Consider the following 280,032-nt stretch of genomic DNA (forward strand, 5'->3'; position numbering starts at 1 on the left):
TTTCTAGTTGAAAATAACTCACAATAATAAGTTCACAAAATTTGTATCATAATTGAAATATCAAATGATATGACATTATTTTATAGGATCATGTAATAATTAATTATTAAGTCTAATTAAATTTCATCCAAATGATCAATTTTATATCGATGCCTTAACTTTGCAAGTGTATCACATAATCCTATAATGTTATATTAAATGATAATAATATGCCTTAGTTTGAACTAGTTACCCCATAGAGATACGTTAACTTCAAAAAATTTAACTTATTGTATCAATAGCATGACAAGTGTAAAATCTTATACAATTAATATGATTTACTATAAATTTATAATTTATGTGTTTTGATTGGATGAAAATGACTCCTAATAAAGCATTACTTGCAAATTATAATATTTCATTAATTCCAAACTACACTACTAAATTCTCACAAATGCAACCATGCGAGTTTACAATAATTTTAGAATCAAACTGTATATAACTAACTTTACGCTCGTCTTTTATTATCACTAAAAAGTTAACAAACCATGCAAGTTTACACTTATTTTTCATTTTCTTCTCTTAAATACTCGAAAAAAATCATGACTGAACGATAGTGATTAACATCACAAAATAATTTACTCTACGAACCTTAATATATATACAACACATATTTTGTGACAAGAAATCTATACTATTTTTTTCCGACCCCAAATAATAGGGAACCTTTGAACTTGAATATAAAACCTTTTGTTTTCACTATGGAATAGTGTCTGCACTATGTCTGTTCGTTCAATGGGTAAATTTCCCTCTATGCGTGGTACAAAGATATGTTATATTATGCATACATATCAATGTCATCATCGCGATATATATATATATTAAAAAAGGGTTCTCTTAGATTGCATCTAATATATAATTTACAATAAAAAATTTATTTACTGACTATTCTATTATTTATTTTACACTAAAAAATATAATTATAAATTACAATAAATATCTTACATTCGCAGACTTGAAAGGTTAATGTTATTTACTTATTAGTCAGCAAAAGTACAAGTGGGCATCAGCCAGGCCACAAGCATCGAAGCATGTGATGGAGATGGACAGGGCATTATGGTAAATGAAAAAGAATCCGAGAGAGATTCGCGACGGATAAAGTAGTCACTCCACTGTTAAAGCCTTAAAACAAGACAAAAGTAATTGACGTTATAAAACAACCATTTTTCTAAAAATTCATACAACAGAACAAAACATAACTACAACATTATAACATAACTGCCCGAGCTAGAGAGAGAGAGAGAGATTTAACTCTTAACTGATCATAAGCACATGCATTCTCCTCGCTCGGAGTGCTCTCTCTGCACAAATATTATTGCTTGTCGCACAAGCCAATTAGCTCTGCTCAGCTCTCTCTCAGAGTGAGAGTCCCAACAAATTAACCCAGCCGTTTGCCTTCTTTCTCTCTCCCATAATGGTTCTTCTCCTCCAAAACCCTAACAATGTTGAACCGGATGTCACTGAAACGCCCCGTCTCAGTGAAGACTTGGATTCTACGTGCTCCACGCCTTACGTTAGCGCGCCTTCCAGTCCCGGCCGTGGGCCCCCCGCTGCCGGTGGTTACTTTTTCAGTGCGCCAGCGAGCCCCATGCATTATGTCTTATCTTCGTCCGCCACGTGTCATCCATCAGAGTCTTCGTTCTTATCGACTCAATCTGACTTCGAGTTTGAGTTCTCGTCTCGTCTCTCGAGTAATGGTTCGGTAGCCGTTGGATCAATGAGCTCGGCTGATGAGTTGTTCTTGAACGGGCAGATTAGGCCTATGAAGCTTTCCTCCCACTTGCAAAGGCCTCAGGTTTTGGCTCCTCTTATAGATCTGGACGGTGAAGAAGACGACGTCGCTGAGAAAGAAGACGGCGAAGAAACGGTTAAACGAGGAAGAGATCTGAGGCTACGGAGTAGATCTCTTCACAGGAAAGCCAGATCTCTGTCTCCGTTAAGAAACGGCGAGTTTGAGTGGCACGTAGAGGATATCAACACCGGGTCCGGGAGTGAGGTTAGTGAAAGTATTCTAGACTTGAAACATTACGTGGAGAGTAAAGAGGGCGGAACTGTTTCAAGCGAGAGTGAAACGACGCCGTCTTGTTCTGCTTCTTCTTCGAGGTCCTCATCTTCTGGAAGGAACTCGAAGAAGTGGATATTTTTAAAAGACCTTTTGTACAGAAGCAAAAGCGAAGGGAGAGGAAATGGGAAGGAAAAGTTTTGGTCTTCGATCTCTTTCTCTCCTTCAAAAGAAAAGGAAAAGAAGCCCGCCGCGTCGCCCCCTTTGACTTTCTCTAAAGAAGGCAACGAAACGCAGGAGAAGCCAAAGCAGAAGCAGAAGCGAAACGAGCAAGCGTCGGTGAAAAAGACGGTTAAAGGAAAACCGGCTAACGGCATATCGAAACGGAGAGTCCCACCGTCCGCTCACGAGTTGCATTACACGGCGAACAGAGCCCAAGCAGAGGAGATGAAGAAGAGGACTTATTTGCCGTATAGGCAGGGGCTGTTTGGTTGCTTAGGCTTCAGTTCTAAAGGATACGGTGCGCTTAATGGACTCGCCAAGACTTTTAATCCGCTATCTTCTAGGTAGCCTATCGCCTGTTGCCAGGAGCTGAAGCCTATCGCTGATTAGCCGTGAAGGATTGACGTACGGCGTATTATCGTTATTTTTTTTTTCTTGTACAGAATTAGCCTTTTGGAGTGATGATTAATTACATATATTTATGAGATAATTCCGTGCTGTATCTCTGTTGTATTAACTATTAACCTAATTATAATTAATGTGGCTCAATGGTTTTGCACGGTAGATTGTAAGTAGTGACTCTGTGTTTGAATTTTTGCTTCTTCAGCCGATGATTTTCAAGAGCTCGATGCATAGGCTATTTGATAAACATCGGGCATAGAAATTAGATAATTCCTATATACTGCGTATGATATTTTCGGGGACTCGCTTTGTTAATTACTGCTATTAAATTGCCAGTTAATTCATCCATGCTTTGTGTTTGTACAGATATCGTTAACTCGCTTAATATAACACTGCGAATTGCGAATCAGCGTCAGCTCCTTTGCCTATGAGTTCCATCATTTTTTCTTTTTCTTTTTTTAAATCTGGTGACCACTGCCCAGTATATGTTATTTAACTCATGATACTTGAAAAGTGAATATGATATGACGATCTCAGTGACAATCGTTTTATGGCTGCCGAGCAATGATTTGTTCCCACTGTTACCCCTGGCATTAGTTTTGGATAATTCGGAGCGCTGTTTGTATGATTACTGCAACATAGTAGTTGCGTCTCTGGGGGTTTTAGATTTTTTCATGGATCATGACCAACAGTCATGCGTGAGAATATACAATCATTGGCGGCCTTTCAAATTAGTCGCTCCCACTGGTCTTGTTAGCTGGAAGGTTGGTTTAATGAAGAGATGTGAATGCAAATTATGATCCAAATAGTTTTCGTTTATGGGATTACTGGAATCTCTCCGGAAGAGTACAAGTACAACAACTGTTTGTTGCCTGATATTAGCTGACCCACATATGGCATGGATAGGGTGTGTTGCGTTGTTGTTAGGTCACCTGTACGAGAGCCCGAGTGTTACCCACATCCGAGTTTTGATGATATTGGTGTGGGACTGTGAAGTGTGAACCTGATTAGACCCACCACATGGGCGACCTGTGTCCTGTTAGGTATAGATCTGACCCACCCACGAAAGCCTTCGTATGTGACCTTTTCGGGCATGAGTAGATGCATTTTATTTAGTATTAGGATTGGCGTCTGTAATTTAACATTTTAAAATTTTTAATAAATATTAGTTTAAAAAATTATAATTTAAACGTTATATTTATGACACATTATTAGTTTTTATTTTATAATTTGTAATTTTTTTTATAGCACTTTAATATTAAATCGGGTCTTATAGTCATAAACAAAAAACAATAGTTAATTAATTTCTACGACTTTTTAGAGAAAAAAAAAATGATTTCTGATGGTTGTAGTTAAGGAGACCCAAGGGCTAAGAATTTAAGCATGTAAATTGTAATTGGTTTTGTTAAACTGTCATGACAGTATGACACTGCTCCCTGGCTGGCTCATATTATGAGACTTGAAAGATCATCGAAGGGCATGTTTGGTTGACATGAGAAGGGTGGGAAAAGAAAAGAAATTTAAATTCCTTTCCTGAGAAACATAAATATATTTCATATCACACGAACACCATACAAGAGAAGGAAGATGTGTTTGTGGGCTGTTCCACAGTACGAGAGAAAGGAGGTTAGAGAGGAGATTTTAAAAGTGAAGAATTAACTTTTTGGTCATAGAATTTGGATTACATATCTAAGAGTAAATAATTTAAATTCCTCTTCTATTTAAAACCATAAATAACTCAAATTTCTCTTTTATCGAAAACTAAAACTTTCAAAATTACCCATTCGAACTTTTATTAACTTATTTAATGTTATCAAATAATTATTGTTTATAATTTTATTTTATTAATTTAATATTATAGATAATTACTTTTATATTAATTAAAGTAAGGTAATGATTTAAACAACTTAATAAAATAATTTTATAAATTTAATTAATTTGGAAAAATGAAAATAAATTTATTAGTTATTCAAAACATCACCGCCACTGCTGCCGTCACCCACAGGTGAAATATCACTGTTAGTGCCATTGGAACTCGCTGACCAACGAACAACTTCATTGGAGCATCATTGATATCAACAAATGGATGTGTTTCATTCAAATTAGGTAAACAATGTTTGAAAAACTTAACTTCCAGAATCTAAAAAGTATCAACTTTTTTGGCCAAATAAATTAATCCATTGTAGAGATAGTAAATTTCTAATCATTTTCATGTCGTTCACAAGTATAAGATAGTGCGGCAGCACCCCACTAGGGAACTTAGGCAGTTTCCTAGAACCCTACTATATATGAAGATCCCAAATTTTTCTCGAACATTATAGTTATTAAATTATTCATTTATATTAATTATTGTTATTATTCTATAATCTATAATAATTTTTACTCAAATAAATTATCAAATTCCTACCAAATCTCTATTTAATGTATTTCATTTAAAACTCTATAAAAGTCACACATTTGTTAACTTGTTATCCATATCAACTATTTCCATTGATCATTTATGTTTAAAAATTCAATCCATTAAAGTTAAAGTTTCAAATATTGAGGTTTTTTCTTCCTATTCTTTTTTTAATTAGTTGTGTTATTCAATTGTTGTTGTTTTTTTTTTAAAATATTATAGTTGTTTTCTTTTAATTATCTAGCATAACTGTTTGCTTGTTTGCTCTTCTTTCACCAAAAAAGAAAAAATGTCTAATAGAAAATGTGCATCAGGATACAAAAAACTTGGAAAAAAAAGAGAAGAATAAAAAAGTTAGTTTGATCTAAAAAAGGAGCTCTTGATAAGTTTGTCAAAAGTAGTAAAAATGATGTGAATTAGAGTGAAAAATTAGTAACTGACGAAATTTTTCAAAATTAAAATTGATAAAAACTTATTTAAGATCAACTAAGTCAAAAGAAAAGTTAAATGATTTAGCTATATTGAGAAAAATATATTAGCAAAATTAGAATATAAAAATTTGATCAATAATTTTGCACCTAAGAAAGTTAGAAAATTTGATTTTAAATAAATAATTTTTTTTAATAAAACTAATAGATATATTTAACCTTAAATTTTTTAAAAGACCTAATTAAAACAATTCGCTTAAGGCCTCAAAATTAGTTGAGCCGCCCCTATGCGGTAGTTAACGACATCATAATATAAGTATATTATTTCAAATGATTTTTTATTAATTATTTACTTAATATATAAAATATATTTATTGTTTATTTTTTGAATTATATTTATTAAATATTGCAAAATCTAGGATCCGCCTATGTTACCACTGTGGTAAGGTACCACACTTTTTGTCTCCATCCTAAACTGCCGTTGGATGTAAACTGAATGAATCTAACGGTCGAAAAAGAAAAATGGGTAAAGGCCTATTGCCGGTTGTTGAAAGATAATTTAATAATTAAACAAAGGAAAAAAAATGTTAAATAAGCGTCCACTAGAGGCCTTCATCAAAAGATTTTTCACACCCCAGGAAGGAATTAAGATCATCAAAATCGTTCCCTCCCCCATAAAATCCGATAATTGAATTCTTTTTCACCCCCAGAAATGACGATAAATTTCCCCTAGAAATTGCTATTGTGAAGTTTAAAGTTTTGGTATCTCCCGATAAAGGCAGAAACGATGCAAGTAAAATTCACGGCGGATACATGACAACGGGAACCAACTGGAAAAGATATTGGATGGTTGTGGAAGTTTAGCAATTAGACACATCAATTTGCCTTAGAACAGAGTCAATTTCTCACGTGCACTTGATCTATTGTTGTGCCGCTGGAACGGAGGCAGCAGGTAATTAAAAAGAAAAAAAAATGTTTATTTTTGTTTGCAACAATATGGCAATGGTAATTTGCTTAAGAGTGTCGGTCATGTTTATTTGTTAGAATAAGTGAAGGCGAGACTAGTAACAAGTACTGCTTGTTTAATTTGATTGCAATAAGCACTACGTTGAAGGAGCGAGCGAGAGGGAAATAATTCCTTGGAGAAGATTTTGTAGAATGATTGGGCTATTATCTTGCAATCAACTGTGAAGGTACATATTTCTTTCTTTTTGTAATGGTTAAATGTAACCATATCAGTGATTCAATTAACCTTGCTTGGTTATTATTTTTATTTTGTTTTGTTTTTTGTGTTATCTGCTGGTGGCCAATTATGTATGGATGACATTGGGGTTATGAATTGTTAATTTAGTTTTGTGAATGGGCTGCACGTAGGTGAGGAAAAAAATGAGTTGCTTGGCTATAAAAGCAAGCATGTTCATGCGCTTTGGGAATGTACCCCCTTGAAATGCTTTGTATACTTGGTAAAATAGGCTATATATATGTTGCATAAAATGAATAAATTTTCATGTTGACCATGTTCTTTATGGGCCATGAGTTGATGTTCATGATTGTTTTATATTGTAGGACTGCTCAGTGGGGTTCTATTAAGAGAAGGTCAGGCTCTACCAGGTAGTCACCTTATGGCTCAATATTTTTTTCATAATGTTCCCATCATATGAGTCTGTTTGGACAAGTTCTTCCTGTTCAACATGTAGTGTCTTCGAAGTCTATCTTACTGTTTGTGTGTGAGGTGTTGCCCTCTCCATTAGTAGCAAGGAGCCAAGGATAGGGTTGTTTGCAGGTGTTCTTAAATTAAGCATGCATTTGGAACATGTAAAAAAGAGTGCCTTTCTCATGGCATGCAGAGGAAAACACCCATGAGAAGAATTTAGCAGTAAACATATTATAAAGGACATCTGATTTTGTTCTTGGATGATGATATTGTTCTCAGCTGTTTTTATGATTATATTCATAATAGTCTTAATTCATTTACAGTATCCCATTTTGTCTTTAAAATGCTTAGAAAGTTTTATCTTTTGAAGCCTTAATTGCTTCCTGATTTGATGTGTATACATACTCCTGGAATTAACGAACATTCAGGGCTAGGATCCTTGACAATCTCAGGAGCACAACATATGGATTTAGTCCATTTGGAAGATACTGTAACCGGGTCATGCGTGTCTGGACAATGTGTTGAAAACTTGCACAATAAAATGGAGATTGAGGTGATCACTGATATGAAAAGTTTAATTTTCATCGAGTTACTTGTTTAATTTCTTTAACTTTTATATTAATTTTTAGTTACGTTTTAATTGCACCAACTTCCAATGAATTTAAGGAACAAATTTTGTAGGAGTCGATGCTACGGCAGAAGCATTGTGAACCAATTAACAATTTGCCAGCCATTACTATTTGTGACCGAAAGTGCTGTTCTTTTGTCAATCGAGAGTTGTCATTTATTAAAATATGTCCTGAAAGAGGACGTTATCGGGTTGGACCATTTCTTATGCCTAGGCCTTTTGGTATTGAAGAGGAAAGTTTGATTAACTTCTGCATGGATGATGATCTAAAAAAAGGGTAAGATTAATTTGATATTGTTAAAGTAATACAGTTATGTGCATTAATTAATATGAACAATAATTTCGAGATTGAAATACATACAATTCTTACTTGTTGATCGATTCTGTGGATGTATTGAAAGAAACTTCATAAATGATGGTATTTCTGTGGCAGGGAGATGCTTTTCCAAACTAACTTCTATGGGATTACTAGGAATGATATCATGTCGTTGTCTCCCAGAAGTATAATCAATATGAAGGTACAATCATCCAACTACTATTAAAACTTGTATGTCCGGCAATATTATTAACATCCTCCATTACCTTTTTAAACGACAATGTTATTAACATCCTCCTATTATTCTTGAATCTGGCTTAATACAATTTTGTTTTAATTCTCTTCTACCGTGTAATATGGTGGAAATCTTCTTCGAAGTAAGATTGTTGCATTCTTCTTGAATTTGCTTACTTGATGAATTTCATAGAGTTTTTATATTAGCTGTTGTTTAAAAAAATCTTGTATGGTTTGCTGCTGTGTCTTGCTTGATTCGATTTTATATGAACTCATCTCCCACATTCTGAGCACTGCCAGATTGTTTTCCGAAGGTTATGCAGCATTTGCAAATCAAGTTTATTACAATTGCTTCTTATAGATAAAATGTAAAAATTACAAGTGGTACTAAGACTAATTTATATCCCTAGCCCACTAGAAAGAAGGCTCTTATGTTCCTAAATTATATGTTCTCCTATTATACATTACAAGCCAGGATAAAGCAATGATACAAGATAATCAGGCACGATGCAACCGAAAATTTCAGTTTTAAATTTATTCTTGTTAGTTTACATTGAAATAGAATTAGAATCAGAATCTGCAGTGTCAAATGGGGAGCTTGAATCAAGTTTTGCTTGATCAAGGGAGAAATCCAAGTTTAAAATTGGAGAATTGGCAGCTGAATCGGTGGTTGATTGTAGCTCAGGGATATCGGATTATGATTGCTACAGAATATGAACCTGTCCAAAGTTCATCTGGTTCTGTGAAATGTAATAAAAGTTTGATTCAACTGCAGCAGGAGCTATAAACGATAAGGAGAAACCAAAGTTCATCTATGTAAGCAGCTTAAGAAGATGGAGGTCAGTCCACTCAGCAAGTGCTTCTGTGAATTATGTGGGAAGGTACTGCATTCCCCTCTTTCATACTCTTTATCTTTTTTCATTTCTTTTTATGCTCATGGTTCAATGACTGTTCGCTTTTGCTTGTGGATGTATTAAATGTTTACATATTTCTTGCTCTTGGTAGTATGCTGTGAAGAAGAAGGTTGTGGGAATCTTGCAAAGACTTTGGCAAGGTGAAAGCTGGAGGTGCTTACACTTTGAAGTAAGATTCTCATTGTCTGTCTTATTTACTTTTGAGTATTCAATTTAAATGATTCTAAATTCTGTCCTATATTCCTTTCCAGTATTACTAGAGCTGTGACCGTGAGAAGTACCATTTGGACGCTGAGGGAGCAGACTGAGTTAATTTTGTTGCCAATCTATCTTTTTTTCTTTTCATTTATTTGTGATAGGAGTAATTCCTGGGGCAGGATTGTCTAAATGGATTTCGATGCTTGGATATTTGGTTTGGAAAGTTTTGAATTTGAATCTCTTTATTAAACAGATTTTGATGGACTTTTAGTTTTGTGGTGTTAACTGCAGGGTCTGTTGCTTCAAAATTTTGGTGTTAAACATCATGGCTATAATTATTTAAATGGGCCACAATGAAAATTGATTTCCACTATTGGTAATCATTCATGAGAAACTAGCTCCAATTGAAATTAAAGTTTTGTTCTCGTATTTTAGAGGAATGAAATCAATTCCTTCAAAGGCATAGGTTGATTATCCTTTTGGATTAAATCCATCAACTCCCCAAGATACAGGCCGGCATTGATCATATTTCGTTGTGAAAACCAATGAGTTCACATACAACAAAGGCTGAGCCGAAAGTCTTTTACCAGCGCTCCAACTCTTGCGTTACATCTAACTTTACAAAATTCTTAAGAAGATGGAAAAGGCAAATATTATTTAAACACAAGCTATTGCCGTCGCCTCTGTTCTCTCCCTCTATTTTGCCAATAACCCCCATTTTTTAATGTGTACATTCCAAGCCCTTGTCTTATACCCTCATGCCAGGCTCCTTCATTCCGATGCCCATTGGCAAAATGATAGACATCAAATCCATGCTTTTTTTCCGCAAATATTCTCCACCATATGTTTCCCCATTTCTAAGTAAGAAAACTGGATGTCAATTGTTGTGCAAATTTTAATGTACTCGCAAGCGCACGAATCTATTGTAGTATAGATCAATGGTGACGAGTGTCGATCCCACGAGGAGGTGGATTTTAATTATATGTAGAATTAATTTTGTAAATGGGTGGTTGGAATTGTGGTGGAAGTGATTTAAATTATCCTAAAATTGGAATTGAAATGGCGATAATAAATTCTAAAATTGGACTTGCAATGGCGAGAATAAATTAAAGATAATTCTATTGAAATGACGTACTTGGGTATTCGGATCCGCATCAACATGCATCATGGGCTAAATAATCCATATTAATGCCAATTAAATCATGAGGGGGGAATCCACACCTCATGAACCACGCTCTAATCAATATGGTGTTAAGGGCTTATCGTGCCAAATAATAATAACCTTGTACTAGAAGGCCGGTGAAACCAAGGCGGTACTAGACAAGATTAGTATTATTTGTCGACGAGAAGTCAAAACATCTACAAAAACTAGAGGGAAAGAGAAAATAAATTTACCAAATTAAGCCCATGACACATGTTGAAACTTCACCTTCAACCCAAGCTTGAAAGAAAATTAGCCACTCATAATTGAACTAGGGGCAAAATAGGAATTTATTAAAATACGAAGAAAATACAAGATGGAGAAGGAATTACATAAAATGGATCCCAAAAATGGATTCAGATATATCAAATTAGGGGGGAGAGACCCCCTTTTTATAGATACATGGAGTAAATCATGGCCATCGGATTAAAAACAGTTTGGACGCTCAGGATTGCGCTACGTCATCAGTCAACAGTCCACGGTTTGACCACGCGGATGAACAGTAACACGGTTTGACCCGGATGAACTGTAACGCGGTTTGACCCGGATGAACAGTAACGCGGTTTGACCCGGATGAACAGTAACGCGGTTTGGTTGAAAATAATCCTGTGTGATGCATGCACCGTACGCGAGATTTTTCGTCCACTGATATACTGCCACGTCACCATCAACAGTACATAAGAATTTTAGTCCAACAGGATCGTGACACCTCATCAGTCAACGCCACATCATCGGTCAATGCCACGTCATCATCCGTTTATGTGAACAGTGTCGTGAACAGTAACGTATACAGTACCGTACACGTGAATAGTACCGTACATGTGAATAGTGTCATTTTTCCTTTTATGCTCCTCCTAAGGTTTTTGATCGTCATGAGTTCAAAAGTGATGTCCGTTTTGCCGTCTGATTTCTCCTTTATTGTGAAATGACTATAATGCCCCTAAAATAGATAAAATACTTAATTAAAATAAAACACATGTAATTAAATCACAAAAAGGTTAAATACATAAAAGTAAGGGTTGTTAGTAAGACTTGAAATGTAAAATGACGGTTTTCTCCTTTATATATATGCATTTTCTAACACTCAACATCAATATGAGAAGGAAAAGATTTATAGGCTTATGCATTAAAAAAATACCAGAACAAACAATTGCTACAATCTACCATTAAACTTACTATCTAATGAAATTAAGCAAGGTATCTAGACCAACAAAATGAACACAAATTATCCTAATGAATGACATCTTCAAGATCACTATAACCTTTATCCACTGATTAATAAAATTACAATCAAACCTAAGCTCACTTGCATTATCATCCAACAGTTGTCAGCGAATCCACTAAAGGGTAACAGTTTAGTACTAATGTAAGAACACTAATTTGAAACAAGTGAAATACAATCACATGATCAATATCTCTAGTAAACTCCTGGTGATGAAATAAAAAATGATACAAGGAATAGATTTCATAAATCAAAACTACACGGCTCACGCTATGATCCTTGTTGACCATATTCTAACAGATAAGTGCCTCATCTTTCCCCATTAATGCAAGTACCATTTCATTAATTCAATTTAGTGCTATCAACAATGCCCTCAAAACTGAAGTAAAAACTAAAAAATAACAATGGAAACCAATGCACAAACAAAGGTCACCAGTCCTTAACTCTAACAACAAATAGCACAATCCAGTAACAAACACTTAATAAAAATTAACACGAGACACCCCAATTAATTAATAAAATTAAGTCCACAGGGGAAGAAAAATTACCTAAAATGGTAATGGCCAATGCCATGCTTGAACCCCACTTAAATTTGCCAACATAATCGACTTCCATCCTCACAAGTATGAACTCCACATCCATGACTCTGCCCATTAGACCACTCATCTGCATAAACATCTACGGTATAAAACCTATAAACCCCAAATCCATGCCTAAGGCCTTGCCTACATTGGCCCCTATATCGGCTCCCTTTGTCCTAAGTCTCGACTCCATATCCATCATATTTGCCATCAACCCTAGTCACCTTCATATCTACCAATAATACACACCACTCCCATAACAATTCCCTTTGTTATAATCACCCTCATAAACGTCGCCATTGCTGTAAACTTGCACCCTCATAAACGTCGCCATTCCCTTTGTTATACTCACCATCATAAACGTTGCCATTGCTGTAAGCTTGCACCCAGCAACCCGAATTTCCCATCTTTTCTAGCTTGGGCCTTGACCCAATTGACCAAAACACAGGCAGAGGCGACATCGAGATTTTGGAAGAATTAGTGAGTTTAATTGAGAAAGAACAGGCGAAGAACAAAGGAATCGAAGGCAAACGAGGAAGAGCGAGATTGAGAGAGAACAATAAAGCCACAGAGAAGGCAAAAGCCACTGATAAGAAATCGAGAAAAACGAATGACTTAAATGAGGAACGAGAAAATAAAAGAAGGGCAACGATAACACCATAATCAATCACAAATGAACTCCCAAACGATGGAGGTATTTGCAGCGGCAAATTTGGCGGCAATCAAAACGGAAAACAGAGATTGCATCTGCAGATTCGGCGGATTGAATTAAGGGTTTAAGTGATTCAATCAGAACGAAAACTGCTATATTAATACGTAACCGGCTGCAACGGTTGTAAGTAGCTGTATCAATTATCTAATAATTAATTTTATTCGTTAGATTGAGCAAGTAAGCATCCAACGACTTTGGAGAATAAGGACAAAAAGTGTGGTACCTTACCACAGTGGTAACATAGGCGGACCCCAAAATCTAACACTAAAGAATAAAATTGTTTAAATAAGAAACAAAGAAATTTTTTTTGGGGTATAATTGTTTGAATAAAAAGAATTTCTTTCCACTCGCCTTATCTATTTCTCTCAATTCTTGATACTTTCTTGTCATCTCGTTCTCTCACCTTTCTATTTCTTCAAATCAAACCCAGCCTCGAGCAATCTTTGATGGACTCCTTTAGTGGCCCCACGTTATGTTGAGAAATACTGACCTCTTATTCTTTTCCAGCTGAGATTGAGATTGGAGAAGGGGAAAGAGAAGGTCCCCAGCCAGCATTAATCAATTATGAATCAATATTCTGCATCGTTTTGCGCCCAAAAAGCCAACACTGAGCGCTGATTCTGACGGCGAGAATTGCTCTCCCTCTCTCGTTACTTTTCTGCCTCGTTAGCTGTCTATTTAATTTCAATTCATTGCAGTGGTTCTTGTAATACAAAAAAAGTAGGGGTTAGAAGGGTGGTTAGTTTATTCTAACTTTAATTTTGACATAAATATTAAAATTTTACTATTTAATATTAATTTATTTAAAATTAATTTATTTAAATTTTCAAATTAAAATAACCCTATGGGTAAGAAATTCCAAAATTGTATGGCAAAATAAAACATTAAACGTTTACGTTATTTATCCTTATTATTATTATCATTTTATTCTGAAAGTGAAAAGTGAAAACCCAACGGAATTTGGCATACACACTCCATTATTGGATGGATCCAATGCCATTTTCGTTTTGGAATGCAGTTTAAGATAGCTATTTTCCTTCCTCATGCGATGACTTTTCGATTTCATTCATTAGTAGTCATTACGCTTCTAACTCTCTCTCCACTCATCCAGCGGCATTCCAACTTTAAACTTCTTGTTTTCATTTAGAAAACGTTACCGATCAAATCAGATGACATCCACAAAATCACAGTGCTGTTCATTCATGAATGAGTTAATATGTTAACATGACTTGTTATGCTATTCATTTTGCTGTATAGAGATTGTTAAGTAAATAAAAGCAAGAACAGCGAGCTTTTGTTTTTTTATGGATAACCCATTGATATGATGAGGAGCTTTTAGTTTCCGATAAATTATAATTTTTTTCAGTAATATATCCCTATGTATATTGTTATAAAGATATTATTGTAAAAAAAAAAGAATAAAAATATAATATATTTAATTACAAGAGTATTTTGAAATATTTTTTTAAAATAAAAAACTAAAAAAAATACTTAAATCAAAATATAAAAATTAAATGAATATTTACTCAATATAATTGTTTTTTTTTTTGGAAATGTTGCATCATGTATAATGCGCAGAAAACGGAGACCTAAAAAATAGTAAATGTTGATGTTGAAATCTGCTCGCCCTTGGACCGACCAGATTCTTTCACCAACGTTTATGTTATCGACTGTTTGCTCGAACCACTAAGGCTGGAATCACCCTCTTTTCTCTCACTAGACCTGCGTTCACAAAAATGGGTCAGAGACGCCGATGGTTTTGCCGGCGTAAACCCTCCGATGCCTAAGTTAGCACAAGGTGTTTACAGAAAAACAATGTAATTTGGATTCAAGAAGTTTGTTAGAAATTTGTAAGGAAATGGCCTGGTTGCAATTTGGCAACGTTTTCCCTCTCTCAGTTTTTTTTCTCCCCTTTTCTTCGTCGACTTTCTCTTCTTTTATAGCCGCTATCCCACATTTCCGTTTACCCCTCACCCCTCCTTTTTCGGGTAGTGGCAGCCCCTCATGGGGCTCTGACTGTTACATTGTGGCAAACGTGGGATCTCGCGTGTCCTTCAACGGTTCTGGGAAAAGCACAACTGCCGCGATTCTGTGAGATTATGTTCCCGCTTTTCTGGGGAATGTATATCGGTTCGATATGAACATCTGGTCGGTATATGCTCCCGTGCTCTGCTCGTACCCCACGGCTGAGGTGATCTATGCCAGGCTGGAGATAGTAGCATGGTCGACCTGGTGCTTTTATTTACTTAACAGTAAATATCAAGAACATGTCAATTGTGAACATAATTTAATTGAGTAAAACTGAAGGGTTTCGTCGACATCAAAGAAGACATTGCGAGTTTCCGAGTTTTGTGTATATATGTACACATGTATTTGTATATATTTAAATAATACTGGAGTACTATTCCTGGCATCTTTTGAGATGGCCATGTGTCCTCTCGTGCGTTCTTTTCTTGCTCATCCATATAATAAATATTAGTAAAATAATTAAATAATAATAATAATAAATACTTCCAAATATAGTTGTCATCTAACTTGAAATAGGTCAAATCTTAAGAGACAAAATAAAATTATTTTTATTAATCCTATAAAATTATTAGTTAGTTAGGGTTTGTGACATTTTAATATTTTTTAAGTCCACATCAGTCAAATAAATATTTTCATATATTTAAAGAATAAATTAAAATATGTGAATCTAATCTTATAAGAGATAGGATGAAATTTATTCTATTTAAAAAAAATTACTTTTCCTCCGTTTTCTAAAATTTAAAATTTTAAAAATATTTACTAAATATTAAAATTAAAACTTAACTTTTGAAAATTACTTTTAAGGCTATCAAAAGGCAATTCCAAACAGATCATAAATTTGTAACCGAAACGACGCCGGTCTTTCAAACCGTCTGACGCTGCGTCGTTTAATTCCAATTGAAATACCAAAATATCATAAGGTGTCCAAATGTCAATACCTGGAGTGAGTTCACAGACCTCTCCCACGCGCACGCTTCCTCGAGCCCAGGCGGATGGATTTCTTCACTCCACTCTCCTTTTTTTCTCGTGTCCTGGGTAACAAAAGTGAACACAACACAACTATTTGGCATAAATCTGTAATCAAAATTTTAACTTTTCCTTAATTTTATTGTTTTATTCGATTCAATACAAAATTAAACGGGATCGAAGTAATTGAAAAATGGGCACGGAATCAAACTCCATATCATCGACTGTATCAGTGTCAACACCAACAACATCTCCGAGTGCCAAACGCAGTAGAGATCCAGAAGACGAGGTTTATGTCGACAATCTTCACTCTCACAAGCGTTACCTCAGCGAGGTGCGATCCTGTTTCTCAATTTTCAATTTACCCCTTTTTTTTTCTTGGCTCAGTTTTATGGGATTTTTGTTATTTTGTTGTTAATGTTACTTATTTTATCAGAGTTTGTCTAGATAGTCTTTTTTTTTTTTTTAAAGTTTTATGAAGATTTGTATGCGGTCTATCTCACAGATGATCAAGAAAATTTAATGTTGTGCAGATAATGGCGTCCAGCTTAAATGGATTAACTGTTGGAGACCCTCTCCCGGAGAATCTTATGGAATCTCCTGCGAGGTTTTTTAGCTGTTTTTGCTCAATAATTATTATTCTTTCATTCGTAGAAAAGCGATTTCAATTTAGTTTAAGTTTAAATAAAACTATGGATTTTGTGCCGTTAAATTGTCTTTATCTTCTCAAGAGAAAGGAAAATGTTGCAAATATTGGTTTGATTGTGTTAGGCTGTTGTCACCAAAGATATGTTTTTTTTATAAGAAACACAATCAATTCAAGTGTTGAGAAATGTTATTCAGCCAAGGATAAAATAAGTTGAGGCTATCTGAAAGCATAGTTTTTTGTCTCATCATGTGGTAAGGACACACAACAGCATTTGCAAGAATGGAATCATCACACAGACTCTTTCAGTCTTAGTTCCGTGAAGGACATGGACTTACATTTATTTCTTCTGATATTTCTTCATTCTGGAGTTTCTGCTAGCAAGACACATGGGTTCTTCAAGTTGATGTCTAGTGTGAGGTGATAATACTTTATATTTTACTGCTGAGCTGTATGTGGCCTCCAGGCTCATTCTTCCTGATCCTTAGGCGCTAAATAAAACTTGTTAGCAGTCTAACCAAGGAGGTAGAAATTTGGAAAGAGATGAAGTGGCAGGGGTAGATTTAGTTTTGGTTCTGACACGTAGAGGGGCTAACAATTCAGGTATTAGCTTTAGTTTCAGTCTGTGTATTGTATGACTTTCTCATTGTTGGTGGTTTAGAAGCTAATTTGAAGCTCGAATTGAATAAAAATTTCAAGCTTGAGCACAATTGAACTTATTTAGACTTGACCTTGATTGGTTCAATATCCTTAATGGAGTCACTGTGAGATTTTTTATAAAGAACACACACAGAAACTCTCAGTAGCTATAATGATGCTGATACTGTGTTCTTCATTGTTGTCTCTATTTTCTAAAAAGAGCACTTCTTTGTGTCTACCCAATCGTATATTATAACCACGGCTACAAACCTAAGGCTGAAGGAATGCTTTTATTACATTTTAATTCCTTTTTAGCATAGAAGGAATTTTCATGACACTCATTTCCTTTGTAACTTATGAATATGCATGTCCAGGGATGAAATGTCCATGCAATATTCACCAATGTCAGAAGACTCAGATGACTCGCGATTTGGCGAGCCTCCTGGAAACAGTTGCTCATCCCAATCTGACAGCCTACCAACTAGTCCAGTTTCTCCACATAGGTATCAAAGACCACTCAGTGGGTTCTCTTCTGCTCCTTCCACAAGTTCATATCCCTCACATGGATGCTCTGTCAGCAGTGTTACCTCTTCACAGCCTCGTCAACGAGGTTCAGACTCCGAGGGTCGGTTCCCATCATCACCTAGTGATATTTGCCATTCCGGTGATTTGAGGAGGGCTGCTCTCTTAAGATCTGTGCAGATGAGAGCACAACCTCCTAGCCTGTCATCATTTGAACTGTCTTTTGGTTCAGCACAAGAACCTGTATCTAATATAGAAGTTGAAGAGCGGACATGCTCATATATGAAGTCTTTATCAGATGAACGGGAGTACCAGATTGAGGAATGTTCTTCTTTGCGCATGTCAGAGCCTGGATATAGTGAAGACAAGTCATGCAGGGTGTTGAGTATGAAAAGAGATGAATCTCAGGATTAGATGTCCACGTCTCATCATTGCATACAATATGTGGAAGGACTTGCTGAAACTCCAATGGGGAAAGAGTTTTCTGTATCAGACTATCTTGAGCTACTAGTCTGACCAATTGACAGGATTGCAACTTCGTAATGGACTCTGTTTAATATTTCGCTAATGATTCTTTTCAAGTATTTGGCTTTGATGCTTCACAGTTTTGCAGCATTTGTCAAGCAAATAACTAGAAAAAATCATGGTGATTAATTCAGTCATTACAAAATAAGATTGAATGGAAATAACATTATGATCTGCTGGTGCTGGTGGCCATTTTCGGAGGGGAAATGCTACTTTGACATCAAAAAGTATGCAGATAAACTCCACAAAGGCAGTGCGGCGGATGGTGACGACCAATCGCCCTCCGAAGCCCCAAGTCAATTGTAAAATTTTTGCCATTAGCTGTCTTGTCATTTTTTGGACCGGGATATTAAGTCCACTAACCATTTTGAGATATTTAAAAATTACCCCTGCACGAAGAGGAAAATAGATAGCCACGTGTGGAATTTAGAAAGAGGCTTCTTAAACTCAAATTCTCCGAGTTTCCTCCGGTAATAATGAACCAGTTTGCTAGTTCTTGTTAGTCCTGCGACCGAAATTCTCGATCATATTTATAATTGGGTAAAATTAATGAACATCTCCCCAATAAAGTTATGGATAAAGTTAATATATCCTTCAAATACTAATGAGAGTAAAGATGGCCAATGGGCCGGGCGGCACGTGGCACGGCACGGGCACGGCACATGTCCGTACGGCACGGCACGAGCACATTTCGGTGAGGCACGAGGCACGGCACGGCACGCACGTGGGCCGTGCCGGGCTTAGAATTTTAGGCACGCGGGCCTTAAAGCACGGCACGATAAGAGATGGGCCAAAGCACGGCACGCGAAAAAGCACGTAATAAGCACGGTTCATTAGTGGGCTAGCACGCAGCCCGTGAGCCATTAATACCACGTGGGCCCAAATATATCTAAGTAAATTTTTTTAACAAAAAGTAAATATAAAATGTTATGAAATTAAAGTACAATATCTTGAAATTAAATGTTTTAATATATTTTTTAGCATAGACTTTTAAAAATTAATTTAAATCATTAAATCTTAGTTTAAATAAATATTCTAATCTTTTATGTTTATAATTTATTAAATGAATAAGTAAATATCATGATTTTAATAAATAAAATTATAAATATCATAATTTTATTTATGATATTTATTAAATGAATAATGTTATTTAATTTTATTTATGATATTTATTTAATTATTTATTTACGTTTATAATTTATTCAATGAATAAGTACATAACTAAATATCATGATTTTAATAAATAAGATTATAAATATCATAAATTTATATATTATAAATAAAAAATAATTTTTTTTACAAAATTAATAATAAAATATTTTTCATATTAATATTAAATCATAACTTAATTAATATTTAATAGAGATATGTTTCATTTGTGAATGAAATATTTTTCATTTTATACACAAGAAAAATATTAATTGCTCTCTTAATAAAAATTAATATGATTATGATTTTGAATATTATTATTATTATTATTATGTTGGTGGGCTTAAAAAAACACGTCAGGCACGTAGACTTGAATAAAGCACGTTAGGCACGTGGGCTTTTTTAAGCACGTAAAAAAAAAAAATTAGTGGGCTTTTTTTGGGCACGGCCCACGGCACGGCACGAGAGGGCTCATGCCGTGGGCCGTGCCGGGCTCAACTGAAAAAAATGTGGGCACGACACGGCACGACCCACCAAATTGGTGGGCCGTGCCGTGCCGGCCCACGAGCCCTTGTGGGCCGACAATTGGTGGGCCGTGCCGGCACGGCCCATTGGCCATAGTTAAATGAGAGTAAGTATATCGAAACTGTCATAATAAAATTAATATAAGTTAATCCCAGTAAGTTTTTAAGTGCCTCTAAATATGAGTCACTTCTAATTATAGTTTTTTTTCCATGTTCCTAAATGAAACAAAATAAGTAACTCGGCGGCGACATTAACGTTTAGAAACCAGAAAGCATCCCAAAATTGTAACTGTGAACGAACGTTTTATCTAAATCATTACACTACCTAATTGTACTTCTCTTAACACAAGTTTCATCATATGTGGTCATTTATGTCTGAGACCTCAAGATCTTTCCCCGTTAAAAGAAGCTCTGCTCAAATAAATTCACAGCAACATCAGATGGCTGTGGTCCATCAATCTCCATAAAGTCGACTTATAGGTAACCCCAGCCCAATTTGAGATGAATAAAAAAACATAATCCCACATATTAAGTGAATGTGGATAAAATATTTTTCTTGAGGACGAATTCGTCCGCTTTTGCCGCGCTGATTGACTGCACAAAAAATCCAACAAAAAGAAAATCTCAATATTTTGAAGGAGTCATTTGAGAAGAAAAGCCACTAAAAGAATACAATTCCAATGTTAGTAACTTATGATATTTCTTACCTAAATGTAGCTATTAAGCGACAAACATCAAAAGAGTGATGAAACTAAACAAACTTACTGTTCTATGTATTTAAGAAAATAAAATTAATCCTGTTTAATTACTGCCTGATAATACTATAACTTTAAACCTTTCTATCACATTTAATGAAATATTATCTGTACAGACAGTGTAACAAAAGAAACAGAGCAAGATGGTATGTATTGTAAACCACGTTATCAACATTCCTTAATAATTGCTCAACTGGTAAAACAATTGATAATCCTCACCTTGTCAAGCATACGCTGGAGGCGATCAATTTCCTTCTTCGCATAATCACTCCCTTTGTCCATATAGTTCTTTGCAACTTTCAAGTAAATCTTCCCATGCCTAGAAATTTGATATGACGAGCATTATAAATCAACATCTAACAGAAACTTCATAGATGAGAGTTTGGGCTAAAGTAATGATTTTCCTAAATGTAAGCATAACATTGTGTTTTGTGATGCACATAAACTCTCCGATAGCTATAGGAGTACCTGGCAGTGGAACCCTCAAGCACCTCAACTCCCCGTTCAATCTTTGAGAAGACTGCCTTCTTCTCATCACCGCTAGCAGCAACAAATTCCTTCACCAAGGCATCTAAGCTCGCAACTATACCCGCCTGTCAAAACAATATTAAAATCAATAATCAATATGCAAGCAAACAGTACTAAAATCAATGCACCAGATAATGGCACTAATTCTGTAGCACTACACTTCCAAGCAGTATCCCAAGAGATTTCCTAGAAAGCGCGCTGTCATTCATGCATTAGATGGTAAATATTTGTAACTTGTGAAATTATTTACTTAATTATTCCAGATCCACCAGATGAATGTCTCATCACTTGGGACATTACTTGGGAGGTGGAACATTACTCTCAAAATCATTATTCAAGCAAATGTGCTAATAGAAAGGCAATGATGGTCACTACAAACATGAATTACTAACCGTTGAAGTAAGTTGTCCTTTTCCATCACGACTGGTGCCACATTTTTCATTGATGAAAGAAACAAAGTCTTCCAAATCTCTGCCACCCCCATATTCCTCACCATCTTTGTTGCCTTTTGGAAAGAACTTCAATGTAGGAAATCCACTAACTCCATACCTGGACATACAGCAGTGGCATTCATTCTTACAAGGCTGTAACATTGAAAATGCATCATTCACAGATAACCAAGCATATTTGTTGAAGTTTCACTTACTTCTCAGCCAGATCCTTGTATTTGTCAGCATCCAAATTAGCAACAACTACATCATCTTCCAATGTAAATGCGGCTGCCACCTTTTCATATGTCTGGAGCAACAAATTGGGAGTCAACACAGATGCTCATTGGCACAAAAGTGACAGCAAACACCAATTTACAAAGAAAAGTTACTCTTACTTACAGGCGCAAGGTTTTTGCAATGGCCACACCTGATAGAAGCACAATCCAGAAACCAATTAACAAATAACATGATCACATCAAAAAGAAAAGATCACACTAATAAAAACAGAAATTTGACAAAAGGAAGATGCATACTCACCATGGTGCATAAAATTCAACCAAAACATCTTTGCTTTTGTCCAAAACTATCTCATCAAAATTATCAGCTGTTAGTACCACCACATTGGATGGGACTGCAGCTATCTTCACATTGGTTCCTGTAGATCATTGATTTGATTAGGAACAGAAACCAAACCGCACATGCTGCCACAAAAAGCTCTATACCACATAGAGAGGATGCATTACACAAATTAAAAGCATATATATGTTCTAGCATCATCCCCCCCTCAAGAAAATGCTCTTTCTACAGAATTTAACATTAACAAGATATAGCTTTCTTTGCCAAGTAAATTTGCAATATTACCTCCTTCATTATTCACATACTCAGCAAGGGCTTCAGCAGATCGTGGCCCTTCATACCTATAAAAGATTAAATTTTATTGTACTCAGCAAATATAGATAGACACAGAGCTAGAAAGAAACAAAATTTGAGGTGAACCCTACACAAATAAGCTCACTTTTTGGGTTCCAAAGAACCTTTAGGAAACCATTGAATTGTTGGGTATCCTTGAACACCATATTTGCTGCATAAGCTCTTATGCTCGTCACAGTCCACCTACACAATATTAGCAAAAATATGAGAAGAATGAATAATATGACCTTTGATAAATGACGTTATCAAAAGTTGCAACAAGAAGTGAAATTAAAAGCATCAGGTAAAACTGAGTCTCAAGAAACAGCAAGAAACTAGTCATAATAGAAAGTGCCCCATGTTCAACAAAAACATTCAATTGTTTATATTGATAGGAGCACGCAATTGTAAAGGGCTAACCTTTCCAATCAAGACAGACTTTGCTTTCTTAAAGCTTGCACCAAGTTTCTCATACTCTGGAGCAAGCTTTTTACAGTGGCCACACCTGTCACATTTAACACAAAACGCATTCAGGAACATTGTTTCAGGTTACACATCTGACATTCATAATTCAGAGACCAGCAACTAAAAAACAAAAACATCTTGAAAACTTCTATAGCCTTTTATGAGTATAGAATGTTTGCCTGAACCGTTAAGGACTCCTAAGTACTTTTAGCAAGTTTTTAACAAACTCTATCCTGCTACTTTGCGGCTTGAGGCGGCAAGAGTTTCAAAGAGTGGTGAAATGTCGTACGAGAAAAATATCATCTTTGATACCGATAAAGTATGAAGAATAAACTTTCAAATCACTCCTCTTGCCAAAAGCTGTGGAGAGAAATAAAGCTAACAATTGATTTCATCTTTCTTCTAATTTTCCAAATACAACCTTCAAAGCAAACTTCTAATATAACAACACCACAGCTTCCCTTAATATTCAACAAGATCAGTGATCCGACTGTCTCCCAGCTTCAATTGACAAAAGCTATCCTCAAAGAATCATTTTATTTGATCCTTGCCATCTAATATGCAATCATATACGCTCAACATTATTAACATAAATCCATTTCACACACAGATCTATATAACATAACAAACAATCGCGATCAGCGGATAAATTATTAAATTACAACTAAAAATAAGACATAGAAACGAAAGAGAGACTGAAGTGTAAACAACGTTACCAAGGAGCGTAAAACTCAACAAGAGCTCCCCTGTCCTGACCAACCTCCTTCTCGAAGTTGTCTTCTGTTAGCACAACGACATCGTCCGCTAGAGCTGATACGAAGAACAAGGTTAAAGTGCCTAGAGCTAGCCAGATCTGATACCTCTCCATTTCTCTCTTTCTTATTTTTTTTTTTTCCCCCTGTGCAGGTATTTTGGTTTTTACTCCGCTCATCGATATGATCTCGATCTTCATTATTATATATAGAGTCCGTGTTTGGTTGGGTCAGTGGACTTCTGGTTGTAAATGAGAAAAGGCTAAAGGGTGGAAAGCCTCGTGCCGTTAATATGGGCTTTACCCTCATTTTGCTGATGTGGCATTCCATGATTAGTTACTGAGACGTGGATGAGTAACAGAACCTTTTCTATTCACCGATTGACGTTGCGTGCTCCTATTTGGGACCGAGGTCCAGCGTGTGGCGTTGCGTCATTGGTCTCATGACGTGTCGAGTGGTGAGAGGCAGACGGGGGTGCTGCGCTACAATCTCAGCACGCTGGGCCCCAGCCGACAATCAGATCAGCCTATATCCCTTTTTTTTTTTCATATTTTCTAATTACACCCCGAAGCTAATCCATCAACACTTCCAAGTGACACCTTATACTCGACGGCACCAGGCCACAACACTCCCCAATGATAACTGTGCGCGCAAGGAGTTTCAGGCTTTCAGCTTTGCTGTTTGTGCAGTAGTTTGCGTAAAGCGAAAGCTTGATCTCAAGTGTGTTTAGGTAACGGGTAGAAGTTGTTGAATTGTAAGATGCTTCAATCTACACTAATCAAACTCAAAGTTGAAATTATGATTTTCCCACATTATGCAGTACAGGATCTACGCACAAAATTGAAAGAACAAAATAGGCATGATCATACTAAAGCTCCCTGGTTTATTGAACTCCCTTACCATTTGCCAAGCTCACTTCTACTAGAGATCGAGTCATTAATTGAATTAATGAAGTTTCAATAATCCCAATCAATAATAATAGCAAACTCGAACATGTATTTAAATATTTAGCCATTCCATCAAAATTAAAACCATTGGCTATGCTTGTCATGCAAGATTAGATTGAATTGGAATCGATTCGATTGAAATAGGATGGATTGTATAATATTTGGTACAGTATCTAATTGGAATATGTTAAATTATATTTGAACGAAATTAATAGCATTTAAGTTAACATTTAAATATAAATTTCAACTATTCATGAATATTTAACAACAAAATTAATTTAAAAGATGATAAATAAAAATTAAATATATAGAAAATTATTTATTAGGTAGTCATAATTATAATAAAAAAATAAATTAAATTAGATTAAATTAAATTAAATATAATTTGAATATATATATATTAATTCTCATGATTAATTTTTAGTATAATGGTGGTTAAATTAAATACTACATTAGATATACAAGTACTAATTAGTTAAATGGACAATTGTTTTCAAAATTAATCCTAACTAAACTCATGTATAAATTGGGATGTTAATCTCATAATTCTAAGATTAAATTCAAACTTAGTCATGTTTGGGATTGAGGTACTATAACTTTTAAGTTATAGATGCTGTGGAAAAAAATGTAATTATGAAACAAAAGTTAATAGTATGCAGTAAATACAATTTTTAAACAGTAATTTTTACAAAATTATTAAAGATATAATAAATTTTTTATCATACAAGTGAAAAATCATATCAACATAGTTTTCAAGTTACGACAATTAGTGTTTACAAAAACTTTTAGCGCTGAAAACTACTGCCACCCAACCTCGATCCCAAACAATGTCTTAATCTCTTAATCTAATCTAAGGTGAGTCTTGTTAAACATAATATAAATAATTAATTATATAATTAACCTAATTCTACTCTTAATCCTAACACCTAAATATAGCCTTTGTGGATTCCACGTTTCCGAATAAGTAATTTTACTGGATGGTCATGGTCCCGTACCTTTTATATCATTGTTATTATTAATAAGTTTATTTGATAAGAGTATCTTTGCGAGTACTCGTGAATAAATGTTGATCAAAGACTTTAATAAACAAAATGTTGGGTCCACATCACAAGGCCCAAAGCCCAAAAGTTAATTCATGGATGTAACTGTTGCTTTTTTTTTTTTTTTTTTTTGGGGGAGAAACTGTTGCGAAGATGTTGGTTTTGGATGAAATCGACCACAAATTTTAAAATTGAAAAAAAAAAAAGAGGAAAAACTAATAAGTATTAAATCAAAAACAATAACGATATGATAAATAAGTATTTAAGGTACAAAGTTTATATCTCAACGAATATAATAAATAATATGATTATATTTTATAGGATCATATGATTATTAATTATTAAGTCTCATCACTTTTTTACTCAAATGGTGAGTTTGTATTAGTGTCATATTATTTGTGAAACAAAATTTATATCTCAACTTTATAAATGTGTCATTACAAAAAAAAAAAAGTAATGACAAATTATATGAACAATACATGATTTTTCGAGAAAATTCAAATAAATTGAGATTAGTGGAAAGTTTCTATTATTTACAAAAAAAGAAAAAGAAAAAATGAAATGCCTTTCTTCCATATAGCTTAGACCAAAGAGGATGATAATAAGTTCATTACGTACATTTACATCTTATAAATAGGGCCTGTTACCCATGGTTTCGGTGCCCATTTTTTATCTTTTTCAAATCCACCGTTTGATTTAATCCATGAGTAGTCCAATTAAAAGTCCCTATTATTTATGCAAAATCAGTAAATCAAAAGTTTTAAAATTTGGATATATAAGTCCATAATATTTTAAAAAACTGCACAATGGCCACCACCAACTTTTTTTTTATAAATTTGGTAGTGAAATGGAATTTTTTTCTATTCTAGCAAATTATGCATTGATTTTCTACATATATTGCATTAACGAAGATGACTTATATTGTCCAAATTAACAATTCCACAATGCCAAAGTATTGTGTTCATGCCGGTGTCTGGAAAAAGGCACTTGTGTGAAACAGGTTGTGGCTTCTAAAAGCATCACTGCAATTGAAAATTTGTAAATGTAGGACTAATGTGTTAAAATTATAAAATCTCCTCTCTTTTTTAATAACAAATAACAGGACTCCAGTATTCTATTCTGACCCAGAAAAATACAAAAAAGGCACGTGGCAACATAGTTTTGCCCTTCATAAATAATCCACAGAAATGGGAAAACTATCGAGATCTTCATGACAAGTACGAAAGAAAATTAATGATGCAGAATATCATGGGAGTATGAGATGATTTATTATCGTAACCAACACACATGTAATTGGATTAAGTTGCAAACCGAATAACTTTATTAATCATCGGATTTTGCTTGTCTGGACCGTGCGAATTATCGAGTTAAGGAATGAAGAAGATATTAAAGCCTCTGAATTATCGTCTAGCTATAACTTTCTTCCCACAGTTTTGGATTTTTATCAATTAGTTTTTACAATTTTCTTAATATCCTTATTACTTCTTCGACATTAAAATTTTGATCAAAAGAAATATTGTTGTTTTGTGACTGGAATGGGTTTCTTTTGTAAAAATTTTGACAATGAGAGGTAATAATAAGTGGTCAAATTTAAAATTTAAGGTGAAAACGTCAACAAAAATGAACTCCCAAACTGTATATCATTGTCTAAAAATAAGATGCTAAATTTTGACAAATGAAAATATCATGGGAAGAACAAAAAAAGTAATTAATTACACCACTGAATTCTATAAATTGACATTCTTCTTCATTTCAAGGAAATGATAAAGAGAGTAAGAGACATACAGAATAGCCAGAAAGAATGATAGAATTAGATAATCTTCAATTCCTCCTCTTTTATCAGAACTATTCATCATTGTTATATCTCAGGAAACAGATGATGTTTGAATTCTAAAGCACCCGAGAGTAAGAGACAAATATGTTTTAAGGGAACTGTAGTATCACACATGTCTCAGTTTATGTTTTATTTTATGTTATTACTTCATTGCAATAATTGTTATATAAGCTATAATGTTTGTTATTTTGTAAACTCCTAATTTGTTATTTGTAATTTTAGAACTTATTCCTATATTGTGTATTATGTGTATTTTCCCTACAGCATGTTGATTATTAAAAGCTTCTTACCAGAAATATGGCCTATTAGCTTAGTAAAATACTAGAAACTGCACAAATTATATATCGTTAGAGTGTGACTAAAATTATATTATATATAACTTACATTCAACTCAAAATTTATATCTAATTAAATAACACTTGGTTTATTGGGTACATCTCTTGAGTTAAGCTACATATAGTGTAACTTAGCCACACCCATATATCACTTCGAATTGTTTTAGAAAGCCAAAATAACCAAAAGTCCCATACACTGCATCCTAAACTAATTAATCAAGGATTTGATGATTATAATTTTCTTTTCGTACAATTTCAAGGGGATAGTTTTAATACAACAAACTGTTTCAAGACTTGGAATCTTTGGTATAGTCTTGAACTATTACTCTTGATCCACTCATTATTTATGTGTAAGTATATTATGGTTGAAGCATGTACAAGACAAACAGTGAATGGAAAGGAGCAGGGCACCGGAAGCATCCAAGAATTTTCATTGAAGGGCACTTTTAATTTAAAGAATCGTAACTAGTTAGCAAGTGCCTGGTGGCAGCCACAGACATTAATTTTTCACCTCTACTGTGTCATGTGTCCAAACGAAATACAAAATGGAAATAACAAGTGTTGCGCAACATCATCTGATCAAGAGAGAAGCCAAGCAACCATGTCATTTGGCATATCATAGTCTAAAACTTCTCCAATTTCGTGACTTTTTCTTTCAGCCATATTGTCGGTTTCCCACGGCCGAGAAAATATATTATTCTCTTCATCACATTGCCGATCGTGCCCTTGAACAACACTCTCCCAATCCCAGTCAAAATTATTATCATCAAAAAATGAAGTTACGGAAGAGCAGGCAACACTTTCTTCAGTTGCACCCAAATTAGCACTCTCTAATTCCTCACTCTTTGCCATATTGTTCGCAACAATCCGGGTTCCAATTTCTGTTTCCTCCCTAATAATATTCTTGGCACAATTCTCTGTCTCCTCCAGTAAAGTCCAAACCTCAGTTAGATCCGTAAGGTTATTGAAACACAACGTTTCAGCATCAATGTCTTCATCAAACGGTGCTAAAACTTCAGTCTCTTTTTGCTCTTCCTCGCCCCTGGGACACAAGCACAATATTGATATATTCATTGTTGTTTCCTCCGTACCAGAGCAAACAACGAAGCTTTCTCTTTTCTCGCTCGAAACCAGACCAGTCTCTTGACAGGGATTAGATGCAATTGGGTCCATTAATATTTCCTCATCTTCTGCATAGGGATCCAAATCCACGCAGCCTTCAATAACAGTTCTGGGCAAAGCCTCTTTCTCTTGCGCTGGCGTGGCTGGCAATGGTGTGGCGGCTTCCTCAATAGAAACATTTTCCTCAGGTCTATGACTAGGAGTGGAGACATTAGCATCATTGTCAATAGAAATATTTACTTGGGGCCTCCGTGTGGAGACATAACCAACGTCTGTTGAAGCATATGCTTCAGGTCTCTGAGCGGATACATTACCAATATCATCTGTAGAAGTAGAACCATTAACTTGGGGCCTCTGTGTGGGGACATTACTTGTAACATCGTCTTTATTAATTATGTAGCTTTTGTTTTTCTTCGTAGCACATCTACTTGTTTTGCCGGCCTTCCTCTTGTCGATTGCGGCACTAGCGCTGGCCACGTCCACCATCTTTGGCAACGATAGGGTTTCACCACCAACTGGACCCTGGAACGTGTGAATTTTTTTGCTCAAATGTGTGTTCCAGTAGTTCTTTAACTCGTTATCTGTTCTACCCGGTAAATGGCTTGCTATCACCGACCACCTGAAATAGAATATGGCTTGCATTAAAATTACTTTTCCAAGTCTACTGTAAGTTTTATATTTGCACATTTTTCGCATGTCTATAATGGTTCAATAAGACTAGCAAAAATACCGACCTATTTCCCAAAGAGGCATGCAGCTTAATAATGGTCTCTTCCTCTTCAGTAGTAATGTTCCCTCTCCTCAAATCAGTTCTCAAGTAGTTTACCCACCTCAATCTGCAGCTCTTTCCACACCTCAGCAACCCTTTGAACCCACCAAAAACGTACGAGCAATAACGTCATATACCCACATGCGAGCTCGCAAATAGAAATGATGAAGGAAACGACATTGCTTACCTGCTTTCTTCGGCAGGGACCTCCACGACTCTATTCCGTTAGCTTGAATATACTTGGTCAATATTTCATCCTCTTTGGCTGTCCATTTCCCCTTCTTAAGTCCTACTTTCTCGCAACACGGAGTTCTTCCCATTGATTTCTCTAAGTTCAAGTACGAAAATGTGAACTAAAAGCTGGAGAAATAGCAAAATGTTTGCCAGTGGACGTGAGAGGAAATGGTGAGTGAACCAATCATGTATTGTTTTTGGTATTTAAATTTTGAAGTGAAGCATGGAAAGGTCAAAATAAGCGTAATTTATATACAATTTTCCCATGTTGCTAACTGTTGAGTGATAATCCATAAAACGTCATTTGTCCTTTCCTGTGGGTGTAAGTTTTGTCAAAATAAAGCACCCAAAAATTTCTTATCCGCAATTATTGACTCAACAACCTCGAATCCTCACTCATGCGGAATAAAAACAATAGCAAAGTTTAGGCCTTAAAGGAAAGCTATTTTCGTGGGTCCTTTTATGTTACGTCAGACAGTTGTTCCATAAATGATAATCATGAAACAGGACAAAGAGGCCCTTTTCCTACCGTAGTTGAATACTATTACAGAACAAAGACGTCCTTTTCCTACCGTAGCTGAGTTCTTGAGTATATGATAACTTTGACTGTATAGCCAAAATAAATTGACTATCATTATTCTCCCCGATATTTTTTAAAAGCCATTCGTCCACCCCGTGACCATTAGATTTTTCATTAACCATTGATAGCTTCAACAATCTTACTAAACAATTATGCACTTTGATTAACTTAAATATCTATCAGCATAACTTGAATTTTTATATTTTATAATTTTCTTTTGTATCTCTTTCTCTCTCATTTTCCCTCATTTTTCTTCATTTTCTCATTCATCAACCACCCATTACAACAATAGCTGAATTTGTGCTTTTTGTCTCCTTTCTTTCTTTTTTAGAGTAATTAAAAATATTAAAAATAAATAATTTTGCTTTGATTTTCTATTAGAGAAGTACATGTAACTACTAAATAATTACGATAATTACTCTATACCAGGTAATTTTTCAAATTATATCATCTAACCACTTTTTACAATGGTAAAATGATATTTTTACATAGATTCCTTAACAAATCCTGACGAAGGTAACAGAAAAATAACTCAATACTATAATTTGAAAGATTAAGCAGTATAGATGAATTATCAATATTCATTAGTGGTTACATTAAAATTCCGCTAAAATATTGATGGTATAGCAATTCCCCCCACCCCACAAAGAGAGAGGTTGACGTTTTTTATCATTAGTTGTCAGCGATTTTACGCTTCACTTTTCACCTTCTTCTTTTAAATCTTTTAATATATAATTTTAATCATTCATGAAAACATATTTAAACACCTATGACTAAAACTTAATGGAGAAAGAGCAATATATTATGGTGCCCAACATTCCACCCTTTTTTTTATTGCGTATGTAATATGACTTCAATTTTGTTTTGATAAAGTATTCTACGTTGTCGTGCACTAAAAACTAAATTAGTAAATTCTTATTTAATTCCTATAGTACGGACAAAATGTCTAATTATTCATTGTATTTTAAAAAATCATTCAAAATATGCTACCGCTACTTTCATTTTTAAAAGCTAAAGTTTGAACAATAATGTTGAGTACTGAGCTCACGAGAGTTGAATGAATGTGCGATTAAGTTTATAATAATAATGGTGTACTTAAAAAGGTTGAGATGTAAATTCCTTATCACATATAATGTAATATTCTTGTAAATAAGAAAGTTTAAATACTATTTGCAATCGGTTGGTTGGTGCCATGCATTATGCGTGGTGTATATTTCCCTCTCAGGTTTTGCTGCTTTTGAAGGTTCAGTGTAATCAAAATGTCAAACGCAGTTCTCACTACTGTATGAGCTGTGACTAATAAAAATTAATTTTGGAAGTAATTTGTCATTCAAGCTATAAGAATTAGTCAGTACCAATTTGGTTTATTTTTAATAAAATTAGTATATATCATTAATAACCCACACTTAAATCCTATCTAGAAAAAAAATGAAAAAAAATTAATATGAACAAATGGCTTAGTTGGTCATTAGTGGATATCTGTCATTTTTCTTTGATGATAAATTACGAATGTTTAGTATGTTTCTTTCACTCATCTCTTTTTTATCTTCTTTACTGGTTTGTGTGTGCAAATGATACTCTATTTTAACCCATTTTATACAGGTGAAAGGAGATAGAATCAGAGCATATTAATTTCTGCCTACACTTACAAATCTGGACAAATGTCAATGCACACCCATGAGTTTCGACAAATTATCAAATCACACCCATCTATTAAATTTTACTATTATTGTTCAAAGAAAAGAACATAATGATCTGTTTTAATATTAAATTCAATCAAACTGAAAAATAAAAGGGGACAAATTTTCATCCACACTCATGAGTTTCAATAAAGGCAATCCCTAACATACATGTAATGTATGTTACTCCACTCACATGAACAGTGAGTGGATCCCACACAACTCACTGTTTATGTGAGTGGTTGTAACATACATTAAATGTATGTTAGAGGGATCCATCAATAAAATATCAATGCATGCCTACACGTTTCAACATGTAATCAAATCACATCTATATTCTATTCAAATTATATTCCAATAGTGGTCAAATTTGATGAATGGGTGTGATTTGATGACACGTCGAAACGTATGGGTATGCATTGACATTTATCAAAACTTATGGACATAAGTGGAAATTATCACGCATACGGCATATCAATTACAGAAGAAAAATAGGAAGAAAGAGAAATAATAATTAATAATACCCATTAACTTATTATTTTGTACTGATAATAAATCAATATTTATTCTCAGCCATCAATCTTATGGGCATGCATTGACATTTATCAAAACTTATAGGCATAGGTGGAAATTATCACGCATACAGCATATCAATTACAAAAGAAAAATAAGAAGAAAGAGAAATAATAATTAATAATACCCATTAACTTATTATTTTGTACTGATAATAAATCAATATTTATTCTCAGCCATCAATCTTGTTATAATTTTCTTTAGAAAAAAATATTGTTGTTATTAAAAATGTAAAATATTTTTTGTATATTCTTGCAAAGGCCTTATTAGAATTCACCCATATTCGCCTAATGAGACTTAAACTTAAAACCTTTATAAGAAGAGTATTACTATTTTGTTAACATATAACAACAAAATATTCAATAATGACATTACTAGTTTTAGATTAATTTAGACATTTCTTATATTTTTCTTTATTAACAACCTCATATATATTTAATTCTTTATTAACATAAATAAGAAATTACATTTTAATGCCTCAAATAATAGTTCTATTATAGAGCACAGTCTTGTAAGAAAAATTATCTAAGCGATACAAACATTGGACATGTTAAATTTCATAGTACTCTCTTGTGAATTAACTATCTTAAAATCACCAATTTACTCTTAAAATCTTCAAGCTACTCTTATTTTTGCTCAAAAAATAAGAAAAAAAACATACATACATACATACATACATACATACATACATACATACATACATACATACATGTGTGTGTGTGTGTGTGTTTGAGGTTTTTAAACAAAAAGGGGCGATTTAAAAATATTAATTCATAAAAGGATAATCCAAAATTGATCTCATTAAATAATTTTTAGTTGCACGTATGAGAATGCCACATTAGAACCTTTTTTTTTTTTTCGAGTTTCAAAAAGTTAGAATCAGATCTAAGTCAACATCACTTTCAAGAAAGACAAGCAAAACTTAAGACATATTTTACAAAATAGTTAATTATTAAATAAAAGGTCCTATATGTATGAATGTGTGTGTGTGTGTGTAATGTAATAAATTTATTAAAATATTAATAGCGCATCCACTCTAAGTTGAGATTAGTAAAAATTATTATTTGATCAGTGTTATCATTTTGTTGAGATTTTATCATATTAAACTTATATATTTATGATATACAATTTTTATTCAAATGATGTGTCAACAATTACAACTTTACAAATATTTTTAATCATTAATTTGATAATATTTCACCAAAGACAAATGATGACATGTCATATAACATATCAATTAGGATACCAACTACATTTGTATATCATCATTTGAATATAAATAAAAGAAAAAAATATTATTCATCAATTTTTAAATAGAATACTAATAGGTGGTATTATCATAAAATTATTACAAGTAGTAATATTTGAGCCTCTCAATTTATCCCAATAGTCCTCACTTTTCAATTTACCTCATCCATTCTTAAAAATAACCTTATGAAAAAATTAAAAATAATTATGTCCTTTAATTTTTTTCCGTCCCAGTTACACTCTCTCTTTAGGAACCGCACTACACCCTTCTCATCATTAGCAAATCAATCTATCATATTGAATAACTTGTTTTTTTTTTTTTTAAATTTTTTTCTTTGCAAAACATAATGAACAAATGGTTCAATGAATGAAAATAATAGCAAATCCCTAAATTGAATATCCTCCAACTATGATGATTTGAAATCTCCTTGCTTTCCTGATCATCCTTGGAGGGAGTTCCCCCTCATTAATTTTTTTGTCGCAATGCTTTAAAAAATATTAGGTCATTGGTAATAGCTTTCTTTTCTGCAATAATCCCTTGGTAGTAATGGAAATGAAAAATTAGTTAATTTATTAATTTTAATTGTAAAAATTCTGTATTGATTTTAATATTAAGGTGACATTACTCAATGAAAAGTTTTTTATTTCATTACCGAGTGAGAGTCTAGACATTTGCTACTTTGATTTTAATTTTTCTTTACTTTTTTTTTTATCTTTAATAAAGTAATTTTATAAATAAATGAGATTAATTAAAAAGTGAGGGCTGATGAGACTATTAGAGGGGTTAAAACATCACTAATCTGAATACAACCGGCGACTTGAAGAAATCCAAACTGCCAAGTCAAAGCCCATCCAAAAACATCGGGCTGGCTGTGCTTTTTTCGTTTATGCTTAACAACACTCAAAGTACTGACAGTGTAAAACCTGACAACACCGTCTCCTAATATTTACAATGCGCGCGCAAGCGAAAGCTTGAGGTCACGTGTTTAGGTCAAATTGGTCAACCGTGTAATGTGCTTAAGAATTAAGGTCGGAATTGGTATGACTTAGTAGTTAGTAGGGGTGTTTAAGGGTTTACATCCATTATATTTTGTTAAATTCCAGCCCAATCCATCAATATTAGAATTTATATTTTGGATTTAATCTCCATCCAATCACTTATTGAAATTCAATATAATCTAAATTAATAAAAAAATTAAATCCAATCTAATCTGACCTAATCAATCTGATTAAAATAAAGATTTAGAAATAAAAATCTAATCAATTGCTTTTCTAAGATCTAAAAACTAGCTATCATCATCACCATCAACTCTCTTAAAATTTCATGATTCATGTGTTTTATTATCACATCGTTAAAAAAAATAATTGAAAATAAATATTGACTATGACTTATAGTTTGTACTTTGTATTATTATTGCATATTTATAGTTACACAAAATTAAGTTTTTTAGGATTTTTTTAAAGTAAAACTTAAAAGTGACATGTAGCTTTCTTTAAAAGGTAAATAAAAAATTAATTGGTTTGATTTGTTTATATTGAATTTCAATCATAAATCCATAAACCAATTCAATAAGCATGGATGGGCATGGGTTGGGTTACATAGGGTTTGTGATAATTTAATTCGACCCACTATATAAATGAGTTTAAATAAAAATTAATACAACCCAACTAAATAAATATGTTCAATGTAATCTAATCCTTAAATCATTAGGTTGGTTTAGGTTAAAAGTCAAATCAAAATAAAAATTTAAATAAAGGAGAAGATATGAAACTTAAAAAGAAACTTATAAAAAATCAAATATAAATGTTATACCATGAAATTTCATTCATTGCCCAAGAGTCAATAACGAAAACTAAAAAACCAACTATTTTAAAATTAAGAAAATTTCAACAACGAGCTTTTAAACAAGTATATTCTGTGAAAATAAATAAATCAATTCAATATTACAAATTAGCATACAGTAGAAAGGAACTAAGTATGCATAAATGAAGAAATACCTTACTTTGACTAAGAATTAAGACTTGAGAGAGTGATTTCAACTTTGGAATTAGAGTTTAGAACAATAGATGCAAGAATGAAATAGTCTTTTTTATAAAAGAATAAAAAGAGATTAAAAATTAGGTTAGTCGTTTAAGTGTTTAGGGTTTTGCCATTGAAGATTAACATATTATTATTATTATTATATTTTATATTGGTTGGATTAGATTAAACGGATTCATCATAATTAATTAAATCCAACTTAAATATTAATTGGGTTTAGAAAAATTGACCCATTTACCTCACAATAACCCACTCACCTTATCAAAATTGGATTGGGTTGGATCTAATCTATTGGGTTGGATTAGGTTTTCCCCTCCCCATCAATAACATTAGATTATCCATTTTGCAATCTAATCTAATCAAATCAAAATGTCAATTCAAAAAAATTGGTTTAATTTGGATTTAGATTGGATGTTGAACACCTTTGACCTAATAGTCAAAGGGTTTATTTAATCCAAAAAGTTTATTTTACAATTTTTGATATTGTTTCGTTGTATTCTGAGTAGAACTTTTGAGAATTAAATATGTTATTTTACCTAAATTAGTAAAATCTTAAATTTTAGACTTATGAAAGTATATGTTGAAAAGTTATTTTTTAAATATTAAATTATCTAAAATATCTTTCATTTATTTTTACAATCTTATTTAATTCCTTTAATAACATCATTTAAAAAAATTTGCTTATTAAATTAATTTTATAATTATTTATAAAAACTCTCATTGACACTAAATAACTAATTTTTTTTAATAAAAGTTGTTCTAAAAAAATTTACTTTAATAATTTTTTATTTTTAGTTTTGTTATACATAGGATTTTGCCCAACTCAATTATTTGATAAATTTTACTGCTTATTAAAATATTTTTACTGCTTATTAAATTATTTTTTATTGTAAAAACAAACAATATACTACTTATATTCAGATATTTAAAAAAGAAAAATAAACATGTCATTCAGATTTTCGTATTCAGACTTTAAAAAAATTTAGATCCATTTAGATTTCAGACAAAAAAACAAACGTTACCTAACTCTCATAAAGCTTTTATAGAGGCTCAAACATTTACTCTCATAAATGTAAGTGCAAGTCTCTTCCACTAGATTAAAGGCTAATTGGTTTAATAAATTCTATTTAAAAAAATTATACCAGGCAAATTCTAGAATGGTTCTGGAGGCAAAACTCGACTATTAATTGAATCATTAAACACGGAGCATCCACATCAGGCTAGTTGCATGTGTGTTAAATTTTTGTCTGTGTAAGTTGCAATGAAACGTAACTCTGATATCTTTTAGAATTTACATACATACACGTGTGTGTGTGTGTGTGTGTGTGTAATTTACAATATTTTTTAATATCAAATGAAGAAAAAATATTGACAATTAATCAATTAAATTATTTTCTAGAATAAGCATGGAGCCACCACAAGCACTTATATAAATTTATTTAATTAGATATCACTGGTTGGAGAAAAAATATATATCAAATAATATCAAAAATTTTGTGGCTGTATCAATATTTGAAAAAAAAAAATCTGTCTAATGATTTTATTGAGTAAATGAATTTAGTTAGTGCTTTGATGGGTTCAAATTGTCTTGACCATTACTTTATTAGTTATCATTTAAATTAAATTAGTCCCATATAAGTATACATACATATTGATTTTTAAATATTATTTAATAAAATTTTTAAATTTTATCAAAACATAACACAAGATTATATACAATAAAGATCTTTCTAAGTTATATTAGATGTAAGTATACGAGTAAGTAAAATTTATTCATTGATTCACTTGACCTCATTTAACTTTTTTCTAATAATTTTCATACTAAAAAGACCGATAGTAAGTTTCAATAATTGTACTTTAAGAAAATTCGATACCATAATTCAGAAAACATGCGTAAAATGATTTGTCGGCAAATGGGAACTGATTCATTCGGGAACCATATATGTCGTTCGGGGGACAGGAAAATCTCCGTAATTTATTAACGAATGCTTGATTGACAGCCAACAATCAATTAAACCCCATGGTCTTTAAGTAGACCTTCAGTTTCAGAGTAGAGTGGTAGCTCCAGGCAATCGATTAAAGCTATCAGCCCTACTACTTCGTCAATACACCGCAGCCACCGAGGGGTTGCTCTATGGCAATTGCCAATTGTCCTTACTCTTAGGCGGACGAAGCGTTTCCGGTTCAAACTTTAAAACACACCTGCTAATCTGAGTTATTATTTAGTAAGTGATTTTTTCTTTCAATAAAATAAGAAATAAATTAAAAGATAAAAAAGATATATAATTTAATATAATATATTTTAATTTGTAGTATATTAAAATTTATATTTTTTTTGTTTTTTAATTCTTATTTTAATTAAATAAGAGATTTTTTATTAAAAATTTACTCTATTAATTTTATTTTAATTTTAAAGATATTACGCTTTCCCGAATTTTTAACTTATTATCTTTTTTATTATATCTATAAAATGCAGTAATTTTTTTTTTTAAAAAAAAGGTAAAACCATATGGACCACCACCATTGTATTCGTAATTGAGTACCCAGGCCTAGCATGCAGACAACCAAAAAAAAAAAGAAACGAGGGTCGGGGTCCTATTTATTAATTATTTGAAGCTTTCCCTCCGGACCCTACGTTGGAACTTTTTTTTTTTTTACATGAGACTATTGTTCAGATTACAACTCATATTATATAAAAATATAACTGATATTTATAAATTAAATTATTACTGGGACCAACTTACATCAATGCTAATGAAGCTCTGTCCAAATTTTAATCCTCACAAATATTCGAGGGATGTTCACTCCTCACTCATGGATAAGGAAGAGAACTGTCTTCACTTAATTTTTAATTAAAAAAATAAAATATCCCTACAATATTTTTGTGGGGGTTCGAACTGCTGCCCTCCAAGTTGGAGGGCAGTAGCCCTGACCAGTCGGCCGAATGGCTCCCTACGTTGAAAATTGGAATCTAAATTTGAAGCTTCCCACCTGACCATACATTGGAATCTAACCAAACATCTGCGTAAATACTGAAAAGTGCCCCAACTATATGGAAATTTATGACTCATAAAAAAATAAAAAATATATATATATATATATGTGTGTGTATATATATATTGAAATTTATATTTAATAGTTACATTCAGTGGGGGGTCGTTTTAAAAAGTCAAGATAAAATTTTCTCAAAAAAGAAAAATGAAAAAAAAAAGAAAGTCAAGATAATTCTAAACTAATTACTGATATGATTAACATTTTTTCCCTTCTTTTTCGGAGAATGGTGGAGATGGCGCGGTTATATACTATTAGACACATCAAACTTTTCATTTCTCTAGAAAAGTTCATTGAAGAGAAATCGTCATTAATCCTTATATGGCGATATGACATGATTCTGTCAGCGACAATAATTGTACATCATTGACAAAAGTGGGGAATCAGTGCCCTACGTAAATATAGAAAAATTACTCGCGAAACCGTTAAATTCATTTAAACTTACTTGCAAAACTTTATCTTTGCGGGTAATTTTGTGGGTGACAGACAAGTTTTACATTTTAAATTTAAATCTATTACAGGTTGTGAATGGGTTTAGTATTAAAAAAAAATCTGCCAGATTATGTTTTGAATTTTAATCACAAAAATTACATTGAAAAAATGAATCATAAATATATCTAAGCTAAAGTTATTACTAGTGACCTAGTATTTTTAGTTTCTAAATCTAACCTAACTCACTGCTGCAGCCACATGCCCTCCTCTTTCCACACACACACACAGAGATAAGTGTAATAAGCTTTTAATAAGTAGAAATTTTATAATTTTTAAATTTAATATAATTAATATTTTATTTTAATTTGATTAATTGTTTGTTTTGTTTTAATGATTTGAACATAATGATTGCTTGTTAAAGTTGGGTTTTTATTCGTTTAATTAATAACTAACGGGAGTTGTCCAAAATTTACTAGTTAACATTATTGACAATACTTGTACATTGATCAAAAGATGGAGTAAGACATTGATCTCAGCGATGATGATTTGCTCACAATAAAAATATTTTGTGTTAAATTGATATATTTAGTATATTTGTCTTAATGTTGAAATTTTAATTTCTCATTTATATTGATAAAATGTAGAATCAAGTATTTTGTACGGGCTTTTAAGTTAATGTTATAAATTTATAATTTGAATTATATAATTTAAATTTTAATGTATTATGTATTTTATTAACATTTGTGAGGTTAAATGTAATAAACTAAAAAATATTTGCTGTGAATTTGATAATTCTCGAAATCCACATTGGATTGTGAACAAATTTAATAATTGGCAAATGCTAAGTTACAATAATTGTAACATACATTCCTCATGTGATCCACACAAATTGTGGGTCTAATAATTTAATCTTTTTGTGAGTATAAGTTTAGTAATGTCAAACCCACAATGAATACTATGCATTGCGTTCCTTGCCACGGGGTGGGAGTTGATCACAATATATTAATTCTTTTGTTCGCAAATAAAATATGTATTCTTTTTTTCTAATTAAACATAGCCAATTTATGCACAAAAATAATATTGACCCACATTGCACAAAAATGAAAGAAAATGGACAACCGTCTAATAGCTCATTAATTTGTTTTGTAGAATCACGCGGTCAAACTTTCTTCCTGGAGAATTGGGCAACTAATTGAATTGTTGGAATCCAACATTAATTATTTATGCTTTTGTTAAATTAAAAACTTTTTATAAGAATTTAGTACTAAGTTGAGTTTTTACTGAATAATAAATTAATAGTTAGTAGACATGATAAATAAATAAAATAATTAAAATAATTTTAACCATTAATCTAAACACTTTTGTCAAAATTATAGCCTCTAAGAATTAATTAAATGCGAATCTTTTTCCCTTCAGAGTTCAAATACAAGTTAGAGAGATAGTTTCACCAGCACAGGTGGCTGCATCCGATCCAAGTACAATATTGATCTTTTGAAATAGAGCTGGCAAAACGGGTCATCGGATCGTGTTCGTGTCGTGTCAAATTTAAATTGACCCAAACCCGACCCATTTAATAATCGTGTCAAAATATTGAGACCCAAATCCGACACGAAAAAATAATCGGGTTACCTAATAACTCATTTAATATCTATATATTGAACAAAAGTTACATCAAATATTTACACACTGTCATACATACGCTATGTACATACATACATACATACATAATTTATCAATATTATAAAATATACATATCTACCAATATATTACTCATTTACACTATTGAGGTTTTAATTATATATATATAATATTTTATATCAATATTATAAAATATAGATGTCTATCAATTTTTACACATTTACACTATTGAAGATCTAAATGTATTTAAAATTTTATAAATAAAACACTGTGTTTATATTCACCCTTTTAAAGAATAAAAAAAAGAAAATCATTACTAATATATGAGTTTTAATGATAAGAATATGTAAATTATTTTAAAATAGAAAATATAATCGAGTCATTGATCGGGCAAATGGGTCAAGAATTTTAACCCAAACCCGACACAAAAAAAAATTATGTTGACCCTGACCCGACCCATTTAATAATCATGTTAAATTTAACGACCCATACCCATTTATTTATGTCGTGTTCGTGTCGGATAATCGGATCGTGTCAAATTTTACCAGCTCTATTTTGAAAGACCAATGATCCGGACCCGCGAGTGGGCATGCACGTTAGGGTTCGGGACAAGGACTTGCCGAACGTATGCTTGTACACGTTTCTCAACTACACTTTTACTTTCCCTCGTGACGATTGTATCGAGTTCGAGGCCAGTTAAGATATTTTTATTGACTTTACAGTGCCGTCCAACTGGAAAGCATAAAATGTCGTCATCAGCAAGGCACGTAACGTTACATATAAAAGGAACACGTTTTTACATTTAACTAATTAGCCCTCGTCACTTGGCTTTAGCTATTTTAAGATGTTAGGCTCCACCACGTACCCAAACCAGTGCATGTGTTTTGATCACGAGTGTGCAACGTTACATGCCAATGCCTAACGCGAAGCAGTCCACCGACTGAGGAGCGGCTGAAAATAACGAGACTATAATGTTGAACACACGTGATCGTATAAATTAAGCGCAATCATATGATGGCATTTTGTCTTCTTGCTACATTTCTGAGACAGCGTCATCATGCCAAGCCGATACCAAGCAAATAGAGAGGATGGCATGACCCATCTGGCGACCATCTTATGCTCGGATTCCCATTAAGAGAAGAACATGGGAACATTATTAATTTGTCCTCTCACTGTTGTGTTGCAGTGATCCATCGTTAGAGTCTTAGAGATGGTCCCGCTACTTGTTTACCTACAACCGTACATACCCAATAATTCAGGAAAAGGCGGAAAGAGCGCACATGCCTACTTGCAAAGAGCAATTAAAGAACTCTGAGGCATCGTCGGAACGTGGGTCACTTTGTTCATTATTGCTGTGCCCACTATAGGTGAAATGACTGCAATTCTATGCATGGTAGGTAGTATGCTGATATGTCCTTTACATACGCGCCCATCTCTTCGAGTGTGCAATTAATCGGCCAATGTCTTCGCTAGGATATTATTATTGACTCGTTGACTGGTAGCTAGCTACTGGCTCGACAGTAGTGGAAATTTGGATATTATTATTGACTCATTGACTGGTCGCTAGCCAGCTAAGCTAGGCAGTTGTGGAAATTTGGATAATTATCAAACACCTCTCCTGGCGTTTGGTTTTCTCTCAGTTTGATAGATTGTAATCGCATATTCTCAAACATCTCCCCTAACGTTAATAGACTGTTTATTTGACCGTTTGTTACATGATAAAATAATCAAAATGAAAATACCCCTAATTAAAAAATAATTTGCATACTGAAAAGAAAGTAAACTGACTACACATTTCAAACTATCCTCACCGTGTAATTCTATCTTTAATTTAACCACAACTTACATCACAACACATTAATGCCAATCATCATATCAAAACAATTTTTGTATCCTAAATCAATCTACTCTTTCAAGTGGTCAAATATTGTTGAACACAACCAGCTACAATAGTCGTAAAGAAAATGAAAGAAATGGCTATAAAGTCTAACAGAGTCTCACATAAATCACTCAACAGTAATTACCGACAATAATAGAATTAACATTAGGTTGGACTAAGACCAAATTGGTCCACAACACACTACAAGTCGCTAGAGTTTATTTGCACTTGTTTAGCAAAGAAGAAACAAGAAGTTTCAAAACACATAATATACATATAATATTATTTCCGTCTAATACACATTAGTAAGCCTCGTATTGAACTATATTACATATAAAAGAAATACGCCAAACTTCAGGGGAGGTCTCTGATAATTACCTGTGGAAATTTCACTTGCCTTGAAATTTAGTCTTGTAACTCACAAGGGGAGGAGAATGATCTGTTCTCTTTTATAGATTTTGATTTTATCATTAATTTTTTTTAATTTCATTACTCATCATTCTCGGAATTATTTAAAAAAAAATTTGACCCCAACCACAAAATAACACATTTTTTCTAATTAAAACGCAAATAAGTATTAACCAAAAAAAATCAAACTCCTTATAAAGAGACTCCAGTTGTGTAAGAAGTTTAGTTACAAAAGGGATATTTTAATTCAAGAATTTAATTTAAAAATCCAAACATGAAAACTTTGAACATTTATTTAGTTCAATTGAAGGATTGAGATAATTAAAAATGTTGTATTAAAACTTTATTTAAAATAAGACTTGAAAATAAAAAGGTGGATGATATATTAAAACTGTGGTAGTGCTTGTTTTTTCATCTAAAATTTAAATGAGTTTGAATGTTACTAAAGTCTGAAAGAGTCTAAATGAATATATCATAATAATATGTTTGTTTTTTTTTTATTTTTTGACGTCTGAGGGTAAGTAATAAGTTATTTATTTCTATAAGCTCAAAACATTTTAAATTTAATATTTTTACACTTCCGACCTTGAAAACTGTTATCTAATAATAAAAGTATTTGTTTAATTCAAATTGAATGTATGTTGAGTATTTAATACCAAACAAAATTTGAGATTAAGGAAAATACTAATATGACATCTAATAGTTAGGTAGGAAATAAGTACATTTAATGAGGGTATTTGCGTGAAAAAAAATTAAATTTTCATTCAAACATTTTATCATTTAAATAAAAGTCAAGAAATTTTACTTTTTTCATTCAAATAAAATGTCTTACGGTCATTCTTCAGACAAAAAGCAAACAAGCCAAAACATTAAAACATCTTAAATTAAGCCAAACTAAGACTTAAAACATAAAAATAAACAACCCTTGCTAAAAATGGAGAGTGACTCTTGGTATACTCCCTTTTTCAAAGAGATTACACCAGCAAAAATTCTGCAAAATCTATCTTTACATTTTGGTTTATCAAGAGTCTCTTGAAAAATAATTTCTGCAAGTGTCTGCTCCTAGTTTAGCAAGTTTTGTCTTATAAAATAGGGAAAATGACACCTACACACTAAAGATTTAAGAAAATAGTCATGCAGAACCAAATTTTCAATAAGGAAAACTAATCCACTTTTGACTATATACCATTTGTATATAGTAACTAAAAAATCAACTTTAAAATTTTTCAATAAATACAAATATAATTCAAATAGTTTAGTTTTTCTAATGGACTAATAATATTGGATTTTTTATTATTTAAAATAAATTTTAAAATGTAAATTATTACATTTATTTTAATAACATATTTACATTTATGATAAAAAATTTCAGTAAATATTTTGGTTAAATAGATTTTAAAATTAATAGAATATATCTCATGTATTAATAATATTAAAATTATTTTATATAATATTGAAAATGATTTAAATTCTTTATATATTTATTTTAATACTATGATTCTATTTATTATAAAATTTAGTTTAATATAATACAAGATTGTAAAATATTACAAAAATATTTTTAAATATTGAAATTGTTTTAAAACGTATATATTGTTAAATTTATTTTAATATTATATTTTTATTTATTTAAAAAAATTAGAGTCTGCATAACTATATCTTTAAATTTTGGAGTGTAATTCTTTTTGCTTAAAATATTTTAGAGGGTTGAATGTATTATTTATTCTATTTCATATTTCATGGTGACTAGAAACCCCCCAGCAAATTCTACATTGTACCTTGTTGAAAGTTTAGTTGTCTGGCAACAATTTGTGTAGTGCAACCTTGCCTTTCTTAAAAATGCTAATGCATGCTGCCGTTTCTTGTACTTGGGCAAACTTAAAACTAATTTATTCTTAAACCATTCCTTTATATAATGCCCGGCGTCCCCCCCCCCCCCCCCCCCCCCCCCCCCCCCCCTCCCTCCCCCGGGGGGTGTTTGGTTTAAAGAAATAAAAGGAAAGGAGGAGATGGGAAATAAATAAGGGGAGAAAAAATAAATTTTCATGTCAAACGAAACAATAAAATTGAGATTGATACTTTTTTTCTCTCATTTTTCTTCTCCCTCCTTTATATTACTTTTCCCTTCTTTCATTTCTTCCAAACAAACATGGGTTTAATGTGTCATTAACTTATTAGTAATTACTCCACTAAATTTTAATTATTTCCTTAATTAACGACAAAGATTTAGATCCTCTCTTGATCTGATCACCGTCTGAGTTTTTGAAGATCCATTGACATATGATATTATTAAAATCAATGGTCAGGATTTCTTTGTAATTAATTTTTTTCACAACTTCTTAAGTGACGTGCTTTAATTCCTTAAAAATCTCTATTATGACTGATTTTTTCCACTACACTTTTCAATTTCCACTGCACTCTTCTTCTCCTAAATAATTAGCTATTGTAGTACGAAAATTTTGAGAAAACCAATTTACCAGATTGAATGTGATCCAATTTACAAATTGTTGTTCTTTGTATTTTTGTGCTTTTGCCTTTTTGATCAAGAGCTTTATGTTAGTGTACAAGTGTTTCTCTTGTTTAATGTTTTACTGATCAATGCTTAGATTTGTTTATGCTAATAACACAATATGAATAAGAGAATACTGTAAGTTTGGAGAAATGAGCAACAGAATGAAAGCTATTTGCATATGGTATAATTTTTGTTTTTAAAAAAGTGAAAGCTGTTCACACTTGATAATGAAGAACCTCAACTATAATACGCAACAAGTAATCTATGCCCTATGTAAGTTCTTCTACATAAGGCGAGTATATAGCAAACTCAAAATTTCTTCTCCACCGTAACATGAAGCTTTAATATTATCAAATTGTCTTAGATTCAATTTCTCTGCGTTTGAGAGCGTATAATATTCGGGCAGCATTCTTTTACATCTCATTTTCGCCATGTTGCAAAAGAACATAAAAGATTAAATAAGTGAAATATTGTTAATAAAAGGTGTACTTTCAACAGGTTTAGCATAAAACAGATAATACTACATTTTGTCGATCGGGTGGTGGGCATCAAAAAATTGTAAACTTATTTAAGAAGAAAATTGGACTGTCCCACTTTTTGTTTACCATCTATAGCAACATCATCTGGACAAATCTATCCATCATCATCATCATCATCATCATCATCATCATCATCATCATAGTAATGATAATAATAAAAATAAAATACATCAAAAAAAAAAAACAACAACATTACAACAAATAACGATAGTTTTTTTATACGAAATTATTCAAACTTTCGGCACAAGCATGTTAATTAATAATCTCATCAATAAAGAGATTGATGCTGAATCAATACTACCCGAGGATTATTACATCTAGTTAAGGGGACTTCAGCTTCTTACCTTGATAATGTTTACCGATTTTAATGTTTCCATTTTTGAAGATTTAGATTTCTTTTTTGAATTTGACAAAGATTTAATTTTGAGAGAGAGAGAGAGAGAGACGGTTTCATCGGGCTTTGGAAATTGAGGGATGAAACACATGTTTTGGGAGTAGTTAAATAAAAAATTAATTAGAATGAAATTCTGACCATTGATTTTAATAATGCCATATGCCAACGCCCAACGGATCTTCAAAAGCTTAGATAGTGATCATATTAGGAAGAGTGATCATATTAGGAAAGGATCTGAACCCGAAGACGAGAGCTGTTCTCCCTCAAATTTCAAGGTAGTTGTCATATAATTTTTATATTCATGTTATGATAATATCTGACCGCTTTGATGTAGATTTAAAAAGAATTGAACATGACCAACCAACTGGGCCTTAGCCCAGTGGTTAGGACCCCGCATTTACAACTGTGAGCGCAGCAGTTTGAGCCCCGTGATGCATTTAGGAGTTTATTTTCTTCTTTAATCATTAAGTGAAGGTAATCTTTTCCCTTTCAAAATGTGAGTGGAGTACCTTTCGAAATGTGAGTAAAGTAAACACCCCTCGAATATTAGAGAGAGTGAGTGAAATAGACACCCCTCGAATATTAGAGAGGGTAAAATCTGGACAGTATTATATAATAATTAATGTAAATTAAGCCCAGTAATTATTTGATTGTAAATATCAATTGTAAATCTCATATAATATGAGTTGTAATAATTAATGTAAATTAAGCCCACTAATCTGAACATTAGTCTCATGTAATTCAAAAAAAAAAAAGAAGAATTGAACATGACCAAATGCAACCAGGAGTTTTCACAACCAACTTTCATGGACAGAACAAAAGTTGGACACATCGTACAAAAGCCTGAACAGAGCCTTTCAATTATTGCCTCCACTAATCAAACTAGTTTAAACAAAGGGGAATCCTAGCTAGAAACCACGCACATGTTAATTTTCACAGTCTACCGTCTAATGTGATCATCGCACTTTTCAAAATACAAAATGACAAATAACAGGGGAGGTGAAAATAACATCAAGAGAGAAGCCAAGCGACCATGGCGTTTTGCTTCTCACAGTCCGTCTCATCTTCACCTTCGTGACTCTTGGGTTCATCCTTATCACCGCTTTCCCAAAGCCAAGATAAAACGTTCTCATTTTCATCACGTTGCGGATCATAATCTTGAATTACATTCTCCCAATCCCAATCGAAGTTACTGTCGTCAAAAAAAGAATTAACAGAAGAGCAGGAACGCAAGCTAACACTGTCTCCGTTAGCACTCACCAGTTCCTCACTCGTAGGCACATTGTTCCCAATTTGTCTTCCCTCAAAAGTATTCGTGACCCGAGTATCTTTCTCCTCCATTAAAGTCCAAACCTCATTGGGATCCAGAAGATCATTAAAACACAACTTCGCATCGTCAATGCCTTCGAATGGTTCTAGAATTTCAGTCTCTTTCTCCTCACCAGTGCGGCACAACATAGATTTATTATTGATTCTTGTTTCCTCACCAGAACAAAGCACCGATTTTTCCCTCACTTCACTCGAATCCAGCCCATTGTCTTCTTGACGACAAGGACTTCGTACAATTTTGTCCGTTGTCTCCTTGTCTTCAGCAAACGAATCCAAATCCATGCAACCAACTAAGGCAGTGCTGGGTAAAGTCTCTTTCTCTAGTGTGGGTGTGGCTGGCAATGGTATGTCTTCTTCAATAGAAGCAACAATTTCTTCGGTTCCGATATTAATATTACCATCTTTGGCAACAATTTCTTCGGTTCCGATATTAATATTACCATCTTTCTTACTGTGGCTTTTGTTTTTCATAATTGCCGATCCAATTTTTTTGCCAGCTTTCCTATCCGATGCAACGCCTGTGCCGGCGGCGGCCACGTCCACCTTCACTGGTAGTGTTTTTTCACTAGATGGCCTCCAGAAGGTGTGAATTTTTCTGCTCAAATGCGAGTTCCAGTAGTTCTTTATCTCGTTATCTGTTCTACCTGGCATATTGCTTGCAATTAAAGACCACCTGCAGCACGTAACGATGGTCAGCGTTAAAGTTGATTTTCTTAGTGTAAATTAATAGCCATCAACTTTTATCATGTAATGTTTATTTGATTTGTTATAATCTTTGAAAACATCCTTAGTTAAACTACAAGGTTACTCCTGTCCCACGGAAAGTATCCATTCAACTAGTTTTGAAACCAGATAATTAAAGATATTTACATCCAGATAAAATAATGTAAAAATAAATGATTGGATAATAAGGCCGAATAGCGAAAAATTAATGTACTTTAAAATGACAACAAGTTACACGTAACGATAAAAGAAACAGTTACGTCAAAGATAACTCCCAATAAATATCATTGAGTGATGCCTGAAAAGTAATAAGAAACTGACGTAATTTGAAAAAGGAGGGATGGTATTGCCAGTGATCTTAATTTAAGGCAGGAAAAAGAAAACTCACAGGCTGAAAAAGAAAATTTCTGTCCAGAAAGTAGAAAATTTTAAAGTATTTTGGCGCATGACACATCACCGTTTTAATTTGTAAGAGCAGAGAGAGAGAGAGAGAGAAAATTCAACGATGCATTTCTTGGCTTCACATTCCAGCTTCCAAGGAGCCCCAGTCCCAATACAGACAAGTGCTTCTCGATATCACATTTTTCACATGCATGTTATGTTTCAGTAAGAGCAGCTAAGACACAGACACACTAACCTGTTACCCAAAGATGCATGCAACTTAATGATGATCTCTTCCTCTTCAGCAGTAATGTTACCTCTCTTCAAGTCAGCTCTCAAGTAATTGATCCACCGCAATCTGCAACTCTTCCCACACCTCAGCAACCCTTTGAACCACAAAAAAAAGAAGAAAGAAAAGATCAAGGTTTCATGAAACGGAAACCATCTATGTATATCTACGCAAGTGAGCTTGCTAGAAAATGGTAATGGAAACGACATTACTAACCAGCATTCTTGGGCAGTGACCTCCATGACCCTTCTCCGTTAGCTTGAATATACTTGGTCAATATGTCATCCTCTTCAGCCGTCCATCTCCCCTTCTTTAGACCCACTTTCTCGCAACACGGAGCTCTCCCCATTCCTCTTAAGTACGCATCCACGCTCTCAAACAGAACGAAATGTAATCGTATATATTTAGTTATATTAATAAAGCCCCCGTACAAGTGTTTGCAAGTGGATGGAAAAGGGATGGTGAGTGAACAGAGCTTGTATTTTGCTTGGCTCTTGGAGTGGACTGTGAGCCTGTGAAAGTTAAAAAATAGATGTAATTTATATACAAGAGACACCATCACGTTGGGCATTGATGGGGATGTATGTGTGGTGTGAGATTGTGCCACGTGCGCCATCAGGAGAGGACCACGGTCGTGGCATCTACACCGTCTGGTGCCTCTGCTGGGAATTCAACGTCCCACGTTGATGCCTCTTCCACCAAAACAGGCATTTGTCCTCCCTCCTCTTGCGTCTTTGTTAAACTTAAATGCGCCAAAAAAATTCTCTCTTTAATTTGCTTAATTGTCCAATCTTCCTCTGCTCATTGTGACCTTGTCTGTTCATAAGGAGGAAAAAAAAATTAATAATGATAATTTTCATCCGAATAATAATATTAGCTGCAGGCAGATATTCAAAAAGGATAATTGTTGAAACCTCCCCTGAGGTTTCATATATTTGCAGATAGACCGCTAAGATGCTTATATTAGTGAACTTAACCCTCCCGTTATATAATTTTTTGGTTGACCGTTTGTTAACTGACCGTTTGTTAACTGACGCAAAGTAATTGTTTTGCCCCTGGAGCAAGATGAAGACCTGACAACCCTGCAAACGTTGCAGCTTTTATAACTACAATAATTACTGTTTTACCCTTGACGTTACCCATGATGAGTATGCGTATTTACAATAGCAAATAATTTGACAATTTTACCCTCACAAACAGAGGAAGATTACAAATCCACCCAAATGACGAAATCTGCATAACAAAGCTATCAAAAGTTATACGATCGCGATTCATCTATCAATACAAATGTGCAAAATTAGGGGTCCTTTAATCCTCTACTCATACACACAGACAGTTCTAATTAATGACCATTAACCTTGTATCCTCTAGCATGTAACATCTATATTTACTAGTGTATTCTCCTCAGTCAACCTTCCATAAGCAGAATATTTAACATCATTCTCAGATGTTTTCATTGATATTGTCAAGCATCAGCAGCCTCTTCTCAGCAGGTGCTGCCATTGCACTGGCCATTGCTTTGGTATGCTTACCTTCGTAATCATTTGGAGCAGGCTTGATAGCTGCAATGCAGCTCAACTGATGCTTGAAAAGATTTTCAAGTTTGGAATTTTGCAGCAGCCTTGATTTAGGTCTTGATAACCACACCACAGATAACCTTGAAAACCATATCTAAAATAAGAAAACAATACAAGAAATGTCAAGATTACGTCATCTATGAGCTAGGCACTCCTCCATGTACCAAAAGGGGAATAACATTCCAAAAAGAGGATAATATAAATTGAGGAAAGAGGTATCCAAACCTAATAAAAGGCAATAGGAATAGACCAACAAAGTGTTGGCTCCACTGGCAATGGAGTCCCCTTAAGTGGCTTGACTGAGTTTGCTCCCCAGTTCGAGTCGCAGGGAAGTCGCATTTGTTGGGAGAACTTGTGCCTCCCGGTTCGAGCGGGGACTTCTAGTCTGGGTTGTGGTACGGGCTTAAAGGTGCCTCCCACAGTTGGGGCCCTTCCCAGGATACCTCATGGATAAGATCAAAAAAAATAATAATAATAATAGGAATAGAGATTTTATTTTTGAATTAGCCATTTAGATCCCCTAGTCAATTGCTAGTCTCTAAAACTCATCATAAGTTATGAAGAAATCAGAGTCCAGAGACATTTCAACAACATTTTTATTATGTTGTTTAAAGATGAATTAAATCGATTATGCTTAAGGCAACCAAAGCTATTCCCCACATTTTTTTAACTTGCATACACCTTGAAATGAATGTTAAAATATCAAAATATGATATAGTTTGTGAACATGAAAATCTATCAGCATATCAACAATTTTCCTTTTTTTTCACTCTTTACAATATTTTGATAGAATATTTATATAAAAATTTAATTAGTTTCTAGGATAAGTACCCCCATAGACCCGAAAATTGCTACTAAAAACTTATCCAAAAAATTCAGCAAATTAAACATATTTTGGGCCAAAATTTCCCTAACTTATCAACTACACCCTATTTTATTTAACCAAACTTATATAAAACTAAAACCAAATCAGAGCTGTTAAGAATAGAATCAAGTTAGTTAATGAGAATGCTAACATGGCAGCTGAGTCAGCTAAAGGTTGTTATAGAAGTTGTTAGTAGTAATCTGTGCGTGTGTGCAATGTGTGTAGAATCTTCTATGCACATATAAAAAGGCTTGTAACCTCCAGATTCATTATGATCAATAATAATAGAATTTTCAGTATACAGAAGTTTTCTTTCTTTCTATTTTCTCAGTAACCAAACAACATCACAGTTTCATATAAAACTTAATATGGTATCAGAGCCAATCTAATTCAATCTCTAATGGCTTTTGTCAACTCGAATACAAATGGTTCTTCTTCCATCTCGTCATTCACTTTCACAACACTAATTAAACTAGATCGTTCCAATTACATGATCTGAAAATCTCAGATCCTATCTTCAGTTCGAGCAAATAATATAGAAGAATTTCTTGATGTCTCCAAGATCTGTCCTAGCCAATCTCTTGATGATGAACCTAGAAGCTCCAGTGCAGATTTGCATGAGAATCCAGCCTACGTCACTTGGAAGAAACAAGATCAGATGCTCCTCAACTGGCTTCTTTCCTCAATCAGCATTGAAGTTCTCAACTTAGTGGTAACATCTAAAACCTCTTTTGAACTTTGGACTAATTTAGAATAGCAATTCGGATCTGAAACTGCTGCTAAAAAGGTTCACTTGAAAATGCTGTTGAATAATCTCAATAAAGCTTCCCTGACTATGACTGAATACTTTAGTAAGTTGAGATCTATTACTGATGAGTTAGCAATTGCTGGTAGTCCAGTTAGTAATCTAGACTTTATTACTCATCTGATTTCTGGTCTAGGACAACCGTATTATCCTTTTGTGGTTTATATTGAAGCCAATGTACTTAAGATGAGTATCAATGGAGCATACTCTATGCTTCTGACTCATGAAGCTCGATTGGAAAGTGCTAACTCTAATGCCAGTAAAAAAGCTAAAATGAACTATGCTGCTAATTTGGTTCAAACTGGAAATAATCCAAAGAAAAACAATTATAATGCTGGCTGGAATAATAATAATAATCAAGGCAACTACACTGGAAACTTTGGAAACAGAACTGAAGGTGGAAATTATGGTAGAGGAAATCCTGGAGCAAGGAGATGAGGTAATACATGATATGGTACTGGAAGAGGACAATGGCATGGAAATCAGGGAGGTAATCAAGGCAGATGTGGTTTTTCTGGATTCAATGAAAATGGATTTACTGCTAGTTTCAATAATTCTGGAAGAGGAAGTGGCAGAGGTATCATATGTCAGATCTGTTTCAAGCCAAATCACTCAGCTGCTGAGTGCAGAAATATGTTCAACCAAAACTTTGTACCAAATCCTCCAGTTCAGAGTTCCTTTCTAAATCAAAATCAAGGACCAAGAGCTGCATACATGGTGACATCAGAAGGAGTTGCTGATCAAGGGTGGTACTTAGACAGTGGAGCAACACATCACCTCACAAATGCTGTGCAAAATCTGACTGTTGGTAAGTCTTACTCTGGGTCTGAGATGCTGCTAGTTGGTAATGGTAAAGGCCTTTCTATTACTCATATTGGTTACACTTATTTTTACACTTCCCTTGGAACCTTACTACATCTTATTGACATGCTATGTGTTCCCCATATAACAAAGAATCTTATCAGTGTGTCTAAACTCCTTGCTAATAAGAATGTGATTATAGAATTCACCTATGAATTTTGTTTTGTAAAGGACAAGGTGAAGGGGACGTTACTAGCACAGGGAATTACTGAAGGGGGTCTCTACAAACTACTATCTCAAGATGATTTGTTCTCCAATTCTGAAGTACAAGTTTTAAAGCCAAATTTTATACTGTCAGTTGTTTCAAATAAAATTGTAAACTCTTGTCCAGAGTCTATTAAGTCAGTGTCTGTGAATTCAGTGTCTTTCAATAATTCTCCTGCAAGTTTCAATACTTCTAGTTGTATCTCAATGCAGCTATTACATAATAGACTTGGTCATCCCAATAAACATGCTATGCAAATCATTTTAAAAACTCAACCTTCACACATTGTCAATCATTCTCTTAGCTTTTGTGATGCCTGTCAATATGGCAAACTACATCAATTTCACTTCCCTGTCACTGACATAAAAACCAGAGCACCACTTGAGTTAATACACACTGATCTCTGGGGACCAGCATCAATGCCATCCAAAGATGGATACAAATATTACATATCCTTTATAGATGATTTCACTAGATACAGTTGGATATTTCCTCTTACTTTAAAATCAGAAGTATTAGACACATTCAAACAGTATAAACTATTTGTTGAAAAACAATTTTCCAGGTCTATCAAAACCATACAATCAAACATGGGGGGTGAATTTAGAGACTTTGGTTCATTTCTTCAGCAACAAGGGATACATATTAAGTTTAGTTGTCCCCATACACACTATCAAAATGGAGTTGTGGAGAGGAAACACCGACATATTGTTGAAACTGGCCTTACCCTTCTTGCTCAAGCAAAACTTCCACTTGTTTTTTGGTGGGAAGCCTTTCACACAGCAACCTATCTGATAAATAGGATTCCTACACCAGTTTTAAACAATAAATCACCATATCAGAAGCTACACAATCGTTTGCCTGATTATCAATTCCTTAAAGTATTTGGTTGCTCATGCTTTTCATTGTTGAGACCTTATAATCAACACAAATTAGACTTCCATACACAAAAAATGTGTTTTTATTGGCTACAGTCCTGTGCATAAAGGTTATAAGTGTCTAGACAAATCAGGCAGAATTTACATTGCCAGACATGTTGTGTTCAGTGAGTTTGAATTTTCATATCCAGAGTTGTTTTCTGCTTCCCGCAACTCTTTCTCTATTCCAACAAAATGTGTCACTCCAGCAAATCAATCTTTCACTCATTTTTCTCTGTCAAATCCTCATCTCGATGATAGTAATGTAGTAGCACCACCTATGGCAACTTCAGGATTGAGAAGTGGAACTTAACTTCCTGCTGCTACCCCTGAGCCAAGTTCACCTTTAAGCCAATCACCAGCATCAACAAATATCCCATCTATCTCTTCCGGGCATTCCATTTCTATACATCCCATGGTGACTAGAGCAAAATCTGGAATATTCAAACCTAAAACCTATCTAGCACCAACTCAGGACATAGAACCAACAAGTGTCAAGACAACATTGTCTAGTCAGAAATGGTATATGGCTATGAAAGAAGAGGTGGATGCTTTACATAGAAATCAGACATGGACTTTGGTTCCTTCTGATTCAGCTAACAAGATTGTAGGTAACAAATGGATTTTCAGAGTCAAATACAATCCAGATGGCAGCATTTCTAAGTACAAAGCACGCTTGGTAGCTAAAGGTTTTCACCAAACACATGGAGTAGATTTCTTTGAAACCTTTAGCCCTGTTGTAAAGCCTTGTACAGTCAGAATTATTCTCAGCTTAGCAGTTATGCAGCACTAGACCATTAGGCAACTGGATATTAATAATGCCTTCTTAAATGGAGTACTTACTGAAGATGTATATATGCATCAACCAGAGGGTTTCATTGATTCCAGATTTCCTTCTCATATATGCAAGTTGAACAATGCATTATATGGCCTCAAACAAGCTCCAAGGGCCTGGTATGATCAGCTAAAAGGTTCACTGGTGCAATGGGGCTTTCAAACTTCTAAGTCTGACACTTCTCTCTTCATTAAACATACTGGGGCTGATATTTTGGTTTTTCTGATCTATGTGGATGACATACTCATCACTGGATCAAATCCAAAGCTTGTTGAAGAGGTAATTAGTAAGGTTGGCTCAACTTATGCTCTAAAAGATTTGGGGGAGTTTAACTATTTTCTTGGCATAGAAGTAACTCCTAGTCTGGATGGATTACATCTCTCTCAGACTAAATATATCGGTGATATTCTTCAGAAGGCACACATGTTAGACAGCAAAGGCTACAACACACCCATGAGCACAACTGAAAAATTAAAGAAAGAAAATGGTGCCTTATTTGAGAACCCTTCTCTCTACAGAAGTATCATTGGATCTCTTCAGTATGTGACTTTAACAAGACCTGACATTGCCTTCTCAGTCAACAAGCTGAGTCAATTCCTTGCTGCCCCTACTGTCCTTCATTGGCAAGCTTGTAAGAGGGTTCTGCGATATCTACAGGGTACATCAAATTATGGACTTCAATTTCTTAACTCAGGTTCTCTCAGTCTAAATGCTTACTCAGATGTTGACTGGGGATCAAATCCTGATGATAGAAAATCCATTGGAGGTTATTGTGTATTTCTTGGCAATAATCTAGTCTCATGGTCCTCAAAGAAGTAGGCTATTGTCTCTAGATCAACAGCAGAGTCTGAGTACAGAACACTTGCACTTGCTGCCTCTGAGATGCTCTGGGTCACTTATCTTCTAAAAGAACTGAAGCTTTCTTTGCTCAAGCTTCCTGTCTTATATTGTGATAATAAGAGTGCTGAAGCATTGGCTAGTAATCCAAAGTACCATTCACGCACCAAACACATAGAACTTGATCTGCATTTTGTTAGAGATCACATAGCTAAGCATGAATTTTCTATTGATCATGTTCCCAGCTTTGATCAATTAGCAGACATTCTTACTAAGCCCTTAGCCTATGATCAGTTTGCTTATTTGAGAAACAAGCTTAATGTTTCTCCGAAACCTTAGGCTTAAGGGGGGATGTTAAGAATAGAATCAAGTTAGTTAATGAGAATGCTGACATGGCAGCTGAGTCAGCTAAAGGTTGTTATAGAAGTTGTTAGTAGTAATCTGTGCGTGTGTGCAATGTGTGTAGAATCTTTTATGCACATATAAAAAAGCTTGTAACCTCCAGATTCATTATAATCAATAATAATAGAATTTTCAGTATACAGAAGTTTTCTTTCTTTCTATTTTCTCAGTAACCAAAGAACATCACAGTTTCATATAAAACTTAATAAGAGCCAAGACAAAACAACCAAGACCAAGTGTTTCAACTAACATGATACTTCTACATAGTGACATTCCAATTTGTCTAATATATTGTAGGACCTAACTAATTAAAGGCTGTTGTATGCCGAGCAGATAAGGCATCAATTTCAGCAGCTCATTACACACTATTTTATCACATGCCAAACCTCAGCAACAGAGCATGCATCACCGGCATTATTTGAATGTTTTGTTTAGAATGGGACTCCTCGTCCTTGTTTTCGTGGATTTGCAGTACCACAAATCCTTGTACATATCTCATATAGTTCTTCATACAATCATTTGTTTCTTAGCAAAAAGTCCTTATCAAATCAAGTATGCATTCTGTAAATACTTCAGTAAAACAAGCTTCAAAAATCATCTATTCATTCATTGCATGCTTCAGTAAACCAGCTTAAAAAATTCATATATTCAGTCATTGTATGTTTCAGTAACTGATTCAAGCTTCAATTTTTCATGAGAAATCCAATAAATCTTTCAAAATTCATTTATTCATTCTGACCGAGCTTCACAAAGTGCTTCAAAATTTCATTTTTTATTTTTTATTTTTTTGTGTCCATAATGAGCATCACCGGCCATAAATCAAATAAAAACTCATCCGATCATCCCAACATGATCTGCCGTACTATGCATTTATCCAAAGCCAAAAGCTTCAATATCAACAACAGCTTCATTAATTCAATTTTTCACAAATTTTAATTGATTTTAGGCTTCACAGCTTCATGCACCCAAACAAATAACCATGAATGAACAAAAATCAACAAAATCACCCTACATTTTCAAGTCGCAGGAGTATCAACACACTCTAAGTGAAGGATATAAACTTGAGTTATGTTACAAATTGACCTCGTATTGGCTTCAACAAAACGATTCGGGTCTCCAGGTGGTCGATGGAACCCGGATCAATACATGGTACAACTATTGTGTTTCTTCTTCACTTCCAAAAGAGAAATGCTTCATGATTTGCTGATATTAAAGTTTTTTTTTTCAACCAAGCTTCATGACATGAAAGATTTGCTGATATTAAACGATTCGGGTCTCCAGGTGGTCGATGGAACCCGGATCAATACATGGTACAACTATTGTTTTTCTTCTTCACTTCCGAAAGAGAAATGCTTCATGATTTGCTGATATTAAAGTTTTTTTTTTTCAATCAAGCTTCATGACATGAAAGATTAAAGGGGTGTAGCACTAGAGCGAGAGATGCCGGCTGGGAAGAAAGAGAGAAATTTACACAAATTTACACGTTTTACAATTTACTTCTGACATGGTTACATTACTTGAGTTGACAAGCTTGTCTTTTGAGATTACGAATTTACCCTCAACTGACAAACAGAAGCTTAACGCTTATGCAACGGCCGGGGGAGTTCACTGATATAACTATAACTACACAAGCATCTTGTCCATCTATCTGCAAATATTTCAAACCTCAGGGGAGGTTTCAAAAATATGAAAAAGTCAGGTGCGTCCTTTCTATGCATGATTAACGTGCCGAGGTACTATTCAAAAAAAAAAAAAAACGTGCCGAGGTAGGGAACGGAAACACACATATTTTATTGGGGCACTTGTTACCTTACACGCGAGGTAATAAACATAATTGTCCCACACTTGTTTGAAAAAAAATTAATGATTGTAAAAAATATAAAATAATAAAATATTGTTATTTTTACAGTTGTTAAATTTTTATCAAACGGTAATAGAACAATTATATATCTTACATAATTATACAAGACTTTTATTATAATGCAATATCTAATTTAATTTTATTAGTGATACTCTTATCACTCTTTTGAAGCACATCTTTCAAAACAAAATTATTGTAGCATCAATTTCTTGTACTTCTTCCATTTATTTTTCATTTTTTCCGCTTAAAATTTAAATTTCTTGCAAGAATAATAACACAATGTTACACTCCCCAACTTAAATGTTGAAATGAAATAAAAAAAATTTACTGAGTTATGATATTATCATTCAATAAATTAGTGTTGCATCCTAGCTATATATAAAAATTAATATTGAGATAAAACTTAAAAAGTATAGTATTATGAATAGCGTATTTTAAACTTATAATTCAAAGTCTAAAATATTCATAGAAGGGAAAAAAAAAAAAAAGTAGCGGAAAGAGAGCAGTTCTAACTTCAATTTTTATATGTTGACAAATTATTCAGCGTTCTTATGGCACACAAAAAATGACAATGAATTTTCCAAGATATTCAATGTTTTACATTTCTGTTTATTTTTGTACCCTGGTTGGCCTTTTCCTCAACTTTCCTTATAATGACATAATCAGAGTTTACAAGCAAACGTCTGGATCTGAGAACGTAACCCCTTGCTGCTGGGTTGGCTAAATAGCCAATTAGCCATTTGTAATTCGTGCCCGATTAATCAATTGATATATTTTTGTTTTAAACAATTAAAAAATGTCATATTATTTCGTGAAATTAAACTCTTAAATATTTTTTTTCCCATAACATTGAATATGAAAAGTATAAGTCACAAGTTGGTTCGATCTATTGGATAAGATGTTAATGAAAATATTGTAAAAGTCGAATGATTTATTTAATGGAGTTTTAATTGTGATTGTAATCCGAAAATATGATTGTTCATGATAAATAAAAATTAATTAGCAGAAGAACTTTGAAGAGAAAATTAAATCTGGAGACAAAAGTTAGATGTACAGTTGGGAATTTATTGATTCAAGAACCAATTCTAGAGTCGGCGATGAGGATGCAGACTGCTATTATGGTGAAACGGTTGGAGGTAACTGCGACATATTTATTAACAAAGAACCCAAGCATGAATAATCATCAGCATACTATATTTAACATAAATTTTAAAGGATTAATCTCATACCATTTAATATTGGATGAGTAGTAATCATTAGATGTTCTTTTTACTTTCAATATCTCCCACAAATTGTATGAAATCAATTATTCAAAATTTATGTTAAAATTTTAAATTAAAATAAGTCCTCCTTACATTAAAATCTCTAAATAATACTGATGGGAATAACAAAAAAAAAAAAATTAGCAAGGTTATTAATTTATTAATAAATGAATAATTTATTGATTTGTTGGTAAATAAATATTTATTAATTTAAGAAGAGTTTTATATTTTAGTTACTTGTGACATCTTATGTGCACTATTCCTTTTACCAAGATTCATGCATGATTTCACAAGTTATCATGTATATAATAATAATATTAATAAGGGATAATATCATTTTACCATAAAAAATTTGCGACGTTATCAATTTACTAACCTTTCGTTAAAAACGTTAAAAATTTGATAATATTTTGCTGATGTCATAAGGGCATCAAAGATAATTCTTGTTAAAGCTAAAACATTGCGTTGCAAATGTAAAATAAACAATGAAACAAAGTTAAAAAATTTCAAGGGAAATAATTAAAGAACTAGGAAATTAATAACCCTAAAATCAGCCCCCCTCTCTCATTAATTGTTTTCCTTAATTAAATTGTTATTATTTTTAGTTGTGATTAATACTTGAATTTCATAAATTATAATATTATTTTTGAAGCAGAATTTTTTAATTAATTGTTTTCTTTGTCATTTGTTGTAATTATGCATATTGTTCATTATTTGTTATTAATTACAATTTTTACTTGTTTTCTAAATCTTATTTTTGTTCATTATTTCTTTCTTTTCAAATGGTAAAATTATCTTTTATTTTCCTGGGGTAAAATCGACTTTTAACTCATTTCCAGTTAAATATTAATATTTTTTTAACGAAAATGTAATAAATTAATAACGGCGAAAATATTTGGCGGTAAAATGTAATTTTCAGCACACCATGATAGTGACATGATATGTCAAAATAACTGTAGCAGGAAAACAAAAATATCCCCAATAATAATAATCATCATAAATGTTCTAAACATGTATAGTGAACTGCAAAAATTAATGTAAGTACATTTTAGATATACTTAAACTTGTTCTTAAAAATACATGCAATGTAACTTTATAACTACATCGGTCATTGGTTCAAATCATTTTAGAAAAGAATAGAATTGAGAATATTGAAGTTGCCGAGGAAAAAAATTTTAATATTACGAATCTTATATGTTACTTATTATTAGTATTTTTTTGTGTTTGACTAATTATCAATTTATATTTTCATTAGGCCCTAAATGATTAAAAAAATGCTATTTTATACATCTAACAAAATCATTAATTTAATACACTGGCCTAAGTGGAGATCAAAAGATTTTTTTATTTAATTAAGGTTATCAATTTATTAAATATTCATCGATCAAGCTTTTACTATATAGCTAAAACAGATACACTTATATAGTAAAGCCCTAAGGCGTACCGAGAACAGGACTCATAAATTAATGCCAACTGGTGGTGGCGAAACATTACTCCCATATTTAGGAAGATATCAAGTCCTACCCATAAATCACAAGTATGGAAGGGAAAATAAATTATAATAACGTAGGAGGACTAGGCAATACCCTCAATAGTTATTGGGCCATTAGTTGCCGCCATGGCAGAGACTTGGTGACAAATTAGATATACTTTAAACACTCATTGAATTATGATCATATTCTTAAATAATAAATATTATACGAGCAGAAAATGTAACTAAAATAATTAAAGAATTCTAAATCACTCTGTACTTCATTCCCTTTCGACATGAACAAGACAATTCAAAGACATACTTCTAAGCTTTCTTAATTTCTTGATTATCATGGTTTTAAGAACTTGTTTACCAACCAATCTTTCGATGAGAGCTGTATTTTGATGTAATCCTTGTAAAACACAGAGACTTGTCACAATAGGGCTTATATAAACTTCGGACTCTTCTAAGAATCTAAATTGATTCCTCTAATAAATGTAACAAATATTTATCGACTGTGTCAAAAGGAGTAATAACATGTCAGTAACTCTTTAATTAATTACTTGAGTTGGTAAAGTCAGTGACATAATGCTTCCTTCCATTTGGAGTCAAAATAATGTTCAGGCACATACTAACTTCATTTTTAAAGTTGGGGGTTCGATTATGTAAGAGAGTATTTCACATTATTTATAATGACTCTAACCATGACTTTGAGCAATAAATTTTCTTAGAATTGCTGTTTAGTGATTAAGAAGGTGTCTTGTTCCCCTTCGAAATCTTAGAATTATAATAAAACTTTGTAAGCATAAATAATATTTATTGATTATTTTAACCTTAATAACGCATGAAATTAACTCACTCGGCGTCAGTACTCTTGATGTAGAGAGTGCGTGTAGCTAGAAGTGGTGGAATGTCGAGCCGGTTAATTGCTCAATCAACATCACCGGCTAGTTGAAAGAAATTTTAATGCATTAGCCTAGTAAATATTTTTGGACATATAAATTAAGATCATCATTCTCTCATGATTTGATCTTTTATTGAGTAAAAATGGTGATTAGTAATTAATAAATAAAAAAATTAAATTCTACTCATATATTATCATTAAAAAACACGTGATCTTTAAAAGCTCACGAGAGGTTATTCTAGAAAAGATCATAATCATATCAATTAAGACATAAATTTAATTATGAATATGAATTGAAAGCCTAACCTACGAGGTATATTAGTCAATTATAATGATAGTCGGTTATTAAGAGTTTTTTATTTTTGGCTTTTTTTAGGGATTCGAAGAAAATCTAACCTTTGGAAGAAAATTGTATAATGCCGTAATTAAAATTACAACATCAATGCTATAATAAACTTAAATTTTATAAATTATATGCAAGACTAATAAATAGAAAGTAAAACAAGTAAATTAATATAAAATTATAATTATTAAAACAATTAACATGGTTTCTCTAGAATTTTAGTGAAAAATAGTTTATTTATTTACCTTAATTAAATAAAATCACTCATCAATTGAAAAAAATAATTATACTGAAAATAAGTAGATAAATTTTATGGAATTAGTTTAACCATAAATTCTAGATTCATTATAGGATATTTATAAACTTTTTTTTTCTACACTGGTATTTGTTTACTACATTAGTTAATTAAGTGAAATTATTTATCTTGAAGTGGATCAAGCCAAAGCAAAATAAAAATATATTCTTTTATTTCTAGACATATGAATGATTTATCAATCAAATTAGATATAATTTTGAATTTTATGCGTACTTCGTGTAGCTTTAAACTATGTTTCTTACTTATACTTAAAGACCATTTGCGGTTGTTGTTAAGGAAGTGCAGAAAAATATAAAATCACCTCATCCTATAATAGCTTTGAAAAACATTCAAAAGAATTGTTTTTTAAAATTCAATATGAAGAATAAGTTTTATCCTTAATAAAATATCATATGTTTTACATAAACTCAAAATTATCATTATTCAATTTAAATACAAAATCAATAAATATATAAGGCAATCAATATTACAATGAGCTTTTATTTTATAATTGTAATTTTTTTTTAATAACTTTAATATTAATTTACTTATTTTACATACTATTCATAAATTTTAGGTGTAATGTACAAAATTTATGTTTTATTTTACACTTAATATTAATAAATAAAATTTATGTTACATTTGTAAGTTTTTATTTTGTTTACTAATAAGTCAGTTTGTGTATTTTGTAGTAAAAAATAATTATTGACTAGCTTTTGTGTTTGTTAGTGCTTTATTTATTTTAATTGGTTTAACATGTATCATTGGGAATAAACCATATTATTTTAATCTATCAGGGGTCACCGAGGGTGTCACCAGTGTAGATCCTACAATGTTTATGTTAGAGATCAAGAGTGGGATGATAACAAATAAATAATAAAAGAGAGTAAGAGAAAGGCTTAGAGGATAATGTACTCCTCATTTAATGTACCTATTTTTCCATATTTATAATATATGTACTTTTGAGTGGTCACTTCTTTATATAAGATAAATAATCAGAAGTATAATTAAATTAGGAATATAACATGATTTGACTTTGACAAAAATTAGAACTTGTATTATTTTATTCTATTTAGATTAGAACATATTATTACATTTGGGTCCTCAGACTCGAGGACCCATTCGTTTAGATTACTAGGTTGAGTTCGGTAAAAATATGGGTATAACATTATTCTATCAATGTTCAATATAATTTTACTTTTGCCACTTTGGGGTAATTAGTGGATAGCAAAAACTATTGTGTGTAAGGAGAGTTCATTAGCATGAGTTTGAGTTTTTATAAAACGTCTGTTTTATCTATCTATCTATTTGTTTATCTGTCTATATATATATATATATATATAAGATAAATATTCCATTTATTAAATGCACGTTTTCGAGTTATATATGCTTAGGAAACTCAAGATTAATTGTGTGTTTATTTCATGGAATGGGGAATGAGAATGAAGGAATGTGAATGAAACTCATGTTTACTTGACAAAATGTAATTTGGGAACGAGAATAAAATATGTGGGTCCCACATAATTTGGTAATAAGGAACGGGAATCCCATTTCCATTGGGGGGTTGGGAATGAGAATTAAATATATGTTTACTTTTGTATCCCTCTACCTTTTTCATATTTTCCAAATTACCCTCATTCAAATCACAATTAATTTTATTATTTTAAATGTCATTAATAATAATAATAATTATTATTATTAAATTTGATTAACTTTATTATTTTAGTTATTATTAATTATTATTAGTATTATTTTTATTAATATTATCATTATTAACAATAAAAATAATGATAAAAACAATAATTAATAATAATAATAATAATAATAAATGTTAATAATGATAATATCAATAAAAATAATAATAACAATAATTAATAGTAACTAAAATAATAAAGTTAATCAAATTTAATAATAATAAATAATGTTAATAATGATAATATTAATAAAAATAATAATAACTAAAATAATAAAGTTAATCAAATTTAATAATAATAATAATAATAACAACAACAACAACAACAATAATGATAATATTGTTAATAATGATAAATTAATTATTTTTATTAATTATTAATACTATGGGTATTTTGTTAAATTGATTTTCATTCTCATTCACATTCCTCATTCCCATTTATTTTTGCCAAGTAAATATTGAAATCTCATTCTCATTTCAGCCCATTCACATACCTAACTCATTTTCATTCCACCTCATTTTCATTCTCATGAAGTAAATACACCATACATGTATGAATTTAGACTTTAGATAGATCGTCATCCTCCCATGAGCATTTACTATATAGTAAATTATGATATAATTATTATTTTTTAATGAAAATACAATTATCATCATCATCATCATCATTATTATTATTTTTTAATTTTTATAGATAGATGATCGTGAAGTAAAACAACGACATTGACTGAGCTCAGTTGAAAGTTCAGCAACGCGGGAAAAGAGGCACCCAACTTTCGGCCCAAGATATTTTAGAGAAATAAGAACGAGCCTTGGGCCTGCTAGTGAAAACGACAACAAAATTGTCGTACGGGTCAAAAGCACCGTGACCGTCAACAGTTTTTTTCAGCTCCCAACCAAAAATCACAATTCAAAGCAAACACAAGCGAGATTCCACGTGGCCGATGTTGATTGGTAAGAACAACAAGGAGGCGAAGCCGATTGGCCAGCATGTACAAGGAACACGTAAAATCTACTCGCTAGTCAAGTCGTCGTTCCCTAGCCTCCAGTTTCGTGCTCAACTCCTCGCCCAGTTCCTGGGACTTTTAACCGGCAACACCATCACCTGACCTCACTGATAATTTCCAAAGGAGAGAGAGAGAGAGAGAGAGACGACTTGCAGCAACGACTTCTGAATTGACAGATAAAAATTAAAAAGAAAAAAATTATTGTAATCTCAGAATTTTGCTAAGATCTGAAAATTAAACCCTAGATTCTAAGTTTCGGAGAGGCATTAAACTCTCTCCTCTTGTTGATCTATTAATGGCGCATCGGCGAGCAAGGCTGTTGTTCCTATTGTGCGCACTTTGTTACGCCCTCAACGTCATTGCGGGGTATCATTTATACGTAATTTTGTACATTTATGTTTGTTATTTTGAGAAAAATGACGTCGTTTTGTAGGCGCGATTATTTACCTTTTATATGTTGAAACGATGATGCAGGAAGAGCTACTATGAAGTATTGCAAGTGCCGAGGGGAGCATCGGACGAGCAGATCAAAAGAGCGTATAGAAAGCTGGCATTGAAGTATCATCCTGATAAAAACCAGGGGAATGAAGAAGCTAATAAGCGATTTGCTGAGATTAACAATGGTAACATATAAATTTAAATAATTATTATTACGTGATTTATGTTTATATTTGATCGGAATTAAAATTGGTGTTAATTTGATTGGATGAATTGAATGATAGCGTATGAGGTGTTATCGGATAGCGAAACGAGGAATATATATGATACATATGGAGAAGAGGGACTGAAACAGCATGCTGCTGGTGGAGGCAGAGGTGGAGGGATGGGAGTTAACATTCAAGACATTTTCAGCTCGTATGTCATTTTTTTTCCCCTTCCATTCATAGAATTTCTTGATTTGATTTCTGTCATGATGTTTTTTGCTAATGAAATTGGATGTGAATAATTGATGCTCTGATTGGAATATCAGGAGTTTTAATAAAGTGTGAAGGAATTTCTATTTGCTTTCAGTCTATTGAGAATGTATATTATGAGATTGTAATGAGTTTGATGCATTTATTCACTCTGTCAATACCTTTGAGTTTAGGCTGCAGTTTAATCTCCGAGATTGCATTAACTGAGAAATTATACATGTGCCTTATGAAATATTTTCCCTGCATGACTCTGGTTGAAACAGGGTGTGGATATGTATATAGCACTATGTCCAAATCAACTGTTATCTTAAGCTATTATCTGTTCCAGCTTTTGGGTCTGTTATTTTGACTAAATATGACTCACTATTTTACAAGCCAATGCTACAAAACCATCAAATTCAGTTTTTATCTAATTGGCGCTAGATAAGTATGCTGTGCACCATTGTACACTATCTATACCTCTAGTAACTACTTTGTACATATAGGAGTTGCCCATTAGCGTTTAGCATTGTGGATTAATTGGTATGAAGAATTCTGACCATTGATTTTGTTCTGTCTTTTTCTTGAAAATAAAATGGTCATCTTAAAGTGGCAGTAACATTATTCATATATATGTTGCAAAATATTGAATCAACAATCTGCCATTGCTGACAAGATGTTGGTTTTTGACAGTTTCTTTGGTGGAGGTCCAATGGAAGAGGATGAGAAAATTGTGAAGGGTGATGATGTTATTGTTGAACTGGATGCAACATTGGAAGATTTATACATGGGAGGTTCCCTAAAGGTAAGGTTCTTGTATTTGCATTGAAATTGTTAGCTTGTGACCAAAATCATCATAATCTTTTTATACAAAATGAATGTCTGTACTGCATAAGGACACCTTTGAAGGCCTTTTCATATGATATATCTTAAAATATAGTGTTTGTTGTGGCTTAGATTACAGAATTTCCTATGACTACTTAGGGTCAAGATTGAATAGTTATTGGAAGATATTTGTTCCGCAGAGCTCAAAGAGAGATAAATTATGTTGTTCATTTATTTATCTTATGAAGCAGAGATTCTGGAAAATTAACTGTTAATTAGCTACAGAAATCATCTTTCTTTTGGGATTCGGCAGGTATGGAGAGAGAAAAATGTTATAAAGCCAGCCCCAGGCAAAAGGCGCTGTAACTGCAGAAATGAGGTATATCACAAACAAATTGGTCCTGGCATGTTCCAACAGATGACTGAGCAGGTATATGTTATAAAGTTTGAAATTTCCTCTTCAACTATATATATATATATATATATATATTTTTTTTTTCATTCTGATGGTTTCACTGGCCGTTGGATTGATCTACCAGCGCCCTGGACTGTGAATTCTGATGTTCTCTTTCAGCTTTACAACATTCTTCATTTCTTTTTCTTTCAGGTCTGCGATCAATGCCAAAATGTTAAATATGAGAGAGAGGGATATTTTGTAACAGTTGATATTGAAAAAGGGATGCAAGATGGACAAGTAAGTTTCATAAAATTCAAATGTGATTGGCAAATTAATTCTTGATGGAAGCTTATACTTTGGGGGATATTCAATTTGTTTATCCCCTTTTCTTTTTCATTTTGTCTACCCTTTTAATTCCATAGATCAGCTGCTACGAGTATTAGCTTTATGATCTTTAATCCATTCATTTTTTTTGTGAATTTATTGCTCCTCTTACACTATCAGAACCATATGTCCCGTGTTGGACCCTCATGTTGTCACTCCCAATTGAAAAGACCATTATCACCTTCCAAACAGGAAAAGCCAAAAGAATTTGCCGTCCAGTTAACTTGCATACAACAAGTGTTTGAGTTAGATTTTTTTTTTCTCGTCTGTTTTATCTTCGATTAGAACTTCTTCTATTTTCCTGTCATCTCTAGTTGGAAGCTACAGTGTTTCCTCATGTTTCTTGCATTTGTTTTGTTTCCACAGTACTGGATTTTCACAATCTAGGCTTGGTTTTTCTATGGAATTTCTACTGTTTTCTCTTTTACTCTCTTTATTTTTATAGATTAGTCTTTTTAATGGCATATAAGTTTCTCAGGAGGTGGTTTTCTATGAAGATGGTGAGCCCAAAATTGATGGAGAACCTGGAGATTTGAAGGTTAGTTTTGGACTCTTGTATGTTATATGTTTTGTCATATTTCATCTGTAGCAGATAATAACTACCTCATTATTTGCAGTTCCGTATTCGCACAGCACCCCATGATCGCTTCAGAAGGGAAGGAAATAACTTGCACACAACTGTCACTGTCACGCTGGTAAAGCTCAGTTGTGGCCTGTGGGATATTAGTTATTTGTTATTTTATTTATATATCAGTGTGTGATTTATTCTTGCTGGAGCTTTTCCTGAATGGTTTCCTCCATTAGGTTCAAGCTCTTGTTGGTTTTGAGAAGACCATTGAGCACCTTGACGAACATTTAGTTGACATCAGCACAAAGGTAAGCATGAACATGTGCTTTGGAACTTCATTTGCCATGACTAAGAAAAGAATTGAAGTGCTTAAATTTAGTTAGTGACGTGCTTCTACTCCTTGCTCAGGGAATCACTAAGCCCAAGGAAGTGAGGAAGTTCGGAGGGGAAGGAATGCCATTGCATTTTAGCAACAAGAAAGGAGACCTCTATATCACATTTGAGGTACTATTCCCAACAACTCTAACAGAGGATCAGAAGACAAGGATCAAGGAAGTTCTTGGCTAGGATATATTAAGTAAATGTTTTTATTTGGGTTCTTAGGCGTTCCCACTGTAACATGATGAGGTCACATTGCAAATTTAGGAACTATTTGGGGTCTCTTGATTAACAAGTAGTGCAAAGTCTAAAGATGCCTTTACTGCAATACTGTCAATTGTTTTGCATTCAGTAGGGCCTGGTGGCATTTTTTTTCCCCTTTTTGCCAAAATGAGTTCTATAATATCTCATATTTTTTGTATCTTACTTTAGTTTTGCACTAGAGTTCTGAGTTCTATAATAGCTCATATTTCTCTTTGTATCGTACTCTTATTTTTGCACTAGAGTTTTGACAGCCACGGCCTTAATGTTGACGATCATTCTGTTGGCCAGAAGATATCTTTCCCATTGATTTCTGCATGTTATTTCATTGAACGGGGTGTTTGGTGTTGTAACATCATATACCACTGCATTGCCATACTCCTTATCGTCATATTAAGCGCTCAACAAAGACAAAGCACGTCTTTGTGCATGCCTCTAAGAATGACTAGAGAAACCCTATGCACCCAATACTCTTTGCAGCACGACAGCGGCACTGCTTTAAAGTATTTGTTAGATCTCATCATACCACGTGAGCATCAAATCTACAACTAGTGCATGTACAAACTTTTTAAGAGTTCAACTTCACCGTTAAAAACTTATCCTCCTGAAGGTTGCACCACTAATGCTAGCTTAAAAACATTTGTTTTCAGAAGTTAGATCCTGGTAATCACTCCACTGATGCCAGCTTCTCTTCATCTACCTCAAAAGCTTTTCTTGCCTGCTTCAGCTCCTCTTGCATGGACAACAATTCTGTACAGCGGTTAAGTTTTGGCAGGTCCTGCAGGTTTAACGTGTAAAAATAAATCAAAGCAAGTAGAAATAATGCATATATGCTACATATTCACCAAGAAGAAGAAGAAGAAGAAGAATTAAAATGACAAGCTATTATTGCACGCATGTCCCTTCCTGCATCAAACATAACCTAGTAAACAACTCGAGACAATCTCTTACAGATGACGCTTAATCATTAAGCCACAGAACTTCTCTTGAGGTTATAAGACTGACAAAAGTGGTATTAATAGTTGCATAAGCCAACTTGATTCAAGGTTATTTATGTATTGAATAAATGTATTGTGTTAAAGACAAGCAGAACATGAAAAGGAATTCCACATAAAGAGAAAGACCATCACATAAACAAGCAAGTGAACTGAATAAAGCCTCCAACGAAAGGTACCTTTCGAATTAAATAAAGAAAATCTTCAACGGATAGCTTTCCTCCCTTTGAACCAATATCTTGCGCTTTGTGTGCCTGCAGAAAAGTGTGTATATATTGACATCATATCTACCATAATCTTACACAAAGAAATAAACCAATACAACAAGTGCTTACCAAATCTGTGACATACTCCACAACTATGTCCTCCACAAGGGCCACGGTTTCTGGAAGTGGCTGATAATGCCACCCAAGAAATTCATAAATACAATCTCAAATGGTAAATAATTTTCAAAAACATAATCATAAAGTTCCACCACAACCATGGATAAACTTAAAAAATGAAACTTCTTCTGTTAGTGCAACAAGGAAGTACTATATAGTGAAAAGAGAGTAAAGACCTGCACTAAAGACATTCTAAAGGCAATGCTATAATCTCTCCATCAACTCATTTAGAAGTGCTCTGAATTTTAGAAGAAATGTACCCAGTCTGCTAAAGAAGTGCATATGCATGCATGCAGCAGTTTGAACAGTGGAGAACATATACCCAATTGGCTCAAAAGAAGGAAAAACGTCTTGCTACAGGCCTCATCGAAGAGGTAAGTAAACGTCACAACCGTCCTCACATTCTTATGTTTCCAAATGTATAAACCTAAATCTATACAATTGACTCTGAAATATCTCAAATCATACCATACATAATACTTCTTCCGAATTCAAGCCAACTTCAATTAAATGGAGAAAGAGTATGCATATACCAAAAGAATCTCGGAAAAGATTCAGAATAAATTATGAATAAAAGAATACAGATCTCGAAGAGTTAATGACTGTAATAAAATCATCAACTACCAAAGAAACAAAACAAGTTATCACATTGGAAAGCTTATGCATAAAACAACCAAATCGTCATAGTAAAATACTTTCAATCCATGCAAACCAATATGCCATTGACAGAACAAGAAAAAATTGGCAAATGGGCTCTGTTACTTACATTAGGATCATCGCCAAAACCATACATCATGTGCTGAACTGCAGGACGAAAAAAAAGCATGATAAAAAATAAGTAAGACCATATGAAGTTATTAATATTATTATAAATAAAAGAAAAAGAAAACCAAAACAAGGAAGCAATTACTGACGATCTTTTTGAAAGACTCCTCGCTTGCGCTTAAATGAAGTTGTTTCATAGGGCTGCGAGGATCCTGCTTTTGATTTTGAGGATTGTCCCGTAGAAGGGTTGCTCATCTTATATGCACTAACTTTCTTCCTTTAAAACCTATCCGAAAATCAACCTCGATTCAGCAATCAAATTCAAATAGAATATAACTAACTACACAGACACCTAAAAAAAATGCTACGGAAAACTTAAAACCCTAACTGTCATCTGGAACATTGAATTTTGATGGCAGAGAATAAGCATAACATGGAAATTAAAAAGAAGAAAAATCTAACTTTTTCTCCTAACTCTATCGCGCCCCCATTACAAAACGATTCCTAGTACAAACTAATCAATCTCTTCTCTTTTATTTTTCCTATCGATAAAAGCTTCTAAGATTAACAGAAATGACGTGAAGGAGTGAGACCGGTACACCCAGGCGCCTTTGTGTGAGAATAATTGAAAGCAGAGCTGCAGATCCAGAGATAGCACGCAGCGTTTTGTCTGGATATCTCGGGCAATCTTTGAACGCACCGGATAAGAATTCTGAGCTAAGTTTTTAGTGACTATTTGATACGGCTTATTTAAGATCAATAAGGATTTATTTAATCGTATAAGTATTTTTTAAAAATTTTTATAGTGTTTGGTTATTTTTTTAATGTCTGTTTGGTATGACTTATTTAAGAGCCATAAGTGCTTATTTAATCGTATAAGTACTTTTTAAAAATTTTTATGGTGTTTGATTATTTTTTTAGTAGAGTTTTTTTTAACTTAAATAAGTTAATTTATCTCTACTAGTAAAAGCCCAAAATTTGAACTTTTGGGAGTAGAGGTTAGAGAGCTTTTTTAAAAATATATAATATAAAAAATATCACATAGTTTAATGGTTCAAAAATATTTTTTTTTATTGACAACCAAATGCCCAATAACTTTTTGTCCAAAAACTCTATTGGTATAAACTCTACTGCTATAAGCTCTACTTTTATAAGCTCTATTTAATAAACTATACCAAACGGAGCCTTAGTAGAATTTTTTTAGCTTAAATAAGCTAATTTACCTCTACTAGCAAAAGCCCAAAATTTGAGCTTTTGGGAGTAGAGGTTATAAAGTTTTTCTAAAAATATATAATATAAAAAATATCACACAGTTTAATGGTTCAAAAGTGCATTTTTTATTGACAACCAAACACCCAATGACTTTTTGTCCAAAAGTTCTATTGGTATAAGTTCTACTGTTATAAATTCTACTGTTATAAGCTCTATTTAATAAGGTGTACAAAACGGAGCCTTAGTGAGTAATGAATCAATAATTAGAATTATTTTAAATTTTTACTTTTTATCTATTTAGCATGTTACGGGCCTGTAATATTATAAATAAATATTTTCTAGTTTACCTTATTAACTCTTTTTAATTATAATGTACAGTTAATAGGGCGACTCACTCACTCGCTCTTTATAAATTTGACAAGTGTTTATTTTTACTTTTTATTGGAAGCCACCCATAACAATTTCATCTCATTGTTTCCGTAACTCAATGAATACTTTTCCACCCACTATTTTAAATATATTTACACTTATTTGCCATTCACTTTTTTGTTCAAATACTAAATTGCCCTTATCTTTTTGTAAAGCTTCTTCAACACACTACCTTTTCACCTGCTCCTTAGTTCTCACTTTTAACAGCACCATACGAATGAAGAGCACTGGTGTGTGAAAGTTTTAAAATCAAAATATAGTCTCAGCTGCCACAAACGAGTTGTTTAGTGAAATTGATTCTGGTGAATTCCCGGTAAATTTACTTAATTTTTCTTTTTATAAAACAACATTTTATACTATCACCTAAATTACATTAGATTTTTTATTATTTATTTAAAATTAAAAATACTATCATTTTTTCTATATATATTAGCTGTCATGATGATTTGTTATTGTTAATGCATAATAATAGAAGAAAATTTGTGTATTTATTTTCTTTTTATATTACGAAAATTATTAAGTTAATTGGTATTTATTTATTAAAGAACTAATTATTTATAATTGTGTTTGAATAATCAGTAAGTTTATATGAAAATCAATGCTTGCATGTATAATGCAAATTATTTATACACTATTGTTGTTTGCATTTTTCTTTTTGTATCTTTAGGTAGTCATGAATTTACAGATTGATTTAAATACAAATTTGGATGAGTGCGGCAATGTGATTGATGGAAATGTGGTGAATGAAAACACGATGGATGATAAAGATGGCAAGAATTTAGAGCCTTATACTGGGTTGGAGTTTGATACACAAGATGATGCATATTCTTTCTATCTAAGGTATGCTAAGTGTACGGGGTTTGGTATCTCAAAGAAATCCAGCCGTCGATCAAAGTTATCGGGAGAATTTATTGATGCAAAGTTTGCATGTACAAGGTATGGAATAAAACGGGAATCTACTGCTATCAATCAACGACCATGTTTGAAAGTAGACTGCTAAGCTTTGTTGCATGTCAAAAGAAACTCTTGTGGCAAGTGGTATGTTCAAAATTTCATAAAAGAGCATAACCATGAACTTTATCCTAGTCATGCACATTATTTTCCATGCCATAGAAGTATTGCATTTTCCAATACACATAGCATTAATATGTTGCGTGCAGTTGGTGTTGGTACAAATAAGATTTTTGCTGCAATGGCCAGAAAAAATGGTGGATATGAAAATATTGGGTACACAGAGAAAAATATTAGAAACCATTTGGATAAAGAACGTCGACTAGCATTAGAATTAGGTGATGCTAGAGCAATGCTTAACCACTTTACGCAAATGCAGGAAGAGAATCCTAATTTCTTTTATGCAGTGGACTTAGATGAAGAACAGAGGTTAAAAAATATTTTTTGGGTGGATGCAACTAGCAGAGAGGATTATAAGATTTTTGGAGATGTTGTTTCCTTTGATACTACATACATTACAAACAAATATAAAATGTCGTTTGCTCCTTTTATTGGTGTAAATAATCATTTTCAGTCTATATTACTTGGATGTGCATTGCTTGCGGATGAGACTACGTCGACATTTGTTTGGTTAATGCAAACATGGCTGAGGGCTATGGGTGGAAAGCATCCAATTGCTATATTAACTGATCAACACAAAGCTATGAAAGCAGCCATTTCTATTGTCTTTCCAAATTCACGACACCGGTTTTGTATGTGGCACATATTAAGGAAGATTCCTGAAAAACTTAGCTATGTGATAAAAAAAAGATGAATCTTTTATGAGGATATTCAATGACTGTGTTTACAACTCATGGTTGGAGGAGGACTTTGAGAAAAAATGGTGGAATATGATTGGAGAGTTTGAGCTTGAAGGAAATGAGTGGCTAGGATCATTATATGAAGATCGCAAGTTTTGGGTGCCTACTTACATGAGGGATACATTCTTTGCTGGATTATCTACAACTCAACGGTCCGAAAGCATCAACTCTTTTTTTGACAAATATGTTAGCAAGAAGACATCATTGAAAGAATTTGTTGAACAATATAAAGTGGCTTTACAAGATAGACAAGAAAATGAAGCTTATGCATTTTTTATTGACAACCAAACACCCAATGACTTTTTGTCCAAAAGTTCTATTGGTATAAGTTCTACTGCTATAAATTCTACTGTTATAAGCTCTATTTAATAAGGTGTACCAAACGGAGCCTTAGTGAGTAATGAATCAATAATTAGAATTATTTTAAATTTTTACTTTTTATCTATTTAGCATGTTACGGGCTTGTAATATTATAAATAAATATTTTCTAGTTTACCTTATTAACTCTTTTTAATTATAATGTACAGTTAATAGGTTTCATAATTTATTATATTATTAAATTATATTGTCTAATAATTTTTTTTATATTATAATAAATTTAGAATCCTGAAAATCAATATTTCTATATGAAATTAAGATTATATTATTTATAAGAACTTTTAGTGGGATTATATTATTTATAAGAGTTTTCAAGGGTTAATACAAAAAAAAAAAAATTGTTTTGTTTTTTACCGGCATCCTCACTTTAATTCAAGAATATTATATATTTTTAACTTCAATTGAAGCCGTGTCAATTTCAGAAATGAAAAGAGACACTGACGGGACAGACGAGTTATTATTTTTTAAATTATTAAAAAAAATCATATTAAACCAAAATAACCTGAAAAAAAAAAGACCAAAAATTTAACACCAAGTCGGCATACAAGCCAGCCCTCAAAATAAAACTGGGCCAGTCCAACAAAGCGCACCGCCGACTATCAATAATTGCCGAGTCCTTTCGGTCCCATTCAACCTCCACCAACTTTCGATGCTCTAAATGCAGTTTTGATGAGTGATTTCAGGAGTACAAGCTTTCCTCTAAATTCTCACCTGAGGCTAACGAAAAAAGACTTTCATGGGTTCTTTCTCTGTTTCACAAGTTAACCTTAACCATTCGCCTAAGGGCTAGTGCAAATTACTTACTTCTAACCAGTGCAAATAACTAACATCCAACCACCCTATATTATTATAGGGATATTAATGCCTTCTATTTTGTCAATACTCAACTGCAAGAATTTAAGTCCTGAACCAAACCCATAAATCAGTCATTCAATATATAACCCAATTAATTATCAACTTCGAGGAAAGCAAAATAAACTCTTTAAAAAATTGTCTAAAATAGAAAGATTGTTCTAACACACGCATGCACGCACACACATATACGTAAATGTATATTTGAAACTCTTGGAATTAAAGTTATGATTCTATGATCATCTCAATTTTTATCAGTTTTTCAAAGTTTTTGTTTATTTTAATATTTATCAATTATTTATTATTATATATAAGATTAAATACTCATGAGTACTACAATTCAATCAATCCTTGACGGATAAAATGAACCTTGTACACAAATTAAGCATTCAAATGAGGAACTATATGTTCATTAAGTTATAATAATAATAAACAAAGAAATACTGATTTTAGGAGAGAATTCTATTTTAATATAATTTATTAATAGGACATGATAGTTTAATATAATCAATCTATACAAAAAAGCTGTCGGCTACGATAGTTAATTCTCGCCCCAAACCCCCCCCCCCCCGGGGGGTTATATAACGGGCTGCATTATTAGTTTTAGTTTTAGGGATTTATTATTTTTCGGAATTTCGATTGAAAAAAAAAACAAAAACAAAAGGGTCCCAAGGGAAAAAAAATTGCCTACCCGTAGAAAAAGAATAGAAAAGACAGGTGTCGACAGGAAGCAGCGTGTAAAGCCCGAAGTCTGGAAAGTGAGGAAAGACACTCATCCACCGCAAGACTGAACAGCAAAAGCGTAAAGAGAGATATACGGACACGTCATTTGGGTACGTCTTAGTTCATCCGTATCTCCTGACGTGGCAGTCTATCCCAAAAACCTCCGATGCTGATTAGTCTTTGGTTTGTGGGTCCCATGTTCACACGGCGCTTTCTTAGAAACTCAAAGCCACTGGCTTCCGCGTTCCCTGTGCGGCACAACCTGACACTGATACAGGGTATCAGCACCCAAGTGCGGCACGGAAAACGGAAATTCTTGAACACTTAACGACGTCGTTTTGCCTCGAGCATTTTGAATTAAACATTAAAAAAAAAAAGTTTTAAAATAATGATATTATTAAATTAGCAGGACATGATTCTAGGGGAAAAAATATCGTTGCGAAAGTTTGGTGACCTGTTTCTCTTTGGTTACAAACGCATGCCAAACCTTTCGTGCTGCTCTTTAAATGCTTTGGGCTTTCCTTTTCTTTTATTTTCAGAAGCTCTCTTTGTCCATAAAGAATTGAATTGAATTGAATTGAATTGAAGAAGCAAGCCAGCGGAAAGCAAGACGATATAAAAAGAAAGAAGAAAACGAACAAAGTTGAAAGATTGTATGTGCACCTTGCACGTTAACGCCTTACGTCTCGGAGTCACCCGTTAGCATTCTCTGATCCCTCCAAAAATAGAATTTTTTTATAAGCAAAGACGAGAAAAGATATAGAAACAGCGCATTTTTTAAGAGACTCAATGGATACTCTGTGTTTGAAAAGCGGGATTCATGGAATAACTTCGCCGATCTCGGTGGGCGGGCCACTCGAGGTGCGTTCAAACTCAGCGCAACAACAGGTGACCGCGGCGGTGGGTAAGTCGGCGGGAGTTGCCCCTCCTCAAAAAAGGGCGTCGTCCGGGTTCTTTTCTTTTAGGTACCCTTTGAAGTCTTTGTGGCCGGGGGGTGGAAGTTGGGGTAGTAAAAGGTACAAGGGGATTGCACTTGAAGACGCCGTTTTGGCGGAGAGCGGAGAGAAGGGCGTTGTGGCTGGGGATGCGGATGCGAATGCGAATGCGCGTGGAGATAATGGAACGTCGTCGTCGTCGCATACGGATGGGCAAAAAGGGAATTGGGTGTTGAAGATTTTGCATGTGACGTCTTTGTGGAAAGACAGAGAGGAGATGGAACAAGAACAAGGTCAAGGATTAGAGAAGCAAATGGACGCTGCCGTCAATGGTCAACCGAATGACAATCGCGAAGATGTAGATGAAGATGAAGAGGAGTGTGAAGCTTGTAAAATTAACGATGATGACGAAATAGAATTTGACGGAGATTCGTTTTCGCGGTTGCTGAGGAAGGTGTCTCTGGCCGAAGCAAAGCTTTATGCTCAAATGTCGTATTTGGGGACCTTGGCTTATTGCATTCCAAAAATTAAGGTATGAACAACATCGCAATTCTTATGCTTTTCGGTTTCATATACCTGCTGAATCTTCAGAATTTCAAAATTTGTATATTTAAATTGAATGGTGGGGATTTTGACGCCCAAGATCTATTGGAGATATCCTTTTCATGTACATTGTGGGGTTTAAAGACTCGCTGATGATCAGGTTCCAAGGATATGTAGTATGAACACATCTAGGTTTTATATTTGATCACATCTAGATTTTAAGGAACGGTTTCTAATTTGGTAGACATCTTTATTGTCTGATATTATATGTGAATGGTTTTTGATTTATATGTGTTCATAGAGACTCTGGTTTGATGTTTCATCTGGTCATTGTTTGCGGTTGTTTCACTTGAAGGAATGATCCTTTTTTTATCTGCATATATAAATTGCATCATACAATCATTATTGTCAATTTCTTTGTAAATTCACCTCTATTTTGATTTTTTTTGCTAAGTTTAGCCAGGAAATCTCCTGAAATATCGTGGTCTGCATTTCATCACTTCATCAATAGAGAAGAAAGAATTGGCATTGAAAGCTGAAAAAGATCAGATGTCATCTGAAAAGCCAGAAGCTGATAGGAAAATTGAGGATGAGGCAGAAGGCAAGGAACAGAAAAACAATGGTTATCGGATAAGTGCATCTTCTGCTTATCACATAGCTGCCTCGGCTGCTTCTTATCTACATTACCATACGAGGAGCATACTTCCATTCAGCAAAACTGAGAGAGGAAAAGATTCACCTGAAATGGATAATGGAAGTGATGACAATACTAGTATCATGGACTCAGATGTAGCCTCTTTCATGGCAACCACTGATTCAGTGACAGCTGTTGTTGCTGCCAAGGAGGAAGTGAAGCAGGCTGTTGCGGATGATCTCAAATCAACACGTTTATCACCCTGTGAATGGTTCATTTGTGATGATGATCAGAGTGCTACGAGGTTCTTTGTGATTCAGGTAAGGAAAATGTGTTAATTCCATAACTGAATCTATTAACAAATGACTTTCTGCACATATTTTAACTGGGCAGTAGCTTCTGTATTCAAGTTGAATGCATGACTTGCCAGAAAATTAGATTGTGAAATAACTGGTTTTGGGACTAGGATGTAATATTTTTAAAGACTGTTGGACATGGCCAGTTTTTCTGTTGTCTTCTAACCAATGATATAACACCCTCATTACTTTTGTCATTTGGTGGCTTATTGCAGGGGTCTGAATCATTGGCATCCTGGCAAGCAAATTTACTTTTTGAGCCTGTTCAGTTCGAGGTAATCCATTGTTTAGTGTATTTTGCAAACATAAATCAGTCTATCCATTTTTAATTGTTGAATTGATTTCGAAACCTAAGTAGCTACAATGCTCAAGGGAATTGTGCCATGTGTTTACTTTCTGATTACGTTGTTTTCATAATGATGACAAATGCCCAAAGCCTATCTTTAACATACAATCAGAGGAACAAGCACGTAGATGTGTATTTTTTCCATAAATGATCTCAGTATACCTTCTCTGCTTCAGGGACTGGAAGTGGTTGTGCACAGAGGTATTTATGAGGCAGCAAAAGGGATATATGAGCAGATGTTGCCTGAAGTCCATGCCCACCTAAAAGCTTGTGGTAAACATGCAACGTTCCGCTTCACTGGACATTCATTAGGTGGAAGCTTGTCGGTTCTCATAAATCTGATGTTACTCATACGGGGTGAAGTGCCAGCTTCTTCTTTACTTCCGGTCATAACATTTGGTGCACCATCCATCATGTGTGGAGGTGATCATCTTCTTCGCAAGCTTGGGTTGCCACGGAGTCATGTACAGTCTATAACACTGCATAGAGATATTGTTCCTCGAGCCTTCTCTTGTAATTATCCTAATCATGTTGCAGAACTGCTGAAGGCTGTTAATAGGAACTTCCGTAATCATCCTTGTCTAAATAACCAGGTATAGTATCTAGACTTAAGAAGTATAAATTTTATTAAACATTGAAGTTTCCGTTGATTTCAACTGATTGCATCCTTGCTTTTTACTACAGAAACTGCTGTATGCTCCAATGGGAGAGCTTCTAATTCTACAGCCGGATGAAAAGTTCTCACCTCACCATCCCCTCCTTCCTTCTGGCAGCGGTTTGTATTTTTTGAACTGCTCATTTTTGGAAATGGGTGATGAGGCTGAGAAGCAGCTGCGTGCTGCTCAGATGGTATTCTTAAACTCACCACACCCGCTTGAGATCCTAAGTGACCGCTCTGCGTATGGTTCTGAAGGAACCATTCAAAGAGATCACGACATGAATTCTTATTTAAGATCTGTGCAGAGTGTGATTCGCCTAGAGCTAAATCGCATGAGGAAAGCCAAGAGAGACCATCGTAGGAAATTCTGGTGGCCCCTTGTGTTGCCACATGGCACTGACGCTGGTGGTATCATTGTGGGGAGGCCAGTGGCATCATTCAACTTGGGCATGGGCCAAGACCAGTTCAACTTCTCTGGCATTGTACATGCAGGAAGAGAGAACTTGAAACGATTTGGCAGGCTTGTTGCATCACAGCACATGCATTTGCTAGTGGTTCTCATGTTCCCTGCACGTTTGTTACTTCTAGGGGCATACAGCGTGATCAATTTCCGCTGACTTGGCTAATAATGGGTTGGAGTTGGGACATTGTGTCCTCTAGGGTAGAATTTTGAACTGTGGCTGGCACATGGCTGGCATGAGGGTGGGGTTCGTTAGATGATGATTCTTTATTCATTATGTATGGAAATCAAAAAGCAATTATGCCCGGTTGTTTTTCTCATTTCTTGATGGGAAATATTAAAACAATTTGTAGAGAAAAAAAAAAAAAATGATGATTATCATTGAATACAGAATGAATCACAGTTTAGATCATGGCCATGTCTTGATTTGTCTCAACTCGGTGTTTAGAGGCGGAAAGTAATTTGAATTGTTCCAGCTATATTGATGTTCACCATTTGGTTCGGGAAAATGACGTAGTTGTTTCTTAGCAAGTTGAAAGCATTTGAAGCATCAATGTGTTTAACGGGCGGACGGCAAAGACCTTGCGTAGGTACTGCAAACACCAAAAAGCTAATATCTCAATCCGCCACGTCAATAATTGGAGTCATTAAGAACACATTGATTTCTTATTTATCATGTGGAATAAATCAACTTCCCGAACACATTGATTTCTTATTATTTTGTTCGGAGCGTTAGGGAGACCAAATTTAAGTTACAGGGAATCCCAACTCAGTTTGGTTTGATAAGCCCACACCAAAAAATTAGAGCACGTTGGTGATCCATGTTGAACCGGGACCACTCGAAAATCGGTACAGACAACGAAGACATGAGGATTTTCGGGTTGCATGAAAAGGCTCGTTGGAGACAAAATAGTTGTCCTCCTCCTCCTCCTCCTCCAGTCTAAATTGACCGTGCTCTTTATTATTATCCGTCCAACAAAGCAAGAGTCACCACCACCCTCTTCTTCTTCTTCTTACGCTTCAAAGTCGGCGGAGTTTTTATTTGTCCAGATTTGGCTTGAATCAACATCAAGACGATGGTGGGAAGGGAAACTCAGAAAATTTATAAAGTTAAGATAGATTGGACCATCTTGATTTTTGCATTTGCCAAATGAGTGAAGCCGTTACCAACCCCTCCATTTTTCTTTTAAAGCCGATTTCTTTCATATTTACCATTTTACCCTTCAATTAGACTACATAAAAAAGATGAATTCGGTTCATATTAACCCCACCCATTACTTTTAAGTTATTTATGCAAAATTCAGACTAATTTTCAATCAGTGACGAAAATTTTGTGTGGGCTACAAAATCGCTATTTGGTTTCGGAAATGGAAATGCTGGATGTTTGGTTCATTTTTCTGATTTATTTTACCATCGCTATCTCAGAATCAACAACATACAATTATTACCCCCAAGAATTTCACTTGCAAAATTTGAGAATTTAGTTTAAAAAAAAAAGGGTAAGGCATTAGGAATTAAACAAACAATAAAATCTATACTAAAATTCCATACCAAAACAAAATAATGATAGGATTTAGAGTAAGGTTTAAATATCACCACACAAATGTGGGGAAAATAAAATGAAAATGTCAAGCAAATGGTTAACTTTTAACATAATGATGGGTTTAACGTCAAATATTTGAGAAGATCGCCAGCAATTAAAGTGTACGATTTCGTTTTTTTTTTTTTAAAGTACGATTTCTAAGGAAGTGGACAATAAGGTTGGGTTATTCTAAATATCAAAGTGGGTACAATTAAAAGGGGATTTATGAAATGATCAGCGGGTGGCTAAGGGCATCTCTAATGTACTATTAAATCTAACACCAAATCACACTTTACATGATTTTTGGTGTAAAAGGCTTCTCCAATATAACACTAAAATGGTGTAATTAATAGTATTGCACCAAATATGGTGCAACACTATTCATTACACCATATTTGGTGCTACAAAAAAAAAGTCTCAAATATCCTTATTACTTTATCTTATTTATATAAATGTCTTATTTTATATAATATTTTAAGTTATTATTTTTTAAATTTTTTTAATTTTTGAATATTATACTAATATTTTAAATAAAAAAATTAAACACAAAAATTAACAATAAAAATATTCACTAGAGTATTATTGTTGTTGTATTGTATTTTTCTATATTATTGTTGTTATTTATTGTTATTGTATTTTTCTATATTAATGTAATGTTTAATTTTCATAATGTACTAATTTAGTTCATTAAATGAAAATTTAATAATTTTCTATATTTTTTTTGTTAATCGATATAAAATTACTTATTACTTAATTATTTATATTAATAATAATATTTATTGTGTTAATTGAATTAATTTTTGAGAATTAAAGGAATAAAAAGAAGAATATTCTTTTTGGTGTAAATAGATTAGAGATAAAATAATAATTTAGTGTGAAAAAAATATATTTTTAGTGTTGCTGTTACACCAAAATGGTGTTATGCATCATCGGAGATGGCCTATAATGGCACCGCTCTTGCCAAATTTATAGTTGTGACCTTTGCACTTGGATCCTGCTTTAATTAAGTAATGGGCCGCTAGTGTGGTTGACACTTCAAAGAGGTAGAATCGGGAGTCCAGGGCCTACCACATGACTAGCTCGGTGAACGAAATAATATATAGAATTAATGGGAAATAAATACCAATACCACCCGTTTGTGACTTGCCTGTGTTGTATTATCATTTGTTTTATGGACTTGCTCACAAGTTTTTTTTTTCTTCTCTTTTTTATTGTGACTTGTGAGGACTTTACATACACACAATCTGACTAGTCTAAACAGTGTTCAGAAATTTGCATCCACCATAGACGAGATCTCAGTCCAACACTGGAGATGTAACAACTACCAATGTTAGGTAAGATCAGCCGATCAGGAGAGATATACATATCTGTATCCATAAATATGGGAAGCGGTGATTTCATATTGAGCCCTTTGAGACTTGAAACGCAGTACCCAGCGATTCCCCACCACTGGGCCACCCTTGGATTGTAATATTTTGCTTCTTTTCTTCTGGCCATCCCTGTCCCCATCGATTTTGCGTATGATCAATCATTGGGCATTCTGATCAAAAATTAAAAAAAAAAAATTATTGGACATTTGGGTTATGTTTGGCATGCTGGATTGAATTAAACTGGATTATATTATATGCTGTATTATGTTTAGTACAATATCGGATTGGACAATGTTAAATCATATTTAAATACAAAAAAATATTTATGAATATTTAAGAGTAATAATTAAAATTAATTTAAAAGTAATTAACAAGAGCATTAAATATGTAGTAAATTAGTTATTGGGTAGTCATAATTATAATAAACAAATATAAATTAATAAAACTATTTAATTAATTTTTATTAGATATTTTAGATATATTTTATTTTATCAAAAAGTTAGCAAATAATGTATATACAAAATCAATTATTTACTTGTATTATTAATTTTCATGATTATTTTTAATATTACATTGGTGATTATTAAATTTAATACAATCAATTATTATAACGAATTATTAAATAGTGAATTTTATTGGAGTAAGAGTACCAATTTAATTAGACTATAAAAACAAAATAAAAAATAAATTCAAGTAAATCATGAATAAAATAATTAATTAAATAAATAAATTTTAGGTTTAATTAATTAAATTTTAGGTTACAAGTAAAAAATATTGTTATTTATGAAAGAAATATGAATAAATTTTTTTCTCTTATCCTAATCCAATCCAAGCAAATAGCCAAACATGGAATAAAATATTTAATTATAAAGTTAATCCAATCCCATGCTTAATCCTAACTCCCGAACATGGCCTTGGACCTCTAAACGTAAAGGCCCATTCTCACGCGAGCAAGGGGAGTCCATTTTCAAACGATCTCGCTGACAAACCCTTGGCCGCCGGAATTAGGTAGCTAAGATTTTGACTAATTTTCATAATATATATTTTTTAATTCTATCCAAGGTCATATTTAGCCGTTCGAAATTATCAAATTAATCAACTTTTAGTCTGTAGATTTTGGGACTATCACTCCCTATTTAATTCTCATATCTTATTTTACGCTAAATTTAATATCAATAATTTATTTTTAACTTAGTATTCAATTTAAGATTAAATATTAGAACTTTAATTCAATAATTTATACAAACTATTAAATAATAATGAAAATAAAAAATATTAAATTGTTCATTTATAATAATATTGTATATAATTTATTACATTCAACCATTAGTAGTATAATTTAAAATTAATTAAACTATTCAAATAATTATTTCTCTTCATTAAATTAAAGTTAACATAATCCTATCCAATATTACACCAAACAAGAACCAGTACTATATATAATCCAATCTAATCTTATCCTAAAAAGTAAATCCAATTCAATATTGCATGCCAAATGTATGATCTCAAGACTGCGATATAGAAGGATCACGAACTATTGAATATCTCACACTAAGGCTTTAATAATAATCGATGGATTTTTTTTTGGATTATAACTGCTGACCGTGGAGAATCAATGCGGAAATTGTATGCCCAAGCAGCCTTAAAATCTTCCAGAATTGAACACATTCATTACTGATGAAAGAGTTTTCAATTGAGCAGAAATACTTGCAACAGGTTATCCCATAAGGTTGTGTTTCTTGGTTTACAATCACTTAATTTCTACTTCGTTCTTCAACCGTTTTGGAAGGTGGGCCCAAATTCTAAATACAGAGATCAAATAAACAGCATTACGGAAATTGGCTAGACCTACCAGCACTTCACACAACTCATCAGACCAACTTCTAGGGCTAGTGATCATCAAAATTGTTTGAAGTCTGCAGTGCAGGATGAATAGATGAAAGCTGAAGGCAGCTAAACTGAAAACTAAAATTGACGCTGGGATCGGCTTTGATTTGAATTATTTTGGATATGCTAGTAGTTGAAATTCAAATTCCAAATAAATCTAGGACTTGTGAAAAAGAAGAGTAGAGTAATAGATAACCCGCAGTTGAAAGTACGAAGATGAATGTGGTGTCAATTAAATCAATCTGAAAGAAAGAATTAAAACATATAGGACAATGTCAAAGACATGGATTCCCTATTAGGAAACATAACATGAAGAACTATAAGTTAGAATGCAAGTAGGCAAACATGCAATCACGGAGCACCAACAGTTGGCATTGTGAACTTAGAGCATTAAAAAGGGCTACGTTTCTCTACATCTATCCAGCAGATCGCTGATTATGGGATTCCAACAAACTAACATCACTCTTACCCTATTACCATTTCACAGGACATCCCCGAATGCATTCAGCGGATATGCATGTACATAAGACATCAAACCACCGGACATCTAGTGGTCATTTGATTATTTTGGGCAGCGAATGAAATTTACATTAGCAAACCAAGCCTAACATTGGGTTTGAACAGGGAAGATTCTTCCATTGTTCAAAGTACATAATGCTAAAGAACAGGTGTTTGAATGCCATTCTAGGATATGTGATACTTATTTGTTAAGCACCCAACACGACAAAAATAATTAGTAGTTTGAAATGCTGTACAGAACTCGATATCAATAGGAAACAAACTTTGAACCACATCACAGTCTAAAGAGTGAGAGCTAAATCATGTGATCCTCTCAAACTTTATTTCATTCAATTAAAGAGAGTAAATTCCATATAATGACATATAGTGAATTATACATAAGATATAGTGAATTATACATAAGTTGCACATTCCCCAATACAGTGTACAAAGTCAATGCATCATGTATGATTAAGTGAACCAGCGTCCCAAATATCCAAATGAAGGGATATGGAGATGAAATTCTGATAAAGTTAAAGATTGATCTTACCAGCCAAATACCAAGAGTGCATGGCAAGGCTGCCAAATGACATGATATTAGCAAGGGATGATAATCCATGAATCATTCCAAACTTCTTATTCATCGCTGCAAGCTTTGGGTTAGACTTTGCAACTTCCCTGTTCTTTGTCCACCCAACTTCATCTCCAATGTTCTCTTCTCTCTCCACTTTGTGCCTTTGCTTCATCATCTGAACCACAGAAAAGCAACAAAAATCACAGACTGAGCAAAACAAATCTGTCAACAATACATAGATCTTCAACCGCTCTCCGTATATAAAGAATGAACACAGCATCAATTTTCCTCGAAAGCCAAACAAGGACATCCCATAAAACTACATGAAAGAACCAAACCCCACAACTTCAGTTGAACCCAAAACTGCTAACTAAGTGAATGCTACACTATGCAGAACCAACAGCTGAATGAAAAAGCAAAAGCTAGAAAAGTGAAAAAATTTAAACAGCCAAATAATGAATGCTAAAAGAAGTTTGGGAGGAGGGATAAGTAAAGAGCATAAAATAAAACTCTAAAATGCAGATTATGCGGATGTCTAGGAATTTAATAAGAATCACAAGATACTTAACCTCAATGGTCATGGGTGTGAAGACAAACAAATTGGTGAGATTGAAAGCAAAAGCAGAGAGTAGGAAGCCGAGCTGGTACTTTTCAGCAGTGGATGATGACTTCCACGGATGCAGATATGCAAATGATGCAACAGCTATTGAACAGCACACTCCTACTAGCGAAAAATATGCTGGAAACATCTTGCTTTGTAGATTACCAAACTGATGCCTTGGTAGGTTCCTAATTGCAGTAAACGGAGAAAAGATTGATCAAATTTTACATGTTTCTTCATCATCATTTCCGCCCAAAACACATAACAAATTCTATTTTATTTTTTTTAATTATCTCGCTAATTGATATTGCAAAAAAGATAACAGTTAACAGTAACAGTTAATTTCTACAATGGCAATCATTTTTTGCACAAAAAAGGGACTGACTTGAACATGATGATGCCGCCGATGAAGGTGACCCAAAGAGCTGCGCCCCAAGCAGTGGAGAAGCAGAGGAGATGAGCCAGCTTCAGGAAGGGCGATAGCTTGGATGAATTAAGGCCGTCCGATTTTGATCCAAATGTCTCAGGTGAGAATATCACTCCGATGGCTAAGAAAGCCACGGCTGCCAGGAATCTTGTTAGCCAAGCCATTTCTCTCTTACTCTGACCTCACGCCCTCAGATTAACAGTGGTTGAAGCTTGACACTTGACGAAGAAACCGGTAGGTTCTCTTTATCTATTTATTTATCACCGCACGCACAAGTCACCGCCTGCTTCTATTGAAGTGATCTACAGCAATGTTGGTTATTTGCTCTGGGGAAAATATCCACCGTCCACTTATTTTTTACATCTTTTTTTAAAAATACATAATTCCTTTATTTTTTAGCTAGAATCCACCTAAAGTTATATTTTTTTTTACTTTTCCACTTCCGTTTGGAATCCGTTAAGAAAACTAACGGAAACTTAATAAAATGACCATTTTACCCCCAAAATGAAAATTACAATTTTACCTTAAAAAATACCAAAAATAATAAGATTTAATGATGAATATCATTATTGGTACTTTAATGAAGTACAAAAAAATCTTAACTACTAGAGATTATAACTCAATTAATAATAAAACTCTACTTATTTTAAATTCAATTGATGATTTGTGAGATTGGACTATTTTTAATATTACTGTTATAATTTAGCATTCTAATTACAGATATATTTATAAAAAAACATGCATTTGATGGTTATGGAATTTATTTATTTATTGACCGATGGGGAAAATAATTAGATTTAATCTAATTATTTTTTATAATTTTTAAGGTGAAATTGTAATTTTCGTTTTGGGGGTAAAATGGTCATTTTTTAAAGTTTCCGTTAGTTTTCTTAACGGATTCCAAACGGAAGTGGAAAAGTGAAAAAAAATGTAACTTTGGATGGATTCCAGCCAAAAAATAAAGGAATTGTGTATTTTTGAAAAAAGTGTAAAAAATAAGTGGACGGTGGATATTTTCCCTTTGCTTTATCGTCGGATTATTTTGACTTATGTTCAAGTTACCGAAAATGCCATCAGTACTTTAGGGGATTTACGATCGACTTGTGCGTGATTCATACAAAATTACAAATTCAACCTGCCACGTCAGTCAGGTCGTCTCTTCACCTGTCCTACTGGGCGTTCGCTTGTTTTGCATCGTTTTCCTACCGTAGCCAGCACTCGCTGTGAACGTGTAGGGTGAGTTTGGTATCAAGTTCAAAATGGCGTTTTGGTAAACAATAATTGAAAATGGAGAATCATGTTTTTAACTTTTTAGAATGAAAATGTGTTTGGTATACTTTTATACCAGACCCTTTTATAAAATATATCAATTTCTTAAAAGTTAATTTTGATGTTTGAAAATCACTTTAAAAAATTATTTTTCACAAAATCACTCAATTTTATAGCAGATTTTGAGAAGTACGAGAGGAATAATTTTTCAAAATCAAATTCGTATTTGATATAATTTTATATATATCCTCACATATATAATAAAATTCTAAAATTATTTTTATTTAATTTAGAAATAAAATATTAAATTTAAAAATGTTATTATTAATACAAATTATATTGAGATAAAAATAAAAAATATTTTTTAATTTCAATTTTAATAAAAAAATCCTTAAAAAATTATAGAAGTTTAAAGTTATGAAAATAAAAACTATATAATAAGAAGAAAATAATTTAAGATTTGAATATGTGTATGTATTTTATAAATAAAAAAGTTTAAAAATATATATTTTTTAAGATAAAAATTTTGTGGAAAGATAGTTAAATTTTAAGATAAAATTTTATAAAAAGATAGTTAATTTTAATATATCTGTTTGTATGTTATAAATTAAACTGAAGGTATTTGGAGGATAAAATTCAAATGGAGTGTTATGAGAATTTTAGAGGGGTGTTGAAAGCTCAACTCATGTTATATATTGTACATCATCATAAACATGGGCCATTACAGAAGAAGGTTATGACGTTGGCCCGGATAAGTAAAGCTTTGTACAGAACACACGTATGTCGCTGAGTATCGAACATGTGAACCAAGAAGCGTGTCAAGATCCATCGCAGTAAACGCGACGCCACGTGGAGCCACCGAGTTCGAGAACAAATTTCCATTCCCGCCAGTGGCCAGTGCCCCCAAAATTAAATTAAATCCATGTACAAAACAATTCCCCACTCTCTCTCTCTCTCTCTTAAATCACTATTTCACTCTTCCGCGACAAGTTTTATGCATAACACGGAAACGCACGCTCACACTCACTCCTATAACCTCTCTTTCATAATTCATTCACTCAAGATTTCATCAACGCACTTTCAATATTCTCGGTTTCTGAAAATTCTCAGCTTTATTTCTCTTCATTTGCCTTAATTCTATAATAAATTCGGAGGTTTATTTTTAAATAATGGAAATCGATTGTCAATCCAAACCATTTATCGGCGTCCGTTTCGTTCTCTTCGGCTTCGACCCCATCAACGAACGGCAGGTTTTCGTCTTTTCATTTTTCTATTGAGTTGTAAAAGAAATAAATTAACATGGTGCCGTTGTCAATTGATTTCTTTCGGCTTGTGATTTATGTAATTTTAGGTTCGATCCAAGCTTATTGATGGCGGCGGAGTTGATGTTGGCCTGTACACCCAAAGTTGTACTCATGTCATTGTCGATAAGATTGTTTTCGTATGTCTTGTAACTTATTTCAAATAATTACCGACTGTTTTATTTATTTTTTTCGTTTTTCCCGAGCGTGTTTTATGATCAATTTTATTGGTTTTTTTTTTCCTGCTTTCCTATCATTGGTTATTTCAAATGGTTTTGTCATTTATTGTCAAAATTGAGTCGGCCTCTGGTTTGACCATGCTAAATAGGATGATTCAGTGTGTGTTGCCGCTCGAACTGATGGCAAGACCCTTGTCACATCATTGTGGGTTGATCATAGTCTCGATATTGGAATGCCTGTTGATGCAGCTTCAGTAAGTTTCGCTTTTCTTTTTCCTTAATTCTTTTTTTACTTTTTAAGGAACAATGAACGTTTCCATGCTGATAAATAACTAATTAAGTAGGTTTTGACAGTTTCCATTATCAGTCAATCTCAACGTTGAAAATTGAATTAATCAAATCTACTTATTGTATGTTTCTCATACCATATTATTAACCGTTTCTTTTTTGCAGATTATGTACAGACCTCTTAAAGATTTGAATGGAATCCATGGTGCCAACAGTCTAGTTATGTGTTTGACTGGATACCAGCGACAAGACCGAGAGGACATTATGGTATGTGATTCCATTCCTATGTTTCATGTATGACTCTTCACTGGATTAAGGTTGTTATTTGTCTGATGCGAGCATAGTTGTTTTTATGGTTGCACCGGTCATTCACAGACTCTGGTTCGCTTGATGGGCTCACAATTTTCTAAACCGTTGGTGGCAAACAAAGTTACCCATCTCATTTGCTACAAATTTGAGGGTATGTTTTTTAAAATTTACATCATCAAGGAGAATTGACAGAACTATTGGACGTGTATTTGTATACATCTGTAATATTAATTAGTTAGATGAAGACTTCTGTAGTTTATCATCTTTCCATGTCAACTGAACAGATAATTTGAAACACATTGTAAATTTTCAAAGTCCAAATGGTCCAATAAATGGATTTTGAAACACTTGCTAAGTCAGTGTAGAATTCAAATCCTGGTTTCTTGTGTTAGTTGAAGTATCTACCAAATGTGTTATATTGTTGATTCATTTGTGTAAGTTGAACAGATTTGAATCACAATAAACTACAGCATCTACTGGTATCCTGAGTTTCTATGAAGTCTAATTGGGTGTTCTTCCCTCTATTACTTGTGAACTTCAATTTCATGGTGCAGACTATGTTCTTCATCTTGTAGTTGAAGAGTTGTTCTGATTATCTCCTACATTGATTATCTACAGAATAAGTTACTTACAGAATACAATCTTTTTCTCAGAAACTTCATATCAATGTGGTTGATGATTTAGTGAAATATCGTCAATTCATGTTTATGCCCTTTTTTCTGAAAGGATGTATTTGTTATATTGATATTTTAACTGAAGTTTTAATCATACAGGGGAGAAGTATGAGCTTGCCAAGAAAATTAAGTCAATAAAGCTTGTTAATCATCGTTGGTTGGAAGACTGGTAATGCTTTGGATTTTAGTTATTTATGCGTATGCCGATAAAAGATCATGTAGTTTCAGAACACTATCTACCAAGAGGAAATATATATTTTTCCTCAGCAAAGATTGGCACTGTCATTTTTCTATGACTATATATATATTTTTCCCTATTGTTTAATGTGCATACTCTTTATCCGCAGTTTAAGGGTTTGGGAGCTTCTTCCAGAGGTTAATTATGACAAGAGGTATCACAGCAGATCTATACTTTTGCTCCTCTTTTTTATGTATGTACATGCCAGGACATGTGTGGGATGTAAAAAATTGTCTTCTTGGCAACTGAATCATCTCACATCTTGCCTTATTGGACTACATCGTATAGTGATTTGCTTGATGCAGTCATTTCAATTTCTTAATTGACTTACAATGCTATATCTTAAGGTTCTTTCCCCCCCCCCCCCCCCCCCCCCCCCCCCCCCCCTTCCCTGGATTTTTTAACTTGTGGCTTTGTTTTGTTGAATGCTTTTTATTGTGAATTTTAAGTAAATCCCTCCCCAGTTACTGAATTTTTTTTTTTTTTGGGTCTCAACAGTGGTTATGAGTTGGAGACAATGGAAGCTGAAGCTAAGGATTCTGAAGAGGAGATTGAAGTTGCTAGTCTGAAGCAATTTGGGGGCAGAGATGTGAATAAGAGTCCTCATAATTTAAATGTTGGCATTATTAATGCCCATGAATCACCCAAGTCGACATTGGAAGGGCAGGGACTACTGGTAGGTTCAACCATTCCTGAAGCTTCTTCAGGCATTGACAATGCTACGGACATGTTATCAACTCCAAGCAGAGTGAGTAGATCTCATCAAATCTCAGGCTTTGATAATGTTAATATTACTGAGGTGAATGGTTGTCATTACACTGGTGCTTCTAGGGACAATAGTCATGAGAAAACTCCAAATTCTGCTAAAGTGAAAAGTGACTTAGTACCTACTTCAAAAAATGCTGAAATTTCCTATCATTCTGGATCAAAATTTTGTTCTCTGAATTACTCTAGGAAAACCCCTAGGAAGTCAATACTCACAATGTCCTCAGGGAAGGTAGACAATGATGTTCTCAACATTATTTCCTCCAAAGTGGAAAATGCAGAGACCAGAACTGTTACAGCTTGTGGTGAAATTCCTAAGAGAGGAGGAGAACTGTGTCATGAAGAAGAGTCAATTGTGTTACCTCAAAAGAGAATGAGTAATAGTACTGGTGCCGGTTCTAAATCACAAAAGATGAGTCATAATGCAGCAGAATGCAACCCAAGGAGTCCGATTAATTATAAAACTCCGGTATCAGAGACAAAATCATCAGCTTGCCATTCATTTGAGACAGGTAACCATTTATCCCCTGGCAGTAACGGCCATTATACTATTGAAACTGCTACTCCTAGTACTGCACCCAACAAGAAACCACTGACACCTGATCTGCCTTCATTAAAAACTGTGACCTCAGAAGCCTTGCACAGTGAGGGCGCTGATAGAAATGCCCTTGAAACATGCAGGGGATCAAAAGAGTCCACTGTTGCAAGCAAGACTGATAATGAAGATTTTGGTATGGGATCTGTACATTTGGATGGTGAAGCAGAGGATGCACAGAATCTGCATCAGGACCTTGAGGGGTCATCTGCCAAAAACAGATTTTTGGCTATGGACAAATCACCTAGACCTGTAAATATAGTCTCTCCTCAAGTGGGAAAGGACAAATTGATTGCAAAGCCTATTAGGAAGAAGATGGTTGCCAAAAAGGCTTTCGGTTCTGGACACACAACCAATCGAAAGGGTTCTATTTACTCTAACAAAATTTCCTCCCTAAGCAGTCCTGCTGTTTGCTTGAGTAGGGAGGTAGAGAGAGCCAACCAGAAGAAATTCTCTAGTACGAGTGAGCTTGAGACAGACCCTCCAAATTTAAGTGATGAAGCGACAAAAGAGATGGAGACAACACTCGTTGCAAAATGTGGAGATAATTCTGGTGATGGGATCAAGACCATGGATGATGAAACTGAAGCTCCTGATGAAAAGTATGAAATTGAGTTTGAGAAGATGCTAAACAATGAGAAGTCCGAAGGGGTTCAATCCATACATAAAGAAGATACAATGATGAAAAGAGTACCTGGAGTTGGCCATGAAGCACATGATTCTATGGTTTATGGACGTGATGGAATAACTGGCAAGGAAGTAATGAATGCTGAAGTTGGAATGACTGTTTCAGGCAAGAGATTTGACTTGGATGAATCAACCTCCAAAATGGATGGTATGAAAAGTAAAAGAAAGATAAGGCCTTCAGATAAGGCCAATGGAAATGTTTCTGCTGACAAGGAGACAGTAGAATCCTGGGATGATGAAGCTGAAGCTGCTGATGAGAAAGTTGGAAATGTGTTTGAGGAGGCACTGAATGATGAGAAGCCTGAGGGGGTTGAACTCATACATAAAGAAGATGCAGAGTTGAAAAGGATACCTGGAGCCGGTCATGAAGCGCATGATTCCGTAGTTTGCAGACATGATGAAATTACTGGAAAGGAAGGGATAAATGCTCAGGTAAGGACGACTCTTTCTGGTGAGATGTTTGACTTGGATGAATCAAATTCCAAGAGGGATGGTACGAAATGCAAAATAAATAGAGCAAAGAAAAGGCCTTCGGGTAAGGCCAGTTTAAAGACCCTTTCTGCTGACAAAGGGACAGTAGAATCCAAGAAAGATGTAGTTGGGGAAGAAAATTTAAATGGAGAGAAAAATGAGGAATGCAGAGAAAAAGAGAAAAATGTGCTGCTTCCAAGAAGCAAAACCCGGGTCATCACTGCATCTGCAAGTAAGGTGGGGAGCTCTGATGAAGTGGAGAAGGAAAACAGGCCGGTTGCTGATGAAGGCCAAACTTCAAGTCCAGGTGTTGGAAAATCAATTCTTAAATCTATGAAAGTATCAATGAAGAATAAAATTGGTGGAAATGTTAATTCCAATTCAATACCATTGGACAAGTCTCTGAACAAATTGGACAAGTCTCTGAACAAACTGAAAGATGAACCTATATGGTTTATATTAAGTGGACATAGACTACAGAGAAAGGAATTTCAGGTGGTTATAAGGCGTTTGAAAGGAAGACTATGTAGAGATTCTCATCAGTGGTCATACCAGGCAACACACTTTATTGCCCCAGAAATTCGCAGAACAGAGAAGTTCTTTGCTGCTGCGGCATCTGGAAGGTGAAGTTCCTCTTGGCATAACTTTCATCAGCTTTAACCAATTCTTGGTTCTCGAAGTTGGTTTAAGTTTCATTCTCCACTGGCTCTACACATTATTTAACAACTTCCATGGTCTACTATTTGAACCATGGAAGCATTTTTGTCATAGAAATGAAATATTAGCTCCTTGAGGCTCTTGCTGATGGCTATTACAATTCTGTCTTGAATGCAGGTGGATTCTCAAGACTGATTATTTAAGTGCTTGTAGCCAGGCAGGAAAATTCTTGCCGGAGGAACCTTACGAATGGCACAAAAATGGCCTCAGTGAAGATGGTGCAATTAATTTAGAGGCTCCAAGGAAATGGCGGCTCTTAAGGGAGAGAACAGGTCATGGTGCCTTTCATGGAATGCGCATTATTGTTTATGGAGATTGCATTGCGCCACCTCTGGTATGTCTGTTTGGTAACATAAACCCTATTATATATTCTAAGTTTCTAATTATGAAATCATTTTTCGATAAACCATTTAATAACAGATGGTATAGTTGGCTTTCATTCTGGTAGTTTGTACTATTTAGATTCTACTGTTCTGATACCTGTTCTGCATCTTTTGTTCATCCAGGATACACTGAAGCGCGTGGTGAAGGCTGGAGATGGGAACATATTAGCTACTTCCCCACCTTACACTCGCTTTCTAAATTCTGGAGTTGACTTTGCTGTTGTTAGTCCTGGTATGCCTCGTGTTGATTTGTGGGTCCAAGAGTTCTTAAAACATGAGATACCTTGTGTTGTAGCTGATTACTTGGTGGAGTTTGTTTGCAAACCTGGTTATTCCCTTGAGAGACATGTGCAATATAACACTCATGCTTGGGCAGAGAAGTCATTATCCAATCTGCTTAGCAAGGCAGAAGAAATAGTTATGGACTTGACTCCTCCCAATGATTATGATACTGATAAGATAACTTGCCAAGCGTGTGGGTGCAGTGACAGGGGTGAAGTTATGCTGATCTGTGGAGACGAAGGTGGTTCTGTTGGTTGTGGGGTTGGAATGCATATTGATTGTTGTGATCCTCCTCTTGAAAGTGTTCCGGAGGAAGACTGGTTCTGTCCAACGTGCACCAGAAGCAGGATTAATCCATCTAAAAGGACCTCTTCATGAAAGCACAAGTGATCTGAACTTGCTTAGGCCTTAGCTTCTTTACAAATTTCGATCTTGTACATTGCAGTCACGGCCAAACATGTAATCAGTATTAGTCTTAAGCTGAAATATGATGTTTTTGTAGAATGGCCTCGAATGGGTATGGTATTATTATTCAATTCTGAGCAATTTAGAACGTGTTGGCTGCCAAGTTTGGATGTATTTAAAGTGTGTTGGAAATTTGTTCTGATTAGAAAGCAATTACGACTACATCTTATTGCCATTTGGTTTAGAAGAATGGAACAATAAGCTCAGTTGACTCTCTTTCTAAGTTCAATTTATTTTGGTATGATGTTATAGTGGTTTGCTCTTTATATTTGATCAAGACTTGATTGTATGTTTGCATAACACCAAATGTTACAAAGAAACAATTTTTTTCTGTTATTGCTAGACTCGAGTGCAAGTCTCTTTGCCCATGGTACTCCTCCTGTGGTAATTTTTTTGGGAAAAAATAGTATTGATAATGCATCCCAGGGCCCAGTCCACAGAACTTGTAAACACACTATGGGCTTGGGCAGCACAGAATGGCAAATTATTAGGCATGGGAGCCCGGAGATAGTTTTTTTTTGTTGGGGGGGGGGGGGGGGGGGGGACAAGAATAATGCTTCACCGTTGCTTCTTAAATCTTAATGATAGCAGAGGAAATTAAATTTAAATTCACTAAACTGAGTTGCGAGTGAGAGAGAGAGATGGAATATTCAAGATGTTACTCATTTGTTATTTAGTATACAAAAATCAAATAACGTGTTATTATTGTTGTGCATGATGCGGGCCAATAACATTTTCTTCTTTTAACCCGACCCAACAAATGAATTGAGATTTGACCAATTGGAAGTCTATCCTGTTGAATTTCCTACGGGGAGAATCTGGGGACGAGTTGAGTTGGCGTTACCCGTACCATAAAGGCACAAAGGGGATGATTCAAATTTTGGTTAGAATTGATAAATTGTCAAACGTAGGGTCAGCTCTTGATAAAATGCCAATTAAGTCAACAAGAATTGGATCTCACCCACTGGAAAAACAAAAACAAATTGTTTGGTCCTTGCCCTTTTTTATCTTTAGGGATAACTCGAAGAAAGAATAAAACCAACAGTTGATGTGAAAAGGGCTTTTGTCAGATTCTTTGAACCACCATCATCATGACACCCAGTTTTGACAATAAGCTAATTTCATTCAGCGTACATAAACCTTTCATATTAAGACCCATTATAAAGCTCCAATGAATAAACAGAACTATTGGCCACATGATTCCATCACATGCAGCCACTGACATCATCATATCTGGCCACGACTTCTCCTCTTTCCAATGTTCCCAACATTCAAACATCACGTGTTCCTTTCTCGCCCATATCTTTATTTTTCTCAAATTTAATCCCACTTTCACCCCCATTCCCGCATTGCCCTTTTGGTCCCAATCTTCCATGACAAGATTCAGGGTACTTGTGTCATTTCCGACCGAAGATTAAAATTTTGTGAAGCGTTTTAAGTCTTGCAACTTGCATATAATTAATAAGAGTATAAAAAATGTGTTTATTGAAGCTCACAATCTCTCTGACTATGTTTTCTTAAAAAAATTAAAATAATAATAATAATAATTAAAAAGAAAAATAAATAATTGGCTCCCTCGTGAGAATTCGTGTAAATCCCCTTTTCTTTCGCCAGAAGTTAATAAAATATGCACATATATTATTAAAAAAAAATTAAATCATTTTCACGTCAGAGGGGCAATGAGCTGTTGAGAATTACAAAGAGCTCTCATTTACGCTTGGGGAATTTTTATTGTTTAAATAAAGAAAAGAGAGATCAAGATGTGCAAATGCAACTCTCACAGTTCTAGTTTTCAGCTAAGCCATTCGTTTTTTTTTATAAAAAAAATATTGTAATAATGAGTTGGTGGTTCATGTATGCTCACGCGGGGCTAATTAAATCACAGATCCGGCTACTGCTATGTCGTTTTAATATTGTAATACAAATATATAGTTCAAAATTTCAACGGTAATCTTATATATATTCCATGAAACAAATAATAATAACTCTGATGAAATTTGACAATGAGACAAGCTTAGTGGAAGCTAGCATGGAAATGGGTTGTCATTTATGAAACAAGCATGTTGGATTTTCATTTTAAGCATCCTCTCCAAAGGGAACCCAAAAAAATATATACATATATATATATATATATATTCTAGATTAAAGAATTAATTCAGTCTTAATTTATTGCCCACCCTATACCATAAAGATCGATTTTAACTTATAATAATGATGTTAAAGTTTTAGTATATTCTTGAAGCTAAAGAATGGAGGGAAAGAAAAAACTGGAAAAGAAAACTGAGTAGCGTACAAGGGCAATGTCAATTTGTAAGCATTAAAAGGCTCAAATTTCTTGCAAGGAAAGAAAAAGGGTTTTGTTGGGTTGGTTAGGAACCCTTTACAAAAAGCACACAAAATGATTTTAGTTTATTGAATCAAGAATTTTGAACCCACGTCAATCTAAAATATATTTCAGATGCAAATTGGTGGTATCATGGAGATATTATGATTATACAAAAATTTAAAAGCAGGGGATTGCTTCATTGGAGAATAATGTAAGAAAATCTTCACATGACAGTTGTGTGGGCTACGTACTAATGGTCTCAAATAGTCCGCTGTAACAATTAGTTGAACACTGGAATGATCGTTAGAAAAACTTAAAATAAAATCTCAAGCTGTACAGACAAAGCTATAAATATTTTCATTAAAAACATTAAATTTCCAAGCTACGCATACTGTTTTGGGGTAGTGATAGCTACCAAAATCAAGTTTTGCCGCAACCCTGTCACCATTTCAAGCAATGAGCTTAAGCAAAGTAACAAGAATGAATGGTTTCAATAACAAAAGATACTGGCTCCACCTTTTCGATTTTCACGGGCGCAAAAGACTCGAGGCTTTTTTGGCTCGCATGGCGATAGAAGCTATTAGTCCGATAAATTAAATAACCTTTTTCCCATCCAACAACCATTCATTAAAGATCATTATTATAACTCAACAGTACACACACTTTGCTCCTGTTAACGCAACAGCATTTATTCACAGAGAGTGGATTGCGTTGCAAGAGAAAGATTACCCTTCGGAGGGGAAAAAAAAAAAAAAAAAAAGGAACAGTGCTTAATGCCTCAGCATAAAAAAGCAATAATGACGACGGCAGGCAAAACTGTTGATTGATTTGACATAACCTTTCCAAATTGTTCCAACTTTTCTTGTATTGAGTGTTTAATTAGACCATTTGTTTCGTCGATTGCGCCAAAAAAAGAAAAGGACCATTTGTTTTGTTGCATTAGGCGGACCTGAAACAGGACTTCGTACCTCTCTGGTGGGCAGTGGGGGTGACTTGGACAATGGCTTTTTACAGTTTTAACCCAGTAGGATTCGGCCACGTCCATAAGAGCAACATTCACTCAAAGCCACAACACGGAGAGAGGGCTCACTGGTCCGGCATCAGGGCTCAGCCTGAGTGGAGGTGCTCACTGCTCATAAACCAATCACAGTACTCTTGAGTTTGGATCAAGGAAAGGATCAAGTGGAAGTAGCAAATAAATGAAATCTAGTGGAATGTCAGAAGTGTCAGTCATTGGATAGAACTACCCCAGTGAAAACATTAAATGCAACAGATGAGACATCAGAGAGAATCCAAAGCCAGCTTCTCTGCATCTGCGCAGCAATTAAGTAATAAGCAGATCTAAAACCAGCCAACTATTAATATCAGCTGGAAAACGACATTTAATGAAAACGACGCCAGCTTTGCGCTCTAAAATGCTAAAAACAAAAGAACGAATTGGAAAGTAGAAAATTCGATACGGAAAATTCTATACATGTAGATAATGAAGAAACAAAATTTCCCGGCAATCTTTTACGTTTATCCTTTTGTACAAACAGAGAAAATGAACAAGAGATTCTAATGCCGGTAAACATCTCGAGAACTTTCACTCCGAATTTTCCCAGCAAAAATTTCAGCAGCTCAATGCTTCATACTTCACCGTTAGTGGACGATTAAACCCAGCTTGTGATAGCAAATTCCCAACAGCAGCAATGTCTCTGCAAAAAATACCCTGATAAACATTTGCATTTGAAGAAGATGGCCCCTTGTTAAGATCATTTGAATTAATAATTTTAGCACCAGTAGTTTCCAACGATGAGGCTGCGGCAGTAGTTTCCAACTTCACCTCCTGTTCCAACAATGAATTCTGTGCTTGTTGCTGCACTTGAGTGGCTGCTTGCAAAGCAGTAACAGCAGTAGCCGTCTTTCTCCTCTTCTCAGCTGCTTCCTCATCCATAATATTACTCATGACGCTTGAATAACCCCTCTGCAACAATCTATACAACAACAAAGCAGACATTTTAGCTCTGTCTCTAACCGAATCAAGATCACGTTCATCGGCGAACTCACACCGTTCGGTAAAACTAATAGCTTTATCCGGCTTGTGTCTTAAAGACAACAACAAGTGTGCCCTCTCCAATTCAGATCGCGAACACCCGCGTCTCAATCCAATCAAAGCATAATAATCAACATTTCCAGTCTCCCCAGAAGCAACCCTCTGCTTCAATTCTTGAATCTTCGTCGTTAACGCACACAATTTCCCCGGTATCTCTCTATATCTTACGTTGTGTCTCTTCCAAGCAGGTCCTGGTAACTTTCTATCACGCAAGATTGCGTTGTACAGAAGTTTCAAGTGTTCCAAGTCATGTAAACAATCCGGTAAGCAACGGATTGTTTCAAGAAGCAAGGCCCTTGTGTCAAGCGCTTGGATGCAACTGGGTTCAAGGGCCAACGTCTTGTTACAATCAGCGATCGATTCTGCTATCCTTCCCGAGGATCTGTAAGCAAAAGCTCTATGCATGTAACATTCAGCCAAGAACCCTTGTGGGGCTCCTCGGCGACCGTCGACGATTTTAGAGAAGTGACGGATGGCCTCTGAGTAGAGACCGGCGTCCAGTGCGGCGATGGCTGCGGTGCGACGTCGTAGGAGGAGCTTAATGTGGGAAAGCAACTGTGACACGCTCTCTGACTCTGTCATTGTGCGCGGCGGAGTGGCGGGTGGCGTCTGGTGGTTGTTTGATACTGGGAACTTGGAAAAGGGAAAGCTGTCGTCAGATAACGATATGCTCTCGCGCCGGAATGCGGCGGTGGCCAGGCGTTTTCCAGTCTGGAGAAGAACCATAGCGTCCTCCATTAAGCCTAGGTGGCAACATGCTTGGCCTAGAACCAAGTACCTACAATACAATTGTCGTGAACTGAGTTAGTCGAACGAGTTTCGTTTTGTTTGATTTAACTGCCTAACTCAGAATTAAAACTGGAATTACCAAACGGCCTATAAGTCTTACATATTATTATTATTATTATTTTAATCAAGGCTTATCGCACTTTAAATAAAATTATCATATATATGACGTAATATAATAAATATATTCTGTTTGATAAAAATTTAATAAAATCTGAAGTTCTGATATTATTATTATTATTATTATATTATTCATGATAAACTTGTTGAACCTAAATCGGTTGTCAAATCACATCACTTTGTATTGAAAATACACCACCACCATATTGTTTAAGAATATGCATTTGGTGATCTGAGTTTAGGGTCAAAAGTTGAAATCCATATCTAAACAAAATAAATGGCGTCATTATAATTTGAACCTCGGAGAAAACATTAGCAGGGATTAAGAAATTAAGAACCCAATTAAAAAGAAAAAAGGGAAACACTTAAGAAATAATTTTTATTTTGGAAAATAAAATTACCTCCATTGTCCTTCTTTCTCGCAATTTCTACAGAGTCCGGCCATCACTTTCTTCTTCAAGTCCGAGACCGAGAAACACTTGAAAGATGGATCGCGACCCAGTGAGTCATCAGACGAGTCGCCACCAGAGTGCAAAAGTTTGACTCGCTCTCTCGAGAGTTGTTGAGAGGAGCTATCAGAGGAAACCGAACCGGAGTCGTCGTTAGCCATTTTAAGGCTGGGAATATAATCTTGAAGCATATCAGCAACGTCTTTGAATCGTCTTAGATACAGCAGAGATCTCGCTTTGAGCTCAAGAGCGAGTTCGAGGCGAGGCGAGAGCGCGAGAGCAGCGTCGAGAAGACTGAGAGCCGAAGCGATCTCGCTGTGCTCTTGAGTCGCAATGAGAGTCCTTGCATCTCTAATATATTTATCTACAATCTGTATCGATCAATACAACAAGAGCGCATGAATTTTCATTTTATTTTTAGTTTTAAAAAAAATCAAAAAAATAAAATGCTAGGCCAAAATGCGGTACCTTTCTGTTGCTGAGCCACCAGTGTTTCTTCTCAGTGCAAGTTAATGCAGGAGAAGTAGCCATGTTTGTTTGTGTTGTTGAAACTCTCCCAACTCTTTTTCTCTCTTAAAGCATATATATATATATGTACATACATACATACATACATATATTTATATATATATATATTTTTCTGATTTACAATAATAAAAGAGAGGAGAAATATACAAGCAGGACAGGAGAGAAGGAAAATGTAAGCAGAGTGGGGAGAGAGAGGCAGGGTTGAATGATTTAAAATCTGTTTAGATTTGAAGAGTAAATAAGGGGAAGGTTGTGGAGAAAACAAAGCCCTAAAAATAAAGAAAGAAAATGTAAAAAAAAAAAAAAAAAAAATTTGTGCCAGCTTTGACCTCAGACAAAGTTTTGATCATTCAACTTCATAGCTGGCGCTGGCACCTCACCATTTTTTATTCTCTCTCTCTCTCTCTCTCTCTCTCTCTGCGCTATGTGGCCTATAAGGCTACATGGCTACCTATGTGCTCGAATTTATTTTTTTTCTTTTTTGCATATAGAAAAGGTAAAAATTTTAATATAAATGAGGTATAATTTTGTTAACCGGATGTAGCCGGTGATTACATGATTGTGACCGGAGGGAGACGGTGACTCATCACGGGTCCTCGGGTTCAACTACCGGAGAAAAGATAAGACGCCAGCAAATTGCCCCCAAAAGTAAGTAAAGATGGTGAAGAAAACCATCCAGTTATTTACTTACATTTTATCAATTTGCCCCTCCTTCTCTTTAAAAAAAAAAAAAAATTGTTAATGACATTTAAGCTTGTAACGGATCAAACAAGTAAAGTTTGTGCTCCTCCCAAACACGCCCTAAACAGACTGCCATACTTCATTCATTAATTTATAATACTTACCACATTTAGTTGTTCTGAATGTGGTCCTCCAATTGTAAATTGTGATAATAAGTAGAGAATTGGTTAAAAATTTTAATCTCAAATTGGAAGGGTAATGTTGTAATTCGGAAGATTGATGAAGCTTACATTTATTTATTATTTTTTGGGGGGGGAAGAAAGTGGCTCGTCTCTCGTAAGGCACAAGAATCATGGCGCTTTCCCTTTTTTGGGGGTGGGTTTTTGCTTTGCTTTGTATTTTACCCACATTGATTAATGAATGCACATGAGTATGGATAGATAGCCAGATGGGTCTATCTTAAAGGCTCTCCCCTAACTGCCTTTCCTTTGCCCCCACCCCAGCTGCTAAGCCCCACCACCCCTAGCACAACACCACACAGGCAACTCCCGTGTCCACGTCAGCAACGTTTCCATTTGTCATCTTCGGGCTTTGTGTCCCGCGTTACTGGGACGGCTTTCGTGTCCAGATCAGCTGCCATGGCTTCGGGACGATGCCTTTGTTTTGGAACCCAAATATTATTTATTTATTGTATGTGTTTTTGGTCGTGTGCTAACCAATATAACCCAATGATCAAACGAAATTTAGTTCATAGAAGTAGAACCCAATGAGAAGTCAAGGGAGCCTTACGCTAAATAAATAATTATTTGCAATTAGCTCAAGATAATTGACGTGCCTTTTTTAATAGAAATAATTAAGCGTACTTAACTTACCAACATTCTGTTTCCTTGTACAATTATTTGGATTCCTTTTAACCAATTGTTTGAATAGCGATGAATCAATTAGTTGTTCATTTCTTACCAACAAGCGCTTCTTACTAAAATCTATAATCATCTCCATCTATGTACTTCTTTGAAAGAAAAAAAAAATTAGATAAATGAATAAATAAATATGGGAGTAAACTCAAATTCTTCAAACAATGTCTAATTTTCGGGGGAAAAAAAAAAAAAAGTAGTGGAAGGGAAGAAGAAGAAAAAGGTTCATTTCCATAATTAATAGGAAGTAGGACCAGAGAATGCATTATTGTGCCATACGTATGGATTCAATATGATGAGCAATTTGACTGTATTTATCCTAAAATATCCTGACAACAGGATTATTTTGAAGCTCTCACCAAGTCACGTCATCAAACAACGTCGTTTTCATCGCTCGGGTTATGGCCTGAAAGAAGCCGAAACAGCCAATCCGAGTTGAGTTAACCCAGCTCCGAATTTTGAGTTAACTCACAGTCCAAGAATTAAAAATTTATAATAGAACTCTGATAAGTGATGAATGATAGAGCCACCAAAAAAAAATTGAACTTGTGCTACAGTCGCTCGCTCCAATAGGCTCGGGACCATTGGACCCAGAGACAATACAATGGCTGGTTTATTTCATAAACATAGATGCAACTCATGTCCGGCTAATGTTGTGGAAATTTGATTTATATGGTCCCATTTGTTGTTGGAATTCATCAATTGATAAAGCTATACATCGCCAATTGCTGTAGAATGGGCTACATCCTCTTACTTGTGTTATCTTGATTGAATCTTGTACTGGCATGCCCTTTATCAGCCATGGTCCATTTCTACTGTGTCACAAAATTTTATTCACTTTTTTTTTTTTTTTGGGGGGGACAAAAATTGATAGAAGGGGGGCGAAGGAGGATGAAGAGAGTAAATTCATATGCATTGTAGGGTTAGGTGTCTGGCGAAGTAGTCTTTTTTTTTTTTTTTTTTTTGGCATTGCATGGGCCAAGAATTAATTGATAGAAGAAATTGTTGTCCTGTAAGTAATTCTTGAATTAATTGAATTGTGAAGGACATAAACGTGGAAAGCAATAAGAGAGCAACATGTCACGTTTAATGGAAGCCACATGCTATGTCTCATCTTCCTTACTAAATGGAAATGAAATTGACACCCAAAATGAAACTTGGCTGCATCAGTCTTCTTCATCAAATTACATCTCCGTTTTAGCCCCTTTTTTGATACAGATAAAAATTGGAATGTGTTTTGCGAAGTTGACTTTGAGGGTTGGCAAACTCACCTATCAAGTGGCCTCTATTAGTTGAGTCTAATTACTTGTAAATGAAAATCAGAGTAGTGGCTTAGCATTGGTATAATGAAAATTTAACTAATAATTATTAATCACAACATTATATTTTGCTCAACAAAATGTGATAAGTATGGAATCTAAATTCAATAAATGAGTAAATTAAATATTGCTTTTATTAGGGCAGATTTTTCAATTATGTTTGCTAGACTTTCACGATACCTTTATACTAATGTGCATATAATGCTACATCACATTAATTAAAATAAAAATATAAATTGGAGCTGTCTTTCTTTACATTCTCTTGGATTTACATACAGGTAGCTAGCCTCCTGCCTCCTCTTGTTGTCATTCCTTATAATTGATAATTATTTACCGGCGAAAAAGGCAGATGGCACATTGATGCAACATTCCCAACAGCTAACAACTATTTTATATTTCAAAATAAATTATTCAAGTCTTCATAGTTTTTGGTTAGTTGACTTTCAAATAAAGTGAACAAAGGCTAACTTGGTGCTCACCCACTTCGTCATATGAGGCTTAGGTTTAAAGATTGCTGGATTTTTACTAAACAAGATTGAAGGGCGCAAAAAAGAGAATTTTAATTTATTCCTTCCCTTTATTCAAAGTAGTTTTAATTTCGGCATTAATATATGTGTTGCACAAGAAAAGAGTTAAACATGTTAAGTTTCATGCGTGCTAATTGATTTGTTGTGTAATACAGGAAGCTTATTCTCAAAATGAAAAATAAGTTTTGGGTTTATTTGGTAATCTCTATTAAGACTAGTATGATAATTAAACCCCAAAAAAAGAAAAGAAAAAATTGGACGATGGAATGGTTTATTTGGTAATCTACGAATTCTTTGTGTTAGTTATGGAACCAAGCAACTGATTAATCATTGTTCTTAGTCGGGACCATGATTTATCAAGCTGTTTGTCAATAACTTGCATGTAATTCATAATCATACCTACCGTAAATAGGGGGTTTGATCAAGTAATAGCAACCATTGTTAAGAGAATAGCATAAGATACCCATCAGATTGACAGGGTGTCTAACGCTTACAAAAAAATCAAGATCCTTATTTAAAGAGGGAATCAACATCATGGGATCTCTTTAGAGCCAATCTTAGTAACGTATAGATTAATAACAATAATAATAATAATATTAGTGATTTGTAAAATTTTGTTAATGGGGAAACTCTCCCATTCTCTAGACATGCTTGCGTCAGAGGTGGCGAATGTGACGCGATCTCCTAAAGATTCTCATATGCAAAACAAATTAGATAAGGTTCTGTAATTGCGTATTCTATATAATTAATTGCACAATTATAAAACCACTCTTTTTGGCGGCAGAAGTATAACAATGGCTTATTGTTAATTTATTCGATACATTTCATTTCATCCAATGAGACTTTCACCGCATAAGCTCTTTGGTCTCTTCTTTCTAATTTCTATCGTAAAAGGTATTGATGGACAGCTGCAAAACCCTGAGGCACGCACGTGTCAGCGGATGAAATTTCACGTGGGGTTGTAAGCCATGTGCAAAGTGCAAGGACGTGCAAGCTTTACAATATCAAAAGTGATAGCTTATGTGTGTTATAAGCTTATTAAGATGGCCAAGAGGGCCGGGCAAATTGGGGTGGTCAGGCTACGTTTTTGCTTAAAAGCCGTTAATAATGTGCCCAATATATGCTACATTAGAGAAATTAAGATTAATTTTTTGCTCTTAGAATTTGGACCTTCTAAATCATTTGGATGATTTTGCGCCACTGACCATTTTGCAAGTTGGATAAATGGCATCTCAGATAAGAAACTGGTTCAAGCAAGAACTGATCCAAAGAGAAGATAAAAAGGGTGCGGCACGCCAATTATTGGAACCACATGCGGAAAAGTGCATACGGAACTTTGCTGAGTCATGGGTTCCTGAGGACTCAGACTCATCAGACTCTTTTCCAGCCCACCCCCACTTGTTTACTCTTTATATACAGCTTCCTCTTTAATTTTGACTCTCAAGATTAAATAATTTTTTTTTTTGAAAAAAAAAGAAGAAACAAATTCAGATACTTTGCCTACCCTGTGCATAACTTTTATCGATCATAATTCAGACATAAGCATACACAGCACTCAGCAGCCTATAAAATATATTCACAGTTCAAGCTGAAAAAAGGCCCGAAAAGTTATTAACCAGAAAAAAAAAAAAAAAGGTTAATACAGATATTAGTGATAGTTTAGAAATGATGACGCTAGGAATTAGCATTGGATATTGATCCTTGGAAACTGTCGAGCTGATGTTGGTCTTGTTTTTTTCCCAGAGGCCGTCAGTTGTTTGATTATAAATGTTAAAATTCGTGCCATATTGCAATGATCAAATATTTTTGTCTTTGCATTGCAATTTACACAATTGCACATGCTAAGCTCAGTAATCACTACAGCGTGGGCGCAGGTGATTTATCTTCTGGAAAAAATGATGTACATGGAACTTGGTAGTGAGCCTAGGATTAGCCCAAGTCGTGGTCCGTACTAGATTCTTTCCTTGTTGGGCGTGTATGTTCTTCAAAATTTTGAACGAGTAAATCATTCAGCCTATTTGTATTTCTCGCGTGCATCCAAACTCTATGCAGTTTCGTAGCTGACTTCCAGCTCATGTGAGATGAGATGACATAAAGATGAGGCGGCCTAAATTTACATGTATCTGTGCTTCGCTACAATGAACGATTGAATTTGAATTGCTTGACAGTATTGAAGCATTATTGACGGAATGGGATAAGATGCCTTCAATAATTTTCGAACTAGCTAGCTAGGATATGCTGCTCACTGGGCCCTTGGCCCTAACATTTGCGGAATTCTACAAAAATACACGACAGCTATCATGCGGAAGCAGAACGATTGAATCGAACAAGGATAACCAACAAAGGTAGGCATTAGTAATGGCGAAGATAAAGTCTGTTTTGGTTTATTATCTAGTTCCCTGCTTCCGTTGTAGAAATGATTGGGTCCTAATGGAGTCTAACCCTTCCTTCCTCATTGATGATGATGGGGATGGCCGCAGTATCAATCATTGGCCGTAGAACAAAAATAGAACCATGTGGCAACATCCGTGATTATGTCGAGCACACAAGATTAATCAAGGACCCAACCCACTCACCCCATGGTGGCCCAATTAGCTATAGACTACTCGGAACCTTATTCATATGAGACAATGCTCATCTATGCTCGTCGCGCGTTTATACACACACACACACACACACACACACAGAGGATCTGGAGCCAATACTTTATCATAGATCACAAGCCTCTAAAATAATCTTCTAAATGATACAATTTCGGATATTAATAACAAAGTAACAATCATTCTCGTAGCTTGCTACTACATTAATTCAATCATGTATGATGGCATCATCAAAGTTTCTTGAACATTTCTGTTCGAAGTCCTTCTCTGTGGACTAATTACAACAATATTTTGACTGGAAATAAAGTATAAATTCTTAAAAGAATAACAATGAGAAATATTATTTTTCAACATCCTTAACTTGAGACCAATCAATCCTATTAATAATCAAGACTTAATCACTCCTAAAGTAGCTGCGTGGAGTGATACAGAATGCTTCGTACCACCAATATGAATGTTGTGCTCACCCAATGGAATTCTTCGAGTTCCAGAACGATCCACAACACTCAAGTACTTGCACACATGAATATTGATTCCAACTCGCTGCTGAGCCCCAGCAGGGACGTGCACTTTCTCAAAGGCCACCAATTGCTTATGCGGAGCCCAATGTCCGGCCGGTGGTGTGGAGAAAACTAGCAATGTGTGTGCGCCGTCCTTGGAACCAACATTTTTCACATCAACCTGAACACCCAATGTGAGCCTGTTGCATTTTGCATGCGTGACTTTGATTGCCTTTCCTGAAATAGTTGCATTTATTGAGCCATGCCGGCCATCGAGGGGAACCGCAACCACCGTAGGTGCGTTGGCCACAGTGTGTACAAAATTTGTGTAACTCATTCCGTGACCAAATGGGTACACCACTGGACCTTTGTAAAATCTGTAGGTTCTTCCAGGGTAACGTTTTGATTGGCTAGGCCGCATTGCCATTTCTGTCATTGGTAGATTTGTAATATACTCCTGTGGGTACCATGTCATAGGGAGCTTGCCACCTGAATTGAGTTAAAAAGTTGAGATGCAATAGTTAACGTTATATAACCAAGAAACCAAGCACATAAACAATCCAAAGAGGTCATCGAATAATCAAACCTGGATTAGAAGTTCCAAACAAGATATCAGCAATCGCCGTTCCACCGGCTTGGCCCGGGTACCCAGCCCATATAATAGCAGCAATTCGTGGGTCGTTCTTAGCAAAAGCTACATCAATAGGGCCACCAGACATTAAAACCAATATGGTTGGACCTTTAGATGCCATGGAAACCTTAGAGACTAGTTCTTGTTGGCGCCCAGGTAAAAGCAGCCCGGCCCTGTCTAATGCTTCTGCTTCAATGGACTGGTCTAGCCCCATAACAAGAATCGTTGCATCCGCTTGACGGCTAGCATCAATTGCGGCACCAAATAACTGGTCATCAGCACAAGCTACATCCTTACAACCTTGCTGGTGAATTGTCCTTGCATATCTTCCAATCCCTTGAAGAGGAGTCGTGTATCCACATGCAATACCTATACAAGCCCAACAACGGAAAATGTGCTTATTATAAGACCTTTGTCAACAAGTACACATTTAGTTTAAAAGAGCTTGGGAATCATTAAAAGACCAATTATGTCTTACCAGCATAGTTGCCAATCATGGTGACAGTGACATCAGAATTTGGTCCAATTACAGCGACTGTACGGTGACGAATGTGGGACAGAGGTAATGAAGGGCCTTGGTTTTTAAGAAGAACTATGCCTTGTCTGGCAGCTTCAAGGGCAAGCTCTTGGTGATCTGGGGTGCATACGTCTTTCGGCCCCAGATGCCCATATGGCTGTGAAGATGGCTCTCCATCAAACATCCCCAGCCTCATTTGGACAGTTAACGTGTTCACCAATGCGTTGTTAATGTCGATCTCACTAAGCAACCCTCTTTGCACTGCACTCTCTGTATGCAACCCTAGAAATGGCCCACAGTCCAAATCCAAACCTGCAAATCCCACCAATTCTGTCACTTCGTGTTGTTTTGTAAATGAGTGGAGCTGTTTGGCGCCTTTTTAAAATCTTTATGAAACCCCTCCGCTAAACGTACCCCATTAAATTATACAAATATTACATGATTTCCAAATACACTCATTCTTTTTTTAATTTTATTCCATGACTAACCTTTCGTTTCAATATTCATTAGACTTGTGAATAAGAATATCTTTCTATTTCAGCCTTTAATTTTCACGGTGGTGGGTAGAATTTTGTTTTTTCTCCATAGCTTGAATGTAATTTTATCTTCTTATTATTGTAATTGTAAACGGTAGGGTTTTAGCAGGAATGTAAAGGGGTGAGACTTGAGAGTGGCTCCACCTTTCGTAAATTCGTTAAGAAAGCCTTAATTTTATCACTAACCTGCTCTAATGGCATCAGCAGCTGCTTCTTCGGGCGTCGAAGTAAAGTGTTGAGTGTCATAATAGACTCCAACTGAGTCGCAATCTGAAACAATATAACTATGGTCCACAAAGGGAAAAGAGATCAATAGAACAGGTGGTTAAAATTATATGATCATGAAAGAAGTTTTATGTAATCTGACCCATTAAGGCGCCATTCGCCACGTATAGTCCTCTTTAGAATATTTGGATCGGCGCAGGTGGGGACGCCGTTGACTTGATTGTATGAGCACATGACACTGGCCACTTTCCCTTCCATCACACACATTCTAAAGGGCACATCAAATGTGTCCTCAATGTCCTGCTTGCTTACCTGTGCACACGTGTGAAATCCCAAGTGAGAAAAAGTCGTCACGTGCCAAGACACGTCATCTGGACTGTAATCGCATTTTAATTCTTTTTCTTTAATTAATTCGATTAGGGAGGGTGGTTGTGAACAAAATGAAGAGCAATTGCAGTATTAAAGAACAAAACTAAAACAAAATCATGATAAAAGTTTTTCTCGTTTAATAAATTTTAATTTTTTTTAAAGAAGTAAAATCATTAAATGAGAATTTATAAATTCACTAAAAGACAAAATTTTTGTTATGGTTGTGTTCCTTTTTTTTTTTTTAAGATAAAAGGGTTGACAAACTAAAAGGAGAAATTATTTTATAGATAGAAAAGGACTAGAGCTAAAATTATGATAATTTAAAAGACTTTGTACACGTTATCTAAAAGGTACTATTTAGGAAGAAATTAGGGCATGTCCGGTATTCTTTTCTAATTGATGTTTTCATAAAATAAAAATGAAATCAGTGTTCTATTCTAAATCTAAGTATGTGTTTGATATCATTTTTTGAAAATTGTATTTTAAAATATAAAAAATGTAATACTCATTCGGTAGCATTTGATTGAATTACTTTTTTACTAAACATGTAATGAATTATGTTTATGTTCAATGAATTATATAGGCATATTTTATTTTCCGGTATCACATAATAAACACTTAGAAAAATTAAATTACTCATTACATTTAATGACCAAATAATTCAGTCAATGAAATATATTATAGAGCATCTGATGGATGAAACTGTAAATTTATATACGAAAAGAGAAATTCAAATGAAAAGTATGATAAAGTTTATAGAAAAATCTCATTTGAAAATATTATCTTATTCCTTTTCATAAATACTGTTTCGTTTGTATAAGCAAAATATGATAACAATTTTTTGTAAGTCCTTAAAACATTTTTTTTTCCATCCGATTAAAAATCAAAGAAAAAGCCCTTCAACTCATCTTTTGCACATAAAAAAAGAACAACATTCCACTGCAATTCCAAATCCCTTGATCTTGTCGAAAACTCAGTTTTATCGAATTTAACTTCAAATTTAAAATAATCGCTTGGATTTTGTCAATCTGATGCCAAATCCATTTTAATTACTATTGACGCTAAACTGAGATAAGAGAGGTTTGAGATGGTGTCTAATTTGCTTCCAAGCTATACGTCGGATATAGTGTTAGTCTCCTTCCAATCTCACCACTTCTTGCTAACAATTATTATGGGGAGTTTTGGATTGACATCAGCTAGCATTTGAAGGGGAGAAAAATTAATGATGGCTGGCTTTCTTGGAATTCAACAAAACGATAAAAAGTCGTTCTCCGACTTTATCAGTAAAAAGTGACATCTTTTTTTTTTTTTCATAATTTATTTTATCAGAACATTGTATCAAACAGTTACTAAACTTGTTTTTGGCAAATGAAAATAAAAATGAGACTCGGAATATAATACCGAGTAGGCCTTTAGACCACAAGAAAATTTTGATCCATTTAAAAGCTCAGTTGGTCACTTTGCCAGTAGCAGTTGATCTACAACCCATGGCAAATATGAGACAACCATAACACAGAGCATCGGTAAATAAATAACCTGAATACCCAAACACGGTTTCCAATAACATCTTCTATTCAGCAATAAAACCGACAATAGTTGACATCTAATGTATGAAGTTTATTGTTTTAATATCTCTTTTATCTCTTAGTTTGACTATTTCCTGATGTAATCATTTTGCAGTTAAATTGTACTCTTATGTTCAAATTTTCGGTATTTTTAAGAGCTTTAGTTTTTCAATTTAATCTAATACTTTTATTAGATATTCGGTTCATTTTCAATAGAATGATGGAAGAATTTTCTATCAAAAAATTATCAACTATTCAATAAATAATCTACTATTAAAAGAAAAAAAAAATCGAGATGTTTATCATTACTAATATTATAATACCCTCGTGTGACTGCGAGGGCTCGTTTTTATGAAGTTACTAACCTTGGCGTTAAAATGGAAGCGATCAACACCGTTCCAGTTATCGAGGTCATAAGCCGTGAAGTGCTTGCAAGAAGCAGCTACCTTCAACCGGTCACCGTCACTGCCCTGTAGCCCCCTGACGTAGCTAGCAGCATATTTACCGGATAACACAGGGTCCTCACCGGGCGTCTCCTGTCCACGGCCCCATCTTGGGTCCCTAAATATGTTGACATTTGGGCTCCAATACGTAAGTCCGGCCGTGCCTCCGTTGTACATTGCTCTTGCTTCATCCGACACGACCTGCGCCATATCAGTCTCCTTTAGAAAAATCACGGCCAGCCTGATAAAATGAGAAACTTGCATCCCCAGTCCACAACTTGCTAGTTGTGGTTCATGAACAAGTTGATCTTTCAAACGAATCACATCTGTTTTATAAATTTATAATTCCTACTGGGTTAAAAAAATAAAATTGAACAAAGAAGGATTAGCTTCTAATGAGTCTCCGCTTTTTATCTTAAGTTCCCTTTGTCAAGTAAAGTAAAAGCTTAGGACTGTACTGTTAAAGCACGGGGATACTTTTGGTCCGTGATTAAACTTAGTAGCCTACTCATGCTCTCATTTTTCTTATTCTTACGGATAAATAATGTTCAAAGCCGGCAACAAATACTTTTTGGCCTAAAATAGTCAAAATTTCAGTTAATGAGAACCAATAATGTTTTTTTTTTTAATTATAAATTAAAAAAATCAATCATCAATCTAATCGCCGCAATTTTCTTGGCATAATTAATAAATCATTATTTTTATTATCGTATTGTGTGGCCCACATGTGCAAGTTGCGTTGATATTATGGTTGTAATTGGTTTGATAAGAGTAGGATTCGTCATCCCTTTATCAAATGCATGACCGACCAAGCGAATCATAACTAAAACAAATCTGACAAAGCTAGAAAAAGTGTGAGCTAGATGGTTAAAACGACAGAAAGCCACCCGCTAATTGTCTGCTTAATTTCAATCTACTATTCCATCCAATCTCTTCAAACAAAAAGAAAACTTGATCTCTACGTATCATAATTCATAACAAAGGGAAGATGACAAAAAGGGCACTCCTTATAGAATTTCTATGGATAATCATAATGCCTTAAATCCAAAATTGTGAGCATTTAAGTGAGATTATGACTTTATGTGCAAAAAAAAAAAAAAGAAAAAAGAATACTCCTACTTCAATTTAAAAAAAAATTGAAAAAATGTCACAAATACTGTGTCTAGTCAATCCCGTTCGGATTTAAGCATTTAATTTGTAACACATTAATGGATTAACCTCGCTGATAAACTGCTTTTTGGCTTTTAGCTCACTTGCAGTTCCCCCCCCCCCCCAAAAAAAAAAAAAAAAAAAAAAAAATTCTTACCCGTCCGATGGCTTCCCACAAGGTTGCATTGAAAGAAGAAGCGGTTGTGATGACTTGAGGGAAGCTGGTGGCCCCGGGGAAGTCCCCACCAAACTTAGTTCCAGGGCCCACATTTGAAACTCCATGAAGAGCCTCAGACCACCATTCATATCCTTTGATTCCAAGCCGCGGAACCGCTGCTGCACCGCTTATCAGCAGCTTAACCTTCTCTTGCAAACTCAGCCTCCCAATGAGGTCATTCACTCTCTGCGGGATCGGCAAAGAAACTTGACAGAACGGCAACGTTCTTGTCGTTGCATCTTTTGGGTCGCATGCAAATGGCTCCCGGGCTGCTAAGCCAGAACTAGAAGCACTCAAGAGAATGAGCCCAAGAAAAAAGAAAGCAATGGTGGAAGCCATTTTTGCGGACACGAATGATGAGTGCTTGTGTTGTGTGCAAGGCAGAGGGATGAGGAAAGCGCTGTATTTATAGGCTTACAGGTGAAGCTTGGAGCAAGAAATAGGAAGTGGTGATGTGAGAGAAACGGTTTGATGATTAGATGTCCACGTAGATTTTCAACTGTTTAAAGAAAAATAAAGCTTTAATTTCATAATTAGTACATTTAGTATGTATCTATATAAATTAAGAGTATGTAGCTGCGTTTAATTGAATGTGTATCTGTTTGGTTGGGTCCCAAGTTGAGGTAACTATTATGATAATCCAGTGAGGTGGGTGACTGGGTTGGGTGTTAGTTTCCCAAGAGATCATCTGATTGAATTGTCAATTCTGCGTAATTCTTCAACAAGATCTGCTCATTGGAATTAAAGTCGCTTCTCGTGGCTGGCAAGCATAAAGATTAAGAGATAAAATCATTTGCTATTTGTTATCTTGTCCGAGTCAGCATGTCTTGTGTGTACTGTGTGTGAGATAGTGAAATGTTTTTTTTTTTTTTGCCTTTATCGTAAGAAAGGGGCAACATTTAAGTATTTAACACAAGGGTAAAAGACCCACCTGACTTCTTGTGGTGTCGTGGCCATCTGATTAAGAAAGAGAGGGAGTCCATCTTCGGTAAGTTTGCCGTAGTACGTTCGAGTTGTAAGTGTATTCGTATCTTCGCTTCAAAGAGAAGTCACCGGACTCGGATACTGGACGGTGAAATGAATGATTGCATAATTTTGCTCAGACAAAAAGAGCAAAATTAAAATATATATATATATATATATATTGGAGACACTTAGTTCAACAGATTATTTAGTCGCTTCCAAAGTTTCTTAATTACAAATTATCAAAATTCCTTTTTTTTTTTTTTTTTTTTTTTTTTTGGTGTCTGCTGTTGCAGCCCCTTCAATGTGAACATAAATTTATCCAACTACTAGTTTTATATTGAACTCCATTAGCTTCTTTGTACAATTACTCTTACAATTATGATTAAATCTTATATTTAAGGTTAAGTAAAAGAAAATTCGGTTCAAAGGTCTGTTGATTAAATAATCTTCTAGTTTTATATTTAGATCGAAGAAGGAAAACCACCCTTCCCCTAATTTTGGAATCAACAGACACATATTTGATCGAACAAATAATAGCTTTTGAAACTAACAACTTTGGTCTTTGGGTGTTGCACTAGACTTGTCTATTTCCCGCGACATGAATGCCGCAAACCTAACAATGTAAGTATTATATAAGAAAAGCGTCGAATCTTAGAAAATACAAGCACTGATTTCGAGAACTCATTATTCTTTTTTTTTTTTGATACATCGAAAACTCATTATTCTAATAGTTTTAAAAAGACTCCATAAGCTAAATAGTAAATACCCAATGACAAATTTTTCTGAAAAGATAAACTAGTTTTTGCCTCCGCAACAGATTAAGATATTCACAGAACAGAGAGGAATACACGCTCTGTGAAGTGTTTTGAGTTAAAAATGTTTCACGTGTTCTATGAATGTTAACCTTGTTCGTGATGCGGTAGTCGTGCTCAGTGACAGTGAGTGGCGTTGAAATATTTGTTGGGGATTGCGAAAAATAGGTTCCCATGGGCGGCTGAGAATATAATTAAATTGTTTGAAAAAGCCTCTGGAAAAGTGTTATTATTTTCAGTCATTTTATGGGAATCAGGGGTGATTAAAAAAATCCAATGTTATTTATCTTTTATGCAAGTTGATGGGGGAAAAACATGTATAAATTAGGGCAGCCACTTGGGTTGTTCTGTTTTGTAATATATGTTGTATTGAAAAGCATGTAAAGTATGGTAAGTTTTTCTAGGGAAGGTTCCCGTAATGTGTAGCATAAGTTTTGTCACTTTTGGAACTTTCCCTTTTATATATCTATCTTATTCTCTCATCCCCATCATTTAGATTTGAACTTAGTTTGCAAAAATATGAATGGACCAGCAGCACAGGCGCTCTTACTAACTGAAATTTGTAAGAAATGGTTGGTCCATATCAGCAACTGAAAAGCCCCACAACTTTGTTAACAGAGAGGAAACAGAGAAAAGCTCGAAAGACTGATTTCCCAAGTCGCCCAAAACCTAGTACTATTTAGGAAGAAAAAGCTAATTAATGTGAGACCTACTCTCACATTCAGCAGCTGCAAGGTCGATCCATGAATTCGAATAATTAGTCTCCACACATCATCCAACGTTTAGTAATTCCCTTGCGTCAGAAACAATGATTCGTGTAATCGGCCAGTTGGCAAGAGCCCTGTTCGCATTTTGAGGACTCCACTCACAAAGATTAGATTTGAAGCAGAGCATTAGTTAGATTTTGCTTCAGACAGTTTTTGTCCAAAATAATACGTTCCATCATCCCTTTTTTTGCCCCCACTAACAACCTTAAAGATAAGAGTTACAACCTTTTTAATTAAAAATAAAAACTAAAGACAAATAGCACAAGTCGATGTCACTTTTGCTTGCTCTTCTTATCCAAGAGATGGTTTGTTTGTTTTGAAAGCCTGATGTATCACTCATGGTCCAACTGGTAACAGAACAAAACAGAGCGTAATGGTATTAAATTTGAAGCAACCGAGCTCTTTATGGGCTTGCTTAATTGTTCGGAATTTTGGGTATCATCGGGGACCAGGTTTTTAAATGTATCAATGGAGTCAGGGAGAAGTGTTTGGTGACGAAAGACATGAAATGTTTTGGTCGATGAGACTCCCCACTAGTGGGGGAGAAGTTGTTAATATGATAATGAAATCGAAGAACAATGGTAACTGTGTAATTATGAGCGATAGCGATAGATGTACCAGAAGATGTACCTAATCCTAATCATGGAAGCTGTGGACCAGATATTATTTCGATGGAGTTGAAACATCTTGGATATATGATTGTGTTCTCAATTATAGCTTTTGACATCAAGAGAGAAGATTTCCATCAAATGAAGCAATTTCCTTTGCCTTCGGCTACCCTACCACTTCAAAACTCTTATTTTATTTCTGAAATTGCTAGCGACTTTGCATCATATCAAAAAAATCAAATTCTTATGAATCGGAATGGTTGTATTAACTTTGAGTTTAAGACAAGTGCCACCAAACCAAACGGTGAAAGCCTTTTATAAGATCTGGTGCCCTCTCAACATACTGAAATGGTATGCTCGACTATTTATAAGTTATTATCTAAAAAAATTGTGAATTGTATAAAATTTTTATTTTTAAGTTTGATATATCCTAGACATTTAATTGAGTCGCTCGAACAGTACAGTTAAATCTAAAAAATAATGGTCTCTTAATAGTCGAGCACATCTATATAGATATATATATAAAGTAAAGATATTCATATGGACAAAGTTGAAAGTGAATCTTTTCACTCTATGCTATACCGTACTTGTGCAGTAAAATGACGTTGCTTTTTTTTTTTTTTTTCTTATTCTCATTGCTTCTATGTCTTATGTTATAAACGTTTATTATATTTTTTTTATCGACTATGAATGTCACTAAAAATTGAGTATAAAATTTTTCCAAAATCAGCTTTAAGCTAGTTTTGTTTATATTCGTCTCCTTTTGATATCATCCCGCCCAGTCAGTTCTAGCGATGAATGGCTCCATGAGTTAGTTAACGTGGCAGTTGTTTTCCAAACTGAATCATGGGCTCCGTACATGGGCAACCCAAAATTAAGTGGCACTTAATGTGCATCCCCAGGCCTTTAAAACTTTTCTTTTCGTTTTCCCCTTAAATTCTTTTTAGCATTTTCTTTGTTATCTCAGTGAGTTGGCATTATTCTAAATATTTCGTTTCCATTTTCTTAGTTTAATAATGATAAACATAGTAAAATTTTATTTTTAATTTTAATTTTAAATAATACAATATATAATATATTATTCCTCAGGCGGTTAATAATTTTTTATAAATTTTAAATAAACTAATTACATTATTTCACTAAATGTGATGTGATTTCTAATAAAAATTTTAAATAACTAGCACTACTCCCCCATTCCCTTTTTTTTTTTTAACAGGGATTTGCAGAAAGAATCAATGACATACATCAACCTCAGGAGTGTTAAGACTGGAGATAATTGTTACCATAAGCTCACGGGATCATACTGCCTTCATCTGCCCAAGATGAGCCAATTAGTCAACCTAACGAAATCTCTTTTATGTACTATTTTTCTAGACTTTAATTGAATCTAAAGTCTAACGTAATTCAACAACCGATTTTGTACGCCTTGATAATTAAACTTAAGGTAAATTATACCATAAACATTTTGATCAATTTATAAGAGATAAAATTAGCTGGAATTGGGGGCTAATAATCGTCAGATTGATTAATCAGATACAATGAAACCTTTATGAAACAGCCAGGGAGTGACCTTCTTCTTCTCCTTAATAGTATCCAAGCTAGGCTTCCACCCTTTTCCCGAAAGCTGCCTGCTCAAAAACTCCGGCATCCCCTCCGAAGATTCCGGGAAAAACTCCTCCGTTACAAACTTCACCTCCGCCGGCGGCTTCTCCTCCTCCTTGGTCTTCTGCACTTGCACAAACTTGATTTGCCCCTCAGCGGTGGCGATTGCAGGGCACATCTTGGCAAACAGGGGAAGGAACGGAGACCAGCGTGACCTCAACAACGCGTTGGCACTCAGAAGCACTTGCCTGGCTTCATCCGAAGACAGAGAAGCCGGTTTCCCTCGCTTCATCGGAAGCATTGCGTAAACTTTCCTGATCTCCAGCTTCTTATCAGCCGGCAACGGACATGGCCTCTTCTCAGAAACAGCTGACCGCAGCTCCACAACAACCTGTTGCGGGTGCTCCAGCATGAGCTCCGCCACCGTCAATGCCTTGTCAAACTCATGCACCCTGCCGTCCGATAGAATCACTTTCCCCGTTGCATCTGTTGACGGGCGGCATGTGATGTAGTTCCCCATTCGAGTAGAGTAGACTCTAGATACGATATATTATTATGAAAGATTATTAGTATTTGAGTGAGTGGGAGATCGATGTCACGGAACAAACAGGCTTATTATAAGTATGCGTGCGACAGAATGTGTAGGAGATGTTTGTTAAACCGCTCCATCTTGCGAGGGATTTGATAATAGCTTTAAGATGTAGTTGTTATATTTTTATTAGCCATTGATGTTTGACCGCTTTAATCAATTCATCCAACGGTGGACAGTGCCTTTTGTCGGCAGCGTTCAAGAGAAGGCACAAAACCGTTGAACCGTAACTATATAACTAACTAATCTATTAGAAAATTAGAATGATGAAGCGAGTTCGAGTGGACCGCCCAACGACAACAACATTTTCTCTTTCTCCTGAGGTATTATCTTTTCGGATAAAACTATAATTATTGAAATCATATGCATGTCGACCAAACGGTCGTGTCTCAATTGACGACCCAGGCTAAGTAAGTAGGTAGAGCTTTTGGATTCGATCTCTCAGTAAACACATTTTTAAAAGAGATAAAGAGTTTTAATTATGACTACACTCAAAATTCGAATTAGCCAAAGCTCAAAACGATAACAAAAAATCAAATGGTTTAAATAAAAATAAAAAAATATTTCGGGCCCAATGCAGTAGCCAGGTGGTTTAAAAAAGAAAAAAGAAAAAAAGAAGTCATATGCATGTCATTTTCCAACGTGAAAATACATTCGTGAACTTTTGATCTTAGACTCTGGCAATCACATCTAGACATGCGTAACTATTACTTTGTTTTGAGATGTAACGTTTATAATTTAAAGCCATTAATGTAGTGGATATACGTAACGTAGCAACACAATAGCTGTAGGTATCAAATTATCGGATCAATTGTAATTTGTTAGCAATTAAGAAAAAGTGACGGTGACACAAGTCACCGGTGCGACGAGGTGTACGGTTCCATTAATTATCGTTGCGTGTGTTAACGAAATTGCGAAAGTACATTTTTTTATTTTAATGTTAGATGGGCCGTGAGCTTTTATTAAACCCAATCGCATATAGTATGGCCAGCTTCAGTTTTGGATCCACTGATTAAGTGCTGCAACTAGGCTTGGCAAAACGAGATATCGAATCATGTTTGTGTTATGTGAAATTTAAATTGACCCAAATACGATATATTTAATAATTATATCAAAATATTAAGATTTAAACTCAACACAAAAAATAAATTGGTTACTCAATAACTTGTTTAATGTCTATGTGTTTAACACATGTTATATACACACACACTTTTTAAAATATTATACATTTACACTATTAAAGTTTTAATTTTACACACACACACACATGTATATAATATAATATAATATAATGTTATATTATATAATATTTCAATATCATAAAATATTCACTATACCAATATTTTACACCTTTACATTATTAAAGTTCTAAATCTATTTAAAATTTTATAAAAAAAATATTGTGTATATGTCCATCCTTCTAAAAAAAGAAAGAAAGAGAGAGAGAGAGAGAGAGAGAGAGAGTCATATCTAATACTTGAGTTTTAATGACAAAATCCTAGAAATTAATTTAAAATATAAATTGTGTTATTGGTTGGATAAATGAGTAAAGAATGTTAACCCTAACCTGACACGTAAAAAAATCGTGTCAACCCGAATCCAACCCATTTAATAGTTGTGTCAAATTTGACGACCTATATCTACTTATTTGTTTCATATTTGTGTCGGGTAATCGGATCGTGTTAAGTTTTGTTTGCTCTAGCTACATCCGCCCCAACAAAATTGTTAATTCGTTTCAATAATTTTCTTTTTGTACATATATTACTTATTAAATTATATTTTCTTATATTAAACAATATTTTTTCTACTAAGCACTTACTGAAAAGTGTTAGATAAAAATATAGGGATATTATCATTTTACTACCAAAGTTTTACTGATATATCATATCAGTACCAAGGTTTGCCGAAAAATGCATTTTACTATCAAAGTTTTGCGCCGTTATCAATTCACTACCGTTCTGTTAACAACGTTAAAAATTTACTGATGTCATAAGGGCATCAAAGACATTTCTAGCTGCAAGTGTAAAATTGTCTGTTAATTTGATAGATAAATTATCATTTTACTACCAAATTTTTAGGGGAATTATCATTTTACTACCAAATTTTTAAGGGAATTAACATTTTACTACCAAACTCTTGGGGGTAAAATTGACTTTTAACTTAATTTCCGTTAAATATTAACTTTTTCTTAACGGAATGGTAGTGAATTGATAACGGCGCAAAACTTTTATAGTAAAATGTATTTTTCGGCAAACCTTGGTATTGACATGATATGCCAGTAAAACTTTAGTAGTAAAATAATAATTTTCCTAAAAATATATAACAAGTAACTTTTGTTTATTATTTGATGAGCAATTGAACACGTTATATGTAAAATTATATGAATAATTTTGAGGTTGTAAATTAACTAAACAATATGTGGTGTGACACAACACTATTGTTAATTACAACATGAGCAATATCGCTAATTAAATCATTATGCTAAATTTAGATATCTTAAAAAATAGAGAATGAGAAGAGTTATGTTATTTACATCAATAATATATGTTCCACATAGATTGTTAAACAATTTTTTTTTTGGAAGTTCAAACATTTGAAATGTTAAAACTTATCTTCATTAATCACAAGATAAGATGTTCCAGAGAAAAAATTATTATATATCAGAAAAAAAAATTGTGTTGCCACTATTGTGGATCAGGATTGATCGGATTTTCATCTGAGCAAATCCTGATCCTGATCCTGATCCCGATCCCGATCCCCACTATTGTACCATCCAACAATTGCAAGATTGCTGGACACATTGAACATCATTGGCATCATTAACCGAAAAAAAGGGTTCTAAAAATTGAATAAAAATTTAAAATGAACAACTACAAAAGTCAGTTCATTCTCAGTGACCGATGAGCTCTTTCGCTGTAGAGTCAGTTGTAAATCGTATTGAACAATTAATATCAGAATCTAATCGAACATCTTGCTTAATTAAATTACCATATCATCAGTGATTTTGAATTTATGATAATAAGAAAATTCAAAAAAATAAATAAATATGGTTCTAACATCTAAAAATTAATCTACGTACTTTCAGTAAACCTCAGAAATGGATTCTAAAACGGGACTGCGTTGCCTATGCTTCCGAAACCGGTAACCGGAAAACCCAGTATCATTAACATCCCAGACCGAAAGCGTAACATGATGACCATCACGATAATCACTTTCTTTCTCTTCGGTAGTGGAGCTGGAGTCATGATTCACAGCCATAGCCGGTAATACTTTGGCGGCAGTTCTCTTGCTCCTCCTCTTTAACGAACTTTTATGCTTCTTATCACAAGCAGCGTGTATCATGGCAGTCTCTTCTTGAGTAAACATGCCGTTGACCCTACCGAGACGAACTAGCAAGTAAACTTTGCCCGCCAAAAGTTCATCCTCAGCTCGCATGGCGGATATACGTTGATTTGTTTGAAGCTCGTCCACCGGGGATATGACGTGGCCTGGTTCTTCTTCAAGCATGACCTCCGCAGCTGTTATTGGGACCTTGACTTGCCTCAGGTTTCCATTACAGTCGATGAGTTTTGCTTTGGGGCTTGAGTGCTTGAGAAAGCAACTTGAAGTTGAAGCGTGGTTCCCCATTCGATATTTTATATATAGTTCTAAGTATATATCTTTTGATTGTTCTGCTAGAACTAGAACTGGCTAGTAAGAGAGAATATTAGATGACTGCTGTTGTTTATGGATTGTTGTGGGTGTTGGGTGTTTAATTGTGCTCTGCCCTCTCTGTGTGCGTGTGTGTGTATATATATATATATATATATATAGAGAGAGAGAGAGAGAGTGGACAGGGACTGGGTACCCAGAAAGAGTCAAGACTACAGGTACTAATAGAGAGTGTGGAACGGAATTGTGGATAATAAGTTTGGCCAGAAGAGTGTTGAAAACGCGGATCTTAATTTTCTTGTTTTGGGCGTGCTTCTGACGCTGCGTGTTCGTTTTTTCTCTAGGTCTTGTGTGATGGTGGCGATGTATGGCAACTTTTTCTAATTTCCTAGCGTTGAACTGGTAAAAAGTCGAAGTATTTAGTATTTTATTATGATTTATTTATTTTTATTAAACTTATTTGAATGTAATTTTGTTTTTATTAGAATTTTAAATTATTTCTCCTATTTAAGAATAATTAAGATTAAGTTAACTACTACTATTATTATTATTATTTATAATTTATTTTAATATCTTTAAATTTTTTATTAATAACATTTTAAATTATTTTTAAAAAATTTATATTTATATATTTTCTCTTTTGAAAACTATTATTTGTTGGGTTTTTTTTAAAAGATTAGGATTCTTTCATGATCTGATTTCCTTTTGAGTAAAAATACATATGGGTGATTAATAGTTAATAAAAAAGTTAAATCTTATCCATACACTATCATGAGAGCTCAGATCAGAAAATGATCTTTATCCTTTTTTAACACATACTGTAAAATGGCTTCACTCTGCACTACGTGACTTCGAGGCAATATCAGAGCATGCCCAATTGATTTTGTACGTGGCCGGCCTCAAATACTTAGAAATTGAAATTTATTTATTTCAAAATTTATGGGAGATGAATGAAAGAAATACGTAGGAATTACATCCGGTCAAACAAGTACTGGGAGGCAGCATAAAGCAACTCCATGCGAGATCTTCTTTGTGATGGACGATAGGAAAAGTGCGCCAGCGCCACACGAGGAAAAGATAAGTCATTTTAAAATTTAAAAAAACAAATTTACGATGGATGAGTGGCTTAAAAATTTTGAAAGCATAAGTCGTGCAAATGCAAGATTCAGTATTTAATCACACGTGTAACAAAAAGCCAAAAGCATTTTCGCTTCATTATCGAGTCAAAATAGCATTATGGGTCATGGGTTGCTGCCGACTTCTGCCGACTTCTGCTGTACTAAAACTTTATCCAGTAAACGCATTGCTTGATAAGTGCACGGATTGCATCCACCGCTGCCACCCACGTAGTCTGCGTGCTGGAACCTCCAGAAGTGTTGACACTGGCTGGAAGAAGAGAAGTAGTCATACAGCGAAGCTGTTGGAGAGGAGTGATAAATGACAAGAGCTCTAAACCTAACAATACAACGCAATCCTAAGTTGTTTAGCAAAATTATAAATTCTAAATTATCCAGCATAAGATGAAAATCTTTAAAATATCTTTAAAATACTTCCAAACGAATAAATAAAAGTGGTTTGATAAAAAAAATTATTTTTATTTTATATTTTCACAAATATGAAAGGTAATTTAAGATTTACAATAATTTAAGGGATGTTTTGAACTTGAAATTAACCCTTAACAAAATAATAACAAATAATAATTCTAATATCTGCTCCACAGCAGAACATGACAATAGGTGCAAGTAATTTGACAAAACTACAATACCAGATAATGACCTGCTATCCACAAGTAAATTTTACAGAGCAGTAACATAACTACCACCTTCCAAACAGACTCAAAACACAGTACCTCTGGTTCAAGTCCCACTAACAGACTAAAAGATCAAACAAGTAGATAAACACAATTTTTTTTTGGTGAAACAGGGTGTAGTAGGCATGGGTGAAATTTTGAAATCTGCATTACTTCTATAACACTTCCTGAGCATTACCCTACTTAATGTATTGAGAGAGCCATTTGAAACCATCACCATATCCCATTTTGCGAACTATGCTACACATAAACACCTCCAGTGGACGGACATTTGAGTCCGCTAGATTAACCTTCCCCTTCCCAGTGGTGAAATTTGATAGGCCAAGGTGGTAACGCAACTCTTCCTCAGAAGCAGCATAAGGGATGTCAATCTTGTTTCCTAACACAAGAAAAGGAACATTGGCCAATGCCTCATCAGAAAGGAGTGCATCCAGTTCTTTCTTTGATTCTGCAAACCTCTCTTTGTCATAGGCATCCACTAGGTATACCACAGCATCAACCTGTAACACAATGCAAACCACATATTATACATATCATGAATAACCATGCAAATAAAACATTTTAAACTTCAAACCACAGTCATCTAGAAGAGTACACAATCATGCAACTTTTAAAGCATTATCTAGAGGTGCAGTACCTTCAGCCATCAAGGTCTGCCAAGCAGTTCTATTAGTCCAGAAATATCTTGGCTTCATTCATTACATCTCAGTCAAACATGAACTGAATTTACCCACCTAAGACTCACTGTATCAGCATTGCTTTAGATAGTACATGAACAATAACTGGCTTTAGATAGGACACGAATAAGAACAATATCTGACTAAGCTTCTAATAAACTATCATAGCATTAACAGCAGAGTGTACATGGATAAATGCACTTTGTTGACACCATCTAAACCTCCTTCATAGAGCTAAGAACCAATGATATAGATTAGTAGATAAGAAAGAAGTCGAATGACATACGATTTCTTTTTTCAGGAAAGATGGTACGATAACTACCCTTGAAATAGTTAGAAGAAAGCAAAGGAAAAAATAAAGAATGCTCATATGGAAGATACTAGGGAAGCAAAGCAAGTAACAAGGACAAAGGCCTGTACTCGTTATGTGGTCTAGCTTCGTTAAAAGCCAATGAAGCAACGGAAGCAAGGGCATCATATAATCCATGCTATGTGGTAAAGAAGGCCACATAAACCTCATCCCAAATCTGAGAACCTCATGTAGGTAGCTAATCATTCATAAATAAATTTCCATGCCAAGAGTCAATATTGAAGGTCTATTTCCAAAAAATTTATAGGACAACTTATGACTGAAACATGAATGAGAAGATTTTGCTATAAAATAGGAATGAAATACATATCAAGAAGCAACGGAAGCAAGGGCATCATATAATCCATGCTATGTGGTAAAGAAGGCCACATAAACCTCATCCCAAATCTGAGAACCTCATGTAGGTAGCTAATCATTCATAAATAAATTTCCATGCCAAGAGTCAATATTGAAGGTCTATTTCCAAAAAATTTATAGGACAACTTATGACTGAAACATGAATGAGAAGATTTTGCTATAAAATAGGAATGAAATACATATCAAGAGTTGATCACATAACATAATGCAACAGAGAATGAAGATTCTCTAAAGTCCTAGATCAATAATGAAACAACATAATAAATAAATACAGAGAATGAATTATGTCAAATTTAGATGATAAAAACCTACTTTGTATGCAAGCAAGTCCAGTTAATCTCAGAAAGTAAAAGGTGAGACTTAAACTTATCACACATCACAGCCAGCATATATCCAGAACTTGTTTTCTATTGACATAAAACAGACTTTTAATGTCAAAAGAAACAGACTACAAAAATGCATACACAAGTAAAAACACTGATTACAATCAATAATCACTTTGAAACAATCAGCAGCTACACAATTACAATGGCAATAAAACTACATTTTATGAAACCAATGAACATAACTATGCAGCTGAAGGAGCTGAATACATTAAAAATTAATCCAATAGGCAAACAATCATCAAACAGTTAATAGTGACTAAGGGAATCAAAGTTTGTGACATGCAAAGAGAACTAGATATTGAGACATAAAAAAATAAATTAAAAAAAAACGAAACTAACTTGAGTCCCAAACACAACTCACCTTCGCATAGTAATCCTTCCAGACTCTCCTAGCAATCTGATGGCCTCCCAAATCAAACGCCTTGAACTTAATTTTCCCAATACTAAGCTCTTCCGATGTGGGATACTGTGTTGGCTGATGTTGAACCAATCTCTGAAGTCCATTCAAGAAAGAGTTATTGCAACAAAATGGAAAAGTACTTGTGTTCGTGGAAAGCAAATCATAGACTTTATTTCAAATTCCAATTCTTCCATTACACAAGATTATTCAGATTTCTTCTGCCCTCGATTGTTTTCCGCGGGAACCAGTCAGGGACCAAGACAGGAATATGTCGTTTTCAATTCAGAAAAATGAAAAATTCAAATCAATCAAGAAAATGAAAAGCTATATTCCATATGGTTAATAAGATTACTCAAATACAACTCAGTTAAACGGCGATTTCTAATTTTCCAAATCAAGATCCAAGTTTCAACTTTCAGTCACCGACCAATTCTCAGCAAACTAAAATATAACTTAATTGATCAAGAGACAAGATCACCCATAAATAAACAATAACAAGGGGAAGAAAATGAACCTCATCTTTCAACATGTGAAGCAACGTTGTTTTTCCAGCATTATCAAGCCCTAAAAACAAGATCTTGGCCTCTTTCTGCCAAAGACCGAGGGAGGCCAGCACGCCGTAGAACCAGTCGAGGAGAAACATGGCTTTATCGGTAGACAAATTAGAAACGAAAACGGATCGAGCTTGAATTTACGACGATCTAAGGCTGAGAACGAATCAGATCGTCCAATTCAAGGCCTCTGTTTCGATTTGATACTGACCCTAAGATGAGCAAGTTCAGTGGGCGAACGTAATCAACCAGGGACTGCTTGTTTTGTCGTGGCTTAATCGACATTTTCTTTCATGAGGCGGATCTCGCTTGCTGCTGGGCCGGGCCCCCCTTTTCATTTTTGTGCTCGTCTTACGATGTCGTTTCTGTCAAAACATTTTAATATAATACAACGCCCAATGTTTGACCCTTTGCGGGATTGAAAATTAGGTCCGATGTTTGACTTTTGTTTTTTTTTTAAAATAAATGTCCACAAATGACATTGTAATAACGATATAGTTGCCGGTAATTTCTTGGTATGGTTGATCGACACAGATTCTCTCTTTAGTTAAACATGGAGAGTTTCAATCTCTCGTATAATTGCGGGAGTTTGTTTTCTCTGCTAAGCTTTAATTTATATTTTGTGTTTCGGTATGTTGAGTTAAATTGTGTTGAACTTTAATCGTACATTTATTGTATTATATATATTGAAAAAATGATATAGTTTTCTTTTTGAAAGACCTTATATCACTTAGTTTACACACTACGTTTTTTTTATTTATTTACAATGATAATAATTAAAAAAAGAGTAATGATGGTCGTACCAAAACTTTATTTTAAAATTCAACTATAACAATATGACATATGATGTTTAATTTAAGTAGAAGATAGTTTTCCATAAGGTCAAAATGAATGAATTATTTTATTTTTCCTTACACTTAAGAAATGTCACATAATGTGATGGTGTAATCGAAAGAATGTTTCTTGTGCGATTCTTAATAAATTATGGGCACTAGTCCTTGTGGTCTAATGGCATCACTTGTGTCCATTCGAATTGCATACAAATGTTCACCTCCTATCATAAGACCATAAAAATATATGGTAACTAGTAAATAGATCCACGCTTCGCTCGGTTTTAAAAATATTAAATTAAAAATTAAAAATTAAAAATTTGATGAAATCTAAATTTCTTGAGAAATCGTATTGATCTCTTCTCAAAAGGAAGATTAAACAAGTTAATTTTGTATGTTTATTTCAATAATAATAAATATCGCACGTAATAATAATAATAATAATAATAATTGGCACTTGGCGACGCTAAGGCTCATGAGCATTCCAAAAAATTTAAGTTTCAATTGCATCGAGCCCTCTATCTTTTGCCTTCTGTATAAGATCTGGCCACATCTGCACAAATATAACGCATATAGAAATAAATCATATCAAAATTTGCATATTTAAAGAATAACAATGTTATTTGATCTAAAAATATTGCACATAATTTTTCCTAAACATGAAAGCACACTGTTTTGAACGTGAGATCATGTTTGGCTTGTTAGGAACAAAAAAAATTAAGATAATATTTTTGCAGCAAAGTAGCATTTTTTTTTTTTGTTAAAAGAAGAAGAAAATGTGAAAGTGCAAGCGATTTGAGAAATTTTAAATTAATTATTTGCATGCAGTACTTGTGGAGTGCTGCGAGGATATAGTAAATTGCACCAGAGAAGATAACTCGTCGTTCTCAATTAATTATAATGGCAGTTGCATCATAATCGACTTGTGTTGCTGATGATAACAAGCAAATGAAACTTAAATTTAGAATAAGAAGAATTAGAACCTAGTGGCATTGTTGAGGGAAGATGAAAAAACCTCTCTTCCTATGTTAATTAATTAATGTATTTTAAGCCACTAAAATTTAATTGCTAACATAATAAAATTTAAAGAAGGCAAAAAACACTAAATAAAAGGTTGCATAATTAAATATAAGATTATGACATTAAAATTAGGTCATAGTGGCATTGTTGAGGGAAGATGAAAGAACCTCTATTTCTATGTTAATTAATTGATGTATTTTAAGCCACTAAAATTTAATTGCTAGTATAATAAAATAAATGAATGTTTCAAAAGATCTATAATTAATTATTATTAATGGTTACATATTATTGGATTTAAATAAAAGAGGAAGAGACATTATAATTATTAAAATTAAATTTAGACCCTAGTGGCATTATTGAGGGAAGATGAAAGAACCTATCTTCTTATGTTAATTAATTGATGTATTTTAAGCCACTAAAGTTTAATTGCTAGCATAATAAAATAAATGAATGTTTCAAAAGACTTATAATTAATTATTATTAATGGTTACATATTATTGGATTTAAATAAATAGAAAGAGGAAGAGACATTAAAATTATTAAAATTAAACTTAGGCCTTAATGGCATTATTGAAGGAAGATGAAAGAACCTCTCTTCCTATGTTAATTAATTGATGTATTTTAAGTCACTAAAGTTTAATTGCTAGCATAATAAAATAAATGAATGTTTTAAAAGACTTATAATTAATTATTATTAATGGTTATATATTGTTCGATTTAAATAGAAAGAGGAAGAGACATGTACAAAGAATATCCACCGATATTTTAAATATTTTAGATAATAGAGAATATAAAAAAATAAGGAATGTTGATGGCACATCAGCTTTTGTACTCCCAGTTTTATATCTTTATATATATGACATGATATGATAATAAAAATTTGAATTGTTTTATAATAATATAAGTGATTTAGATTAATTAAAAGTCAAAAGTTTAGCTCCATTGCTAAAGAACAAAATCGAAGAATTGGGTTGAAAATGGAATGAATGCAGTATTTACTAATTTTTTTTAAAATGATTTAAGTTAGTCCTATTAATATGAGTAAATCTACGGTGTAAAAAATGTATTTGAAAAAAAAAAATAAAACAGATCACCATTGGGCAAAAACTAAAATTAACAGTATTTGAGGTACCTAACAGTAAATTAAAACCATCCCTGATTCGTCCCAAAACCCTAAACCTAACAGCAGCGTTAATTCTTCCTCGCTTGTCTTTGCCGGCCATAACCCTGCTATCCTCAGTTGCTCATCCCAAACCGATCCTTTTGGTCCGTGGCTTTCTGCAGTTCCCTAGATAATATCGAAATCAGCTTGCTTGTATACTCAAATTATTTATCTATAACTGTGTTTTAAATTAACTTTTGATTGCTCAATTTCAGAAAGATGGCCAAGTCGAAGAATCACACTGCCCATAACCAGTCTTACAAAGCCCACAAGAATGGAATCAAGAAACCCAAGAAGCACAGACACACTTCAACCAAAGGGGTCTGTATAATATCTTCGTATTTCCTTTATTAAGTCTCTGTGAATGGTATCTTTGTTCATTTAATCATTGTTCGTAATGTAGATGGATCCTAAGTTTCTGAGGAATCAGAGGTACGCAAGGAAGCATAACAAGAGTAACGGCGGATCCGCTGAGGAGGAATAAACGTTAAAGCCAAGTGTCTATTATTTTTATTTTACGAAAGCTGCTTGTTTAGTCTGCTTTTGTTATGAAATACAATTTTGGTTGTATTGCGAACTAAATATGATTTCGTACCTTAGGTTATATTAGTTGTTTGCTCTTTATAACAATTGTCTAGGAATGTAGTGCCTTATAGCCTTCTTTGATATCAAGCTGGAGTTTGCATTTTTTTTTAGGCTTCAATTCACTATGGATGAGGTATTTGCTGGGTTTGTTTCTGATATGAATGATTCTGTGTGTGCAAATGAACTAGAGTTTCATGCTGCTCTTCCCTGTGAATGTTGAATGTTGTTTTCTAACGCGTTGTAGTTTTTTAAGAATGAAAATTTTATATTGGTTCTGCCGTTTTAAGTAGTTCTTATTACAGTAAATCTGGCATCCAATGGTTTCCTTCCTGTGTTTAATTTGGTTATGCAGTCATATTTTGTAGAGGTCGTTTGCTATGGCCATGTAACAACTGTTCTGGCTTTCATTTGCATTGGTTTTCCATAAATGAAGTGTTGTGTTGTATTTTAGTATTAGTTTGTTTCATTTAAGAGTTAATCGCTTGATAGGTCTTTACAATCAAGTTAGCATTTGTGGAAAAATTTATGTCAGAAACTTGTTTATAAACAAATGTATACTTAAAATTTTCCTGAACCTTATTCAGCTCGTCGTTGCAAAATTTACTATATAACCATTGAAGTAAATAGATTTTATTTCAAGGATTAAATAGTTCTAGACCATGGGATACCAACTTTAGAGGGGTATGACCAGACACTTCATTTTCTTGATTTGGCAAAAGTCTTGGGAGGTTGTCTCCCGGGACAATTAGGTGATGTTGCTAGAATGTGCTGGTAGTTTTCTTTACTTGAACCAACTTGCCTTTTACCCTACAAAGTGCTGGAATCAAATCCTCCTTAAAGGTGCCAAGTAATATTATTTTGGGAGATTCCATTGTTGATTAGTGAAGTGCATTTGAAGAAGCTTAGGTTGTGCAGTGCATAATGTTTCCTTTATTGTTGATTCAGAGAGGCCCTTTAGTTATAGTTCTAGGCACTTGTGTTTAGTTGCATGGATTCTTTGTTTTCTTTTGTTAGGCACATTTGTTTGCCGTTGTCCTTTGTTAAATGTAGAAGATGTAAACTTGGCAAGTTATCTTGAGGAGATGCAATAGATGACAAAATGACTCCTTATCTGCTGGAGAAGATATCAATAACAACCTGGAACATTATGAATTTTGTTTACCCGGGATTCAGACCAGAACAACAAAATACAGAATCATTGTATTATTTTCAAGCATTGTGTAAATGGATCCCTGTGACTGACTTGTTTATGAGAGTCTGATTGTCATGTACACTAGACATGCTTGCTGAAGGTTGTAGAATCATGGATTGTTGAACTCAATTCTCCTCTGGATGCTTCACAATCACAACAGGACACTTAACGTGCTTAGCACAATAATCACTCACGCTTCCTAAGAGAGCCCTGTAAAATTTGGAAAAGAATTAAATCTCCAAACAATCGGCTTGGCTGTGAATTAGGCAAAAATTGAAAGGATAAAGCAGCTAGTATCAATTGCTTGTACCTCTTGATGAAACCATAACCGTGGCTTCCCATCACCAAAGTGTCAGCTTCCAGTTTCTCCACAGTACCACATATTACATCCTTGGCATCGCCACATCCCACTACTCTCTTTACATGTATCTGTAAAAAGGAAAAAAAAAAAAATCATCCGTAACAAACTGAGAAAAGGAAACAATACAGGGGTGTTGATGATAAATAAGCAGAGGCTTACATTGTTTTGGAAGTTCCTGTACACAGCCTCAGCTCGATTCATCACCGAATTCACGGACTCACTAGCGTATTTCTCGACGGCCTTGATGACATCATTTGAGAATATATATCCTGCGAGATGAAGGGTGTTTAGTTGAATGGGATGTCATCATGACTCATGAACAAATAATATCTAATAAAATAAAACAGCAGTAAAACATAGAAAGGTCCAAGGTCTGGAGAGGACAAATACTACGGAGAAAGTGGCAGTTCTGACCTGCGGCATCAAAGGAGGAGTGGACCGGTAGAGGAGGTTTAACGTAGAGGAGGACAAGGGTGTTGTTGGTATCAGGAGAAAATAGGTTGTTGAGACACCATGAAAGTGCATGCATGCTCTCTTCACTCTCGTCCACTGCTACCACAACTCTGCGCTCGTTCGTGTTCATCTTCGGAACTCGTGCGCTGTTAATCAACTTTCAATGGGTTTTTTGGCCTTTCGGCTCGCAGCTTGCTATAGGTATATATAATAATGTATGGTTCTTGAGAAATTCTATGGCCTCAAGATGTTGTAGATAAATGAACAAAAAGAAGAGATTTATAAGGGCTGCTTCATGTGGTTTTGAGTTCTGTGGGCTTTCATTTCAAATTAAGATTATTGTCCGTTGTCCGTGGTTTTCTTTTTGTGATGACCATTGACGAAGTGTAAATTTAGCTAAAAACAGATTATTATGTTTTAGTTTTTTAATGAATAAATAATTTTTTTTATATGATTTAAAAAAAATATGCGAGTTCATAACTTCGTATCATTCATCTTTTTTTTTTTTTTTCAATTGGACGATAACATTAATATAAAATAAAAATATAGAAATAGAACAACCAGCCTAAAAGTTACAGTCAAGCCTGTCAACGCGATAAAGATATTATTGCAACCTTTTTCCCGCAGACATTAAAAAAAAAAAAAAAAGGGGGGAAAAATCAATTAGGCGGACTTGATAACTGAAAATATCTCCTCCAATTATTGATCACACAAAAGTCGCCGCCCGTTTTTCTTCTTATCCTTTGTGGTCTACATCTGGTGAGGGACCAGTGCCCAAATATCTCAAGACTCAAGTGGAGGCTTGGATACCAAACATGTTACATTCATAAGCTAATCCATTTGGCAAATAACCAGAAGACACCCTGCTTCCTTTGAACATTTCTTGAATCCGCTGCTTTCCATGATGTATTCTACTCCCTCCATACGTTCTTAAGGGGTCGTTAATGATATTATTAGATGCTTTGAATCTGATCAAACCCTTGTAAAATAAAGTACTAATCGTCCAATTTGGTTGCCAATCCAATGTTAAGGAAAAGTTTGTGGCCGTGCTCTCCATTACCTTAGCTGTTAGAAAAGCGTCCCATCTTCGAATCCATTAAAAAAAAAAAAGATTTGGAAGGAATGGTCTACCATATGTTGGCTCCTATGTTACATCATTACAGGTTCTTCAGTAGTTGTAATGTAATGTTTGAGTCGATACAATATTAGACCTATCCTCAATTGAAACTTCAATTGCGATTAAGCAATTAATTAAGAGTTGCCGAATGATATCTATAGTTTCAGTCTTTTTAGGCCAAGCATTTATTTATTTAATTGTAGGTGATGCCCAATATTTTATCTCTAAAAAGATCCCGGAATCAGAACCATTTGTTGATTGATGACATGTCGTCGAACAACGAACGGGACTGACGAAAGACTCTTTCTAAGGAAATTCGAACCTAACTTCTTGGTACAAGCGTGGGCCCTTGGCCAGACTCAATCTCATCAAAGGTGAGCTTTTGGGCCGATAAAATAGTTTATAAAAAAGTGAAAGAAAGGGCCATGGGCCAACTGTATTAAATATCCATAATCGTTTTCGAGAGCGAATTGCCCTCCTATATATTTACACACGCACACGAACCAACTTTGAAGCAAAGACTCCTCTAATTGTAAGTTGTAACAACCACCATCTATCTGCTTTTCATCAAACGTTTGATTTATAAATGATAATCAACTAATAATCACATAATTCTACCGATCTGAAGATAAATTAAATCATTATTCTTTTGTTTTAAACTTTCTTTTTCTGCCCTACTTGCTCAAGTTCGATCCGATGTCATCCAAACGTTACTTCCCAAATCTTATTCAAATCGAAATTTCATTTTCAGCCCCATTTTCTTTTGACATCATAAAATTCACTACACAACAGTCCAGTGGTCAGGACCCTGCACTCACAACTGTGAGGGCAACAGTTTGAGCCCCCTGCGACGCATGTAAAAGCTTATTTTATTCCTTAATTGTAGTATATAATTAAGTAAAGATAATCTTCTCTTTTTTAAAATATAAGTAGAGTAAACACTTTTTAAATATTCAAGAGGATAAAATATAGACAACACTATATAAAAATTAATATACAATAATTTTAATAATTATCTAATTATAAATATCAATTATAAATTTTATATAATATGAGTTGAAATTTGACCATTGATGTAATGTCAATACACAGATATTCTAAAAGGCAAACTTGAGTTTTATTTGGGAGATTCGCAGGAGTGCCCCACTCCATGTCAGATGATCAGCGTTAGTCAAACCTCTTCTATTGAGATAGAGAGGACCTGCCTATGGTACAGATTCTGTACCTAACATCTCCCGTCATCCCACCGTCCCATTTTCTATGGTTTAATTTCTCACTCCATTAGCCGCATTGAAGAGGTGACGGCTGAGATTAATTTGATCAGTCGAGCTGGTCTCCATTGACGTATATTGAGGCTGCCCACTTGCCACTTGCTTTAAGAGTTCGCAAGGAGTTCGTACATATATTGTATATTTATTTAAAGGGCATAAGAAAAGAAAAATAAAAATGAAGGCGATAAGATCAAAGAGGAGGTAGGCACGAGTGTCAGCATCCTAGATATCAAAATAATAACTAGATTTTAAAATCAAGAAATTAATCTGAGTGATATTGCCTTGTTGTAGAAATAACGTTTGAAATTTTGAAAGACGTCCAAATTTTTTATTTTATTTTTTTTAAAAAAAAGAAGTGGGCCCGGGCATTCCAGCTTGTCAAGAGCTAGCCCGGCTTTTCGGTGAGCGCATTTTTATATTTTAATAATTTCTGATGGGGACCCATCAATTTAAATTTCTGGTAGCAAAACGACCTAGGACGATTGATTGGTGATCAAAAGGCTTCATATTCAAACTAATGAAACGATAAATTTGAATTCGACACGGAGTGGCGACAACAAAAAATAAGACGGTCACGTTTTAACAGACTCATCAAATTGAAAGCAATTATTTTTCAAAAGTTTCTTTTCTACAATCTTGCCTCTTATTGTATTAAATCAATTTACAAATTTATAATAATAACAAAACGGATTGTAAACTCTTAAGAAGTAATGTAATTTAATTATTAAAGGAATATCATCATTTTTGTAAATGGCATCAATCACTGTCGTTGTTCGTAGAACGGCTTAATTTCTCTTGCTTCGCAAGAGTTGTGAAGAAAACGAAATTGGGCGGAGTGGGATCGCTTTCGTAGGCATAAATTATAGCATGCCTTATTCTGAAAAAAAAAAAAAAAAAAAAGAGATTTTATTATAGCATACCTTGTGAAAAATGCGAGCGATTACAATGTTTTACATAACAATCAACGGTAATAAATATACCATTTATTACTGATGGGTTCATTTCATTGACGATTTAATCATTGAGTAATAAAAATTAAATAAAGCTGTATGCTAATCAGATATGTCATGGAGTCAAAGCTCATAAATTATTATTATTCCATAGTTGTACAGTACACGGTGAATCGAATTATATAGGTGGGTGTCAATTAGTTCATTTGATAAAATTTTTATGAATAAAAACGAGAAATATGGAGTTTCAGTCTCAGCTCACGTGAACGGGGAGTAAATTAAATCATTAAATTATAATTAGAAAAAAAGTGGTGAATTAAAAAAGATTAAATTACATATTTTTTGAGTCATAGACTATGCACTCAAGTCTTTGTACTCATTTAAATTTTCAAGTTCGTTAACCGCGTATTTGATACAGCTCAGAGTCTCAAATCGGCCACTCCAGCCAAAAAAATAAGTAAATAACGAAACTGAAAAGGGAAATAATTAAAAAAAAAAACAAAAAAAAACCGAAATACAAGAGTGGATATAATAATCATATTTATTTGGAAAACTAGTGAGGGCAGTATCGAAATTTCATATTGTGCTTCTTACATTTAAAGTCCTGTCCTGTTTCGCGACCTGAGAGAAAGGAAGCAGACGCAGACACAGCAAATTTGAAAATTAAAAAAAGGGAGTTCTAAAAGGAGAGAGAGAGAGAGAGAGAGAGAGAGCCCCGAGCTGATAGAATATGGGAGACGTTGTATTGTTTGTGGAAGATTTTAAATCAAATCCCGAAACAAAATCACACTGTAGAATTTGTCACGAAGAAGAATTCGAAAGCTGTAATAGCCTGGAAGCTCCTTGTGCTTGCTCCGGTACCGTTAAGGTAGCTAAACGAAACAAAAACGTTTATCCCCTTTTTTGGCCCATGCGGGTCAGTTTTGATCACGTTATTGAATTTTGATTCGGTATTGTTTCATCAAAATTCATTTGTTTTTTACTTTCAGTTTGCTCACAGAGATTGCATACAGAGGTGGTGTTACGAGAAGGGAAACACAACTTGTGAAATCTGTCTCCAGGTTTGTTTTCGAAATGGATTAGAACAAGTCACTCTGCTTTAATATTGATGATTTTTATCTGTAATTTGCTCAAGCTATATTGATACTGAGAAGAAAAAAAACAAAAAAAATCTGTCTTCAAATTTCTGTTCTTTTTTGATTCAGAGTTTCTTCGAACAATATTTTTATCGTTTCTTGTTCTGTTTTGAATTGTGGGTATCTGCAAACCTATCTCTCTCTCCCCTTTTTTTTTTTTTTTTCTTTTGGGGGTTAAAGACTTCTGCGATATTTTGGTTTCTTTACCTTCAAAGAACCGAACTTCGTTTGGATTTTAATTCATTAATCTATTTCTTGTAAACAGAGTGCAATGAATTTAATTTGGAGGAAGTTTTTATGATCTCTGTTAAGCTGACATCAATGTTGCATCTTAAATTTGGAATGAAATAGTGACGGGCGTTAACTATGCAAATATTATTGCAGGAATACGGACCTGGATACACAGCACCTTCCAAGAAGTCTCAGTTAATTGAGGCTGCAGTGACGATTAGGTAATTACAGTTATACTGAATTTGAAGACGCGTGATTTCTTAAAACTTTCCGCGTTGGAATTGTTCCCCTTTACTTGAACTAGAATTTTGCATTTTATGTTTAATTTATTTACTAAGTTTTTTTTTTTTTTGGAAAAAAAAAAAATATAACTAATATGCCGGACGTGCTGCTTGCTTTACAACTAATTGTGCAAGTTGCCGCTCAAATTAAACCTAAACGTGCGCCAATGCCTCGTCTTGTGTTCTATTTTATTTTATTTTTTCTGTGTTAACTAACTGGTATTTTGTGAAAACTCCGACCAGAGATAGCTTGCAAATTCCGAGAAGAGAACACGTGCCACGAAACCCAAGATTAGTGGCCATTGCCGAAAGATTATCCGCGGAATCTCATTACCCCCAATGCTCATCCGCAGCCGATAGGACCGCCGCGTGCTGCCGGTCGCTGGCTCTCACGGTATGTTTTTTATTCTGCGAATGGTCAAGCTATAGAGTTTTAATGTTATTGATAGTTAGGTAGATAATTTGGCGAATGTATGCTTTTATTATTTGAAAGATCAACACCTCTTTGCTGCTATTGGTTTGTTTTGGCAGTTCACGGTCCTTTTGCTTGTGAAACACCTCTTTGCTGTACTTACCGGGAACACCGATGATTACCCATTCGCACTTGTCACTGTAAGAATCTGCTGTTTGTTGGCACGTCAACAATCACTATCATCTCAAGTATCTGTGTCATTTGGTTTTTACGTTGTCTTGACTCTTGAATTATTTTTACAGGTACTTCTTCTAAGAGCTTGTGGAATTATACTCCCTATGTATGTATTGATGAGAACAATCACAGCCATTCATAACAGCATCCGGAGGGAATATCATCATGTTAGTTTTTTTTTTTTTGGTCGCTCCCCCCAAAAGAACACACCAACTAAACTAATGTATTAAATACTTAATTATAAGGTAGCCGTGACTGAGCCAACATTTTACCTACATTTCAGGTTACGTATGATGATGAAACCTCGAATTCTGATGAAGAAGAAGAAGAAGAAGAAGATGATGATGATGATGATGAAGAGGAACAATTGGATCCGCGTCATTCGGTGTGAACACTTCTTAGTTTCATTTGTATCAGGGCAGTTAACCAATGCTCGATTTTTGGAAATTCCCACGTTTTGTGGGCATGCCACGAATATAAACAAAAATCGCAGAAATTCTTTCGTCCATAAAAAGCCCACGCACTCCTCCGCTGTCCCACTACTGATAATTGAATTTTGACGTTCAGATCGCTTCTTGTTTTTCTCCCCATTAATCTCTCTTTATTTTTCAAATTTAATTAAAAACTTGATTTAATTTGAATAAAATACAAATGATTTGATTGTGAACATCCAAATTCAAAAATTAATTTTAATTGCTTATTTAAGAAACGACTAGGAAAAGGAAAAAAAAAAAAACAAAAAGAAAATCCTTGTCACATATTTGAATGATGAACCGAATTCTTTAACCTTTACAACAAGGGCAAAGGCGCAACGACGTTGAGCGTATTTCGGGTGCAACAACGACGCTACAGCCATTTACCCTGGGTGTCTGAGAGCACGACTACTTTGTCCAATCAAAGTTGGCCTTACAATTCTCTAACACTGGCGGCTAATATACAAATGGCAGGTCAATCTAAATTACAAAATGGCGAACAGCTTGGAATTATAGCTGTTGAATCTTATCTAACTTACATTGCTACATGCTTGAGATTTCAGCTTCACTCACCCTTGGATGATCCTAGAAACTGAAAACAAATGCTTCCTGCGAGAAAAGTTCTCTGAATACCACAATGATGTCATATATACAAGCAGATGCTGATGTCAAAATTAACAACAGTATTCCTCAGTTTTGCTGTGCAAAAAATAGTCCTGCTTGACGCTGCAGTTCTGTGAGGCAGGTAACACCATCACCCTCAGAAGACTTCTGACAACTTAAGTTTGCAGTGAAATTGAGCAAACTTTGGATCAAGACCACCATATGGTCAACACAATGGTCTGCGGGCAAATTTTCTTCAGATTCCTTCTTGTGCTTACCATATATAGCCTCAAACTCTGTGGACTTTGCAACAGCTTTTTGAAGTACTTTGTCAGGAATTCCTGAAATGGTTACTAGTAAGTGCTTAAGATTCTGCATTTCTGCTATTGACTAGGTGAGAAATTCAGATTCACAGTTTGAAAATGCCAGTGTCCAGTGTGCAGATTTTAATTTCTATATGCAATGAACCAAAAGATACTTCCTGGCACATTAATGACAAACTATCCATAAAATATTTTCTTGGTATCCCTGTTGATTCTATTTACCTTTCCAAATTTTTTAAGCATAAAGATCAAAACAAACTGAATGGTACAGTTCTTGATGCTACTATGAATCACTTCAACAGCCACTAAATTGCATGATCACCACAATAGGTTCTTGTTTGGTGGGACTAATAGATGACAACAGAAAGCAAAGAACCTCACCAGCTAGTCGTGCAACATTGACGCCATAGCTTTTGGGACATGCACCGGGGCTCAACCTATAAAGAAATGTAACTTCTTCCACACCTCCAACTCCATTTCCGACTTGGCAAGCCATATGACAGAGCGAGACCTGCACAAAACATTAAAGATAAATAATCACACAACAAAACTCAAAGATTTTATTGATTAAGAAAGGCTAAGACGTTCATCTTGATAAATTTTAAACTGAGAAGAGAGGCTCATGCATTTTTCAATCCATCGATAATTTATGAACTCATTTATTAGAGACAACCTTGGTGGGTGATCAATAATAAGTCTAGTGTAAAGCCAGCCATGAAGTTAAAAAGATTCAGTTTCAAGCAAATTTAACAGGCAGAACATACAGAAGCATACCCTGGGGTCTTTCTTATAGTCTACAGCTAAGCGGTGATAGTGAGTTGAAAACAATCCACGGCATTGCACTTTATGAACAAAGTGCTCAAGAACTGACTCCCTGCCAAGGATTGAAACCCAGAAGAAAAAACACTGAGACACTAGATAGTAAACTGAAATTTCAAAGAAAATGCAGCATTGGTGAGAGGAACAATCATTGTAGGTTGAAAGGCTTATTATAAAAAGGCAACTTAAAATATCCATGATGACTGAAACTTACGCAATGGCTTGTCCATCTGAAGTCGATGTCCCACGTCCAAGTTCATCTAGCACCACCAATGAATTACGAGTTGCTGATGACTGCAATAGCCATATTAGATGAGTGCAGAGTAAAATGCTTAAATACTCAAATCACTAGAGATCTATAACCAAAAGATAGGATTGCTGATTTGGGACCTGTCAGACGCTTCTAATGCAAATGAAAAATATAAGGGAACTCATAAGGGAAAAGAACCTGTATATTGATGTTTAGCATGAAATGGCAGAAAAATAATAATTATTCAGACTAAACCAAACTATCTACCAGCCTAACAGAAAAATGCAAGGAAAATCAGTGATAGTTTGCCAGTTGGTCTATGTTTTCCAAAACTTGTTTATCTATAAGTTGCAAAAAGGTAAAGAATATAAAACACATTCATCAACTTCCACATTTTTCTCGTAAGCCTTTTCATGTCCCCTTTCTCCCACATTTCAATACTTGTACAAATGATGATGAATATACCTACAAAGTTGGTTTAGGCTACAAAAGAATCTCACCAGCATTAATGCAGTTTCTGAAAGCTCAGTCAAAAAGGTACTCTGGCCTGCCATAATATGATCTTTAGCACCCATACGGACAAAGATTCGGTCAACAGGTGAAATTTCAAATATTTCTGCCGGGACATCTGCTCCTACCTGGAGAAGAATCAAAGGTATAGATTACAGAATAGCACAAGGAACCGCCCAGTACCCAGGCAATCTCAATATTTAAGAAGAACAAACCTGAGCCAAGATTACAGCTAAGCACACTTGGCGAAGAAGGGTTGATTTTCCTCCCATGTTAGGACCAGTAAGGAGTATGAAACTGGCATTGCCATGACCACCTATGGTAATATCATTGGGAACGAATTCACCCTTGCCTAAGGAATCACTTCTAAGAACAGGATGTCCTAAACTTTTAGCAGAAATGTATGGCTCTTCATTTGAACATGAGTCTAAGATAACAGGACGGCATGTTGGCCCTTCATAAAAGTCACTTGCAATAGCCAAACTGATTAGAGCATCCAGTTCTGCAACATGTGTCAGCCAATATCAACCTTTAAACCGAATAAAAATTGTGGAAAATGTAAATTTTCTTTCTACTCTTCAACAAAATGATGCCTTGAACCCATAAATAATTTTCTTGTACAGAATATTAGAGTGAAGAAAATAAAAATTAAGGAAACTATGTAAGCCTAAAAAATAATAAAGAAACTATGGTGGAGTAACACAATTTTGGTTGGGGAGCACTTCAAGAAGTAAGCTTCAACAGAAAAAGAAATAAGTTAAAAACGAAAAAGAGGAACAATCAGTTTGCAACACATGCCGATACAACAATACAACCATTAACAAATACCTCTTTTGGTCAAAAAAAGTGATGAGGTCTCTTCAGAGAAGAAAATAAATTATCTACAGTTGACAAACTAATTCATTTCGGAGGAACAGCTATTGGATTGCAGGATTAAGAATGCATGTAATAAGCTCCCATCCAATAAAATAAGTGTCAAACCTGCTGTTGCAGCAACCATCTGTCTCCACTTATTATGGTGTTCACAAAACTGTCCAATCAACCTCTGCAAAATGCTCTTCAATGCTGACTCCTTTTCAGACTCAGCTTGTGAGAGCTCTCCCAATAATTTCTTAATGTTTGGAGTCCAGTACCTGAAGAAACCCTGCTTGAAACAGATGAAAAGCCAAAAAGAAAATTCAGTATAAGGTCATGCCAACAAATGCAGATTTAGAACTAACTACTCTTGACTAAGTCAATAATCATGGCAACAGATAACACCTTAATTACAATACACGCAGCCTTCCTTTCTAATTAAAATTCTCAATAGGCTGATGTCAAGATTAATGGACAGGTATAGTATCAGAAGGCATGACTCCTCCGATTTGGAACTACACAGTTCTGGCGTGGCATGATGGACATAATGAAACGATTACAACTTACAGATGTCAAATGAGAAAGAAATGTAACCCATGTCCTCATGGGAAGAATATCCACATTGTAAGCTTAAGGTCCACTCCCACAGTAAATTCTGAGTATACCCCCCCACCCCCCCCCTCCAAAAAAAAAAAGGAGAACTGGGTCACAACCAAAGCAATAGAAGGACAGAACTTCGATAATTTAATTTGTCCAGATGCAACAAATTCATCTTAAATGCAGAGACATACAATATATTTTTGTTCTTCAAGTTCTGTGCTTAATGATAATCACCTTTTTGGATGATCGTAACTCATAATCACGGGGAACACTCCCACGCAAACTTTCTGGTACCTCTAGCAAGTAAAGATCTTTGCCAATGGTGACATAAGTGATCTGTTCCACATCATAAGAGAAGTTTTCAATTTATTAAGACGAAAAAATTCTGTGAAGCACACCACTGAAAGATTAAAGATCAATAGACTTCCAGAAAAGTTCTTACTGATGTGTCTCCAAGTAACTTCCTTTGCTCCTTGAGGTGTTTAGTTAAACTCGCTTCTATCTCCTTAACTTTTTTACAGGCAGAGTCATAGTCCATATCAACGCCACCATGAGGTATTATACGACCAGAATTATTGGCTTCCACCCAATCAAAGGCATCCTTGAAATGTTTCAGTATTGAAACGATAGCAGGAAGACCTTTGCCTGCACAAAATAAAAGTTGGGAGGTCAAAAATGAATTGTGGCATAGTTAAAAATCACACCACTCATACCAGGAGTTAATATATGATGTAGCTGTCTAGACTCAGTATTTTCCAAAATGGCACCCAGCGATGAACATGCTTGATCCATTAACTCGCAACCATGTAAAGCTGATATAAACTCTTGAAGCTGCTTCTTTGCTGCATCCTCGTACAAAACTACTTTATTTGAATTTCTTCCATTAGCTTCACTGTGTTTGATCAACAAAATAATACATAAATGGTTTTATATAATCTTCAGGAGTTCAAAACAAAACAACTGATATATTCGAACTAGTGCATGTGAAATTCTTTCTAAGCTTTTACCTACTGGCAAAGAGGCGAGCAAGTAAGCGCTCCATATCTGGTAGCCTGGACAAGGCTTTTCGAAATTCCAGTGCAAAAGGTTGATTTACCCCCTATACAGGATGTAAGATATCAATCAAAATACAAGTATATTAATTATCACCAAATTTACTAGCTATTCAGTCCATAGTGAGAATACAATGCAATGCCCCGAAGCATATTGTTTAGTTCAATCCAGGAAAAAAAAATTGAAAATAAGACAAAGGATTTATCAAAAATCAGGTGCAGGAAGGCTAATATAAATTCAAATAGAAATTGCCCCGGTGACAACAAACACAAGAAAAATATAGCAACAACATCCGATTCCATGGACTCAGACATTCTGTTTAAATGAAAACGAAAGAAAGAATTATCCAGAAAACTATTTCATAATTAGAAGCATGAATAGCAGTAAACAAAGAAACAGAAAACCCACCCGTAAACCAGCAACAGCATCCTGTCGTTCCCTTATTAATCCTGAATTATATAAAGGCCTGGCTAGCCATGTCCTCAGCAACCTCTTCCCGAATGCTGTCACACAATGATTCAACTGTGCGTACAGCGTTCTTCAGGGGCAAATAAATCAGTTTAAAGTGAGATGAAAATGGCAATAACATGCAATAGTATGACATTAAATAGCCCATGACAAGCTTACCCTGAAGAGTCTCCACTTCTACTGTTCTCAAAAACCTCAAGGTTCTCCAAGGCAGGAGCATCAAGAACCATGTATGGTTTTTTGGCCATATCCCCAAAGCCAGAGCATGGAAGTAATTCAAACTTTGCAAATCTAAGCAATGTCTCATCTAGAAAAGACTTCTTTAGATAAAACAGAGTGCCTCCAAGAGCTGAAAGCACTTGACTTCCACTGTCACCAGTGCTTATTAGCTCTGACAAAATGTCGGGAAGGCAGGTCAACCCATCTCCTTCTGCCTGAGAATTAGCAACATTGGAATCTGCTTTGTTTAAAGATTCAGCAGTTATCCTATTATAGATATTTTTGATCTCCAGAACAGTTGTTTCAGCATCCCAAAATTCTGAGAGAGGGACCAAATCATTCACCAACGGATTTCTTGTATGTCTCAGGATTGCTCTTTCAGTTTCAGGACTGAGCATATTTGCAGGTTTTATAATTTCTACAGGCCTTAGCTCAGATAACAGGCAACACAACACACTGCAGTCTAAATCATCCATAACCTGGTTGAAGGGAGAAGCATACATGGTCAACTTGGGACTTCAGATTAACATTCACATCCAAGAATGAGAGATATAAAATAAGGAGGGGTCTTGACACATTAAAATCTAAACCCAAACCTGTCCAAGAATTATCCTGCTGGTAGCAACATCAACCACACAGATACCAAAACAACGGTCAGTGCTTTGGCTTGCGGGGCTCTGGTTGCTTTCAGTCAGTGCCATCAGGTAAGAAGCATCTGGATTTGCTGACAGCAATTCTCCCTCAGTTAGTGTTCCTTTTGTAACTACTGCACATATTTCACGTTTCACCACCTACAAACAATGGGAAAAAAATGTTAAGAACTTTTATTTTTCTTTTTCTCTTTTCCAATTTTATGTACCAAATTTGACATGAGAATCTGAAGATATAATGGCAAAGAAAGAATTGCCTAGGTAGTATGTGGCAATTTCTAGATTTGACTTGTGTATCTGACTACTAGAGGTGACATAGTGATCAGCAAATAATATTTTAGTTAGCATAAATGTTACAAAAGTAAATGTATATCTAGAATCCTTATTCAGTAGCCAATTCTTGGAAAAGGTAAAAGAATATTTGATAGCTAGAAACGAAAGACCCAAAAATCCTAGAATTCTTAAATAAATAAATCAACAGACCTTATCTTTAGAACCTTTCTCTTTTCGACGAAGCTCCAACTGTTCAGGTGTTTCAGTTTGCTCAACGACAAGAACCCGATAGCCCTGCTCTGTCAAGATAGCTCAAATGAAATTTTGCAGAATACAAAAGGTGTTCATAAAAGAGAAGAAAAACCCTCAACCTTTCTTGCCAATTTCTCCACATTCATTGAGAAGTTCCTCTCTGGAAATCCACAATGAGGTTGTTCTCCCTAAGAAATGATGGATGTTAATTATTACTTGAAAAGAGCTTAACAAACCATGAATCTAAAAGAGATATCCACTTTTTACAGCCGAGATTAGCCCACAAATGTTTTTAGCTAATGAATTTCTTCTTTCTAACTACTGCGGCAAATGTCCTCCACAAAATTATAGATCAAAAGATATAACAATTTTACTTAACCGAATTCCTCCAAATCAATTCATACCTTCATATACTGCAAGTCAAGTTCTTTTGCTCCTACATGCGCATCCATTTCAAAAAGTTCATAAAATTTGCCCATCTGCTTGAATGAAAAATGAATGTTATTCATTTTATGGTGCTAATGACAGTGACAATTAGGACAACAGAACCCAGCTTTAATTGAATGGAGTAAACAGCAGGCATACCTTAAAAAAGATAACCTTGTCCATATGCTTTGACTTGAACTCCCACCATTGTTTCTGTATGATCACAAATTGCTACTCAGTGAATCTAAAGGTGATTTATACCTCAGAAAACTTGAAATAATAACCGTGCAAAGCTACTACCTGGCCTTCTGATAAATTTCTTAAGAAATCAGGTGGCAAGTAGAGAGTCCTTGGATCATAATATACATCTCCAGGGCGTCTTCTTTTTGCATCCCTGAGGTCTCTGTTTCAGGATCAAATCTCAATTCAGCAGATAAATATATATTGCATGTATTTTCTACATACAGTTTACATAGTCGTTGCAACTAAAGTGGAAGGAGCAATGATACAACCAAACAACTTTAAAGAGGGAACAATTAGAAACAATAGAGTAGCTGCAACTATCTGAAGGCTGCCACCAAATAGAATAGCAACAGCAAAATGTCACAAACATGCAAAAGGAGTAACTTACAAAAGCTTAAAAGGAAACAAGAATATGTAACAAGAGCTTACGGTCCAAGGAAGTGGAACTTGTCCGCTTCACGTGCACTAAATCTCTCTGAGACATCACCCATTACTGGATTATCAAAACCATTAGATAACTTATCACCTGCATCAAAGCATACTCAGTCAATATCCATTGTAGATATCAGAACTTGATCTTTATTAGATGCAATGGCATGGCTTCTAGTGAAATAATAACAGAAAGTTGAAAAGAAACCAATTTAGCTTATTGTGGACAAAGGGTAAGAAGAAATCAGCAAGACAATAAATCTAAAAACAAATTAAAATGTAAATGTAGCTGAAATAGTTCCTAGTTTTAAAGGAGAGCGATAATAAAAAAACCACTATACTCCACAAAAACTCCTATTAAGATAGGAGCAACAGTCATAGTAAAGTCAAAATTAGAATAGAAATAATCTAGAAAGTAGTCTATGTGGAACACCAACTTAAGAGTCTGATGAATCTCCAATTGCTATTGCCAGATTGCCTGCTTATCTTTTTGTAAGAAAAATTATAGAGGCCATGTTTTCCACAGGCATGATGGCACTATGTCCACAAGAAACTTAAATTATACAAACAATCTGCCCATATCTTGCACACTAATTTCTAGGTATGATACAGGGAAGAAAACTAAATCTCGCAGACCCAAAAACTGTAAAAAGAAATTAAATATAAACAAAACATAATCACTTACTCCCAAAAATCTTCACAGGCTTAATGATAGGAGACTTAAAGTCAGCATTAACTGCATTTCCATCACTCTTGCTCTTCTTCACTCCACTTGATTTCCTTTTCCTTCCTCTCAAAACCTTGTTCTCCTGCTCATCAACAAGATCCACTTCCTCATCCTCACTTACATCCTCCTTTCCTACATTCTTGTTCCAATCATCATCACTAGAATCACTTCTATCATCACTTATCTCATCCTCTACATTTTCCATTTCCTCGTCATCTTCAACCACCACTTTCTTGAAAGAATCACGGCGAAGTCGTTTCAACAAGCTTACACTCTCTTGGACCCACTCAATCTTTTCCTTTCCCAAATCCAACAATTCATCTTCGCCATCGTCGTACTGAACCAAATGCTTATTACATTCCTTATCAAAAGATTTCACACAACCCTCGTACCAGGCCTTATCCAAGGGCCAGTAAACCCTAATCCTCTTGCGCAAAACATCTTCACCGTAGGATTTGGCCGCAGCGGGCGTTGAAGGAGGAGGAGAGGGAGTTTGGCCGATGACGAGGCGAGATTTTTTAGGGTTGGATTGGAGAGGGGACGGGGTGGTCGGACTAGGGCTTGGACTCGGGGTCCGATTAGAATTAGAGTTAGGGTTAGGGTTTGGGTTCGAGTTCGACTTATTAGGGTTTAATTTGGAGATAGTGGGAGAAGGAGACGGCGAATTAGATTTAGAAAAAAACGAAGTAATTTGGCGCTGTGGATTGACCAGTGGGGATCTGCCATTGTTTTGGCGCTTACCCGGAGCCATTTTAATTTTACTGCGGAACAAAAGAGAACAAGAAATGAAAGCAGAATAAAGAACATATGCCTTCTTTACCTCATTCAATCCTTCTGCTGCCTGCTCCTTCAACTTCAATAGAGGATACTAGGTGTAGGTGGCGGGAATGTTTCGAGGAAAATCCCGGGAATTTTTTGTTACAGTCAGTTCCAGACCATTTGGCGGGAATCTGGGGGCAACGGTGTGTAATTAGCAATGTGGGCTCCGCCACTGCACATATTGCTTGTAAACTACAAGGTTCGGCCATATTTTCCCATTGGGCTCTAATTTTGGTCCTCCATGGCCCAACCTAGTCATTGAATTAAATCACAGAGCCGACCGGGCCCAATCTTCCAAGCTGCAATCCCCATCCACCTACCACCACAACCGCGCGCTCACGCCGATCGATCATCTATCTTGATGATCCCCGCTCTCAGAAAGTGGAGCAGAATTTCGATTTTGCTTGGTCACAGCTTAGATTCTCAATCCCATTACTCAACTCTTTCAAGGTCTTATGGGAATGGGTATGGCCAACTCTACTCGACCACCACCGAGCTACTCTCTCTCAATCAGAGACAAAGACGAGGAGCGAAACGAGTTCACGGCGACGGCGGAGCCAAATGTTCTCGTGGTAGCACTCTGTCCTTGTCTCGTTTGCTTCATTATTCTTCTTATTGTAGTCTCTATCGTTCTCATTGTCAAGTTCCGTGTCTTTTGCCACACTCCTCTTCACTCCATTCTTTACAAAAAGTACTGCTAAATAAATCTACGAATGTTGTTGCTTCTTCATTGACCAATCACAATTTAGCTACCAATATTTTGGATTCGAATTGTGTGAATTATAGGAACGTTTCTAGTGTTACAGATGATAATCAAGATTCTGATGGTGACGTGGAATGTGATGGGAATAATTCTGAATCTGAAATTACTAGTGTTAGTTATAAGTCGACTGCTGATCCTAGGGAAATAGAGAGGGTATGCAAGGTGATCGATGAACTGTTTTCATTGGATCGAAACATGGAGGCAGTGCTTGATGAATGTGGAATCAATTTATCTCATAATTTGGTGGTAGATGTGTTAGAACGGTTTCGGCATGCTAGAAGACCAGCTTTTAGGTTCTTTTGTTGGGCAGGGGACAAGCCGGGATTTGCCCACAATTCTAGGACTTATAATTCGATGATGAGTATATTAGGAAGGGCTAGACAATTCGAGACGATGGTGTCTATGCTTGAAGAAATGGGTGAGAAAGGGCTTTTATCGATGGAGACGTTTAAGATTGCTATGAATGCTTTTGCTGCTGCCAAGGAGAGGAAGAAAGCAGTTGCTATTTTTGAGTTGATGAACAAGTATAAATTTAAAGCAGGTGTTGATACTATTAATTGCTTGCTTGAGAATCTTGGACGGTCAAAGCTTCCTAAGGAAGCCCAACTGCTTTTTGATAAGTTAAAACATAGATTTACACCAAATTTGACGACTTATACTGTGCTGCTTGGCGGTTGGTGTAGGGTGAAAAACTTGATGGAGGCAGGGAGAGTGTGGAATGAGATGATTGATAAAGGATTTAAGCCTGACGTTGTTGCACATAATATTATGCTTGAAGGGTTGTTGAAGATTGGGAAAAGGTCTGATGCAATCAAGTTGTTCGAGGTAATGAAAGCCAAGGGTCCTTCACCAAATGTAAGGAGTTATACAATTATGATCTGGAAATTTTGCAAGCAAAGTAAGATGAAGGAAGCAGTTGAGTATTTTGATGAAATGCTTAAATTTGGTTGTCAACCGGATGCTGCAGTTTACACCTGTTTGATCACAGGGTTTGGGAATCGGAGGAGGATGGACATTGTATATGACTTGTTGAAGGAGATGGAAGAAATGGGTTGTCCTCCGGATGGGCTCACCTACAATGCACTAATCAAATTGATGAAAATTCAGAAGATGCCAGATGAAGCTGTGAGGATATACAAGGAGATGGTCCGGAGTGGCTTTAAACCAACAATTCACACTTACAACATGATCATGAAATCTTACTTCCAGACTGGAAACTATGAAATGGGCTGTAAAGTATGGGACGAGATGATTAGAAGGGGGTGCTGCCCTGATGATAATTCCTATACTGTCCTCATCGGGGGGCTAATTAGTCAGGACAGATCGGGAGAGGCTTACAAATACCTAGAAGAAATGTTGGAGAAAGGAATGAAAGCTCCAGTGCTTGACTACAACAAGTTTGCAGCTGATTTGTCTAGAGCCGGTAGAAGTTATGTACTGGATGAGTTGGCTCAAAAGATGAGATTCTCTGGTAAATTTGAAGTCTCCAATGTCTTAGCAAGGTGGGCTGAGACGACAAAGAACAGGGTTTACAGAAAAGATCGTATTGAAACTGATTGAAGGTATTTGCTGAGGACCATTGCTACTTGGATATTAAGATGCCACATGGATGATATATTGTCTGACGTTACTTTCCAAGCTTAGCAGATGAACGGTGCTGATGTAGCTCATCAAGTACAGCCATACTGATGTTTGTTTGTTTATTATTTGTCTACGTACTTGAGATTAAACTCTGAAGATTTATGCATCCTTGGATTTTATATGATCATATTTTGCATACAATGGTTGGTCGACAGCGCTTCTTTTATTTTTTGATTGATTGTTTTATTATTGTGCTTTGCATCTTATAATTCGTAGATTATGAACAATAACAACAAATAACAATATGACTTGTTAGATATTCTGTCTATCAAGTACATGCATACTGATGTTTGTTTATATGGTTCTAGTTATTTCAGTTTAAAATCTGAATATTATATGTATCCTCTGATTTTATTTTATGTCATCTGCTATTATTTTTCTGCCTTATTATGGACATCCATTTTACTGGAAGAAAAATAGAAAACCGAATACCTCGAATCCTTTTTTTTTTTTTTTTTTTCTCCATCATTGCAGACAAACACAAACTACGGTACCATACCATTGGCTTCATTCTTCGTCGTCTGAAAGACTAAAACACGTGAAAAATATGACGTTTACACTCGCAAGTTTTCTCGTGATTGAGTTGATATCGAATAGGTTTGGTTTTTATGATTTATGAGTTGGGATAATTTTAGTTTTTGAGTCATTGACAATACAAACTTTGACCAATATCGAATGTGGCAAATCCAACCAAATCCTTTAATTTTCCGAATTACACATTCTAAAAATTTGATTCTCGTGATTGGTATGAATCTTGTACGTCATGTCCTCTAATATATGATTATACGAACGTCAATGTCGTGAACGTAAAATAGATGACATGTCGTCTTATAGCCACTGATTTTCCTTTTCAGCTTTTTTTATTATTATTTATTTGAATGTACCCGTTTTATTTTAGTTACATTACAATCCATTTAATAAAATATGTGCGGAACCTAAAAATAAAATTAGCGCAGACAGTAACCATAATTTTTTTTTCCCAGCTTCTTAATAATTTTTGTTGTTTTGTTTTGTTTTTTTAAATCGAGGGTTAAAGCCTATTTATCCTCAACATAGTTCCACCCTTGGTTAACGCAACAAATGAAAATGCCATTACCATAAATTGAAGGGCTATTCTCATTCACTGAAGAATATTAGAAGAAGCTGACAATCTAAAGCCATATTGAATTTACGGAAATATTGAGCATGATGCATGAAAGGATCCTTAAACAACAATAAGATGTTCCAATTTTTTTTTTTAAATATTAAACAATGAATGCTAGAAGATGCTGATCGTAAATGAGAAGATTTGTTATAGGAGGAAAAAAGAATAATTGGATTCATATACACTAGAATCATAAAGTGATTACTTTTGAAAAAATGTATGAAAATGAAGTTCTTTATTGGAGTAATAAAACCGTTGTTTGTTTGGGGTGGCGGTGGGAACCAGTACAAAACGGCTATATTTTGGCCTTCATAGTATTCAATTTCATTCAGTTCGCAAGTATTGATATGTTTATAAAGTTATGATACAAAATTTGTGTTATAAAAATGATGTGGTATTTATTTATTAATACTTTAAAATTATTTCATTAACAATAGGATGTAAAAAGTCGACTATTATTAAAAAATGACAGTCATTAATTGGCAATACATTATTTGCAATAAAAACTTTGTATGTCAAATTTATAAGCACATTGTTTACTCTTTAGATGTCAGTTTGGTAATATTGTAGTTTTAAAATAATTGTTGTTAATTGTACTGTAAAAATACTTAGTTGTGAAGATAATCAATTAAATGAATGATAAAATTTGTTTTTAAAAATATTATAATTTTTAAAAGTAATATTTAGTAAATCTTACTGTTAAAGTTGATGTAAAAATATAAACGACTGAGTTATATATAACATTAAATAAAATTTATTCACATCTTAAAAAAAAAACAAATTCTCAAACCGCCTTTAGTTTTGTGCAAGTAAGTTTGCAACTTATTCATTAAAGTTCTTTCACGCGCTGGGCGTGTGTGTCACTTATGTTGGCCAAAATCAATTGTTTGTTGGGAATGTAAGGAAGCACGGGAAAGTTTGTTTTGATGGTTCGTGAGTAAAAAAAGAGCAGCTTTGTACGCTGGTTAATGAGCAATCTTCAGGAGTCGCTTCGTTTCTTGAGAGATACACAGGGAGAGAGAGAGAGAGAGAGAGAGAGTTCTCTTGATGAAAGTTTTTCGCTGTAAGTAAATTAAAGTGTGGAATAGCTCTGTAATCAAATAAGAAATCGCGCGGCTTGTTTCTTTTTTTTCTTGGATGGAAGTTGGCCACCTGGTGGCTGAACCATCATCATGAAATCTGTCGTCTTTGTGATTGGCAATTGGACAATACAAATTTCTGGAAAGAAGGAAATCTCAGTGCCACACCAATTGCATAAACAAGAAATGAAGTGCGCAAGACTTCTGCTGTTTGATATAACTGGATAATACAAATTATATATTGTTGTGCCAAGTGAATTAGATTTACTGTCACAACCCAATTTCAATGAAATAATTATTCTACCATATGGATATTTGATTTAATAAGTTAGTAAATATGTCAAAAACATTATGGTAACAAGCTGTTGATGGCTAAATATACTAATGTTAGTTAATTTTGATTATGTGTCTAGATATGATGGACAAATAATTAAATGGACGCGCAAGCGTTATTAATGATAATGTGCACAGAAATCCCCTGCTTTTAGTTAATTTCTTTGATTTGCCAAAATTTACTAGTTGTTTTAATTAGCATGTAGATATCTATTATTCCTTTTATGGATTTTCCTTTTTTGGCGAAACAGCTAGCCCATGTTTTCTGGGTATTTTTTATCAAGTGATTTTGTGTAATACGGTGTGCTAAACAATTCTTGATATCTTTTGCTGGTTTAATTAATTTGTGGCTGCAGGTAAAAAGAAAAAGAAAAAGACAATTAATAACGAAATAGATAGAGATAGCGGAATTAAAAAAAAAAAAAAAAGATTAAAATGAAACGGCAAAGCCAAAGATAAAAACTTCGTACGTCCAGAGAGGACTGCGTTGCATGCGGCTTACGTGGTGCTGCTAAAACAAAGCTTCGGCTGCCAAATGCTGGCATTTGATTCTCGTCACTATATTTCGTTTTCGTTAATTTCATAGCAATTTTATTTTGAAAAATACCCAAAAAGACCTTAATCTTTTCAAGGTAACAAAGAGAGAATGCCACTACCTTCCTTGTATATTGATGGGTAATTGTGAACGAAAAGTTTACAATAATTGAAAAAAATAAGATTTGCTCAGACCAAGAGCTAGCCCAGCAATAAATAAAGCCTTCCCTTTCAGACAAGTTATTGTCTTAAACAGCAGAAAAAACACCAGCTTCTTTTGTTGAAATTGAGACAAAAGCTTAAGACACTCCACTTGCTTCACTTGCTTTTGTCCTATAACAGTCACAAAATTTGCGGCTCAGTCTTGCAGGTCCTTTTCTTTCTCTTAAACTACTCATTTCCTCCAGGATTTGTTTAATTTCCCTTTTATCTATGGTTATTATATATATATATATATAATTTTATCATTCTTTTCTTGGCCATCCCTCTAAATCATCATTTTTTTATATATTTATATAGAATTAAAAGAGATGAAGAGGTTAGTCATTTGTGCTTATACAATACTAAATCGGACAATTGAGATTCATTAATTTCCATATCAAGTGGATTTTTCACATTTTTGGAGTTGTTATATATTTATTTTCTAATGTTACTTTAGTACATATCTTATCGCATGTTGAATGGATCACTACTTTGAAGATCTAGGAGTCTGGGACTGGTTACCTTGTGCATGCAAACATCACTTCCGCATATAAAAAAATTTAAAACAATTTTCCCTGATCTCTTTTGAAATCAAGTATTTGTGTCTATTATTTATGATAAATCTTTCTTCATTTCTAATGATTACGGATCTGAAGAAAGTTGACATAGATCGACTGTTTTGGCAAATCTACTTGAAATTTTGGAGAATCACACACTAAAAGTAGCCAAGGGACTCAATGGCATACATGATAAAATTGTCTTTGAGGTCTTGGCAAACAAGTACCACTTGAAATTTTGGAGTAGTAGTCAAGGGGATTCAATGACATACACAATAATAGTTTTTTTACTAATCTCACAAGAAGATCATTGATATTCTTGTGTAACATTTCCAATTTCTTGTTCAAAACTACAGCTTAACTTTGTTTTGAAAAGGAAAGACAATTTAAAAAGAATTTTGAATTTAAATTTCCCGCGTTACAAATGATATTTTAAAATATATGTACTTTTTTTCCCGCGTTTCAACTAATAAATAAAAGTATACTTTTTTTTTAATCCAGTTTTGTAGCGGTCCAATTATAAGAATATATCACATGCTAAGACGCACGCTCTTAGTGTGTGTATATGTGTGAGACAAAGCCACTTGGCTACGTCTTCACAAATTTATTTATTTAAAAAAATAAGAAATTTACTTCACTTTCACTTTCACTTAAAGTCTATATTTTAAAAAAGAAAATTTATTTCCTTATTGTCTTAAATTTTACATTCTTTATGAAGAAATTTATGTATATATTCTCTTAATTGATGGTTTTTTAAAAAGAAAATTTATTGTTTATTCTCCAAATTTCATTTTTTAAAATATTTTAGTTATTTGATATATATATATACATATACATACATACATTTATATACATTTATATTTCAAACATTATAATTTTAATATTATAAATTCTAAGTTCTCTTAAAACTAATTATCTAGTGGTTAAAATTTCCTTCAAGTCAAAATAAGGTGATTTAAAAGAGTTTATTAAATATTCACCTCAGTGTAATAATAATAATAATAATAAAACACAACAAAACTTTACAACCTCAATGGAATTGCTTCGAAATTTTACGTCGTAATTCACCTTGTAGAAAGATCCTAAGGCAAGTTCATCGGAGCAACAGCCAGAAGAGGGTTCATCAAAATTATAGCATAGTTTAGATAATTTAATCCAACGGTTAAATATAATTTTGCAATGCCTAAAGGGGTAGGGGGCTGCTGTGACTCCCTACATGGAAACGGCAACACTAAAACGCTACAACATTAAACCCAAAATCTTATTAAAGATTTGCTTCCGGAATCATTACCCTGATAAGTAATTATGGAAGTTATGTATTATTGAGAGCAAGAACCCTTACATATCATGTATGTGTGAAGAATATTTCTTTTTTTTACTTTTACATGCTCCAATTTGCAATTTACCATGAGATCGCAGAAATATATTACTCTTGGGTTGATCTCAACTTTGAAGAAGATGACGCTCAGCTCATTGATAGCGGCTCGGCCGGTTCTTTTCTTCATCATTCTGGTGAGTCTACTTTGCAACTCTATAATTACTTCTTATTCCTTCTTAACCGACTTTTGTAAATTTCAATTGATGGAGAGGGAAACACGAAGAAAAAGAAAAAAAAAAAACTAAATTCCGCTTCAGTTGAAACTGCATGTCTTGTAAAACTATTGCGATGATTTTGATTTTCTCTCATGCATCTGACATCTATTCCGTAATAATTTAAATATTGAATTCTTGATAATATTTTCATCATCACGTGAATTACCTTGGACATTAATGCAGGCACTCTCAGTGTTGCTGCTCCCAGCTTCACTAATCCCATATTGGTATAAGATGACCAAACATATCGAGGAAGACGTGGCTTTGAGCTCCAACCAATTGCACTCAGCAATGCAATCTCAAATTGAGAGCATAGCAACACTGCTGCATCCTATAAGTTCATCGGCTACAAATTTAGCAAGAGTGATAAGTTCATCTCTCAATAATGGGACTGAACTCTCATTCTCCGAGATCGAGACTAAGGTTAGTGTAAACTAACTTAATTTCACAATCATTAGTCAATTTGAGAGACTAATTCAGATGAATAATATTTGTTAAAATATTATATGCAGGTGGCACCTTCATTGTTTCAAGCATTCTTGACAACTCCTCACGCGTCACAGATTTCATATATTGGATTGGATGGTCTTTTTATTAGCTACTATGTTGACGGCAACCAAACCCTAGCATTGTACTCCAACTCTTCATTTTCTCCGAACCCGAATGGTTTCCCAATTGCAAAAGGGAAGTACACATGGTACAAACAGCCCGTGGATCGCGACACGGGAAAGCTTTATGGAGAAGCCATTGTGACTAAGCCCTCGAGCGTAAGCACAAGCACCTGGTTTCTTAAAGCTTTGAATAGTACAGATGGACTAGGCTCTTTAGGAACTGGATGGAGTAAAGCTCGAGATGCTTTATTTCTTAACACTGCTGGTATAAACGGAACAAGAGGAGCTGTCTCGTTAGGGTTTCCAGTCAAGCCAATTACCAATTTATTTGCTGGCATAAATCTTTACGGTGGGAGGCTATCGATAGCAACAAACGATGGGAAAGTGTTGGTGCAAGGGATTCCAAATACTCGGATGACCATTGTGAACGACTCAATTTCCTTCCAATTGATCACGAACACAAAGACTAGGGCACAGCAAATGAATCCTGTTAAGAATGTTTCATGCACGTCCGGTAACGGAACGTTATCTATTGGTAAAATACATTACAAGGCTTACTGTTCACAATTTGAAGTCGCGGGTGTGAAATCGGTATGTTCTATACATGTGATTGCTTGATATTTTTAAATCTTGCGCATGATCTGCTAATTACTGAACATTTTGTGTTTGTGTATTGTGATTAACTAGGTTTATGCGCTGGCCATGCCGCGCAAAGGATTGGTCAGCCTTGTACACAGAACTAGCAAGCGTGCTCTCATTCTCCTTATCGTAATGACTGTTGGCGTTCTAATTTCCATGTTGACTTTTGTTTTCAAATCGGCTAGAGCTGCCAGAAAGGAGATGCATTTGTGTGCCTCGCTCATTAAGCAAATGGAGGCGACACAGCAAGCGGAAAGAAAGAGTATGAATAAGAGTCTTGCCTTTGCAAACGCCAGTCACGATATTCGTGCTGCCTTAGCCGGGATTACTGGTCTGATTGAGTTATGCTATGTAGAAGCCGGTCCTGGTTCCGAGTTGGAGACTAACTTAAGACAAATGAATGTTTGTGCGAATGACCTGTTGGGTACGTTTGTTCTTTAAATCTCTATTTATTTGTTAATTCATTTATATTTATCTTTTAGTAACTCATGATGTAATAGAAAGATGTTAGTATTTTAGAAACTGCGCGGAGCTTCGCATTAACTAGTACAGTACTTGTGTACACTTGAGCTTGCTAAAATTATTGTTATTTTAATTTTTTAGGTTTATTGAATTCTATTCTTGACACAAGCAAAGTTGAAGCTGGAAAGATGCAACTTATAGAAGAAGATTTCGATGTGGGTGAACTACTTGAGGATGTTGTTGACTTGTTTCATCCTGTTGCTATGAGAAAAGGAGTAGAGGTGGTCTTGGATCCTAGTGATGGCTCGGTGCTTAAGTTTTCAAAGGTTAAAGGTGATAGGGTAAAACTCAAGCAAATATTATCAAACTTACTAAGCAATGCAGTTAAGTTTACTTCTGAGGGTCACATCTCAGTTCGAGCTTGTGTTAAGAAGCCTAGTGCAATAGGAAATCCGTCGCTGTCTTCTAGCCGCCACGGTTTCTTACAATCAATATCCTGCTTGTTTTACAAGAACAAGAAAGCACGCGGTGATTTGGAAGCAGTGAATGCAGCTCAGAGAGATGAAAATGCTATGGAATTTACTTTCGAGGTGGATGATACAGGTAAAGGGATTCCCAAAGAAAAGAGAAAGACGGTGTTTGAGAATTATGTTCAGGTCAAAGAAGGAGAAGGAGGCACCGGCTTAGGACTTGGCATCGTTCAGTCTCTGGTACGTAAATAAAAATTGATATACATGTGTATGAATACATTACTATCTCCTCATCAATTATATATACTTGTGGGATTTATTTTAGCTCAGTGAAAGAACATCTCATCTGTATTCTGAAACTGCAGGTTCGTCTCATGGGCGGAGACATAGAGATTGTGGATAAAGAGAACGGCGAGAGAGGAACTTGCTTTAGGTTCAATGTTTTCCTTGCAATACGTGAGGCTTCCGCTAATGATAATAATACACAAGGAGAGAAAGAGTTGGCTGGTGGTGATTCCGCAGCCGGTGACACTCAATTACAGCACATGAATTTGACCGTTAAAGCTCCTAGTCCTAGCCTGAGCATTCGCACTAACAGCCCCAGGCTAAATATTCTGAGCCCTGGTTCCAGGCATGAGGGATCCCATGTTGTGCTCTTGATTGCCAACGAAGAGCGGCGAAGAATTGCACAAAAGTTCATGGAGAATCTTGGGATTAATGTATCGGCTGTAAGTCGGTGGGAGCGCCTTCATTCTACTCTCAAGAGGTTGAAATCCAAGTTCGGCAGCATCCATTCCCCTCACAGTTCTTTGGGAAAGTCAGATCTAAGTTCAAGGAGTGACAGTGAAAGTGCAAGTTTTAAAGAGGTGCCGTTAAGTGCCATGGAAGGAACCGAGCATAAACTGCAGGGATACAAACGGAGAGGCGCACCGAGCTTCATACTTCTTGTTATTGATGCTACCGCCGGACCGTTTTTGGAGCTTTTCAATATTGTGGCTGAATTTAGAAGAGACCTTCAATGCAACTGCAAGGTTGTTTGGTTAGATAAGCCGACTTCACGCAGCATTAATTTTGATGGCCTTGAAGACGAGACGATGGATCCAAATGATGATGTTCTGCTGAAACCTTTTCATGGATCCCGTCTGTATAAAGTCATAAAACTTTTGCCAGAATTTGGAGGCGTTCAATCGAAACGTCATGGGAAAGCTTCTAGAGACGCCGGTTCCTCGTCATATTCAAAGCATCCTTACAGAACGGGAAAATCAAGAAGCAAAGCGGGTCGTCATGAGATACAAGAGGAGGGTAGCTCGAGCAGTGAACATTCGAGGAGGGATATTATGCCAAATGCTTCTGTTCTGCTCAAAACGGGAAATTCTTCGGGTGAAGGACCGAGGAGGGATATTATGCCAAATGCTTCTGTTCTGCTCAAAACGGGAAATTCTTCGGGTGAGGGTAGCTCGAGGTATAAGCAAACCGAAATAGAGGAAGAGGACGGTGAAAGAAGTCAAGCTCAAAAACCCTTGAGAGGGAAGAAAATCTTGGTAGCCGACGACAGTATGATGCTTAGAAGAGTGGCCGAGATTAATCTTAGGCATCTTGGTGCTACCGTTGAGGCTTGCGAAAATGGAGAAGCAGCTTTGCAACTAGTTCGCAGTGGCCTAAACGATCAAAGAGATCTTGGTGCTCCTCACATTCTGCCTTATGACTACATATTAATGGACTGCGAGGTAGTGACACTGCTTCTATCAATGTTAGATTTACAGAGCATCTGTTTTACAGTCTGGTACTGAATATGTTAATTTACATTGCATTAAACTAATTGTGATTCTAACTAAAATTATCTATAACCTCACTTGCTTGTTTGCTAGATGCCGATAATGAACGGGTATGAAGCAACGAGAAAAATTCGAGAGGAGGAGAAACGCAACCAAGTTCATATCCCAATCATTGCATTGACTGCCCATATCTCTGGTGAAGAAGCTGATAAAACCATTGAAGCTGGAATGGACGTCCATTTAGGCAAGCCTCTGAACAGAGATCATCTGATGGAAGCCATCAAATACTTGCACCGTAAACTACCTTGTTCATCATAGTGTATTTGTCCCGTGCAAATCACACAAATATGCTAACTCAGTAGTCATGACCTTTTTGCTGTTGGCTCTGTGAAAACGACCTTCTCGCTGCTGGTTTTGTTTTCGTTAAACAAATATGATAGCGTCTAGTGTTAATGCATATATGTATATACAACTCTGTGTTAAATGGTAATGACCATTTCGTTGCTAGTTTTGATAAACAATAAGACATGGATGCATGAAACTTTTAGGTAACTAGCAATTCTTCAAACCTATTTTGAGTTGGGTAGAAGCAGTAATCGCTGCAAGGACAATGAGCTAAGTCATTGACGTTGATTCAAATGGAACCAAAAGGATGTAGTTTCATCAGTTAGCATCACCTAGGTGAGTTTGAAATATTGCTGGAGAGAGCGATGCAGCTGAGATTTAATTTGGTCCTGCTATGACAGAGAAGATTGATGAGTAGCTGAATTGCAATGTACAGTATTGGAAATGCAGGACTTAACAAAATCTTAATTCAGTAAACAAAGCATCTACAGAAAGTGAAAATGAAAATTAGTCAAAGAGTAATTTAGCATAAAATCTCTAGGCATCAAATAGGAAGAATATTATGGTTCTTGATCTTGCACGCGCTACAGCTAAGACGGTATTACAGATATCAGAAAAGAATTCCCATACAAATTTTGGGTTTGCACCGAGAAGTAGAGTTAGTTCTAAGTTATTTTTGTTTTCTTTGACTTCACATGAGGCTTCTCAGGGACATCCGTATCTTCTTCAGAAGCGCTTTCAACTAAATCATCAGGAACATCATTTGGAACATTGTGCTTGGTAATGAAGTCTTTCAATACGCTCATGCTTTGCTCTTTCATGGAAACCAACTGCTCTGAAATACTATCCTTGTTTATTGCATTGATAGAATGTACCTCTGACCCAAGGCGAAGTGTACATACAACACGAGACTTAGGAGGAATCACATCGCCACATTGAACCTCCATTCACTGCAAATGTCACCGTAATCAGTTCACTGAAAGATGTAACCTTTTCACTTTTAATTTTATGAATCATAAATTATTTTGAAAGGATTGATAAAAAAGAGATGACAGCAAAGCTTAGTTTCACAAACAGATATTAAAAAACATGCAACCTTCAAATTAGAGTGCTTTAGTTGACGCAATTGGAACATGATGCGTCTAAGCTGACACAAGCTCATAATGCACAAAAGTTGCTCCATCTACTTACTACCCATAAACAGCTCCGAAAGAAAAGAAAAATTAATATGAAAAATACAACTGGCAAACAATTTTAAGCGAGAGCATATTACTCGTATAAAAGATAGATTTCAATTAAAATAAGAAAGAAATCTCAAAAGCCTCTCATATGTCAACCTAATTCAATTTTCAGTCGGCAGAAACTAGATATAAAGAAAACAATATGTCTGAAACAGACCCAGTAAGGCGCTAATCATAGTTTCACAATTTAATTTCGAGCTACTGTCTCATTTCTCCCTCAGCTAAGCAATTTTACTAAAAAAGAATATGCAAAATCAATATTTCAATTACACAAATTTATGGTCAGTATAAGAATATTAAAAAAAAAAAAGCAAAAATGAAAAAAACCAGTGAAAGAACAACTGACCTATTAACGGCGTTGAGTCCTATATATGTGGGAACTAGGATACCGGGAAGTAGCAAGTCGGCGGACTAGAACCAGAGGTTTTTAAGTTTTGAGCAAGAATTATTCTGAAGCGTTCCCGTAGTCCCAACAGGTTTTAAAGCTTAACATTTACCTCCCCTAAAGTTTTCTAAATTGCATCTATCGCCCATATCTCTTTACTTTTTCATTTTCCGTACTTTTTGTGAATGGGGTATTGAGGTGCGTGAGCCGAGCCGGCAACAGACGATCCAATTCTCTCTCTCTTTTTTTTCTTTTTTTTTTTTAAAGTATTCCATCTAAAATAGACTGAGACTATTTGATGGCCATAGGGCATAGGCTCAGCAATTTCTTTTCACACCAGGACTAATACGAGCTTCCCAATTATCTCCCAAAGTAACATACAAGTATTTTCTTTCTATTTTAATCCTTTTAAGTGAAGACATAACTCCGTTTTTGGAGATGGCTTTTGCTTAACAATGCTCCCACGGTCGGTTGATCATTGATGATAGAAGAGTAAACTTCTTTCTCATTTTATGCTTTCTTAAATTCCCAAGATGAATGAAATCATTGCCACAATGATTAATATTAACATTCATCCATGCTAGAATCAATCTCACAGACGCATTATTAGATTGATTTTATTATTAAATTAGGATCATAATACCACTTTAATGAAATGACAATCTTTTAAATCTTTTAAATTATTATAAATTTTAACTTATTCTCATTTTTATTAAGAAGATAAAAAAAAAATTCATGCTCTTATTTTTCCTTTATCTTTTAAATAAAAATAAAATAAAATATGCAATAATTTAAATAATATTTTGAAGGATTTTCTGAATTTTGAAGATTTTCATTCTACAAAAAGATTTTACTCCTTATTATTTTCATTTTAAGAAGAAACCTTATGTAGTTACGTTTGATACCGGATGTCTTTTGAAAGAAAGTTGTCATGTATCTGGAACTCTGGAAGGGTGTCGGTGAAATTGTCTTCATCCATAGATGCCGTTAAATCTTATGAACATCCTGGAAGACTTTCCCAGATCAAGACTTCAAGAGAAGATATGGAAGTGTTGCTACACAGAAAATCAGCTTTCTAGCACAAAATGTCAAGAAATGCCTTAGGGAAAAAGACTGGATACATCCTATAAAAAATTAAAAAAAAAAAAAACACAAAACAAAGATGAAATTGAAAACAGGATACCATGGTTGAAAAATATTAGGACGAGAGCATGAAAACAAAATTGGGTGTACTTCATAAATATTTAATACTCAACTCTGAAATTAAGAAAAGTGAATGCCAGCCTTGTTAAACAAAGAGAGAAGATATAAGAACTCTTGTTGTGTTAGCTTAGAAGCCCTCTTCTCTTCGAACTGTCCCTCTCTCAACACAGCCAAAACTTTGTCCTTGAACTCGGACACCTCACCTTCAACATCACTATCGCCATCATCATCTTCCACATCCATTTCGTCATCACTTCCATCATCCACCCCCATACTTTGATCCCCATTAGAATCCCCCAGACTTGGTGTATCCGTTCCGATTTCGGTATTTCCCAAGGAACTATTCTGTGAGGATTGTAATGCCTGTAGGGTCCGGTAGTTCTTTTCAAGCATCGATAGGACATTTTTCAGCCTGAAAATTGAGCTAAGGGTTTTGTTCTTTCTTATGAAACAAATCCGTAAAAATCCATCCCACTCTACAGGATTCACTTGAGGACGCGGTTTCCTAGGCTCAATTCGAACAACTGAGGAATCAACCTTAGGTGGAGGACGGAAATTGTTCTTCCCAACTTTAAGGAGGTGGGAGACCCGAGCATGAAGTTGTGTATTCACAGAAAGACGACAGTAGAGCTTGTCACCGGGTTGAGCAACAAGTCTCATAGCAAATTCTTTCTGGAACATAATAATCGCGCATCTGAAGGCAGGTTGGTGAAACAACAACTTGAATGTGAGTGGGGAGGAGATTTGGTACGGGATGTTTGCCACACATATATCAAAATAGGGAAGATCAGTCTTGAGGACATCACCCTGAATGACCTGTACAGCAAAGAAATCAGTTTCTATTAATTTTACAAACGTACAACATTCCGATCATCTTCTTCCTTCAAATAAATTAAGAATGTCAGCATATGCACAGTCAGAAAAGGAAACCTACATTGTTTCTGCTTCTGCCTTAAAGCAGACCAAATTTGGGAATGTGATTGATTAGTTAAAGCATACTAATGTTAATTAACACACACATACACACTCTCTCTGAAGTAGAAGAACAGTGCTTAATGCAAAACAAATGTTATTAGCTAGAATCATAGTAATTTGTCTGAAAGGATTTTAAACCTTGAGAAAGAGATTAGTCTGATAATATTGTTCTGAGGCAATAAATATATAAGGCAGGAACTGTAATGGTAATATGAAACCATTAAAGATTAAAAAGAAAAGAAGGGGTACCTTTAAACGGTTGGAGTAAGGGGTGGATTGAAAACGGCGCTGGAGCTCGAGAACCATACGAGAGTCAAGCTCGACAGCGATGACCATCTTGCCAACTTCCAGAAGCTTTTTGGTGAGATTACCAGTGCCGGGACCAATCTCAAGAATGACATCGGTGCTCTTGATGCCGGCTTTTTGGACGATGCTCTCCACAAGCAAAGGGTTCTTCAGAATGTGCTGCCCCTTTGATTTGTGGAAGGATATACCTCCTGCTCCTAGTCCTTGTCCTTGATACGGTCCACTTTTCTGCTTTCCTTTCTCCTTCCTTATTTTCCCTCCTGCCATCGCGCGCGATGTGTTTGGGATATTTTGCCCACTGGTTTAGTTTGGCTTTTGATTTTAGGGTTTTCTGTTTTCCGCTTTTATTTATTTATTTATTAAAAAGAAAAAGAAAAAGGCAGACTAAATAGTAAATACCCGCATCCGATCCGCATATCACCTGAGGACAAAAAAAAATAATAATAATAAAAATTTGCAGACCGGGTTAACCCAAGTACCCGACCCTGATCACTCGGATTATTTATTTATTTTCTTACCACTGTAATTAGCAGGTAGGAAGGAAATAATCTCGTGAATAATATTATTATCATTACTAAGGTTTGAAACTCAACCGTTTATTACAACCAAAACTTATAATTAAATTAAAATAACCCCACACTACAACAGCACTGCACCTCGACATTAAAGAATTTAACAGAAGTTAAGCCTACAGATTCATTTTTTGAATCAATAATGCCGAAAGGATACATGGTACATAATCTGGATGGCCGATCTAAAGAAGACGAATTGATTAGGTAAAAGAAATGAGGTAAAACTAAAATATAAATATAACAAATAAACATCTATGACTATGCTATGCAGTATGCACAACTTCTTTCTACAATTTGTTCAGTGTCCTGTTAAACCAGTCCCTTAGGCGCTCCACCTTAGCTGATAAGGCAGCATTTTTTATAAAATAAGATTCGGCATTCGACAGCATCACATTTATGTCATCCTTCGCTGCTTCCAAGCTCCTATAGTAGTTGTTCACTAATCTCAACCGGATCACTTCAGGATACAAGGGAACTGGAAATCTGCAGGAATCATTGCAGAGCGCCAAAGATGAAAATTAAATTAGCTTCACATTTCTGCTACTCATATAGTAGCTTATTCAGTTGAAATTCATATTCAAGACCAATTGGCAAGTCCTAGATAATTTAATGGAGGATGAGATTAATTTTTGATGTGATGTGATTAATGGAGGATGTTGTTAATTGATATTTGTTATTTTTGGCCCTCCGGGGTGGGGTCAAATCACTAGTTGATTTCTTTATCCTCTTAAACTGCAATCGTTAATAAACTATAATGGTATTTATATCCATCGTAACACTTCCTCCCCACTTTCACATGAATCCCGACCCTCTTTCTGCCCTCCCACCCTCACCAACCGATGCGAGCTCCAAAATTAATAAATGATATTTAAAATTAACCCAAATAAGAATGTATCATCCCATTCTTTTAAACCAGTTTTGCCGAGACTTATCACAGTTGATGATACTCCTATGTCGGTAAAACATGCATCTGAAAAAGAACAATAAAAGAACAGGATGGGTAGTGTGTTAGAAGGAAGCTGCAGAGAAGAGATAGATACCTGTTCAAGTAATCCAGCTTTTGAGCAGCTTCATTCAATCTTTGAATCCCATAATAATCCTGCAACATTTAAGTAAAATTTATAATAACTCGACGAAAGCCTTTATAATCCATCTTTAGGAAGAAGGAATATTCAAATGCAATTTTCTTGGAATGTCCAGACCAGAAGAATGACGGAGATAGAAAAGAACCTGTTTTCTGCTCACTGACTGCTCCAATTTATTAAAAGAAGACAGCAACTTATCTCTGCTCTCAGAATCAATTTCGGGATGCTCCCACATAACATTGGGGTCATGCATTTCCCAAGGACTATGCAGGTGGGAATCCCCAGTCTTGTATTCAACCATATACCTGTCCCAGGGGCTATTGGGAAACTCCTCAGATTTGGCCTGTGATTTAGTAATTCTACCTTTCCACCAAGTGCCACCTTCCCCATTCGCATTCCTCCACCAAATCTGGCATTTATCCCTGTGTGTCCAATTTCTGCTGATAGCAGCATCATACAGTGTTTTTTCAACAACAAAATCAGGAAAATCTCTAAGTTCGGGCAGGGTCAACTTGAATGCTTTACCAAGCACACTCGATGAAGGATCTACAAATTTAAGGGTGATTTTACAGCAGCTATCCCCAGAACCTGGAAATGTAGCATAGACAAGATTTTCAACCTTGCAAGTTTCAACCGCACTAATGTATCCATTAATTGACCACCATGGACCCACTTCTTGCGAGCCAGTTGATTCAATGAATTCTTGATGGCCCTGAAAATAACAGAAGCCTAAATTAGAAACTGTGAAATCAGCAAAAAATGAGAGCTAGTCACATTAGAGGATCGTGAAGGAACAGTACCGATTATCAAAACAAATGATTACCTGTCTCGAATATATAACTTCATCACCCAGCTGAGGGATGTAACGGTAACCCTCCTCGTGCTCTGACAACATCAACCACGACAATTTTCTAACAGGGAAATTTGACTTCCTTCCAGACAAGAGACATGGATGTCCATCATGATCTCCTCGCCGGTTTCTAGTTGACCTAGGTCGTGATTTGACAGTTGAAGTTGGTATCCATTCTTCAGGAAAGAACTCATCATGTGCTTCCATGGAGGAGTTTCCAACAGTTTTTGATGTCCCCACCAAATCATGGCCATTTTTAGACTTGAAGTTACAGTTAGCAGCAATGGGCTCCCGAGAAATTATTTTCATCTTCATGGATCTTGTTTTACGTATTGAACCAGAAGCTGCTTCAGGGGAATCAATTCCTGAAGCTTCATGGTTGATGCCATCTTCCATGCCACCATCAAAGGCTTCTATATCAGTCCTAGTCTTATAAGAACTTTTACTGCCATCACGCACTTTAAACTTTAACTTTGAATTTAATAACTGGTCAGAACTAGATCTGCCATACCCCTCACCTTCTTCGGGTACTTCAGACATTAGATTGCCCTCCATGCACAAGGAGCTTTCGGACATCGGAATCGGATCACTTTCAGCACTTGGCAGGTCCTTAACTGAAGTACTGGATTTCTGTTCTGAAGGACTTTTAGTATCCCTCAAAATGCCTTTTGTTCTTATTCTTACCCTGAGGGGTGGATTCTCTTTAAGTTCATCACGGTAATTTGTGCCAACATCTTCATTACGAGATTTATGAACATCATCATTCTGCTGGTGGTCAACCAAGGGTGTTGAATTGAATGATGAAGATTTCTTTATATCCTCATGACGAGCAAGCTCTTCCTTTCTCACACTAGCCAGGTCCAGTAGTGCATCACTTCCAAACTTTTCCTTATCACTGCAAGACCGCACACATCCATAGCACGAAGTTTCTGAATTAGATGAAAATTTCCCATGTCCATTTTCAAGTTTAACACACCTGTTGACATCGCCTATGCTGTCGTTATGGACATCAAAATTTGCATCAGGTGGCAGCAATACTCCTGAACTTGATGAACGCTTGGATGTCCGGATCTTGACCTCTGCCCATCTAGTTTTGTTCTCCATGTCACCTGCAGATTCCTCCAGTTGACTGTCATATTTCTCATCTTGACTTCCATCTGCAAAAACAATTCTGTTATGCTTTTGAGACAACCCCACATCAATCCCACTGCCTGCAGAAGATGACCCCGGCTCTTTCAAGCTTAAATCAATTTTTCTTTCAGTAGTTCCTTGAGGAGGTCCAGAAGATGATTGCGGTAACTTAGCCATATCATTGCCTTTTACTCTGGTGTCTTCCAAAGATAGAGCCTTCTTGTGGTCACGTAAGGAAAGTTTTAAGACCAATCTCTTCCTGTTTCCTGTATCTGACTGAGATTCTAGGAGCTCAAGAGGCTTGCCCATAAACTCAGACTCCACTATTGTCTGTTCTTCTTCTCTTTTATGTTGCTGCTGCATGTTCTGCAAGTTTCTGTCATCTTCTTTGCTTTGAACATGTGAATCTTGCAGCACCGTATCACTGTTTGACGAATTGTACTCTGAATCTGAGTCATCTTCACCTGTTGAAGTTCCTGTAATTCTAGAGAACATACTTCGAGCATTGCGTGCAGCAACTCGCTGAGGTCTCAATAATTTTGCTTTGGAGGACTTCTTCTTTAAAGCTTTTTGGCTATTTTTTGATTTCTTAGTTCTGTTACTGCCAGAAGCAGATCCATCACGCTCATCCAAATTCCTCTTCCTGACACGCCTCCCAGATGAAGTCTTCAACTCAACCTGAAAAGCAACAAATTCAGTTCATATAGCACAAACAGAAATGAAACCAACATAGGTCATAGACTAATTACTTCAGCCCTGTGTTTTCTTCTTGTCGATCTGCGACGTCCATCTTTACGACTATGTTCTACCTCACTGTCTCCTGCACTACAATCAGTGGAAGAAGTGGAACAAAAACTTCCTTGCTCAGCTTCACTGGCACATTCCTCAGCAATATTGTACTCTGAATCATTGTCATCACTTATGACTTCATTTTCCGGCTCCCAGTACACAGGATCTATGAACTCAGGTACTGGCTCCATCATTCTCTCCAAATCTTCCAAGGGAGGCATTGCATAATCCTGGCCTAGACTAAAATCTAGTCCAATAGCCAGTTTAATGGATGAAGGGCGCCACTCAATGCCCAGTGCACCAAGCCGACGTTGCTGGTACATACTCTGGTAAGGTTCTTCATATGGAATCATACCTGAAATTTTCCACCAAAGAAATAAATATTTAAAAAAGTTGCTCAAAATAACACAGTTTATCCACAAAAAGATGAACCATAAGCATACTTGAATCACAAAGAGGATCTTGAATGTTCCTTCTATGTGGAACAAGTTGTGTCTCCTGCAAATAAGCAAAAGAATGCAAACCATTAAAAGATCCTTGACCACTAATCGGTTTACTGCTCTGAACTTAACGACAGAGAAAAGGATTGGTCAAATTCTATTGAGTTTGACTCATAGTGATCATTTATCAAAAAATGACTCTGGTTATCAAATGACTGAACAACCAAGAACAATTTACTTACAATACTTAGTTGACATTCATAAAAAGCATTTCATGAACTATGGTTTCAATAGAATTCGATCAATCAGACAATCACTTATATTCCTTGCTCAATATCAGACAATCACTTATTCACAAGCTTCGTGTAGCGAACTTTTTCAAATTTCCAAGCTCACATGATTAACAAGAAATCCAATAAACCTGTACTATAGGGATAGCCCATTTACGATTGGAGGGAAAAACTGAGAACCTAGCAAGTTAAGAAAGGGTCATGCAAATAAATGTTATTCATCCATCATCTTAGATAATCCAAGACAAAAATAATACACCATAGAAACATGTAATAATGAGTATTCACTAACCTGGTCAAGAACATTTCCAAGACTATCCCGGATAAGGGGTCGATAATCCCCAAGGAAGAACTGCCATGAAGTTGCACACGGACAACCATCATAAGCAATTGCAACATAACAACTTAAACAGTGAAGATAAAAAGTAAATAAGCTACAGACATTTCAGGTACCTGATCATACTTGGCATCTTTTTGAGACTCACCCTGACCTGTGTTTAGCAAATATATCTGGCCAACATCATCCGAAAGAACAATTGATGTCCCATCCCTGTGCAGAGAAAGCAATGCCCCGTCACAATAAAAATGATATGATGTAAACACTGCAAGAGAATTGTTACCAAAATCTAGCAAGCATTTAGATCCAAAATGCATATAACAATAACTGTAGCAACACAAACTTGGAAATAGAAACAAAAGCTTTCACTGGGGAAACTACAAGAGATGTCAAACTGCCAACCACAGTAGCTCAATGAGACACAAAAAGCAAGAGAATGAGGTTTGAAACACAAAGCATATGATCAAGATGATCATATACGTAGGAATGTAGGATCTTCACATCATGATTGGCAGTATATAAAAGAAACAAAGCAATTGAACCATTCACAGGGAAATCATATGATGATTACATTCAAGGGTGCACAACTAAATGATTATATACTTTAGTACATAAAGATAAAGCAAAACCCTCCCAAAATCTGTTGTAACCCATCCTAACCTTGATGTGAATGGGTTAAACCTCTTGCACCACCAAAACAAGAACCAAATAACTAATCTTCATGGCTATAGATAAAGTTCAGACCTATTCAGACCAACACAAATTAAAAGCAGAAACTCAAAGACGGGCGTATAGGCTGAACGCAGGTACATAGGACCATCTCAAAACTTTATCTGGAAAGAGAGATGAAATTATAAATTACAAGACAGAAACTTTTGTAACTTCAAATGCATTTGACTGAAGGAACAGAACGAGGAATAATTCATCATACATCTGTTAAACCAATCAAATATATTCAATTCCAGCAGGAAGCGCACACATCTTGCATGACATGCACTTCAAGGCCTGATGCCCCAATTCAGGACGGCAATACATGGGCAACATGGAAATAAAATATCTGAACACCAATGTGATTTTCTTGCACACAAGCCAGACACACCTCTTTATACCTTGGCGAGGCCTATAGATCAAGATCGTTTGCAAAAATGCTGCTCGGTCTGATCTTGACCAACAGAAAACAAATTCGAATATAATAGGACTAAAGTGCACCTACTTTTGTACAGACCCCACTTTTTATAAAGAAATCAACATAATATTCTAAAAGATAAAAGAAATCTCAGGCAAGTAAACCATTTATGAATAAATATGTTCACCAGAACAAAACACCGTCTATTCACCTGAAGGAAGGTAAAAACATCATTCTACAGATAACTTACGGTGAAAACTTTCCATCAACCAACTTGAAACGTCCTATTTCATATATCCGAATAGGCGTGCCCTCCCATATCTGGAAAGGCCATACCACAAAATTTCAATACACAATGAAAATAACAATAATAAAAATAAAACTGCAAGGAAAACTTCAAGAAACAGAGACTTACATCCCAGACTATAGTTCGTCCATCATACCCAGCACTCATAGCAATTCTAGGGTTGAAAGGATGAACATCCAGAACATAGGACTGCCAAGGATTCAACAATAAAGTTATGAGCCACTGAAGTAAAATAAGTAGAAAAATAAAGATTAAATCAAAGAAGATAGGCATATTAACGCCTTCAGAATCTACGCTACATGACGAGGGAAAATTGGAAACCACTTACAGATGCAGAATGACCAGTCAAAGAATGTACCAAGCTGCCATCAACAGCATTCCAAACGCAAATTCTGCAATCTGCATTAATACGACACAGTTGCAGGGACAAAAGTAAATAAAATAAGCACAAGATCCAACTAGAAAGCTAAGATCTTAAATGAAGCAACAATAGAGTATTATATAACTTGAATGAATGAATTTGTAAATATTATCCCTAGGCATTTTAAAACAAGAATGCAGCCAATGAGCTAGCCGCAAAACAATTTATGTTTGGGGTTTACATATGCTCATAATTGCTGTTATAATTGAAATGGAGAAGGCCTTTTTATAGGAAAAAAAACCCATATTGATTATGTAGTGGTTTAACTTGTTTTACTATTAGCTAGGTAATGTATTAGCTCTTTTCGTTTTATGCCTAAAATGATTCAGAGTTCTTTAAAACCAGATGAGGCTAGACATTACAAAATCCTGGTGACAATTAAATGAAATCAAAATTAAAGGCAAAGCTTTAAAGTTGAACCTTCAGTACAAGTACAGATTAGCACCATTAAGAAACCAAAAATTGATAGGCCTTACCATCTACCACTACTGATAATCACTTATAAAACAAAATGAGAAGTCAAATGCTAGAGGTGGTTCCCACAGAAAAAAAAAAAAAAGTTAACACGAGTGACTGGTTCACTTAGTGAGGCTGCCAGGATATGATGGGGGCAAAATGTAGACAGCCTGACAGAAGGAAATAAATAGCAGTACAGCATAACTAGAAGATATGCTTCCAGATAAAGAATAATATAAACTTGTCAGGTACAATTAATAACCACACTTAAGCAGTACAGACTAGCACTTTAGTGAATAACGAGGAAAAACTAATTGTAATTATTTTACCCATGATAGCAGCAAGCACAAAGCGATTATCCAGGCTCCACACAATCATGTTAACTCCACGAGGAGTTGGGAGGAGCCTTTGACGAGGGCCTCCTCGAGGAGGTTGAGGAGGCAGTGGAGGAGGTGGAACTTTCAAATGATATGCACGCGTCCAACGTCCAACTTTTCCCTGAGCCAATAAAAGGATTATAAAATCCTTTTTATTTTTTTCTCTTGCATGCATAAAATTCAGTTGTTATCTCCACAACTATTTGTGAACTTTGGAGCATAAAGAACTAATGAAATTTTGCTGAGAAAGAGAACATGTCTCCAACAACAGCTCAAATAGAAAAGTTTGACCTAAAATCATTGAAAGGACTCACATGGGATCTACGTGATCTTGGTATCCATATAATTGCACTACCATCCCGTGAACAGGTAACAATGTTGTCATGACAGAACCTGGCAGAAACAAGGATTCACAAGAACAAAAATGGCTCTATTGATTAGACGCAAAAACAAAGTAAAATAGTAGTAATATTAACAATAATAATTCCGGAAATTGTTAAAAGAAAATCACAACAAACCAGGAGTTTTTAAATTTTGGAACATTTTCCTCCTTGAAAGCATCAGACATTGCAGATCTTGAAGCGACAGCACAGCCACTGCAGATAGAAGCAGCTAAGCAGGCATGAGATTCTGTGGAGATAAGACATATACAAAAGACAGACTAACCTAAATTGGACGTAATTGACGTCATTTTCATGCCCCGATAACACATCCAGCTCATGAATTGGTTGTTCAGAGTCTTCCACGCTAGATTTACAGGCACTCCAGACCTGCAAGTATCTGGCTCTCAGTAGAAACTCCAACTAAATATAAATATTAACAAGCAAAAGTTCAAAATAAAAAATAAATTAAATCAAATATAATAGAAGATGAATTCTATAATAATTTGAAGAGTTCAAAGGTTTAACACACCCTTGCAAAAGTGTCAGAGCTACCAGTGACAAAAACAGTTCCATTGGCATTGTAAGCACAACATAATATCTGATGGCTCTGTAGACCATTACTAGATGAGGGTCCATTATTGGATGGAACATTGCTCTTACCTAAAAATACTTCTTGGTTAAAGAAATTTTAATATCTTCCTAATACAAACTAACAAGCAAAGAACAACAAAGAAGAATCATCTAACCAGTGATAGCATCTGGAGGCTTGGGCAGGTATATTCGTGGACTATATTGGGAATATCGAGCATCCCAGATTCGACAAGTTCCATCATCTGAGGACCTACAAATATTAGTAGGGTCAACAAACATGCACAATAAATTCCAACCAAAAAAAAAAAAACAAAAAAATTCACTGCATCCATCCAGGTAAGAGTAAAATAATTGTCCATCCTGACGCGGTCCATTCAATATCCAGAGAATGCTTCATAATGGTCAAAAGGAGGATGAAAAAATGAGATATCTACATGCAACCCATAGTGAAATCAAGATTTTTTCAAAATAGTAACAGCAGATCAACTGAGAAACTGAAGGAAACAATAAGAGGAACATATATGTGGAACCGAACTCACGATAAAAGCTGATAAATAGCGCTAGGCCTCGGACTGAATGCAATGGCAGTAACAGCTCCTGTATGTCCCCGCAAAACTGAAATCGGCAACCCATCCGGCAAGCGCCACTGCAACAGTCGAAAAGAACTATGTCGCCTTCAAAGAATACAAAATAGAGATACTTAAAAGTAGGTAGGATATGCTTACAACTCGAATGACGAAATCATTTGAAGCTGATGCCACCAAAGTATTATTCGAACTTACAGCCAAGTCTGTTATGTCCCCCTTCAGTACATTCAACAGAAAGTATAATGTTACAAAACAAACTTGAAATGCCTATAGAGGATATTTGTACATTCATGTAAGAACCGAGAAAACCCAAACTCACTTCATGTCCACGACAACTGGCCAAGCAAAATGCAGTTTCCATCGACCAGATTTTAACAAGGCGGTCATCCGAACCAGTAATAACAAATCTTCCTGAGCGATCAAATATGGCTACAAAATACATGCAATAATATTTTTTTCAAATCCTTATCCACCAACTTTGCCATAAAATGTGCTAACATAGCAATAGCAAACTCAGTAAGGAGCCAGAAGAAACAATTTAACCAAAAGACGGCAGAGAGGGAATTTGTTCATGCATCTTTATGCTGAAACCAAATTGTTAATATTGCCATACTACTGAAATCAATTTAAATCTCTTTAAAAGGACGTAAAATTTTAAAAAAAAGAACATAAAACTAGTAAGAACAAAAATATGCAACGAATTACCAAACATGAACTTGATGATTATAGAAACCAGAGTGGTGACACCAAACAAACTATTTACAGAAGATGAGGATGATGAAAGACCTGATACACATTGTCTTCAAAATTTAATTGTTAAACATATTATGTCTGTATTTCAAGATTGCACAACACCAGACCTAATCAGAGATTTTGAAGGGACTTGGCTGAACTCTTTTTTTTGGGGGGGGAGGGGGGGTTCTTTTACCACTTTTACCTTTTATTGATTTGAAAAAGAAAAAAGATTTCATTGAAATACAATAAATATACTGTAAGAACCACATCAATGTCATAGCTGGCAGACAAAATCCCAAAAGTTTCCTTAAAAACGACGTATAGTAAAGAGCATTGATTATCACAATAAAGTTCAGAAAGCCCTTAACTACAAGTTCAAATGATGACAAAAGGCATGCTCCAATAGACAGCATCACAGTGACCCCTTTTAAGAACCACATATAGTAAAGAGCATTGATTATCAGAATAAAGTCCTGAAAGCCCTTGACTACAAGTTCAAATGATAAAAAAAGGCATACCACAATAGACAGCATCACGGTGACCCCTTAGCTTCTTTATATTTTGCATTTTTTGCACCATGGTTGATGGTTTAGCAATTGCATAACATGCAGAGCAAACAGATGGAGCACGATGGTGCTTTTTGAAACCTCCACCAATTTCCCTTAAACTTAACCCATGAACCTGATCAGCCTGCATGTGGGGCCAACGCAGGTAAGCTGGTAGAGGTTTAACTTGCTTATATTTCATACTTCTATCACCTGCAACAACAGAATGGAAAATGGATTAGGCAAACACCTATAAAAGCAGAAAAGGAGGAACAGTCTCATAATAAACACCCATAAAGGCAGAAAAGGTTTTATATTATAAGCGCAAGGGAAGTTATGAAAACCATATGATGCATCAGCCCAAGTACAGTCATTTGGGGGTCCTTTGTGATAAGCTTATACCTTTTCCCATTTTCTTTCATTTACCGATATTTAGCTACAACGAGATGAAAGAATAAATTGTGCTCTCAGGATTTTCTGTTATTATCAACTTTCTTCGCTAAAAGAGCGTAACATCTGGAGCTAAAATAAAGTCCATTTAGAAACTATAATACAGCTATAAGGGTAATAAAGTATTGATGCTCTTGGGGTACTCTCGCTCTCAACAAATTAGGAATTTGGAACAAATTGGTATCGTAGATCCAAACCATTGTTTAGGTCATTTCTAATATCATAATTACAATAATTGTTTACTAAGATACAGAGAGAAAAAGAAAGAGCAGTGGAGGACACATTAAGCAAGCATGTCCAAATGCAACCACAAGGTCTGATGCAAGTCAACTTTGGTAACTTTGGTCCAAGATTTACAACCCTTTATGGAAGAATCAAAATTTAAAAAAAAAAGAAAAAGAAAAGAAACTCCCATAAGACTGAAGCAAATCATTATGACATATCACTTACATTCCAGAAGTGAAAAGGAGCCAGATCCAAGTAACGTAGGAACATCAGCAGCATTTGGGGCAATTCCACCAATCCTGCCATGGAAGGGAGAGGCTTTATATAGCAAAAGTTGCCTCAGAAGCTTTACTAAGTGATCCCATTCAATGTGAGGATACCTGAGATTTATAAAAATGGGAAATCAATAAATTACAAGAAACAACATGAAATAAACTCAAAAATGAAGAAAAGAAAGCACAAACCCAAACAAAATTTGCATTGTAGTCTGAATAGACTCTGAAAAAGCATGAATCTCACTCAAGTTATCACTTAAGTAAAGCAACACCTCAGACTTGAAAAGTGACTCACCAACTCCGACTTTAAGATTTGTCACCAGATCAATTACTCATTGGATTTATTTTAAGGAAAATCTTTTAAATTACTTCCCAAAATAACATGTCTGCTGCTCCACTTTGAATCAGTGAAATATTTTGGATCTAGAAGATCGCATGATGCCAGACAATCCAATAAATGATAGAGAAAATCAGGAGCATATTACCATAAGTTTCCAGACTGATCTTTCACTGAAATTGAAATAAAAGAAAACGCATATATACCTCTCCACTAATTTATTATAACTTAATGGAAAAGAGATGCCATCATCATTGTCATTCCCACTATTTACACCACTCCTAGAAAACCAAGCATGATATCTTCTAGGTAGAAGCTGATGTTCCAAAAGCTCATTCCAAAGCAGTCCGAGAGTCCTTTGACATGGCCCAGAAGATAAAAAATGGATGATCAGAAAGTAAACTTCTCTTAAGTCAACATCAGCCTCAACAACTTGATTGGCTACCATATCTTGTTGCTCTAACTGAGCCATCTCCTGCACCGTACTCGAAAATTTCAAAGGTGCTTTACCAAGAGAAGGTGCACCACTGGAAGATGAAAGCTTCCAATAGTCCATAATTTTAGTACAGCCTGAGAAAATAGAAGCAGCAGTTACAAAATTTAACATAACAGGTGTGTACTGGCTGTATGCAGATCAACAACTTGGCTGAAAAATAACACAAACCATCTACAGAAATGGACGGATATTTAAACAAATAAGCTCAATGTACAAATATCTGTAACCCCCATAAAATCAATTTACATCTTCGAATGAGGGGGGGGGAGGGGGAGGGGGAATTCAATTTCTACAAAATATCAATAAAGCATTAGGCGGAACAAGAAGAAAATGAACACTAAAACAATGGCTTCATCAACCGAGAAATCTAGCCAAGGTTACTGCTACCAAGGCTCTTACTTGCATGATTCCTCGAGCAGAAGTTTGTTGGCTAACTAACATAGCTAAAAATCCTATAACACAGTTACTTCAAAGTTGATACATCCATTTTTCAAGGTGACCCAGTTAGTTCCATCAAAACATGTACCAATTAACAGGTGAAACTAAACTCGAATCTACACGTATGACATTTAATCAATGACATGAAAAACCGACAGAATTAACACATCAATATTAAAAGAATTCTCTCCAAGATCTATACCGAAACACGCGCAATTGCGCCAAAGCCAAATAAAATTAGAATTTATTCCCTGCCACCTTAGATAGAGTCGGTTTAGATACTGAACATGGAGCTCTTCAGGAAAGTGACTTATTAGCCGTGATTGATAGTTTCAGAGCTGGCAAAGGATTATTGTCAAAAACAAAGAAGAAATGATAGCGAACTTTTTGGTTTTCAATCAAGTTTGAGGAAAAGATACGAGACGCAGCTCAGCTACATTTCGTTTCTCTCGGATTGTCTCTGTTTTTGGGATTTCCAGTCAGCTTTCTGTAAAGAAAGCAAACAGAAGAACCCAAATGGAGGTATTAAAAAATGTTAAAGAAGAAAGGAAAATAAATACATACATATGTATATTTGTATATACACACACATATGTATGGGAAAATATTTTGAGTATTAACAGTAATATATTTGAGAATTGGGAAAATTTTGGAATGTTGGGTTCGGGATTAGGAGTTGGGACATTAGATGTGAACGGAACAGATGAAAAGACTTCCTTGCCCGTGTTCAGAATAGTCAACGCAAAAGTGCTCTCTCATTCAGATTCATCGCTCCCGAGGAAAGGTTATTTTCGTCCTTTTATCGATGGGCGTACACATCATGCATTCATGTTTGAGACGGTGGCGTTACACTGCCAGCCATCCGGTCTCATCTCACGTAACAACGTTCCTGTATACGCGCACAACTACAACAATTTCAGACCCAAACTAATCCCACTACGAGGGCAAATATGGTTGTACCCTGTATACAAACAAAAGCAATTGAACTTAAAAAGGAAATTAATCAATCTATTTTCCAGACATCAGAATCATTGCATCATTAATCAGATCCTAAAAAATTCGGGCGCCACAACAAAACAAGTAGCCTACAGAATCAGAAATCTTACTATTCGTGTTGGAAGCACAATCACAGGTGCACAACGGCGTGCACAGAAATAGAACGATTCAATTAAGGAGCGCATTGATGTCTTACTCAAGTTAACAAGTCTACAATAATTTCAATGCAGTATCATCACTTTCCGATTTCAGATTTCCCAGCAGTACAAACAGCTCTAACAACTGCTCTTGAAATCTATAAGGCTAACCAGCTCTGGATATACAACAAACATTTGGAAGCAATGTTTAAAGCTTCAACTATAGCTCAACCAGAGCGTGATTTTTCAATTTTCATTTCCCATTGAAATTTTTTTTTTTTTTTTCTGAATAACAAGTGGCTAGAGCACGCATATACTTGAAAGGTGATTGCTGCCGCAAAACAATTTACAGCAAGGGTAGATCAAGCATCAATGAAGCGGATATCAAATGTATGGGGATGTATCTGCCACACATTTAATGCTGCATATTCCTCTAAACATTCTTTCAACTGTGCTTCACTGTATCCCTGTGCATAAGAAAATAATCTCAAGCCATAAGAACCAAAGTCGTGTTGGAGAAGAAGAGATTATTTTGTTCAAGTAAACAACAAATATGTAAAAGGTAAAGACATCACAGAATAGCAAAGAAGAAAGAATTACAATAAAATCACGATCACATTCAGTGACACAGAGGAGCTTCCATGTCTGCAGATATGAACCTCCTAAGCTAAAAAGTACGCTTTGCAAAAGAAAGAACAGTAAATATTGGAATACTTGATTTGAAACTAACAAGTTCTCCAAACAGCCTGAGTCTTAAATTGGGTGTCATATCATCTAAACATGATTACTAATTGACCTAACCCTCTTTGTCGAGGACACATACCGTGATAAATGCACCACTGAAGGCCCAGGTGACAGAACAACATTCACTCAAGTTCTGGAATGCAGTGGAAAGCCATCTTTTGATCTTTTTTTTTTTTTTGGGTTACTGGTCATGTTTTGAGAAAATACAGTTCAAACAAAATTCCCTTAACGGCATCATAATTCTCTGTTCTTATGAAATGCAGGGTCAAATCGAGACATGAGACTACATAAAAGAAACCCCACAAACAGAGTAGTTCTTCTCCTTTAGATAAATATTTTGGAGGACTAAAACACATGGTGACCAACAATCAACAACTAAATTGCATCCTCAAAAGTACTAACCTTCCTAGAGATCCAGTTGAGTGCATGGGCATAGCTCACATCCAACTTGTTACTCCTTGCAGCCTCATCCCGCAAAATTGAGTAAATATCAGATATAGCATCCAGACCAGATCTCTGACGATCATCAGAATACAAAGAGAACTTTGACATCTGCATTAACCTTAGTGCCTCATCCACATCACTCTGAGCAACAGTTTCTGAGAATCGAAGCCTTGCAAGTGCCTGTAAACCAAAAGGAAACATCAAATTCAAATGCTTTAATATAAATCAAGAATAGCTGCCATACATAGATATCTATGGTTCCACTGGTGGAGACACGTGCCCAACACATCACTGGCAGGAAAGAATCCACTTCATACAAAACTGTCGACAGTTTCCGTCTAAAACTTATATCCCCATTTCAGACCCAGAAAGATCTGTGCGCCTAGGAACCACATCTACCCATCAGAACAAGTAGTTCCCATCCCATTCCCACCCTGGAGCCCACTTCAATAATTAAAAAAAAAAATGAAGATATCAGAATCTAACATTAGCCACAAAAACATGGTATCTGAACTTACAGCTGATATCCGCAGAATGCTAAGTAAAGTTCGCACTGTTGTATATGAATGAGGCGTATTTGATTTAGCTTCTTCTTGCCGGATATTGGAGTATGCTGCAGCAATATATTCCTCCAGTTCTCTTGGGACACAAGGGGATAATCTTCTTGCAGCAGAAATATATGCACTAAAAGCCAGGAAAAATTAATGTGATAAGAAATTGCAAAAGAATCCATGGTTCGGATAACCAGAAAATTGAGAAATAACCATGACATTTATTTCCTTTTGAACCATTCATAATCTGAGAAGACAAGTCCTTTATGCAGAAGTATCTTTCAACATGTATGACAGAAGGGAGAAGTAAATCATTACAAAGTAAAGAATGCCTATCATAAATGTTAAGCCCTTTTACTTGGACCACAAAAGACTTGGCATCAGCACTCGCACAGATATGAAAAACACTCAAATGTAAAGACATGCAGCCACACAAGAAGTAGCATGTCAGTAAACAAAATGCACCTTCTATAAACAAAACACGATCAGCAGAGGTAACAAAACTCCTTTCTTCAACCAATATAGCTTTGTAAATTTTAGCTTTAGACCCAATATCTACTGCTTTAATTATCTATCTCAACGGCCTATCTAATGAATGAAAAAACAAATTATCATATTGTAACTTTTGTTAGCATAATTTAAATACCATAATACAAGGATCAGTGATGTAGAAACTAACGGCTATAATTAAAAAACAATCATCCACGAATTAGTAGTAATCATTTGTGAAAGGAAACTTTAAATTACCGAAGAATAGCTGGCTCAAGAGGAGTAAACCCAAGAGCAGGAGACTCCTTGTTCTGGTGCACATAGACAACATGCCTAGCCATTTCAAGATCACTATCCATATCCGCTCGATCTAGGATCAGCCACAGAAGATCAAACCTTGATAGAAGGGCAGGAGGGAGGTTGATATTTTCAGCAGGAGTTCTCCGTAGATCATATCTTCCCCTACAACACATATAATGACCTCCCCAAAATTAGTATTTTAATTGTTCTACAGACTACAATGTTCATAAACATAAGCAAGACACTTGAGGTTCTAGCCAAAAAGCTGCCATATATTTGCGCAACGTATATAACATGAATTCAGGCACTTGAAAATGAGATCAACTAATGCCTGTAAGATCGCACCAAGCTGGATTAGCAGCAGAAAGAACCGCAGTTCTGGCATTCAAAGATGTGGTGATTCCAGCTTTGGCAATGCTAACAGTTTGCTGCTCCATAACTTCATGAATTGCTGTACGATCTGATTCATCCATCTTGTCAAATTCATCAATAGCACAAATACCCATATCTGCTAGCACCTGAAACATAGTCAAATCCCTTTCTATGAAGCCCAAAATTCCTTCAAAAAACAAATAGATCATAGTCATCTAATTTGTGAAGGCAAAAAATGGCTTGACTATCAAGAAAAACAATCTAGAAACCCCTCAAAAAGCAGACACTTCGGACACGAGGTGGCAGCAGTAACAGACATCCCAGACATTTCATGTTCATGGCATTATTCATTTTATTTCTAGATAAAAGCCTCTTAAACCAATTTTATAATGATTAACAAGGAATCTGGATTTGGCCAATGTGGCCAACAGCTTGGCAGTTAGTAACTTAATGGATACATAACATGCAGTGTGCAGAAAAACGAGTCTCACCAATGCTCCTCCTTCCAGAACCATCTCATTTGTCACATTATCTCTCTGAACAGCAGCAGTTAGACCAACTCCACTGCTACCTCTTCCAGTGGTATACACCCCCCTGGGCGCTACATTGATAATGTGCTTGAGAAGCTGACTTTTGGCAACCCCAGGATCACCCATCAGACATATATGTAAGTCTCCTCTAATCTGCAATTTCATTCAGTAATATTTGTTACACTTTGTTAGTCTTCTCAAAGTTGCAGATATGCTAGGATGCCCCCTGCTCAGTGATAAGGGGGAACAAATCAAATAGAAAAATATACTCGTCAATTTTTCTCAAAACTATGATCTCTTGAGGAATTATCAATATGTCCCGTCATTTCAGCTGGACTATACTCCTTACGATACTGGTAAGGAAAAAGTCAATTTGCTTACATGTGTAATTAAATTGTTTGGTAAAATATACCTTCATCCCATCCTTTAATTTGCGGTGAGGAGCACCCACAAGGAGAAGAAGCAGAGCTTTTTTAATATCTTCATGTCCATAAATTTCAGGGGCCAGTGATCGTGCCAACTTATTGTAGATATCACCATCCTCAGCCAAACGAGAAATATGTTCTTCCTCATCTCCTCTAAGTTCATATCTGCAATGGATTACAAGTGAGCCCGTCAATTTTGAACCCTTCTTTGGTTCAATCCTCATCTCATCAAATGAACAATTAAAAACCATCTTGTTTAATTACTTACCAAAAAGCATATGATTAATAAAACACACATGTTTGTTAAAACTACATTTAGTAAAAGCATAATTCTGTTCTCAGCGTTCATTATTAAAAAAAAAAAGGAAATTAGAACACATCAATATAAATATGTGCACAAGTTGTGATAATTAAGCATTTGAAGTAGCTTACTCCTCGTATTTTTTCTTAAAATGAGTGACAGACATGGCCTCCAAGTATGTATCTGCAACTAATCCAGCACGGAGTGCTCTAAAACCAGTGTAAGGAATTGGAAGAAAGATCCCTGAAAATTCAACAACATCTCCTGGAGCAACCTGCCAACGTTCAAAAAATGGATAAAAGCTCATACAAAATTCATAAATTTGATAGACGCAATACCATGAAGTATCTGCAACCATGAAATTTCTGACACAATAATATACACTTAGGTAGAGGATGTAAGTTCTACGTTGCAATTATTCATGTCATTCAGTTTTTCACTTTAAATCTATATCGAAATATTCATTTTTTTGTTTCTGTTAGCTGACACAGACTAACAAGGGTAGGTCAAACAGTTCTGTAAACACGAATTTATGGTTTTAATTGACATTTTGTATACCCACAGACTACCACTTAATAGGTTAATATGATTTGAAGCACAATGATGACAATAACTACTGAAATTTTCTGTCATTTCTTCACTTACTCTCAGACACGAAATAATTTAAGAAGTTTCATGAAAGCTGACCAAAAAAGCCACTAACCTTTCTTGTGAGTTCTCCTCTTAAATGAACAGTCATTGTTCGAGGTATATGACCTTTTGGAACATGTTCAGCCAACTCTTGAATCTTAGCCTGCAAAATACCATCTAAAATGATAAATCATGTGCAAAAGATTCCTGATTGCAATTTGAGATATCAAATTTATATTAAACTACAAACCTCCTGAAACTTCAGAAATTTTGATGCTCTGAGTTGAAGAATCAGATTCCCTTTCGTTTTGTTTATTTTACAGCGTTGGGATGGGCACTCAAATAAAGGCATGAAAACACGGGCAGTTACTTCCTGTTTGAAACATTGATAATGGATGGAATCAACAAAAACTCGTGTAAAAGAAAAGAGAATAAAATACAAGTCTCATAAGTGATAAGACAAGCCATAATCTTTATAAGTTCTTCAAATCAATTACCTGGTAGATTTCGAAACCACACTCTTCACAAGTATATACTGCTACCTGCATAAGTGGCTTAACATCTGAACAACGGGTTATAATACCAGATATCCTTACAAGCTGGCCAATGTATGAAGCCTTGACCTCCCTAATAGAAAACGGTCGCCCCTTTGATGATGCTCTGATATAAACTTCACTGAATAGAATGAGACAGATGCTTGACCATTATATTCAAAGAAACTAAGTTGTATACAAATTATGAGAAATTGATACCAAGCAATTGGAGTTGATATTGTAAAGCCAAATTAAGAAGTGTTTGAAAATATCAGGCTTCAATACGTATTACAAATAAATAATTACAAAAACATACACTATAAAGTGGGGAGATCCTTTTTTTACTTAATTAAGCTTCAACCAAGTAAAATTTACCATTTGCAACATCAACCATAAACTATTGCTAAAAATTTTTAAAAAAAATCTTAAATAAATATCTTGAACAAGTTCGGTGTACTGTAAGAAAAGAGCTTTTGTTCATTCTTACTAATAACGCTTAATTTCCGGAGGCATCTTCTGACGTGGATCAGCTCCATCAGTATTATCCGCCCCATCCTCAGATCTCTGTGTCATCAATATATCATGGTCGTCATCCGGAAATGCCTCCGTGGGCTCCGGCAATAACTCGTCAATTGCAGAAGCAAAAATCCCAATATACCGGTGGGTGTTTTCAGTAACTCTCCTAAAAAATTCTTCATCAAAGTCTTTATACTGTAAAATCAAGAAAATCGACAGTTAACACATAATTAGGGTTTCAAGCAAAACAAATGAATGTTTAACTTTTATTCTAATAACCAAGAAGAAAGACAATGAGAGAGGGGATTACGTTAAATAGGTCTTCAAGATCAATCTGGATTGAACGAATTTTACGATTTGCAACATCTTGCTGAAATGAATAGAAGGAACTCAAATAAAAAGAGAAAGAGAATGAAAACAGAATATACAAATTTTCAGATCTAGGATTTTTCAATCCATGTAGGAGGATTAAAAAAGCGAGAGAGAGACTTACGAGAATGTTCGCGTATTTGGCATCGCCATTTGCGTCCGCGAAGTTCGAAATGAACTCCTTTGCGAAAGCTGAATAGAAAGAAAACGAAGCAATAGAACTAGGATCTTATAAATAATTGATTGCATAGAAGTAGAGTGATGAATATTATACCTTTATCTGCGTCGAGGTCGAAGATTGTCATGGTTAGCGTTAGCAGCTGCAGTAAGAGGCAGAATGAGCAAATACGAGAATGAAAGAGAACAGGGGCCTTGGCGGGAAATGATGAGAGGGAAGACGGTTTGGCGGGAAAATATACGCGTAATTGATACGATATAATAGAGCAAATTGCGCCCGGTACACCTGGATACTTCAAAAATTATCTCAATATCCTTTAAAAATAGATAAAAAATTACTAAATTATCTTCATTTTAAAATATTTCAACTCAACGGACAGCACCTCTCCCTTCTCTACTGAAGCAAACAAACACTCATCTGCTGCAATTTCCTCCATTATCAAATTCAAACAAACAAACACTGCAATTTCCTCACTGGCATCACCTCTACTGAAACAAACATTCATTCTCCATATATGGTAAATCGAACTTCAACACGAGCAAACTAAGCCTGAAAAGGAGAAGCTGCCACAACTGAGAAAGTGAAGCATAGTTCGTCACTACATAATCACCGGAGATAGTTGATCATTTACTGTAAAATTGTCAGAATGTAACTAGTTGAGACAAGTAATTCCATGTAATTAATTTTCTTGTTAATATTCAAGAGAAAAAAAATAAAAAGTTAGGGTTTTATATTGAAAAAATAGATTAATTAGTTGTGAGTCTCTCATAACATGTTCGAAAACAAATTTCTAGTTGTTTTGCTGCATGCAAATTGTGTAAAATTAATGGATTGTGCTGATTATAATTTTGTTATGTAACACAAGATTTAGTCGTGTAAGGTTATGTAAGATTCAAGGTTGTGTTTTACACGACTTTCATGTATTGCATGATTACACGACCTTCATGTATTGCACGATTACACGACCTTCATGTATTGCATGTTTATACGACCTTCATGTATTATACAGTTATACGATCTTCTTGTATTACACAATTACACGACCTTCAATTCCACATTTTGCTTCTTGTCAATAGAATCTGCACATTACATTTAGTTTAATTAGGCTCACAATAAATTAGAATTGTGCATATACCTTTACCTTGTGAAATGTCATTAATTAGAGAGATTCTTAATTTCCAATTATAAGTCATGGTAAGTCATGATATGTCTAGTTATGAGTGAAAATATTTTATCACTGCGAATGGTGTTCTTATGTGTATAACATTACATTAATTTCCTATAGCTGATATTTTTTTTCTTAATTGATTTCATGGATTAATTATATGCAGGCATTCCTCATGTATGCTTGTATGCTTGGCCAGAGGAAGAAAGCACTTTGAAGATAAAAAAAAAAAAGAAAAAAACTTTTTAAATGGTTGTAATATGTTTAATTGCGACTTTAAAATTACACGAATTTTCCATTAATCATTAGATTAATTTAGTTCTTTAAAGACTTAATTTGTGCTAAGAATTTATATTTACTGCTATGCAGAAAATGTCAATGAAAATTATTAAAAAAAGAAGTGAAATTAAATTAGAATTTTAAAAAATTCCACATCATCATTGGTTTGAATTGTAACTGGTGGCATAGGATCAGATGTCTTAAGTTTGAACTTCGTTGTGATTTCGAATTCCGAAGTATCTATATCAATAACTTCAGCTATCTTCTCCACCAATGCGGCATATGTTGTCGATCGTGGTATCATTATCCCTTTAGCCTTTGAACTTTTGAACTTATACTCGTCATTTTGTTTAATCCATTCACCATTGAAGAGAATAGACACACGTACCAAAACCATATCTGATGATACAATAAAAATAATAATATTAAATTTCATATACAAGTAACTACACGACCTACATGACCTACACGACTATATTACTTACACGACTTACACGACTATATTTCTTACATTACCTACACGACTATATTTCTTACATGACCTACACGACTTACACGACTATATTACTTACACGACCTACATGATTAACTATATGACGTACACAGTATCAAAAGAATGCACGACTCGAAATATTTTCGCCATAAATAAGTTATATTGCTGAAAAAAATAATTAAACAACCTACATTGCATATATTTCTACGTATAAGAAAAAATGGTGAAAATAAAATATTGTAATGTGAGGAAAATTTCTAAATTTTCCTAAAAATTAAAAAATTTAAAACCCAACAACATTAACATACCTTATTGGGTTGTTTAATAAGCAATGCACCTTTAAAGAAAGAATGGGTGTTAAAGAAATGAATACATAATTGTATTTGTGTAAGAAGTTATGGGAGATTTTGAGAGATTCTAAGAGATTTTGAAAGAATCGGCAGCACAAATAGATTTAGGTGAAAGAAATGAGGAAAGAAATATGAAGACAATTCATTGAGTGCATTTGATGCATTCATTAAGGGTATTTCCGACTTTGCTCACATTTGTTAGGGTATCCATGAAAACCAAAAAGGGAGGGGGTATTTAAATAATTTTAAAACTATTAAAGGGTATTTAATTAAAAACCCCGATATAATATGGATTTTTCAGTTTTAATAAAGAATTAAAGATAAATCTTGATGAACGGTCGTGATCGAACATAAGAGGAAAAATCATGCCGTGGTTTTGATTTATCATGATTAAGTTAAAAAAATTAAAAAACTCCACGACATGTCGTGTTAAAAATGATATTTCAAATGATATGTAATACACTTTCACCATGGTAAACATCGTATGCCATGTCAAATTTTCTACCCATTAAATTTTTTTAATTAAAAATTACAATTTATTTTTTAAAATCACACTACATTCAAATTGTATTTAAAAAAATATAGCAAAACATTTTAATTTGTATATAGATGTCACTCTTTTGAAAAATAGGAAACATTGATAGAATTTCATATAATTCATGCAAATTTCTCATTTATTAACAATGTTATGCTTGTTCATTTTAGACATCTAATTTGTATCTAAAGTGATGTATCACATAAATTATTTATTATCATGATAAATAATTTTATTATTTATTATTAACATATTGTTTTTACAATCTAATAATAAATCACTTATAAGATATCACATCATTTAGAATATAATCTACATAATTATAGAGTGTATTTGAGATTAAGGTTGGGCAGCTGTAATTTAAAAAGTACAACACCAAAATATTTGGTAAACACTAACTGCTGTAACTTATAGTCTATATTAATATAATTTTTTACTTATATAATAAAAAAATTATTATATTTTTAATAATTTTATCAAAATTATTATTTAAAATTTATATTTACTACATATTATTAACTTTTATTTAATAGTTACAATTTTTTTTTCACAACCATTGTAATTTAAAAACTACAATACCTAAATCCCAAACGAAATTGTACTATTATTATACTGCAGATCCCAACAGTGTAGTAGTCAAGTTTTCATCATTCGCATGCTATACAAACTTCATCCCCCGATTCATGCATACGAGATACGAGCATATCCCAAGACACCAAAAGCGAGAACCACAAATCAAGTGTAAAGAACACTCGTTTTATTCGATGGATCACGCTTACGATCAACTGAGGATCATAGTTTTATTAGACTACCCATCTAGCAATACAATATTCCTCCATCAAATATAATTCATATCTGTTCGCATCGACTGCAATAATCAAAGACAGATGGCAAAAGATAGGGAAGAAAAACAATTAAAACAGAAACCATTTAAGGTCCCGTACTAAGAGACTTTGGCAGGAAGGACCCCAGTACATAAGCCTAATCATATTCATAAGAGTTTCATATACAGATACATCCTATAACTGCGGGAACATTCCCAACAGTCTGCACATCATAACCACACAGGAAAAATGAAATCTGATGTGCAGCAGCACTAAATGGCACTGTCCCAAGGTTAAATGGTTTATCTCAAACTGCAATAGTTAAGTTCTATTCCTTGAAAACTTCAAATAGTTTCCAACTTCCAAAGTTGTGCAGTATTATCACTTCAAAGATGCAATCAATCACCAGACTACTTAAAGCAGTCCCAAGGTGTCAGTAGGCAGATCATTCATCCAGACATACACGACATTGTGTCCAAAGAATCTCATGCAACTGAAAGCATTACAGGCTCAAGAAAATGTTAACCCACCAACTGATTAGGAAAGGCTCATCACCAACTCTAATTTCCAATATTTACGGAGATACTGCATTTAGGTCCCTTGTTTTTGCCAATTTTGCTTGTATGAGTTTGTCCAAGATGGGAGGCTCCAAAGGAATTGGGTCAAGACAACGTTCGGCAGCAGCAACTATCACCTGCAGATCAACAGATTAAGTCCATGTGTCATAAAATTTTCCTCTTCTCACCTTCCTGGAGTGTCGGTATGAACTTCAGTAAATAAATAGCAATCGAAAAAGAGGTGATGCCAAAGGACAAGTTGCAGGAAATAAATTTTGTTAAATGGAGTGACAAATTTTTCCTATCACCTCATCAAGCAAAAAGTCAATGGCAGCTTCATCTTCAACGGTTTCCTTTAAGGGAGTTCTAAGGTACTGGACATCCAACTGAATTTGCTGAAATCCACTTCGGTTATAAGTCTGGAGTCGGACAAATTCTTGGAAACTTTTAAGGCTAAGTTTTACTATAGTTGTTATAACTGACTCCTGCAATTTATAAACAAATGTAGTTTATCCAGCATCAATAAAGATACTTTTTTCACCATCATTTTGAATATTAGCAGTCTCATACCTGTGTATATTCAACTTTGGTAAAAATTTCGACCTTTTGCTTGAACAATTTAGCTAGATGAGTTTCCAAAAGCTGGCTCCTGGCCTTTTGGGTGGTTGACCGACTCAATTTATCCTCTCGTAATGGATTACTGCGAGAGGAGGTGGTGCTGCCATTACTATCAGTCCGACGATGCCTACGCTGGAGCCCCTGTGGTAGAATTTGCTTTACCTCATCTGCTATTGCTCTCAACTGAAGCATGAAAATACCGGAGGAGTATAAGTTTCTCTTTTTTTATTTCAATCACTGAATAAATACTTACATGTACATGTTTTTCATTCAATGAATAAATACTTACATGCACTTGTTTAGAACTTCTAAGGCATATAGAACTCTAATATTTGAATTAGTTAAGACTGGCATCCAAACAGATACTCTCAATTTTCAATTTTTTTTTTTTGATGAGTCAATTTTCAATTTTGAATCAACAGACAAGAACCCAAAATTTCAGTGGAAATGAGGATGATGCACCCACCTCTTGAAGAAATAAATCAACAAACATGTGGACTTCTCTTGGCTCCTTGTGCTGAAGAAAATTTGAAAGTATTAGGAAAGTTGAATGCCATACTATCTCTCACCAGATGCTCTCTAAATGCTCAGAATATAGTTATATGCACTGACCTTGACCCAATTAGGCGTTGTCAATCTTTTCCTCAGGAGAATTGATATCTTCTGATTTCTCATGTTTATGTACTGAAAAAATTATGTATCCATAATCAGATGTTTGACAAAGTTCTCAAGTTATAAAAAAAAAAAAATTCAAATGAAACTTAGAACGTGACAGACAGCATATGATATTAAACTCATACATGATGCAGAAGTTTTTCACCAGAAGACCGAAAAATCCGACAAATTTCCCCTGGGACAAAGGCAGGCCCATTTTCATAGCCTCTAACACCACCACCAGAGAAGGAAGCAGCTATCTCCTGACAAATAAAACATGAAAACAAGTTATTGAGAAGACAGAAAGATTAACTATGTTATTCTATCCTTTCAGAAAAGAAATAGCACAAAACCAAAAGGTGGTTCCTTGCCTCGGTAATTCGTGGGATGGCAGTTTGCTCAATGAAGACAGATAGTTGGGCCAGTACCAAAACAAGCCCAACAAGAACTTTGTCACCCTGCGTTCCCTCCAAACCTTGAACTGGACTAGATGAGTTATTTCTTCCCGAAAGCAATAGGAATCGGTTGTCAAGTGCCCTGAAGAACTCTTGAAATCCTTCTTGAACCCAATCAATAATCAAGTCTTTTAGTTTAACTAGTACCCCAATCTTGTCATCAAGAAGTTGGCGGAATTCCTGGAATATGGAATGAGAAATGGAAGATGTAAACTGGCCATTTTGAAACTGCAATAGATGAGCACTGACAAGTTCATCCAACATATGACAAACAAAAAGCACAGATAGAGGAGGAAGAATAAAAGAGCCAAAGGATTGTTTCTCAGGAATGCAGTATGTATAGACATGCAAGTCCATGATTTTTGCATGCATAAAAAAGCACAGTTCTCATGGCATTTTAAATATTACCAACAAGACATCCATGCTGCCTTGAAGTACAGCTTTTTTGCTGGCCTCCAGGGCAACCTGCAAGGGGCATTCTTCCATTCCCTCCTTTTGTCCAACATAAACTTTTGTAAGGGCATCTGCCAGTTTCAACAGAATTTAACTCAGAATACTACACTTTCAATCAGATTAACTTTAAGTTGTTGGATAAAACTATCCATTCAAATTTGTAAGAGCATGTCATCGAGCGATTTTTCATTCAAAGCTAATATCATTTCCCATCACGGATAGTACCAGAAGTGAAAGCATTAAAGTGAACTTGTTTTCTGGTGATCTGACAGGACACAATCTTCCAGGTTTGGCAGAAGAAGCACGGACTAGATCACTAAAAGGTATGGGGCAATAAAGGAAATCTAAACTCTTCAAAGTACAAGTTCGTATCTCTTTCCAAAGGGATTAATAAATAAATAATAAGGTACTAAAAACATAAATAAAATTTTCTATTCATAGTTATTTTGAATCTTTCCCAATAGTTAAAACTAAGATGGCAGAGTAACCTGATATATCATGTAGAAGAAGAGAAAATTGGCTGGCAACATAATGTTTGACAGTAATCTGGGCAGCCTGAAACCACACAGGATTAATCAGTATAACAAACTTCATCCTCATCAAGAAAACAATTTAATAATAACAATCCGAAGGAAAACCTCCAGGGAAAACTCTGAGAGAACAGCTTCATGTAACACTTCATCCATCAGCAAAACATCTTTCCAAATCATTCCTGCATATTTAGTGAAGCATTTCAAACAACCAAATTCAAGAAGGAAAAAAGGAAGTTTAAATTTAACAAGACTAAATATAAACTACGGTAAAACTTGATTTTACAAGGTCATGAAGAAATTAACAGCATTCCACGAATGATATACAGAATAAGTGATGTCAAGTACAAGCACCTTTTCAGGAAGGCCTTGTAGCCAACTTGAATAATAAGAAAAATTCAGGTACCTTTTGGAAAAAGTAAAATTCAGACAGCAAATTCAAGAAGAATAGACGTGGTGCAGGACAAAATAAAATTACTTACGAAGAACACCCAATAAATCAGCTGAGCTTATTCGTTTCTTTCCATACTGCTCAGCAGTTTCAAAGTTCCTAAAAGAATAAACAATAAACTACATTTAACAGCCGTCATGATCCTTAAGTTTAATAAAAAAAAATAAAAAAATCGGCATTGCCTCACTTGGTAACCAAATCTTGCACAAGTCTAATTAGCTGCTTCTCTGCGTCGGGAAATATTACTCGATAAGCTTGAACAGCCTCCACAAATTCTCGAACAGAAGCCTGAGTTGAGAAAATCAAAAGACATATATCAAATTGGGAACCAACTCAATTGGCTCAGACAGCCTATACGTACCCAAAATCTGAATCATAAAGGTGCTATTTAGTTTGAGTTACCTCATGAATTGTAGAAGGAACTAACTCGGTAGTTTTTTCTTGTTTAGAAGGATCATTTGACTTCAATAAACAATTGCTTAAATCTTCGTCCTTAAGCTGAAGGTCCCCAAGAGATTGTTCCAACTTTTCAAGCAGTTTTGCCTTCAAGCTGTCCACCTATCAAAACATGAATGAGCGGTTATGTGAAATATGCAGCAGATAAGGACATTTCAAATGAAATAATGAAAATCTGAAAGTTGGACGTGTTTGAATAAATAAATTCAATGGCAACAGCATTTGTTTGTCATAAATGCTGCAAAAGTACAGACTCCGGGACATCAAAGATTCCCAAACATAGTGTTTCAATTCAAAGGACGAAGCAGGAAGAGAATGTTTTCTTCCTGATGAAACAAATTCTCTTGTATGTTATCACATACCACAATAGTTAATTACTTTTCCCCATTTAGAAGTATAGACTATTAAATTAACGGAAAAATAAACCCAAATCGAAGTACGAACCGGAAAATCCAACTGCTTAAGAAGAACTGCAGCCTCAGCTCTTGCATGTGTAGATTCTGAATCTGAGAACAGCTTCCCCTGAAAAGTAAAAGTTCACAAGACACAAGTTTTCATCCCAACTAAAACAGGATAAAAGGTCTTTTCAGTTCTTCAGATTAAACTGCATTTTTACTTCCTGCGTTATATGAATAATATGCATGCTTCAGGTAAGCAAAGATTTTCCTACAATGACTCCTGGTTTTGCAAACTAAAAAGTAACACATCTAAGGCCATAAATCAATACATGCCTGTCTGCAGTTATGTGCAGGTACTATGGATAACTCACAATGGGCGCAAGGTGTTATCCACATATTTTCAAGAAAGCTCCATTAACATAACAAATAGCTTGCTAAGACATTTTCAAATATGTTGGACAAAATTAGCTTACATAGTATAGTTACTTAATGAGCCGGTACTCTTCTTAGTAAAGTGATCAAAGTCCCCTGGCTTACTGCCAACCCCATTTACTAGGCATTCAGGCTTACTTTGAGAAAAGATGTAATGGCAACCATAAATTCTGACACATTTCATCCCTAAGATTCAATCCAAAATATAAGAATGTTGCAAGTGAAAGTTAGGAAGATCTATCCACCGATCCTATACTTTCAGCTTTGATTTGGTCTTAAGCAAAATCAGCCAGCTTAACTCAGTACACTTAACAAAGAAGAAAATACCTGCAAGTTCTTTATTACAATGGCAATTGCTTCTTCAGATGCTCGCTTACAATCCTGGAATGAAGAATCCCCATATGCCTAGCGAGAAGAATATAACAGAAGGTCAAAGCTTCAGAAACAGATGTCAAAGCTTCAGAAACAGATGAACATAGAAATATAAAAATCATGCCCGGAAACAAAAAGCAAAGCAAAAAATTGGCAAAGAGATAGACTGAACAATGGAATAAAACAGTCAGAATTGACCTTAAAAATTGGCAATGCTCCAGTGTAGAACCTGACTGCATCAGCATAGGCTTCTGATTCGGTACATTTTCCAAGTCTAGCAGGTAAATCATAAATGAACTGCTCTTTATCACAGAAGAATATATCTGTTAAATGCCTTAAATCGTAGATTGCCAAACCAAGACATACATAAAGCATAAAATTGGTAACTCAAACTGCTGATTATGAATTTAAAAGAAAATTTTATTACATGTCCAGCTGCTACTATTAACCGCAAATCTTTTAAACTGCTCTCAGCACAAGCTTGAGCAGCCTGACTAACTTTGTGGATCGTTAAGGAAGCCAGCTATATCAGGCTATTCTACTGACTTAGTACCACTGCTGCAACATGCAAGTTTATAATTTATATTTGTCCTTGTTGATCAACCTCATAACCAAGTTAAGAGGATTGAAAAAGCCCAAAAGTGATGGATTCAAATCCTATTTCTCTCACAGACATGCACATACGTACAAGCACACATTTGCAGACACTGAGACAAAGCCAATAGAATGTTTGATAGTTATTTAATACCTGAACTTTCCGCAGAAGGTTGCGCTTGCAATGTAATTTCTCTATATGTTCTCTCTTTTCAGAAAGAGAAGTGTTGACCCCGTCACTTCTAGATTGCACTGACTTTATCTGTAAGATTGGTGAAGAGAATGCATACCTTATCATCCTTTTTATTTTCTTCATTTTATCTTTTTAGTTTATCAATAAACCATGATTCAAAGAACAGATTTAACGTGGTAGTATAAGATCTTTTGCATACCTTCTCAAGGAGTTGTTCCATATTCGCTTCCATGCCCACAATATTACTATTCATCCTGTTACAAGGGCATACATTAATATTTCGTAAAAGAGGGTAGACAACAGAACCACAACATTAAACAGCATGTTACTGGTATCTGCTGTCTAAAAGCCTGGCTCAATAAAAAATATAAAGCTGATGAACTGTAAAAATACCGAATTATCACCCATGTATACTGTAACTTGAGCCATCACATACTCAAAGATCAAAGAACCGAGAAAACTACCTTTTGATTGTGTCAGTGGCGCTGATAAACTTGCTGTAATTTTCATAGACTAACATCTGCAAGTCAGTATCAAGATTTTTTATCTCAGCAGCCATTTCAACATGCCTCTGCAGAAGCCCTTCCAAACTCGACTTTTGTACCTATTCCATTTCAAGACACATATCAAGGATCAAAACTTTCTGATATTCAACTTTTTTCCAACAAGAGAACAGTTAGACTGAACTTAATATTACCACCACATTCGTATTTCAGAATAAACTTGTCTACTCAAATCCATCTAGTTGGATGAATCTGAACATTTATACATGTTATTCCTAAAATATCCACATATATTTCCAAATTTTAGACCAAATCATTTCCCTCTCACAACCCTCAATCACATGATTATCTCCTCTTTTAACCTAATGAAGGCATAATTCGCTTGATCACAAGCTCATCTCTGCTTCTACCACACGCAAGCATTCTTTTAAGAAGAATAAGATAAACTAGCATATAAACCAACCATTTTCCAACATAGATTTCCCAGTCAGTGCACCAGTTAGTCACTCCCTAAAACCTTTTTAATAATAAAAAAAACACTGCATACAGTTATCATTGAAATCAGATTCAGTATGACTAATCAATTTTCATCTCAAAGTTCAGCCTACTGACACATTCAAAATTCACGACTTATGTTTAGCATCAATGCCCCGGCTATATTAACCAGTAATAAACCATAGATCCTTTCGGTTGAAATTTAAACCTCACAACAAACACGCAATTAATATATGTATCGTCATTATCGGATCCGTGTAGATAGTACAGAGTGCAAAATCAGAAGGCCGTGGCGTACCAGGAGATTCATGTATTGATCAGCATCGAATGAATTGGTGTCGATTGCATCTAACGGTACGTATTTCCCAGAAGATTCATTGGGCATGGAAGGATCGGGAGCGTAGAAGCTCGACAGCAGATCTCTCATTCTCTTTGCTTTGTCATCCAACGGAACGTCGTCCACGGCCATTTTCTCCACAGAGTTTCCACTATATTATCACTAACTAAACTACTTACTCTAAAAATCAAATTTCTATGGGATCGAACAAAACCAAAATCAATTGGCTGAATTCACTTGGTAGAAGAAGTTGAAAAGCGAAAACCAGACGCAGAACTGATTGGAAGGAAACAATAAAAAATAAAAAATGAAGACAACGAAGATCAATACGACGTCGCTAGCCGGTTACCAAAGTTGAAACGACGACGTTATAGCTTAGCTTATTGTTTATTTAATTTTCATCATTCCTTGTTGTAAATATTGATTTAAGTCAATCCCTATCTTATATGTAATGTAAAATTCATCCTCTCAAATAAACAGTATGTAAAAGTGTATAAGATAAGAGATCCTTGATTTAATGATTTTGTCCGACATATTTGGACTTAATTACTGATACCGAGTAAAAATTTGATTGCTATAGACGTGTTTAATAAAAAAATATATAATTATGAAATAAAAATAAATAACATACGATAAATATAATTTTTAAATAAAAATAATTAACATATATTAATTTTTTTATTATATAAGTAATAGATCAATTCAATTTAATTTTTTAATTATAATAAGTAGTATCAATTAAATATTTTAATAATATAATTTACTAAACAAGCCTAAGATTAACATAATTATATAACCTTATAAGCAGTATAAAATGCTTGACATACACAATTCAATAATTCAAGCATTATACATCATGACATTAACGTTGGCTATATTAACATCCTATTATTGCATGATGATAAAATTGACAAGCTTATTCGAATTCCAACCCATTAGTCGAATTCATTCAACAAACAAAGTCCAGTCACAAACTTAGTGTAGGTGACAAATCTTCCCACCTGACAGCTGCTGTGACAACAAAGCATCATGAAATGTTGACGCGTCGACATAATTAATATCTTCTGTGAAATGAGGATGGTGTTGTAAACCAAATTATGGGTGCAAACGCCAAATACTGTCAATAAACAAAAGCTAAAGAGACGTGGCCCAGATGTAAATTCTTAGTCACTTAGGCCGGGTTTAAAAAGCCCATGACCAGGTCGCATTTTTTATCTATAAAAAAAAAATTATATTTTTAATATTATTTTATTTTTTTGTGATTTTATAATTTTTAAATTTATTTCAATGAAATTAGAAATAAAAAATAAACTTTAAATGTTTAAAACTTTACATATATGTAATAGATGGCTAAATAAATATAATTATTTAAAATAATATATATTTTATAATTTTTTTTAATAAAATTCGAATTTCAAGCCAAATCCGAGACTTATCGAGTGATGTCTATGACTGATCTGACTTCATCCCTGGGTCTGGTATGGGTCAAAATTAGGCAAGTATTTGTGACACCCCTAAAAGAGAGTCAATTGAAAATAAATAAGCTAATTATAAGGTAAGTTGTGCAGAGTTTCTATTAATGGATTTGTCTTTACGTTTCAATCCTTCATGTATTATAAAAAATAAGATTTAAATTATAAAATGGAAGGTCATCTATTTATAATAAACTAATGCCTCTCAGTTTATGTCTAAGAGGCATTATATTATTTGTTACTACAATTCAATCGGAGAGTTATATGTGTAACATGCCATTAATTTAGTTGTGTGCAACATACAGTCAATTTCGTTAAGTGCAATTTGCAGCACACCCTTTGAATTGATGGGTGTGTTTCACACATGCCGGATAGACAATCCATAATAGATGAACATTAAATCAAGACGATCAAGCCTCTGTGCAAAGCAGATTGTGTTAGAAGTCAAGCAGAACTACGAGGCAAATATCATTAGAGCAAAGAATCGTTCATTGCTCGTCAACAATACAAGCTTCCAAGCTTCGAGAGCAACTTCATCAAGTATCTTCGAACAACACTCTCAGCTTTATTCAATCTCTAATGGAGCCTTTTTGTAATTTCATTTTAATGGAAAAATAATTTGATAGTTATACTATATATATGATATAATATATATGCATTTGCAGCCAATCGGATTATTTTTCTTCTTAGAGTGATACTCGTGTCTAATTTATTTATATCCCCCTGCATCTTAATTTGTTGGATATATGTATGTATGTACATAATTTTTTTTTCATCAACATGTACCATTTTTTATAATGTTTTACAACACATTTGATTAAAACTGACAATGTTTTAACTCATTATTTATAATTTCTGCTTATTATCAAAATCGTTATAATCCTTTCTAACACAACAAATTAAAAGCAAAATTTTGTAGCATGCTCGTATAACTCTATAGTTTAATAGTGTTATAATATATAGTTATTTGCTAAGCACAACATCGTATGTTCGAAACATGTCAAAAGAAGAAATAAATCAATGAATAAAGCGAAACTCCTTCTTTGATTTCCTATAGAATAGATGATCATTTGCGTAAGTTTCGGTGGGCTAGTCCGCAAGATAGTTTCATTAAACCGTGTAAATCCCGCCATCAAAAAAAGGAAGAGTGTGAATCCCACACATTGCTTGGCGATACTGATGAGCCCACAACACTTGCCCAGCAGGCCAGCAGGATAATTAGACTATATTATAATCGCCTGCCACTAATATAATTTGATCGATAACTTTGTTAGTCGTTGGTACTTGCCCAATTAACGAAAAGCCGTGCTGCCCGCGCATCACCTAATTATTTTATATATATAGAGAGAGAGGGAAGATTGCAATTTCCTAACTAATAATTATTTTATTCACCTTACATACATTTCTCACATGCACAAAAACAAGAATGCTATATAAATTTATTATGTTTTTTAATATCATTTAAAATATAAAAATCTTTTAGTTCTCTTAAAATAATAAATGGGTTCCTTAAGAAATTCAGATCATCTAATTTTTTTACAGACGCTAATTAGTAATTTATGAAAATAAAAATAATAAACGAATACACCTAAATTGTATATGACTTAATGTATGTTGTCATAAATTTCTTAAATGACCAAAAAAAGAAAAATCTGTTTCCTTGGTTGGCAGGATTTATATGCCGGACGGATAACCTGTTTTCATTTTTCCATATTAATCAGTTCCGTAATTAAGTTTCCTTTGTAACGCCTCTAGAAGCCGAGTACAGGAAATCAGGAATCGCCATGGAATATTCTAAAAAAAGGGAAAGTGCTCTTGAAGGTGCCTCAAAAACTTTAGCGCACAGCTGGCGTCACTCAACACGCCAGCCATTCCACCGGCACCAACCCCCTGTGAAAATAGCATTAAAAAAACATTAAAATGCCACAATTTTTTAATTTTCTTCGACCAATAGTAACCCATCTACTCCGCTATAAAAGCCCCACTACATGGCTTCATTAACCTTCTTTCGCCTCGCTCAAGGATTAGCTCGCTTTGACAATAGATCGTCTTTTGCGTTTCGTCTTTGTTTCGTTCTTGCTAAGCAACAGCTAAGTTATCTTTTTCTCTCTTTCTTTTCCTTTTATCCTCGCTCCTAAATAGTCCTTGAATCTTTAGATCTGATCCAAATCCAGGTTTTTTTCTTTGGTTTTTTACTTTCAATCGCTGCCTTCTGTTGGATCTGGACTTATGCGAAGTTAGGGTTCTGAAAACAACACCAATGATTCTAGATTTTCTATGAGTTATTCCGTCCTTATGAAGAGAATTAGAATTCTTCACTCTTTCTCGGTTGTATTTCTCTACTGGTTCTACGTGTTTTCATGAATTAGAAATCTCAATTCTCTCGTTTGATCACGCTTTCTAGTATCCAATTATTTTAATCCATTTTCTTGTTTGCAACCCTCGATTTCTTAATTGTAAGTAGTTAAATTTATTAAACTAGAAAAAAAAAAACAAAACAAATTTATGGCTTCAATTCAAAGACAAGGAAGTTCCGGCTCCGATAGCGACCCGCGATATGCGAACGTTGACGAGCGGAAAAGGAAGAGGATGATATCGAACCGTGAATCGGCCAGGAGGTCAAGGATGAAGAAACAGAAGCAGATGGAGGATTTGGTCAATGAAATCAACCATTTGGAAAGCGCCAATGCCATGCTTAAGCAAAACATTGATTCATCTGTCCAACGCTATGTTGAAATGGAGTCCGCCAACAACATTCTGAGGGTTCAAGCTATGGAGCTGACTGATCGTTTGCGCTCCTTGAACTCTGTCCTCCAGATATGGGCTGAGATCAGTGGCATTAACGTGGAGATTCCTGAGATTCCAGACCCTCTTATGAAACCTTGGCAGCTTCCCTGTCCAATGCAGCCACTCGTGGCTTCTGCCGATATGTTGCAGGATTAGGATGGGTTTTCCACCTTGTCGATGCTTGAAGGAAGTTGGTCTTTCTGGTTGTCTGTTCTAGGATTTGTTATGTTTTATTTTCGTTGAATTGTTAAGTTAGATGAACGCTGGTATGTGTGTTCTTTCCAAAGAGGAGTGCCATTTTGCGGACACCTGTTATCTGTTTATATTTATGGTTTACTTATTCTGTGTTGAATGGGATGTGCTTTTTAGATTGAACATTTTGCTATCAAGTATTTTTGTTTGCAGTGTGCTTGATATGAGGAGTGAATTGAATGTTTGTTAGGGCCTGGATAAATAGTTCATCTGCTACATATCTTGTATTTCAATACCTAGGACTAGGAGTAGGGGACGTTCACAGCTATTTATCCATTAGCATACTGTATCAAGCACTGCTTGGTTCTCACTTCCTTTTCCCTATTGTAACTTGCTCTAGAATGGAGATGATTAGATTGCTTTGGTTATTTCGCTTGACTGATGAATGTCAGTTTCCATGAAGTACTAATTATGGTTTGATTATTAGAACACTAAGCAGCTATGCCTTTTACACTGAGTTTTTGAACGATTCAAGCAGTTCTGCATTGCTTTCCACTTTTGATCTGCTGTTGAATTTGATTATGAAATATTAAATGTTCAGAGTTGTTGCCGTTGAATGTTTTTGCATCCCTAGCTTGTTATCATTCACAGCACAGATAATTAATAATCTCCTTTGCCTGAGACTCTTAAATTATTTCATCTTTTCTTCATCCAGTTGCTGAATGAACAAAGTGAGGCATGCAAACCGATAATGGCTCATTACTTCTTTTAATGCGTGAAATCTATTAAAATCATTTCTTCGCATTATATACTAAGCTTGATCTACAAATATATTATGGGCTCGACCATATGACCCCTCTTCTGCTGAATTAGTGTTTGTAAAAGGAGATTTACTTGGCTTGTATTAACATGATTTTTCCTGAATGGTTGGTTTGGGCTCAAAATTCACTACTGCCCGATTTTCACCTGGTAAATTTATTATGAATGAGCCTTTTTTTCCCCCTTCCACTTGTTAGTTGCGTTGTTGATGGATATAACAATGAAGATGCTGATTGCGTTGGTGATGGTTATAAAATGAAGATGCTGAAGAGATATTATTATGTATTTGGATGTTCCAGTGAGATGAAACGTTGAACAGACACAAGAAAACACGTTCCTAGCCTCCTAGGCTGACATAATATAATTTTTAAACAATTTTGCAGAGCGGCTTGGTGGGTCATAGAATTTTTCGATGCCAGCGTATAACCATGTGGAATTTAATACTACCGGGTGATACCGTTTTCAATTTTGTCTGCAAGATGCGTGACTGGCAGTCCAACTGATGACAGCAGTCAGCCGTAGCCGGTAAACGGGCTGTTTTAGATAAAGAGCAATCTGTTTGTGAAAATTTCAAAGCCTGCGCCTTCAAAACAAGCTGTAGACGGGTTAATTAGTTTTCCACAACCACTAAATTAATTATTTGAGTAGCGATTAATTACAAATATAAAGAAATTATTTTTCAGTTGTCGTAGTAACGTAAGAGCACCCGGTTTTTTCGGCTTTTTAAATCTGGTTAATTGAGGACTGATAAAATGACAAATCTTTTCCAGTTTACAAATATTTTATACAATTCTGAATGAGTGTGTTTGACGAGCTTTTCGATGGACGAGTTGGAACCGCCACTGTAAACAACCAACAGAAAGCCCAATGCTTGTTAAAGACTGACTGGCCCATACCGTTTAAATAGGTTGGACATTGGACATGCATGCAAGGATAGTCCACGGATAAGAATTAAGATACCAACATCTTTCGTTCACCAGCGAAGAAGATAAGATTTTTCTCATAAAGGGGGAGCATAAGATTAAAATTTATAAATGTTTCATCATCATATAAACAAGTTACTACAAACATAACATAAAAGATGCGATTGAAACATAACCGCTAAAAATCAGAGGAACTATTTATCATTCAAGTCTCCATATGGTATTGTAGTATATGAATATCAAGGTGACCAAAACATCACGATCCCATCACATAACAACATCCAAGGACTTAAAAAGGAGAAAAAAAAAACATAATTAAAAGAGCATAACGACGATGTTATCAATCTTCATAAGTGCGGCACTCATCGGTCTCTGGGTTGTCCTTACAGTAAGCCTCCAAAGGATCGGAATCCTTCTTCCTCTCTCTAGCATGGCTGGCCGCGGCACTCAGCTCCTCCACCTCGTCCCATGCAGCAGCACACTCGCCACTAGCAGGGTCCCCCTCGCACGCCTCCTCTGCACTCTTGATGCTTTGCTCCACCTTCTCTGAGATTCTATCGGGAGCAGCTCTCAGGGGTTGCATGTGCATGCGCCCTGTTCTAAACTGAGCGGGCCTTTTCCTTGATGGGTTGTTGAGCCACAGAGACCTGCTGGGTTGAACCTTTGACTTCGGGTCTGTGATTTTGGCAAAGACGCTGGGAGTTGAGAGATTGACACCGGCTATTGTTGCCATTCTCGCCTCTTGCTCTTCTTCTATTTTGTTGTTTTGGCTTTGGTAATACGGTCTATTCGGAAATGATACCGTGATGACAGCAGATTTATACAATTGAAGCCCATAACGCTTCGTGAACACATATTTCTTATCATATGACGGCCAATTGTAGACTGGCACGTAAGACTGGCTTGCAGATATTTTCAAAGAATATCAAACTTTCGTGTTGCTACTGTTTAACCATGCCTTTCGAGGGGGAAAAATAGTAAGAAATAAAAAGGGCGAAAAAAAGATTATTACATTTTTAGTTTTTGAAGATAAAACATGGCAAATTATAAAGCTAGATACCTACGCTATTTTTAATTATCGGGGTAAATAAAGAGCGTGGGAAATATCAAAAAAGGGCAAAGGCCAGACACTTGAAGGGGCTGTTTGATCAATTCAATTCTATAGCCCGTAGTAGAAATACATGACACTACCAGAGTAGTATTAGTGGGCGGTGGTTACAATTTCTCTCAACCAAAGAGCCTTTGGATATAAATAAATAAATCAATAAATGAAAAAAAAAAAAAATCTTTGATTTTTATAGAAGAAGTGAAAGGGAAGTTCTTCTGAAAAATGAAGTTACAGCTATTTGGCATTAGCCTGTTTCTCTCTCAACACATGCCTGGTGTTCTCGGTATCACCGCGCTACTTCAGTACTTCTACATTCATGGGCTAGTTGGGTGGCATAATTTATGTTTCGTAGTGATCATTTTACATGTTATTTGTTAATAGATTCAGAAAGATTTTCTCATCTGGAAAAAAAAAAAGATAGAGAAAGATTTTGACATTAAAATATATATATATATACAAAGTCAACTAACGCAACACATGATAGATTGAGTAATGTTTTCACATAAAAAATAAAGTTAATTAATACGTAATATGTTAAAAATGATTATTAACACATTATTTAAAATACAAATTTATATATCAACTATGTACATATAGCATTACTCATCACTTTCAAAGAATATATCCGCAGCAATCATGATTAAATATGATATTGTTTAAGATGGGAGAATTTAATTTTCGCAATCATACATGGTACACACATAATGAAGTTATAAATAAGTGTTATTACAATCCGTTGTAAATTTGTTAAAATTACTGTGGGATCAGAGCTGGATTTAATGCATGTTTGGCATGGTTTATTTGATAACAATAAGTACTTATTTAATTTTAAAACATCTTCTTAGAATTTTTATTTTTATTTGGTTATATTTTGAGCAAAGTTTTTGTGGATTAAATAAGTTATTTTGCCTATACTACCAAAAACTTAAAATTTCAGTTTTTAGAAAGAGAGGTTTAAGATTTTTTTTTAAAAACTAAATTATCTAATATACTCCATTTTTTACTTCCCAACGTTAAAACATTTCTTTTGCGAAGAAAGATTAGTTGCGCGCTGTCGAGCACATTATTATGCTCGACGAGTCTCAAAACACTTGATGATTGCCTGAACTATTATTAAACATCAACTGATGATCAAGTGATACATGGCCCTCAAACATATTATTATGTGCGACAATCTCTTCTTTTTATATCATAACTTTAAAAACTTGTTTATTAAAATAAATTTACAATTTTGAATAAGATCTTACATCAACCTCCAAAGAACTACAATATTTTTAGTAAAGTTATATTTGAACAGTTGTGCTAAATGGAGCCTTAGAATATAACAATTCTCTTAGTGGAGAAGAGAGTAATAAATTTTTTAGTTATTGTTCATTCTCTGTCAATTAATTTATGAGATAATAAAGATTTTAATATAAATTAAAAAAAGTATTAAAAGTCAAAGATTCTAATGTTAAATAATTAATTATTTTAGAAAAATGAAAAGGTAAAAAAATTAATTTTTTTCCTTGTACAGACTAAAAATGAATTAATTAATGTTTAGAAAATATGAGTTGGTATAAAAAAAATAAATCTTAATTGTAGAATAATTATTAATTTGAAAAATGCCTAAAAATAGAATTTTCTATAATACGTCACTTAAAAAAATAACTAAAAAATAAATTGTTATTAAAATATGGGCTTTGTACTCTAAGCAAATACCTACATTTAAAGCCATCTTTAAGGTAGCGTTTACATTTTAGATTAGAGTGAGAATCCTGAAGAGTAGGAATCTTAAAATTAAGAGTGTGGAATGAGAGTGAGAGTAATTGTTTACTTACACTGAAATGAGAGTATGAAATTGTCTTGGATTAGGAGTAAATAATTTTAAATTACAGTTTTACCCTTATTTAAAGAATTGTAATTTTTAATTACAAAATTAATAAAAAATATATATTTGAAAAATAAAATATTTATTTTATTATATTTATAAATTAATAATAATTAATAATATTCTTAATTATGTAAATCATAATTTTTTATTAATTTTAATTTGAATTATGTAAATAAAAAATTATTAATAATAGCAACACAAATGAAACATTATCATTGATAATATAGTACAAAATTAATATTTTCTTAAAATAAAATATTTATTATTATTAATTAAATAAATAATAATATTATATTTTCAAATAAAGATAGAATATAGTAATATTATTAATTCTCTATGAGTATAATAATATTATTTTTAAGTAATTTTAACTTAGAATCAATGTAAATTCTTATTTTTAACTAAATATAATAATATTATATTTAAATATGTTTAATATTATTATTTTAATAAATTTAATTTATAAAATAACTTACTGATATTATTTAAATAAATATAATATTATTTATTTTATTTAATTAAATTTAATAAAATAAGTATGTTTATTATTATTATTTTTAATAAATGTAATTTATAATATAATATAATAATATTATTTATTTTATTTTATTAAATATTATTTATTTTATTTTAAATATAAGGGTAAAAATAAAAGAAGGAGAGTGGATTCTCACTCCTACCTCCCCATAGAGTGAGAGAAATCTACATTCTTCACTCCCACTCCAAAATGTAAACATTACATAAGTGGAGTCTCGTAATTTTTCTTATTAATTCAAAGAATACCATACTTAATTATAGAACTTTACTAAAAAAAAAAAGAGCATAATTACTCTCATTTGACATTTGTAACAGTTTACACAACAAAACACGAAGAAACTTACAAATTAAGTCCTAAACTGTCGCCATATTTTCTCAAATTGTAATGGCTGTGTTTCGTTGAATGTAAGAAAATCCTAATTTATGGCAAAGAGCCGGGATATAGGAAAGACTAATCACTAATGTCTACAGTGGCCCAACCGAATCAACAAGAAGAAACCGAACACGTAAAATTATGACGACATTGTGACGTTCCGACCTGCATGCTCACTGAACACACCATGTACTTGCCCGCACCAAATAATTATCTTTTTGCCGCTAAGATTCTTTTCGGTTACCGCAACGACGCATGATTGGTCCGGAGAAAGTAGGCTAAAAAAAGAAAACGGACAAGGGGAAAAAAGGATGAATCAATGAACCAAATGGTGCGCGGTCTTCACAAAGTCTGTCACCGAGGCGTTTCGCTTCTCACGCCATCATCTCTCTCCCCACCGATCTTTCTCTGTCTAAAACTGGGCCGTGTCCCTGGCCACCTGAGAACTCACTCCATCAAAACCACAACCGCCATGACAGCCTCCAGGCTGCACCACTTGGTGCCTATACACTCAGTTTCTTCCAAAAATGACGGCACTAACGGCTCTTTATCTTCTTCAAATGCTGTTGCCACCGAAGACGAAGGTACTATTGACAGAATTTGTATTACTGATTGTTTCTTTTCATATTTGCTTCCGAGTGGAGTATCGTTTAATAAAACCAATTAGTATGGCGCTATCCGTTCAAATACTTTTGTATTTTGTAAATCGCGGATACTATTTTGTTTTGTAAACTTAAGTCATTTATTTGCTGGAATATTTTACAATTTAAATGCTTCTTGATAGAATCTTATCGCTATGGATTGAAATGAAATTATATTTTTATAAATTTTTTATGTTTAAATTGTTTTCATGATATTTGTGAGGCAAAAAACTGCTGTGTTATCCAATTACTACCTTGCTAGTTGATGTTATGATATCAAATCATTTGACGCAGACAACTTAGAAGGCAGATATCGCCTTCCTCCTCCTGAGATTAGAGAAATTGTGGATGCTCCACCCCTTCCGGCACTGTCATTTTCACCACAAAGGGATAAAATACTGTTTCTCAAGCGAAGAGCTTTGCCACCATTGGAGGAACTGGCTAGGCCAGAGGAAAAGCTAGCTGGTCTTCGTATTGATGGCAAATGCAATACTAGGAGTCGGATGTCATTCTACACTGGCATTGGGATACATCAATTATTTCCCGATGGTAAACTAGGGCAGGAAATAGAGATACAAGGCTTCCCTGATGGTGCCAAGCTCAATTTTGTCACCTGGTCACAAGATGGGAAGCATCTAGCCTTTAGTATCCGAATTGATGCGGAGGATAGTAGTAGCAGTAAGCTTAGAGTTTGGGTAGCTGATGTGGACACTGGAAAAGCTAGACCACTGTTTCAGTCACCTGATATCTATCTAAATGCAATTTTTGATAATTTCGTTTGGGTAAACAACTCTACTTTGTTAGTTTGCACCATCCCTTTATTACGAGGAGACCCACCAAAGAAACCTTTGGTTCCCTTAGGCCCGAAGATGCAATCTAATGAAAAAAGAGATATTATTCAAGTTAGAACCTTCCAGGATTTGCTAAAGGATGAGTACGATGAAGATTTGTTTGACTACTATGCCACCACACAGCTTGTTTTGGTTTCTTTGGATGGGACAGTAAAAGAAATTGGGCCTCCAGCTGTATATACGTCACTGGACCCATCCCCAGATGAGAAGTACATTTTGATTAGCTCAATTCACAGGCCTTATTCTTTTATAGTACCTTGTGGAAGATTTCCGAGACAGGTAGGAGTGTGGACAACTGATGGAATATTTGTCAGAGAACTTTGTGATTTGCCCCTTGCTGAGGACATTCCCATTGCATTCAATAGCGTCCGAAAAGGAATGCGATCAATCAATTGGAGATCAGATAAGCCGTCAACACTATACTGGTATGTATCTCAATTCAATGTGTGGATAAATGTGCATGAATATTAGTGACTGCTGATTATGAATTGTGAAAAATCTTAGCTAACTATCAGATTCTACTGGGGTTTCTAGGGCAGAGACACAGGATGGAGGTGATGCAAAAGTAGAAGTTACTCCACGTGATATAATTTACACACAGCAAGCAGAGCCTGTACAAGGTGAAGGACCAGAGATCTTACACAAACTCGATCTTCGCTATGGGTATGAATGTGGGCTTTGTGTTTAGACAAAGTTTTTCTGCATAATTATCTCCTGATAGATATTTAGAGAAAAATGGATCCACTGAAAACATCATTGAGCTTCCTTTCATGATATTCATGGTGTGGTGTGTGTGTGTGTGCGTATTCTGAGGACTTTTCAAACCTCAGAATTTCCCAGTTAAGTATGGAATACCAGAGATCAGGTCAACACTAGCCAAATTGGACGAGGTTCCCATTCTTGTGAACTCAATCATAACTTTGTTGTGTGCATTTAAATTGCTCTGTATAATCTTTAAACTTGCTTTGCCAATCTACCTAAGTTTTAACCCAGGAATTTGTTTTGATATATGTGATCTTGGCGTTATCCCAGAGGGATTTCTTGGTGTGATGACTCGCTGGCACTAGTTTATGAATCTTGGTATAAAACAAGGCGAACAAGAACCTGGGTAATATCTCCTGGATCTAAAGATGTGGCTCCACGCATACTGTTTGATCGGTCATCAGAAGACGTATATTCTGATCCTGGGTCACCCATGATGAGAAGAACATCCACTGGGACTTATGTGATAGCAAAGATTAAAAAGGAAAATGATGAAGGCACTTACATTTTACTTAATGGAAATGGCGCTACGCCAGAAGGGAACATCCCCTTTCTTGATTTGTTTGACATGTAAGCTCTTTAAATCTCTGACTCTCCCTTCTTGTATTGTGTTACCCCCTGCCATAGTTATCTAAACCAAATTCCATCAGAAATACAGGAAGCAAAGAACGAATATGGGAGAGTGACAAGGAAAAATACTACGAGACAACTGTTGCTTTAATGTCTGACCAGACTGAAGGAGACTTGTATCTTAATCAGTTGAAAATACTGACTTCAAAAGAGTCAAAAACTGAAAATACCCAGTATTACATCCAGAGCTGGCCAGATAAGAAATCTTGCCAGATTACCGATTTTCCTCACCCATATCCTCAGTTGGCATCATTGCAGAAAGAGCTGATCAAGTACCAGAGAAAAGATGGGGTTCAACTTAGTGCAACATTATATCTACCCCCAGGCTATGATCCATCAAAAGATGGCCCTCTTCCATGTCTGTTCTGGTCTTACCCTGGAGAATTTAAAAGCAAAGATGCTGCTGGACAAGTTCGTGGTTCTCCTAATGAATTTCCGCGCATAGGTTCAACATCAGTCCTTCTTTGGCTGGCTAGAGGGTACTGCCTTTGGTTTTCTGTTGTATCCATTCTATGTTTTCCTACTACACAAATTTTTGATACTTATATATGGAGAAGCTAGATCAAGTTGTAATTAAATTCTCATCCTGCAGGTTTGCCATCTTAGGTGGTCCGACAACTCCTATTATTGGCGAAGGTGATGAGGAGGCAAATGATAGGTATCATATACTGCATATTTGAATAGGGTCTAGCTGTCATTCATATGGATAATTTAATTGTTTGTAGCATCTAATGTTTCCCATTATTTAACTGGGAAAAAGAAGGGGTACCTTGATAGATGGTTCTTCGGTTGGAAGTAAATATGCATAATTCATGTCAAATTACTGCCTTCCCCCATTGGGATATTCTGTGGAATGCTGTATACAAAATTTTATATTAGTGTTCTATGCACTATTTAACCAATTAATTGATTAGGTTTGTGGAGCAATTGGTTGCATGCGCAGAGGCTGCTGTTGAGGAAGTTGTTCGACGTGGAGTAAGCCTTTTGACCTTTTGTATGGATCCTACATCCATACCGCTGTGGTGTTGACTAAAATATTTTTACAGATAACTTTTCTGGTGCTGTGCTTGTTCAGGTGGCTCATCCAAGCAAAATTGCTGTTGGAGGACATTCCTATGGAGCATTCATGACTGCTAACCTGCTCGCACATGCCCCCCATCTTTTCTGTTGTGGAATTGCTCGTTCTGGAGCTTACAACAGAACACTTACACCTTTTGGTTTTCAGGTAAAGGCATAACCATCTTCCCTTTCCATCTTTAACAAAAGACCCTTTTAGTTTCTCCTTGGTTCTGTTTCATCTTCCTTTTCCATCTTTAACAAAAGACCCTTTCCATTTCTCCTTAGTTCTGTTTCTTACTTTGATGTAAATATGATTTCCTCCATGTTAACTGGTGTAGAATGAGGACAGAACTCTTTGGGAGGCTACCAGTACTTATGTAGAGATGAGTCCTTTCATGTCCGCAAATAAACTTAAGAAGCCAATCTTGCTTGTCCACGGAGAAGAAGACAATAACTCGGGAACGTTAACCATGCAGGTCATTTGAAAGCTTCTTCTATCTTGTTTTTCACCAGCTACAAGAGCCCATCAGCTAATTAAAAATCTCAATATTTTCAGCAGGAGTAATCTCATTTATCTCAATATTTGGCTTTGTTTGTTTGACTTTGAGCAAGTGTAATAAATTTATAGCTGGCTTTTTGTTGCTTACTTTTGCATTTACACATGATGCAGTCGGATCGATTTTTCAATGCTCTGAAAGGTCATGGTGCTCTTTGTCGCCTAGTCATTCTTCCCTTTGAGAGTCATGGCTACGCTGCACGTGAGAGCATCATGCATGTTCTTTGGGAAACTGACAGATGGCTGCAGAAATATTGTGTGTCAAACACTGCTGATCGTAGTACAGACCTCAAGGTGAGTAAAGATGATGAAAGCAAAGGTGCTCCACATTTACAAAACAAAACAGTTGCTGCTAGTGGAGGCGGAGGCACAGAAGCAGATTTTGAGCATGATGGATGTCATTTGGCTCCGAGGTCATCCTTATGGTAATTTATTTATTTTCCAGTATAAAAATAGAGTATTATAATATAAAAGGTTTTCCTATCCTTGGTCCATGAGCTACTTTTGATGCCCTCATTCCTGTGACAATGACTCTCTCCACAACCCCCACCCCCCCCCAAAAAAAATTATTTTATTTTTATTTTACTGTCTTGCTTTTAAGTGGTTTCGAAATGTCTGGCACAATATTCTTGGTTAACTAGCATAAGTGTCAGAAGTATTGAAATGTTTTTTAAGGTATGGATATGATTGTGGCTAGTCAGTTATTTGTATTAAGCTATTGTGTAGATTGAATTGGCTGATGCTTGCGGCGGACTACCTACAATTGGAGCAGCAACCCATGGATGCCACAGAATGGGCACGACCAATGGATACCAGGCTGAGCAGTGCAGATTGCTCGCTCTGAAACTTCTGCATCGTCAATTTAAACCTTTTAGAAGCACAATAAAATGTAATGAAAAGACCATTTGTTATACCTGAATCATGAAACCCCACTGATCAGATGAGTAGCAGCAAGATTACCTGACAACACTAATTAAGCGCTCTTTCTTGGTTCACCTCCTTTTCAAATACTTAATAACACTGATTATTCTGACAGAGGATCGAAAGGTTGTGTATATAGTATAATGGCTATAAATTAATACTTATAAATTAATTACTTCTATTATATAATAATTTCTTGCGATCCTGATTTGGGTAGGCTAAATTAATAGTTTCGATAAATTAATGAGATAACACTTTTTTTTCTGAAAATTCTCATAATAATAGATAAATATCTACCGTTCACTTAATGTTGGGTATTTTATTATTATTTTTTTATGTAGCTTTCCACCTAAAATTTATAAAATGTATTGCTTTTTTACTTTTTTGTTAACATCGTTAGAAGATTGAACAGAATATTGATAAAATTATTATTTTGCCCTTGAATGTTTTAAAAAAATAACTTATTGGTTGTTGTTTTTAGATACTCTTGGAACGTGTTGTATTTTGGATAATAGCAAGAAATTGTAAATTCTAAGTTCCCCATAAGTGATTTTATGTTGTTATTTTTTATTGATGGGAACAAAGTATAATATTGAAAGTTTCTCACAATTGGTTTCATGATTATTTTGAACGTATTTTGGATATCTATAATTGTTTTTATTAATGATTTATTATTGTTATTGAAGAGATGTATTCACGATAGAATATATGAGCACCAGGTTCTGATTTTTGTTGTGAATGAGTTACAAATTAATTAGGGTGCTTATTTCGGTGATTTTTTATCTTCAAATTAATAATTTTGGTAAATTTATATAGCTAGTTTTGTAGCCGTTATTGGTTCCAACAACTACAAAAAGAATTTTATTTTGTCATTTCTTTTTATGTTCAAGGGCAAAATAATTATTATTTCAGTGTTATGTAAAATCCTCTATGGTGTTAATGGAAAAAAGTAAAAATGATACACTTTGTAAACTTTAGGTAGATAGCTGATAATAATAATTTAAAAAATATATTATTATTATTATAAAAATAAAAATAAAAATAAAAATTTTAAATTAAAGTTTCGGAGTTTTTTTAATAAAGAGTGAAACAATAGTGGTCAATGAATGTTTTTGCATTAATAATTTGTTAAAATAAAAAATATAATTGACTATAATATTTTATTAAATAAAATAGTACTTTATTAATACTTGTTTTTTCTTGAAAACTTTATTGATACTTGTTTTTTCTTGAAATTTATATATATATTGGATCTTATCTCTAATTTTTTTTTTTATTGCATTTACAAGTTCTTGAGTTGAATTCTATAATTTACCATAAAAAATTATGAAGTGGGTGCTTTCATGTGCGTAACATGCTGCATCATCTTTAAATTGATAAAATACAATAAATTTTTAGTTGATTAATTGTATGTTTATTGAACGGTAAATACACTTTATAAATTAATAACTTATTAATTTATCTATTAATTAATAAATTTTATATAATTCCAAATAATATTAATTTATGGAAGTTATACTCTACTTAAATTTGTTTCTGACAATCAGTATTCAGTGGTAGTGAACTTAAATATTGTTGGCCGCTTTATTTGCATAAAGAAAATAGAACGAGCAATAGAAACCACAGGCGTGCTTTTACTCGTATTATATAGAAAGCATAGTCGTGCTTTTACCCGTCTTTAAGTACGTTAAGCTGTATTAAAAAAAAGTACGTTAATCTCGCCCAGTGTCATTTGGCTGTGGCCATACCTAGCTTAGTACATCAGGAGCGATTACTATGGATGAAATAATAATAAACTCTCAGAAATGGCTATGGCTAGCTTTTCGGTAACAGAAGCGATTATTATAGATGAAATCGTGATTAACTCTTAAAAAATACAGCTGGTTAGCAGATTGATTACAGAACACTGAACTCTTTCGATGTACGCCATTGTCTGTGCCATCTGAAAATCCCATAATTCAAAAAACTATTCACTTATCTCGAACACGATACTCTCCACCAAAAGCAAAAGGAAAATTATTGAGCATGATTGTATTCTCAACATTTCTCTCAAGAGCATCATAACAATGGCCTAACTATCAGGATATTTCCTGAGCTGTCTATAACATTCAAATTGCCTGCCTGTGCCTTCACCGCTAAACCCATAGAGCAAGAGACTACAAAGTGAACAACTAACTCAATGGAGTTAAGCTTGTTGCACTCAAAAGAATGTATTTCTTGTTCCAGACGTGCAAATTTGTCATTCACAAACATAACAGGTGACAAACTAAGAACATCTCAAATAAAGTAAACAAGACAGATAATGCTTGATGAAGAGAACCAAGAATCTTTACAATTTCATAACCAACAATCAGTCAAGTCTCAGAAAAGAAAATTTATTTGTTGAAAACCCAAACTATGGAAGATCATGTGAGATCTAGGCGCCAAATAAGGAGAATCCAAATTATCAGAGTACCATTGAAGCCATCCACATCATCACCGTGATAACGTAAACACTTTATTCTTCTACAACAACGCTAACTTCACCTTTCTCTAGCAAGTCATAAAATACCCTTGACTTTCTTTGATTATTCCACTGATTCATCTTCCAAAGACCACCAGCAGCCAGCCCCAGTGTAATTCCTAAACATATCTCCTTGACAACGCTTGGACCTTTCAAGGTGGCATGAGCAATCTTGTGGCCAGCCATTTCACTTCTAGTTAAATGCTATAAACCTACATTCAAGAAACACAGGATTTTCCCCTGTTAGTAGGAAAAGAGAAATCCCAAGAAACTTTATATGTGAATCATAGTAAGATATAGAAAGACAAGATGGCAACAACTACATATGAGAACCCATCAACTACTAAAAAGTTACAACCACTGCCTGCTTGTACCATGCTCATGGCTTGTCACATATTTGAAGCAAAACTCCTACACAAATACTGAAATGATATTGCTCGAGCCCGTCTGCCGAAGCATTCTGGAACTTAGCTCAACTTCACTTAACTAGATCCCTATGTTTAGAAACCATATGGCTCCCTAGAAACTATATGGCTCCCAATATAACTATGTTTAGCATCACTTTCTGTATAATAACCAAAGCTGAGGATTAGAAAGCCTATTAATTACATCATTTCTTAACAAACTTTTCCTTTAACTCAGACCAAGCTTTTCATTACAATCATTCATAATATCATCAACAATGTAAAACACCATTTTAGTATTTGATGCCAACATCTGTTTTTCACATGCTTCACAATCCGCAAATAAATAAATACATTCTATATTACTTTATTGCCATGTCACAGCAAAGAACGTCTATACATCAAAGTCATTTTCTGGGTAAATGAAATCCAACCGGACCAAAGTTCAATGACATGATTATAAAAGTAATTAAAAAGCAAAAACAACTGTACCAACCAAAATTTCAAAGAGTATACAACCTAATCAAACAAATGCCTCGTGAGAATTATCAGGCTCTTGAAAAGTCTTGATAATCCTGCTTTTTCTGTTATTTCATAAAATAAATAGTAAAAGCAAACAGACGATAGGATATGATATGATTGTTTGACAAAAAAAGGCTCTTTTTAACTAAATCGAAATAATCCTGAATAAAGAAATCATTATTTAAATAAAAATATTATAATAACTATGGTCTACGCTAGGAAAACTAGAGATGATCACAGATCTCAGCCATATTACGAACGATACGACGACGCTTCAATCATATATACACACACGAGTAAATCGAAATAACAGTTAACAGATATAAAGAGCCAGATCTTATGAGAGAGATTAAACGAATATAAGATGATGAAACAACTGGATGAAGAAAGAGAGATGGAAGGGGGGTTTACCCGGGCGGAGACGAGACCGATTAAGCGAATAGCACGAGTCAGATTGAGCACAATAACAGAAGTGAGGACCTCATTGCCTATTGGGTTTTATGTCTTCTGATACATCAAATTCCTATTTTGCCCCTGTTTGCGTGGCGTTACTAATGTAATTTCGGCCAAGACAATTTTCGAAGTGGAGTGTTTGTTTGGTGACATTACAGCGTTCTGCACCGAGGTTGGAATAGCATAACCGCAGCTTATAGGTTTGTGTTGGTAACAAATGTTTTGCGCCCCAATGTCCATATTTTTAATGACAAATTTATGTGTACCTTTGGATTGATTGAGGTTGAATAGTTATAGTTTAAAAGTTACAGTATTAAAGTGTTTAGTAAACATTAGCTACTGCAGCTAAGAAGTTAAATTGATATGATTTTTCACTTGTATAATGAAAATTCTATTATATCTTTAATAATTTTATTAAATTATTATTTAAAATTTACATGTATTATATATTAGTAACTTTTGTTTCATAGTTATAGTTTTTTCTCCATAACAACTGTAGCTTTTAACAACTTAATCCCAAACACATCCTATATCAAACTGAGAATATGTAATATGCAATTCAACGTGATTAAATAAAATATTATTGTAAACTATTATTTAATTTTTATAGATTTAGATTGAGATTTGATTCTGTCGTGTGCATTATTAAAATTAATTTTCTCTAAATATTTAAAAATATATACGGTCCATTGAGTACTCAGATATATGTCATCATATAAATGATTTATTAGGATTGTAAATATTAAGGTCATGTTTGCTTGGGGGGATAGAGGAGTGGGGAGAGGAGAAAATTTTGATTTCTTTTCTACTTTCCACTGTTTGGTTGGACCAAGTTTAATAGAATTGAATTTCCGTCAAAATTCAATTTCCATCAAATTGAAGAATTTGTATTTCTTATCAATGAGTAAGGATTTTAAATTCCTCATCTATTGGAACACAAAAACTCTAATATTCCTCTAAATAAAATTAATTTTAAATAAATTAAAGTGCAAATAATTTATATTTTTTTTCTTAAATTAATAGGATAAACTTATTTGAAAAAAGAAAAAACAGTAAAGTGAATCGCCAGACAGTCATTGGAGACTTGCCGAAGTTTTACTGAAGACGCGCTTCACCATCAAAACCGATACCAATGGGATCCTCATGAGCCGATTTACAACTCTATAGAAGTTAGAAATGCTAATATACATTGTTATTTATCTCAAATCTTATTTAAATGTTTGGGAAAATTTTTAACTCTCATATTTCCAATCATATAGTGTATTTTCTGCAAAATTAACACTTTCAACGAGTAAATTGTCCATTTATAATCATTATTATGTATTCAACGCGATATCAACGGTGGTCAATGGCGGCGGCAGCGGTCAACCGCTGTCCATGACTTGATGCTGTAATTAAAAAATAAAAAATAAATTTCTCTATTTAACTAGGTAACTTCATTACGTTAATATATTATTGTTTCAATAATCATAAATATTTAGAAACTAAATCGAACATATAACTAGTTATGCGATGCTACTTATTTTGATTATAAAATAATAATGAATGAATTAAAAAATATAATATAAAATTAAATATTTTGTCATTAATTTATCTCTAGATTAAATTAATTCATAGTTTAATTAATTAATTTATTTATTAACATTAAAGATAATGGGTATATTTATCCAAAGAAAAAATATGTAATTTTGTTCTTTTCAAATTTAATGTGAAACCAAATAATAACAATTAATTTTTACACACTTCTCTTTTTTTTTCGCTTCTCCACTCCTCTCCTACTCTTTCTTAAAACCAAACACCACCTAATAGATTGTCATAGGAATTTGGTTTGGTCCTGAGTATAGTTTTTTAATAGAACATTTCTGATGCTGCGCCTGTTCAGGTGGGCTCATCCAAGCAAAATTGCTGTTGGGAGGACATTCCTATGGAGCATTCATGACTGATAACCAACTAGCACATGCTCCCTATCTTTTCTGTTGTGGAATTGCTCGTTCTGGAGCTTACAACAGAACACTTACACCTTTTGGTTTTCAGGTAGCAACATAATCATAGTTACCAAAATACTCTTCCATTTCTCCTTTGTTTTGTTTCCTACTTTGATGCATATATGACTATCTCAGAACGAGTTCAGAACTCTGTGGGAGGCTACCAGTAATTATGTAGAGATGAGCCCTTTCATGTCTGCAAATAAAATTCAGAAGCCGATCTTGCTTATCCATGAAGAATATGATGATAAATTTGGACTAGTTCCCATGCGGGTCATTTGAAAGCTTCATCTTCCTCTTCTTTTGTGAAACTAACTCTATGCACCAATTAATAATCCAATATCTTCAGTAGAACTAATCTCGCTATCTCATTATTTGACATTAATTATTTTGACTTTGAAAAACATTTTTAATGATTTTGTAGCCGATTCATTATCTTGTGGCATATTTTTGCATTTGCACATTGAGTAGTCAGAATGATTCTTCGATGTTCTAAAAGGATATGTGCTCTTTGTGGCCTAGTCATTCTTCCCTTTGAGAATCATATCTATGCTGCACGTGAGTATGTCATGCATGTTAACTGGGAGACTGACAGATGGCTTCAGAAATATTGTCTCAAACACTTCTGACGGTAAGTGCATGCATTGAGCCGTGTAAAGATGATGTAAGCAAAGGTGCCACAGATTCTGGAAACGAAACAGTTGGTGCCAGTGGAGAAGGTAGCCCACAGCTTGTGGATTTTTTACACGAAGGATTTCATTAGATGTAGAGATCATCAATATGTCCAACTAGAGTACTAGAATAAAAGGTTTCTTCTCCGACCAATGGTTCATGATCCTTTTTTTATAATAACTTTATATGATAATGCCCACAAAAGTATTTTTAATTTATTTGGTTTTCACAACATGCTGCACAATATCTCCTGAGTAACTGGCATAATCACGAATTTAGAAAATTTCCTAGGTTCTAGTTCTACTTCTCGCTATTTGGTTATTTATATTGATCTATTTTGTAGACTGAATTTGCTATGCTCGTCTGCTGCAAATTGAAGTTGAAACTTGTGACGTATCTGAGGGCTGGAAACTCTGGTAAATCAATTTTGCTGAAGTAGCATTGCAAGTGACATCCATTTCCTAGCTGAGAGCCAAAACTCAGTTAACTGGCTGTTAAAACAGAATTAGTTAAAAGGTTTAGATTGGTTTCTTGTCTCAGAAGAATCAGATCTTTAGATTTGTATTGAGAGCTTAGATTGAGAGTCGCGGGAGAGATAGCTTCTCTGTAACGTTATCTTTAGGGCAGTAACCAATACTACTGTCAGTATCTCTATTGTTGAGTGAAATTCACTTGTGAATGTCAGCACTCTCTGCTTTTCCTGCAATGTGTTCTTAATGCTTAAACTGTTAGATCATTGCTTAGCTTATCAAGTGTTATCATATGCATACACGAAGAACCGCTGATAGCAGGTTTCCAAGTAATGCTCTGCCTGAAGATCAGTACGAGGACTCGTTTGCAACATGTATACCAAATGAAGGCACGCTCTAACGTAAGAAATCAGAGGGTGGTTATTGTGTATCCTCAAATTTATTTCGGACAATCGATGGTGGGTAACAACATCTCAATCTCGAGCAAAGCAACAATAAGAAAAGACATAAAAGCAGAGTATAAATTTGAGGATTGAAAACCAAGAATCTTTACTAGTTTGAAAATGAACAATCAGCTCCAAATCTCAGCACAACAAATCTATTTGTATTCTCGTCTTTGATTTAAGAGCAAAATGAAAAGTATCCAAGATGAGTGTGTCTGCAGGGGCGGATCTCAGGAGGAAATTTAAGGGGGGTCAAATTTAAACTTATAAATTTAAGGGGGGGCCAAACTTAATTGTACAGGGATCAGTGTGTAAATTATTCATATTTTATTCAAAAATCTCAAAATATTTTAAAACCCAGGGGGGGCCATGGCACGCTTTAGTCTTACATGGCGTCCGCCCCTGTGTGTCTGTATGATGTATGTATCATGACCTAGCTAGGTATCTGTCAGACTCATGATAGTATCAGTTAGGCCTTTGTAATTTATTTTTATATTATTATCTCTGAATTTAGCATTTCTGAATAAAATAAACTAACTTCCTCTATAAACAGTGGCCAATGCCATGGCAAAAAACAAAGTACTGAAACGGCCAAAACACCCTCCTTGCGTTCTCCTTCTCCTCTTCCTCTCACAATCACCAAGTAATAAATAATAATGGCCTTGTCGCTCTGCTTCACTAAAACACTCCTCTTCTTCTTCATAATCTCGGCCATTCCGATTGCTTATATCATCTCTATCGAGCTAGCTATAGCCATGGCCAAGCCGGCCACCCATGTGTATCAATACCACAGCCCCAGCTTCTTGTGTGAGACCGCCAAGTGGGACGACGTAGGCCGTCGATTTCTCGTCTCCTTTTTAGATGGAGGAGTTGGTCAGGTCTTGGTGCCCGACGAATATTCACCAGGGACTGTTCTAGAAGAAGTCAAACTGGTCAAAGAGGATGACGTGGTCGGCAATGCTACCATGGGGATCGCCGTTGACCGGCCTCGGAATCGGCTCCTTGTGGCGTTTACCGATGTTTTAGGAAATAAATACAGTGCGCTTGCCGCTTATGATTTGTCTACTTGGAAGCGTTTGTTTCTCACCCAGCTCAGTGGCAAAAGTAAGTGTAGAAAATGAAAATGAAAATGAAAATCATTACTCCTTTGTTTGTTACTGCAAATCATGAGCTTTCAGAAGTTGACTTTCTAAGTATGGAGCCACTGTTCGAAAAGTGATTAACAAATCCGTCCAATTACATAATACATACGTACGTACACCACGGTAATTGTAATCAACTTCAGCGATGGATAATATTGGATGTCTTGTTATGACTTCTTTCTCTATGAACAGGGCCGGTCCACCATTTCATTGAAGAATATTCTAGTTGAAGTTAATAAGTTAACTATGTTCATGTGAAATCTGTTTTACAGCCATAAAATGATAAGATAGCGCTGGCTGTCCCAACACTTGAAGAAGTGCATGCTGGCTCATAAAAATTTGCTCCGCCTTTTTTAAGTGAATATTGATTTCAAAAATATTCTGATTGATCTTAAGCCTAAAATTTATTGATTTACAACAAAAGTATCCTGCGAACATGGCCACGTATATTATTAGTTTATGTGATCGTTTAGTTTAATTAGTGATTGAAATTTGTGTTTTTTAGTTTTCCAACTTATTTCTCATTTTAATGAAAAATGAGAGATATCTTATTATTATTAGAATGGACTTGTTATACATACACATATAGTGATAACTAATAATGGTGTAATTAATCAGGTCATGAACAACAACACCTTGTTACATGCATTGTAGCATTAATTTGGTATTTGATAAATCGACATTGCATATATATATATGTGGTGCAGGTGAGGAGAAATCTACGGCGGATGATATAGCGGTTGATGCAGAAGGTAATGCATACGTCACCGATGTCGTATCCAGTAAAATTTGGAAGGTAGGGGTGGAGGGTCAGTTGTTATCGATCATTAGAAGCCCACTGTTTACTGCAAAAGAGTGGTACAAAAACGTGTTTGGCCTAAACGGCATTGTATACCATCCGGATGGGTTCTTGATAGTCATTCACATGTGCAGTGGCAATTTGTTCAAGATTGACATTCGCAAAGAAGAGGAAGAAGTTAAGTTAATCGAGCTAAGAGGAGGCAGCTCATTGTCACTTGGAGATGGTCTTGCGCTGCTGTCTCCAACTAAGCTTGTGGTAGCAGGAAATCCTTATCCTTCAGCTCGATTGGTGGAGAGCTCCGATGGATGGGAAACGGCTTCGGTCGTGGCCAAATTTAATGGGCCTACTCATCGGGTGGCCACAGCTGCTACTGTGAAAGATGGTAGGGTGTACCTGAGTCATTTGCTTGGCCTGGGATTCCCCAACACCAAGAAGAAACATCTTCTCGTCGAGGCTGTTTTCTAAAACTTGGAAACACAGCTGAGCTCCTCAACTCAACTATGTCGTTAATTATGACGCTATGTTGCTTTACCCTTTGAAGGAGAAGAATTCTTTTGGATTTTGTATTATTGATTGTTCCACTGAACATAGTTAACTTATTTGGTGATGATGTACTACACAGTGTTCTAAGTTTCAGATTTTTTTTTAAAACTGTTTTCTTCTTTGCATGGAGAAGTTTATTAGTGTTAATTGTGATTGTTTGGTTTTAGTTATTGTTATTATTTTTTTTAGCAAACCTCAACGCCAGGAGTGAAATTTATTAAATCAAATACTCTTGAGTGATATAAGTTGTAGTCATTATTATTTTAAGCCACTTACAATTTTACATAATTTTGTGTTGATGAATATAAACATGTTTCAATCAAATAAGTGAAATTGAATTTGAGATTGAATTGAGGTCATAAGGTTGAGTTTTGACAGCACTCTAAACATTTTTTTTCTCACAAATGTGAGCAGAAATAAATATCTTCTTAAATATCAGTGAAAGTTTTTCTTTCACAAATTGAATAAGAATAAATATCTTCTTAAGTATTATGAAAGTAGATTGCCAAATCTTAGTAGATTTCTTATTAAAATGTAGTAACCAATAAGATAAAAAAAGAAGTTGAAAAAAGGGTTATTAAGTACTACTTATATTACTCACGAATTTGGGTTCAAATGATTTTTTTTAATTATTAGGATCGGTAATTATTGAATAAAAATAATATTTAATTCAGTATATTATTATAAATAGATAATTAACATAAAATGATGAAAAATTGAGGACAGATCATTTCAATTATGAAGGTTGCATGTTAAATTAGGATCAAGATTGTCTTCTGATCTGATCATGTTATGAGCAAATCAATTAATTATTAATTAATTGTTAATAAATAAAAAAAATAAAAAAAGTTAAAATTTTCCCATACACTAATATTAAAAAATACATGATAGAAAATCTTTAAAAGATCAGTATAACTCACGTTAGGAGAGGATAATGTTTCGTTAAATTATTAATTTTTTTTTTAAATCCCATATATAATTGCTGAATAGCATGGAGGAGTCAACGCCTGCCGGTTGGAGTAACAGCTAATCCCTTTCCTCAGTGTTACCCGCGAGCTTCTCACTCTCACTTCTTCTTTTGGCTAATAATGGCTCTCAGTTTGCCCCATAAAAACAATCCTGTTATTTTCCTTCGTCTCAGCCATTCCCTTTGCCTGCATCATTTCTCTCCTGCCACCCGCGTGTACTACTACGGCAGTTCCGGCTTTTTCCGTGAATGCGCCAGGGGGGATGACTCCAACCGTCGATTCATTGTCTCCTTTGCAGAGGGAGGAATTGGTCTGGTCTCAGTACCCGAACCTGATGAATGATGATTACTCACCGGGAACTGTTCTAGATGAAGTCACGCTAGTCAAAGACGTCGACTTGGCTGGTAATTCCTCGGTCAGTATCTTCATTGACTGGCTTAGGAATCGGTTCCCTGTGGCTGTCACCGGCGCTTGCAGCTTATGATCTTCAACGTGGACACTTTTGTGTCTCACCCAACAAAAGGGCCCAACTGAATCTTTAAATTGAAATAAACAGATAATATACACATTTTATTGTTGTTGTGGTGTTTCTTTTCACTTAAAATTTGTTAGTTCAGCTGGTGGCAAACTGACGGGATTCCTTTGCGGATGACGTAGCAGTTGATTCAAAGAGGTAATGCCTCTGTTACTGATGTATTGGGCAATAAAATTACGAAGGTAGGGGTTGATAGTAATTGGTAAGTTACCAAGAGACCATTAGAAGCCCGCTCTTTGATCCAAAAGAATGGTACAAACGCAGGACTGGGTAGCGGAATTGTTTATCATCCAGATGGGTTCTTGATTGTCGTTCACCATTCAAGTGGCAGTTTGTTTAAGATTAAGGTTAAAATTGACACAGGCAGCAAGAGAGATGAAGAAATTAAGTTAATTAAGGTAGTTGGAGGCCCATTAACGTTTGGAGAGAGACTGGGGATACTGTCTCCAAGAAAGCTTGTGGTAGCAGGGATTCCTACTGCTAGATTGTTGAAGAGCTCTGATGGCTGGGAAACTGCTTCTGTCATCGGCAAATTAAGCGCGCCTGCTCATCGGCTGCCGACGGCGGTAGCTGTGAAAGATGAAAGAGTGTATATTAACTAAATATATGGCCTGGGATATCCCAAGATGATGCATGCCCTCGTCGAGGCCATTTTCTAATTTTGGGGCCTCTAAGGGTTTAATTTGTGTTGTACTGGATAAATGGTGTTCTCATTTCTCAATTTTAATTCCTTATCTCATTATTTGCAAACATAGCAACACAATATGGAGAAACGAAAAAATAAAACAATTTAACTACAGATAAAAAAAAAGTACATTATAAGATAACAATTTGTTTTTGTTTGTTGTGTTGTTTTACCTAAATTTTGTACTATTTTCAGTACACATATATAATTATTCAAAATTAAACAAAAGTGTGATCCACAATTTATAAAAGTTTCAAAAGCAACGATAGTCCAAATTGGAGCACAATAAATTTATTCACAAGAGCCAAATCAACAAAGCATAGTAATTTAAATAAAATTATAAAAAAATAGAAATCATATAAAGTAACTCAATAATGGAGAAAGGGACAAAACGAACATCCAAACAAACAATATAAAGAGCCAATAATATGTCATTTAGTTATTTAATTTAGGGGGATCCTTATTACTATGTCACTTATTTATTTAATTTATGATTCCAAATACCCAGATGCCATTCGTTTGTTTCGTCTGTATAAAATTTTTCCCTGTTAAGTCACAAGTCACAACGCCCTATCTACACAGCAACAACACCCACGGGATACCGGCTTACCAAACACTAACTCCCCATCTAACATTGCGACCAAACCAAAGGAAGCGGCTATTGTCAAAAGCCGAAGCCCAACCTCTCTCTGATTTGTTTATGTTGTGTCTCTCACCCTCACAAAGACAAAGCAATGGCGCTCTCACTTTGCTCCGCCAAATCGCTACTGTTCTTCTTCGTAATCTCAGCCATTCCCGTCGCCTACATAATCTCTCAAGAGAGAGCCAATCCTGCCACCCACGTGTACCACTACCACAGTTCCAGCTTCTTTCGCGAGTGCGCCAAGTGGGATGACTCCGGCCGTCGATTCATCGTCTCCTTTTTAGACGGAGGAATCGGTCAGGTCGCTGTACCCGATGATTACCCACCCGGGACTGTTCTAGAAGAGGTCACGCTGGTCAAAGACCTCGAATTGACTGGCAATGGGTCGCTTGGCCTCGTCCTTGACCATCCTAGGAATCGTCTCCTCGTGGTCGCTGCAGACGTGTTTGGAAATAAATACAGCGCGGTGGCCGCTTACGATTTGTCCACGTGGAACCGTCTATTCCTTACCCAACTCAGTGGTCCAAGTAATTAATAATTATAGTATTTCAATTTTAATTTCAAACATCCTCATTTATTTATCTATCCTTGCAATAATAAATATGCTCATAATCTTATGGATGCGACATTGCGATTTGCGAATTTCCAGCAGACACAGATCCAGTTCACATATTTTCTTTTGAAAAATCGAACACTTCAAAATCTTAGATGTTGTTGCAGGTGATGGGAAATCATGTGCAGACGATGTAACAGTTGATGCAGAAGGTAATGCATATGTTACCGATGTTACAGGCAGTAAAATTTGGAAGGTAGGGGTGAAGGGTGAGTTCCTATCCATCATTAGTAGCCCTCTCTTTACTCCCAAAGAGTGGTACAAGAACTTAGTTGGATTAAACGGAATCGTATACCATCCAGATGGGTTCTTGATAGTTATTCACACCTTCAGTGGCAATTTGTTTAAGATTGATATTGTCGACGGCGTCGGCGAGGGTGAGGAGATTAAGCTAATTAGGGTAGCTGGCGGTCCCTTGTCATTTGGAGATGGTCTAGAGCTCTTGTCTCCGACTAAGCTTGTAGTTGCAGGGAACCCTTCTGCCAGATTGGTGGAGAGTTCTGATGGGTGGGAGACAGCCGCCGTAGTCGCCAAATTTAGCGGGCCTGTTCACCGCTTGGCCACAGCTGCAACTGTAAAAGATGGTAGGGTGTATCTTAACCACATGCTTGGCTTTGGATACCCCAAGAAGAAGCATGCCCTAGTTGAGGCAGTGTTTTCTAATAATTGATTGATAATATAGAAGATATAAGCTCCTCTATCTCTACGATTCATCTACGACAGATGGTCATGCTATTCCGTTTTGTAGCTTTGACTTCGACGGTGTCCATTGCTTTTGTATTGTATCAATTAAAAGCAAAACGAAACAAGACGCTGTTGCGTTTTCAAGTACTTGTGTTATGAATGCGAAGAGAGTAAGAAGACAGTATAAGCCGAGGTGCTACAGATAGAGCATAAGCAGAGGTGCTACAGGATGAATATAAAGTGGGCCAATTGAGTAGAGATAGTAATAGGGCAGCAAGTAGTATTTCTCTCAACACCAAGGTCGTCTTTGTTGTAATTTATTTCAGTACTCAAAACATTAGAAGTTCACCCAATCCATTGTTCAAGAATTAATCAAAATTCCTTTGTTATCATTCTGCCTAATTATATTTTCCTGTAAGACATTTAACCGATTGAAATGCCAGAGTACTGCTAAATCCATCCGCCTCATCGCAATGAAAATCATGAAAATATTATTATTCTTCCGAAACCACACTAATCTGATCTTTCTCTGGCAAGGTCACAAGATGCCTTTACTTTGCTCATTCCAATGTCGCAACTTCCAAACACGACCAGCGGCCCAACAACAATTGTAACCGACAGCAATCGGTTTTTCCAACCGGTTGCTTAGGTTTAGTTTTATTTTTATTTTGATTGAATTAGAATAAACAAATTTATAAATTATATAATTTATTAAAAATAGATATAATAAAAAACTTGATACAAATATTATTCACTGTGAATATTATAAAAAAATAAAATAAGATGAATATCCACAAAAAAGATAAATGTTTAATTCATGTTTTATAATTTCTATATCATTTGTAACTCTTAGGCTACGTTTGGAAGTCGGGATTGGATTAGATTAGTTTTTAGGATTAAATTAGATTAGATTATATTGGATTAGGTTGGATTAGATATAGTACTATCTTTTGTTTGGTATAATATTAGACAGGACTATACTAATTTAATTTAATAAAGTTAATAAGTATTTAAATAATATAATATTTTAAAATTATATTGATAATTATTGACCTTAATACTTAATATTCAATATTGGTATAAAAAGATAGTTGATTATTTTTATGTTTAATATTCAGTTCTAGTTTAAATAAATTAATGAATAAAATTTTGATATTCTAAATAAAATAAAATTATTGATTCAAAATTATAAAATTAACTTCTACGTTTAATTTTTATTAAAATATTAAATTAAATGAAAAATAAAATAGTGATAAAGAGGACACAAATTTTTCATTTAATTTTATCCCACCTAAACCCATATAAATATAAGGAATTTTAAGATAATGAAAGGAGGGCTTCAGTTAATGCGTATGTCCGTAGGCGGCTGTACACTTGAAGTAAGAGGTTTTGAGAGAATAAATCTATCACTATCATAGAAAGGAGGATGCCCGACTAATAATCCCAATTGTTTTGGACTATATTTTAGTCTATCCTATTGGTCCATGACAACCAAACATACCTTAGGATTAGATTATTTTGTTAATTCCAAAATCTAATCCAATCCCACAATTTATCCAAGCTCCCAAACATGACCTTAAAGTTTAATATATTTTGCTCCATGTTCCATGTTTCCTTTAGAAACCTCAGTTTTTGAATTGGAAAAAAAAAAAAAAATCTATTGGAGCAAAAGAATATATTGATTTCTCTTAAAAAAAGATTTGGTGGTTATCAACAGTCTTTGTAAGTCATAAACACTACCGCTTTAACAACGGGTTTCTAACCTGATATCCTAACCGTCAGATGGTTACAACGGCTGCTGCTATTTGGATCAAATCCAACTTAGCAGCGGCCCTTTACATTATCACAGGAAGCAAAAGGAAGAAACAACTTCACTTGCAGCCGGAGGAAAGAAATATGCAATCCGTTGGACTGCGAAGGAGGTTATATAAGTAAAAGTAAGAGCTCTCTGTTTACTATCTTGAGCCTCTATTGCCTACTACTTTTTATAGTTACTAACGGTTTGTTTTCTCGTAGGACTGGGAAAGGAATCAGAATTTGGAATAGGAGTGATGGATGATGTTTGGAGAATAGAAATCAAATATGCGAGTCTTATATATTTTTGCTATTAAAGAAAGAGAATTTAATTTTCATGACCTCTTTATTTTATCCAATTAAAATTTCATAATCTTTAAATTGCCCTCAATTAAGTTTTGTCACTTTTGTCGCTTTTATATTTTGATCCCTACAAAATTTTTATAATATTTACAAATAGGTCATTTATTATTTATTATTATTAGTTGTAATAATACTAATGCTAATAATAATAATTATCATCATCATTCATTATTATTATTGTTATTTATTAATGTCATTATTATTGTATTAATAATAATAATATTATTAAAATTTATTAATTTTACTATTATTATTATTTTGAATAATAATTATAATCACAACTACAACAACAACAACAATAATAATAATAATAATTAAGGTCATTTTAGTAACTTATAATAATATGTTTCTATTCCAAGATAGAATAAACACATAAATGGTAATACATTTCATATCCCATTCTAATTCCTACAAATAAAATAAATAATTTATTCTAATTCCTATTCGCTATTCTAATTTCAGTTTATTCTAATTACTGATTAACAAATGCACTATAAATTTTTTTTTCCCATAAGCAAAAATGATAAAAGAAGGATATTATCATTATGTCAATGAATAATTTTTTAATACATGATTTTTTTATTATAACTTTTATATTTTTATTTTTTATTTAATAGAAATTATAATAAAAAATTTTGACCTAAATTATAATAAAAGCCTATTCTACTCTTAAATTATATAAGTTTAATTTAATCCTTTAAATTAAAAAAAATAAATGGATTATAACAAAGATAATAATATTTTTATTAATTTAATATTTTATATATTTAAGATAATTAATTGATAAAAGGATAATATCCTAAAAGAACGAAAAGAAAGTAAAAAAAACTAGAGCGACACTACTAGCATTACCTTGCCGTCTATTCTATTATGTTGGTTTTTTTTTTTTTTTTTCAAAATGAGGAAAAAATTTGCCACAATTTGAGGCCACTTTCCTCTCCCCTGAAGAGTCTAAAACCATCCACATCAAGTCTTCTCCGCTGAGTGTGGTTGCCACTTCATTTTGTTAAAGTTTATTCATTTCTTTATATGCATGGCTACTTAACACCATCGAAACACAACTGTCTTTTGACTTTTAATTGAGGCAATTAGTGTCTCTTAAATCTAAGTGAGAAAGCAAGGAAGCATTGATTGATGGAGAGACAGAGGAGTTTCTCTCTGAAATCCACGAGATTTGTTGTGTTTTCTTTCACAATCACTTCTTCTATCATCTTTTTAACATTCTTTTCTTTCCGGGTCATCAAATTCACTCCTTTCATTAACCAAGAAACCCATTTTCAGTTGAGCAAACCCGCCGTCAATGTAAGTCTGAAACCCTTAACTGTCCAGACCTTGACTGGTTCAAGAAGAAATTTCACGGCACCAAATGCGAAAAACTTAATCTTGATTGATACACCTGTAAATAAACTTGATAAAACTTCTGGGTTCAGTAACTTGTCAGTTTCTGGGGACATTCAGAAAGAGAAAAACGACACTCAAGCGCCCAAAGATGAAGCAAGCAAAGGTGACGGTCTAAATGTTACTAGCTTAAGTAGAGGTGAAGAGAGTGTACCGGCACCTTCATTAATTGAAGTTCAAAGCAATGAGAGGCTTCAAGAAAAGAAGATTGGAGCAGCTTCAGTTGAGAAAATTGAACTTCCCAGTGATCAACAGATCAAAAAGGAGAATGTTAGAGCAGCTTCAGTCCAAAAAGTTGAAAGGGCAAGTAATAAGAGAATTGAAGAGAAGAAGACAAGAGACTGTGACATTACCAACGGGAGGTGGGCATACGATGAAAGCTATCCTTTATACACAAATACTACCTGTCCTTTTATTGATGAGGGTTTCAATTGTATGAGCAATGGGAGACTAGATAAACACTACATTAAGTGGAAATGGCAACCACACGATTGTGACATACCGAGGTATTTATTATATTTTTTATTTACGCTTGATTTTGCGTACTTAATTGGAATTGCAATATTTAGTGGTGAATGTTTAATGACGTAGTCAATCTGAATTTTTTGAGACTCTTTTTAGTTTAGGAATAGAAGCATGAAATGGAACTTTGATTATTTGAGTTCTATGGGCGATTCAATTATAGGTTCAATGCAACCAAAATGCTGGAATTGATCCGAGGTAAAAGGCTGGTTTTTGTGGGCGATTCAATTAATAGAAATCAATGGGAATCGATGCTGTGCATGTTATTCGGAGCTGTTAGAGATCCAAGGAAGGTCTATGAGACCCATGGACGAAGAATCACAAAAGAGAAGGGAAATTATTGTTTCAAATTTGTGGTATAATGCAAAGATGGGATGTTTACTTACTTTTTGGGATTGAGACCTGCTTATACTTGAAATATATAAATTTGGTCTTAATTATGCAGGATTATAAATGTACAGTTGAATATTATGTCAGCCATTTCTTAGTTCATGAGGGCAAGGCAAGGGTAGGGCAGAAGCGGGTGCAGACATTAAGAATTGATTCTATTGATCATGGATCATCAAGATGGAGAGGAGCTGATATCTTGATTTTCAACACTGCTCATTGGTGGTCTCACTACAAAACAAAAGCTGGGTTAGTTCCTTTTAATGTGAAAAGCTTTAAACCCTAGCCATTGTGTGATAGATGTTGCATTGGTTCAATTTTTTTCTCCTAAGCTATGAAGTTCAGTTTAGATCTTGGGTCTTAAGAAAGCATGTCAAGTTGTCCTTTTGCTTAATTCTGTAGACATGGTCATACTCCAAGTCAAGGGATTGACTGAATATAGTGTTTAGCATAAGCTGAATAATAGAACAATCACAGGATCATTTGAGTACAGAAAACAATTTCCGTTCCTTCTTAATAAGCAAATGATGTAATGTGTGTATACACGCTTATTAAAAGTAATGATGTAATGAGCGTATACACGTATATTAAAAACTCTCCATGGTTATTCATACCTCTGCTGACATGTTACAGGATTAACTATTACCAGGAAGGAGATCAAGTGCTTCCCCGACTTGATGTCTTCACAGCTTTTAAAAGAGCGCTGATGACTTGGGCTTCATGGGTTGATAAACGCATCAATCCAAGGAAAACCCAAATTTTCTTTCGAAATTCAGCGCCTTCCCATTTCAGGTTTTCCTTTACGATGCCAAAACTATGATATTTCTGATCTCATAATATCAGTTTCTGAGTTGTATATGACTTATTTCACAGGGGAGGTCAATGGAATGCTGGTGGCCACTGTGCAGAAGCTACCCAACCCCTTAATGAAATCTCAGGTTTCAGCTACCCAGAGAAGAATGTCATCATAGAAGATGTGATAAAGCAGATGAGAACTCCTGTGACACTCTTGAATATAACTAGTTTGTCAGAGTATAGGATAGATGGTCATCCATCCACATATGGAAGAAATAAACGCTACTCTTCAAACATTCAAGACTGCAGCCATTGGTGTCTTCCTGGTGTTCCTGATACTTGGAACGAACTTTTATATTTCCAGTTGCAATCTAAAAAAGAATAACTCTGACATGTTTGAATATTCTGCCTGTTGATTTTCTTGGCAGATTGTAAAATGTAATTTGTACTGGTTTATTGCAAATGTTTTGATTGATATTTATTTTCTTGGACCGAAGAAGACTTGAAAACGTGGAAATGTTTACTCCCGTACAGATTCTTGCAATACGAAGTTCTGAAACCAAATGGCCTTGTAGCTTTGGAGGGTTTAATAGATCACTTTAATTTTGAATATTTCGACCGCGTCAACAAAACATCACATTTTTGTTCCCTTTTTCATGACAAAAAAACATTACTTACTAGACTCAACGATAATTCACCGCTAAAATGGCGATGTATATGAACTTATGAGCTCAACAAATGTTTCTTGAATACTGTTGGAAAACAACAAATCTTTAAGGCATATGCAGGGAAGCCACAGGTCTCGGCCTGATAATATAAATCAGAATTGCAGCATTCTCCCTAAAATAAATGGATCAACCGTAATTATGCTACACGCCACTCACAACGATATTGCCCAACTTTATTCGTCGCCTACCCAGTTGTAGAGGCTTGCCAGAAAAATTTTTAGCTTATTGTCAAACTATATCGTCAAACTATATTGTCAAACTATAATAATGTTTCGACCTTATTGCCCAATCTTTATCTTATAATTGCTAGAGCTTCAAAACCTCTGAGGGCACACTCGGGCACATATATACAGAGATAAATGATGCTGACATATACATGCTTCCTTTCCTTTAATAGGTTATATGGACAAAAACACTGCTGATATTGTTGGAAAATGACCCAGATGTATTTGAAAAACCATGTAGTCTGTACGTCAATGAGATTGATGTTTCTTAGCTCTGCCTTGAGACACTGATGAATCTTCTCTCTTGGAACCCTCAGGTTTCCGAGCCCATGCTGGTGCTTGGTCTGGTCCGTAACGGTAGTCATAAAAAAGCTCCTCACTAGCTTCAATGTGCTCCTTGGCAAATATTCCCACCCGATGATCTCCAGCTACCAGCATTACCTGCACAAGCCAACACATTAGCTTAAACAAATGAGAATTGAGTCAAAGGAAACTAGCAAAATGCTTATACCTTGGCAAAACAGTTAGGATTTGAAGAGTGGTTTGCAAATTTCAGCTTGTCTCCTTTGCGATAAGCATCAAGGACATACTGCAAAGAAGAGGTGGAAGCTTTAAGAGACCATACAGTGCAATGTTAAGAGATGCTGGTGATTATGAAGATAGTAAACAGAAAGCATTGAATTTATTTATGAGATCATCACTGTGGAAGTGAAAACATTATCATGCTAAAGTACATCACAATATATTATATATTCTTCAGCTCATAGTCCATTTTGTATGCACCAGATGTCACTTGCCTGATCATTCAAGTCGAATAGAAAAGACGAATTTGCACGATCATAAATTTTCCCACGCTTGTCTGCTTCTCGGTGGGAAATCAATTCCCCAGTATATTCTCCAAGATAATCATTCTTGCTGACAGAATTCTGAAATCACATCATCAAGTTCAGTACCGGCACTAACAAGTAATTGCAGAGAAACATGAGACGATTTGTTACCCTACCTTTAAAAAGGCTCCCCATCCAGCAACATCAGACTTTGCCAAGAGTATCTGAAAAGGAGGATAAAAGGAAGTATGATACAACTTATTAATTAAAAATGTTTTCAACTTTCGACAGCTTTTGAGAGTTGAAACATTCTGAATTACTCACCCTCTGTTGCTGCCTTAGAAGCAGCCTCATGTTACCACATTGACCATCTCCTCGTTTGGGTGGCTCACCCAATGAACCATCCCCACAACTGCATTAAAGTATAAAATAAACCAGAGATGCTGAGATTGCAATGAAAAAATAATAACTTACCCAGACAGAAGTATCGACTAAACTGTAATATTTTACAATCTCCAAAACAGTTCAAATTGGAAATAGAACCACTTCAGGTCTTGAATAATTCTAGTGACCTGAGTGCTCAAAATACTGTAACATAAAAGAAAGAAGAAATGAATTTCAGGAAAGTCTTTTGTTCCCCCATAGAACTCTTGAAAGGTAGTAAGCCAGTGCCCATCAGAAAGATAAATGCAAGATATCTAAATTTCTAGAAACCTCTATATTGTTTTCAAAATTGTTTCTATTACAGGTCACCATTTCTATTTCAAGAGTAGAGCCCAAAAAAACCTTGTAGCAGGACTAAATAATCGTTTCAGCAGTCTGAGAGTCCACTCAAACTTGGGTATCAACTACAACTAAGAGCTGGAAAATACAATTATATTACTATAAACAATGTAAACATTTATAATAACCTTCAAAACATCTGAAATGTGTAGTTAATGGATGATGAAAGCTAATCTAAGATGGAAATGGAAGCATAAAGTACTTATAAGCAAACCAAATTTAACTTGCCCAACGAAATCGTAAACCCACCTAGATAGGTATAAGATATTAGCATATAAAGCTCCTTACCTCACCCAGCAATTCCGGCAAACATCTGGGTCACATTCACGTCCAGCAGCAAAGCATGGACATTGCCTGCTTCGACATTGACTCTTTGCACAGTGGCATCCCCTGAACCGGTTTTTGCAACTCTTCGAGCACCTTAAGAAGGAATAGCTATTGCATGAACAAAATCTTACAAAAATAATTATCTTTGATCTACCAAATTATATAAGTTGGAATTCAGGAAATGATCCACAAGTGGAGTTGAATTGTAATCATAAGAGATGTGTAAATTTATGTAATTGTAATAAAAACAGTTATGTAAAGTTATACTTGCAATTAAATAAAACAAGGACAAGGGTTTATTGACCACAGAATCAGCCTTAATCCAACTTAAGCTCCATTTGGAAGCACTGCCAAGCAGCAGCCCAGCTGTAAAAAAGGAGGAATCGATCCCTATTTTCCTCTTGGCATCACTCCCAAGCGGAGCTATAGTCCATTCTAGAACCTCTATTCCACCCGGATGATCTTTACTCAGAAGTCATAAGAAGCATGATAGATCCTAGCCCTATCTCTATTGAAGAGGATGGAGAAAAATCACCCATGGATTCCCTAAGACCTCCCTCAATACCTATTAAATAACAATTCGACCTACCCGCAGTATTTTTCACAGCATGTTCCATTATGCAGACAAGGGCACTGCTTTCCACACATAGACTGGCACCCACATGGGGTATACTGCTTACAAGATTGATTTTTACCATCTGCAATTCTTTTCCAAATTGATGGATGGCCAGCGGACTTCCAAGAATATTTAAGTTTCCGTGCTCTTCCTCTTCTACGAAGCAACCGTGGTCTTGCAGGCATCTCTTGCTCCTTAAACAACAATAAGATGAAAAGAATAGTACTAGATTCACTTCGAGGCTTTGTCCGAGATAAAAATAATATTCAACTAGTTTTCCTTAAAACAGTAAAAACAATATAAAACTATAAATTTACATACTGCATAATCTGTATCAACTTTCACAGTTTCTTCCAAAAAGGAGCTTGGTGCAACAGATTTATGGGGCATTGAAGAACTACTGTCACGCATGTAAGTAGAAACTTCCATGCAAGTCTTCAGACCAGAAAGTAAATTTCTGGCTATAAGGCAACTGCAGAGGATTAAGCACAAAGTGAAAAAAGAAAGATATAGTCTTTGAAGCAGAAACAGAAGGAAGAAAAGCAACAACAAACGTCAAAATTTATCAAGTCCAACACATGCATTTGAAAAGAAAAAGCAGAAACTGTCAGTTTTGCAACTAAGTTGAATGGAGAATGCCAATGAACATATAAACTATATGGATCCTTGTTCTATATCTTCAGAATCTTTATGCATATCATACTTATAGACTGAGTAAAAGTTCAGATGCAAAGGAATCCCATAGACCTGTTTCTCCCAAATATCTCCACTCCTTTCAAGTATAGTTCTTTCTCAATAGGTTTCCACTCAGAGCTGCACAAGACTCCTTCAGGCAGTTCTCCTTTGGAAAATGACTGCTTCATCTCAGGCTCTTTATTGACATCTTTGGCTCCATCCATTATATTGTGCTCAATATTATTATGGGAAACAACTTCAGCACTAACAGATTTCTTTATTGTATTTTTGGAGGTCATTTGAAGTTCATTGTCATTGATTGCACCAACATGGTGCCCACTTTTGGTGTCTGGACGTGGTATACCATCACTTGATGCTGTAAGTACATCCAAAGGCAACAGTTTCTTTTGTTTCTTATTTAAAGATTCCTCAATTTCATCGAAAACTTTTACTGAGTCATTTAGCTCTAAAGCTTTGCGCTTTCCCAAACTTTGCATTGAAGTATCTGTATTTTCATTACCAATAGCAACTTCTGAGCTGTCCACAGCTTCTGATGTAACAGGTAACACCCTTTTGGAATTGCATCTTTCACCTGCCATGATGTCACTATGAGCACCTGGCACTTCAGCATTGCAGTGCAGTAAAGTCCCTTCTGTATTTGTTATTATACTAGAGATATTACCAGCTGACCCCTCTACTGTATCCTGAACAGCTCTTGACTGCAAAGCATTCATATGGAAATCGGACTTCAGAACTTTTCCATGCAATTAGAATCAAAATGATGAATCATATATTTCGATAACCATAAACAAAAAGAGGATTATACAACCTTCTAGCAAATCCTGAGAGTATAAACAAGCACAATCCCATCTCAAAACAAGAAGATGCTATTTGTACATACTCACTTACACACATGCTATTTGAACATACTTACACACACACACACACACACACACACGCAGAGAGAGAGAGAGAGAGAGAGAATGCCTGAAGGTAACAATGATTGCTGCAAGGTTTCCTATCATCTTCATATTCAGACCAATAAGGTTGCTTCTCACTCTGTGAGGTAGAAGAACTTGATCATATAAATTAACAAAATGTAACCCGATTAAGTTGTAGAAAGATGAAAAATGTGTCGGCTTACGGGATTAATCAAAGTTTGGGAACATCCATGCAGACGGCAGTCAAATAACTGTTCATAGATACAGTTAGAAAAGCAAAGTTGTTCAATCAATTCAAATGGTTGAATCAATTACTATCATACCAAGCAACGGCGACAAAAGAGGTTATCAAAAGAATCCAAAGCAGCACTTAGGCTCTTCTCCAGAGCAATCCCCCTTTCATGTCCGGCATCCTCAAATTCCTTCAAGTTTTTTCCATCATATTTCTCCTTTAGTGTGCTGTATCTATCCTGCAAACCAAACAGATTACATTCCCAGAAATATAAAAGATGTTTCAACAACATCAATAGAATAGTAAATGAATACAGATGATATTTCATATAAAATAACGCCAAGCATACTCCAAACATCAAGATCAAACAGAAAATACCTGTACTTCCGAGGTGGCTATTCCAATGAACTGGCTCACAGCATTTATTACTTCCTCACCTAGCCCATGCTCCTCAAATACCGTCCTGCCAACATTAGTAGAACTGGTAATTATTCATGGTGAAGCATAATAAATAATCAAGTAGGATCTTTCATGATCAGAATGCTTCTTTCGCTTTGGAAAACTTCAAACAGCAGGGCCATATATAAGTTCAGAAAGCAATAAGCGAAGTGCTATAGTAACTTCAAAAGGATCAGTCTTCAGTTTGAATAGAAACTGACAGCAGGTTTTTTCCTTCAGAAATTTCTGACAGTCATTTTCACAGTATGATCTCTCCACTAATGGATTTTTTATTTTTACCAACAATTGTTGCTTCTTCACTCTTGGTGATATTCATTTGGCACCATATATTATACAGGCTAAGAAAATAATAAGATGCAAATCATATTCAACCTTTAAATAGCATCATAAAACCTGAATTTGAATCAAAGAATAATAAGATGCAAATTATATTCAACCTTTAAATACCATCATAAAACCCGAATTCCAATCAAAGTCAACCTTTAAATAGGAAAATCCAACACTAATGTACTTATCAGCAGGGTCACCAAAAAATTGTATGGCATTTCTGAAGAGACACTAATTTTGCAGTTCTTGCATCTTCTTTTCACATACCATAGAATACGATCTTCACCATCAGAGAATTCATGTTTCTCCTCCTCAGGTTCTATAATGTCTTCCTCACTGTCACTGCAGACTAGTGCTTCGCTTCCATGTTGATCATAATATATACGTCTTCTCCCAACCACTGACTGGTCTTCAGCCATTCTCTGATTTCTGTACTGTGTAAGGCATATTTGAGATAAGAAGAGCAACGATAAAATCGAAACATTAAAAGACAGTTAATAAAGTAAAGTACAAAATGATTCATGTTTTGCATTTTATGAATATATAAACCTATGTTTCTACATTAAACAATGCTCCACAAGAAAAAACCAGCTCACCATTTTACTGGGTGATCAAGCAAACAAGCAGTACAGATGCAAAGACCTACCGAAACTCATGGCATTTTATTACATTTCAAAAACCCACATAGACAAAAACACATCCTCCACAACCCCTCCCTCCAATTCCCTCTCTATCCTATGGTTCATAAATAATTCAACCAGGCAGATTGGATGAAATAAATTTCAATAATTATAATCAGAATAAGTAAGAGCAAAGAAACATATTTTTCAGCTTTCATCTTCATGGAATTAATGACTAACGACTAATGTCATCAGTACCAATCAACATTCATGAAGTGAATTTTGAAAGACGCATTGAGGTTGTCAAATTTACCGTAAACTTTACTAATACTTTATTTCACCATGGGAAAACCAAAGCACAACTGATACAAATTATTGTACGGTGAAGTGGAGAGAAGATATATGGAAAATTTATCATACTTTTCCAAGAAGATCCAAGTGGTATACGGCGGTATCTTCTGAACATGTGAAAGCTTGCTACTTGTTGAGAGCACAACCTCATGACTGTTGACATAGTCTCTATCTCCCAGTCCTTGAGGAAATCCACTGTATTTGCAGAGAGGCATGTTACCAAATCCATTATCCATCGCAAATATAACACTCTTTCTTGATGTTGTAGACAAAAGCTGAGAAATATCATTTTCAATTTTCTTTCTATTCTTCTCAATTTTATCCTGTACATGATACATACAGAAGTTACTAGCATATTAATTAGCATCTAAAGCGTGCTCATTCCACATTCCAATTGATTTTTTTTTTCATTTTTCACAAATGAATTTAACTTAAAATCACTTCAGGAACATCATCTACAACTAAAAGCCAACATAAAAGACAGAAATATAATAAACATATGGTATTTTCTTCAAAATGATATTTATTGGCGAACAATATTAGGAAAGAGAAAATAGAATGATCTATGTGAAATTGTTGCAGCAATGAAGAAATTCATCTAAGCAAAACACAAGCTCTATAAACCAAGAGTGACTTTAATCTAAAATTACATGAAAAAAGTTACCAAGTGTCAGCAGCGAAAAGAGAAAATTTTAAAGAACCTTAAAGTAAATGCACAAGTGACTTACTTTTACTGAAACAACTCTCTCCGCTTGAACTTGCTTCTTGAGCTGATTTAGCTTATATGTCAAATTTCCAAGACCATCATTAGACTGCTCGCTATAGGACTTCTGCCAATTCACAAAACAAGCCTATCAAAAATCTAAAAGATTGATCGAATTATAGTATATTTTTTATAATCAAGAATTTTGACGTCGTCTCTAGAATTTTTTCTTCAAGTTTATGGTCTGTTTGGTTGATTAGATGTCTTAGGAAATGAAAAAGTTAACATGAAATTTTATTTTAAGTACAGTTTCCCAGCGGCTAATCGTAGCTGGTCTCCAATATCAATTCTTTAATAACTACAGATAAATAATTGTAAACAATTCAGTAGAATCAAGTAAAAGTCCTTAATTATCGTGATAATATTTCGATTCCGATGATCAGTACTCATAATTTAATTCACAAAATAACCAAAATAGATAAGTAATTAAAAAATTAAGATCTGAAAAAGAGAATCTAACTCTGGATTTAGAGGAGGAGTCGCTTGCTCTGGACACCATTCTTGGCTATGCTCTGCAACTCGAATGCGAAAACGAGTGACAAACGTAAAAAACGCATTCCACAACAGGTTGACACGTATGAAGTGTCAGTGACGTGGCCTGACATATTTCGGGAATTATTGACTGGACGGCCACGGACGCGTCAAAAAAATATCAGTACTCTTGGGCTAGAATACTAGTGGACTTTGTGCAACTTTCCGGTCCATTGCCTTTAGAGATGCCCAAAATATAGCTCTCCAATCTGATTAAAGAATAAACCTTGCCTTGGCATCATCTTTTTGGGCGGGCCCGGGGAGGGGGGGGGGGGGGGGGTTGGGGGGGGCCAAATACTCTCAAATATTATGTGAGGCTTGATATTGTTAATATCATTTTCCTTTCCCAACCACCCCACTATTAAATACCCCCACTCAGTTTTTAATATTCCCCCTTTACCCTCAATTAAAATAACAAAATATTAAATGAAAAATATTAAATCAATTTTCACCAATTCCCTAATTGGACAACATCACGATCTCCAACCGATTGGATCAACAGCAGTACAGCAGATATCGATGTCACCAAATAGACAGCAGCTTGCTGTTGTCGAGTCGCATGCTAGTTGTCACATAGCGTCGCATGCAGATTGTCACAACTGCTTAACCTACGCCGTTTGTCAACCTCTCCTCTTCTCGTCGCTCAAGCACCGTTTGTTAATGTCGTACGTCACCTATCGTCGCATTAAACTGGTATCATTATTCACTAATGAAAAAAGTAATAAAATGTTATGTTTTATATTAAACAGTTTAATATAATGAAGCATTACCCTTCAATAATTCTTATAATTGTTGGTATTTTGATGTAATTAGAATAGTAAAAACATAATAACCCTTAATTTCAAGTGCTTTCGAACGTGACTCTAAATACGGAAACTCCTCTTCTTCACAGGGAAAAAGGACGAGGAGTGTTTTTGTGTATCTGTTTTTTTACACGGAAATTACGAGGAGAACAACGACATTAATCCTGACCTTTCCAAAAACCGAAATATGCAGTTTATTCATTCAAATAATCTACGTACGTACAATAAACAAAACAGAAAGACGCTTTTTTTTTTTTCTTTTTTGTAATTTTTGGAACAATATTCAACTGACTATCACCTAAATTTTATCGAAACTTGTAATTTAGAAATGGTCTTCCTCTTTCTCTAGAGAACTTCCAAACTGAGAGCGAATGAATTGGTGTTCCCTTCCACCCAACGATTAGGCTCTTCCCATTCTTGTCAAGTGTGCAAGAACTCCCACAAGCAAGCTGTTTAAGAACCAAATTAGCCTGGTACAAACTTTGGTCACTCAATCCAATTTCCACCATTCTAAATCTTGAAAAGAATGCTCTCCAGACGTCCATCTTCACATTTCTTACAGTTCTCTCAGTTCCCTCCATAGCTACAACGTTGCAGATTCCACTGTTAAATATGGCTTCCATCGCCGTTCTTGTCTCCGTATTCTTTTCCAAGCAAATCTCCAGAGCATCAAAATATGCACTATAGAAGAACAAGGTTTCAATGAAACGATTGACAAATGATGGTGAATTGTGATTTGCTTCGACTTCAATGACCACCATGAGAGATGGATTTAGCTTTTTGATCACTCCCAATAGATTCTCCAAGCAACTAGGACATGAGATCATTTTCCTCAACATCAATGGACAGTAGACAATCAATGATTCGTCATTCCTAATCTCGAAAAGTTGTTCCTTGATCTCTAGAAAATTCGTTACACAAACAACACTGAATTGAAAAGGCAAGTTCAAGGACTCAGCAAAGCTTGCCAAGCTCTTACCGGTCACTTCTACTTCTTCTTTATTCCCAAACGCAACAGCAGTTAATTTAAGAAGCTGAATGGGGCGTTGCTCGCGCTCTGCAAGAGCCTGCATTAAGGATGTCCATTGAACTCCACACCTGATTTCAAAATCGAGTATATGTATCTTACTTGCATTTCCAACATTTTCTATCATGGCTTGGGCTCCTGTCAAGTACACGACCTGATGAAATGGAAGACGCTGGTAGCATATAAGGAATACAGGATTGATTCCCAATCCGTGATCAATTAAAGTCATTCCATTTCCAATTCCACCCAATTCCTCCTTTGCTGTGAAGTTTCCAGTTTCTCTATCAATTCTCTCTCGAAGAGCTGCCGCAAAATTGAAAACAATTCTTTGGACAGGATTTGCTCTCGCTGCTGCAGTCCATTCACAACGCGAGAGCAATCTGCTTGCGCGTTCAAATTGCTGGTACCCCACCTTCTCTGCTGCGGCTAGAAGAAGGTGGACTAATTCAACATCTCTTGTTTCTTCTTCAGACAGGCCCGGCAGCCCGTAGCCAAAAGGATGCATGACCATGGAAAGGTCATCATAACTCTGATCGAAGAAGTGTACATACCTTGCTCCGGCGACCCTCAAGATATCTTCCGTTGACAGTTTCTTGCTGCCTCCCGCATTGCTTTCATTTCTCGTGTAGCTGCCGGACAGGTTTCCCTTCAATTTCTTGAACCCACCCGCATAATTACTTAGGAGTTCAAGAGATGATAATGCAAATGGTTCCTTGACAGGTTTGATTTCTTGGTCATGACTGGTTTGTACGTCTTTGAGTTTTGGCATCTCTGGGGAATGAGATGTTTGGAAAACAAAATTGGCATGCAATTCGTTCAATAACAAATCATTTGATTTGTTTTGTTGCAGCAAGTGACGTTGTTCCTCGAGCAAAGTGGGTACTTTCTTGGCTGAATTCTCTTCTTGATAGGCGCCGAGTTGAGAACAAAGAGGAGGGCTAATCTCTCCCAACCCGTCCATCGAAAACATCTGGTTCTGCTTCTGGTTTTGTTCAATACCGGCTTCGTCTTTATGATAATCTTCAAGAATATCACTATAACGGCCTTGGATTTCACTGAAATCAAATGATGATGTGGAAGAGAACAAAATATTTGCCATATTAGGTGGGAAGTGATCGGCGAATTTACGCTTAAACAGAGTTAATATGATTAGCTAGTTCAATATCGACGCAAAGATTTGGATCCTTGGGACATTGCTTTTATCATATATCAAATTGAAAATAAAGAATTGATACGGCTAGGATGGCAACTCTGATGGTGACATTTGGATTCATTTTTTTAAGGCAGCCGGGGAAACTAATCGATGTTCCCAACATATGAAGTGCAAAAGCGCTTTGAGTTGAATAAAGATTTGGAGTTAACAAAACTGTGCCACGACTCGTATAGATGCTCGCAAACAAAAGAAAGGTTCCAGATAAAGGATGACAAAAAATGTTTAAGAAACTGGTATTTTATACATACATACATACATACATATTTAAAATACAAAAAATATAGACTTCAAGCACATAGAAAATTGTATTTTTTTTATCTGTTAGTATTTTAAAATCTGCAATTTTTTTTTCTGGCATTCTCATTTTATTAAAGTAAGGATGTTTTTACTAGAAAATTATGTTAATTGTCAGCTATAAGTAAAGGAGAAGATGTGGATCTGAAAAAATCTTGATCCGTGCATTAAAAAATGCAAATCCAGATTTTCAAACTTAGACTCTGTGTGGATCCAAATCTGGATCCGGATCCAAATCTGGATCCGGATGCAAATGCATCCAAAAATTCGAATATCTGGATCCACATTATTTTTAATTAAATATTTATTAAATTAAAATTATATGAAAAAATATATAAGTTAAATGAAAAAAATAATAGAATTAATTAAAAAATATAGAAGTTAAATTAAATTAACAAATATATCAGGATCCGCATTATGTTATGTAGATTTGTGGTGTTTTTATAATTTTATTTGTGGATTTGTGGTGGTGCTAGATTTGGATTTATGTTATTCTTGATGTTTGATTGATGTCGTGACATTTTTATTTGTGAATTTATTGTATAATATTCTAGGTATTGAATTGTTGATTGTTGAATTATGATTTGATTTTATTTGATATTATTAGGTAAATTGTTGAATTTTAAATTATTAAATTTTAATTTATGCAAATCCAGATATCTAGGATATCTACCCGCAATCTGTGTGGATATTACCCGCATTTGGATCCACGAAAAATATATGCGGATCCGGATCTAAAAATGAGTGTTATAAAGATTTTAGAGGTGTGTCAACAGCTCCACTCATTTAATAATTCAAACTTCACCAAGGGTCGCATTCTCTAAATTGAATTTTAGCCATGGTACATTATTCTAAGTAGTTATAACTGAAAGGATTCAATTGTTGTGGGCCGTGTGCCCTTGTGCCTTTTAGTTATGGATTGTATGTAACATACATCAACCTAAAAGTTGTATTAGATAAGTTAAATATGATTTTAGTGTCAAATACTTTTTAGTTATTGGGTACAACTCTTGGGTTCTTATAAGTTCCAATTTTATATAATTTATTCATAATCTAGTACTTGTTGTATTATCCTTTAAATTTATTTTTAACAATTTGTGATTTTCTAATAATTTAGCGTTTGTTTTTTTAATATATTTCTTTTTTTATTTTCTTCTACAATTTTCGGCACTAGTTGTGATCCCAAGTGCCTGCATCAGCACCTACGGCGAAGAAGAAGCACAGTCATGTGAAGCTACAACTCGGCCAAGAATTTTACATGAGTTGGAGAAGTCGCAAGAGAATCTATAATTCGTTGATTTCAAGGCTCTATCACTCTCATGAAATGCTATATGTGATGGTACAGAACTGAAATTTATAGCATTCATTTTTCTTTATGCTCTTTTATTTTTCTTCTCTCTTTGTTATCACATTCCTTTCTCCAGATAATTGATTAACTAGTTGCATTTATTCTTTACCATATCCCCGGTAAACATGCCCTATCATTTACTAAAAAGGAACAATTAAAGAATTTCTTGCTTTTATTTATTATTGTCCTTAACGGCTCTATGATTGGTTTATGTATAGAGAGAGATTAATCATAGAATATCAATGAATATAACATGTGGTATACAACAATTAAGCAAGGAATACAATATTGACAATTTGTCATTAACCAGCAGCAGCACAATAATTTTTTTTTTAAAAAAAAAAGAGAGAGAGAGAGAGAGAGAGAAAATTTGAATAAGAAAAAATAAATTCATGTACTCAGACCTTGTCGTCGTCGTCATTATCATCCTCACAAGAATCGCCGGCATTGTTCATTCTTACCCTGGTACAAAGAAAAATCATGGCGAGCCATAACGATGCTTTAACAACCCTAACCATGCCAGTTGTGACAGTAAGGTAATACAGCCACCAGCCAACGAAATCAGCAACTCCCACACTCATAAGCATCTCTTTTCTAGCTTCAGGGACAACCACCAGTGACTCAACCTCATCTCTCAACCTCCACCACCACAACCCACCAAGGCTCATGGCTATAGCCACCCTGTCCACCCACCTCTCCTCCCTCATCGAGACCCCCACCCCGAAACACGCGTCGTCGACGACGGGCTTCACCGCCGTTCTGAACCAAAGAAGCATTGTCTCATGCAAACCTAAGAAGAATATTACTCTGCTTATTAAGCTTTTCTCAATGCCAAAGCTTGCTCCGTCAACGCCGGCCGCGATGCTTCCTTCGATCCCCAAGCCAACGCAGACTTGTAACGTGCAGAGTAATATCCATGCAGTGTATAAACGGGGTTGATAGCTTTTACCCGGCGACTCGCTTAGAATGGTGAGTTTTCCTGTCAAGGAATGTATAAGAGTGGCTATGCTTACTGTTGAAACAAGAATGTACAGCAGGGCTGGATTGGTGTTTAAGAATAGGGAAAACAAAATTGATGAAGATAATAATGGTTCCGCAGGGTAAGAGATGACAGTCAACAGATACTGAGCGCATGAGATTCTTGCTAAGAGAAGAAATGAGAGGGGAAGCAAGAGATTCAGGAGATTGATTGTGAGAATGTAGAAGGGTTCCATCAAGTGCTCCTTTGCCTTTAGTTGCCAATTCTCCCAGCTGCTGCTGCCCATTTTTTTTTTTTTTCACGAAAATTCTTTATAAAAAAAAATGTTTGCATTAATTGGAAGAAACATAACATGAGGTCTAAATATGTGACTTGAATTATTAGTTACGGGAAAAGGGAATATTAGAGTGGTTGTTGTCACGTCCATTGTTTAAGTTAGTTGACACTACGGGCATGGTCTGATTCCATGCCTTGCTCATGGATTTTTATTATTATTTATGGGAAATATATATATATTAATGCCCACATGCATTAACGCACCTACTTATAAATCATATTATTGAGTTTCAAATGCCGCGATTACTACTAGAAAAAGCTTGTCGATTAACATTTACCATTGATGGTTTATGTGTTCTCTAAGTCAACTACTTGTTGCACCTTATTTTAGTGATTAATAATAATACTTACCACCTAACGCCTTACCTCTTCTACTACAATTTTTTTTTTCCTATTTTAATAGCGGCACAATATCCTTTTCTTAGAACAATCGTGTCATGATAAATTGCAATCATTTGACCCCGATCACTTTGATGAAATTGCTTTCCATGACATCCGACCAAACAATAATTATCCAATCGTATTCGTTTCTTGAAATGTTGGATCACGGCTGCATAGTTTTGTAATTTAGAAACGCATTGAATATGGCCCCACTTGTGGAGATGATTGGTTGGTAATCAGATCAAAGGTCGCTGATCAGGCTACAAGTCAATACAGTAAATCAGTAACTTGCCTGTTATATCTAAACCATTGACTTGGATTGGATAAACGGTGAGAGATCAATAGAAAATTAAACTGCATTGCGAAATTTTTTATGCAAAAACAAGATAGGAGAATTATTATTGTATCAATGGTAGGATGGTAAAATTACCGCAAACTTACTCAAATCTATCCGCAAAAATTTATTTGTTACTAGTAATTTTACCAGTTGTAAATGAGTTTGGTAATTTAAATTTAAGCTCATTACTGGTTGCTAATGAGTTTGATATTGAAAAAAAAAAAATTCGGTAGATATCTATATGGGTATCAATTGACCCACATTTTTTTAATTATTTATGTTTTGAATTTTAATCATAAAATTGTATTTAAAAAAATTAGACATAAGTAAGCTAAAATTATTACCCATGACATAATCTTCCTAACACACACATACACAGACAAAATAACATTTTAATAAGTAAAAATTTTATAATTTTAAAATTTGATACTACCAATATTTTATTTTAATTTGATTAATTTTGCTTTAATGACTTGAACCTAAAAATTGCTTACTAAAGTTGGGTTTTTATTTCTTTAACTCATTTTTTATAATAGTTGTCCAAAATTTACTTATTAATGTTATTGTCAATACTTGTATATTAATTAAAAGATGGAACAAGGCATTGATTTTACCGATGATGATTTGCCTATAATAGAAACATTTTGTACTAGATTGATAGATTTTGTGTTTTGTTTTATGTTGAAACTTTAATTTCTCATTACATTGATAGAATTTAGAATTGAGTGTTTTATATGGATTTTTAAGCTACTGTATAAATTTATTTTTTGAATTATAAAATTAAAATTTTTATGTATTATTAAAAGTATTTTTTTAATATTTGTAAGGTTAAATACGGGAACACATTAAAAATTTACTCCAAATTACGGGTGGATTTGATAATTGTTAAAAACCGCAACAAGTTATGAACGAGTATAATAATTTAAAACTTTTAGAGGTGCGAATGATACCCAATTCCATCCTTACTCAATAGAACAGCAGTAGTTTTCAATGCATGAGATTGTGAGAGGCTGAGAGCCACCAAGAGCTGGGTGTTGGACTATGTCATTGCAACAAACAAAATGTTCATTGTTGATGATTTTGCTTTCAAGCGAACCAATGGTCAATTGGTCATGATAATCCTGATGCATATATAAATTAATTTGACTTGTGTATCCAGGGCTGCGAAGATCAAGTTTTATTATTTTCGTCGTTTTAATTTTTTTTTTAAGAAAAAAAAACAAAGTTAAACACTGATAATTTACTTCAATTACAAATAATATATCAGTATCTCCATTTTTTTTTAAATGGTGGTTCAATTATGATATCATATAGATGATACATAAGTATAAAATGATGTGTTGATCTATGACAATTGTTTTAGTATATTCTAGTCCTATTTTCTCCTCTTGAAATTTAGGAAAAGAAAAGAAAAGAAAAATCTTATGCAAAAGAAATAACATAGAATTAGGCTAGGCCTTGCCTGGGCCTCGGGCAATTGTATTATAAAACAAAAGAATTGGCCCAGTCCAACCCAACGGTCAATGCCCGTGGCGTCGGCTGTCCATCACCACCCTTCAAAAAGGTCGCAAAGACTGAAAGACACGTGGACTACTTGAGCATACAGACAAAAATTGATGAGCACAGGATCTTTGGATCAACGAATTATTATCTCTATGAAAAATTCAATAATAACTGGAATTGGAGATTTAAGGTAACAAAATGTATTTGCTAACATAACATGACACATTCATCCCACCTACTCCCGGTAAAAGCAATTACACTGTACCGTTTTTCTGTTTGTAGCTTCCCAAATTCAAAATCAAACGGCACAACATTTGGTTTTAACCGAAGTTATTCAATTCAACAATGCCGCCCACGTGGCAAAATCAAAATGTGTAAATGAAACGAACATATTGTGTACATGGCCCACAAAGCCAATCAACTGGTGCACGAGAAAGGAAGAACTCCGCACCATTTTTTTATCATCATCGTGAAATCTCTTTCACACATTTATATTTGCAACTGTGCGGATGGATTATTTTAATGCATGGTGGTGGGGTGAAGTGTGGGTGGGAGCTAGCCGAATGGTGCTGATATGTAAATGTAGTTGTTGTTCGTAGCTGCTTTTTATTTAATGAGTGAAAAGAAAAGGAAAGAAAGCAACTTGATGGTGTTTTTTCTTCCCCCCATCCATTTTCTTTTAACTTCTCTCTCTTAATCAATAAGAGTCCTCATCTTGATCAATTTTTTTCCCCCTTACGGAGTGACATCTCAGAAGTAGCAGCAGACTAGCAGCAAAAGCAAGAACAGTTATGGATGATTCTCTCTCTCCAAAATTGGACACACAGTCAGAGGTTTCTGAGCCCCAAGCAGAAACTCATCAGGCTTCTTCTAAAAGAAGGTGGGTTGTTGGCTACTCTTTTGGTTGTGTTCTTGTCTTTTCCCGTTAATTTCATCAGATTAAAGAAGGCAATTAAGTTGAAAGCTATTTTTCTTGAGCATTAATGATTTTGAGTCCCTATATCCATGTAGCTAAGCTAAGGTAAGAGATTTTGTTGTGGGCTCTTATAGGAAGGTGACTGAGAAGACTGTTGTTAAAGTGAAGATTGGAGAAAATCCTGGGAAGCTAAAGAACGAAGGGCCACCTTCTGATTTTTGGTCTTGGAGGAAATATGGACAAAAGCCCATCAAAGGATCTCCCTATCCCAGGTTTCAACTTCTTTTTTCTTATTAAAAACAAAAAAGAAAAACAAATTTCTCCATGATGTGGATAATTTCACACCTTTCTGCTGCTCTTCTCTCCCAATTCTCTAAAATCAAAGATGTGTTTCGGGGGTCAAATTGGATTTTCATTACCCATTTGGTGCCACATCAAGATGTTTTGAAGTGGATTTTGCCACTTAATTGCAGGGGCTACTACAGGTGCAGCACATCAAAAGGTTGTTCAGCCAAGAAACAAGTAGAGAGATGCAGAACAGATGCTTCAATGCTCATCATCACCTACACCTCTAGCCATAACCATCCATGTCCTGATCTGCACACAATTAATCTGACAAAACAATCAAAAGAAACACCCCAAAATCATCAACCCACTGGCACTGAGTTTCAGGACCACCACCCCACGTCTGCTCCTACACAAGAACAGCAGCTGCCACAAGAAGAAGAGAAACAAAATGAACCACCCATAATCACCACCCCCACTGCTGAAGATTCAAATGAAGATCATTTCCATTACTTACAATCACCCATAAGGTGTCCTCAAGATATCATAATTAGCCAAGAAGACCCCTTTACAGGGAATCTAGAGAAACCCAATGAAACACTGAATCTTCTCTTGGATGAAGAACCGGTCTCTTATCAAAATCTCATGGCTTTTTCAACACCAAAATCAGAAGAAAATGACTTCTTTGATGAGCTTGGAGAACTGCCCAGTACGTCGTCAGTTTTCACTAGCTTCATGAGAAGCAATGATCTTTTCGATGAAAGGATTCCTGTTGTCCCTTCTTGATCCTTGTGTTTTTAGTGTTTGCTGCCTTAGAAAATGTAACCAAAATGTTCATATATTTATGACTATGACATCCCCACTACTTGTAGTTTTGCTCGGCATCTTCTGTTCTTTTTTTTTTTTTTTCCCAACAAAATAAGAAAGTTACATCAGTGGCAGTGGGGTTAATGGATAGATATCATTTTTTTTTTGGGGAGATCGAGATTAAATGCTTTTGGTAGATGATAAAAGAAACACACAATCACACATTTTGGAGATGGTAGTTTCTTAGATAGATTTCTCTCTCGCATCAAAGATGGCACGAGTTTCACAAGTGAGTGCTCTAAGATATTCTTTATCAAACATTAATATATTGGGAATTTGTGATCTTTTTGCCCTACTTAGTGGGTTTTTTCAAATTCTCCTTTGAATGATTAATATTTGCTGTAGGGTAGTCTCATCTGCTCGGCCAGTCAGGGTTCCCTCTCTCTTTTTTTATTTCTTTTCCTGTTATGGTCGAGAAAAATGGGCTAAAATTCCAAAATCAGCATTCTGAAAGATTAGTATATTTCTGCCCTTTTATGTGCATGGGCGATTACGGTATCCTGTACGATATGCCAAAAGAACAAGAATCCTTTTATTAAGGGGAATATTGGCATGAGATGAGAATCCTTCCAAAAGTATCCAAATTTATCCTATATGATATCCAGCATACAACGTAAGCACACACATCACTAAATTTTAATTTCCGTTCGTTTGGTAAATGGGATGAGGATGATCGGTAAGCAAACAAAATTTCATAATTGTTCGCAAAAGTTAGTCATTCGCTAAACAATATTGGGTTACTTGGGGTCTTTATCAAAATATAGCAATGTTTAGACTTCAGCTCATTTATGGGGTCTTTACCATTTGGGAGCTGCTACCTTACAATCAATGTAAGGTAGAGCTCTCACTTTACCACAGCTCAATTTGTGAGAGGCTGTAGCTTACATTGATTGTAAGGTAGCCAAATCCCATTTTTGGAAACACCTTATTACCTACGTCATACGTGTTCCTTTATAGGTTCATCCATATCCCCATATCATTTATTGGTTAAATTCAATTCCTGCCAAAACTTCTCGGAAAAGCCGATCAACCGTAGGTAATAAATTCAATTACTGTGCGCCCCCCCCCCGGCCCACAAAATATCCATCTGTTCAATAATAGCTTCTGCATCACTTGTTGAAGAGTCTTATATGCAACGTATACAATCCGCAACACCGAACATCAGTTTGAATTGAATGTAATTGAAGAGGTCTCAAAATAAGTATTTAATTTCAAAAACGCTTAATTAACAGATTGCTTGACATGTTTGTAATTTAGTTTAGGAACGGCTCACTCTCTTGAAGGCCGCAGAGCAACTGATTTTTCCAAAGGCCATAAAAGCGATGTTCATACTATATTAAGCTATAAATGGGTTGAATTTTAACTCTATTTAGAACAGTCTCTTTCCAAAACACTAGCAACAGCTAAATGTGCTGAAAATTGTAGCCACTCAAATTGTAAGCAAGGTCAAAAGGATAACATTGAGCACAAGACAATCAACTAATAATCAATGTGTTCATAAGAAACAAGAGTAGCAACAATTTGATATATTTCTAAAGTTTTATTTCAGCTTAAAGTCAAAAACTGACAGCAAAACTCATCTTTCTTCAGTTCTGTATTATACATGTCAATGTTTCAACAATCAAATGAACTGAAAGGCAATAACAATAAGTATAATTTAACTCTACAAATTACCACTTCATTAATTGCAATGATCACATGGGTAGGTCACACACTGGACTTGTCATTACCATCTGCCGCAGCGGGCAGCGGCTGGAGTGCTTTAAGAGGATTCATGATAACACCGTCAATAAGCCCATAATCTTTGGCTTCTTTTGGGCTCATAAAATAATCACGGTCAGTATCCTGGTTGATCTTCTCAAGACTTTGACCAGTGTGGTAGGCAAGATACCCATTCAGGTTTGCCTTGTGATGCAGCATTTCATTAGCCTGAGATTCATGTAAACTAGTTACATTCACATCAGGGTAAAACAAGCAAATTGAAGTTACATTTGAATCAATTTCAGATCTGACAAAAACAGTGACTTCTAGTCAAGGATTAACCATGTCGCTGATGCCAATGCATCAGTCAAGTTCAATTTCACACCATTACTCAACAAGTGTATAAAGTTTTGGAATTGCACCCAAGATCCTAAAATCTCCTTCCCTAACCAATGGGGAATTAAAGCTTTCTCAAGAAAAAATCAATTTTACATAATTGTAAAGTTTAATTTCCCCAAATGATTTGGGATACTATAGGTAAAGCAGCTGTCATGGCATACTTCCATCCCTTCCCAACAACATTTGACTCTAAATAGCGACACTTAACATCGGCCCCTCTACAAGTTGCAAGAGCTACTTTCCCCACAGGGAGTGGCAAAATATTACTTTCAACAAAACTTCTGACATTTCACTCACTATTTTGGAAAACAAAAAGGTGACTGTCGGACTGAGTTTTCCCAGGAATGAGTAAAATAATATGTGACTAGGGAGTTCAATTTGCAGCAACCTGATGTAATTGACAAAAGAAACATGGTCCAGATCGCACTAGAGTTGCGAAGGGGCTTAGTTTTCCAATTATTCAAAAAAAAAAAAAAATTGGTGCTGTTGGCAACCTGGAGAGGGAGGGGGTGTTTGGGTGGGTTGGTGGAGGCACTGACGGGGACGGTGTGGATGTGCTGTGTTGGGTGATTGGTTTGTGGAGTGGAGGAGAGATATAAAGCATTGGGGTGTTCTAAGAGGAGGCAAAGGAAAGGAAAGGAAAAGGAGCATACCTGAATATCTATGTCGGTTTGCCCACCTTGTGCACCACCAAGAGGCTGATGAATCATTATCCTTGAGTTTGGCAAACTGTATCTTTTTCCTTCATTATTGTTTGAAAAGAGGGGGAAAACTTTAGCAACCCTTGTGATCATAAACTATATAAGGGAGGGAACTATAAGCAACACCAAGTCAGAGTACTTGTTTACCTTTGGCCCCAGCACTAAGCAGGAAAGCTCCCATACTGTTCAGGAAAAAAAATGCAATATCCATTACTAAATGAAAGAGGAAGAAAATAGGTACACAATATTCTCATGAGCAACCATAGAAATTCTCTCATTGACCATATGCTCACCATTAAAAGTTTGAATATTTAAATCAATTATTACTCTCCTGGATTTAAACTTTTCACTTGTACCCTCTACTTCTCTACTAAAATGAGTAGAATACTGAATAAGATAAACCTACAAACTAACCCTAGATGGCCAAGTATCTGGAATTAACTACACAAAATACTGCAAGCATGATTATCATAGAATCCATTCTAAAATTATGCAAAAAAGTATAGAACTGAAATTTTCCCACTTTCCTACCTACACAGACCTTACATCATTGGAATGCTGCATAATTGATGCCAGGGATTCTTCAAAGAAGGAGAAAACTATCTACCAGAAGAGCAAACAACCATGCTGCAAGAAATGCAAACTATCTACCAGCCAAAAGATTCTAGGATCTGGGCTAGGCTATCAAAAACTAACAACCACCAGACTCAACAAAAAAAAAAAGGAAAACAAGCATACGTAGATGACAATGAGAAAATTAAGGGCAAAAGAAAATGGAAAAACACTAAGAACATAAGCAAATATATGGCAAGTAGGAAAGAAATTATGGGATAATTAAACCCTCATTGTGAAGGAGACACTAATATTTAATTCAAAACACCAGCAGAATTCTTTTAGATTTAGAAGTTACACAAGCGTGTCAAAGATCACCTTTTTTGGAGGAAAAGAGAAAATATACTGATATCTGTCATGTACTAATCAAGCTACAAGATATAATGGTATAGCAAAACAGAAACAGCTAATACAAGAATCTTGTACCTAGCTGCTAATCCAACACAAACAGTGGAGACATCAGGTCGAATATGCTTCATAGTGTCAAATATGGCCATACCTGAATGTTCAAGAGGCATGCTAGTCAGGTGATTAAAGAAATAATAGGACAGAACATTATCTATACTAAAAAAATTTTGTCCAAAGGAAGATTACCGGCAGTAACTGATCCTCCTGGAGAATTGACATAGATAACAATATCCTGTTCAGAGGATCAAAACATCTTAACTGTTAAAATATTAGTGGAATGTTCTTTAACAAATAAAGTTATTGGCACAAGAGAATCATCTCAATCAATGTATCATCAAGAGTAGCAATGCAACAAGACAACAAGCATTATTTGCACAAAACACCACATCAGATGTTACAAGCTCAACAAAGGAAGCCTGTTTCCATAGACTTGATAACGATAGATCCAGGCACAACAGCCATAATAGTTAGCAGACAGACCTTGTGAGGATCAATAGCATCAAGATAGAGAAGCTGAGCTACAATAATGTTCGCCATGTCATCATCAACAGCTCCACCACAGCGAATTATTCTCTAACATCCAAAAATAAACACCAAGATCATAAGCAGCTAACACACTAAAAAGGAAAAAAAACAAAGAAATTAAAATTCAACAAAAATTAACCCTGGCTTAACCAAATTAAGTTCTTACATGCTGGAAAAGTTGACTGATAACACTCTGAAACCGCTCTTGCACCATCGGGTTAGCAGGTGGTGGCCCTTGCGCATGTACAGGGAAGTATGGTGAAGATGGGATTTGCAAATCATCCCTACATTATAAGTTTCAATAAACTTTCTCTCACGAGTTCAATGATTAAACAAAATTAAGCAGCTCTCGTGAACTTTTGCATGAACAATACCTAATGGACCAAATCCCCTGGCGATAACTTCTATCTGGAGCCCAAAACTTGCCAGAGTAGACAGCCCTTACTGAAGAATTCCGCAAATTCTTTTGAATACTAACTAGTTTCCTTGGTTTCCTGTAGAACTAAAAAACTTATACTTATTTTTGTCCATTAAGATAGGGAAAAAGAATTAGGTTTATGAAAAGGTCAGAAATTTCTTTGTTCTTGGTCAGGAAAAAAGAAAAAAAAAAACTGAAAATGGAAGCGGAGTTTAAAGCATTCTAGTGAGCTATATAAAACATTGAAAAGAAAGGAAAAGAGAAGTCAACTCTTTATAAATTCGTTTTCCAGCAAACAAGGATGATAAGTTACTAAATGTTGAGAACAAATTACCGGGAACCAATGGGGCGGAAGGTGTGAGAGAGTTTATGAGCGTCGATATTGGAGCTAGGGTTTGGAGAGACGACAAGAGAGTACAACGATGCCGAAGATGTGGAAGCGCTCGTTTGTGCCATATCTCTTCGATTTTTGCCGTTTATGTGGCAGTGTCTGAAAGACGTTTTCGGTAAATTAGGTGGAGGCTTTTTATTTTCCTCCAAATCAGAAGCGCCTTATCTGCTTGATGTTAAAGGCTGGATGTGGAGGGCGCCGGGATTTGGACCGATAAGAGTACCGTTCCAGCAACAACAAAAAATGACTTGCAAGTTGCAACTAACACTAACTTGACTTCTCAGTGAACTTGATTATGAATGTGAGAATGCATATCTCGATTATGGAAGGTGTCTCCCTTGTTCTACCCATCCAGAACGGGTCGGATCCTGTAACCGGATTTGTTACTGTTAAGTGGGTAAATTGATTTCTAAATTACTCAGTACCTATCAGATATTTTATTTATTTATTTTTCTGTGAAAGTAATAAATAGCATACAAACATTTTTTTTTTTTTAAAGTTATGAGATAGAGCTATCCACCCCTTGATAAAGTAATGTGCTTCACACTAATAACTTTAGCAAATAAATTACAAATGTAGTTGCATAATTTGTGACATGTGTGTATCATATCTTTGAAACAAATTTCACTAATCAATTCATAATGTATTGCATAGACAACACCTTAAATTTTGAAGAGTCTGTTGCTAAATGCATGACCAATTAATATACTTCATTGGTTATAAAATAGTCATCACCATTTGTTGTCGCATTCAATTTAGAAATTGAGAAATGAGATAGAGAACACTTTGGATACTTCTCAATTTGATTCACAACACATTATCAGCACAACTTTGTTCCAGTATAAGAAGTATCGTATTCTTTTATACTCTTTATTTTATTTGTTTATTTAACAAAACCATACTTACAAGTATGCTCTGTGGTTGCCATCAAATTAGAACCTCCATATCAGAAAATAACGATGGCTATAATAGTTTTGTGTTTATTTTCTACTAACATTGCTAGCAAAATTTGAAGTCAAAAGATTGAAGATGAAGGATTAGGGTATCAATCATTGAGTTGCTAACGAAAATATCTTTATTAATTAACGAGTTATTAACACAACTCAAAAGTGGTAATTACTTTAAATATAAGAGTACTTAGTTATAAGATAACTAGTTAGTTCAGGATTGAACCACATGAAATTTAAAATTTTGGTGATTAACTAATAAATAAAAATAATTATAGAAAAAATTAAGAAGAAATAGTCTAAATTAAAAAAAAAAACTAAAATTACGGGATCTACTTTTTGTATTTAAATCATAGTTATAATATTCTCTCATATTTATGTTTTGCGTTTTTTACCAATTTTAAAAATTATTGATTTGGTTCTTAACTAATCACTCTATAAATATATATAAGTATTAAGTGCATAATGTGTCATAGACGTATTAGAGAATATTATTGTATTGGCGTGTCAACGTTAGGTCTAAATACACACATAGATCTAAAAAGATCTAGATCTACAAATTAATATGAAACGAAAATAACCAATGGAAAATGCAACTTATAAGCATCTAACTAAAAACAATAAACTTAAAACTCACTTGAGATAATAATTAATTCCACAATGTGAACCATTCATTTTAGCTTAGAAAATCAATTACTCATATTGGCAAGTAAAACACTTATTTTATTTAATAAATCTGTGAAGTATAATACAAGAAAATGAAGAACAAAAGAGAAAAAAAAAACTCCTATTATTAACTGCACTTTTTCCTAAAATTTACTCTAGATTTACATCAATTTTTTCTACAAAACTCATCTCCAAAATCCACCACACATTTGTCAAATCTCTTGCCTTTTTATAGGCAAACTGAGTTGATTAAGTGTCCATTTACATGACATTTTTGATAAGCTTGCAATCATAACCTTTAAATGAGCTTCATTAATACAATCTAAGGGTCTAGAATTACAATCTTTATGGCACGTGGGATTTAACATAATCAATGGCTACAAATGAAGTCAAATAAGGACATTCTATTGCATGTTTGTCAAGATAAAGATTGATAAGTAGTAAATCTAGTACAATAAGGTGCACGTGAGCTCAAACACATGACACAATCTTAACTGTTTAGAATTAAAATTGGATAGAAGGGTTAATAATTCTTTCAAAGGCTTTTAAGTTTCAAAATCTAAATTTCACGTCTGTTTTTCCAGTCCAAGTATCATCAATATAGGGATTTATCTACAAAATACAAAAATCATAATAAAAAAAATGAAAATAGATAATTAATAAAATGAGTTAGGAATTTGTAAATGTGATGAAATTGTCAGTGTTATTAATATTGTAAGTGAAAAATAATAATTTTAACCTTAATTAAATGTACACTTTTTAGTGTTAATCAATTATCTATTTAATTTTATTTCTTTCATTTATATGCTTTTTATCTTGAAATTTAACATATATTTATTATGTTGTAGACACAGGGACTTTAAGCATAAATTACATTTGTCCTAAAAAGGAACAATGAAGATTATTGTTGGTTCTATCCCATTAATAGTTATCACATATTTCGACAGATGATATATTTACTGTATGTTTTATCGACTATCATTTTGATGAGATAAGTTTCTCTCCATTTCAGGAGAGAAAATACATCTTGCGGTAAGGCATGACCTTTTCTAGAGTTAGTGACTTAGTGTTAAGTATGTCGCGTCTATATCCTTGCACCTCTATAAGTGTAAAGCGTAGAGGGTAATTCATTTGTGGCAAATGGCAAATGCACGATGTGAAAATATAACTAAGTTAGTTGCTAATGTGCTTGACCAGGTCATTGTTCTTTAGGGACAAATTGTGAGCGGCTGAGGAAAGGTTTATGGCATGCCTGAAACTTGGTAGACTACTTGATTCAAAGGTTCCTTGAAAGAGAAAGATTATTTGTTAGAGTCTTGCTGCAAATGAGACTCCAAAAGGGCAAACGACCTTTGAAAAAAAAAAATGGAGACCGTAGTGATAGAATAATATCCCTTATAAAGGATAAGACCTTAATAGTAGGAGTTTATAAATAATGGGATTTTTATTGATATTGTGTATTATTTAAAAGAGACATCTAATTTGATGAGACGAAAATTCTAAAAGATATTTTAAAGAGGTAAAGGTTAAAAATCACAAAATGACTTTACTTACTCAGAAAAGTGTGGAATCGCAAAGAACACAATCATTGATGAATTTTATGTTCACGAGTAGCTATTTGAAAAATTGTTTGTTATTGAGATTATTTATCTTGCGAACTAACAAAAATTTTAGCTCTTTTTGATAATGTAAATGCAAATTATTCTTATGAACCCTACAAAACCTGTATGTACATGTGGGTGAGATTATTTTACTTATACTTTTGTAGGACTATTAATGAAAGCTTCCCTAGATCAACATGTGAAGTGACAGTGTATGGTACTAACACACCAGTTGAACAGACTATCAATTTGATACATGTTACCATTAGAGAGGGTATCGAGCACCAAAAGCACAAATTAAGAGGTCACTGATTAGGGGGAGCATTGATCAAGGGAGCATAATCTTTTTTTACAATGATTTCTGTGAATAATCTGGACATGTGTATTGTACTTTCTTTTTCTTGACCATATTGATTCCACTAGGTCTTTCTAGCAAAAATTTTTAACGAGGCAATTTTGAAGCACATCCGGCTCTACTTCATGATCCTTTAAATTGTATTTATTTTGCTTGTGGGTTTTTCTCCCGTGGTTTTTTTTTTTAAAGCAAAGGTCAAGTAAAATTATCATCAAGTAACGAATATTCTAGAAGTGTCATGAGATTTGTCTATCCAACCATTGATAAAATTGACACGTGTTTCACACTAGCAATTTTAGGAAATAAATTACAAAAGTAACTACATAATTTGTAGTGTATATATTACACCTCTTGAAACATACTATGAGTTGTGCATCACAGTAGTGAATTGATAAGGTGTTACCCTTAAAATTCAAACATACTATGAGTTGTGCATCACAGTACTTATGGTATCACGTAAAATTCATAAGGTGTTATCCTTATAAACATACTGCTGCTAAACGCACAACATAATGAGAAACTTCATTGGTTATAAAAGGCCATCACCTCACTTGAGAAATAAAATAAAGAACACTTTAATACTTCTCATTTTGATTCATTACACTTTCAACATTTTTTTCTTTTTCATCTTCATTGGTTATAAAATTTCTTTAATCTCAATACTACGACCTAACTTATAATAATATCTACAACATTAGGATGCTCCTTTGCAGTGAAAACTGAAGTAGCGGAAAGAAAAGAGTTATTTATGGTCCATGACCGAACAAGAGCGATTGGCGATTTTTAAGTGATCCGTGCTCATTGTTCACGAAGAATAAAAACTAACTGCAAAACTCATGGTTGACCGATATCAATAACCCAGCGGTGCCGCTTGAATAAGGGCAGTGATCATTCTTCTAATTTCAAACGCGTGAGCGACATTAAGACAGTCTACTTTGATTGAAAAAAACTAATCCATATCCTATAAATTGCGTACAAGCAGTATTGATTGCAACCTTTAAAGCCAAGACGGTGTATTTACCAATATTTATTTGATCTGTGTGTTATTTATGCCAAATGAAAATCTTGTACAAATCTGTCTATACAGAATGCAATTAAGAAAAAGACCTTCCCGGCTTCCCCTTGGCATCAGCAGGGTAGAGGCAAGGGCAACAATGTCAGCAGGTAGTTTCAGCCTGCAGTTTTTCCTGAATTGCCTTGTAGCATTGCAGACTGCAAAGAGGAACCTTTGACTTAGAATCTCGATACTTATATGGGTTAGTACAAGATGGACCCGCACAGTTCTCCCGTGGAGGAGGATAACTGCATGTACAACCGAAAACCAACCAAACGTTAATATAATGTGCACCAGTAGTTAATTATCTATCATTTATGAATGATTTGTTTGGATGTGTCAACTTCAATTTCCAACAGAGATAATACCTGGAGGGTTTGGAATCAAATATACTGGGGAAACCCATATCTTCAGGAAATGTCACAAAAGTTCCAGTTGGCCCACTGACCCATCTGATGGTATTTGATGCAAGCATCATTGCATTGGCAGCCTTCTCCTGTTTAAATTGACACAAGTGAGAACCAAATGATTAGCTTAAAACCGAGATTTTGAGCCAAACATTATATACCAAGTTTTCAGCACCTGTGCCAACTCTTCCTGGCGCTTTTTCATTTGTTTTTTTCGCTTCTCCCTCTTTGAATCTTGACCAAGTATTTTTCTAATAGCTTGTGCCTAGAAAATTCATACAAAACATGTTTCTTAGCAGTTACCGCCCATGTAGGTTCAAGACATAGATAATAACAAAATTGTAATTAAAAAACAACAAAACCTAACCTCAGATTCCCTATTAGCCTTCTCAACTTGCATTCTTCGTCTCTGAGCGGCCTCCGCTTTCTTTAATTGCTGCTCCACGTCTGTAAGCTTCTCCTTTTGCTCTGTAATGAAATAAGATAAAATAAAATAAAATGCACCACTATATGTAATAATTCAAATGTAAGCTAAATGACAGTAATGGAAGCTTACTTCTGGGTGGGGCTGGTGGTAACCCATTTGGGAACTCAATTAAGCTTGAACTTGGAGCAGCAGAAGCATCTTTGCTAGACTGTAGAGCCCGTTGACGCGTAGTAAGCGTCATTTCCCTCTTAACGTCCATCAATGAATCAACAGATTCCTTCTTCTGCTTTTTCTGCATCTTACCTCCTACCTCGCCATCAGAGACTGGCTCTTCTTCTTCCTCATAATCAAACTCTTCAGACACTATATCTGGTCTAGACTTTTTCTTCCCATCTTTGCCTGACCTTAAAATGCCAACATTTTCCAAACTAGACACTCTAGAAAATTTTTGTAGTTTCTTCCCTGATTCTTCATCTTCTTCTTTATATCTACCAATAACCTTTGAAGTTTTAAGCTTCTCTAGGTACCGTATCTCATCGTCCTCTTCATCATCAAATTCTCCACCAAGTTCACGCTTTTTTGGTACCCGCTTGCTCTTTCGAACAGATCCAGATTGCCCTCCGTGTCTTGCAATGGGATTCTTTCCAGAACTCTTCTCCATCAAAAAATCCTCTTTCCCAAAACCTAAACCACCTCTAGAGAAATCCTTCCAGGGGATCCCTTGCAAACCACCCCTCTTATCTACAGCGGAATCAATATTTCCCTGCAATAAAAAAAAATTAAATATGAAGATTACACAGGATTCTAATTAGTAATCAATAATGAGAACAATTATTAAGGTGCAACAAAACACATTACCACAGAAGATATCTTTCCATACAAGTAAAGTGAGTTTTTGTCAAACTACATAAATCCATGTGTACATGTCTGAAATTAGTCTCATCATATGTTTCCAAGAATCAAATTAGGTGGCTATTCACATGGCAAAACTCAAAAACTCTATATTCTCAACAGACCTCGATGCATGTTAAATAGCCTGTATGTAGGTGATCTCAGTTAAGTGAAAGGGACAAATTATTCAGATGAGAGAGAGTAAATAGTCAAATGAAATTACCACAACACCAAGATAATAAGGTTACCATATTTCATTGACTCAGGCCAACAAAATGCCAGAGTCATTTACCTGCAGATTCTGCTTCTTCCACAGACTGGAGTCATCTGGGGACTGGGAACCCTTAGAAGACCCACCCCCTGTTGCAACATTGGCTGTGGAGTTGGCATGAATGGTACGTGTGACACCACCAACCTTGAGCTTAACCTTTTTCACCTTATTGTCCAATCCCGCATCAAAATTCGCTCCCAACTGCCGAAAACTTTGGCTTTCACCATTTCTTCTCCAATTAGCAGGGGCAAGGACACCTTCACTAGATCGTTTATTGTTATAGCCACTTCGCGCTGGTTCATTATTATAGAAAACGTTAAATCCTCCATCCTCCTTCTTACTCCTTTTCTGTGGTTTTTCACCTTCAGTTCCAAAAGCAGAAGAAAACCCGGATATACATTGATTAAGATTAAATTCTTTCCTCTTCGGTTTAATATCACAACCAGGATTCTCATCACCAGAGGCCCTGCTCACATCATCAGAAGGTGGTGTGGAATCGCGGCTTTCAACAAAAGACTGTGAATCAGGCCTAGGCCGACGGAAAACTTGAGTCCTCTTCTTCCTCACAGCATTGTTAATGCCATCACGAAGAGAGCCCCCAAACTCTTCCATTAAAATAAAATTGTTAATGACTCCTTTTCAAATCATGTGCATTAAGCATGCACGTAGCAATTTTGAAATGCTGCACCAAAAAGAAAATTAGAAACCATGCGTTCTTGTATAAGACAAATCCTACCACATAACTGAATCAATGTTCATCCAAATAGAAAAACAAAAGCATACAACTTAAAAACCAATAAAAATAAATTGAATCAAAATAACTTATAGCCAGTAGTGATACAAAAAACTTGAGTTTATAATGCAGAGGATGCAAATACAAAGAATACACCTCACGACATAATAAGCATATCAGAAAACAATTCAAATGCAAAAAACCGAGGCAATTAAAATGCAATCACAAAGCATAAAAAGGAAAAAAAAAAAAAACCCCACTAAACAGTAAAGAATTCATATTAAACGTAATACAAGCAAGAAATCAAATGAGAAACCCTTAATTGAGGAACAAAACGGGCAATTTCACATCAATCTATCATATTGCAATCCTAACAACAAACAAATCTAATACCACTAAATCTTAAACCAATTTCCTAGAATTACAAAGAAGCCGCACTCCACAAATACTACCAATACAATACAACACAGTAAAGAAAACACAAACACATTCATCAATTATCAAAAAGGAAGAAGCCCCAGATCAAGAAAGATTATTTACCTTCTCTCTCGCGCAAGAAACCAGAATAGAATTCGAGAAACCAGGTAAACGAAAAATAGAGGAAAGAAAAAGAGAGAGAGAAGAATTGAGATGTAAAGATTTGGTAGAGATGAGGGAATACGGCAGCGTTTTTGGTTATGATAGACAAAAGTGTGGGGGTTAGAGATAAGAGTTAGGGTTAGAGAAGAATAGGTGACAATGATGAGAATGTCTATGAGAGAGGTAAAGGAAAGATCACTAATTATCTTCTTGCTCTCCATTTTTTTGCTAGTGCCACGCCCCCTTGCCCCAAACCCAAACCCACACACTCACTCACTCTCGCACTCCGCTGTGTTTTATTTTTTTTTGTTTTTGTTAACGTTTTGGATTTTAAGTTTTTTTTTTGTTGATTCGGTCACTTTGACTCGAGCGATACGACTCGGTTAAACGACTCAGTTCGACCTCTCTCTCTACTCTAAGCCTGTCACTCTCTTTATATTTTTGCTTTGTTTTGCCTTTTATTCTTTCCCATCCTTCCTCTTCTACACGGTTACTGCAAGTGTGTGCGCAGGTTTAGGCCATGCGCACACGTATGCTCACGTTAGTGGCATCATCTCTTACGTGTCACGTGTCACGTGTCACGTGTCACGTGTCACCTTGCTATTATTAATAATTTAATATTATGTATCCCAAATTAAATTATGGTTCTCATAATGAGAATTGGGAGTCCATGAGGAGCCCCCCTCCTCTTTCTTTACCTTTTTTTTCCTCACCCCCCCCCCCCCCCCACCGCCCCCCAAATGTTTGAGCTGCGTTGTATTTAAAAATCTATCATTTTCTTGTAATGAAATGTACTGACACGTGCATTAGACTGCGTATTTAAATGACTTTAATAAAACTTTTGCAGAAATGATAAAGCACTGGGCTTTTCACCCAACAGTAACTCACTGCTCTCGACATATGTTACAACTTGTATATCAGGACTCATGGTATATGTTTAATATAACTTATCTGCTATTTAAAAGTATTATTTAATCTTAAAAATTTTTAAATCAAAGATTTTTAGTATTACCAGGACTCATGGTGGTATATGTTTAATATAACTTTTTAACTTTTTTAACTTTTTAAAATTAATTTTAAACTCCCAAAAACAATGTCAAACGGGTCCTCACTATATTTAGGATTATTCAATAAAAAATTAAGTTGCACTTCCACGCTTTTCGGTTAACAAAAAATTATCTACTCTAACATTACCTTCTTTGGTATTCTTCGCACTGAGGTCTATGACTCTATGTTAATGTAGTTACAAACTTCCAGTAATTGTTCGTTAAATTCCGTACACGACAATAACTATGTACGCGAATTTGAATCAGGTGTTTGTATGATTCCGTGAGGATCTTGTGCCACATTTGTATCTATAATGGTCGAGCTCTTTTTTTTTTTTTTTGGTGTATTAAATCATCTGGTATTCAAAAATCACATTGGGTCTCGATTAATCGATATTCGAGCCGGGTAGAACTACTAGGGCGGCAAAGCTCTCCCAATAAGTATTTAACGCAGCTGCATTCCTAAGCTTCGAACCGAGGACCTTGGTTAAGATAGAACATCCCCATGCCAGTTAATCTATGTGCTTGTTGGTATAATGGTCGAGCTTTAATAACACAAGTATCCTTCTTCAAAAACCTTCCATGGGTCCACATATTCTAAAGTCTAAAAGAAAACACAGTATGAGACGGAAAGCAAATCCTAAGAGCACTCATTCGTAACTACACGATCAAAGTTATAATAAATTTTTTATTATTTACCACTTTGCGTATGTGGTTGAGATTCATACTCCACCATAAATCAACTTTAACATAGCCATAACCTAATAATATTCGTTTAAACCCAAACAAAAAAAGGAAAAAAAAAATGCGTGTACGTCTGAAGCTAAAGGATAAGATTTGAGAGATCAGACACACAGAATTTGGAAACTTTTGAATAATCTGAACTAAGAAATGAGAAGCCATATGCAAATGTGTAAATGCATTTGCTTATTAATTAATTACAAAATACTTTTTTTTCTTTAAACGAAAAAAAAGTATGATAACTTATCCTCCCTACATTTATTATATATAATATGGAACTAGAATATATATAACAAACAACGTATACATAAGCAACTAATAACGATTAATCAAAAAATCAAATACGAAAAGACTCTCTTCCGCAGGCTCAGGTGTTTATAATAATGGGCATGGCCACGAAATTACCAATGTTCAAGTTGTTTTTAACGGCCATTTTGAGCATCAGATTGACATCTCGTATTGGCGATTTCCCTGATGGAAAGACAGCTTCACATTCATTAATCGCGGTGACCATAGAGCCGAGTTGGCTTTCCAATTTGTTAAACTCGCGAGCGGGGAGGGCCTCGGCTGCTTGCTTGGTGCTGTTACCAATGGTACGATATTGGTCTTCGCAGAAGTTGAGTTGGTCCGTCATTTCTTTGGATTTGGATTCTTTTTTGAGTTTCTCGGCCTGCTCGATGGCTTTTAGGCAACGCTGGGCGAGAAGTTTTAGTCCCGCTTGGAGGACTGACTGGGCGTTGATGGTACCACCGGATTCCATGAATGGAACGACTGCTGAGGCGCATTCGTGAGGGAATTCTGCGCTGAAGCACAAACGTTTCAGGGCAGGATCCACTTCTTCTGATCTTTGCGCGGCGGCTGCGCCCTGCAGTTCTCTAGATGTGGCTTCAACGTTTATTAATGAAAGGAGAGAAGATAATGCGGCGGCAAATATGAATAATATGGTGGATTTCTTGTTACTAAACGCCATTATTAAATTTTTATTATTATTCTTGCACACTTCTGCAAGTCTGGGAGGAAAACAGAAGTGTGAAACTAGAAACACAATAGATATATATATAATTTTATTACTCTCTAATTAGAGCGAGAGACACAGTAATGGGAGCAAACCAGGATGTGGGGTTATAAACAAATTGATTATGGTTTTGCATGGAAATACAAGTTTCCATGCAAGTTTTACGCAACCACATAGATAGGTTTTGACCCGGTAAAATCTAAAATGCCAGTGGAAGTGGAACAGCCATAACCTAATTCCCTTTAATTAATTCCTTCCAGGAGCATTGGTATCGTTCCACATTTCCACTTAAGCCCTCCTTCAACCAGCGCCCGTTGTTAGTTAACACTTCTATAAATAAATACCGCGATGCCGAAAAGAGCTTCTTGTCCGTTGTTAGTTAACACTTTTATAAGAACTTTTATAATTAAAAACTCCTGAGCTTTTTCCGTTTACTCTACACACACATGTATATTATAATTATTTTACTAAACAAATACGTAATAATATCAGTCTCTAAATTTTGAATTTTATTCTCATTTTAATAAAATGTGACAACATTATATCTTTGCATAATACTATAACATAAAATTTAGGAACCAAATATATCAACCCAACCATACGATTGATAGGGTCATAAAGACTGTTCCCTCCTCAAAAAAAGATTTAGATCCTGACGTCATGTGAAGAAGGTCCTTTGTGTGGCTGCCGATTATGTTAGAAGAGTGCGTTTGGTGTGCCGTGTTATATTGGGCTGTACGGAATAATAACTAATTGTATTATATTAGAATGTATTAATAATATTGTACTAGCGTTCAGTGGAGTATGGATTATATTGTGTATTTTTAAGATTTTATATTATTAAATGACTATTATATATTTATATTAAATAAATATTATATGAATTTAATAAATATTTTAATATTTAAATTAGTTGATTAAAAATCATTGTCTGCGGCGGGCGTCAGCATCTTTTCTTACTTATCAGATAAACATAAATTAATACATTAAATAAATATAATATTTGATTTGTATTGAATATAATAATTGATATTAGATAAATAGTTAAAATGAAAAGGAGCATGTGAAAGCTAGACCCGCAAGGGGTGGCAGCAGGTCTCATTTGCATATCGATTGCCGCAAAATCTTTAAAAAGTATACAAAGTTGTTTTTCGCATTCAAGCGCAGGTCTACATTACATTAGAGTGCAGACACTCTCCCAGTAAACTATTGGTTGTAACATGTCAATAAATTGTAACATAAATGCAAGACAACATAATAATAATAATAATAATAATAAATAAATCTAAATGTTAAAATCTTCATTACGAGATTTCTGTGTTTATGCACGTCTATTTCAGTAGTATTTTGAGGTGGGAGGTGGCAGCTGTCGTGGCTGGAAAGGATTGCAAGGAGAGCTCTAGCGAAAAATATGTTTGAATTAAACAAGCTTCTGGCATAAACCTCTTTCTGCTTCTGCTACTGCAACTTTCCCCAGTTTGAAAAGAAAGGGCTAGCTAACAAGGTGGTTAGAACGAGGTAAAGGAAAATGCCAAAGCAAAATTTGAGAGGAAGAACCAAAATCCAATAAAGGTGTGTTTACTAAATAAGAATTCCAATGACCTAAAATCAAAATAAGGAGTTGGAATAAAAAAAAGTTATTTACTTGAGCGCTAGTAATCAGAATTAGAATGAACTATATTACTATTAATGTATTTACTTTATTTTGAAATTGAAATCAAAATGAGTTAAATTATTATAAATTTTTGAAAGTCCTTAATTAGCCATTGTCATAATTATTATTTTATATTTTAATTATTGTGATTATTTTTATTCACAATAACAATAATAATAATTAATTATTGTTGTTAATAATAATAATAATAAATTGATAAATTTTAATTTCAACAATAATAATAAATAATAAATCAATAATATTAATAATAATGACATTAATAAATTATTATTATTATTACTATTATAATAATATATTTTTATTTTATTTCATTAAATTTTCATAATTCCCAAATTACCCTCAATTAAGTTTTGTCACTGTTACATTTTATTCCATGTAGAAGTTTTGTAATATTTACAAATAGATCCTTTATTGTTTTCCCATCCTCGTAGAAATTGATTTCCCATTAGTTAACTCAAAATATGTGGGCCCCACATAATTCTTTTCCATTCTACCTTCTACTTTAACAAATAAATACTATCAATTATTTTCATTTTGAATTCTGATTCTTTAATCCTACAAGCAAACACTTGCTAAGAGTAGGAATGACAACTTAACCCGGACCTAGCCTAGACCCCAGACGAACCCAAAAAATCAAGGCTGGGTTCAACCCTTATCGGAGTGAAATAAATCTAATATCTAGATTCAATTTTGTTAACCCAGACGTATCCAAGTCTGAGGATAGATTTAGGTGAACCCGCAATTTTGTAACATGGATCGAGATATCTTATTTTAGTAAGTTTTTTAATTATTTTTAATATAAATAGAAAAATTAACCCAAAAAAGTGCCCTAATTTCACTTCCACATATCGCAGCTGTTGCAGCCAAAAAACCAAAGCCAAATATTTTCCTTTCTCTTCAGCTCGTCTCCTGATCAAATCAAATCAAATCACCGTGCTCGCCACCTTCACAGCTCTATTCATCATCATCATCATTATCAACAATCGTCGTTTGTCGAGCTGTGATACGTTTGAAAACGCTACGTTCATCATCAACTGCTTGTGGAGAAAATAACATTGATAGGACGAAGTTGATCATGGCTGTGATGCTGTGTTCATCATCATAGACCGTTGTTGCAACTAGTAACCAACTCGCCTACTCCTTCATTGGTTTATGGTTGTCTTGTTTCTTGTGTTTATGATTTATGCATGTCTTTTAGATGGAATTCCACAGAAAGCAATACTTTCTACAAGAACATTTGAGTGATGAGTGAGCTACAGCCAAACGAAGTAGAATAGAAAATGATGAAGAAGAGTTTAGACTTTAGACATGTGGTTTGAAATTTGAACTTTGAATTGTGGACTTATGTTATGGATTTACATTTCTGAATGTTTTATTGCTTAAAAATATTGATATTTAGAATTTGTATTTGTTAATGAATGTTTTAGAATCTGGGTATGTATTTGTATTTTGATTTTTTCATTTCTTTTAACCTTATTCACTTATTTAGGTTTAAAAACCGCAACCCAAAAATTTGGCCTCGACCCAGATGCAAAAAAAAAAAAAAAGGGGGGGGGGGGGGGGGTCCTTCATATTCGGGTCTTGTACACAAAGAAAATGGTATCCAGTCCGGAACCGAGAGCCGAACCCGGAACCGGACACATATTTAGCCATACCTAAGAGTGGAAATTCTTATAATAGAACGAGACTATAGGGAAAAAATCAATAAAAAACCAGGAAAGCCAATCCCATAAAACAAGCTACAGGAGATATATACAAAATTCCATACAACATGTAGAACCACTGTCTAGGGGAAAACTGAACCGTGGTTCTCCACTAGTTGTAACAAAAGATCATCAGTTGTCCTCACCCGTCACAATTACACAACCTATGAAATCTGTGGAGATAAACAAAATGGAAAAATCCTGTGCGTCATACTTCAATTTGGGGAAATTCCCCACCTTCAGTTTTCTGGCATCAAAAGACTAAGGTTTCTGGTTAACTTACTTTTTTGAGTGTTTATCGACCTTCATGAAGATCTTCAGAGAAAACGGCTGTTCGAGATACATTGTCGTTATCAAAAGCGCTTAAACCAGAGTAAGGACCAGAAGAGAACATTGAAGATGTCCCATCAGAGTCAAATGTAGTTGATGATTGCCTCAGGTTGGCCCGATTGTTGGAAGATGTTAGTGTGGGATCCTGACACTCTATGACACGCTGTACCATTTTAAGTGACTGTACCACTTCACCCATTGTGGGCCTTTGGTTTGCCTCAGGAGCAACACATGCAGCTGCAATGGTGCAAACCCGAATAAAATCTTCCTTTGGATACTTTCCTCCAAGCCTTGGATCAGCTAGCTCTTCCAGCCGATCCTTGTCTCTAAGAATTGGCCTGGCCTGAAAATATAAGCCACTGGTTTAACTTTTTGCCAGATGATTTAGTTAAGTGAAAAACAGAGGTTGTTATCTTTAAAAGAGGCGTAACAGCAATATACCAAAAATTGAACCAACAAAGATCTGTGATGTATAAATATGAGAAGACTGATAATTGATGGTTCTATACTAACCCAAGTGACAAGGTTCTCCTGTCCAGAAGGTTGCGACATATCCACAGGCTTCCTTCCAGTCAGCAACTCCAGAAGGACAACTCCATAGCTGTAAACATCACTTTTTACTAGTAGATGTCCAGTCATAGCATACTCGGGGGCTACATACCTGTCAATGAATTCCATTCAATATTGATACAGAGAGTTTTAAAAGGAATTAAAAAATCATGCATATTACTAGAGAAAGAAACCAACCCAAACGTGCCCATCACCCGAGTTGATAAGTAATTTGTCCTGCCTTCAGGTGCCTGTTTGGCAAGACCAAAATCAGCTACTTTGGCATGAAAGTTATTCTCAAGTAATATATTGGATGCCTTGAAATCTCTGTGAATAACACATGGTTGAGAGTCCTCATGCAGGTATGCGAGTCCTCTTGCAGCATCAAGTGCAATCTTCATTCTGGTTTCCCAATCCAGATGACAATTAACTCCCAGTGGACCTGAGGTAAAACAAAACCATTGAGAACCTTGTATCAGGTAAAAGATATCTAAAAAAGAATTTTATTCCTCAGATGCTCAATATTCTGGCAGGAAAAATCAAGTGAAAAGCACAATATCAAAGATGCCAGCACATCTACCAACAAAGAAAGCAATTTACCATGGAGCCAAGACTCTAAACTTCCATTGGGAACAAGCTCATAACAAAGCAGGTGCTGTGAAGAATCACGGCTGCTATAGTAACCCACAAGTTTCACAAGATTGCGGTGATGCAACCTGCTAAGCATCTCCACTTCCACCAAGAACTCTTTATCCCCTTGTTGCCCTCCACAAGTAAGCCTCTTGATTGCTACAGCTGTACCATCACTCAATACACCCTTGAAAACTCTCCCAAATCCACCCTCTCCTAGTATGCTTGCAGGTTCGAAATTGTTTGTAGCTTCTTTAAGTTCTTCGTAGGCTAGAAATCGTGTACTAGTAGGGTGGGGAAGGGATCCTCCCAAAGTAACTGCATCTGCAGTCCGTGGCTTTGCTGGAAGAGAAACAAGAGAATAAAATGAATAAACAAGTATCAAACTGGTTGTTATGAAACATTTGAACTCTAACAAGTCCTACTTTGTAAACCGCTACTCTTGTCTGTAAGGATAACTTAATGTTTCAAAATAGTTGCTAAACATACCCAACTCCCCTTGATGCAGTTTACAAGCAGCAAACTACAAGATAAGTTATTAAACTCATGATAGGCTTATGCAATATCAACCAATTCCTTGTTCACGGGCGGGGATGATCTTTCTAGTTTGGAATTACATACAATTTCTCTTTCATAGCAAACAATAAAATCCTCTCATCAGCTGATGAAGTGTTCTTAGGCTTATAAGTGTCAAAAAGTAATATATCATGGAGAATTAACAGCGAAAAGTCAAATTTTTCTAGAGTTGACCAGAACTTTGTGAGATGCTACAGAAATGAATGATAAAGGCAATATTGAATTTGTATTTGTTCAAGTAGGCAAAAATTTTGCTGCATACTGAAATCCAGAGCAATACTTGTCCCATTTTCTATGTTTCTAGCATTTTCTAAATATGTTTGAAAAATAATCGAATAATTTTGTTCAATATTAGAGGGATGCCTGGTATGAGGTTTTTCTTTCCCGAGGCTACAATAAATACACAGTTTTGATAACGAATATGAAAGAAGAATCTTTGGCAGCCCATTTTATATAGCTGTAAAGTGAGAGTTTTACTAAATTATATAGTCAATGATTTATCTTATTATCCATTTTTTCTCCACAACATACTACAAAGAGTAGCTATAAAAAGTTAGTCCATGCTTTCACTTCTGCTCACAATTATATGTTGTGCATTAAAAACTAGAGTTCGCAAAATTTGACACGATCTGATTACCTGACACAAGTACAATGCAAATAAATGAGTTTGAGTCATCAAATTTAACACGATTATTAAATGAGCCGGGTTCGGGTCAATGCAATTTTCTTTTTCTTTTTTCATGTCAAGTTAGGGTTAAAGTTATTGCCCCATTTACCCGATTATTAACATGACTATATTTTCTATTCTAAATCAATTTGTAGATTCTTATCAAAACTCAAATATTGAACATAATTCTCTCTTCTTCTTCTTCAATTTTTTTTTGGGGGAGGATGTGTTATGGTGTGAAAATATACGTGATGTTTCACATATAAAATTCTAAACAGATTTAGAACTTCAATAGTGTAAGTGTAAATGCGTAAAAAATTAGTAAACATGTATATATACATATATATGTGTATATACGCGCGCGCGCACACACACACACACACACACACACACACACATGTATATATCTTGTGAAATATATAGATATTAAGCATGTTATTGCGTAACCTATTTATTTTATGTGTCGGGTTAGGGTCTCAATATTTTGTCACGATTATTAAATAGGTCATGTTTGGGTCAACTTAAATTTAACACGACACGAACATGACCTAACAACCCGTTTTAGTAGGTCTAGTAAAAACTATCAACAAAATAACCAGAGAGGTAACACATAGATTAGACCATAGAGAAAGCACAAAAATGCATGGACCTGTATTTAAGACACATACCAGTTTCTTTAGGGGAGGCTTTACTCTTCCTTCCACGGAATGCACAAGAACAAATAATAAGCACAGATATGATGGCAGTGATCAGTAGGCCAGTACCAATACCAAATATAAGAATCAAATTTGAATGTTTCCCTTTATTTGAGGTACTGGATGACGAAGAAGGGGATGCTCGATGTGTTGGTGCTTTCATAGGTGGTGAACTAGCAAGAGGAGCTGCAAAACCAGATGAAAAGCTTTACCGTGGTTCATCAATATAAGTAAAACAAGATTAACATAAATAAAAATCCACCTATAATTTACAAGTAACACAGAGAGAGTTATCAGCGAAATAATAATAATAATTCATCAAATACAAGTGTCCGTCAGCACATTACAAAAAGTCTTGCAATATCAACCATGCTTCTTCCTGATGAATGATCAGAGTGAAATCTTACCCTGAGATGGAGCAGGAGGCTCAAACCAGGTAAAATTAAGGAGCTTGTAGTCACCCACTAATGTAGAGTCGAAATGAACCTTATGTGTGGTAAGAGAAAAATTTATTGCAGAAGCATCACTGGCAGAAAAACTGATTCCCGTATGTGGAGTAATGTCCATTGATATGTTTAATTGTGACAAGCTAAGTACATAAAAGTTGATCAGCTCAATTTGAGAAACTCGCAAACCAAGCTGCGATGCTAATTCTTCTAGAAAAAGATTCCAATTTGGGTTTTGTGATACATTTAAAAGTACAAGGTCGAGCTTTATAGGATACACACAGTGACAACCATGACTTGCTCGTTTCAACACTGTGTCAGGTTTGCAACAATCTGGCAAAATAAGATAAGAACACCAGTGTGAACAAATAATTTGCCATCATTTTTGGTTAGCATATATAATATTGAAACAGAAGGCCAGTGGATCAGCAAGCCTTTCGCTAAAACAATAACAGACAGACAAAAAAGTGATGAAACAATTGCTTAGAATACATCTTACCGGAAGAGTCGGGAGATAGAGGTGGCTCAGCTAAACCAGAAGGAACTGTACCAGTGCTGAACTGTGCTGGTGAAATATTTGCCAAGCCAGCACTGGGAGGCTCTAAGGCACTCCTCTTCATTAATGGTTTGGACAAACTTGAACTAGTAGGAGGTTGCCTAGAAGTAATGTGGGGGCCACAGAAAGGAGGATGAGCGGGAGCACCATGAGGCAACAAATGTTTTCTTCGTGATCTACGAAACAGTGGCAGATTGGCTGGCAGGGGCAGATCAGGAATAGCTGGGGCAACCAAAGGTGCTTGAGATGGAGATACGGATGTTTCCTTGAGTAGATTGTCAGCTAAATTGGCATCAGTGAAGATAACAATGCTACATAAAATGAACAAAATTTCTGGCAACAAATATTGGGCCTTTTTCAATAATCCTGCAATCAATATTTGGAAAATATTCAATTGACCAACACAAATAGAATTTCGCGAAAATAGAGCAACATTAATCAGACTTTTTATATTATCAAGAACATGTTACAATAATTAAACAAACACAGTTCAAGTCCAGGTATGCATGCATACGTCTTTTAACCCAACAAGAGTGAACCATCACATTAATTGTTTTGCCACAAGTTTTCATGTGTGTGCATGTATCAGTTTACGGGGCCTAGAAAATGAAAAAAAAAAAAAGTATAAGAGCTTGCATTAATCATCTGAACTAAAATTAATTTGCTTTCTAAAATAATAGGGATGAAACATGCTACCTGAAGTTTTAATTTCATTTATTCTACTGACATTTCTCTGCAAACAAACAAATTGAGAGACAATAGGTAATATAAACCTTAATTACTATCAAAACTCAGTAGATCGACAGCCTCAACACACCTATGATTAAATATCAAAATAAAAACAGAACCAAGAAAGCAAGGTAAAAGATTCTAAAACTTCTGCGAGGAAGACACTCAGACATACCCAGCAAATGCTCCGCAGCTCAAACAATTAAATCAAGAAATCCTAATTGCTGAGAAATTATTAGAAAGCGCAATAAGTTATGTTCCTAACTCTGAAATTCTACAAACTAAGAATTCAAAATTTTATATTCTAATAGTAACTACCATAATTTAGCAAACCTCAAATTCCAGTTTTTTTAGCTACCGATTCTAATCACTTTTTTGTCTCCTGCAATTTCTTAGCTTCCAAACCAACATTACAAAACAGTGCAATAGCTCAATTTAGGCGAAATAACAAAATGGTAAAGCTCTTATAAAAAAAAAAAATGGTAAAACGTATGAAGATATAAGATTACCGGTGGTATCCGAAACTGTGAGCACCGACATCACCGACGCCGTTGATTAACCCAAATGCTTTAGATCTGTGAGATTTCAAATAAATCAACGGCGAGATCAGACCACACCTAAATGCGCATAAGACACGAAGACAAACGCGAGACTATAAGCACAGCACGTCTCTAACAGCCACTGAAGGAGGATCGAAAGGCCGAGATTTCGCCTTTAAAATAACAACTTTGAGAAAATGACTCAACGCTAAAACTGCCATGATTCACTCAGTTGAAATGAATCCTAGTTTTGAGTTTTGAAGATATTGAGCTAGGAGCTGAGCGAGAGAAATCAATTGAAGCGATATTGTTGGTTTTACTCTGGTTCATGTACTGGAGAAGCTTTTTGGTACAGTAGCAGTAGCCTTGGAGTCTCGGTTTTTGTTTTTGGAAAATATTTTTATTGTTTAATTTTGGTGTTTTAAAATTATTTTTATTTATATTTTGCTTTTCTTTACTTTTGATGTGAGCAGCGAAGAAGCGTACAGGCACAGGCTCTTTAATTATGGCAGCGTGCGCCGTTAACGGAAAAGAACAAATTAAATTAACGGCACCAACACCAAAAGGGAGAAAAAGTGGTCGCTGCTTCGGCAGTTCAGGTGCTTGCAGTGAGTGAGTAGATACGCTGAAGTGGTACCATGTATTTCTTCCGTGGACAGCCAAGAATCTAATATCTAGGCCGTCCGATGTTGCCGGCAGTAGAGCATATACTTTTCCTTAAAAAATATAAAAATAAATCGGATGATAGAAAAGAAAAGAAAAGAAAAGAAAGCAAATCTGCTAAATAAAGACGTTATCGCCTTGTCATGCCCCCAGTTGAGACCACGTAATAATAATAACAATAATAGTGATACGATTTTGGCATGTTTTGATTGGGTAGATTTTATGGAAAAACATTTTTAAGTTTTGGATAAATCTTAAAATAAATCACAGGCAATTACGAACGGGGATACACGGCCCCAGTCCCTTTCGTGTAATTTTAGATTTTATGTTTTATTTACTATTGCTTATAAAATACACAAATTTATATATACACACGCGCGCGCGAATTCACGTGGCACGAGCCACGGCCATGAATCTCGTTGGAGATCGCCACCGAAGCAAAACTTTTAATTAATGACGTTTCGAAAATAAAGTAACGAGGCAGCATATTGGCAAAATATGGAAACAAGTTCCACATGTACGTGTAGATGGCGAGTGGGCAAGAGACGGAAAATGGTAGTTTGCTACACGACAACGATGTCAAATAGTCGCAATACCAACTGAGCAACAACCGATTTTCGAATCGGATTATATTGGGGGCCTCTACGCTACTGTCATTTTCCTGCGCTTCATTCGTCTTGGAGAATTTTCTGTTTTAAGTTTGGTCGTCTTCTAATAAATTAAAAAAAAAAAACCGAAAGAAGTTTGATCGTCTTCGTCTATGGTTATTACTGATATCACAGATGAAAACTTCACGTAATGGATCAACTTGATTAATTGAATCCATCCAGAAAAGTTAAAGAAATTTAAGATCCCTTTAAGTATTCTGATTTTATTTTGAATTTTATATATATATTGGTTAACGAAATAGAGAACTACTAAATATTGTAATCAACGAAACCATGAAATTAAAGCAACGTGTTCTATAAACAAGAGACGTGTCCCCCTTCTGTTATGTGTGAGATTTGGTTGTTCTCCCCCCAATCACATAACCATCAATCAATTCACAACACAAACATGCCAGTGAATTAACATTAAAAAGAAGAGCCATCCTCCAATCAAAAATTAAATGCAGCAAAAATCTTGATAAATTAATAATTTTGAAATTATAAAAAATATATTAATTTATTAAATATTAATTAATCGATAAATTAATAAACTATTAATTCATGAAAATATTTTTATTTTAGAAATTATGATTACGTCTATAGTAATGATTTATCTTGATCTAGTACTTATTATATATTTTTTAATAATAATTAGTTATCTTACATTGGTAATAATAAGATATTTTGTACATTTTTTATTTTTCCATGTCAGAGATAATAGTTCGACTATAAAATCTGTTTCACACAAAGAAATACTCAAAACAATATCACAATAAACAATTTATTGTTTTTAAATGATAATATTGACCAGAATTTCTTTATGAATCATAAAAAGTTAGAGATGATATCAATTTCAAGAAGCAGTCAAACACTCAAAATATATTTTACCAAAATTATATAGACATATTATATGCAGTTAGTTTTAAAATTAGGCAATTCTTAATTTATGTAGTTGATGGGACCTATAGGAAAATAATAATTTTTTTAAATTGTTATTTTATAAATTTATTGAATTATTAATTAACCATCTCAATTCAGGTCTAACAAAATTTATTATTTAATTGTGCTTATTAATTTATTGAATATTAATTCATCGAAATTTTACTGTATGCTAGTCTCTTCAAATATATTTAGGACCAATTTGGTAATGTTGTAATTTTTAAAATAATTATTGTTAGTTGTACTATACAAATACTCAGCTATGAATAGAATAGTTAAATATTAGTTAAAATTTAATTTTAAGAGTATGTAAATTTTAAAAGTAATCGCATGTGTTTGGAAAATCTTAATGTTGAACTGCTATAAGAATATAAATGACTAAAATAGACATAATATTGAATAAAATTTAAAATTTATTTGCACATTTATAAACATATGTATATAATATTTTTAATTTTTTATATATAATATTTGATAGCTAAAATAAATTTTTTAATTTGTTAATTTTATTTTCTAGTCTCATTAGAATTGGTAATAATCATAATCTTTTTAAAATTAATAATTTTATTTCTTAATTGAATAAGGATAATTTTATATTTTTATAATATATTGAGGATATATATAGAATTGTAAATTTTGAAAAACTATTATTTCCTTACTTTTCAAAATTATTATAGGATGAGTGAATTGTAAAAGGAGATTTTTAAAAAAAGTCTACTAAACACTAAAATTAACTTTAAAATTTTCAAAAACTCTTTTGAGCTTCTTAAAACTAATCCGACTTTTAATTATTTTATTATTACTCATGAATAATATGTTAAAGGAAAATAATTACTAGACACACGTCTCCATATCCTCTTGAATTTTATTTTATTTTATTTTACTTATTTATTTGAAAAACCGGAGTGTTCTTACTTATGGCTAGCCAGTGTCGTGATTTACTTGATGCCAATATCGCACGTCCAAGTATGATGTTTGTTTGTCAAGCACCAT

At 34.8% G+C, this 280,032-nt stretch overlaps 41 protein-coding genes and 2 pseudogenes across 60 annotated transcripts; 18 read left to right on the forward strand and 25 right to left on the reverse strand.

Annotated features, from left to right (window-relative positions):
* The first annotated feature begins 1,230 nt into the window (after positions 1-1,230).
* LOC102626605 (uncharacterized) lies at positions 1,231-2,827 on the forward strand. Its single transcript, XM_006479983.4, has one exon. It carries the CDS (start codon positions 1,454-1,456, stop codon positions 2,609-2,611), a length of 1,158 nt encoding a protein of 385 aa, XP_006480046.2. The 5' UTR covers positions 1,231-1,453; the 3' UTR covers positions 2,612-2,827.
* A 3,691-nt stretch (positions 2,828-6,518) lies between these two features.
* Positions 6,519-8,339, forward strand: LOC127900845 (uncharacterized). 4 transcript variants are annotated; one of them, XR_008052741.1, is made up of 6 exons: positions 6,519-6,684; positions 7,058-7,102; positions 7,243-7,367; positions 7,574-7,698; positions 7,827-8,050; positions 8,207-8,339. XR_008052741.1 is itself a non-coding variant. In XM_052436106.1 (4 exons), exons 2-4 carry the CDS (start codon positions 7,609-7,611, stop codon positions 8,313-8,315), a joined length of 423 nt encoding a protein of 140 aa, XP_052292066.1. In that variant the 5' UTR covers positions 7,118-7,367; positions 7,574-7,608; the 3' UTR covers positions 8,316-8,339. The 4 variants fall into 4 exon arrangements, 2 of the variants coding, with proteins under 2 accessions (XP_052292066.1, XP_052292065.1); XR_008052740.1 differs by lacking the exon at positions 7,243-7,367 and having other exon boundaries at positions 6,520-6,684; XM_052436106.1 differs by lacking the exons at positions 6,519-6,684; positions 7,058-7,102 and having other exon boundaries at positions 7,118-7,367.
* A 573-nt stretch (positions 8,340-8,912) lies between these two features.
* On the forward strand, positions 8,913-9,673 carry LOC127898655 (uncharacterized; annotated as a pseudogene).
* Positions 9,674-16,090: 6,417 nt separating this feature from the next.
* On the forward strand, positions 16,091-18,646 carry LOC102627165 (uncharacterized). 2 transcript variants are annotated; one of them, XM_006479985.4, is made up of 4 exons: positions 16,091-16,479; positions 16,679-16,752; positions 17,805-17,933; positions 18,012-18,646. In XM_006479985.4, exons 1-4 carry the CDS (start codon positions 16,339-16,341, stop codon positions 18,364-18,366), a joined length of 699 nt encoding a protein of 232 aa, XP_006480048.1. In that variant the 5' UTR covers positions 16,091-16,338; the 3' UTR covers positions 18,367-18,646. The 2 variants fall into 2 exon arrangements, with proteins under 2 accessions (XP_006480048.1, XP_006480047.1); XM_006479984.4 differs by having other exon boundaries at positions 16,092-16,479; positions 17,805-18,646.
* A 1,618-nt stretch (positions 18,647-20,264) lies between these two features.
* LOC102627665 (protein disulfide-isomerase like 2-1) lies at positions 20,265-24,184 on the reverse strand. The gene is made up of 11 exons (XM_006479986.4): positions 23,955-24,184; positions 23,194-23,278; positions 22,880-22,977; positions 22,726-22,781; positions 22,402-22,519; positions 22,264-22,291; positions 22,080-22,171; positions 21,826-21,982; positions 21,374-21,498; positions 21,125-21,224; positions 20,265-20,744 (listed from the first exon to the last, which is right to left on the reverse strand). Exons 1-11 carry the CDS (start codon positions 24,167-24,169, stop codon positions 20,679-20,681), a joined length of 1,140 nt encoding a protein of 379 aa, XP_006480049.3. The 5' UTR covers positions 24,170-24,184; the 3' UTR covers positions 20,265-20,678.
* Positions 24,185-28,530: 4,346 nt separating this feature from the next.
* On the reverse strand, positions 28,531-30,466 carry LOC107177238 (transcription factor MYB1-like). The gene is made up of 3 exons (XM_025099164.2): positions 30,225-30,466; positions 30,003-30,132; positions 28,531-29,887 (listed from the first exon to the last, which is right to left on the reverse strand). Exons 1-3 carry the CDS (start codon positions 30,355-30,357, stop codon positions 28,726-28,728), a joined length of 1,425 nt encoding a protein of 474 aa, XP_024954932.2. The 5' UTR covers positions 30,358-30,466; the 3' UTR covers positions 28,531-28,725.
* Positions 30,467-48,013: 17,547 nt separating this feature from the next.
* LOC102627954 (transcription factor MYB11) lies at positions 48,014-50,492 on the reverse strand. Its single transcript, XM_006479987.4, has 3 exons — positions 50,184-50,492; positions 49,935-50,064; positions 48,014-49,247 (listed from the first exon to the last, which is right to left on the reverse strand). The coding sequence occupies exons 1-3, from the start codon at positions 50,314-50,316 to the stop codon at positions 48,257-48,259; spliced, it is 1,254 nt and encodes a 417-aa protein (XP_006480050.2). The 5' UTR covers positions 50,317-50,492; the 3' UTR covers positions 48,014-48,256.
* Positions 50,493-66,112: 15,620 nt separating this feature from the next.
* Positions 66,113-70,031, forward strand: LOC102629298 (dnaJ protein ERDJ3B). The gene is made up of 10 exons (XM_006479993.4): positions 66,113-66,473; positions 66,582-66,730; positions 66,830-66,962; positions 67,694-67,805; positions 68,139-68,255; positions 68,433-68,519; positions 69,085-69,144; positions 69,224-69,301; positions 69,411-69,482; positions 69,583-70,031. Exons 1-10 carry the CDS (start codon positions 66,403-66,405, stop codon positions 69,739-69,741), a joined length of 1,038 nt encoding a protein of 345 aa, XP_006480056.1. The 5' UTR covers positions 66,113-66,402; the 3' UTR covers positions 69,742-70,031.
* Positions 70,032-70,284: 253 nt separating this feature from the next.
* LOC102628248 (transcription initiation factor TFIID subunit 13) lies at positions 70,285-72,715 on the reverse strand. 4 transcript variants are annotated; one of them, XM_006479991.4, is made up of 6 exons: positions 72,550-72,715; positions 72,106-72,242; positions 71,958-71,995; positions 71,144-71,203; positions 70,988-71,062; positions 70,285-70,591 (listed from the first exon to the last, which is right to left on the reverse strand). In XM_006479991.4, exons 2-6 carry the CDS (start codon positions 72,209-72,211, stop codon positions 70,481-70,483), a joined length of 390 nt encoding a protein of 129 aa, XP_006480054.1. In that variant the 5' UTR covers positions 72,212-72,242; positions 72,550-72,715; the 3' UTR covers positions 70,285-70,480. The 4 variants fall into 4 exon arrangements, with proteins under 4 accessions (XP_006480054.1, XP_006480055.1, XP_006480053.1 ...); XM_006479992.4 differs by having other exon boundaries at positions 72,556-72,701; XM_006479990.4 differs by having other exon boundaries at positions 72,419-72,689.
* Positions 72,716-74,270: 1,555 nt separating this feature from the next.
* LOC127900847 (protein FAR-RED IMPAIRED RESPONSE 1-like) lies at positions 74,271-75,362 on the forward strand (annotated as a pseudogene).
* A 2,416-nt stretch (positions 75,363-77,778) lies between these two features.
* On the forward strand, positions 77,779-81,705 carry LOC102623993 (hypothetical protein). Its single transcript, XM_006492249.4, has 5 exons — positions 77,779-78,828; positions 79,299-79,793; positions 80,045-80,104; positions 80,352-80,768; positions 80,860-81,705. Exons 1-5 carry the CDS (start codon positions 78,151-78,153, stop codon positions 81,448-81,450), a joined length of 2,241 nt encoding a protein of 746 aa, XP_006492312.1. The 5' UTR covers positions 77,779-78,150; the 3' UTR covers positions 81,451-81,705.
* Positions 81,706-86,933: 5,228 nt separating this feature from the next.
* Positions 86,934-88,532, reverse strand: LOC102624276 (uncharacterized). Its single transcript, XM_006492250.4, has 3 exons — positions 88,191-88,532; positions 87,774-87,993; positions 86,934-87,379 (listed from the first exon to the last, which is right to left on the reverse strand). Exons 1-3 carry the CDS (start codon positions 88,394-88,396, stop codon positions 87,164-87,166), a joined length of 642 nt encoding a protein of 213 aa, XP_006492313.1. The 5' UTR covers positions 88,397-88,532; the 3' UTR covers positions 86,934-87,163.
* A 1,920-nt stretch (positions 88,533-90,452) lies between these two features.
* LOC102624568 (BRCT domain-containing protein At4g02110) lies at positions 90,453-97,132 on the forward strand. 3 transcript variants are annotated; one of them, XM_006492252.4, is made up of 11 exons: positions 90,453-90,751; positions 90,853-90,942; positions 91,131-91,235; positions 91,435-91,536; positions 91,645-91,729; positions 92,352-92,421; positions 92,600-92,644; positions 92,989-93,767; positions 93,888-95,631; positions 95,843-96,059; positions 96,232-97,132. In XM_006492252.4, the coding sequence occupies exons 1-11, from the start codon at positions 90,671-90,673 to the stop codon at positions 96,766-96,768; spliced, it is 3,855 nt and encodes a 1,284-aa protein (XP_006492315.2). In that variant the 5' UTR covers positions 90,453-90,670; the 3' UTR covers positions 96,769-97,132. The 3 variants fall into 3 exon arrangements, with proteins under 3 accessions (XP_006492315.2, XP_006492314.2, XP_024948840.2); XM_006492251.4 differs by having other exon boundaries at positions 92,989-95,631; XM_025093072.2 differs by lacking the exons at positions 90,453-90,751; positions 90,853-90,942 and having other exon boundaries at positions 91,217-91,235; positions 91,614-91,729; positions 92,989-95,631.
* Positions 97,133-100,616: 3,484 nt separating this feature from the next.
* Positions 100,617-103,581, reverse strand: LOC102625036 (uncharacterized). Its single transcript, XM_006492253.4, has 3 exons — positions 103,100-103,581; positions 102,584-103,002; positions 100,617-102,054 (listed from the first exon to the last, which is right to left on the reverse strand). The coding sequence occupies exons 1-3, from the start codon at positions 103,160-103,162 to the stop codon at positions 100,794-100,796; spliced, it is 1,743 nt and encodes a 580-aa protein (XP_006492316.1). The 5' UTR covers positions 103,163-103,581; the 3' UTR covers positions 100,617-100,793.
* A 5,780-nt stretch (positions 103,582-109,361) lies between these two features.
* On the reverse strand, positions 109,362-115,754 carry LOC102625511 (probable beta-D-xylosidase 2). The gene is made up of 7 exons (XM_006492255.4): positions 115,293-115,754; positions 113,909-114,187; positions 111,752-111,921; positions 111,571-111,668; positions 110,810-111,160; positions 110,287-110,700; positions 109,362-110,189 (listed from the first exon to the last, which is right to left on the reverse strand). The coding sequence occupies exons 1-7, from the start codon at positions 115,689-115,691 to the stop codon at positions 109,588-109,590; spliced, it is 2,313 nt and encodes a 770-aa protein (XP_006492318.1). The 5' UTR covers positions 115,692-115,754; the 3' UTR covers positions 109,362-109,587.
* A 4,222-nt stretch (positions 115,755-119,976) lies between these two features.
* On the reverse strand, positions 119,977-120,898 carry LOC102625981 (hypothetical protein). The gene has a single exon (XM_006492257.4). It carries the CDS (start codon positions 120,625-120,627, stop codon positions 120,031-120,033), a length of 597 nt encoding a protein of 198 aa, XP_006492320.1. The 5' UTR covers positions 120,628-120,898; the 3' UTR covers positions 119,977-120,030.
* A 2,617-nt stretch (positions 120,899-123,515) lies between these two features.
* LOC112496027 (uncharacterized) lies at positions 123,516-124,531 on the reverse strand. The gene has a single exon (XM_025093041.2). It carries the CDS (start codon positions 124,321-124,323, stop codon positions 123,778-123,780), a length of 546 nt encoding a protein of 181 aa, XP_024948809.2. The 5' UTR covers positions 124,324-124,531; the 3' UTR covers positions 123,516-123,777.
* A 1,500-nt stretch (positions 124,532-126,031) lies between these two features.
* On the reverse strand, positions 126,032-129,172 carry LOC102626272 (GTP-binding protein SAR1A-like). The gene is made up of 3 exons (XM_006492258.4): positions 128,862-129,172; positions 128,309-128,440; positions 126,032-126,657 (listed from the first exon to the last, which is right to left on the reverse strand). Exons 1-3 carry the CDS (start codon positions 128,988-128,990, stop codon positions 126,337-126,339), a joined length of 582 nt encoding a protein of 193 aa, XP_006492321.1. The 5' UTR covers positions 128,991-129,172; the 3' UTR covers positions 126,032-126,336.
* Positions 129,173-131,846: 2,674 nt separating this feature from the next.
* On the forward strand, positions 131,847-132,605 carry LOC102626567 (60S ribosomal protein L29-1). Its single transcript, XM_006492259.4, has 3 exons — positions 131,847-132,014; positions 132,126-132,231; positions 132,314-132,605. The coding sequence occupies exons 2-3, from the start codon at positions 132,130-132,132 to the stop codon at positions 132,392-132,394; spliced, it is 183 nt and encodes a 60-aa protein (XP_006492322.1). The 5' UTR covers positions 131,847-132,014; positions 132,126-132,129; the 3' UTR covers positions 132,395-132,605.
* Positions 132,606-133,583: 978 nt separating this feature from the next.
* LOC102626855 (hypothetical protein) lies at positions 133,584-134,807 on the reverse strand. The gene is made up of 4 exons (XM_006492260.4): positions 134,463-134,807; positions 134,208-134,317; positions 133,998-134,116; positions 133,584-133,897 (listed from the first exon to the last, which is right to left on the reverse strand). Exons 1-4 carry the CDS (start codon positions 134,629-134,631, stop codon positions 133,813-133,815), a joined length of 483 nt encoding a protein of 160 aa, XP_006492323.1. The 5' UTR covers positions 134,632-134,807; the 3' UTR covers positions 133,584-133,812.
* Positions 134,808-138,451: 3,644 nt separating this feature from the next.
* Positions 138,452-140,703, forward strand: LOC102627127 (uncharacterized). Its single transcript, XM_006492261.4, has 7 exons — positions 138,452-138,707; positions 138,829-138,900; positions 139,360-139,427; positions 139,731-139,881; positions 140,019-140,099; positions 140,202-140,300; positions 140,417-140,703. Exons 1-7 carry the CDS (start codon positions 138,570-138,572, stop codon positions 140,522-140,524), a joined length of 717 nt encoding a protein of 238 aa, XP_006492324.2. The 5' UTR covers positions 138,452-138,569; the 3' UTR covers positions 140,525-140,703.
* Positions 140,704-140,871: 168 nt separating this feature from the next.
* LOC102627728 (DNA mismatch repair protein MSH6) lies at positions 140,872-150,256 on the reverse strand. Of its 2 annotated transcripts, XM_006492263.4 has the most exons (21): positions 149,265-150,256; positions 148,580-148,676; positions 148,208-148,310; positions 148,067-148,120; positions 147,886-147,960; positions 147,601-147,669; positions 147,440-147,523; positions 146,903-147,097; positions 146,247-146,785; positions 146,028-146,157; positions 145,574-145,665; positions 145,280-145,458; positions 145,009-145,211; positions 144,801-144,902; positions 144,093-144,255; positions 143,327-143,613; positions 143,102-143,239; positions 142,566-142,645; positions 142,307-142,406; positions 141,914-142,043; positions 140,872-141,550 (listed from the first exon to the last, which is right to left on the reverse strand). In XM_006492263.4, exons 1-21 carry the CDS (start codon positions 150,055-150,057, stop codon positions 141,297-141,299), a joined length of 3,867 nt encoding a protein of 1,288 aa, XP_006492326.2. In that variant the 5' UTR covers positions 150,058-150,256; the 3' UTR covers positions 140,872-141,296. The 2 variants fall into 2 exon arrangements, 1 of the variants encoding a protein (XP_006492326.2); XR_001506417.3 differs by lacking the exon at positions 142,307-142,406 and having other exon boundaries at positions 141,402-141,550.
* A 230-nt stretch (positions 150,257-150,486) lies between these two features.
* Positions 150,487-152,654, forward strand: LOC102627422 (pentatricopeptide repeat-containing protein At3g62470, mitochondrial-like). Its single transcript, XM_006492262.4, has one exon. The coding sequence runs from the start codon at positions 150,487-150,489 to the stop codon at positions 152,446-152,448; it is 1,962 nt and encodes a 653-aa protein (XP_006492325.2). The 3' UTR covers positions 152,449-152,654.
* A 5,181-nt stretch (positions 152,655-157,835) lies between these two features.
* On the forward strand, positions 157,836-162,245 carry LOC107174348 (histidine kinase CKI1). Its single transcript, XM_025093037.2, has 7 exons — positions 157,836-157,889; positions 158,154-158,393; positions 158,483-159,172; positions 159,269-159,644; positions 159,824-160,392; positions 160,518-161,879; positions 162,021-162,245. Exons 1-7 carry the CDS (start codon positions 157,836-157,838, stop codon positions 162,243-162,245), a joined length of 3,516 nt encoding a protein of 1,171 aa, XP_024948805.2.
* A 513-nt stretch (positions 162,246-162,758) lies between these two features.
* LOC102628306 (ribosomal RNA small subunit methyltransferase) lies at positions 162,759-166,734 on the reverse strand. The gene is made up of 3 exons (XM_006492265.4): positions 166,326-166,734; positions 163,860-165,917; positions 162,759-163,222 (listed from the first exon to the last, which is right to left on the reverse strand). The coding sequence occupies exons 1-2, from the start codon at positions 166,647-166,649 to the stop codon at positions 165,162-165,164; spliced, it is 1,080 nt and encodes a 359-aa protein (XP_006492328.2). The 5' UTR covers positions 166,650-166,734; the 3' UTR covers positions 162,759-163,222; positions 163,860-165,161.
* Positions 166,735-166,930: 196 nt separating this feature from the next.
* On the reverse strand, positions 166,931-180,289 carry LOC102628602 (uncharacterized). 4 transcript variants are annotated; one of them, XM_015525196.3, is made up of 24 exons: positions 179,884-180,289; positions 178,898-179,261; positions 178,305-178,459; positions 177,378-177,617; positions 176,444-176,553; positions 176,263-176,340; positions 176,077-176,183; positions 175,693-175,787; positions 175,476-175,615; positions 175,230-175,333; positions 175,082-175,159; positions 174,878-174,956; positions 174,516-174,684; positions 173,638-173,708; positions 173,418-173,498; positions 173,253-173,323; positions 171,993-172,089; positions 171,832-171,891; positions 171,253-171,307; positions 170,770-171,164; positions 168,863-170,698; positions 168,185-168,751; positions 167,995-168,053; positions 166,931-167,437 (listed from the first exon to the last, which is right to left on the reverse strand). In XM_015525196.3, exons 2-24 carry the CDS (start codon positions 179,245-179,247, stop codon positions 167,242-167,244), a joined length of 5,193 nt encoding a protein of 1,730 aa, XP_015380682.2. In that variant the 5' UTR covers positions 179,248-179,261; positions 179,884-180,289; the 3' UTR covers positions 166,931-167,241. The 4 variants fall into 4 exon arrangements, with proteins under 4 accessions (XP_015380682.2, XP_015380681.2, XP_006492329.2 ...); XM_015525195.3 differs by having other exon boundaries at positions 179,828-180,289; XM_006492266.3 differs by having other exon boundaries at positions 175,476-175,606; positions 179,828-180,288.
* Positions 180,290-180,754: 465 nt separating this feature from the next.
* On the reverse strand, positions 180,755-187,369 carry LOC102629070 (DNA replication licensing factor MCM7). Its single transcript, XM_006492268.4, has 15 exons — positions 187,237-187,369; positions 187,087-187,154; positions 186,904-186,963; positions 186,565-186,788; positions 186,042-186,219; positions 185,795-185,917; positions 185,618-185,707; positions 185,046-185,188; positions 184,601-184,778; positions 184,150-184,341; positions 183,632-183,804; positions 183,245-183,448; positions 182,465-182,630; positions 181,905-182,126; positions 180,755-181,225 (listed from the first exon to the last, which is right to left on the reverse strand). The coding sequence occupies exons 1-15, from the start codon at positions 187,265-187,267 to the stop codon at positions 181,121-181,123; spliced, it is 2,157 nt and encodes a 718-aa protein (XP_006492331.2). The 5' UTR covers positions 187,268-187,369; the 3' UTR covers positions 180,755-181,120.
* A 3,328-nt stretch (positions 187,370-190,697) lies between these two features.
* Positions 190,698-198,590, reverse strand: LOC102629541 (vacuolar protein sorting-associated protein 51 homolog). Its single transcript, XM_006492270.4, has 20 exons — positions 198,246-198,590; positions 197,414-197,553; positions 197,149-197,203; positions 196,911-197,018; positions 196,361-196,459; positions 196,118-196,195; positions 195,405-195,482; positions 194,907-195,062; positions 194,692-194,792; positions 194,536-194,603; positions 194,162-194,235; positions 194,012-194,078; positions 193,479-193,594; positions 192,987-193,250; positions 192,762-192,878; positions 192,574-192,645; positions 192,428-192,478; positions 191,914-192,144; positions 191,652-191,828; positions 190,698-191,480 (listed from the first exon to the last, which is right to left on the reverse strand). Exons 1-20 carry the CDS (start codon positions 198,414-198,416, stop codon positions 191,361-191,363), a joined length of 2,343 nt encoding a protein of 780 aa, XP_006492333.2. The 5' UTR covers positions 198,417-198,590; the 3' UTR covers positions 190,698-191,360.
* Positions 198,591-201,739: 3,149 nt separating this feature from the next.
* LOC102629820 (bZIP transcription factor 53) lies at positions 201,740-204,798 on the forward strand. The gene has a single exon (XM_006492271.4). The coding sequence runs from the start codon at positions 202,262-202,264 to the stop codon at positions 202,697-202,699; it is 438 nt and encodes a 145-aa protein (XP_006492334.2). The 5' UTR covers positions 201,740-202,261; the 3' UTR covers positions 202,700-204,798.
* On the reverse strand, positions 204,650-205,288 carry LOC102630113 (calvin cycle protein CP12-2, chloroplastic). Its single transcript, XM_006492272.4, has one exon. It carries the CDS (start codon positions 205,208-205,210, stop codon positions 204,818-204,820), a length of 393 nt encoding a protein of 130 aa, XP_006492335.1. The 5' UTR covers positions 205,211-205,288; the 3' UTR covers positions 204,650-204,817.
* A 3,341-nt stretch (positions 205,289-208,629) lies between these two features.
* On the forward strand, positions 208,630-213,902 carry LOC102630412 (probable glutamyl endopeptidase, chloroplastic). The gene is made up of 11 exons (XM_006492274.4): positions 208,630-208,952; positions 209,304-210,285; positions 210,395-210,523; positions 210,893-211,192; positions 211,273-211,731; positions 211,845-211,910; positions 212,167-212,227; positions 212,328-212,477; positions 212,650-212,787; positions 212,982-213,292; positions 213,594-213,902. Coding segments are annotated over exons 1-11 (2,862 nt in total). The 5' UTR covers positions 208,630-208,687; the 3' UTR covers positions 213,595-213,902.
* Positions 213,903-216,070: 2,168 nt separating this feature from the next.
* On the reverse strand, positions 216,071-217,783 carry LOC102630922 (probable cytochrome c oxidase subunit 5C-3). The gene is made up of 2 exons (XM_006492275.4): positions 217,629-217,783; positions 216,071-216,503 (listed from the first exon to the last, which is right to left on the reverse strand). The coding sequence occupies exon 2, from the start codon at positions 216,475-216,477 to the stop codon at positions 216,286-216,288; it is 192 nt and encodes a 63-aa protein (XP_006492338.1). The 5' UTR covers positions 216,478-216,503; positions 217,629-217,783; the 3' UTR covers positions 216,071-216,285.
* A 3,901-nt stretch (positions 217,784-221,684) lies between these two features.
* LOC102611552 (hypothetical protein) lies at positions 221,685-224,188 on the forward strand. Its single transcript, XM_006492384.3, has 2 exons — positions 221,685-222,344; positions 223,090-224,188. Exons 1-2 carry the CDS (start codon positions 221,897-221,899, stop codon positions 223,647-223,649), a joined length of 1,008 nt encoding a protein of 335 aa, XP_006492447.1. The 5' UTR covers positions 221,685-221,896; the 3' UTR covers positions 223,650-224,188.
* Positions 224,189-226,333: 2,145 nt separating this feature from the next.
* Positions 226,334-228,247, forward strand: LOC102631215 (uncharacterized). The gene is made up of 2 exons (XM_006492276.4): positions 226,334-227,085; positions 227,279-228,247. Exons 1-2 carry the CDS (start codon positions 226,650-226,652, stop codon positions 227,839-227,841), a joined length of 999 nt encoding a protein of 332 aa, XP_006492339.2. The 5' UTR covers positions 226,334-226,649; the 3' UTR covers positions 227,842-228,247.
* A 2,652-nt stretch (positions 228,248-230,899) lies between these two features.
* On the forward strand, positions 230,900-233,595 carry LOC102606621 (protein trichome birefringence-like 6). The gene is made up of 5 exons (XM_006492277.4): positions 230,900-231,916; positions 232,096-232,288; positions 232,378-232,568; positions 232,953-233,111; positions 233,193-233,595. Exons 1-5 carry the CDS (start codon positions 231,147-231,149, stop codon positions 233,497-233,499), a joined length of 1,620 nt encoding a protein of 539 aa, XP_006492340.2. The 5' UTR covers positions 230,900-231,146; the 3' UTR covers positions 233,500-233,595.
* A 202-nt stretch (positions 233,596-233,797) lies between these two features.
* Positions 233,798-241,607, reverse strand: LOC102606927 (histone-lysine N-methyltransferase EZA1). 6 transcript variants are annotated; one of them, XM_052436676.1, is made up of 18 exons: positions 241,448-241,607; positions 240,953-241,054; positions 240,294-240,547; positions 239,521-239,682; positions 238,846-238,930; positions 238,559-238,705; positions 238,439-238,486; positions 238,282-238,353; positions 237,977-238,013; positions 237,367-237,886; positions 236,941-237,091; positions 236,593-236,813; positions 235,965-236,111; positions 235,218-235,305; positions 235,070-235,117; positions 234,864-234,992; positions 234,578-234,655; positions 233,798-234,507 (listed from the first exon to the last, which is right to left on the reverse strand). In XM_052436676.1, the coding sequence occupies exons 1-18, from the start codon at positions 241,484-241,486 to the stop codon at positions 234,316-234,318; spliced, it is 2,520 nt and encodes an 839-aa protein (XP_052292636.1). In that variant the 5' UTR covers positions 241,487-241,607; the 3' UTR covers positions 233,798-234,315. The 6 variants fall into 6 exon arrangements, with proteins under 6 accessions (XP_052292636.1, XP_015380677.2, XP_006492341.2 ...); XM_015525191.3 differs by having other exon boundaries at positions 237,367-238,013; XM_006492278.3 differs by having other exon boundaries at positions 235,965-236,096; positions 237,367-238,013; positions 241,448-241,606.
* Positions 241,608-242,501: 894 nt separating this feature from the next.
* On the reverse strand, positions 242,502-244,729 carry LOC102611839 (DELLA protein RGL1-like). Its single transcript, XM_006492385.3, has one exon. The coding sequence runs from the start codon at positions 244,445-244,447 to the stop codon at positions 242,627-242,629; it is 1,821 nt and encodes a 606-aa protein (XP_006492448.2). The 5' UTR covers positions 244,448-244,729; the 3' UTR covers positions 242,502-242,626.
* Positions 244,730-246,406: 1,677 nt separating this feature from the next.
* Positions 246,407-247,489, reverse strand: LOC102612129 (hypothetical protein). The gene has a single exon (XM_006492386.4). The coding sequence runs from the start codon at positions 247,466-247,468 to the stop codon at positions 246,602-246,604; it is 867 nt and encodes a 288-aa protein (XP_006492449.1). The 5' UTR covers positions 247,469-247,489; the 3' UTR covers positions 246,407-246,601.
* Positions 247,490-250,240: 2,751 nt separating this feature from the next.
* LOC102607215 (probable WRKY transcription factor 65) lies at positions 250,241-251,824 on the forward strand. Its single transcript, XM_006492279.4, has 3 exons — positions 250,241-250,619; positions 250,790-250,927; positions 251,129-251,824. The coding sequence occupies exons 1-3, from the start codon at positions 250,531-250,533 to the stop codon at positions 251,724-251,726; spliced, it is 825 nt and encodes a 274-aa protein (XP_006492342.2). The 5' UTR covers positions 250,241-250,530; the 3' UTR covers positions 251,727-251,824.
* A 1,494-nt stretch (positions 251,825-253,318) lies between these two features.
* LOC102607512 (ATP-dependent Clp protease proteolytic subunit 5, chloroplastic) lies at positions 253,319-257,283 on the reverse strand. The gene is made up of 9 exons (XM_006492280.4): positions 256,906-257,283; positions 256,528-256,647; positions 256,320-256,437; positions 256,109-256,201; positions 255,815-255,860; positions 255,647-255,719; positions 254,756-254,790; positions 254,561-254,649; positions 253,319-253,736 (listed from the first exon to the last, which is right to left on the reverse strand). The coding sequence occupies exons 1-9, from the start codon at positions 257,025-257,027 to the stop codon at positions 253,515-253,517; spliced, it is 918 nt and encodes a 305-aa protein (XP_006492343.1). The 5' UTR covers positions 257,028-257,283; the 3' UTR covers positions 253,319-253,514.
* Positions 257,284-261,527: 4,244 nt separating this feature from the next.
* On the reverse strand, positions 261,528-265,343 carry LOC102607806 (uncharacterized). Its single transcript, XM_006492281.4, has 7 exons — positions 264,855-265,343; positions 263,603-264,263; positions 262,549-263,182; positions 262,360-262,460; positions 262,168-262,257; positions 261,954-262,081; positions 261,528-261,833 (listed from the first exon to the last, which is right to left on the reverse strand). The coding sequence occupies exons 2-7, from the start codon at positions 264,191-264,193 to the stop codon at positions 261,689-261,691; spliced, it is 1,689 nt and encodes a 562-aa protein (XP_006492344.2). The 5' UTR covers positions 264,194-264,263; positions 264,855-265,343; the 3' UTR covers positions 261,528-261,688.
* A 1,704-nt stretch (positions 265,344-267,047) lies between these two features.
* Positions 267,048-267,650, reverse strand: LOC112496030 (uncharacterized). Its single transcript, XM_025093057.2, has one exon. The coding sequence runs from the start codon at positions 267,648-267,650 to the stop codon at positions 267,048-267,050; it is 603 nt and encodes a 200-aa protein (XP_024948825.2).
* Positions 267,651-271,071: 3,421 nt separating this feature from the next.
* On the reverse strand, positions 271,072-277,287 carry LOC102609545 (probable serine/threonine-protein kinase PBL7). 2 transcript variants are annotated; one of them, XM_006492288.3, is made up of 8 exons: positions 276,761-277,287; positions 275,466-275,888; positions 274,928-275,299; positions 274,494-274,706; positions 272,553-272,924; positions 272,151-272,394; positions 271,917-272,064; positions 271,072-271,746 (listed from the first exon to the last, which is right to left on the reverse strand). In XM_006492288.3, exons 1-8 carry the CDS (start codon positions 276,789-276,791, stop codon positions 271,369-271,371), a joined length of 2,181 nt encoding a protein of 726 aa, XP_006492351.2. In that variant the 5' UTR covers positions 276,792-277,287; the 3' UTR covers positions 271,072-271,368. The 2 variants fall into 2 exon arrangements, with proteins under 2 accessions (XP_006492351.2, XP_024948816.2); XM_025093048.2 differs by having other exon boundaries at positions 275,466-275,787; positions 276,761-277,248.
* Between the last annotated feature and the right edge of the window lie 2,745 nt (positions 277,288-280,032).

Source organism: Citrus sinensis, chromosome 3 (assembly GCF_022201045.2).
Source record: "Citrus sinensis cultivar Valencia sweet orange chromosome 3, DVS_A1.0, whole genome shotgun sequence".
Classification (NCBI taxonomy): domain Eukaryota; kingdom Viridiplantae; phylum Streptophyta; class Magnoliopsida; order Sapindales; family Rutaceae; genus Citrus; species Citrus sinensis.

Coding starts and splice junctions, on each gene's coding strand:
- LOC102630113 (XM_006492272.4), bottom strand. CDS start 205,210: ATGGCAACAATAGCCGGTGTCAATCTCTCAACTCCCAGCGTCTTTGCC.
- LOC102628306 (XM_006492265.4), bottom strand. CDS start 166,649: ATGGCAGGAGGGAAAATAAGGAAGGAGAAAGGAAAGCAGAAAAGTGGA. Junction 165,918..166,325: donor CTTACTCCAACCGTTTAAAG/GTACCCCTTCTT, acceptor TTTGCTGTACAG/GTCATTCAGGGTGATGTCCT.
- LOC102626855 (XM_006492260.4), bottom strand. CDS start 134,631: ATGAACACGAACGAGCGCAGAGTTGTGGTAGCAGTGGACGAGAGTGAA. Junction 134,117..134,207: donor ACAGGAACTTCCAAAACAAT/GTAAGCCTCTGC, acceptor TCCTTTTTACAG/ATACATGTAAAGAGAGTAGT. Junction 133,898..133,997: donor GGTTATGGTTTCATCAAGAG/GTACAAGCAATT, acceptor CAAATTTTACAG/GGCTCTCTTAGGAAGCGTGA.
- LOC102627422 (XM_006492262.4), top strand. CDS start 150,487: ATGATCCCCGCTCTCAGAAAGTGGAGCAGAATTTCGATTTTGCTTGGT.
- LOC107174348 (XM_025093037.2), top strand. CDS start 157,836: ATGACGCTCAGCTCATTGATAGCGGCTCGGCCGGTTCTTTTCTTCATC. Junction 159,173..159,268: donor AAGTCGCGGGTGTGAAATCG/GTATGTTCTATA, acceptor GTGATTAACTAG/GTTTATGCGCTGGCCATGCC. Junction 161,880..162,020: donor ACATATTAATGGACTGCGAG/GTAGTGACACTG, acceptor CTTGTTTGCTAG/ATGCCGATAATGAACGGGTA.
- LOC102607806 (XM_006492281.4), bottom strand. CDS start 264,193: ATGGAAGAGTTTGGGGGCTCTCTTCGTGATGGCATTAACAATGCTGTG. Junction 262,258..262,359: donor AGGCTAATAGGGAATCTGAG/GTTAGGTTTTGT, acceptor TGAATTTTCTAG/GCACAAGCTATTAGAAAAAT. Junction 261,834..261,953: donor TTTGATTCCAAACCCTCCAG/GTATTATCTCTG, acceptor TTGTACATGCAG/TTATCCTCCTCCACGGGAGA.
- LOC102606621 (XM_006492277.4), top strand. CDS start 231,147: ATGGAGAGACAGAGGAGTTTCTCTCTGAAATCCACGAGATTTGTTGTG. Junction 231,917..232,095: donor CACGATTGTGACATACCGAG/GTATTTATTATA, acceptor ATTCAATTATAG/GTTCAATGCAACCAAAATGC. Junction 232,289..232,377: donor ATTATTGTTTCAAATTTGTG/GTATAATGCAAA, acceptor TTAATTATGCAG/GATTATAAATGTACAGTTGA.
- LOC102627954 (XM_006479987.4), bottom strand. CDS start 50,316: ATGGGGAGAGCTCCGTGTTGCGAGAAAGTGGGTCTAAAGAAGGGGAGA. Junction 50,065..50,183: donor GTCACTGCCCAAGAATGCTG/GTTAGTAATGTC, acceptor TGTGGTTCAAAG/GGTTGCTGAGGTGTGGGAAG. Junction 49,248..49,934: donor CATGCATCTTTGGGTAACAG/GTTAGTGTGTCT, acceptor TACGTGCTGCAG/GTGGTCTTTAATTGCAAGCA.
- LOC102626272 (XM_006492258.4), bottom strand. CDS start 128,990: ATGTTTCTCCTCGACTGGTTCTACGGCGTGCTGGCCTCCCTCGGTCTT. Junction 128,441..128,861: donor TTCACATGTTGAAAGATGAG/GTTCATTTTCTT, acceptor AATGGACTTCAG/AGATTGGTTCAACATCAGCC. Junction 126,658..128,308: donor GGAAGGATTACTATGCGAAG/GTGAGTTGTGTT, acceptor ATTGTGTTACAG/GTTGATGCTGTGGTATACCT.
- LOC102630922 (XM_006492275.4), bottom strand. CDS start 216,477: ATGGCTGGCCACAAGATTGCTCATGCCACCTTGAAAGGTCCAAGCGTT.
- LOC102628248 (XM_006479991.4), bottom strand. CDS start 72,211: ATGAGCAACCCTTCTACGGGACAATCCTCAAAATCAAAAGCAGGATCC. Junction 71,996..72,105: donor AGGAGTCTTTCAAAAAGATC/GTCAGTAATTGC, acceptor TTCGTCCTGCAG/TTCAGCACATGATGTATGGT. Junction 71,204..71,957: donor GTTTTGGCGATGATCCTAAT/GTAAGTAACAGA, acceptor TGGCATTATCAG/CCACTTCCAGAAACCGTGGC.
- LOC102629541 (XM_006492270.4), bottom strand. CDS start 198,416: ATGGCCGTGGACGACGTTCCGTTGGATGACAAAGCAAAGAGAATGAGA. Junction 196,460..196,910: donor ACCTTCTGCGGAAAGTTCAG/GTATTAAATAAC, acceptor GATAAAGAGCAG/TTCATTTATGATTTACCTGC. Junction 195,483..196,117: donor TTGTAATAAAGAACTTGCAG/GTATTTTCTTCT, acceptor TTTACTTTTCAG/GGGAAGCTGTTCTCAGATTC.
- LOC102627127 (XM_006492261.4), top strand. CDS start 138,570: ATGGGAGACGTTGTATTGTTTGTGGAAGATTTTAAATCAAATCCCGAA. Junction 140,100..140,201: donor ACCCATTCGCACTTGTCACT/GTAAGAATCTGC, acceptor TTATTTTTACAG/GTACTTCTTCTAAGAGCTTG. Junction 140,301..140,416: donor TCCGGAGGGAATATCATCAT/GTTAGTTTTTTT, acceptor CCTACATTTCAG/GTTACGTATGATGATGAAAC.
- LOC112496027 (XM_025093041.2), bottom strand. CDS start 124,323: ATGGGGAACCACGCTTCAACTTCAAGTTGCTTTCTCAAGCACTCAAGC.
- LOC102624276 (XM_006492250.4), bottom strand. CDS start 88,396: ATGGCTTGGCTAACAAGATTCCTGGCAGCCGTGGCTTTCTTAGCCATC. Junction 87,994..88,190: donor GGCGGCATCATCATGTTCAA/GTCAGTCCCTTT, acceptor TACTGCAATTAG/GAACCTACCAAGGCATCAGT. Junction 87,380..87,773: donor TCACACCCATGACCATTGAG/GTTAAGTATCTT, acceptor TCTGTGGTTCAG/ATGATGAAGCAAAGGCACAA.
- LOC102625981 (XM_006492257.4), bottom strand. CDS start 120,627: ATGGGGAACTACATCACATGCCGCCCGTCAACAGATGCAACGGGGAAA.
- LOC102626567 (XM_006492259.4), top strand. CDS start 132,130: ATGGCCAAGTCGAAGAATCACACTGCCCATAACCAGTCTTACAAAGCC. Junction 132,232..132,313: donor GACACACTTCAACCAAAGGG/GTCTGTATAATA, acceptor TTCGTAATGTAG/ATGGATCCTAAGTTTCTGAG.
- LOC102625511 (XM_006492255.4), bottom strand. CDS start 115,691: ATGGCTTCCACCATTGCTTTCTTTTTTCTTGGGCTCATTCTCTTGAGT. Junction 114,188..115,292: donor TGTGGGAAGCCATCGGACGG/GTAAGAATTTTT, acceptor GATATGGCGCAG/GTCGTGTCGGATGAAGCAAG. Junction 111,161..111,570: donor TGCTGATGCCATTAGAGCAG/GTTAGTGATAAA, acceptor TGGGATTTGCAG/GTTTGGATTTGGACTGTGGG.
- LOC102629298 (XM_006479993.4), top strand. CDS start 66,403: ATGGCGCATCGGCGAGCAAGGCTGTTGTTCCTATTGTGCGCACTTTGT. Junction 66,474..66,581: donor GCCCTCAACGTCATTGCGGG/GTATCATTTATA, acceptor ACGATGATGCAG/GAAGAGCTACTATGAAGTAT. Junction 68,520..69,084: donor AAGGGATGCAAGATGGACAA/GTAAGTTTCATA, acceptor TAAGTTTCTCAG/GAGGTGGTTTTCTATGAAGA.
- LOC102627728 (XM_006492263.4), bottom strand. CDS start 150,057: ATGGCTCCGGGTAAGCGCCAAAACAATGGCAGATCCCCACTGGTCAAT. Junction 148,121..148,207: donor GAAATTTATCAGAAGGCCAG/GTAGTAGCTTTG, acceptor GTGATCATACAG/AAACAATGGTGGGAGTTCAA. Junction 141,551..141,913: donor CAATGTTGCACGACTAGCTG/GTGAGGTTCTTT, acceptor TAACCATTTCAG/GAATTCCTGACAAAGTACTT.
- LOC102612129 (XM_006492386.4), bottom strand. CDS start 247,468: ATGGGCAGCAGCAGCTGGGAGAATTGGCAACTAAAGGCAAAGGAGCAC.
- LOC102607512 (XM_006492280.4), bottom strand. CDS start 257,027: ATGGCACAAACGAGCGCTTCCACATCTTCGGCATCGTTGTACTCTCTT. Junction 256,202..256,319: donor TCAGTCAACTTTTCCAGCAT/GTAAGAACTTAA, acceptor TTTGGATGTTAG/AGAATAATTCGCTGTGGTGG. Junction 255,720..255,814: donor AGGAGGATCAGTTACTGCCG/GTAATCTTCCTT, acceptor TTGAACATTCAG/GTATGGCCATATTTGACACT.
- LOC102631215 (XM_006492276.4), top strand. CDS start 226,650: ATGGCGCTCTCACTTTGCTCCGCCAAATCGCTACTGTTCTTCTTCGTA. Junction 227,086..227,278: donor TACCCAACTCAGTGGTCCAA/GTAATTAATAAT, acceptor ATGTTGTTGCAG/GTGATGGGAAATCATGTGCA.
- LOC112496030 (XM_025093057.2), bottom strand. CDS start 267,650: ATGGCGTTTAGTAACAAGAAATCCACCATATTATTCATATTTGCCGCC.
- LOC107177238 (XM_025099164.2), bottom strand. CDS start 30,357: ATGGGAAGAACTCCGTGTTGCGAGAAAGTAGGACTTAAGAAGGGGAAA. Junction 30,133..30,224: donor GTCCCTGCCGAAGAAAGCAG/GTAAGCAATGTC, acceptor GTGGGTTCAAAG/GGTTGCTGAGGTGTGGAAAG. Junction 29,888..30,002: donor CATGCCTCTTTGGGAAATAG/GTCGGTATTTTT, acceptor ATTCTATTTCAG/GTGGTCGGTGATAGCAAGCC.
- LOC102611552 (XM_006492384.3), top strand. CDS start 221,897: ATGGCCTTGTCGCTCTGCTTCACTAAAACACTCCTCTTCTTCTTCATA. Junction 222,345..223,089: donor CACCCAGCTCAGTGGCAAAA/GTAAGTGTAGAA, acceptor TATGTGGTGCAG/GTGAGGAGAAATCTACGGCG.
- LOC102627165 (XM_006479984.4), top strand. CDS start 16,339: ATGGGCACGGAATCAAACTCCATATCATCGACTGTATCAGTGTCAACA. Junction 16,480..16,678: donor ACAAGCGTTACCTCAGCGAG/GTGCGATCCTGT, acceptor AATGTTGTGCAG/ATAATGGCGTCCAGCTTAAA. Junction 16,753..17,804: donor CTTATGGAATCTCCTGCGAG/GTTTTTTAGCTG, acceptor ATGCATGTCCAG/GGATGAAATGTCCATGCAAT.
- LOC102625036 (XM_006492253.4), bottom strand. CDS start 103,162: ATGGCTACTTCTCCTGCATTAACTTGCACTGAGAAGAAACACTGGTGG. Junction 103,003..103,099: donor GGTGGCTCAGCAACAGAAAG/GTACCGCATTTT, acceptor TGATCGATACAG/ATTGTAGATAAATATATTAG. Junction 102,055..102,583: donor GAGAAAGAAGGACAATGGAG/GTAATTTTATTT, acceptor ATTGTATTGTAG/GTACTTGGTTCTAGGCCAAG.
- LOC127900845 (XM_052436105.1), top strand. CDS start 7,537: ATGTGTATACATACTCCTGGAATTAACGAACATTCAGGGCTAGGATCC. Junction 7,699..7,826: donor ACAATAAAATGGAGATTGAG/GTGATCACTGAT, acceptor CAAATTTTGTAG/GAGTCGATGCTACGGCAGAA. Junction 8,051..8,206: donor GATGATGATCTAAAAAAAGG/GTAAGATTAATT, acceptor TTTCTGTGGCAG/GGAGATGCTTTTCCAAACTA.
- LOC102623993 (XM_006492249.4), top strand. CDS start 78,151: ATGGATACTCTGTGTTTGAAAAGCGGGATTCATGGAATAACTTCGCCG. Junction 78,829..79,298: donor ATTGCATTCCAAAAATTAAG/GTATGAACAACA, acceptor TGCTAAGTTTAG/CCAGGAAATCTCCTGAAATA. Junction 80,105..80,351: donor TTGAGCCTGTTCAGTTCGAG/GTAATCCATTGT, acceptor TCTCTGCTTCAG/GGACTGGAAGTGGTTGTGCA.
- LOC102607215 (XM_006492279.4), top strand. CDS start 250,531: ATGGATGATTCTCTCTCTCCAAAATTGGACACACAGTCAGAGGTTTCT. Junction 250,620..250,789: donor CAGGCTTCTTCTAAAAGAAG/GTGGGTTGTTGG, acceptor GGGCTCTTATAG/GAAGGTGACTGAGAAGACTG. Junction 250,928..251,128: donor AAAGGATCTCCCTATCCCAG/GTTTCAACTTCT, acceptor ACTTAATTGCAG/GGGCTACTACAGGTGCAGCA.
- LOC102627665 (XM_006479986.4), bottom strand. CDS start 24,169: ATGAGCGGAGTAAAAACCAAAATACCTGCACAGGGGGAAAAAAAAAAA. Junction 23,279..23,954: donor GTTGAGTTTTACGCTCCTTG/GTAACGTTGTTT, acceptor TAAATGTGACAG/GTGTGGCCACTGTAAAAAGC. Junction 22,292..22,401: donor GTTGAATTTTATGCACCATG/GTGAGTATGCAT, acceptor TGCTTCTATCAG/GTGTGGCCATTGCAAAAACC.
- LOC102630412 (XM_006492274.4), top strand. CDS start 208,688: ATGAACCAAATGGTGCGCGGTCTTCACAAAGTCTGTCACCGAGGCGTT. Junction 210,286..210,394: donor AAGCCGTCAACACTATACTG/GTATGTATCTCA, acceptor TGGGGTTTCTAG/GGCAGAGACACAGGATGGAG. Junction 211,732..211,844: donor CTTCTTTGGCTGGCTAGAGG/GTACTGCCTTTG, acceptor CTCATCCTGCAG/GTTTGCCATCTTAGGTGGTC.
- LOC102606927 (XM_015525191.3), bottom strand. CDS start 241,486: ATGGTGTCCAGAGCAAGCGACTCCTCCTCTAAATCCAGA. Junction 241,055..241,447: donor ACTCCTCCTCTAAATCCAGA/GTTAGATTCTCT, acceptor GTGAATTGGCAG/AAGTCCTATAGCGAGCAGTC. Junction 236,814..236,940: donor AAGTTGATACAGATTATGCA/GTATGTAAATTT, acceptor TTGTTGTTTAAG/GAGCAAGAGATGCCTGCAAG.
- LOC102611839 (XM_006492385.3), bottom strand. CDS start 244,447: ATGGCAAATATTTTGTTCTCTTCCACATCATCATTTGATTTCAGTGAA.
- LOC102624568 (XM_006492251.4), top strand. CDS start 90,671: ATGGAAATCGATTGTCAATCCAAACCATTTATCGGCGTCCGTTTCGTT. Junction 90,943..91,130: donor TTGTCGATAAGATTGTTTTC/GTATGTCTTGTA, acceptor CATGCTAAATAG/GATGATTCAGTGTGTGTTGC. Junction 92,645..92,988: donor GAGGTTAATTATGACAAGAG/GTATCACAGCAG, acceptor GGGTCTCAACAG/TGGTTATGAGTTGGAGACAA.
- LOC102626605 (XM_006479983.4), top strand. CDS start 1,454: ATGGTTCTTCTCCTCCAAAACCCTAACAATGTTGAACCGGATGTCACT.
- LOC102629070 (XM_006492268.4), bottom strand. CDS start 187,267: ATGACAATCTTCGACCTCGACGCAGATAAAG. Junction 186,964..187,086: donor CCAAATACGCGAACATTCTC/GTAAGTCTCTCT, acceptor TATTCATTTCAG/CAAGATGTTGCAAATCGTAA. Junction 184,779..185,045: donor TTTAAGAAAAAATACGAGGA/GTAAGCTACTTC, acceptor AATCCATTGCAG/ATATGAACTTAGAGGAGATG.
- LOC102609545 (XM_006492288.3), bottom strand. CDS start 276,791: ATGTCGGTGCTCACAGTTTCGGATACCACCG. Junction 275,300..275,465: donor TCTATCTCCCGACTCTTCCG/GTAAGATGTATT, acceptor TTATTTTGCCAG/ATTGTTGCAAACCTGACACA. Junction 272,925..274,493: donor AGCCTCCCCTAAAGAAACTG/GTATGTGTCTTA, acceptor TTTCTCTTCCAG/CAAAGCCACGGACTGCAGAT.
- LOC102628602 (XM_015525196.3), bottom strand. CDS start 179,247: ATGGACTATTGGAAGCTTTCATCTTCCAGTGGTGCACCTTCTCTTGGT. Junction 176,184..176,262: donor ATGATTTCGTCATTCGAGTT/GTAAGCATATCC, acceptor CGACTGTTGCAG/TGGCGCTTGCCGGATGGGTT. Junction 175,616..175,692: donor GCCTCCAGATGCTATCACTG/GTTAGATGATTC, acceptor TTAACCAAGAAG/TATTTTTAGGTAAGAGCAAT.
- LOC102629820 (XM_006492271.4), top strand. CDS start 202,262: ATGGCTTCAATTCAAAGACAAGGAAGTTCCGGCTCCGATAGCGACCCG.